The sequence below is a fragment of the Podarcis vaucheri genome (genome assembly GCF_965113315.1).
Source record: "Podarcis vaucheri genome assembly, chromosome: 17".
NCBI classification, from domain to species: Eukaryota; Metazoa; Chordata; class Lepidosauria; order Squamata; family Lacertidae; genus Podarcis; species Podarcis vaucheri.
In genome coordinates, this window is record NC_138755.1 from 30,280,423 (window position 1) to 30,518,961 (window position 238,539).

Here is a 238,539-nt window from a genome sequence, read left to right on the forward strand (position 1 = left end):
TGGACAGGAGGAAGAACTGAAGAAAGGAAGGAGGTTTTTTTGTTTGAGATTCCAGCTGCCTCAAGTAATCAGAGATGTTCCTGCACACTCTTTCAGTCCCCAAGAAGGTTGAAAAAGCCTTACAAAGATGTCTTCAAACTTATCCAGATTCTCCTTTTTCATAAATGTGACTTTCTCCTTAGCTGCAATCTTTTAGAAGTAAATCTGCTGTTCATCCCAGCTGTTTCTAGGTGTTGCTTTCTTCTTGGACACAGATTTGTGAAACTGATTGTGGAAGTCATGCAAGCCAATTGCAAGCCAATTGCACTGGCATCCTGTACAACCAATGTAAGATTTTTCTGGCAGTCTCCTCAATATTAGGTGAAACTGTCTTCCCAAAGTAGCTAGACCACAGTTTGTCCCACGTTTTGTCTTCAGTTATACATGGGATCTTTTCCCCCATACTTTTTTCACAGCTGGAAGGGGGCCCATTTGGATTTTTAATTTTATAAAAGCTGAAAAAATCCCTTTCCCCCTTACACCAATCCAAAGTAGCAGAGTCGCAACTGACACATATGAGTTACTTGGGGCATATGGAAGGTGTCAGAGGTATGCACGGTTCGGTGAGCCCAGGGATCTGAGATGCAATTGGGACCAGTGCCTGACCCACAAAGAATAACGCCACAGGAATTCTTTTGGGTGGTTTCCATGCACCCCCCATTTCATATTTAGAAAACACATCTGAATTGTTATTTGCTGATATGAATATTCACAGTTACATTCTTGGATGAGCTTGCTTCCTGTTTCGGCTACAACTCATCAAACTTCTCATTACTTTTGGTCCATATTAGCCAACATCCGTCTTGATTGTTCAGGCCCAAACATACTGTATTTTTTGCACCATAACACTCACTTTTTTCTTCCTAGAAAGTAAGGGGAAATGTCTGTGTGTGTTATGGAGGGAATGCCTATGGGTGGCGGGGGGGATCTGCTGCAGTTGTGAGCAGAGGATCCATGGTTCCCCTTCCTTCTCTCCTCCGTGGCTTGCTTTGAAACAGCAAAGCGGGAGAAGAGCCGCTGAGTGGGGGGGAGGAGGAGAGGGACAGAGAGCCTGCTTGCTTTAAAGGAGCAAAGCGGGAGAGGAGAGGAGCCTTCTCCCCTTATGCCTCTCTTCTGCATTATTAACAGCATCCTTCTCCACCCACCCTATGCGTGTTCCTTGTCCCTTGAATGCTTTTCCTTCCCTCCCCACTTAAAACGTGGTTACCAAGCACAGATCTACATGGATCCTCAGGATTTTTGCACTGGGTCACCCCAAATTCACCATCAGATCACATAGCATGTCCATGGCTACAGCTTGCACCAAAAAAAATCACACACCCACTGTTGCCCGGGGCCACAGTGGTGCAAAAATGTGGTTACAAAGCATGGATCCACATGGATCCTCAGGATTTTTGCATTGGGCTACCCCAAACTCACCGTCAGATCACATGTCTGTGGCCACAGCATGAACCACAAAAATCATACATCCACTGTTTCGTTTAGAATATATTTTTTTTCTTGTTTTCCTCCTCTAAAAACTATATGCGTGTTATGGTTGGGTGCGTGTTATAGAGCGAAAAATACGGTACCTTCTTTAGGGGCCTTTATGTTTCCTTGTAAACATTTCAGAAACATTGTTTGTTGTTGTTTTTTAAAGGCAAAGCTGACATTGTCCCAGAAGCTTAGCCCATCAGGAAGAATACACCCCTATACCAAGTTTGGATTGGGTCAGATTAGGGTGTCCCATTTTACAATCGATACATATTTAAAGCAATTATTATGGTCAAGCCAGCTCAATGGGAACCTGGTTTCTGATAGAAAGACTGTCAGTAGCATGACAATAGAGGAGGGATGGTGAGGAGCCAAGGTCAGTAAAAGCTGGGCAGAACAGATATGAAAAGGCACAAAGGCAGTTCTGTAGCAAAGGCAATGGAATTGCAAGCAGCCAATCCAGGAATGAGAGCTGAACTGATTTCCAGAAGTGCATCTATGGCGTGTTTGTTCTTTGTATAGTACTTACAGTCGTCTACTTATGGGTATGGGTATGTATGTGTGTGTTTTTAATAACAAAAGACACGGTGGAAGAGCACAGACTTGCAGTCTAAAGAAGGGGAAAAGAGGATTGGAGAGAAATGGATTGTGGAGGAAGTGTAGCTTTGTTTTCAAACAAATTGTTAAAGAGAAAAGATCAAAAGGAGATTTCCAATGGTACAGAGGGACAAGCCAGTTAGGAAGCACATCACAGCCTTTCGAGGGCTGTTGCTTGACAGCAGATTGCAAGTTTCTGCACCATTCCCTCTGGTGATAGTTAAAAGAGATTTCTGTTGGTGGATCCCAAAGCCCTAGATTGTAGGCACATGAGTGGGGTGTTCCCTCCTTATATACAAACGTATAAATAAATAACTCTTATTAATGTAGTGCACATCCAATCGACTAACCTGCCCTGTAGCTCATAAATCATCATCTATCCCCTATCATTTATGTAAAAGGTAAAGGTAAATGACCCCTGAAGTCCAGTCAAAGGTGACTATGGGGTTGTGACACTCATCTCACTTTCAGGCTGAGGGAGCCGGCGTTTGTCCACAGACAGCTTTCTGGGTCATGTGGACAGCATGACTAAACCGCTTCTGCCACAACAGAACACCGTGATGGAAACCAGAGCGCACGGAAACGCCGTTTACCTTCCTGCCACAGCAGTACCTATTTAACTACTTGCACTGGCGTGCTTTTGAACTGCTAGGTTGGCAGGAGTTGAGACTGAGCAACGGGCGCTCACCCCGTCGCGGGGATTCAAATGGTCAACCTTCTGATCGGCAAGCCCAAGATGCTCAATGGTTTAGACCACAACGCCACCCGCTCCCTTCATCATCTATGTAACAACCTTTGTCTCTTACATTTGCTCAAAACACCTGTTTCTTATTAAGGGTATGCAGTCTGACTGTTCATCTAGAACTCCCAATTCCATTTTCTCTCCCTTTTTCGGGGTAACCTGTAGAGAGATTCATCAAATGGCCATGTAGCTGTAAAGGGAGGAAAGCTGAAGTTCGCCTTTTCATTTGAAATAACTGGTCACACTTTTGGCTGCCGGCCTGTAATTTGTGGGATACGTCCAATGCTGTCGTCGTGTTCGAGCAACAGACTTCTGCCTGTGCAATGGAACCCTTTCTTCTCTCCAGCAGCCCCCCCACACCCATGCACACCCTAAAAGGGGGGGGGGTTAGGAAGAAGAAGAAGAAGTCCCATTGCACAAGTGTAGTGCACTCACTTCTTCTTCCTTTGCAATCACTCATAACCGAGTAAGATTGTCTTCCATAAAAGTGAGTCCATTAAGTGACTGTGGAGGCCAGTTCTGGATCCACACATCCTTCCACATTGGGGACATAGGTTTCCAGGCAGGAGTTGATCATGGTGAGGGTTTGCCAAGCGTGCCTTCTTCTTAGCACATTTCTCCCTTTCGTCCTGAGTTTGAGCGTCTTCAAAGCCCATGACACCTTTGGTAAAGGCTGTTCTCCAATTGGAGCGCTCACAGGCCAGTGTTTTCCAGTTGTCAGTGTTCATACTACATTTTTAAAGATTTGCCTTGAGATGGTCTTTGAACTTCTTTTGTTAACCACCAGCATTATGCTTACCATTCTCAAGTTCGGAGTAGAGTAGTTGCTTTGGAAGATGATAATCAGGCATCCACACAACATGACCACTCACACACAGCAATTGATACAACCCAATGTGTGTATATTACAGTCCCAGGCGCATGAGGATGCCACATTGCAGAACCTAAGCAGGTCTGGTCCTTTTCCAGGTGAGTGACTACCTGGGAACCACAGGTAAGTCACTTTGGGTTACATGCTGAAAGAAGGCACCATATTAAGAAAATAAGCAGTCACAAGTTGGTCCCATTTTTCCAATGAATGGTGTTGGATACATGCATAAGGAAGTATAACATGCTGTCTGCTGCAGAAGCAGCTATTGGATGTGCAATGCTGTGCACAGTGGCAAGGAATAGACTTTTTCTATTATTGTTTAAAGTAAGAAAAATAACTTGCAACAGGAAACAAACACTGTGCCCCACACCGCGAACTGATGGTTCCACCTTTCCTACCCAATTTAACAGCAGCCTGCTTGGACCACTCTAAATTCTCAAGAGCTTCGCAGGCTTCCCAGAGTGAGCTTTGTCTTCCGAGACAGAAGATGTTTTATTGTTAACTGACTCGCAGGCGCATTGTCCTCCATTGTTGCTGCCACCGTCATCCCACCAGCCCCTGCGTGGGGCACCCTCCCTGGATCCCATTACCTTGTTTGGGATCATGAAGTACAAATTAGCATAATCAGATTAGCTGCATGGTGCTGTACGTCTGAAAAGGACGAGGGGAAGGGGGTGGAAATGACAAAGGGAGAAAGTATTTTGACAAAGGGAAGCCCTGAGGAGGGCAGAAAGGGTTTATTGGTGTTAGGCTGCGGAGCTGAAGGCTTTGCACCTGCAATGCGAACAAGTCCTCTTCTAACTAAGGACTCTTAGATGGTATTAAAACACGGGTGGGTGGGAGGGAGGGTGGGCAAGGCAGAGAAAGAAAGGCACACTGAATGAAAGAGGGATGGAATGAATCAGCCTGCATCCCATTAATTGATTTATCGGGATAGGGAATGTGCAAATTGCTGACAGTGGTAAAACAGGCCGTTTGATTTCTACTCAGCATGGAGAGGAGATCAGCCAAGTAATCTGGTCTATCGAGATAAGAGTTTTAGAGCCTCTGCAGGAGTGTGATAAGAAATGCCAAAACCACATTGGTGGTTATAGTTGTGTTTGGGGCTTTGCTTTTCCCCTTCCTCTTTCAAATCCTGCTGGAATTCTTCGTTGTTATTATTATTTATTCCGTTTCCAAATATGTAGTCTCTCCCTCCCCTCCCCGGTCCTTCTTTCTTTTGTGAATTTAAAATACAAAAACAAGATGGAAAGGAGGAGGACAAATCTGCAGGGTGACACAGTCGGCCTCAAGCAGGAAACCTAAAGGTACCGTGAAAAAAGGCAGCAAATTCCCAATAATTTGATATATTTATAGTTTTTCCAGAATGCTTCATTTTGTTTTTCAGCCTTAGGCCCCAAAGTGAAATGGCTTGCCTCTAAAGAAGATCACTAGTTAGATGGTGGCTTGGAAGGACTACATAAATAAAATAAAATAAAATAAAATAAAATAAAATAATAAAATGACTGCCTTGGATTCAAATCCTTATAAGAAAACATTTGCTGGGGGACTGTATATTTAAGGCCTTTGTTTAATTTGCTGCTGAGATTTACCAGTGTTAGCTACTGCAAAGCTGATTTGCATGACTAGCAGTGGGGTTTGTTGCTAATTAATCCCATCCTCTTGTTCCGTCACAGAGTGGGAGAGGGAGGGAAGGAGCTCTCACAAGCCTTAGTGCTGAAATTCCTCACCAAGATTACCAGCACTGTCCAACTGGGACAAGGTGCTGTTGTCATGTTGATTCTACAGAACGATGCACACAATATGTTAAGACCAGCCCTCTGTGAGGAAAAGCTCAGGTCGCTTAAACATTTTCTGCCAAGCTTTTGCAAGATCCTTTATTGGCTAGTCTGACAGCTCAACCTATTTCTGTATGAAAAGCCAGTTTACTTACTGGGCATGGAAAACTGCAGAGGTAATGAAGAAGAACTCCAGATTTGTTGCAATATGATGAAGTAGGCTAATCATGTGGACTGGGGAGAGGGGCAAGACTAGCACCAGAGTTTGGTATGGTTGGGGAGTTGCTGAAGCCCCAATCTGTTATAGGTCCTTCTTGCCAAAAGCCTGTCTTTGGAAATTAGGTTGTTGACAGATGCAAATAAAGATGGAAGGCCTTACGATGAATAGGCATGCATCATAAATTCATCACAAATAATAATAACCACACAGACTGAAATATTATAAACATTTGGTGCAATCTTTGGCCTCTCCAATCAGAGCTAGGAAAGATTCTACTTGGAAACCCCAGAGAGCTGCTGAAGTAAACAATACTGAGCTAGATCAGGGTTTCCCAAACTTGGGTCTCCAGCTATTTTTGGACCACAGTCCCCATCATCCCTGACCACGACCAGGGATGGTTAGCTGGCCATCCCTGCTAGCTAGGGATGATGGGAGTTGTAGTCCAACAACAGCTGGAGACCCAAGTTTGGGAAACCCTGAGCTAGATGAACCAATGGTCCTGTCTGACATCTTGGAGGGCCACTGCCAGTCCATGTAGGCAATATGCTGGTCTGATTCATTATAAGGCAGCTTCCTATGTTCCAATGTACTGTAGACTGCCTGATGCTGATGGACTACAACTCCCATAATTCTCGACCGTTGACCATGCTGTCTGGGGCTGGTGGGAGTTGGAGGCCAATGACAACTGAAGGGCCAGAAGTTCCCCAAGGCCAGACTTAAAGAATAGCAGCGGCCTTTAGCAGGGACTGGTGGTACATTGGTCGGGGTCTTATTATTACTCAAGATTTGGGTCAGATCTGCCCAACTTGGGAAATGGAGGCCACAAGCCATGAATCAAGAGCTGCCAGACAACTCCCCTTGTTTTGCAGTCACAGGTCAACAGCAAGAACAGATTTATCAGTTCTCTGGTGGGTTGTGCTACATGGTTTTGTGCAGTGTGGCGCCGAGTCACAAGTTGTGCAGAGGGACCTGAGAGAGAGAGACCAGATGAAAAGGAGAACAGGGCTCTTGAACCCTTAATCAGGATGGAAGGTATTTCTGCAACGGAGAAATTTCCTATTTTGCATTTGGTCATTCCATCAAAAATAAATGTTCCTGTCCAACAGCAACAGAGCTACCCAGAAGTAAACCATATGGAATTCAGAGGGCTTACTCACAGGTGAGTGCGGTTCGGTTTGTAGCCTAAATCTTTTATTTTCTTACGCACCTTCCTCCATCCCTTTAGTTTCCCTTTTGGCACCTGCTGTTTTAAAAGTACAATCATGGCTATGGAGGGAGGGAAAGGATGAATTTAAAATCACTTTATCTCTCTGGCCTTTGGTTTTAACAATGTGACTTTTAGATGATCTCTGACCTCACAGGTCAGCAGTTAAGCTGGCCATTCTCTCACTTTCCTTTTATGGTTGAAGGATGAAAGAACCCATCAGATGTGAACTGTTTACCCTGTATCTTCACTTGGTCATCTCAGACAATTCCCTTACGGGTGAAATAAAAATAATGTGAAAGAATAATGTGAAGTGTGTGGAGTTGATGTGCCACTGCAGTATTTGAACAGCAAGTCTTGGGTACATACATCTTGACTAGCATAGATCTCTTGATTTCACAATGCTGGGTTTCCGTTGCAGAAAACCCCACAGATGGTTAATTCCAATGCAACCCCTCTTTTCTTTATGGATATTTAGGGTATACATGCACAGTGAAATACCAGGAGCTGATTTACATGTACTTTGATGGGAAATATAAGGCAGCTTCATATGTTCAGAGACATGCTTTGTTTATCTAGAACGTGTTCTCCCTAGCAGAGAGCGCGTGTTGTGGTGGGGGATACAAGCCACCCCATTGTTGCTGGGCAGATTTGTGGAGGGACCCAGGCAGTGAATTGGTTAATCGGGTCGCTGGGGAGAACTGCTTGTTGCCAATTTTGAAGGAGGGGGTCAGAGGTTTTAAATATTGGGCGCCCAACTTTGGGCGTCCTCTTGGCTGCTTGCACCGGATCACCCGTCCACCCTCCCTGTATTGGGGGGTTGTTCGCTTGACCTTGCTCTGCCTGTCATGGGGTCGTCTGCTTTGAGGCAGGGGCCTGGTAGGAATTTGTCCATTTGGCTGATTGGCTGGTGCCATTTGGGTTTCGCCTACTGCGTAGCAAATTGTCACAACTTGTAAGGTTGGCGGTTAGGCATTGGTTCAAATTGGTTGGTGGAGGGGTAAGTGCCTACCCCTCCAATGGTGGTGCGGAAAGGGAATTCCATTAAAGGAATCCAGGGGCTTGCCATTCTTTTCGTCCTTGTCCACCAGGAACATGAGGGTGGGAAGTGAGGGACTGAGGCCCAGCTTCATTTTCTCCCCAAAATTTGTTTCCCGCACTGGCTTTCACTGGAATCTGGAAATCAGTTCTGTCCCCTGGGCAAGGACAGATAGTCGGAACCAATGCCTAAGCAACCACTCACTTGGATGTATTTAAATAAAGTTGTGGCCAAAATCGTGCCAAAAACCCAAACCAAAATTGATGTGTGATGTGCGAGTTATTGGGGGGTGGCTTGGGGACCTCGACACGCAACTACTCTGACAGTGATGTCTTATGTTGTGAGGCACCAAGTGTTTATCGGTTCTGAACTGAGATCCCATTTTAATCCGGAAATGCCAGAAAGTGAACTGAAGACATTATGTATGCAATGCATATGCCTCCCCCCTTCCTGTAACTCTAGCAAAGGCTCGAGGCCTAAACTGCTGTGACATGCTAACTTGAGATAAATGCTATCTCAAAAGCCCAATACTTTTCAATAGCATCTGTTCTGGTGCTCAGCAAGGAAGGCATGTGTTTTGTTGGCACGTGTAGAAGGCACGTGTAGTGTTGAGTATTGCATTGTAACAGAAGGCCAAGCCAGCAGGGAAATCTTAGCTGATAAAGTCTAACTATTAATATCAGAGCTTTTTTCAGCTCAGGTGGGTGCCATTGCCATCATAAAGGAACAAGGGAAGCATTCATTGCAAGTTCCAGTACCACTTTTTCTAGAAATATAGTGCTGATTAGCATATCCCAAAGAAATGTATTCTCCTGAACTTTCTCTTTGCACGTTGTCAAAGCGCAAGTAGCTAAAAGTAACATCCGAAGCAGACATGATCCATCAGAGGTAATATAGCTGTACACATGGTTAGAACCATTGGTTTAAATTCTAGCTTGGCCCCTTCTAGAATTTAGAATTCTAATCCGGTAAAATATAATCCTGTGTACAGGATTCTATCCAATGTTTGTCATACTCACCCACCGAGATTAATGAACTCATTAATTAGGCTAATCAATTTCAGTGAGTCTGCTCGGAATAGAACTTAGATTATACACCCCATATCACTGGCTCAAAGAAAGGGCCGAGGAATCAGGATACTTAATCTAAACCGGTTTGGCTTTGTAAACTTGACAAGATGAAAGACGTTGACTAGATGGGACACTAAATGAAAATTACAGCTACCCACCTTGCTTTCCATAATGCCTAGATCTGGTAGAACCTACCTGTGCACTAACATTATTGTGCTCTTCATCTCACAGCCCCGGTCACTGTTCTCTTTATCTTCCAACTTATGGAAGGTAACTTCTGCAGCAGAAAGCCTTTGAGATTAACTGAGGCTCCCCATGCATTTCAGATCCCCGAATGTTCTCCAAATCCTTATCTGTGGACCATGGCTTTACTCAAACTTGGGAAGTACAGTGAATTTTATACACAGTAATTTTAGTGCTGATGCCCAGATATGTCATGAGATCGTTTTTTGACTATGCAAAATGGCTTTCTCTATATCTGGCCTGTTGTTGTTGTTGTTTATTGAATTTATATACCGCCCTATACCTGGAGGTCTCAGGGTGGAGACTCAAATGGATTTTGATGGTTGGTGGCTATTTCCACCCACTTTGAGTGCATGCTCACCTCCCTAGATGGAAGTGAACAGACTTCTTTTTTGGGGGAGCCTTGAATTGGGCTGTATTCTGAGAAACCTACTTTGGAATTTGGAGAAAAGGTTGCTATAGGTTTTTAGTGGGCAGAAGCAATTCCTAGGAAATTGGGCTGCAAGACTGATTGCCCACGGGTCAGCACTACCTGTGTGCAGTGGCAGAGCATATGCCCAGGGCAGGCGCACTCCTGATGGGGATGTGGCACGCAGGGTGCCCTCCCGGGTGCAGGATAGTCGCTCGGGTGCCCAGAGAGGCACGAGCACCCTGCAGCCGGGGCGGAGCGAGCCACCCATGGCGGACATTCGGTGCACCGCCCGCCCGCAACTTCCAAGCTGTCAAAACAAAGGGGGAAGGTGGGAATGCCACCAGCAAAGCGGCGCACCTCCCCACTTATCCCAACAGCTTGGGAGTCACAGGCAGGTGTTGCGAAAAATGTCACACCCCTCAGTGGGGGCACTCGGGGCAGACCGCCCCCACCGCCCCCTTCCTCCGCCCCTGCCTGTGTGCTTGCTTGCCATCTGTTAAACCTGTACATTTGTGAATCATTTATTAGAAGATTTACTGTGATCTCCCATACACTTTCTTCGCAAAGTAACTGAGCCTATGGAGCTGTACCTGCCTTCTTCCTACTGCTAAGAGAAGCGGTAAGACCAGTGACTTCCTCATGTAAACAATGGCAAAAAATTTCTAGTTGGAACAATTTCATTTTTAATAGAAGAAACAAAGTGACCACTTTTGTAAATAATTTATTTCTTAATATATTAGCCATTAAATAGCATAGTATACAGGAAAAGGTATCAGTTACACCATATTTGTTCATAGCTATACAGAAGGAAATCACAAAACATAAAAAGTGCTGACAAAATAAATCTTTGGTAGATAAGTCTAGTTAAAAACGCAAATTGTACATCAATAGTAGACACAATTTCCCCCCTTTACTATAAAATTAGGCAGGACATTTTAGAAATATTACTACATGAAAACTTTCACCACCCTAAAATTAAGTTTAATCTGAGTTTAAGTTTAAGTAAAATTAATCTTCATTTGTTTGGGGTATTTGGGAAAGCTTATACATGCTAGGAATAATTGCCAAAATGAACAGTCCCAGCACAAAACATAGATTGTTAGTTTGGTATCTAATTAAAAATCATTTTAAGCCGTGAACGTGGGTAGATTTTTCATGAGGTAGCGTCAGAACTACTCCATCACTTCTTCACATTTTAAGTGGCTTTCCTGAAAAAGAACGAGACTATCAAATATAATAGTACGTTTTCATACATTAAGTCTTCATACTTAAAAAGCTACGGCAGATTGTAGACAACTATTTTCTACCATAATCCAAAATATGTTTCAGGCTCATTTCAGTCCCCAAGGATTGAGCCCTTAGTTCCTAAGCAAAGTTATTAAGGTCTTAAGCAGAATTTTTCACCCCCAGTTTCCCGGAAATAAGTCCCACTGAATTTGCTTCTAGACATGGTTAGGATTTCAGCCTTAGTGTCTCACTAAGCTAGGGTTGCCAGATGACTGGAATTTCCCAGACACAGCCAGAATACTGCAGCCGGAACACTAAGCCCAGTGGGACTTACTTCCAAGTAAATCTGTACGTTGTTTAAAACGGCCATTCAATGGGTTCCAAGGCAAGTCAGAATCATGTCATAGCTTATCTAACGTCTTGCAAGAACTGAGTGGCCGAGCGCTTCTTAAGATGCCCTAGTCTGTAGTCTTTCCACTGCGTGGTCATTATGCAATGAAAGATCTCTGTCAGTCCAGATCCCTAGAAGTCTGGGGTTTTTTTTAAAGTAACTGCTACTGTTGAATTATTGAATTCTAATAATTTTATTCCCACCTGCAATTATTTAAAACATACCATTTAAAAACGTTTGGAGCTAGTGGGGAAGAGGCAGACCTAAAGCAGTACAATTACCACAGCGCTATCATTTAATTTAATCTCACAGCAGTCCTGTGATATCGGTTAAAACGAGGCATTTGCTGGAAGCCAAATATGACTTAATGGCTGAGCCGAAATGGGGGCTTTGATGTCCAAAGCGCAGCAGCTTCGCCACTTTGCAGTTGCAGCAAAGTACAATATTTATTGGTCTTCTCCTTGAAGCTCACTTAGAAAGCAGAATTTCAGTCAAGAGACTTTAAGTGCCGTTTAACACAGGCAAATGGAAAGCAATGACCTCAGGAATCCATTTTGTCTCCCATGCTTTTAAACATTTGCATGAAACATTTGCTGGGAGAAGCCGTGTAGAGGTTTTGGGCCACAGTGTCACTGGTGTGCAAATGCCACCCAGCTCTGCCCTTCTTTCCACCTACCGAGACCATATAACACCAGTCCTGAAAGACCTACATTGGCTCTCAGTATGTTCCTGAGCACAATTCAAAGTGTTGGTGCTGACCTTCAAAGCCCTAAACGGCCTCAGCCCAGTATTCCTAAAGAAGCGTCTCCACCCCTATCGTTCAACCCAGACACTGAGGTCCAGTGCCGAGGGCCTTCTGGCGGTTCCCTCCCTGTGAGAAGTGAGGTTACAGGGAACCAGGCAGAGGGCCTTCTTGGTAGTGGCGCCTGCTCTGTGGAACGCCCTCCCATCAGTTAGGGAAGCCTTTAATGTTTAATGCTGTATTGTGTTTTTAATATTTGGTTGGGAGCCACCCAGAGAGGCTGGGGAAACCCAGCCAGATGGGCAGACTATAAATAACAAATTATCATTATTGCTACAGTGGTACCTTGGGTTAAGAACTTAATTCGTTCTGGAGGTCTATTCTTAACCTGAAACTGTTCTTAAAGTGAGGTACCACTTTAGCTAATGGGGCCTCCCGCTGCCACCGCGCCGCTGCACAGCGATTTCTGTTCTCATCCTGAAGCAAAGTTCTTAACCCGAGGTACTATTTCTGGATTAGCGGAGTCTGTAACCTGAAGACTCTGTAACCTGAAGCATCTGTAACCTGAGGTACCACTGTACTGATCCCAGGGGGATTCTAGAAGTCCTCAGTGGGTACCTGCAAATGGTTTTGAGGTGGAGGAACATGAAGAAGCTGAGGCTTCGACCACCTATGGCACAGGAAGCCAGCCAATCTGGATGGAGAGTTGCAAGTGGTTTTGGATGGGTTGCATTCTCCTTGAAAGAGCAAGTTTGCAGCTGTGGGGGCTGTTTCCTCCTACAAACAGAGCTATCTGTGGAGGCACAGGTGACAGAATCAGTGACCGGGATGCTCAAAGCAGCTCAAGCTGCTCTGCCAGCTACGAACCTCCAGAGAAAAAATATCTTCCCTCACTTGTTTACGTCCTGGTGACAGACTAGCCCACTGTAATGCATTCTATATGAGGCTGTCTTTCGAAATGGTTTGGAAACTTCAACACAGAGAATGCAATTGCATCCAAGTGTTTGGAACATGTAGCAATCAGACTGGTCTTTAATTATATAAGGTCTTTCATTACATTTAAACTGTTTCTGTTTTTGATTATAATCTGATCTGAATTACCATGCTGAGCCGTTATCCTGTTTTTAAACTGCTTTTCTTTTTCTTTAAAGTTTTGTAATGAAAGGGTTTTATGTTTTATGATTTCGAATGTTTCTGTAAGCCACCTCAGGAGAGCTTTGTTCTTGAAATGCAGTCCATGAATACTGGAAACAAATGAATGAAGTAACGTATTGATTTCCCCCTAATAAGCTTTAAAACTTGACAAATGTTTGTTAAGAAGGTGAGCATCTTCCTAAGATGAACAGTTTAAAAAACACACACAATAAAAAATAAACCTGGATAATAGATAAATGAATAGATTTAAAAGGCCGACAACAGCCACATTTATAATCAATAGTCCCCAGAACACTTTACAGTGTGCAAAGTGCTTTACATGAGGTATGCACACAGGGAGAGCGTGTGAAGGCATTGCAGTAGCCAGTGAAAGGAAGGAAAGAGAATTATGAAAATAAAGATTTATGAAAATAATATAATAATATGATACTGTGTAAAATATAACAAGTGTAATTCAGGGGTTTTTGAGAACATCTGGAAGTCTATTTTAGGTCCTTTTAAATTTCTTGCATTCTTTTTTTTTAAAAAAATGGGATGGGATATAAATTGTAATATAGTATATTGCTGTATAGTTTTGTTAGATATGTTTAATAAAGATTTTTTAAAAAATAAAATAAAAAGGAAGGAAAGATGAGAAACATCCCAAAGCCTCAACTTATCTAGAAGCAGGCAGGTGTAACAAAATAAGCATTTTAAAAGATGTTTTAAAAATAATAATAATAATGGGGAAACACTATTAGTGGCTAGCGTTTTTTTCCCCAAGTGGCAGATTCTCCTTGATAGTATATTCAGGATAATTAAGGGCTGAGTGGCAACTTTTCAAAAATAATAATAATAATGAAAGATGCAGTTAAAATTAAATGAAATACTTCTATTTCATTGACTTAGCTGGAGGAGTTAACACTTTAGTCCAACTATTCTTGAACTGTGCATAGGGATACACACAAGTATGCCGCCCGAAATCACACAGTTACATCCTCAGAGGTTTCTGTGTGGGCTCAAAATGCTCTCACACAGAGAAGGCTGCTAGTTGTGTCTCTTGCATGATTTACCGCTCCCAGCTTTGCCTCCTTCCAATCTGCCTCCTGGGGAAGGGGGATATTAGCTCCACTGTGCCCCTTCTCCAGATGGGATTGGATCATCCAGCCCATTCTTCTCAGCGCAGGCATACACTCTCAGAAGGGGCTGCCCCTTGCAACTGAAAAGACGATCGACTGGGTGGCTGCTCAAATTGGCTACTGATGCAGAAACAATGAGGGCAGGGGAAATCCTCCATAGGCAGGCAATTCAAACTTCTACTCCAAAAAGTTAACCTTTTCGGTGTAAGAGTGAAGCCAGATTAGATGTTATGTTATGTTATTCGCATAATTACTGCTTGTGTATTTATTTGTATACAGTGGTACCTTGGTTCTCAAACGCCTTGGTACTCAAACAATTCGGAACCCAAACACTGCAAACCCGGAAGTGTTCCGGTTTGCGGACTTTTTTCAGAAGCCGAACGTGCTCTGTTTTGAGTATAACGCTTCCGATTTGAGTGTTACAGTGAGGTCTGTCTGTTTTGGCTATTTATTTTGCGTTTTGTTTTTGCGGCTCTTTTTGTGTGTGACTGTGTGGAACCCAGTTCAGCTACTGACTGATTGATTGTGTGACTGCAGTACATTGTTTATTGCTTTCATTTTATGGATCAATGGTCTCGGTAGTTAGTAAAATTCATGTTAAATTGCTTGTTTTAGGGGTTGTTTTTTAAAGTCTGGAACGGATTAATCCATTTTGCATTACTTTCTATGGGAAAGTGCGCCTTGGTTTTGGAACGCTTTGGTTTTGGAACGGACTTCCGGAACGGATTACGTTTGAGAACCAAGGTACCACTGTACAAGTAAGAACCACGGTGGGCTGCAGTGGACTGCTAGCATTAACCCTTTGCCGCCACTGCTGTCTCAGTCCAGATTGGGGAGGGGGGCACCCCTAAAGCTGCTATTTGCTCCCAGAAAGCAACCTGCTTTCTGAGAGCCTTCTTCCTGATTTAAGAGCTCTCCCCCAACACCACTGTTCCGATCTGGTTCAGGGTTTCCAATGCTGCTGTTTTAGTAAATAAAACAGAAAGCATTCATCATAAGTCACATCTAGTCTGGCCCTGAATTGTTCGACCGGTTTTAATCCATAAAAAGGGTGCCTTGGGCTGCAATCCTAACTGTACATGCCTGGGAGTAAGCCCCATTGAATTCAGTAGGACTTACTTCTGAGTAGACATGCTTAGGATTGTTCTGTAAATCGACAAAAGTTTGGGGAATAGTGCCTTTGACGAATGTCTGAGAAGTAGGTGAAATATAATGTAGTCTTATTTCTCTTTCATTGTAAATAATGCAAACAGCAACCTGCTGCCTTATAAAAAGCAGTGGAATGGGTATCTTTCAATTAAACTGTATTTCCCATTAGGAAACATTTTTTGAGCAATTTGATTAGTTCCACTTGTTAAATTTAAATTGTGTGAGTTTAAAAGTCCACGCCGCCTTCCTACTGACTATAGCCAAATTTAAAAATATTTTTGCCCCCCAATCTACAAAACCAGAGTAAACAGTTGCTGTTCCTGAAAAATAATCAAATTTGAATGTATGTCTTTTAAGATTCAAATGTTTGGGGGGGAAATTAAATAAGCAACCCTAGTTTATTTATTTTGGCAATTTTGAATAAAACTGCAGCAGGTGTACTGGGCATGATTCATCCTCTCTTGGCTCATGTGTTTTCACTCTGAAAATATACCAAATATCTTTTGGTTTGATTTTCCAGTTCTGACATAAGCTGCAAAGCAAAAAGAAAAAACTGGAAATGAGATGCAGACATAAGAGCAATGACGATGATTCGTAACTTGCATGGCTGATGAAGGCAACAGAAATGAGTTAGCAGGGGGATTAGGTACTGTTTTCACCTGAGGCAAAAAGATTTTTGAAAAATACGACAACCTCTGCTCCAGGGCTCAGTTTTCAGACCAAGACTGAAGGCAGGGATATGGTGCTCTATCTGCAGTCTGCTGCTGAAAGCAACTACCTTTGATGTTAGGATGGCCTTGACTTTTAAAACAATTTAAACTGAAGGTAGATTGAATCTTCAGTATACGTTACTCAGAAGTGAAGAAATGGGCTTGCAGCCCTTCCTTCCACAAGCCTCCAAAAATGTGTGACATGAAGATTTTCCTCATACAGTGTCTCTGTAGTGGCCCAACTCAAGTGTTTCTTTCCTTTTAGGAAAGGTAAGAGGAGATCACATCAGCCCTCATGCCACACATTGCAGGAAACAAGGTAGAGAGGACTCACTCCACCACAGAAAAGAAGAGAAGAAGAAGAGTTTGGATTTGATATCCCGCTTTATCACTACCCGAAGGAACCTCAAAGCGGCTAACATTCTCCTTTCCCTTCCTCCCCCACAACAAACACTCTGTGAGGTGAGTGGGGCTGAGAGACTTCAAAGAAGTGTGACTGGCCCAAGGTTACTCAGCAGCTGCATGTGGAAGAGTGAGGAATTGAACCCGGTTCACCAGATTATGAGACTACCCCTCTTAACCACTACACCACACTGGCTCCACAGCCCAATAATTGTATGAACTGGGTCTATAATTGTATGAACTGCTCAGTCACCAGCTATTGGCTCCAATAACTCTCACCAATGCATCATGGGTAGTTTTCTGTGAGCCATACCAAAGATCCTTAGCCTTGAGATCAAAGCACTTTGTGGCAAGTAGAGCTGCTGGAATCCTGATCAACTTCCAGAGATTTGATATCCCTCTTTTTAAGTACTGAAAATTAGCATCTCCCAAAGAAACCGTTACACAAAATACATTCGTTAAAAGAGCAAAAGATATATATATAAATACTGTACATAGGCAGACAACCCACAACTTGTATAAAGAAGGGAAACTATCAAATTACTACCAGGAGGGCGACAGCCCCGACAAACAGCACATCACGGAGACGAGGCCTCTGACCAACACTCTGGGGCATTGCTGCTTGTGTTGGGAGAAGGGACCTCAGAGTCTTCAATGAGAGTCAAGTCTTCCATGCTTTCCAAACTTGGACTTGGCTGGAACAGTCCCAGTATCCTTCCCCGTGGATTCATCCCTGGCTGCTGCAGGCCTTGTTCCCCGAGCACCTTGACAAGGAAGTTGATGTACCTCATGGCTAAGCGGAGGGTCTCATTCTTGCTGAGCTTTTTGTCCGGAGGGTGGGTGGGAATGAGCTTCCTCAGCTTGGCAAATGCGCTGTTGACGTTCTGCTGCCTCCACCTCTCCCTGCTGTTGGTGAAGATCTTTCTGGTCATTCTCAAGAACCGGCAGAACTGGAGGAAGAGAAAAGCGTAAAGGTCATCATGAAAGGACTAGCTGAACTGCAGCCAGAGGATAGAAATAAACATTTTTTAAAAACCCTTCAATAAAGGTAAAGGTACCCCTGACCATTGGTGGTGCTGTGGGTTAAACCACAGAGCCTAGGACTTGCCGATCAGAAGGTCGGTGGTTTGAATCCCTGCGATGGGGTGAGCTCCCGTTGCTCGGTCCCTGCTCCTGCCAGCCTAGCAGTTCGAAAGCACGTCAAAGTGCAAGTAGATAAATAGGTACCACTCCGGCGGGAAGGTAAACAGCGTTTCCGTGCGCTGCTCTGGTTCACTAGAAGCGGCTTAGTCATGCTGGCCACATGACCCGGAAGCTGTACACCGGTTCCCTCGGCCAATAAAGCGAGATGAGCGCCGCAACCCCAGAGTCGGCCACGACTGGACCTAATGGTCAGGGGTCCCTTTACCTTTACCCCTGACCATTAGGTCCAGTCGCAGACAACTCTGGGGTTGCGGCGCTCATCTCACTATATTAGGCTGAGGGAGCTGACATTTGTCCACAGACAGCTTCTGGGTCATGTGGCCAGCATGACTGAGCTGCTTCTGGCGAACCAGAGCAGCACACAGAAACGCCGTTTACCTTCCCACCGGAGCAGTACCTATTTATCTACTTGCACTTTGAAGTGCTTTCGAACTGCTAGGTTGGCAGGAGCAGGGACCAAGCAATGGGAGCTCACCCCATCGTAGGGATTCGAACCGCCGACCTTCTGATCAGCAAGCCCTAGGCTCTGTGGTTTAGACCACAGCGCCACCCTAAACCCTTCAATAAGATAGCTCAGACCTAGAGTCCAGCTGCAAACCCAGTGCCTCTCTATTTCACTTCTGCTTTGTACGGGCCTGAAATGTTCCAGTAGACCAAAGGTCACTAGCGCCCCATTAGCAGATCACTCCAAGGGGAGCAGCAATATTTGTGAAAGGATAGCCAGAGTTGCCCTCTTCCTTTCTTTTGCTCTCTTGCTTTTGTCAGCACAAGCTCTGTGAGCAAATAGCGACCTTTGTGGGTTTCTCCGTTAGATGGCATGCTTCAAAATGCATCCTTGTCTCTCTGACATTTGTACAAGATCAGCAAACAGAGGCCCCCATCCACCCAAGGAATCCTTTTCAAATAGCTGACAGACTCCCAGTTTGTAGGTGGGACATTTATTTATTTACGGCCTCCCAACATGCAGCCCAATCCTAAGCATGTTTACTCAGAAATTCCACCATGTTCAGTTGTGGCTAAATTAAGTGTCATGGGATTATTGCTCTTGTCTATTTGCCTTCACCTTAAAATGTCTTCTTAGCCCTACCTCAGGGAGCTGTACTTTGAATGCTTTTGCCTCAGACCCTCCAAGTGTCCCTGTTTCCCAGGGACAGTACCAGATTTACAGAAGCCATCCCAGTTTCTAATTTGATCCCAGAATATCCCACTTTCCCTTAGGACATCCCTATTTTCACTGGGGAAATGTTGGAGGGAATGGAGTTATGTGACCTCCGAGCCAAGGAGATAAGTAACCTTTAGAAGACATCTGAAGGCAGCCCTGCACAGTGATACCTCTGGATACGAACGCTTCTGCTTGCGTATGTGTTGGGTTATGAGCTACGCTGACCCAGAAGTAGTTGCTCCCAGATGCAAACTTTGCCCCAGGATGCGAGCAGAAATCGCGCGCCAGAGGTGTGTCCGCAGTGGGAGGTGCGCTTTCACTAATGGTGCCTCATGTTAAGAACAGTTTCAGGATAAGAACAGACCTCTGAAACAAATTAAGTTTGTAACCAGAGGTACCACTGTATAGAGAATTCTTTTTTAAAAAGTTTCATGTTTTATTATGTTTTTATAGATGTTGGAAGCTGCCCGGTGTGGCTGGGGCAACCCAGTCAGATGGGCAGGATATAAAATTTATTGTTGTTGTTACTACTATTGAATAGGACGTCCCTATTTTCAACGGAGAAATGTTGGAGGGTCTGTTGTCAAGGTTAGCTTTGCAAACAGAAATCTCTTGAGTAAATATTCCGTGATAATGCAATAAAACAAGATCCATATCTGGGATCCAAAGTGACCTGATTCAGATTGCCTGCTTTGAGTCTTATTTGAAGCTGCTCTGTTACATATGGGCACTTTTAAATGTCCAAACATCATGAAAATGTGAGGTTTAGGGTTTTCTTGTCTGTTAGGTGCAAGGATGGTCCATTCAGACAAAAAAGTTTTCATGTTTATGAATGAAATTGCTTCACGAGCCATTATGTGAATGGTGTCAGAGAATGAACCCCAAAGAAAGGATCTGATATATATCTGTTGAAGTAAGTCTGGCTTTATATAATGTCTTCTCAGCCAGTTGGGTTTATTGGCATAGTACAAAATGTGAATAAAAATGATTCTGACCGCTCCAGAATATAGAAATTGTACCGAAGACACATTGTTGTCCAGGGTGTGTATACCCATATCACTGCTGTATGCTGTCAAACATATTTCATAGTGCTTCAAAGACCTATTTGACCAAAGTCAAAAACAGGACAAAGATGTGAAAGTATACGCATTATTACCTTCACCTCTTTGAAACTTCACACAGAATGAAGTCCGAGCAAACAAGTTAGAATCGAGAGCTGCAGCTCAGAAGCCCCAAATGAACATGATGAACAAAGCTCACCCAAAGGCTACTACCATACAAAAGATTAACCAATGCAGGGAGCTACAACTGAAGATCTGTTTCTCAATAGCCAAGGCTTTGGGCAGCATCCCTTAGTGAATCTATTCAGGCTGCTAAGCATCACCAGCCGCAGCAGTTCCTAGCACAAAAGCTGTATTTCTGGTGCATTTATTCCGCAATAAATGGCCGCTCAAGCAGCAGTAACCCTCGTAGGCTAGCAAAGAACCTCTGTATAATCCAGTGGGAATGAGGGCTTACGAACAAGTAAAATTTAAAGAGATTCAGACCTCCAGGGTATATAAATAGCTTAGATTTGTACCTGGCCTGTATCGTGCACATGCCAGCTCACCATGTTATGATGGCAGAATCTAGGGGCGCACGGATGAATAAGCCATAGCAGGTCAACTGCCCAGACAGACCTTCCACATCACCCCCAACAATAGACTTCTCAGTAGTGTCCGTTCATACATTGAGTGCAGCAGCTATTGAGTGTACGGTCTAATCAAGGACAGATAGATCAAGCTGGCGTACTACGTATCAACTCGCCTTTAGCATCCCCATCGTTGAACTTCGAAAAGGGTTAAGAAAATATTAGGGCCCCGATCCAGGTCTATAGCTACTGGCTATAGAGATAGAATCATAGAATCGTCAAGTTGGAAGGGACCCCAAAGGTCATCTCTCAAAACAACAACAACAAAGATGGGCCAGGATACTTTATGTCCAGGTGTATTTATTTTATTTAACAGAATTTGTATCCCACTTAAATATAAATAAATCTCTAAGAATATGATGAACAGAGGACTATGTACAAATGATCTCTCTCTCTCTCTCTCTCTCTCTCTCTCACACACACACACACACACACACACACACACCATTGCATATATATTAGGAAATAGAAGATATCCAGCTCCAAGGACCTTCCCTTACTGTGAGATGTGAGGTTACAGGGAACCAGGCAGAGGGCCTTCTCGGTGGTGGCGCCTGCCCTGTGGAACGCCCTCCCTTCAGATGTCAAAGAAATGAACAACTATCTGACTTTTAGTAGACATCTGAAGGCAGCCCTGTTTTGGGAAGTTTTTAATGTTTGATGTTTTATGCTGTTTTTAATATTCTGTTGGGAGCCGCCCAGAGCGCCTGGGGAAACCCAGCCAGATGGGCGGAATATAAATAAATACAGTGGTACCACTGTTTGCGAACACTTCTGGTTGTGCACCCTTCGAGTAACAAGCTCCGCTAACTAACCCAGAAGTACGTGCTCCTGGAAGCGAACTTTGCCCCTGGATGTGAGTGGAAATCGTGCGCATGCCATTAGCGAAAGACCGCTTCAGGTTGAGAATGGTTTCCGGTTACAAACGAACCTCCGGAACGGATTAAGTTTGTAACTGGAGGTACTACTGTAAATTATTAATTATTATTATTATTATTATTATTATTATTATTATTATTATTATTATTATTACCATCCACAAGGAGCCATGTAGACAAGGTCTAGTAGGTATGGGACAAGAGACAAGGGAGAAGTAGGTATTGGAACAAAGATACAGCCCCATTTAAGGTCTGATCTCATGGAGAAAAGATTCCCAATGGATGCTGCACTCTTGCTGCCAGGATCTTGCAACAGAAAGCAGTATATAGACATGAGCCCTCATCTGGCTGGGGCTGGGAACAAGGAAGGAAGCAAGTAAACCTGCTCCAAGACACTGGTTTTCCCCTGGTGGGTTGGGACCCACCACTGGTTGCAGCAGCAGCCGCACTACCAACATACCAATATAAAGGAAATTGTTCCGAACTGCATGTTTGGTTAAAGGTTGGAAAATGTTGATGTTCTTTCTCAGAGTCCAAATCTCCACCGCTTCAGAAATATTCACTAGTTTCAACCTGCCTTTGGAATTCAAATGTAACACAGAAACTTAGGCTCCAAAATGAATGGCCAACGGAAGCCCAGGATATTTTGCTACCTGAAGCAGAACTCAAACGGCTGCCCTCCCTCTCCAACTAGGCAAACAAAGCAATAAGGAATATGGTTCATTCCAATTGCAATGTGTTTTGAGGGTCTGCGAAACTTCGTCCTCAGTGGTACTGCAAATATAGAAGCAACATAACCTGGAAATGGGATAGAGAGTTTAAAATATAATAAAGTTTGCTTCCCTCTCACAATCTCATATTAAGTGAATAAAAGTTACCAAGTTAGTTTGTGGTGGGAAATTACAAGAACTTAGAACGTGTCGATATATGTATGTATTAGTATAGCCAACAAAATTCAAATTAAAAACAGATTCCAAAAAAACGAGATAACCCCTCATAACGGAAAAATGCCCAAACGCCTAATTAGTAAGGCTCAAAATGTATCCTAAAGGTCTCTTTTAAAACGTATGAAGAAATATCTTACAAACGTAAGAAAGTAAACAAAGTTTCTAGCTGCAATTCTCTAAGTGGATACTCCCAGGCATGGCCAAACTTGGCCTTCCAGCTGTTTTCGGACTACAACTCCCATCATCCCTAGCTAACAGGACCAGTGGTCAGGGATGATGGGAATTGTAGTCCCGGAATAGCTGGAGGGCCAAGTTTGGCCATGCCAGCTAGTCACAGCCTTCCCCCACTTGGTTCTCTCCAAATGTTTTTGACTACAATTCCCATCAGCCCCTGCTTAATGCTGTCTGGGGCTGAAGGATGCTGCTAAGCATCCAAGATGAGACTTTTAATATCAACTGGAGCTAATTGCCTACCCTAAGCAACCCAGTATTATCAAGGAAGCAGAATTTTGGAGGCCTTTAACAACTGCTTGCTTAAGACTGATAGAATGGGCTCTTAACCCCTTAACAACATACAAGTTCCTGGTTCTAAATAAATTGGGAGTGGGTTGGAAAATCTCGAGTGGTTCCCCCTCCCCCAATTGTAATGAGTAAAAGAAAATGGAATAGTCCCATCTGCGCCACTCTGAGCTCTCCCTGGACAAACAGCACAATACAGATGTAATAATAAATAAATACTACCTCATTTTTTAAATAAACAAAGCCCTGCGTGGTTCAGACAATGACATTTATTCTTTTCCGCAGCAGAAAGACATTAAATCCACTATCAGCAAGGCATGGACATACTATTATGAGTTGTATGTTTCTTAGCCAAGGAATCAATGAAATGGACTTCCCCACTAACCGTAGTTCTGTGAAGGAAACCAGCACCCTAAACCTAGAGCTCTACAAAAAAACAGACCCAGCAATGCAACTGATGTGGTTCTAGCATTATCAGGGCGCCATTTTGAGCAAGGGAGCCGGAATGAGATTTTCCAAGCACGAAGGAGTAAACTGCCCAACTTCTTTTGTTCTGTGTACTCACGCCAAACCTACAGTCGTGCAACCAAACGGACCACAAAAAAATTGGTTTCAGTAGAGTATCTATGGTAGCGGTCAGCAAATTTTTTCAGCAGGGGGCCGGTCCACTGTCCCTCAGACCTTGTGGGGGGCCGGACTATATATTTTTTTTGGGGGGGGGAATATGAACGAATTCCTATGCCCCACAAATAACCCAGAGATGCATTTTCAATAAAACCACACATTCTACTCATGTAAAAACACGCTGATTCCCGGACCATCCATGGGCCGGATTTAGAAGGTGATTTGGCCAGATCTGGCCCCCGGTCTTTAGTTTGCCTACCTACCCATGATCTATGGCATATGGATTTGCTCAGCAATGCAAATGTGGGTCCATGGTGGGAATGGAGGCATGTGAGAAAATATGTCTACCCTGCTTCTCCTTCATTTTCAAAGCAGCCTTTGCTAAACCCCTTAAACGATTAAAACGGCCCCCGTTTGTTAAAACAACAATTGAAACAGCAATTTAATATGGACTGCCTAGCTAAAACAAAACAAAAAATGAAAGCATTCCGCGACATACAGTCAACGCTCCTAAACAGCACCAGCACAGAAAATGGATGTAGTTTCCTAAGGTAGCACTTGCCTTCTAGGTGCTCAAATCTTGCTCACCTAGCCAAACATTCGCTTTTTAAAGCCATGCTCTCTAATCTCAGATGCCTGCAGATTTATTGCCATTTTTCAGTAGTGCACACGGAAAGGCACACTGCATATGGTCAGAGGCACTTTTCTGTTATTTTCCTGTTCCACTGAGTCAATTTGAAAAAGAGGTTATGGGCTGAAGAGGAATTAAGGGTTATACCCAGTGGTAGATTTACTCAGAGCAGACACACTCAAGTAAATAGCTATGACTAACTTAATTTCAGTGAATCTGCTCTAAGCAGAGCTGGACAGAACCCAAAGCTTTTCTTGAGCTTTCGTAGCCCAATAAGCAGCGGCATTTCAATATTATTGTTGGTTTTGTGGGTCCTTTAAAAGAATTATAATAAATAATGTGGGGGTTTTTTCAGGCTGATTGAAGTTTCTGACCACTTGAACAACAAAATAAACTTCTTCTTTTTACTGAGTCTGCATGTATTAGATCACTACTGCAATATAATTAATGTATGCAAGCCCAAAAGATTAAAAAATTACACTATTTTGCTTAATTATTTATTTATTAAAAAACAAAAGCGGTTTTCAAACGCACATAGGGTGAGTTTTGTCCATTTTAATTTGAGTAGCAGAGGGAAACAAAAATACTGAGATGCAATTTTTTAGTATTGGTGCATACAATTCCTAGACGCACTGGTCCCAGCTCAGAGGCTTGGATAACCATGCAAATACTGCACTATTCGCGTAGAGTTCCCTTATGAGCAGAGGGTACCTCATTCACTTCAGTCGGTTGTGCGTAAGAACCCTTGTGGAATTTTGAATCAGGGTCATTATGCAGCAATTAAGCGCCACGGAAATTAATGGGACTGCATTCTAAGTAATACATTGGTTTCGCTAATGAAGTCTGCTTTTGTGTAAGAATTACCCCAAACACAGCAATTAGAAGGGGGGCCAAATAAACAAGCTAAGATTAGTACCCCCAATTAAAAGCGCATTTAGGAAAAGGCATTGCCAAGAGTCATTCCCCCCCCCCCCGAAATAAAGGTTGTCCCCTGATTTAATTCATATCTCTCTCTCTCTCTCTCTCTCTCTCTCTCTCTCTCTCTCTCTCTCTCTCTGTGTGTGTGTGTGTGTGTAAAATCTAAGAGAGAAATAGCCAGAAAATATAAGGAAAGACAGACAGACAGACAGACAAAAAGCAGTTTTTAAAGCAAAAAATTGCAGCTGCTGGGGAGGCACCTAGATCAGAACCACAGAACCCTTTCCCATCTCATGTTTTTGCTAATCTGAAAGCTCCCCCCCCCCCGAAGCTGCTATTAAGTTCAGGAGGCAAATAAAATTGTGCCAGGGAGGACTAAGCCTCCCTATCACAGCACCTATCTCAGACTGCATTGGGGGATTCCCCCGTGGCTGCATTTGGCCTTAAAAAAAGTACAGTAATAATGATTTCCCACCATCATATGCAGTTTAGGGTGAAATGAAATGAGACAACGGGGATACGCAAATAGCTCTTTGGTCTCTGTGAACTTTTACAAACAGCTGTGGCACAAGGGGGGGTGCATATAGGGCCACAACGGGGCAGAGACTGGGGGGGGGTTTCCATTGCTTTCCCCTCCACTGCATACAAACTGCCCTTCCCTTCGAGCTGCTATTTGCCCTGCAAGGAAAAAGCACACAAGCCAAATAACAGCTTGGGAGGTGGTGGTTATAAGGAACAGGGCAAGTTAACCCCCCTCCCTCTCCCCAAAGCCACATGCTCAAACGGATTGCCCGACCCCCCTTGCTGTCAATATTTGCAAAGGTTTGCAGTTCTGTTTTTCGTTATTCTTATTTTATCGCCAAAAAGGATAACCACCTAAAATTTGGGAACCATGCAAATCCAGAATTAAATAACCACACACACCCCAAGTCATCAAAGGAAAATCATACCTAAATCACATGGGATGCTTGCTGTATAGTGTTAATTGTATTTAATATTTATATGCCGGTTTTCTATGTGTGTGCGCGCACACAGGCTTGAGTATAAAGAGTTTTCTCTCTGCCCATATCCAGTTTGGCCTTTCAAATGAGAGGGGGGCAGTTCTGAGATTTTTCAGCCAAACGGTGTTGGCAAATTCTAGCCGTAACAAAGTACCTTTTTAAGGCACTTTGATTTCATTGGAAGAAATGTCCTTAAATCTCTCCTGCTGATGGTCAACAGTATTCAAAGGTGTTTCTCTGGATTTTGCCCCACATTATAAAAACGTACATATATTATGGAACTGAAATCTGTATATAGTAAGGTACTGCCTGTGCTTTTTGGGGGGTAAAAAATAAAAAATGTGGTGCCTTGATAAATGTGCTGTGGGTGCCAGCCCATAATAGCTGCCATGGGCAGGGAAAATAAGAGGTACTCTGTATTAGTAAGTAGGATCACAAAAAAAAGCACTGGGTACTGCAATATGACCAGAGAGAATTACATGTTGAGCTGGTATTTTCCACTGGACACTGTATTGTTTTAAGTGGGATGAAAGTCCGAGGACTCTGTTGTTGCTGTTATTATCTTTTAAACAGTGTTTAGGAAAGAATCGACAAAGATAGCTAAATAGTTCCTATATGTATGCACATGCAAAGAACTTGCAACCCAGGCAAGGAATTCATAGCTGTCACTGTCATATACACTCAAAGGGGAGGAAATTCAACAAGACTTGCAACCTGCTCCCAAATACTTTATACGGAAATGCCATCAAAAGTCCTTTAAATGGAAACATACCCACAGATTTCGGTAGGATAGTTTCACGTAGTATGTGCTTAAGACAAGGAATGCAAAGCTACAGATCTGCCTCTTGGGGCACTGAGTGAATTTGTATTAATTAAACACTATAAAAATATTCCACAAGACACACAATGAGCTAGCTACCTTGCACGCTAAAGCATAAGAGTCTGTTGTCTGAATATTTCAAAAATAAATACGACAGAAACTGTTGAGGCTGCTGTGGTTTAATAAAGTGGCCCTATCACTTTGTATACATCGTATGTAATCGCATGTAGAATGTAAAGGAAGCCTCAAAGTGTCCGGTTTAGTGGCATTTTCCACCCAGGGGTGTACGTGATTTTAACACACCACATGGTTTTAAATGCTAAACTCTTGAAAGCTTCCAGAATTTCACTCGGTTGTTGATATTCCCTGTTTCTTCACCATTGTCACTGTTGTTATTATGCATTAAATTTGTATACCAGAAGGTCTCATAATATAAAAAGGCAAAACAAAAACAAAAACAAGAACAACCTAATAATACTCTCCTCCCCGCTGAATTCCATGCAATCTCAGCTGTGGAATGTTATTCAGACGGACAAAATGAGAACAGCTCCACTGCCGGTCTCTTAACTGCAACGCTTATGCTACAATGTCAGCAGCAATGTGGGAAAGAGCAGGGGGTACAACTGCCACCCTCCAGGTCTGGATTTAGTGACCTGTGAAGGAGCAGCCCTTTCCAGACATAGCCGGAGCCATGTGCCGCCACCACCTTATGAGTGTCCAAAGGAAGCTGTCAAGATTCTTACTCCTTCCCCAGCACAAAATTCAGCGCGGATGTCTAAAAAGGCATTCCAGTGAAACCACCCAGCAATGCCCTCAAAGCCTTTTGGTTCTGGGAAAAGTGGGAGTGTGTGCACATTTGGGAAAGTTGCATAAAAGACTAAAATGCTTTAAAAAAAAAAATCTAAGGAGGAAAAACCACACAAACACATTATAAGCAAAGTAACTTACCTTTTCGAAAGCTGATCTTGCAGAAGTGTTCGCCTGCAGCCCAAGTTCGCTCTGGCTGCTCCCGGTACTTTGCTCTCCCAGCTCTGAGACGCAAGAGCTGCTCTCTCTCCTGACAATCCAGCCAATTGCCGGTCCCTGCCTGCTGCCTCCTTTATAGAACGCCAGATCCTTTGTCTGGCGCGTGTCACCACTAGTGCTAGCGATCCAGGGAGCTTATTCCGTATCTCCTGGGAGATCCTTTTCATGCTGCAGCTTCTTGCTCTTCCTAGAATTCTAGCCCATGCTAGAATAGGTGGACAAGGCAGCTTTGGAGCTTTGTTCTGAAATGCCAAGATGTTTGGATTCAAACGCTAAGGGAAAAAACACACCAGACAGGCTATTTTTGCAAAAGGCCGTAAGTGCCGTATTTTTCGCTCTATAAGACGCACCAGACCACAAAACGCACCTAGTTTTTGGAGGAGGAAAACAAGAAAAAAAAATATTCTGAATCTCAGAAGCCAGAGCAGCAAGAGGGATCGCTGTGCAGTGAAAGGAGTGCTCTGATGGTGTTTCCTGCTTGGCAGGGGGGGGTTGGACTCGATGGCCCTTGTAGTCTATTCCAACTCTATGATTCTATGTTCTGGCTTCTGTGATAGCTGCGCAGCCTGCATTCGCTCCATAAGACACACACACATTTCCCCTTACTTTTTAGGAGGGGAAAAAGTGAGTCTTATAGAGCAAAAAATACGGTAGCTGGCAGTTGGCAATGTGATGTTTTCTATGTGTTGTTGGACTCCCATCAGCCCCCAGCCAGCATGGTCAATGGTCAGGGATGATGGATGTTGGGGGGCACCATCTTGCCTACCCCAGCCATAGCCTAACGAATTCAGCAGGGTTTTATAGGAGATGAGCTTCGTTTAAGTCTAGGCTTAGGAATCAGGCAGCGGGTGGGGGGGGGCTCAGCCCTGGAATTGATTTCCAAGTGCCTGGAGTGTTAGCATGGCAAAGGAAGCACCTCTGAGCATGTGCAGAGTGTCCAGCAACCGCCAAACATCATTGTGTGCCTGGCCTTTTGAGCGGGGAGAAGCTGGGAGACCAGTAAGGACAGCTTGGAGTCATGCTCAGAAACCTGGCAATGCTCTTTTTAGAAACCAATCGCCGGAATACAACACTTGTGGGAAAACACCAGTGTGGAAAATGCCTCGTGGGATGTAATTTTTTAAAAGGCAACAGGAATGGTTGTCGAAGAAAGCAAAACAAAGGAGACGCACGCTACTCTGGAGACTCGCGGAGGCTGTTTGTAATCACAATATTTTTCCGTGTATCGTTCAGTGATGTGTGCACCAAATATTTCACATAACTGCAGCCCAGGGACACACGTACATAGGTATGCAGCTACAAACAGGGGAAGGGCTGTAGCTCTGTTCAAGCTCAGACCTTGTGCGGAGTAACTCCAGTTTCAAACCCTGGTACCCACATTTAAATGGGTTGGGGGGGTCTAGGTATTGCCTCTGGTCACAAACCCTCAAGAGCAGTGTGTTTTTACATGAGTAGAATGTGTCCTTTTATTTAAAATGCATCTCTGGGTTATTTGTGGGGCATAGGAATTCGTTCATTTTCCCCCCCTTCAAAATATAGTCCGCCCCCCCCACAAGGTCTGAGGGACAATGGGCCGGCCCCCTGCTTAAAAAGTTAGCTGACCCCTGCTCAAGAGCTTCTGCCACCTAGACCGTAACTGAACGAGATGCACCAATTCTCTGACCTCCGACTTATAGTATGGCAACTTCAAAATGTTCAGACAGTAACAACCGTCACACAACAATTCAGTCAATAGCCACCCCCACCCTTGGTGACTGGCCTTTAGTCTACAGGGTTTAGATGTTGGTTGCAGCAAAGCATGAGAGAGGAGAAAGAGCTTCTCTCCTCTCAGACATCCTCTGTATTGTATTACTATGCTGTGCTGTTCAATGCTTATAAAGGTAAAGGGACCCCCGACCATTAGGTCCAGTCGTGACCGACTCTGGGGTTGCAGCGCTCATCTCACTTTACTGGCCGATGGAGCCGGCATACAGCTTCCGGGTCATGTGGCCAGCATGACTAAGCCGCTTCTGGAGAACCAGAGCAGTGCACGGAAACGCCATTTACCTTCCCGCTGGAGCGGTACCTATTTACCTACTTGCACTTCGAGGTGCTTTCAAACTGCTAGGTTGGCAGGAGCAGGGACCGAGCAACGGGAGCTCACCCCATTGCGGGGATTCGAACCGCCGACCTTCTGATTGGCAAGTCCTAGGCTCTGTGGTTTAACCCACAGCACCACCTGCGTCCCTCAATGCTTGTAGAAGGGTGCTAATAGTTTTGTAAATAAGTCCAATAGGTAGACTGATACCTTGGATAAGGTGCGTTCTGAAGTGCCTCAGGGAAGACCTTCTCAACTGGCACACTGAGCTGAGTGAGCTCTGTCCTGCTGCAATAGCTAAAAAATCAACACCAGGTCCCTAAATCTGGGTGCTGGACTTGGAAATAATTTGCTTGGTTCTGTGGTTTATTCAACAGGTGGTTGTTCCTCACCTGGCTAATGAACAAATTGGTGAATTTCTTACCACAGTTGGTGGCCCGTCAGTGGAGGCTGGCCAGCCCATGAGGGCAAATGGCGCATGTCTCACCAACTTCTCTGCTCTCAGGCAGCCCCCACCTGCCTGTCTTCTTACTTAAATCCAGACGAGGGGAAGTCACTGGCTGTCAGTCTCAGTATTTCGCTGTACAGAAGCATACCCTCTAACATGCCTCAGATGAAAATATGAAGATTTCTCACCCTCTCCAACTTCCCCTCCTCAACCCCCCATTTTTTGTCTTTCCCCCAGAGCATTTCCTATCAGAAACAGGGCAAGTGCCCCACCTCTTCACCAACAGGTAAAAAAAGGTAAAGGATCCCTGGGCGGTTACACCCAGTCAATGGCAACTATGGGGTTGTGACACTCATCTTGCTTTCAGGCCAAGGGGGTTGGCATTTGCCCACAGACAGCTTTCCAGGTCATGTAGCCAGCATGACTAAGCCGATTCTGGCACAACAGAACAGCATGACGGAAACCAGAGCGCACAGAAATGCCGTTTACCTTCCTGTGACAGCGGTACCTATTTATCTACTTGCACTGGTGTGCTTTCGAACAGCTAAGTTGGCAGAAGCTGGGACAGAGCAATGGGAGCTCATTCCGTTGTGGGGATACAAACTGCCAACCTTCCGATCGGCAAGCCCAAGAGGCTCAGTGGTTTAGACCACATCCCTACACCGCTTCGCCAATGGGACACAGCACATATGCCTTCCGCCATCGTGAGAAAACCCCTTAACCACAATTTTACTCTATTTTATTCTTTGGTAGATTTACAAAAAGAAAAACACACATCCACAAATAAATTTTAGAAAGGGGCAAGATTAAACATGGACGCACAAAATAATTTTTTTAATTAAAAGAACTCCCCCTTTCTTCTCGTCCAGGATGGTCCTGCCCTCTGCCTGCTCCCCAGAGGAGGCACGTCACATGGAGCTGAGCCTCAAGTTCAACAGTCTCTCGTCTGTTTCGCCTGCTCTCCAGGAGTTGCTATAAGCTGCCCAAGGAAATAGGCCAACAGCAGTCGCCATGGAGTGGCCTTGAAAATGATTCTCCCTTGCCACCACAGCTACTTGGGACAAGGGCCAAGCTCGACAGCAGCAACACTGGCAGGGAGGGGAGGGGACATTCCAGGATCAAATCAGAAGCTGGGATGGCTTTTATAATTCCAGGACTGTTGTTGGAAAATGGGGACACTTGGAGGGAGGAGAGCAAAACTAGAATTAGCTGGCTCTGCCTGTCATTGGCCCCTGGCTCTAACCTGCTGTGGGTCTCCCAGTCTTAGCGGCTACCAATCTCAAAGAACACAAAAGACGTAACTGGCTGTAAAGGTAAAGGGACCCCTGACCATTAGGTCCAGTTGTGACCGATTCTGGGGTTATGGCGCTCATCTAGCTTTACTGGCCGAGGCAGCCGGCGTTTGTCCACAGACAGCTTCTGAGTCATGTGGCCAGCATGACTAAGCTGCTTCTGGCGAACCAGAGCAGCGCATGGAAACGCCGTTTACCTTCCCACCGGAGCAGTACCTACTTATCTACTTGCACTGTGTGCTTTCAAACTGCTAGGTTGGCAAGCAGGGACTGAGAAACGGGAGCTCACCCCGTCGCAGGGATTCGAACTGCCGACCTTCTGATTGGCAAGCCCTAGGCTCTGTGGTTTAACCCACAGAGCCACCCGGGTCCTGTAACCGCCTGTACTTTGAATAAATAAGGTCTTGTCTTAGACTCTGTGAAAGGATTCTGTGGAACTGTAACAACCCTTCATGTGGCTTATTGGACTCTATGAACAGACAGGTGGAATAGATACTTATACATGTATGGACCTTATGCATGAACTGACTAGAGAATGAACTGGTCCACTGGGTCCTCTGCCTTTTTTTGTTGAACTTTATGAGACTTCCGTTGAAATCTACAATTTGATACAATGAATAGTATACCTTAATTATTCAAAGTATAGCCGGTTACGTCTCGTGTGTTCAAATCAGTTTCTGATTTGATCTTGGAATGTCCCACTTTTCCTTAGGATGTCCCATTTTCACTGGAGAAATGTTGGAGGCTGTGGAGTTATCTGACCCCCGAGCTGTCTGAAGACAACACTGGATAGGGAATTTTAAAAAATGTTTAATGTTTTCTTACATTTTTATATATATTGGAAGCTGCCTAGAGCGGCTGGGACAACCCAGTAAGATGTGCGGGGTATAAACAGTAAAATTATCACTAGGGGATGAGACATTCCTAAGGCTGCCATAATTAGAAGGAGGAGAGTTGTCCTAGGTAAAGGTAAAGGGACCCCTGACCATTAGGTCCAGTCGTGACCGACTCTGGGGTTGTGCTCTCATCTCGCTCTATAGGCCGAGGGAGCCGGTGTTTGTCCGCAAACAGCTTCCGGGTCATGTGGCCAGCATGACTAAGCTGCTTCTGGTGAACCAGAGCAGCACACAGAAACGTCGTTTACCTTCCCGCTGGAGCGGTACCTATTTATCTACTTGCACTTTGATGTGCTTTCGAACTGCTGGGTGGCAGGAGCTGGGACCGAACAACCGGAGCTCACCCCGTTGCAGGGATTCAAACTGTCAACCTTCTGATCGGCAAGTCCTAGGCTCTGTGGTTTAACCCACAGCGCCACCCGCGTCCCGAGAGTTGTCCTAGTGGGCAACAAATAGCCAGAGAAAAAAATAATGGACTTTTCTTCTCCAAAACTGACCTAAAGCATTTAAGCTTCTTCGGTTCTTTTTAAAAGGATTGTTCTTTTGCAAGCTCTTCAAAGGAGAAAAGGTTTTCTTCTTTTCAGAGAGGGAAGGGGTGGAAAAAAGAAAGTAGTAGAAAATAAGAAAAGCTACACTTCTTTGAGGGACGCGGGTGGCACTGTGGGCTAAAGCCTCAACGCCTAGGGCTTGCCGATCGAAAGGTCGGCGGTTCGAATCCCCGCGGCGGGGTGCGCTCCCGCTGCTCGGTCCCAGCGCCTGCCCACCTAGCAGTTCGAAAGCACCCCCGGGGGCAAGTAGATAAATAGGTACCGCTTACCAGCGGGAAGGTAAACGGCGTTCCGTGTGCGGCTCTGGCTCGCCAGAGCAGCGATGTCACGCTGGCCACGTGACCCGGAAGTGTCCCCGGACAGCGCTGGCCCCCGGCCAATAGATGTGAGATGGGTGCACAAACCCCACAGTCTGTCAAGACTGGCCCGTTCGGGCAGGGGTACCTTTACCTTTACCTTACACTTCTTTGAAAGGAGTTGCAAAAGGAAGTTACCTCTGGAAAGAGCTAAAGAAACTCAAAACAAATTCACTCTGCAATCGTTTTGCATGTGTCCTGCCACCGAGTCCAAAGGGAGCTGCAATCCTATGTCACACTCATCAGGAAAGGTGATATAGAACGGCAGGTTCGAGAATGAAAGCAGGGCTATATATTTCTCTTTCTTTGGTCTGAGCATCTTGAATTGGCGCCTCTGCCGTGAAATAAAAAATAGTGAAGGCAGGATTGAAAACCTATCCACCTAGATCATTGAAATAAGTCACCCATGAAAGGGTTTAAATCATCTTGGTTTATTTTAACACTGCCCAGAATGTCAACACTTCAAATTTCAGTGGTTTGGAAATACAGGCCACACATTCTTGTGATTGCAAGTTCCTTCTCCTGCAGGACTAAATTGAGGCTGGTCTCTTTTCTCATGGTAAATTAGAGCAGCAGCTCTCCCCTCTGAAAGCTGTGTCAACTGCTTCATTTAGCACAAGTGTTATGTTAACTAATCCCCCACTAGCCCATTTGAAAAGGGCCTTTGGCCTCCACAGAAGCCTCATTTCCATCTAATTTACATTGGAAAGTTGCCAAAAGCACCTCCAGTGTGTAACCTCCTCCAGATCATTATTTACCCACAGCCTGCAGCGCTGAGATATTCCAGCCAGGAATATCTAATATGGGAGAGAAGGTTTGCTCTGTAGCAGGAGCAAAAGAGATGGACAACCATTTGCATCTGTAAAATTGTGGACGCGCAAATCTATCCTGCCTCCTGACGTCCCACAAGCAAAGGTTTGGGACTTCTACTGAATCTGCTGAAATCATTTAAAACCACAAAAAATAAACTGAGGATCCGCTGAGATGATATGGTACTACAGTCGTACCTTGGTTTTTGAACAGCTTAGTTCTCAAAGGGTTTGGCTCCCGAACACTGGCAACTGGGAAATGACTGTTCCGGTTTGCGAACTATTTTTGGAAGCTGAATATCCAGCGGGGGGTTGTTTAACCGGCCCATGGATCCTTGCCCCCCACTGCCTGCTCCTTCGGCTCCCATGCACCGCGCTAAACCGGCACGGAGCAGAGCGGGGACACTGGCTGGCTTCCCATTGGCTGCAGGAAGCTCCTGCAGCCAATGGGAAGCTGTGCACACCTCCTTCGTGCTGGAAGGAGCGCCGGAAATAGTGTTTGCGTGCGCATGCATGCATGTCTGCACACACACACACCGGTCCACCGAGGCATCAGCGGGACCATGAACTTGTCCAAGCCACAACAACTTTGCCGACCCCTGCCTTAGACTATATTCCAGTTCAGCTCAACCCTCAGTAATATTGGCCTAGAGGTTTGAAGTTTCAAAACGGGTTGGCATCCGTCTCTCTTGGGAGACAATGGAAGAGTGCACCTTCGAGGATGAAGTCAAACTGTTGGGAGACTTACAGCGCCTGTCGTGGCTGTAGAGACTGATACGTGAGAGACATGTTTTGTTGCAGCTGGAGCAGATGAAGGCATCAGGTGGCAGCTCCTGAGGGCTAAGGCACTTTGGAGCCCCCAAATGTTTTTTAAGGGCTCCAGGGCCCCTCAATGTTCAGAGGGCTCCTCATGACGTCACTCACGTGACATCAGGACGTTGTGCATGTGACGTCAGGATGTCCCATCAGGCCCTCTCAATCGTTTTGGGAAGCTGGCACCTCTGCGCTGATGCATGTGAATCACTGCGTTTCTTCTTCCTGCACTTTCCCTAGATATCGTTCCTCCCTCTGGTCACAAGGGATACAAGACCTGACCGTCTGTTTCCAGGCACTGCAGTTGTCTGCAAAGTATTCCCACATGGCAGGGTTAACGCTGCCAGCCTTCATGTCGCGTTTGCAGGCAACTTTTGCTATGTAGCAATGGTGTGACTTCTTTACTTCTCTTTCTTTATTAATTCGTCACATACCGACTTTGAAAAGCACACACACAAATTCCTTAGTAATCATTTTCCAGCAGTTTGGCTTCTCGTTGCTTCAGCTCTTTGAATGAGAACACCCAGCTCCTGTGCTACAATGGCATGCTCTATTGTTCGTGCCAGAAGTGAATGTCAAGGGGAGAGGGCTATTGGCTTGCTTCTGTTTCATTATGTAGTTTGTGTTCTCAATTTATATTTTTATGTTTTGAACTGTCCTGTGATCTTTGAGGAAAGGGTAGTTTACTAATTTAATCAGTCAATTAAATTAATTACTAATTTACTAAATTAATTACTAAATTAGAAGGAAGGAAGGAAGGAAGGAAGGAAGGAAGGAAGGAAGGAAGGAAGGATAACCTAAGCCCCACCATAATCCATAATGATGGAGTAAGAGCAATATTCACCCACCCAAGCATATTTTCCCTGCTATCTTCTTAAATTAAAGGAATGCATCACCCTAAGATTTCATTGCTATTTTACTGAAAAAAGACTTTTTAAACATATGGTTATGGGTTGGATCTAACATGTCACCCCTTCCACATAGTGCAACTCTCTGTTGAACAGATGTTCCTTCGGTTCACAAATTGAAAATGTTGGATCCACTGGGAAATGATACACAATGAATTGAAGAAAATGTTGGAAATAACTTTTGTAAAAAAAAACAGAAGCCTTTTTGCTGGGTACTTTAGGCCAAGACATACTAAAAGAAATGAGGACTTTATTTATGTATGCTACTACAGCAGCAAGAATGTTGATTGCATAAAATTGGAAGACTGGAGAAGTAACAACTAAAGAACAATGGCAAGAAAAGTTGATGAACTATGCAGAATTGGCAAAAATGACAGACAGATTAAGAGAAAGAGTCAACAGAGACTTTGAAAAAGAATGGGAACCATTTATATTATTTTTGCAGAAACAAAGTCAATAGACTGGATGGCAGGATTTAAATAAGCATTCACATTATTAGTATTAGAAAATGTTTAGAAGATAGTGAAATAGTAGGGTGTATTTACTTCTATTTTTATGTTTTTAGGCTTGATGTTATGTTATTAATAACTTTTTTGGTTAGGAGATAGCAAAGTGGGTGAAAAGAGAAACAAACCAGAAGCGGAGGTTGGGGGAAGCCCTAGAGGGGAGGGTGGGAGGATTATATAGAAAATGTTAAGAATTTGAGATGTATGTAATGAATGAAAAAGAAAAATGAATAAAGAAATTAAAGAAAAGAAAAGAAAATGTTGGATCCAGCACATTGTTGTTTCATCCTTCATTGTAAATCACTTTGGAAATCCTTTCTGAATGTGAATGTAAAAGCTGTGTTATCGCTAGATTACCTGACTTTAAAAAAAAAAAGAGTGGAGGAAGCCACTGAGGACAGGTCTATTACTACATGGTAGTTGAACAGAGCCTCCTTATTCAGAAGGTGGCTGACACCTTCTGCTAAGCCTTTGGGAAGACTGGATGATGGAAGAAGAAGAAGAAGAAGAAGAAGAAGAAGAAGAAGAAGAAGAAGAAGAAGAAGAAGAAGAGTAGTAGTAGTAGTAGTAGTAGTAGTTTGGATTTGGATATCCCGCTTTATCACTACCCCAGTGGCGTAGCATGGGGGATGCAGGGGGGCCCGGCCGCACCGGGCGCAACATCTGGGGGTTAGGGTTAGGGGGCGCAAATCCACGGGTTAGGGGGCGCAAATTACTTGCCTTGCCCCAGGTGCTGACAACCCACGCTACGCCACTGCACTACCCTAAGGAGTCTCAAAGCGGCTAACAATCTCCTTCCCCTCCCTCCCTCCCTCCCTCCCTCCCTCCCTCCCTCCCTCCTTCACAACAAACACTCTGTGAGGTGAGTGAGGCTGAGAGACTTCAGAGAAGTGTGACTAGCCCAAGGTCACCCAGCAGCTGCATGTGGAGGAGCAGGGAATCGAACCCAGTTCACCAGATTACGAGTCCACCGCTCTTAACCATTATACCACACTGGAAAAAGAATGTATGACTAGATGGGCCTTCCGTCTGAAGCACTAAAGCAAATGGTGCTTCTTATTCTCCAGACGAGCTCTATAGTTGCCCCATTGTGGATGCATTAGGTACTGGCTGATAAATGCTTCCTTTCCAGGGGCACTTTTACAGAGGGGAAGGGGAATGAAGTTTCAGGACAGAGGAGCAAGATTCTCAGTAAGATTCATTATATTCAAGATTTAAGTTTTATTAATATTTTTCATTATTCATCAATTCCACCCTTGAAATATTGTTTTCCCCTGGGCAGCTTCCACAAACAGCATTTTGCTTTCAAAAGCATCCGTTGAATTTTTACACCTCCTAACACGCTTAGCTATGTGCTCCACATTTTGCTGCTGGTGGTGCAGTTGCCAGTGAAGCAAAAGGAATTTGCTGTTTTGGTAGGTGCACGCAATAGTCGTCTGTTTCATTGTTTCTAGCAGTATTCAGGAATACACATGGCCTTGAGAAATAAATCTTATGAGATCTGAAACTCGGAGTGTGGAATGGAAGAGGGATACTTGGAGTCAGCTTCATATTCCCCCTAAATTGTATGCCGCCGCCACCCAACTATCTAAGGAGTATGAACTCCGAAGTTACATACTAAGGGGTCAGTGGAATCAACTGGTTGGGGAATAATTCTTTATGGGCAGAACACAGATCTATTTGTCAGTGGAGACTGGTCCATTAGAGTGAATGGGACCCTCCTCCACCAACTGCAGCCTCCATGAGCCAATGAGACGCTTGTTTCAGAAACGACCAATGCCGTGTTTACCCTTCACAACTGTTGGGACACCTCCCATCATCCATGGCCGGTGGCCATGCTGTCTGGGGATGATGGGAGTGAAGCCCAGCCACACCGCTGCTTTATGCAAGAAAATAATAATCACCGCTGCCCATCCAGCTCAGATGCGTGGTAACGGGCACTGCTTACCAAAGGAGGAAAGGGCACTTGCGCTGATTCACAAGCTCTGGGGCTGAGCTTGGAGCGATTCATTAGCAATGAGAGCTTGTTCAGGCTGAACCTCAAGCCTGGAATCAACTCAGGGGCTTCAACATTAATGTGCAGGATTGGAATTCTCCTCTCGTCATTCAGCAGCACAGCACATGAATACTAGTAAGGAGGGAATTAAAATCCTTTTCTTTTTGTGATTGCTATGGATTCTCCACGGTTTGGAAGCTCCATCCATAATAGGTAGGTAGACTACCTATAAGGCAAACATGGAGCTTGCTGTTTGCCTTACGCTCCCTGCCCCAATACACTGTCAAATGAAAATCCCAGTGGATAGCAATACACTTCTCACAGGCAACAAATCATAGATAATCCGACACATTGGTGGACTGAATTCATCCCTATCAAAACAGTGCCATCTGCATCACAACGTACCTCACATTAGCTTGCTTCAATTATTTTACTCATTAAACGCAGAAGGGGATTTTTTTTGCTATCTGGTAACATCACATCACATTAAGGGACGCGGGTGGCACTGTGGGTAAAACCTCAGCGCCTAGGGCTTGCCGATCGCATGGTTGGCGGTTCGAATCCCCGCGGCGGGGTGAGCTCCCGTCTTTCGGTCCCAGCTCCTGCCCACCTAGCAGTTCGAAAGCACCCTTAAGTGCAAGTAGATAAATAGGTACCGCTTTATAGCGGGAAGGTAAACAGCGTTTCTGTGTGCTGTGCTGGCGCCGGCTAACCAGAGCAGCTTCGTCACGCTGGCCACGTGACCCGGAACAAGAGCTGTTTGAAGAATCGCTGTGTTGTCTGATATGTTCACCCACAACTTAACAGGAACTGTAGTCCAAAAACAGCTGGAGGCCCAAGTTTGGGAAGCCCTGCTCTAGGGTACCACCACATCTTGCCATCTTCTGTCATTTAAAGTGGCCCAAGCTTTTATTATGGCATCCTCAAGGATAATCCAAAGAGATCAATTAAAGGTCACACACACACACACACACACACACACAGAGAGAGAGAGAGAGCAGTCCAACTTCGATGGCCACCTTCCTCCCTCTGCTTGGCTCTGCCTCGCCTGCACAGCCCCCACCTGCCATTCTTGAAGGGCTTGGCAGCCCTGCAGGTGCAAGTCTCTCTCTCCAGCGTGGTGAGAGCTATGAATAGTAAAGGTTTTTAGCTCAAGCACATGGAGGCTGTTTAGCAGCCACTGGATAATCCCCAGTTAATCAGATTATGCAAATTCTTCCTTCAAGCCCCCTTGCCCTTCTCCCCCACTTTCTAAAATGAGAAATTTAGCCCTGCTAAAGAAAAACCCCAAGTAGCACGAAGATTCAGCTCTGCTAACTCCATGCTTTCACCCACAAATGCATCCTCCCACTATATAGATATAGATGATATAGATGATATAGATATAGATATAGATATAGATATAGATATAGATATAGATGATATAGATATAGATATAGATGATATAGATATATAGATATAGATATAGATATAGATGATATAGATATAGATATAGATATAGATATAGATATATAATCACCAGGCCTCTAAGAGACATAGTAGCCACTCTATAAGAACGAGCAACTGGAAGCCTTGGGGGGGGGGAACCCAGTCCTATGGTTTGTGCCCGAGCTGTGAGACAGGAGACAAAAGAGGTGCAAGGCAGGGGTGATGTCTATATTGTCATTAGTTGCTATTTTAAAAAAACAGATTTTAAAAATTGCTTGGCACAAGTTATCAACGGAGCACACAAGATAAAACACAAAAGGTACAAAAGTCTAAAAAGACACACATACCAAAACCCATCTCTATAGCTCTGCATCTAATATTTCACAAATGGCTACGCCTTTCTGAATAAGAAATGGATACAGTACGCTCCTAAACATTAATTCACTTTACACCTATCTGGCAACTCGTCCCAGAGTGCTGGAGCTGCAACACTAAAAGCCCAGTTTCTAATATAAACTAAGCACATCTCTGGGATATTTGGTACTCTCAGCAATACCCTATCTCAGGGGTGTACCTGCTGGGCAGGGAGGCAGTCCTTAAGGTAACTTGGTCCCGAGTTATAGCACTGGAACTGGCAAACAGGATACCTGGAGCCCATTACGCCCAACTCATTTCTCAAAGAGTTACTCTGGCAAAAGTAGTTCCAGGAAGAGATCGCTACAGTATAAAGCAGGCCTAGGCAAACTCTGCCCTCCAGATGTTTTGGGACTACAACTCGCATCATCCCTAGCCAACAGGACCAGTGGTCAGGGATGATGGGAATTGTAGTCTCAAAATATCTGGAGGGCTGAGTTTGCCTATGCCTGGTATAAAGATTTAGATGTGGCTGAAGGAGATATTATTCAGCTTTGTTTTACAGAACTTCTCAGATGACAGATCTATATCTTTATATCTATCAATATCCATATCTGTTCCTGCTTATTTCCCCGTTGTTTATTTATTTGGGGAAAGATGGACAGTGTTCAAAGAATAACTAACTAACTAACCGAGACGAGGTGAGCCCTGCATGCTGTGGGTCCAAGAGACTCCCCCCCCCCCCCGTATCATAATCTTGATTTGGTAGAGTCGATAACATTAGGATTATCACGTCAAAACTTGGAGATTATCCCCGTATTTCTTGAAACAGGATGATCAGACTGGTATAACAATCTCCCCCTACCCCTGATCCAAGTCATTTCCACTGCCCAATCCTATGCCTGTTCATATACCTGCTTGCAACAGCAGGTGGTGGCTAGGCAGCAAAAGGTGAAGTAGATACAGTTTCTTCATCTCCTGATTTCAGTACTAAAGAGCTATAAGGGGAATCTCCAGATTACGATCTGGCAACCCTAACCAACCCAAATTCTAATCAAAAATAGAATGATAATTGTGCACACCTCAGACCAGTGGCCAAAATGATAGGTTTCTGTGCCTGGAAGGTGAGTCTGCAAGACTTGAAAGGGTCAAAATAATCCAAAACCATTGCTTAAAGCACACCTGCAACACCCACGGGTGAATCTACAAGGCAATTGATCAAAAGATGTTTTGCATGTGCCAAAGGACAGTTGTCCCTTTGATTCGTTTTTCTTGTTGTTTTGCAAGCAGCTATACTTTTTCCGTTGTGCATGAAAATGTCCTTTGGTGTTGCGGTAAATGACTGGAGGGGCTACAACAGGGGCGGTTTGCAAATCCTGAGGTAAAGAGCCCTTGTTTTTCCTCCTATTACTAGGAAAGCAGAAATGTGTGTGTGTGTGTGTGTGTGCGCGCGCACACACACACACACACACACACACACACACACACACATGTGTACCTGTAGAAACACCCCTGCACTTCAGTGCCAGATTACCAAATAGGCAGAGTTGACACTGGCCTTCGGGCCCCACTCCTTTTGGGGCCCCACAACAACAGATCTAAATAATATTGATTGGCTCTTGGAAGAAAATTACTATCGAGTTTTCTTAGTTCAGTGTTATCCCACTAGAGCATGCGCACAAGAAACCTCCAGATACAAAGCTTTCTGTCAGTCTGTCGCGAGTTCCCCTCGACTCCAGATCCTAGTAGAATATTCACGAGTAGAAGCATAAATATTGTTTGTCGTCGCTCTTGCGAGCACCCCCCCCAAAAGATTTCAACTGCCTAGGGGCCTTCGCAGGGTTTAATCTGGCACCCCTGCACTTGAATATAAAGAATCTTTCTTACTGTAGTACAGATCAACAGCTGCCACCTGCCTGAAGTGACTCTTTGGATTCCAGCTAATATACTTGCCACAAACCCTCCAACCTTCCTCAGTTAAGCCACCTTCACAGCATTTCCTATCAGAAGAAGAAGGGCAAATGACACCAATGGGACACAGAACATGCACACTGTCCTGAGAAAACCCCATGACCCTGATTTTATTTTATTATAGTGGTACCTCAGTTTACGAACATTTCGGAAGTCGAATGCTTCAGTTTTCAAATGCCGAAAACCCAGAGGTAAATGCTTCCATTTTCGAACGCACCTCAGAAGTCGAACGGCTTCCGCTGAGTCCCCCCCCCATTTTCTCTATTGAATTTGCAGGCCGCCCTTTGCGCCTCAGTTTTCAAAGGTTTTAGAAGTCAAACAGTCTTCTAGAAATGAGTACAGTGGCACCTTTGGTTGCGAACAGGATCCGTTCCGGAGGCCTGTTCGCAACATGAAAAGAACGCAACCCGCAGTGGCGCATCTGTGCACGCGCGATTTGCGATTCGTCGCTTCTGTGCATGCGTGTGACGTCATTTTGCGCGTCTGCGCATGCGCGAGCGGCGAAACCCGGAAGTAACCCTTTCCGGCAGTTCCGTGTCGCCGCGGGACATAACCTGAAAGAAAGTAACATGAAGCGGACGTAACATGAGGTATGACTGTACGTTCGAAAACCAAGGTACAAACCAAACAACAAACCAAAACAAAAAGGGAAACACACACCATTTTAGAAAGGGGCAAGATAAGACGCGTAAGCACAAAGCATTTAAAATAATTATCATCACAACTCCTTGCACTCTGCCCATTCTTCCCGCCCAGGGTGGCCCTGCCCTCAACCTGCCCCTCATGTGGCTGGCACATGCTGTGGGGCTGGGGCTTAGTGGCAGCAGCCTCTCCTCCCCCTGGCCCACTCTCCAGGAGCTGCTACAAGCTGCTGAAGGGAAGAGGCCTGCCACAGCAGCCGTGGAGAAGCAAGGAGATGCTCCCTCGCAGTGACTGGCATCATCATGGTTCTCACTTGGGACAAACGCCGGCTCCTTATCCTCCCCGAGCTCAGTGCTGGTAGCGCTGGCGGGGAAAATAGGGACATCCCTAGATCAAACCAGAAGCCAAGATGGCTTTGATAATTCCAGGACTGTCCCTGGAAAATCAGGACGCTTGGAGGATATGTTGTTCTATGCTAACTGGTTCGTGCAGGAAAAGGATATGTTTCAGTTACAATGATACCTCGGGTTAAGTACTTAATTCGTTCCGGAGGTCCGTTCTTAACCTGAAACTGTTCTTAACCTGAAGCACCACTTTAGCTAATGGGGCCTCCCGTTGCCGCCATGCCGCCAGAGCACAATTTCTGTTCTCATCCTGAAGCAAAGTTCTTAACCCGAGGTACTTTTTCTGGGTTAGCGGAGTCTGTAACCTGAAGCAGATGTAACCCGAGGTACCACTGTACAGTTGTCCCATGCCACTTAAAGGTCGAAGCCAACACTTTTAACGGCGCTCAGAAATGCTGGAGATCAGTGCCGCTGCCTAACAACCAGTGAGATGCTACCTATAGCCAGACCCAGTTGCTGTATTGTGCACTAACTAAACAACCCTTACAGGCAGCTGTATGTCCAGGGCAGGGCACTAACCTAAGCAAGATGTTACCAGTGACTGTGGCTCTATCCGGCAGCAAGTACACGTTGGCTGAAATTAATTCCGTTCAAAAGAGCAGATTTTTCACTGCTCGTTGAGAGGCTAACAGCAACTGGGTCAGGACAGAGGGCATTCAAAAATCACAGCTCCACTGAGAAAGTTCTCTGGCAAGATTTGACTTATAATAAAATATCCATAAAGCTAGGGCCCTACCAACCGGGTAGGTCTATAATGGATGACATGCTCTTGTATTAAGCTTCTCCCCGCATCTTTTTCCATGCTAAATGCCAGCAACTTGCACATAAAAGGGGGAAAGGCTCCCATTGCTATTAAATAAATGCTGTTGGGCGGTGTATTATGTGTTTTCTGAGAAGTTCTCAGATGTCTTTTTATCCTCGGCCTCCCGCCTCCGATTGAGCCGAAGCCTACACAAGAGGCACAAAAACCGCAGCAGATAAATAAAAGATTCCCTCGAACAGCAGGTACTCTTCGCACCATAAATTCTCAGCCCATGAAAAGCTGCAAACAACAGCCGTTGCTTCCTCACACCGCACAGACACAGTCACACACAAAGCAGAGGTTGCCCTGCCAAGAAACAGAGGCAGTTGCCAGCCAAGGGGTGGGCTTTTTCAAAGGGCATTGGCCAAACAGCAGCGTTTGTGAGCTGCTCCTGTAATGCTGAAAACTGTCATTATTCCATTCCTGAAGGATTTACGTGTAAAGGTCAGCTAGCATAAATCCGTCACCTGTAAATCTCGGTTCAGTCCTCTGCTAGGGTTGCGGTTTGAGTCCGGATCTGAGAAATTGCTGGATGACTATGAAGCAAAGTTGTCTCCGGGCAAGTCACAATTTCTCAGCCCAGCAAGGCAGGGTTATCGTGAAGCCTTGGAGAAAAAGCGGAATATGGATATAATAAATACCTACATGTGTAAAGGAATCAGACATCTAACTGTTCTCAGACTGTTTGAATTAGCTAGGTTGTAAAACTGTACTTTTCACATTCCTAAATCCTGTTTTGAGGATTAATTTCCCTGCAATGCACAAGCCAGTTCCTCACATTTCAGTAGCAATTGCGTAGTATTCCCCCTACTTTACAATTATCAGCTTCGCTTGTCATATTTAATGGCTCTTAACGCTTGCAAGTAATATTTGCATAATCAATGCAGCAACATTAATGCAATTAACATGAACATATGGCCTATTCACACAAAATTCCACAAACCAGCCTTCATAGGGAGAAGCCTCCAGGTGGCTGTAGCAGCTATCATAAGGTATAGCTAATACAGTAGCCTAAAGAAAGCCCTTTTCCACCCCTCACTCAGGAGCATCTCACTTGCTTGTTCATCAGCCATTCACCTTCCAAGAGCATCTGGCTCCCTGAAGCAGGAGACAGAAATAAGGACATTTCTGCAGCTTCCTTTTCACTGTGACGTTCTTGTTCTTCTCTGCTTGCTACTGCCACAAGAAGCTGCATGCAACTCCTGAGCTGGTGCTGCCAGAGGTTAAGTAAATGGATAAGTGGCAGCACTGCCAATGGCTCTCCATGTGCATGTAGAGCAGCTGTCCAAACCAGTCACTGCTACAGTCACTTAGAGCCTTCTTCACATGTGAACCAGCCGTAGTGACAGAGTGATAAGGAGGCTGCCTGCTCTAAAGTACAGGAATTTCAATGGGAAACTGGAAAATGGGAATTGCACGGACATCCTGGAAGCAAGCATGCAAATAATGAGATAGTTCAACAGTGATATTAGCACTGTAGATCATATACCTTTAAACGGATTACTATGTTAAATACTATGTTAAATACAGTGGTGCCCCGCAAGACGAATGCCTCGCAAGACGGAAAACTCGCTAGACGAAAGGGTTTTCCGTTTTGGAGGTGCTTCGCAAAACAAATCTCCTATGGGCTTGCTTCGCAAGACGACAATGTCTTGCGAGTTCCTGCTGGTTCCCCCCCCCCTTTGTCTAAGCCGCTAAGCCGCTTATCAGCTGATCTGATCAGCAGATAAGCCGCTAAAAGCCGCTAAAAGCCGCTAATAGCGCTAATAGCACTAATCCACTAATCCATCAATGGGCTTGCTTCACAAGACGAAAAAACCGCTAGACGAAGAGAATCACAGAACGGATTCTTTTCGTCTTGCGAGGCACCACTGTAAGTAAATGTACAAGTGAGGGTTATTAAACATCAGCACTAGTGCATTTTGGAGGAAATGTGAGAGAATTTACAGTTAAATGAACAAAATGCACCCGCCATTTGGTATTAGAAGGAATTTTAAATATTTGCTTCTCCATTCTCTGTTGCTGACTAGAACAAAATAGCTGTGGAAAATAAACAAGTGTGCCTTTAACTGCAATCCATAACCCACACTGGCATCCTAATTGATGAATAAACTTAAGCTTGCAACTCTTAAAAAAAAAACCTGACTCTTATAGCATGTCAGCTATGATACTGTTCAATCCAAAAACAGATGACATGGCTTTGCTTTGGTTGTATGAGAACTAAATGTGATTTTAAGAGATTCTGTATTTATTCCACTTTTGCCTCTGATGAACATTTTTGAAGGTTTATGCACACAGGTGCCCCAAGACATTTTTGCTTTCTGAAGGACACGCACATACACACACACACACTCCCCCCCAAAAAACACACACACTCCCCCCACAAAAAAACCTCCCACAAAATTACAGCACATAGTACCCAAACCAATCAGTGAATTTTGTTACTTGAGGTAGACAATTTGATCAAATTTCTGATTTGATCCTGGAATGTCCCACTTTTCCTTAGGACGTCCCTATTTTCATCGGAGAAATATTGGAGAGTATGGAGTTATGTGACCCCCCAAGCCAAGGAGATAAGTAACTATGCAACCTTTAGAAGACATCTGAAGGCAGCCCTGTATAGGGAAGGTTTTTTATGTTTAATGTTTTATTAAAATATTTTTTATATGTTGGAAGCCGTATAGAGTGGTTAGGGTTACCCAGCCAAATGAGTGGGGTACAAATAAAATTTAAATAATAATAATAATACAGTGGGACCTTGGTTCTCAAACTTAATCCATTCTGGGAGTCCATTTGACTCCCAAAACCTTTCCACAACCAAGGCATGGCTTCTGATTGGCTAGCTCCTGCAGCCAATCGGAAGCCGCAGAAGCAGTGTCGGATGTTCAGCTTCCAAAAAACGTTCACAAACTGGAACACTCACTGCCGGGTTTGCTTAGTCGTTCGAGTACCAAGGTACCACTATACTATTATTGAATAGGACGTCCCTATTTTCATCGGAGAAATGTTGGAGGGCCTTCATTCATATGTCTGGCTCCTCTTGTTTCTCTGTCTCATCCTTTCCCCATGAAAATGCGAAGCGACTGTTCAGAAAGCGTAAGGCAGGCCTCGTGTTATATGACTTGAGAAATCAGAATCCCCGTTCAGACCGTTGCCAGTAAATGGCAGCAATTGCTAGGGGATTTGGAGAGCGGGGGCGGGAGGAGGAGAGAGAATGGAGGAAGAGAAAGAGTGGAAGAAAAGGAGGGGTGGAAGAGGGTTTGCGTTTGGCTCTTCATTCTCTATTCATTGTGAAATGGGGATCACTCTAGCTAACTGGCCCAGAGAGATAAGGGTTTCAGACAATCTGCCTTAGGCTGATAAGGACAGCTTGCATTGCGGAAAGATTATTTGTTAAGAACCTTGGTGGAGTAAAATATACAGTCAAAGGCCTTATCGCTGGAACTCATTACCCATTCACACACATGGTCACCGTCACCAATTTTGCTATAAACACAAATCATCCGCTTGTAGCTGAACAACACAGGGATGATATACATGCATTGGTTGGGGGGAGGGGGAGACCAGAGATGGGGAAAGGAGGAGAAGAAATGAGCACATGCTTAGGACTCCTACAGCCACCACCATTTGTCCCATTGTTTGAAGCCGCCATTCTCATTTAGCCATTTTTTAAAATAAAAGAGGACATATTCTTGTCCATCCTCAATGCTTCTTAACCACAGAGCTAGCCAAAGCTGAAGGTTGCTTCTCACTATTCAGTTTTATCTGAATGGTATAGCTCACTCCAGGGGCAGTTATTTTTCCTTGTGGCAAGAGTGAGTGCTAGAGATTTTCGGCATTTTACAATATCTGTTTCCTTATACAAGCTAATAGCTATGTCCTACCTCCCCTGGCTTGGGAGAAAAGCAATGACAAACCTAGACAGCATCTTAAAAAGCAGAGACATCACCACCTTGCCAACAAAGGTCCGTATAGTTAAAGCTATGGGTTTCCCAGTAGTGATGTATGGAAGTGAGAGCTGGACCATAAAGAAGGCTGATTGCTGAAGAATTGATGCTTTTGAATTATGGTGCTGGAGGAGACTCTTGAGAGTCCCAGGGACTGCAAGAAGATCAAACCTCTCCATTCTGAAGGAAATCAGCCCTGAGTGCTCACTGGAAGGACAGATTGTGAAGCTGAGGCTCCAATACTTTGGCCACCTCATGAGAAGAGAAGACTCTCTGGAAAAGACCCTGATGTTGGGAAAGATGGAGGGCACAAGGAGAAGGGGACGACAGAGGACGAGGTGGTTGGACAGTGTTCTCTAAGCTACCAGCATGAGTTTGACCAAACTGCGGGAGGCAGTAGAAGACAGGAGTGCCTGGCATGCTCTGGTCCATGGGGTCACGAAGAGTCGGACACAACTAAACGACTAAACAACAACAACAACCTCCCCTGGCAGAGGCAGTATGCTTCTGAGTACCAGTTGCTAGAAGCAGCAAGAAGGAAAGGCGCAGTCGTGCTCAGGTTACAGCTTGCTGGTTGTGCATGCGCAACTGATTACGCACGCTGAACCAGGTGGCTACTGGTCTGAACCCATAGGCTTGTCTTATCTCCACAGGATTGCGAAGTTGGGCACCGCTCTACAGTGCTGATGGTTCTCATTTTGAGTAGGTTTTGCCAATGTTATCAGAGGTAGCAAGGCAACATGGACCATCAGCTCCCTGCAAAGTCAGTAGAGATTGCTCCATTAGGGTGAATGTGGCACTGCCCCACCAATTCAAGTTGTCTTCAGCCAGTGCTGTTGGTTAGAACATGGTGCTAATCATGCCAAGGTTGCAGGTTCGATTCCTGCATATTCCTGCCTTGCAGGGGGTTGGACTATATGATCCTCAGGGTCCCTTCCAACTAAAAATTTACCGTATATTCTATGATTCTTACAACCCGACAGACCTCCCAAGTGTCCCGATTTCCCTGGGACAGTCCCAGACCTACAGAAGACATCCCGGTTTCTGATCTGATCCCGGAATGTCCCACTTTTCCTTTTTCTTCCATGTCTTGATCCTGAGTCAAAATGCTTCCTCCACGTCTCAGGGAATAATTAAAAGTGAACTTTGTGTAGGTGCAAAAACGGAGTCTGTTTATCCTAGAGATAAAATCCCCACACCAAATGGTGAAGCTGGCGCACAAAGCCCTTCCTATAATTTTGAAGGAAAATGTCACCAATCCGCTTTAAATTATTTCATTGCAATGCTTCTGCCATTTCTTAGGAAACACAGGGAGTGTTGAGTCCTTTCTTGTAAACAGAGACTTACACTGTCTACACAGAAGTAAGTCTCACTGTATTCCATGGAGCCGACTCCCACGTAACTGGGTCGAGACTGGGGAGCCTTACACCGCAATCTGAAGCATTTTGACTCAGAATCAAGTCTCACTGAGTTCCTTAGGATTTACGCTCTGGTATGTTCCTGACTGGGACGTGGGTGGTGCTGTGGGTTAAACCACAGAGCCTAGGACCTGCCGATCAGAAGGTCGACGGTTCGAATCCCCGCGACAGGGTGAGCTCCCATTGCTCGGTCCCTGCTCCTGCCAACCTAGCAGTATGAAAGCACGTCAAAGTGCAAGTAGATAAATAGGTAGCACTCCGGCGGGAAGGTAAACGACGTTTCCATGCGCTGCTCTGGTTCACCAGAAGCGGCTTAGTCATGCTGGCCACATGACCCGGAAGCTGTACGCCAGCTCCCTCGGCCAGTAAAGTGAGACGAGTGCCGCAACCCCAGAGTCGGTCACGACAGGACCGGGGGTGCCTTTACCTTTATGTTCCTGACTCAAGGTAGCTTACAACTACATTTTTATTTCATTCCATGTGATAGGTCTTTTGAAAATTTTGATACCTCTATGGTAGTTTTGGTTTTGCGTTTTCGGAGCTCCGATTGGGAACCACCGTGCTAAACAACCTGGCTCTTTGACAACCTTTCAAGCTCAGCTGCATAAACCAACCAACCAAGAGGGCACTATATCTCTGCCTCGCAAATGTACAAAACAAGGCCAGAGTCAACAATATGAGCTGTATCCACCTTGAAACGTTTTTGTTCCTTTTCATGCTTATTTTGCCGATTTCCTATAGAGAAGACGGGCGATTTGGGGAACAGAAGCTGAAAGGCAAATAAATTCCCCAGGAGACCTGGCACCATATGCCTGATGAGCCCACAGAGTCAAACCTTGGACCTGTCCAAATGGTCGGGCTGGGCTTTTGTCTTTGGTGACATCTATTAAAAGCGGCTCTCCAATGTTTGCTCAGAGCATCCTCTTTCCAGGCAGCTGGGCAAAAACACGACAATGCGGACAACCCAGGCCGATTAGAGGAGTCCAAAATGTAAACATGGAGACTTTTCATCCAAGAGAAGCTGCTACAGAAGTGCAGATGAGGCTGCTAACACAGAGAGAGAGTGTGTGTATAATTGGGGTATAATGTCAGTTCAAGATGAGAGGCTACAAAAGTCAAACAAGCAGTTTGGTGCTACTATATAGCTGCACTTAAGGGCCTTGACTTTCTATACCGCCTGAAAGACCAAAAGCAGCATTAATTAGCTAATTTAGAAAGGGAGCGAGGTGGAGGGGCAATTCAATTTTGAAACAAGCCTAGGAAAGAAGTTAATAGGGGCTTTATATTAGGACTGCCATTTCAAAGTTTCGTTGTAAGGGTGGAGAGATTTCTGGGCGAGGGATCCACTCTTAAAATGTTATGGGAATTAAAAGGGCCTTCAGAAAGTATTGGCTGCCTTTGATAGCTCATAACTACAGTGGTGCCCCGCAAGACGAATGCCTCGCAATACAAAAAACTCGCTAGACGAAAGTTTTTTCCGTTCGCGATTTGCCTCGCAAGACGAATTTCCCCTATGGGCTTGCTTCGCAAGACGAAAACGTCTCGCGACTTTTTTTCTTTGACTAAAAACAAAGACATGTTTTGTTTATAAAGTTAATTTATTTTCCCTTAAATTTTTGAACTGCTCTTTACAGTATGTGTGACTTTAAAGAGCAGTTAATAAACTGTTGTTGTACCAAATTTGGCTTTGTTTGGACTTTTTTTGACCATAGGAACGCATTAATTGATTTTCAATGCATTCCTATGGGATTTCGTGCTTCGCAAGACGAAAAATTCGCTAGACGACAAAAATTGCGGAACGAATTAATTTCGTCTTGCGGGGCACCACTGTACCAAATAGATAGGTGTTCATGAGATCAGCTATGTGGGTTCACTGAAAAGAAAGGCAGTGGTGGCAATGTTGGGTTGCCTCACCTAAAATGACATCTTTGGGCATTGCCACTACAGTGGTACCTCAGGTTAAGTACTTAATTTGTTCTGGAGGTCCGTTCTTAACCTGAAACTGTTCTTAACCTGAAGCACCACTTTAGCTAATGGTGCCTCCCGCTGCAGCCGCGCCGCCGGAGCACGATTTCTGTTCTCATCCTGAAGCAAAGTTCCTAACCTGAGGTACTATTTCTGGGTTAGCGTAGTCAGTATCCTGAAGCGTATGTAACCTGAAGCGTACGTAACCCGAGGTACCACTGTACTTGAAGAAGACATCTCCGTAGCTTTCGAGCCAACATCCTGCACAGAAAGGCAAGGTTTTCTAAGCAGAAGTAGGGCAGCCACCTCAGGCGCCATTGGGGTTTGGGGTGCCATTGAAGGGTGCAGAGTACACCTGACAGAACTGCCTGCTCCATACCCTCCAACATTTCTCCGGTGAAAATAAGGGCGTCCTAAGGAAAAGTGGGACATTCCAGGATCAAATCAGAAACCCAGGCAACTTCTGTAAATTCGGGGCTGTCCCTGGGAAGTTGGGAAACTTGGAAGGCCTATGAATGCACATCGGTATACTGTATAGCAGAGCCACAAAATCTTCTGCTACTCAGATCCTTTGAAATTCAATATAATTCTCCCTCACTGCAACAAGTGAGGTTACAGGGCCTTCTCGGCAGTGGTGCCCTCCCTGTGGAACGCCCTCCCATCAGATGTCAAAGAGATAAAGAATTACACAACTTCTAGAAGACATCTGAAGGAAAGCCCTGTACCAGGAAGTTTTTAATGTTTTACTATGTTTTTACATGTGCTGTGCTGCCCAGAGTGGCTGGGAGAACCCAGCAAGATGGGTGGGGTATGAATTATAAAATTATTGTTTTATTAAATATTAATATTATTTATTAAATATTAATATTATTAAATGTTGTGATATCTGTAGATATCACAACATAAGAATACAAAATTTAAAAAAAACACAATAAGAGAGTCTTAGTCCTGTTCCGTTTCTAAGGAACTGAATAAAAACTGGTTTACGGAGGGGTCCCTTCCAAAAAGAGCACCCCTTTCACAATTAAATTGAGTCAACATCTGCATCAGCTGATGATGTAACCACATGCATGGGCTCCTGCTTTATGTCAATAGTTAGTGCAAGCAGAGAAATGTACACAATGACATAATTAATAATAATAATAATTTATTTCTACCCTGCCCATCTGGCTAGGTTTCCCCAGCCACTTTGGGCGGCTTCCAACAAAAGATTAAAAATACATTAAAACATCAGTCATTAAAAACTTCCCTAAACAGGGCTGCCTTCAGATGTCTTCTAAACATCAGATAGTTGTTTATTTCCTTGACATCTGATAGGAGGGCGTTCCACAGGGTGGGTGCCACCACTGAGAAGGCCCTCTGCCTGGTTCCCTGTAACCTCACTTCTCGCAGTGAGGGGACTGCCAGAAGGCCCTTGGAACTGGACCTCAGTGTCCGGGCTGAACGATGGAGGTGGAGACGCTCCTTCAGGTATACTGGGTCAAGGCCATTTAGGGCATCACAACATGGGGCAGGGGAAACATTTGTACAGACTTCTGAGGGCAGAAGGGGAGAGATTTTGGTGCACGGGTGACAGTAGTAGTAGCAGCCATGCCCTAAATTAACTGCTCCTGAATCCTCCCTCCTTTCAGTCCATTTGCTTGGTCTTTACAGAGGGCAGAAGTATTTTTAGCAGGACACTGGAAAACCCCAGCAGTACCGTATATTTAGATCCTGGACTCAGATTTGCATTTATAGCCAGCCTGTCTAAAGCATCTGGCATCTCATGACAAATGGAAGTGTCGCTGTGCGCTGTGTGTTTTGCATAACCTCTCTCTCTCCCCGGAGCACCATTTTGAAATTCCTAGCAAGAAAGCCTTGTCTGTGGATATCAGATGTAAGCAAAACATGTGTACATCTATAGTAGATACTGAGAATACTGATGAAAATCAAAGCCAGGATACCTGGTTTCTTTACTTATTTGTATGGCGTTGCTCTCAAATATTTAGCATTCAGAATGAAACGTTTTCAAATTATGCCAGGACGTATTCTATTACCTGTGCTAGTTTCTCCCAGTACAGCTGTGGCGCAACAGAAATGGCACATACCAAACTGCTCAGATTTTGAGGTGCTGTTACATTTTTCTCCAGTATTGAGATCATTTTCTCAGTTCCTCAGTTGAAGGTGACCCGGAAACTACAACCAATCCAGAATGCGGCATCTAGACTGGTGACTGGGAGCGGCCGCCGAAACCATATAACACTGGTGTTGAAAGACCTACACTGGCTCCCAGTACGTTTCTGAGCACAATTCAAAGTGTTGGTGCTGACCTTTAAAGCTTTAAATGGCCTTTGTACAGTATACCTGAAGGAGCGTCTCCACCCCCATTGTTCAGCCCAGACACTGAGGTCCAGCGCTGAGGGCCTTCTGGCGGTTCCCTCACTGCGTGAAGGGAGGTTACAGGGAACCAGGCAGAGGGCCTTCTCGGTGGTGGCGCCCGCCCTGTGGAACGCCCTCCTATCAGATGACAAAGAAATAAACAACTATCTGACATTTAGAAGACATCTGAGGCACTCCTGTATTGGGAAGTTTTTAATGACTGATGTTTTAGTGTATTTTTAATCTTTTGTTGGTAGCCGCCCAAAGTGGCTGGGGAAACCCAGCCAGATGGGCGAGGTATAAATAACAAATTATTATTATTATTATTATTATTATTATTATTATTATTATTATTATTATTATTATTCCTAAGGTTCCAGATTGCATAGCTGCCAAAACACTGCATTTGAGTATTTTCTGGTTTTAATTCCCCCCTGAATTTCAGCATAATTGCTGAATTATCCTCACAAATATACTACCAAAGCTGAACACGCTTGGCTCCAGGGAGTGAGCCACGGTACCACTGCTGAATCCTCACCTGTCAGCATCATTTGCCTGCCAAACAAAACAGAGAAGGCCTTCAAATATGTAAAATAAACCATGTTGGCAGGCTATTATTTCGAATCTGGGAGACACCGAGCTCTACTTCAGTATGGTATGATTTAAAAAATGGCTTCACTTTGAAACACAGTCATACCTTGGTTTTCAAACAGCTTAGTTCTTGAACGTTTTGGCTCCCGAACGCCACAAACCCGGAAGTGACTCTGTTCTGGTTTGCGAACTATTTTTGGAAGCCGAACGGACTTCTGGAACGGATTCTGTTCGACTTCCAAGGTATGACTATAAAAGCAAGGAGGCTTCTTGAGGCCTGCCTCATGGGGGAAGTAGCTGTTGTAGTTAAAACTGGTTGCATAGTGAAGATGTGGAGAGGATGTCATAGGTCACATGCATGGAGCAGAGTTCATATGCACAGGTACTCTCAGATTTTCTCAGCCGGGTTACTAGGGTTGCAGGGGTGTGGCCAAGTTATGCTCTTTTCTGAGTCCTCCTTCCTTGCAAAGACACTGTGCATACTTGAGAATTGCAGCTTTACAAAAAGCTCAGCACCCAACTAAACTGAAGTGTCTTACTTTGGTGAAATTCATACAGAGGCCAAAGTCAAAACGCAAGTGCTAAAGACACCAGGTCTCTATGTCCAGATCATAAGTGTCCAGATCAAGGGAAATAATAGTACCACTCTATTCTATCTTGCTGAGACCACACCTGGAATACCATGTCCAATTCTGGGCACCATGATTTAGGAAGGATGCTGACAAGCCAAACTGTGTGCAGAGAAGGGCAACCAAGATGATTGAGGGTCTGGAAACCAAGCTCTATGAGGAGCGCTAGAAGGCAGCTGGGTATGTTTAGCCTGGAAAAGAGGAGACTGAGAGGACAGACGAAAGCCACCTTCAAATATCTCCACGGCTGTCACATGGAAGAGGGAACAAGCTTGTTTTCTCCTGCTCTGGAGAGTAGGGTTCAAACCAGAACTTTCTGACAGTAAGAGCTGTTCAAGAGTGGAACGGTCTCCTTTGGGAGGTTGTAGACTCTCATTCCTTGGAGGTTTCTAAGCAGAGATTGGATGGTCATCTGTCATGGATGCTTTAGCTGAGGTTTCTTCATTGCAGGGGGATTGGACTAGATCAGGGGTCGACAAGGTTTATCTTGCCTGGGCCCGATCGGTCCTGCGGAGATCCCTCTGTGGGCTGGATCATGCGTGCATGCATCTGCGCGCCCCTGATTTTCGGTGTCTGCACGCCTGCGATTTTCGGTGCCACAGAAGTGAGTCCCTGCGCTACGCTGCACTGGTTTAGCGCAGTGTGCAAGCAGGCATTAGGGCATTAGAGTGAGCCTTAGGTTGGTGACCCCTGGACTAGATGATCCTCAGGGTCCCTTCCAACTCTACAGTTCTATGATTCTGTATCAATGCCATTCTCTAAGACCAAACGCTCCAATTCTCCCATCTCAGCTCAAAGGCTTCTAGCATTAGTGGAGAAACACATGCATGCCTTCTCTCTCTTCAAGTGTCACAATCCATACTTCCAAATACTCATAAAAATCCAGTCATTAAATTAACAGCAAGGCAGTCCTCATTCAATCATCAAAATATATCCATTTTTGACTCTTGATTTAAACCAGTCGGTTAAATACAGTTCATTCGGCAATTTCCAAGGTTAGATTAAATTAATAATTCAAAATTGACCGGCAATAATAAATTCTTCTGCTATTAAAGTTCATCCAGAAATTAATTTCCTCATATGGATTTACTCTACAAATTCATTCATTCCATAATGGGCTCAGAAACCCTCAGCCAAGTAAATTAACTGAGCTCATTTTACCTGACAATCAAACGGAGGTGAGAAAAGCAAGATTTCTGTACTCTGCCTTGATTGGTTCTTAGGAACAAAAATCTATACCTTGTTTTGAAACACACTATATTTTTAAAATAGAAACGCAGTATTGCAGCTGCATTGGCACCAATAGCTGAAAAGGCAAGCTGGTTAAAGGAAGCCTGATCTCACTTAGCATTATATTTTCAGAAATTAAGAAGATAAGGAGGACATATACAGGCTATACCAGGATACATAGAAGTTTAACCATGTTGTTGTCTATCATGCTTGCATTGTTGCTGTTTTTGTATATATGACAAATGTAACCTTAAAGCAAGAACATTGTTGAGCACCAACTGTACATTATAAACATATTTGCCAGAGGCATAGATTTTGATCTTCCATATTCTGAATAAATGTGACATTTTCCTAAGTCTCTTTTCGTAAGTTTATTTAAAAAGTTCAGAACATATGTATTAATTTTAAAGCCTCCTTCAGATTATTTCGTACTGAGTAACATCCTTAAATCTAGGTTTAGTACATTAAAGTACATTAAAACCTTCGTCCCGAATCCAGAAAAGTTACTCGATACTAACTTGTCACATTGACTTCAATAGGACAGAAGGAACAACCAACTTTTCCTTGACAGGAGCCACCGACAAGAAGAGCATCATCATACATTGTACAAAACAGCAAACAACTTCATCAATAAGTTAAAACACAATATTGTACGTGGATCATTTAAATACTATTTGTTTTAGTGAGGGGACATGCATTAGTACCTTCTGTCTTTTTCCTTATCTACACAAGATAAACAATAGTGGTTTTAAAAAAAAAAGTATTCACATTTTCTGCCCACAAATAGAAATGTCTACATTATTGTGCTTTGTATAACAGAGCTCCCAACAATGCAAAACAGACTTCAGACCACAGTGAGCCACGTACAAATAAAATATACTACAAGAACTTCTTCAGAGATAACAGTATTTCACATCGTCCTGATCGTCAGTTTCAAATCTCTTTGAACTGCTGCCCATAATAAGGTATGTGACAAATTATTTTTGATTATATTTTTTTGTACAATGCTCCCCCCTCCCCAGTTATCTCCTAACGATGGGGACATGGCAGGAAAGTCTTGAACTATGGTTAAAGGTCAATGATACACTATTAAAAGCAGTGCTATTTTTCTAGAAAAATAGATGCCCGAACTCACCATGAACTCACCTCGTTCTCTTAGAATGGCAATGGTGCCCACCTGAGAGTTCCGGTGAGTTCCAGCTGGGGGGAAAAAACCCTGATTAAAAGTAGTATGGGTTGCTATTTTCCCATGAGTGAAATCCCACTGGGAATATCTGTAAAAAGGAGCCATGTTGGGATGTGGTCCCCTTTTCAATGCTCTATGAGAATAAGAGGAATTGCTCTTCTGCCTCCGTGAGTCACCTACCCTTACATCCTATTTCCTGTAATGACCAACTGGGAACCTCAAGGAAGTCCACAAGCTCTTCTTAAATACTTAATGCAATAGACCAAGGATGGCCAGCATCTGTATTCTGAGCGGCCATACTGCATTACCAATGAGTAAGCTGCGAAGGGCTCTCACCCGCCAGCAAGACTCCCTCAAAAGTGGTCCTGAGTGGGGGCTTCAAGAAAAACCTGGACTCGAGAGGTTGGAAAGAAGCTATGAGCAATTTAGGTGAAAGGGGACCATTTGAGTCAGATGGCCATTCGAGTAGGTGACATCATTTCCTCCTACTTTCAGATCCATTAGCTGCTAAAGTGATACCGGACCCTGTAGATTCAAACACAAGTTTTAACTAACAACCCATCTGTGGGATGTGATACATAGATAGCAGTCAAATGCAACATTCCTTGTTTTCCGAGAGTGGACTTGCAAGGGAATGTTTGGTCCAGCCACTTCCTGTTTCCTCCTGGCCTGGGACATACTTCCTCTTGCATGTGACCAGAGGTGGGGATGACTTTACCTGGGCAGGTAACAAAAGCACAAGGCACGCAACCCTCCTCCCTCTCTTTTCCATCTTCCTTTTGTTGTGTGAACTGCGGTCACTGGGATTAACCCCCCCCCCTTATGGGGTAGTTCCATATATATATACTTTGTAACTAAGTCTGCCTTCAGAGATCCATCTGTGAACTGAATGCGTGAGTAAACTTATACACATTACACAAGACTGTGTCGTGTCTATTCTTTTAGGAGGGATATAAAAGGGTCTTACCAGGAATCTAATATTGAGAAGCTTAAACAAGCTTGCAACAAGCTATCCGCTGTGCATTTAAAAGGGGAATGTAAAACTCTGCTGAATTACAAAACTTGCTAGCACAAGTTAGGAAGGATATTATTAAACAATATATCCTCTCCTGCCTCCCTGAACATTCCCACAAAAACTTCCATTTCAACTGCTAAATAGCCCATGGCTTGCCATACAACTGGTACCACCCACCTGTGTTTTTCAGTGAGCTGTGGTGTAGACATTAATGGTGGGCTGTATTTGGTGACCCCTAGTTTGGGCAGAATAGGCAGCTTTTTTCTTGACTTAGGGACATTTGCTGCAACAAATGTTCAAAATGGCCGCCCAGTATTACTTTTTCCTTAAATACAACTTTTATGTAGCTTATTCCCCACCCCACCCCCCATCCTCAGCTGTAGAAAAGAGTTCTTCAGAGTTCCTGAAGCAGGACATCCATTTGCTTGTGCGTTGACCAACTGAACAGTGAATATACCTTTTACAGCATCTCCTTTGGAAATGGCTGAAGCATTCCACAGTCGACGATGCCTTGTGGGCAACATAAATACATGTATTTGCTTTAGATTGATCAGTAGAGTTGAATGACTTCTTCCCATTCGTTGATAGGCCAGATCCCATTGGGCTGGACGTTGGGTGGAGAGTTTTTCCAGTCCCACATCTTCACGGGTATCTTCCACTCTTTACCGTAGTTGGCTTCAATGTAATGGAGAGTTTCACATGGCACACGTACCTTGAGTTCTACGAACTCAGTCCAACATAGTGTAAATTTGGGAAACAGATACCTGTGTCGCAGAAAAAGAACAGGAAGGTCAGTGATGAAGGAAAGGGGCTTTGTAATCCAATCAGTGAAATGTGGTGCGACTTCATTGACTCTGCATACACATAATGTTGTAAGAATTCTGGGATTGAGTAAAAGTGTCTGCATCCAGATTGCATATTGCAGAATTTGGGCTAAAATGGCTTCTACAACTACATACTAAACACCTTTGCATGACTTATACAGACGTACCTTGGTTTTCGAACAGCTTAGTTCTGCTTCCTGCAGCCAATCAGAAGCCGTGCTTTGGTTTTTGAATGTTTTGGAAGCCGAACGGACTTCCAGAATGGATGCCGTTCAACTTCCAACGTACGACTGTACTGGCAAATTTGGGTTGAACAATTATAGTTAACCAAGAGGGTCCTGAACAACAAACCCGCTTCCCCAAAATGCCTGCATTTTTGCAATGGGAAAACTCACTAGAAAACGTGGGGAAACGCTTGTCTAACCTCACTGCAAACCAATCAGAATGAAATGCTCATTAAATAGCCAACACTGTCCATTCTCCCTGCGAACAAATCAAGATGAATGCTGAACAGGTCCCCTAGAACCACACCCAGTTTTATCCAAAAAGTGGTTTGAAAGCCACTGGTGGTTTGAAAAAGTGGTCTGCAATTCCCTCGTGGTTTATCGTTTTTATATTGGTGGTAGAATGAAGCTGCACTACACTAATTGCTAAGATTATCTCATATTGCAGTTTGTCAAGCTCTATTTCCTTCCCCCACAGACGCCAAGTCTGACTCATACTTGAATTTCTTGCCCGATTTGGCCTGAGTTCCGCCATTCCACACGTGGTCATCCTCTTCATAGAAGAAAAATATATCGAGCTTTACTTCATCCTCTCCTTGAAAGGAGAGCTCCAAGCTGTCTTCAACCTGTAAGGTAGACAGGGGGAAAGCACCTTATATGACACAGATAATATTAAAAGAGGCTGCAAAAGTCAAACACTGCAAACATACAAGAGGGACACATGCCAGGTCTTTGCGCAATGATTTTTAGGCACAAATGACATGATACATGTTTGAGTTTTCTTTATTTTATTTTTTTCTGTTACTAAAGCATGCTTAAAATAAAGCAGCATCTGCTGTAGAGAACCCAGTCTGCACCACGCTCCCAATCTGGATTGGGGATCCTGCACCAAGTCTCCTGTTGAAAACCTTCCCAGACGACTTGCCTACCCAAGTATTGCTTGCACTATATGGCACCCTAGGGGTTGGGGAACTAGCAACCGTGGCAGAAAAGGGTATGCTTTGGCAGGGAACAAGAAGCCAGTTGGGACCTCGCTCCAGACTGAGAGCTGGCGCATCTTCAAAACAAGGAAATAGTTTAAGCATGCATTTTTTAAAAAAATTATAACCGGTAACTGGGCTTTGTAAAGAAAACCAAGACTGTTCCTAACCGTTTGGGCTCTTTAGTCACACCAGGATTTAACGGCCTGTTTGAAACCACCTTATCCATATACAAATAAACATTTATTCATGGTTATCAGGTATACTGTATGAGAAGACTATTTATATATCCAGCCTTTCCCCCAAGAAGCTCAAGGTGGCATACATTTTTGCCGGGCCTGATGCTCAGGATGCCTAGAGGTCTGTGGAGTGGGGTGTGTCGTTTAGGGGTTTGTGTTAAGGTCAAGTTTTAATTTCGGAGCGACTTCATTTTTTGCTGTTACTGGTATGAATGCTTTGCATCATTATTGCTGGACTTTATCATGACTTATGTAACGACTGCTTACTTTTATTGCATGCTTGTTTTCATTTATGGCTTATGACTGCTTTTGCAACTAAGTAAATCTTTTGGTGCTGGAGCAGACTCTTGAGAGTCCCATGGACTGCAAGAAGATCAAACCTCTCCATTCTTAAGGAAATCAGACCTGAGTGCTCACTGGAAGGACAGATCCTGAAGCTGAGGCTCCAATACTTTGGCCACCTCATGAGAAGAGAAAACTCCCTGGAAAAGACCCTGATGTTGGGAAAGATGGAGGGCACAAGGAGAAGGGGACGACAGAGGACGAGATGGTTGGATAGTGTTCTGGAAGCTACCAGCATGAGTCTGACCAAACTGCGGGAGGCAGTGGAAGACAGGAGTGCCTGGCGTACTCTGGTCCATGGGGTCACGAAGAGTCGGACATGACTAAACGACTAAACAACAACAACAAAATATTTTGGTGTGGTAAGCTGTGATATATCAATATATTGCCCAAAATCAGTTTGAAGTCCATATCGTGATATTGGTTCCATAATTTTTGACCCGGCAATATATCATGAATCAGTATGTGTGTGTGTGCTCTATTCAAAAATCACAATGTGAGGGAAGCTTTTAATGTTTGATGGATTACTGTTATTTTAATATTTTGTTGGAAGCCGCCCAGAGTGGCTGAGGAAGCCCAGCCAGATGGGAGGGGTATAAATAATAAATTATTATTATTATTAATGCCTCTACATAGCTTCATCCTTATTTCAGACATCGTGGTATATCAGTATATCACAATGTTTAGTTGCTGATATATCACGATGTTGAAAACCAGAAATTGCCCAGCCCTATAAGCCTATAAGGGACGCAGGTGGCGCTATGGGTTAAACCACAGAGCCTAGGACTTGCCGTTTAGAAGGTCGGTGGTTCAAATCCCCGCGATGGGGTGAGCTCCAGTTGCTCGGTTCCTGCTCCTGCCAACCTAGCAGTTCGAAAGCACGTCGAAGTGCAAGTAGATAAATAGGTACCGCTCCGGCGGGAAGGTGAACGGCATTTCAGTGCGCTGCTCTGGTTCGCCAGAAGTGGCTTAGTCATGCTGGCCACATGACCCGGAAGCTGTACTCCCTCGGCCAATAAAGCGAGATGAGCGCCGCAACCCCAGAGTCGGCCATGACTGGACCTAACAGTCAGGGGTCCCTTTACCTTTATAAGCCTATAAGCCGGTTTGAGCATGGAAAGGCAGCATACAAATAAACAACGCTGTTGATACATGGTTCTGTCCTCCCACCCTTTTTGTCCTTACAACAATCCTGCAAGGTAGGGTGACTAAGAGTGATAGTGACTGGGACCCTGGGTCACTAGGCAACCTTCATGACTGCAAAGAGATCTGAACCCAAATCTCCCCAGTCCAGCATCCACTGCTCCACGGTAGCTCTTCCAACACACAATATTTTCTTCCTGTTAAGAGCCTAGAAATGCACACCCTGGAAAGGAGGGGTTACAAACAGGGCAAAGTGCCCAAGTCAGGTGTGTCATCCACCAACCTTGCCAAACTTGTGCTTTAGCGGCAATCCTGCCTTCTGAAATGCTGGGATGATATCTGGCTGGTAGTCTTGAATGAAAATCCCCAAGTCCACATCTTTGCTGTAAGGAATAATATTGCACTGCCTGTACCAACCTGAAAACACAACAGTTCTGTGAGCTTCATGGCAGAAAGCTGGCACAGTACAGACCCCAAGCCCACAAAATCTACCAGCCTATGAAGATTTCTTCTAGTTTGCTGGGGACTTGCAGAGGAGGGGTTGGCAAAGGCTGTAAGGATATGGTGGCGAAGTGGGGTTAGGGAGTGGAGCAAGTTAAGGGTCGCAGTGCCTAGTTCTCTCCCATCATTACATAAAGAAGACTGGTGACCTTCTTTCCAGGGACATTCCAAAATTTCGGCGAGTACTGGGGTGTTTAAGGCTTAAGCCATTTAACCATACATGTTTCAAGCTGTTTTGGTTCATATTTCAGTTTTGGAATATGAAAATGTGTCTTTGCATGTTTGTCGGTTTCGCAGTACCTGTTAAGACACCCCTGAGTAACTGAATGCATTCAGTTCTCAATCTTAGCGACCAAACGTGACCACAAGCTTCTTACCCAGGCAAGTTCCACTGCTCAGCCAGAATCTGACTCCTAAACTGTTTAATGTCAGAGAAGCAAGATGCATCAAGGCCTTGGCTTTCTTTCTGAATTCAACAGCATCCAGAGATACATCATCAGGGTACAGCTAAAAAATAAAAGGGAAATTGTAAACGACTCTTGCATTATTTTCATACAGTCAACTGTTTACAGCTCCCACCAAACTACTTTTTTCCTGCTGTTTCAGTATTTTAACTTTTGTTATGTTTTAAAGTAGGGTTGTAATTTTCCTTGATTTTTCTTGTTTTATCTTTTTGTGTATCGCTTTGAAGTCTTTTACAATCAAGTGGTATATACATTTTATGAAATAAATCAATCAATATTTAATGAACTTCAAGATATATTCAAACACAGGTAAATAACCATTTTTAATACAGATTTTTTTCTATGCCAGTATCTACTGCCGTGGCACAGAAGATACTATTATTTTCCTGCTTTCCTGTATAAGATAGATTCACCTTTGTTTCCATGCACAGGATTTTCATTCTTTGGCGCCACCAAGTGTTAAAGGATTATAGCAAAATTATTTATCCGTATTGTTCTGTGGCTGGCTTCGGGACTATAACATTAAACTACCAGTGGGCTGGATGGGTAAAAGGGTTCATAGGTTTCAAGCTATTTCCATTAACATTTAAATCTGAAACAGGACTCTGGGGTCAGGAAGCAAAGAACCATGCAGATACTTCTATGTACCAAGGGGAGCTTTGACTTGTGATTCATGAACAGCACTCTTCCACACTTTACAGCAAACAATGTTTCCAACTGTAGTTCATTGGACCTTGGAATACATATAAGTAAACAATTATTTAAACATGAGCCACGTAAGAGATCAGAAGCTAGCTTCACCACCATTGCTTATCTCTGGAGGTAAAAAAAAAGAAGGTAAAGGAGTCCTGGTTGGTTAAGTCCAGTCAAAGGTGACTATGGGGTTGCAGCACTCATCTCCGCTTTTAGGCCGAGGGAGCCAGCATTTGTTCATAGACAGCTTTCCAGGTCATGTGGCCAGCAAGACTAAACTGCTTCTGGTGCAGTGGAGCACTGTAACGGAAACCAGAGCGCACGGAAGTGCCGTTTACCTTCCCGTCGCAGCAGTACCTATTTATCTACTTGCACTGGCGTGCTTTCAAACTGCTAGGTTGGCAAGACATGGGACAGAACAACAGGAGCTCACCCCATCGTGGGGATTCGAACTGCTGACCTTCTGATCAGCAAGCCCAAGAGGCTCCGTGGTTTAGACCACAGTGCCACTCATGTCTTACATCTGTAGGATCCGTATAGCATATATAAATCAGCAAGGCAGGAGGAGTTAAATCAGGATTGCACAAATCACAATCCAGCCATGCACCGAAACAGCTCACTGTCTGCTTGACTACAACTCTCTCCTCTTATTTTCACAATCAGAGGCAAGCCGTTTAGTAGGCCACTGCAGGTTGTTCATAGGCAGCATTGGGCTTGGTGGGTCATAGGGTGTGCAAGTCTGCAGCAAGATATTTTCATATGATTCTATAGTCTGGGAACAAAGGCATCCATCCACACAGTCTAGATCAGTGTTTCCGAAACTTGGGTCCTCCATCTGTGTTTTTGGTTGTTGTTTTTTTTGGGGGGGGGACTACAACTCCCATCATCCCTAACTAGCAGGAGCAATGATCAGGGATGACTGGAACTGTAGTCCAACCCCCCTCCCAAAAAAAAACCAGCCAGGCAGCCAAGTTTGGGAAACCCTGATCTAGATATACTAGCATTCCCATTTAAGCATGTTAACTCTGACGACAACAACAACCATTTTAACCCTGGGGTGGTGGGGGAAACCAGGCAAGCAACACTGGAAAATATTTCACATTTTGGGTGAAATGCTACTTGATAGCCACTAACCTGGAAGAAAGATCGAGCTTCTCTGTACCTACATTCAATAAACCTGGAGTGGGACCTTTCCTCTAGGAACTGAGATGGCTCTTTTGGAATCTGGACTGTCAACCCATCAATGGAAACACTTATTAGTTCTAGCCTGTTACAAAGGAGGAAAGAGTCACATTAACCTGGCCAGAAAACAAGAGCAACTTTCATGTCCGGAAGGTGAAACAAAATGAAACACAGGAGCAGCTGCAGTCGCTTCATATGCAAAGGCTGCAAATTATCTATTCTCACCCAACTACTCCAAAATAACTCATTCCATTTGGACCAAACGAGGTGTTCTGAAGCTGTTCAGCCCATCTGCACCAACAACAAACAAATGCCTACGATGGGAAGGCGGAATGGAAAAAGTAAAACAGCACCAGGTGAATCCCTTTAGCCAAATGGATCAGGGACTCTGCCATACAGTGGACCCTTGGGTTACGTAAGTTTCGGATTGCGAACACAGCAAACTCGGAAGAGCGCAGAAGCGTTCTATCGCGCCGCACACGTGCACAGAAGCAGTGTCTCTAGATGCGGACTTTTCAGGGTACATAAGGAGCCCAGGAATGAATTAAGTTTGTATCCAGAGGGTCTGCTGTACTAGAAACAACCCATCGGATACAAGGGCAGAGGTACATTACTTGCCTAATGAAAGATTTATCCGAGTGCCTTTTCCCCTTGGGGGACCATATACTTATTTTCAGCTACTTGCATTTAAGGATGTGTTGCAACATGATGAGCAACAAGCTGTTTATTTCCCAGCTATTTCTTCTGTTTGGCCCCATTTTGAAGCCTCACAGCCCAGTGGCAACCACATCCTGGTGGTAAAGGATTTCCGAAGTTTAAAATGCATTTATTTGTCCTGTCCTGATTTTATAGCCAAACATCATCACTGCACGATTCCCTGTTCTAGTGTCATGCATCAGGGTGGGAGAAGAATATTGTCGGATCATGAATGTAAAACTTTTCTCCATTGCTGTTATCTCATTGACTTCAGAAACCCTTTTCATTTGTTGTTCAGCAAGGATACAAGGCAAGCCGGACAGCTGTGTGCTTTGCATGAAAAACTCATGCATCAAATAGAAACAGAATACACTGCCTTGCCATTTCTTACTTGTCGTAGGCTCCCGGGTAGCGGCCAAACGGCAACTTCCGAAAAGGTACAAACTTCCGGTCCATGTGTCGCTTCAGCCGCAGCTGTCCATGCCAGAGGTAGTTCCCGCTCCTCTCATAAAAGACCACCAGATGGATGGCATGCGCTGCCAGTCTGAAAATGTAGTGTAAGGGAATCTCCATCCCAGAGAGGTCGTCCATCCCTTCTAGACGTGGGTCTTTGCTCTGCAGCTTTAGCCACTGGAAACCCATTCTCTCAGCAGCTCGAAACAGGCCCACCTGAAATTGACACGCTGCATTTTGGCTCAGTACATTAAACACACACACACAGTCCTGCTTTGCAAAGCACTTGCTCTTCTGTTTCAAAATGAAACAGAACCCCCTCTTTGTGGGAATGCAATTATTCTTACAATCTCCTTTTTAGTTAGTTCATAGCTTCTCTGAGTTATTCAAGCCCCTTCGCCACTGCAAGGCAGTGATCCATGAAGGAGAGTTCTAATAAATACACTTAACCAACTTATTTGGCTTCACACAGTTCTCTGAATACCACTTGGCATTTATTTTCATACCCTTCTTTAAGTGTAAGAAGCGTATTAAAACCTCTTTTGTGCTTTTCTGCAGTTTTCCTCCTGAGTAACAATACATTCTGTTAAGATATGAAGGCCAAAACAAACAAAAAAACCTTCAAATACGAACCACAGAGAGACACACTCCAAGAGATCTGTTGCTGTTGTGAGGTACCTTCTAAGCAACATTTGCCTTGTGGTCAAGTCACTCACCCTGTGACTCCCCCTTTCTCAAAAATTCCTGAGAAATGCACCATAAATGTTTTGATATTTTGTCTCTATGCTTACTTGATCTAAAAGTTGCAAAGTTTAGCATAGATAGGTAAATAAAGATGAGACAAATTTACCTCAAGTTTCCAGGCTTTGTCCAGGACGGCAAAGGTGGTAAAGTCCCGTCGAGCACAGAGGTATCTGCATTCTGAGTGGCTGCTATCAGGAGAGGTCCTGAGCTGCTTCAAGTCTGTGTCAATTAGTCCCAGAAGCAATGGATCAATCAGATGCACAGGTATGTTGTGACTGGACATCAAACTAATGAATTTCTTAACAACGTGCTGTGTAAAGAGACAGGAAAGGGAAAAAACATCTTTAAAAAGCTTTTGAAGACCCCTAAGTCAATAAAGTAACAATAACGGGTATCATACTGATCAAAGCAGCAAAAGAGATCTTATACATCTTATACTCAGGGCTGCCTCTGAAGACGGTTCAGAAACTTCAGCTAGTGGAGAATTCAGCGGCCACGCTGCTCACTGAAGCAAGATGGTTTGGGCATATTACACTGATCCTGGTCTGACTGCACTGGCTACCAATTAGTTTCTGTGCCCAATTCAAAGTGCTGGTTTTGACCTATAAAACCTTAAATGGCTCAGGACTGCAATACCTCTTTCATGTGCCTCCTCCTCGAGAGGTCCAGAGGGTGGCAACATGAGAACAGGCCTTCTCTGCAGTGGCTGTGGAATGCTCTCCCCAGGGAAGTTTGCCTGGTGCCTTCATTATACACCTTTAGGCGGCAAGCAAAAACATTCCATTTTAACCAGGCCTTTAGCTGACCTAATCAACACCCTATACCCTTTAAAATGTGGCTCTTTTAGGGGGGCGTTATTGGGTTATTGTTCTTATTTTTATTTCATATATTGTGACCTTTTTAGTGACCTGCCCTGAGACCACCGGGTGTGGGGCGGTAAATAAATTCAATAAATAATAATAAAATAATAAAAATACTTTCAGTGCAAAAGTACTTACCCACCGACTACCGTCTTGCCCTGCTTTGTTCCCTTTAACCTTGGGGAAAACAGCTCCATTCTAACAAAACCAAACAACAGAGAAGAGGCTTTGCAAGTCAAGTCCTAGTGCTACCACCAAGACAAATGAGAAGTGAAGCTTTGGTGATATTTTTCAAAAATATTGCATTTTTTAATATATATTTGAACTAATCTATTTTCAGCTCAAAGAGTACACACTTCCTCTGTTGACTAACCTTCTGACATACTACACTGGAATCAAACTATAAAGATAGCAATGGAGCTAGAAAGCTCCACTCCACTTGACCAGAAAATGGCCAGACCGTAACTTGGAACATATGAAATCTGACTTTAACCATGTTTAAGCCATATTGATTTCATTGGAATTTACTACCAAGCAAGAATGTTCAATACCAAGCAAGTTTCAATCTCGCGTCTCCCATCTTATTTTAACAAATCACTATAAACACTTGTTTGGATTCGTTCTGCTGAATGTAGCTGTGTGGTGTTGTTGTTTTTAAGTGAGCTGCCAGAGTTCTTACCCTTGGTGATAAATAGTATTTATAATAGTACAGCTGGAACAGGAGAAAGACTGAGCTTGTCAAAGTAAGAAGGCCCAAAACCACGTTCTTGTTAATTCTCTGCATTAGTCTTCAGGGCTCTCTTGACTATCAGTTGAAAGCAGGAGCTTTGTTCTTCTCATCTTTTCAAGTAGCCTACCAAGTTCTCTCCAGTGGAAAATAAAGCTGGGGGAAAAGGGAGGGGGGAACTTGAATTCAATGAAGTGTTTGTAACAGTTTTATATAAGCGAAAATCATTGTTTTGTGCAAAGCACATTAATGCTTGTTCAAATTACTTTTAAGTCTCTTAACAATGAGAAACAGCAAAGTGCTTGTGTGAATCCCTGTTGGTTAGTAGCATAACACAGCTAGGTTCTCAGATTCACCCCCCCCCTTTCTCCCAAAAGTGTTTGAAAAAGGAGGAGCTAACCTTTTTCAGGTGCTTGAAGACAGCATCCCTCCAGGGAACTGCACTAATCAGGGAGTTATATTCCCCTCTTGACTCATTCAGTGATCAATCTGATGACAGGGACAGAGAATTTGCATCCTTATCAGGGTGATGGGAAGAGCAGAGAGGGATAAACCTCTCCACCAAATCCCAGTGCCATGTCTACTTTTAATCACTCCCTTTTAAATTATTACTGTCTCTGCTAAAAATCAATGGGGTTTTGCTGGCGTTAGGGTCACACTGAGTAATTCCTACCTGCAACACACTATCAAAAGTACAAAGCAATCATAAACTAAGTTTGTTCTTTCGGGGCTTGTCATGGGCTCCCACATCCGGTGCTTAAAGCACATTCAATGCACATCTATCCCCATGCCTCCAAAGAATCCTAGGAACTGTTGCTTAAAGGCGCTGGAAACTGTAGCTTTCCCCTCAGAGCTACAGTTCCCAGCAGCTTCTCACATACACACGCCCTCCCATCAGATGTCAAGGAGATAAAGAAGTACACAACTTTTAGAAGACATTTGAAGGAAAGCCCTGTATCAGGAAGTTTTTAATGTTTGACGTTTTACTATGTTTTTATATGTGCGGCGCTGCCCAGAGCGGCTGGGGAAACCCAACCAGATGGGCGGGGTATGAATTATAAAATTATTATTTTATTTTATTACATTTGAATACCGCCCTTCATCTGCAGATGCCACAACTTAAGAATACGAGATAAAAAAAACAACCAAGAGGATAAACAGCTGCACAACTTTAAGAAGACATCTGAAGGCAAAGTTTTTAATGTTTTATCATGTTTTTAATATTCTGTTGGAAGCCGCCTAGAATGGCTGCAGAAACCCAGTCAGATGGGCGGGGTATAAATAATAATTTATTGTTATTACTAATAAGCCAAATGGCTCCTTGAACCAGGGTTACAGTGGCCAAAACACAATGCCTAGTTGCCATTTTGGAGCCGGATATTTCCAATACAACTTTTTGGGGTTTCCAATTGCGCGGATAAAAATATTGTGGGTAGAATTCGACAGGATGTGTTGTTAGTGTGTGGAAACTGGCAAGATCCAAGGATCCCAAGGCAGGCAGGCGCCTCCAAGGCGGCAAAATGCGCCTGGCGAATTTCGAACGCTGCCCGGGGGGGGGGCGGGGCGGGGTTGGGCTAGAGATGACCCTCGCAAACCTCCCCGTTTAACTTTGTTTAGCAGCTGCCTTATTTAATCTTGTCCTCGTCCCCCAACCTTGTCCCTGGGGCAGCGTTAAAAGAGGAGCCTAAGGCGAACCCAGCAAGAAAGCCGCCCCACTAAAAAAACAACAACACGCCTCACAGGAACTGCCTTCCTCCGCGTCCCTCTTACCTGACGGCGCGCCAGGCAGGTAGGAGCCGAGCGACGGGCTTCTGCCGTAAAGCGAAGCCCGCCCTTTACGGCACCGGCCGCCTAAGGGAGGCGCGAGGAGAACATAGAGTTAAGACGGGGGGGGAGGGAAGGCGCGCAGGTTGCCTTTTCCCCGCCCTTGAAACCTCATTTCCGGTTCCCGTTCGAAGGGCCTCTCTGTTTGCAAGGAGGGACGGAAAGCGGGGGTGGGGTTGTGCCCCGCACTGTTCGGTGGGGAGCCGGAGGTGTTGCGTCGCTTCACTTGAGGCTCCGACCCCCTTTGGGGGGGGCGGAATTAAAGCCGGCGCCCGGTGTGCGCGTGCGTGGAAGATGCTGCGTCCTCAGCTGTTCCCAACAAGCCGCAGCTCCCAACGTGTCTGAGGCTGCTGGGAGCAGAAGGGGAGGGAAGGTCCCTTCGGTTTGACTTCCCCTCCTGGAGGTGCACTGCGTTGCCTCTCGACGTAGAAGGAGGCAGACATCGGGCCGACCTTTTGGTTACTTTTCATAGGTGTTCGACAAATGGATACACTAAAAATAAATTGCTAATGTAGTTTAATAATAATAATAATAATAATAATAATAATAATAATAATAATAATGGTAAAGTTAAGAGGGGGGGACACCCATCCTGCAAACTTGCACTCAGGAGGCATGTGTGTTATTTTTGCACGTGCTGTGCGGTGTCCTGCAGCTCCTTTAACACGGTGGAAGGCACCAGTTTGAAAATGGGGAGACACAAACTGAGGCAGCTACACCTCAGTTCATTCATTCATTCATTCTGGCCCTAGAATGTTATGAGTTGGTCCCGTTGGAAGGGACCCGGAAGTTCTATTCCAACCCCCCCGCAATGCAGGAATCGACTAAAAAGCATCCCTGGCAGGTGGCCATCCAACCTCTGCTTAAAAAAACCACCAAAACAACCTTCAAGGTTTTTTTCACCACCTTCTGAGTCATTATTTTGTCATTTCATACGATTTTTATACCGCTTGACTTAAAAACAAACTCACCTCAAAGTGGTTTACTAAAAGATGAAAAAACATGGGGGGGGGAGGAGACACCACCACAGCCCTACTTTAAAAGCATTGCAAGAGATAAAATACTGAAACAGATTAAAATTACTTAAAAGTTTCTAAGGTAGGCTTATCTGGACAAAAAATTTCCAGAGGCATCAAAAGGAGCACAGCAAAGGGGCCTGCTTTATTTCAATAGGCAGAGTTTAAATTTATCAGGTGAGGTTGCAGCACAAGGACTGGAAATGCTATTCGTAACAACTATTTGCAAAAACAAAACCCACACCACCATCCTAGCAGCTGTTCTAAATTCAGGTCAAGCAGGACAGCTTCATCCTAGGCTAAAAAATGGAAGTGTCTAATCTACACTTCATTATTGACAAGCTGTGCCATAAGTGTGGTAAAACAAAACAACAACAACCCGCTTGGAACTAAATTGATTTTTCTCATCTGAGAGCTACTGGAAGGCTGATCCAGCACTACCACCATACAAATATATGGTTCCCCAATTCATATCTTTAAAACAGTTAAGCCCTATGTCTGAAAAGATTGAATATGAACACAGCAGCCTCATTGGCAATTACTATTAGCCCAACAATGTTTCGGTTGTTTCCCCTTCACTGTTACCTATGTTACTACCAATAGCAGTATATATATTAAGTACCAGATCAATAACTCACATACATTAAAGACAGCAAGTGTCACTCTATTTTCAGATAGTTGCCCTCTCTAGTGAAAGAATTAAAAGGTGAAGGAATAATTTGACTAAATATTACTAGCCTCCCTGTTATCTAAGTTTGCTTTATACGTCTGCTAAAACCGCCCAAGAGTTACAGCATTTATATTGTTTTTCAGGCAGACCTCCCAAAGCAGTTTACATAAACATATTTTATTGTAACTTCTAATACATACAGATATAAATATATGAGAACGACTTGTTTGTTTAGGAAAAGCTGTTACTGCTGCTTCTCCCCTCCCAAGGCAAGAACCTCCAGAGGCCCTTGTTTCCCCAGCAATGTTCAGGCAAAGATCTTCCATACCCAAAGAAAGCCACTTCTCTATAGCATACTATCCTCAGAAAAAGCACGACAAAAGATGTATACGAGTTTTCAAAAGTTTATTAATACAAAACCCCTGCAAGATGTGTTTGACTTAAAGACACAGCAAATTAAAACACTCCATGGGCTCTAAGGCACCCCAGTTGTACAGTGTTGTGGTAGGTAGGGTTGTTGTCCGAGGGTACTTGACAAGGATGAAGAGCAAAGCACTGGGTACCTGAGGTCAGTGCACAATTTCCCCATTTAGGAAGTTCAGTGTGACAGCAGAATATCAATATGCTTTCTTATCTCAATACCTTACACTAGGAGAGTAATGATAAGAGCCATTTTGAAAAGGCACATGCAGAAGTGTTTTACCGGTGGTGAAAACGAGCAGCCCACTTGCAGAGAAAAGCCGCTGATTTGTACAGTACTACGGGAGGAAAACGCGGCTTAAGTTTCCCTTTCAAGTCAGTAGGCTTCCAGAACACTTCAGTTTAATTCCAAGGACAAAAGTAACGACCAGAAAATATAGAGTCAACCAAGTCTGCCAACCGCATAGTAACAAAGTCAGTTGATATACCACACAAAGTACTCACTTGCATAATTAAAATGCCAACATTTGCCGAATTAGTTTGCCTCAAAACTGTTCCTACATCACAGAAAGGAATCCTGTCCTAAGAGACAAGGGAGAGAACAAACAGACTTATAGGAGTATTTCTGCTTCCTTTAATAAAAGGAGAATGTATTATGTTCATTACATAGCCCTCAAACTTAAACTGAATTATTAAGACTGTATTGTATAGTCACTGTATAACCATTCCACTCTTACACCCTTAAAATACCATTCATAATACGGTTTTGTGACTTGGGCTTTCAGCTGCTCTTCAAAAACCTCTAAGCAGATTCACATAGTTTTGGATTTAAACCAAATTGTGAATTACATTTGCTACTTTATTATACAAAAGGGAGTCAAGTTGTGTTACATGATTATGTCACAGTAGACAATTCCATAATTTCTGTAAACTAAATTAACAATACACATTTTCTTCTTGCTGTAAATATACAAAAAAACCCCACCTTTCATTAGCTACAAATACAAAAATACTTCAAATTTTACAATGAGTAAGCAGACAAATTATATACACACTATGCCTTGTTTGTAACCAATCTAGCATATCTACCTGAAGAGTAAACACAATCAAATAATTGTTTTGCTCAAAACCATCAAACTGAGTAATTTGCTTTGCTCAATTGCACCAATTTCTGCATGCTTGCCACAGAATGCAAACCTATCAATGTTGTTAGTTCAAGTTTCATAAACAATATCTAAAGTGCTTAAGGCATTTCCTCATGTCACCATACTCTAATTCCTTAAACTGATATGGAACTACCCAGCTGGGTAGCCAACAGAAGCACCTATGCCTCAGATTGTTCCACTAGCAGTAATGTTCCTCCGATAGGGATAACCCACCACTCCAAATGTATGTTTCCCAATACATGTCAAACCTCTAAACACTAGTACTGCATCTGGAATAAATATTGCAGATCCACTGAGTTGTGGAGAATTCACAGAGATGCCTGCATAATTCAGTAGAACTTGCAACTGTGAAGTATTCAGTCGATTCAGAGTCTGGATCACACTTGACAGTCAGCAGATGCAACCATTTTAAGACAGTTAAGTGCCTCTATTAACTGTACATAGAACAAAGGCCTTGCTCCAAAATATGTAATTCCGAGAGTATAGCAGCTTGATTCTGACTAGTTAGAAGCCCATTTATACTGGTCAAAGCATCATAAAGGTATTTACCACATTATATTTTCTTCCTAGAAGTAGTTGGCATGTTATCTGCATTGGGCATAACAAGCCAGTTATCAAAACATCTTTATTTCACAAATCAAATATGCAAAGAATAAAAATGTGAACTTAAGTGCTGCAAATACAAAGGTATACGAAGCAGAACTACATGAAGGGTCTTACAGAACAAACACATCATTACAATGGGATAAATACTGGGTTCCTTGATTGTTAGAAAACATGGTAAGACTGGGTAGAACATGGTATTTAAGGAGTTCTTAGAACATGAGACATTTTACTGTGATTTGCTACTCTTTTGCAAGAGGGACAATGGAGTAAACAGATTGGATTAGCGTAGCCATTCAGCGATTCTGAGGAAGCAATTTACATGGTTCAGTTGGGAAAGTTGAACATTCAAACTCAATTCTTAACACTTCAGAGACAACTGCAGGTATTCATTTCTCACAAGTGAAAAATGCTCAGACGCACTTTATTAAAAAGTTTGCTTCTTACTATTCTGTGAAATTTCTCAAGAGTGAGACAGTAGATCACAGAATGTAAAAAAAACCAACACCCCCAAAACCCTAGTATCAGGTTCTATGATGGAGAAATTAATAGGGAACCACACTCAAAATGTTCAAAGGTTGGAAGTTACCATAAAATCTGAACATGCCATCTACATTCTTAATATATGCTTCCGACATCATGGAGGAAACTCAGAACTTATGGAGCCTTTAAAACTGGAATGTACAATCCACTTTCAAAATCTACAGGAAAAGTGCTTTAGAGGTTTGAAGATAACATCATTCCGGACATTAACCATGTTACAAAACTAAGGTGTCTGATGCATCTAGCAGTTGACTAGGTACAGTATATTATTTTGAGCCTCTGGAGCAGTTTTCAGGGCACAGCCTAGAAACTAAAGATGTGGCAAGAAGCCATTAGCTTACAGATAAGAATGGCTGGCGAAACATGACTTAATTCTGAGCATACACTTAACCCCAAAAAAGTGTACCATGTGAAGTACACACTGAAACTGGCTGACAATACAAAAAAATGGGACTTAAACTGCCTCATTACTGAGCTCAGGTGATTTAACAGAGGAAAATGGAAGCACTTCGAAAAGCTCCTTAAGCTGACTGGTCAGAAATACTACAATCTCTTCCATTCCTCAAAGCATTTTTCATGGTTAATGGACACTGTCCAAATACCAGTTTAAAATACACTACTTGAGATGACTGTGTAGTTCTCGGCAATGTTATTCATGGTGCCCAACTGCGTAAAAACTACCTTGAATCAAAGGACAGTGATCAAAACCTAAGTATTTGTACCACACACCACCACCTTTTCATTACACTGAGTTATGGAAAGTTAAGACTGGCTTTTTTAGATGGCTCTCATTTTTAAAGCTTCTGTGTATTACCCTCCAGCTCATCTCCTTTTCCGAGGTCAAGGAGTGAGTGTTAGAAACCTAGAGAGAAGAAAAACAAGGAAGGCCTTTTAGACCAAGATCATACTTGCCTTTGTTGCGTGTTATACTGAAGTTATCTGTCAAGAATCCGTAAGACAAGTAGTCAAACTTAGTCTAACAGTAGTAGATAGCTACAACCTCAAATACCCAATTCTCTTTTTAAAAAAGATCAGTCTATTTTCCTATTACACTGCAGATTCACAGTACACTCCTGCTAACATTTTGGTTCAGCCCCACTAGTGGTGCTTAGGCCTCAGAAGTAGCAGGAACACATTAAAGCATTGCTCAAAAGCTCTTTGAGTAACACCTGCAAAGAAAAAGCAGTTAACATGAAGTGAAAATATCATTGGGCAACATTGGTTAGGCTGCTGGCTGAACCGCTTAACCCATTTTCGCTCTTCTGCAGTGTTTTCACGGCACTTGGCACCTGCAGTCCTGTTGTCAAGGTGAGACCACCACACCAAACCTAGAAAACCAATATATAAAAGATGGGGGGTCATCAGTGCTCTCTTCTTGCTCAGAGTCAATTAAAATCATGGCAATCACTGTACATCACAGCATTTTTCTGTCTGTCCCTCAAGTTTGTTGAAACCCCTATCTTCTCTATAACTAGCCCTTTTTTACCAAAAAGCTGACCAGGGGAACAGTGAGAATGACAATGACTAACAGTGCTGTCACTTTTTGAAAAATTAAGAGGCTCAAATCCAGTTTAGCCATAGTTATATTTTGAAACAGTTGCTCTGAACTGCTTAAACAGTGTCACCTTTTCTACTTTTAAAATTTGCTGTTAATATAAAAATAAAACTCAGGTGAGGAAATTCTCGCTATCTATATTGAGAGGAGGCTGACAGTTTAGCATTTTCTTACGTTTCTAACACAAGGTGGGGCGGGAAGTCTAGTTTCAACAGTGTTCTATATTACACTCCAGCTCCCATTCAAGTTTGTTTTAAGGGAGAAAAATTCACAACCCTACTTTAAAAACATACAAATGTTAAAATACTAAAACAGATAAAATTACTTCAACTTTCTAAGTATCTGGGTAGGCTCATCTAAACAAGAGAAGGTCTGTGATGTATATTCAGAACAAAAACAAAATTCTGCTCCCAGGCAATTTTGTATAAGTTATGCACATTGTTTTGCAGTTACGAGGGCTAGAGTTATAATACATTGCTTTTTAAAAAAGTGTAAGCTAGAGATTTTCAGGGATCTGCACATCTTTGTCCTCCTCCAAATACTGCTGGACTCCAACTCCCATCAGCCCCAGACAGCACAGGCAAAGGTCAGAGATAATGGGAATTACAGTCCAGGAACATTTGAAGGGTCACAGGTTAGAAACCTGCATTTCCCCATTAGAGGTTTCTCTTCTTCGGGCATATACAGAGCCCTGGAGCTAGTCATCAAAGTGGCTGCTAGTTTTTCCTTGAGCAACCAAGTTTAATAAGCATATAAACATGTATAGAGGTCAGACAGTGACGCATCAATAACCCAAAAGCACCTGTGGCATTCAATGCGAGTCTTTTCCACATTATGAAATTATTCCTAAAAGTAACTGTAGAAAAATAGCCCTTGAAGCAGAAATGATGGAATGAGTTAAATTAGGTAGGTACTGACCATGAAACCTGGTAGTAGCGGCTGGGTGAATTTTGTTTTGAAGGTGTACAACAACTGCTTTGAGCTTGCGTTATAGAAAGAGAGCTGACCTGAAGAGAGAAAAGCATGTTAATACTTCTAAAAGAGTTCAGCTTATGTGTAACATTTGTCTTTTCCTTAATACACGTTCTCAGAAGGTAAAGGAGTAACACTATTTCAGCTCTCTCATGCATAGTTCTGAGGACTCCCAAGTTACCTCCATCAAAGTCGCAATAGACTCCTATCCTGTCTGGAACCAGGACATCTAGCGATTTTGCTTTGTTGTTGTGTTTGGCTGCAAATGTAGTCTGGAGCCAGTTGTTCACATGCACGCACCAGCTTGTATTAGTCTTCCCTAGCTGGTCAAATTTCCCCAAATTTTTATACGCTACTCCCACACTATAGGATTTGCAATCCTTCTGGGCTTTCACTTCCCAGTAGTGTTGCCCGTTCTCAATAGTAGTATCTCCTGTAATGAAACAGAGAAGGAACAATGAACACTTCCAAGCAAACTTGTGCTGCCTAGAGCTCAAGAGAAAACACAAATTGTTCAAGGATAAGACCCATAACTGATTGAGTAGAGATTTCATTAGCCAGTGAAAATCCCCAATCTTTTTGGTGTTGTAGAAATCGGGCATAGGGAACCTCTGGCTCTCCAGATGTTGCAGAACTACAACTCCCAATATCCCCAGCTGTGCTTGATAAGAGTTGGCAAGAGCTGTAGTTCAACAACATGGGGAGAGGACCAAAGGTTTCCCACTCCAGTGCAGATCATAATGATAAAAACTAAGAAAGCTTATCCTCCCTCCCCCCCCCCCGAAAAAAAACCTTTCCCACAATGCACAAGACAAGGAACTCATAAGTCACTTACTCTCAGCAGCTAGAAATATCATAACCAGATCCTGGAAGGACCTATCAGGAGTGAACATACACCACTGGTACCAAAAAGTATGGGAAACTGCCCTACCAGAAAAATTAACTAGCATGGGGACAAGCAAAAGAGGACACCTTCGCCCCGGTGTGGCTTCCCTTTACCACATATACAGCACAACAAGACAATGACCTACCCCCCACATACAAATTAATATGGCTAATCTGGACACAACAATCCTGCCCCCCTCCAAACAAACCATACTGCAACCAACCAAACGCAAGCAATCAAACTTTGGGCCCTCACATCTCTCAACATGACAATAAAACCCCCCAAATAATTATATTAATAAAGGACCTACCCATGAGATGCTGCCACAAAAACTCTGCACTATACAATAGAATGAAAAGACCATTATCCTCCTCAACCCTCTTCCTCTTTTCTCCCAATGTCTATGGAAATAGAGTCTCGCACCAAATGTAAACAAACTGAAAAAGATTTTATGAATTGAAAGTGGAGGTGCTATATCTACTTTTCCTTGTGTGTGTGGGTTTTTTTTTTTTGTATCACAAAAAAATAATAAAAACTAATTTAATAATAATAATAATAATTTATAAGTATTATTTCTTTAAAAACCTTACCCAACACTGTGTACGATTCCCCAGTAAATCTATCTCTGCTGCCCCTTATCAAAGGTGAACGTGAGCTAACAGATGATCGCTTTGGGGAAGGAGTTCCACTTCTGTAAGATGACAAGAAATGAGTTTGTTCTGCACTGCAGTATGCAACCATGACTACAACAGCATACAAGCAAAGGCACCAAGTTAGTATTTTTTAAATCCAGTTTTAGACTGTTTCACAGAAGCATTTATGGTCACAGATGGCTCACATGCTGTTAGAGGGGTCTGTTCCGGTAGCCATGCTGAAAGTCTCTATATCTATACAAATAGCCATGCACAGAAGAGGCTACCAGTAGAAGAAGAAAAAAAAAACATGCTAAGACAACAGAAAAGTTACTATTACTGAAGACTAGGAGGGATATGTGCAGGATAGGAATGAGTGAACTTGAAGTGTAATTCTGGGGGGGGGGGGGAGTGTCCCATTGATCCGATTAGAAATGAGTTATTTTAAAATAAGATAGAAACCCAGTCCCAATACATTAGCCATCTTCCCCACACCTCTGGTGGCATGAATGTTGAAGTGGCATGAATATAGCAGATATAGCATTTACTGTTTTCAGAATGAAGTTCTACTGTGAATTCTTAAGACATTTAAACGCAACACTGAAAAGGCCTTTGAACAAACGAAACGTATTAAAGGAAAGTTACTTACCAAAAGAAAAAAAGAAATAAGTGAAAGCATGAAAAGACAGCAAAGCCAAGAAATTAAAAGCATATATTGGGGGGGGGGGAGGAAGGGGACACACCACAGTGTTTGACCCTACTCCAAGTACATTGTTACTAGGAAGCCTGCTACTTTCTGCTTTCTATCATAAAAGCAACACGTTAGGTTCACTGCCAGGTTATGTAGAAAAATAGCATGTTTGTTCAAGAGATGCTGCAATTGATACAAGGAAGGCACAAACTCAGAATAACTTCCCACTTCCACCAGATCTACCAAAATGCTGACATGCTATTTTTCAGGTAAGTGCTCCAAGTTCCCTTCACCCAGAAGATGTCCTTAATATTAGCAGCCTTTACAGGTACACAACTGAATTTAAAATATTTTATATTTGGTACATTTGAAGACATGATTCAATACAAGCCGAATTCTCTGCGTTTAATTGTACTGTTGCAATGCCAACATGCATGCCGGTTTTGTTTTGATAAGCCACTGTGGAACTAACTAATGCAATTTCTATGGTGTTTTATCTGTTCATGTAAAATCAAAGAATAGCAAGTTCTTTGGACAACGTGTATTCTCCAAAGGAAAACACACATTGTAGTTGCAAAATGCCAAAATACTTGTTTGGCCCGGAAACCCAGTCTAACTTCCAATTCTGTATGCCTAACTCAAGTACCTGCATCTCCAGAGGGAAGAATACACAAGGGCTGAAATCTATACTGCAGGTGATACACGGAGACCAAATAGCCTTGTCCCCTTCTCCAGTAATGCTACAAAAACAAAGCACCATGCTGCAAAATGATCCTCCTCACTTGATTGGCTACTGCTTGCAGAGGCCAGGACCAATAAGTGCAAAAACTCAACGTTCCTTCTTGAAATAAAATTACTTAATGCAGAGAACGTAAGACTGAGAGAAAAAAACCAGAATCTGCCTTTAAAGATTGTGAAGGATTTCTGTATTTAAAGGATGCAGTTATGTTTGTTTAGTACTGGAAGAATCAAATATCCCCATTTATTACTACAAAGTGACAGACTAGGCCTATGGTCCCATTACAACTGGGGACACAGCCCAGTGTGTACCATAAAATACAAGAGGCATTAGCTTGTTGGCAACTGGTGCATTTTACGTTGCCTAATTTTAGTGTTAGCGGTTCTCATTTCTGTAAATTGTCAAAACTTATATACAGGCTTGGTGATTTTACAGAAAGGCAGTTTGAACGGTAAATACAAAAGATGACAAATAAGTGGGGGAAAGAAGGATCTAAACAACAAACAGTGGCTTGTCTACTGGTAAAGGCTGCTGGATTGATTCATGCTAACTCTAGAGAGCAAGAATTGAAAGGAAAATATTGGAGAGTAAAAAGCTGAACCCTATGGCTATGAAGAGGCACACTGTCACCTTGTATTGTTCTTCAGAAGGGTAATCTGGCAACTGTCAGACAAAAATAGGTAATTAAAAAGCTACTTCGTGGCTACACACAGACTTATTTTTTAAAAAAATATATTAGTATTTAAAACCACTACAAAACTGTTCTGATAACTATTAATAACTGTATGCTGTTCACAGACTTACAAACAGAAAACACCCACTTGCTTACAAATTGAAATGTAACCAAAATGGTTTAAGAAGTCTGCATAAAATAGGTTTGGAATCTATTAAACCCTGTTTGAGTTTTATAGCCTTTTTACCTCTTGAACTTAATGTGTTACCAGCTCCCTGTTCACAGCTGGGGTGGGGGTGACATGAAATACGTTCCTATTACTGAGACTACGGGAGTATAAAGTTTCCAAGGCCTGGAGTCTCCTCCTCCCTCTTACGGAAAATACTTCATGGGAAGTAAAAAAGTGGTCCGGGTATTTGGACTCGGCAATAGCTCACTTGACAACAATACATCTACTTGCTCCCAGACAATACTATTCCTATAGTATAGGAGAGCACATCCCTGTCACCTATGAACCGGCAATACAGTGGTGCCTTGGTTCTCAAACAGCTTAGTTGTTGAACAAATCAGCTCCCGAACACCGGTTTGTGAACATTTTCCAGAAGCCGAAGATCCGATGTGGCTTCCGCTTGAGTGCCGGAAGCTCCTGCAGCCAATCGGAAGCCGTGCCTTGGTTTTCGAATTGTTTCGGGAGTCAAACGGACTCCCGGAACAGATTAAGTTTGAGAAACCAAGGTACCACTGTATTTTGGTATGTGGCAATTGTGGAAGCTTACGGTATGCCAACAAACCCCCAACATTTAAATCCACCTTGGAGGAGGAGAGGAGAGTGAAGAAAGAGCCGTGAGTGGAGACGGAGCCTTTCCACATCCTCAGGACCCTCTGGGAAACTCAACTCACCTGGGTGGGGAGAGAACAGCTGAATGGGACACAGGATGAGAGTGAGGATGTGCCAGAAGGAAAATGAATTGATATTGATTCATATATGTTAGTAACTTGGTACTAATGTAACCTTTTCATATGTAACTGCGATTTTGTAATATTTTGTTTAATTGGCTGTCGCTGCTCCGTTTTTTGTACAGCACTTAATAAAGGTTTTTAATATATTAAGTGGTGTAGAAGTTAAATAATCTAATCTATTTGGACAACAGAAATTATTCTTTAGACCAACACAATCATCTCAGAAAAGCTCCCCAACAGATTTTGTTTTTACAGGCCAGACTTTCTAACTTGCTAGAAATATATCAAATGATTTTTTGTAAAAAATAAATAAAAATCATTTGATAAATTTCATTTTTCTAATTTACATAGAAAAAGATGCTTCTAGAGAGCTCATGATTTGTGCATAGGTCATACGACTGAATCACATAAGGGCTAAATACTTAACCCTAAGAAGAATATGACTGCTAGTATTATTTTTCAGCAGGGGGAATTGTTTTTAGTAATGTACCCATGTTAGGGGAAAAACAAAACCAGAGCTACCTTGCAACACTGTCACTTTTTCCAGAAAAAGAAATTCCCCATTTCCAACACAGGTTTCAAGGTTATTCTCTTCAATAGATGCCTCAAAACTTTACCAGCAAGTATGCTATACTGCCAAATACATTAAGTTTAGTGTGAATAGATTCATTAAGTTTATAGCAATATGAATAATCTCTTTTGCACAGGAAGACTTCCTACCTGATAGACCAAATTTATATTTGCTGAAACAGCCTTTAAATATGACATCTACAAGTTAACTTGATCGGAGGAGGAGCTCAGTTTCCCTTACCTGCCTTTGTTCTCTTTTCCTTTAATTTTGTTTTCTTGGCTTTTGCCTCCTGTAGAATCCCACTCCACATAGGAATCTTCAACTTTCAAGTTAAGATGAGACGATGAACCATCCAGGTTAAATATAAGAGCTGCCCAGAGAAAAGATGCAGATCAAAAGGTTTGTCACACCTTTTCTGAATGCAAAGAGTGAAGAAGTTAACATATTTAGATAGGCTGCCCAGGTTCCCTACCTAAGACAAGTCTACTTCTGATGCTATACTTCTAATTATTGTTTTTTAAATGCTTACTCCACCTGCCTGCTTTTATTTTAGAGAAAAATCAGCCATAGTGCCCAATTCAGAATATTGCATCATAGAACCACAGAATTGTAGAGCTGAAAGGACTCCCAAGGGTCATCTAGTCTAACCCCCTGCAATGCACATGGCCTGTATGGGAATTGAGCCCATAACCTTGGCATGAACAGAACCACACTCTAACCAACTGAGCTAACTGCTGCTTGCTTTTGATCTGGATTGCATTGATTAATATTGCTCCCTCCCACTCTGCTCTGAACCCGCCTCCCCCCCCTTAAAAAAACCCCCGATATCCACTACAAACAGCACCTTGGGTGCAAACAGTCTGGAAAGTGGTGTTTTCTGCAGTAAATCAGCACTGGAGCATGTTCTAGATTAGGGGCCCTTGGCTGCTTTGTCTCCAAAGTATGAGCATGGTTTTTGAAAATGCTAACTAATGTCCTGTGCAGTTTGGCCCTTAATTTACAGTGCCAGGGCGTGCATCTTTTTCTGAAAGGCAGAGCCTGTTATAGTTCTCAATTTTAATCTGTGGAGGGGGGAAAATCCGTATGTAGGGCAATTCTTTCTGTTAACTGTCAAGGCTGTCAGTGTGCCAGTAGAGCTGTACAGCAGGGACGGGGGAGCTGGGTCCAGCCAGGGAACCAGATCGTTATCTCTCCCACTGTCCAAGGGTCCATCTGTCAATCACCTGACATCACAATGCCAGGTGACCCTGCTTTTGTTCGCACGGCTTGAAATCAAACTGAGTAGGTAGAGATACAGCCCACAAAGCAATGCTGATCAGCAGCCCCTGCAAAAACCCTTTCAGCTTAGCTCCACATCTGATATCATATATGGACACCAGGTACTGGGCAAATGGCCATGGCTTGGCTAAAATGGAGGCCTGCAGGCTTGATGTCCCACAGCATTCTTCAAGTAATAGGTTTCCAAAAGTTCTTATGACTAAAGGCAGAATACAACAAGTTATTTTCAAAGCTAACTAAGAGATGCCACTGTAAGCAAGCATGGTAATTTCCTCGGCAGAGCATTAGAAGATACATACAGGTTATAATAAATGTATTATCATCAAATCTTTCATGGGTGAAGCCAAATGTGTAACAGGCATATATGGAGAGAATATAACAGAAATAGCTACGTTTTACCCAAGAGATATATTCAAGAAGCTTTCCAGCTTTTACTGACACTCAGAAAATGACAATGAGGTAGGTAGTAACTCTTCCAGAGAGTTTTTAATACAACAAAGCAGTCAGACTGAGTCACTGCTCCTCGCTGGAATTTGTAGTGGGGTAAATTTAATCTTTGTTACTGCCAACTAAGCAGAATAATTGAGGCTATGTTGCTGTGTTTGCCTTCATTTTTGGAAGCTAAACAATATGTGTCACACTAAACAGACTCTATTCAACTAGAATGCATTAGACACGGTTCTTTAGTATTTCACAGAATACAAGAATTGAAATTCCGCTGTGAAAGGTCAACAGTATGTTTAAGCAATGCCGAACTTGATGATTCTACCAGGCAAATGCTCAATAAGAGCACTGTAAACGCATAGTGTTTTGAAGGTCAACTAGAAATGCTCACCTATCACCAAAATGGGAATAAGGTACAGCTCTAAGAGTGGCATACGTTGAAAAGGCTTGAATAGTTCCAGTTGTTATATAGCAGACATGGAAAGTTTTCCTAATGCCCAAAGATGTAGATGTGGAGCTGAGCAGTGCAACTCCTTAAAATGTATGGCAATAGTTCTAATTTTAGAAGTGCAACATTTGGTGATACAACCCATTACAAATATACATCTGCAAGCTCATTTGCCGACAAGCCAAGTTCTTTTTAAATATGGAGATTGTTATGGAGATTGTTGCCTTGCACTCTGTTTTTGCCTTGCTAGGATTATAATCCAGTGCTTCAAAGATGTCCTCTGACTTAAAAATTAAGAATGCTTTTTAATACACTACAGTAGCAATTTACCACTAAAAGCTTTCTAGAATTTTTCTTTCACCAATGTGCAAGTACAGAGACACAACTGGTAATTTCATACGGCATAAGTAAACTGATCTGACTGATCTGTGCATTAGCCCTCTGCTGATGACATCTTTAGCACACTCACATGCAACCCAGGCTTGTACAAGTTGTCATAAATTGAAAATAAATCCCAAAGCTGGTTGGGAGAACTGAACCTTATACTAGTGGTGCACTTTGCAAGTCACTCAATGACATCATTAAGAACACTTCTCATCTACTGGACTACACTGGCAGTGCTTCTGCATTTCAATGAATTGTCCTGCTATTTTTAAAAATATAAACATTAAAATAAATGAGCAATATTCGATCCGTGGGCAAACAATCTGCAGCTTCTTGACTTTTCTGAAGAAATATCCTGAGCATGATTCAATATGCTGCTTGCAACACTTCTGATAATATTTATGCAGCCATATTATGCCACTCAGGTGGAACTGGTGATATATGTGTTTATGTCACTCACAGGGTGAAAGGCATTTTAAGAATCAGCAGAACATAAGGTTTCAATGCTTACGACAGAAAATGATCCCAATCTCTATCATGGGATAGGAAGAAAAGGTACCAGGCTCTTCACTGTTATATCAAATGCACCAATATGAGGCCATAGCAGGATAAAAGTCTGATAAAGAATCAGGAACATCAGCAAAAAGCCATGTTGTTTTATCCGTCCTCAAGTAAGTGAGCTAACAGTGTGAATCTGCTTTGGCAACATATTCCAGTCTGCAGCACTGAGACTTCGTAAGATGGCAAGAAAGCCACTGATACCTCCCTAGCAGCTGACTAACTTGCAGGCCAGGAAAGCTAACAAAATCTTACTACTGTTTTGGCTCAAGTATCACACCAAGAAAGCTAAAAAAAATTATTGCTGCAGGGCCACAAACAAATCCGCCTCACAATTGCTATCAAAGTGGTTAAACGGTTGCATGGCTTTAAATTGATGGCTTAAAATTGGTAAATTTTTGTCAACTGCGTATCACAGCAGAGTTAGTTAGTGAAGGGGTTTAGGATGAAAAAATCTGCACTGTTTATCAAGTGGGAGTGGCACTATTTAGCACTTCCATCTCTAATCAGTGCCATCTCCCTATGCTAGAATTTGTTTAGAAGGTGTATGTGCCCTCAGGTTAATGTTTCTCCTGGTACCATGTCAACAATTTTAAATAGCAGCCCTTTAGACAGTGCAAATACTATAGTCCTCTGCTTCAATCCTTTCCTCCAATTCACTTAAACCGGCTTTTGGGCCTAAGGACTGGAGGTACATTAAGGTACACAGCTGCTGCTCTAAAACAACACTGTACATTTTATAGCCAAGATGGCATTTGAGCATGCATTCTATATCCAAGCCACTATATAGTTCTTAGCTATCCAGTTTTACCTTTCGTCTCTAAAGTCACTGGATCAGAATAATCCCCAGCCACGGCCTTGTTGCAAGCTCTGACACGGAAGTTCATGTATTTTGAGTCAAACCTCAGACCTGAAAAAAAGAACGTCTTCAGACATCCACTATCATTAAAATGAACACACACAAAATAGCACTATAACTATACTGTTTTAAAGTGCTGCTTCTCCCAAGCTACAGACAAATTTAAGTACTATATCAATATTAGCTGAAGTCGAGGAAAGTGAATGAGATCAGATCTCCATTTATCATGCTGGGAGTGCAAAACATTTGCAAATGCGGGCTTCACATTAGATGGAGCTGACATTAAAAGATTCCCATGAAAAAGTATGAAGCTCATGTTACAACTCAAGTCAACTTGGAGGGAACAGAAAAATAAAATTACCCGATAATGTATATTCAGTGCCCTTAATGTAGTCCACAGATTCCCAGCACCTCTCGTCCTTTATTCGAGGAAGCCCATCAAAGTTGGTTTTCCTGTATTCTAGTATATAGTGATCAATTTTGTTGTCTTCTTCTGTCATTTGCCATGAAATCGTTACAGAGTTGTCAGCCACAATACAATCTGCTAGGACTATCTCTGGAGCTCTGGGCACTGTTAAGGAAATAAAACAGATCACTGGTAAACTCAACTGCCACCCACATACTGATCTTGTATTCTTGGCAAGATCCAGATGGGTGAGCCAAGATTAAAAACAAAATCCTATGGCTAAGGTCTGACCTGATCACTTTTATGTACTGCCCGATCCTATGCATTCATATTTAGAATTAAGTCCAGTGGGATGGCATGTACACAGGATTGCAGTTCTAAACTATGTGCATTCATTCTGTGATGAGTCTTAAAGTGTTTTTGCCTGCCTTTGTTATTGACTTCTGTTTCAGGTTGACCTTTTTAAAAAACGCAATCAAGTAAGGCTTGTGCTTAAGGGATCAAACAGCTACTGGAACAAATATGCAATGCCAAGGAACATTCCCCAAAACAGTTTTAAAGGTTTGGTGTTTGAGTGCCACCATGTGTGAGGAATGCAACATCCAACTCTCATTCTCTCTCACACACAGAGAGGAAGAGGAGAGGTAGATGGGGAGGAGGAGGGAGAGAGAGAGCAAGGTTCCCTACAACTATTATAGCACAGCAAAGTAAGAGTGTCCCCTTCTTCAGGGGTAAAAGCCCCAAGACTTTTAGACTAGCTAAATATTTAATCCCAGAGATTACTATTTTCTCTTAATTGGGAAAGCTGAAAAAGAAGTTTGCTACATTCAAATTCAAACACGGGGTGGATAAAGGTCTGTTTCTGATATACATATTTTTATTTTTTTGCTAGGAAGGGGGAGAAAGAGAAGCAGGAACAATGAGAATCAATAAGTACTTTGACATTCTGGACTGAGGTGTCAGCAAGACAGTCAGCATGAAATGTCAAAAGTTGGGAATGTCAGAAGACTCACTTCGGGTTTCATCATTTAAAGCTGAGCTGTTTTAGCCATCAGTTAGAATTAGTGTCCAATGCAAACACTCAGAACTGCACAAAGTCTTTATGCCAAAAGATCCCAAACAATTCATCATCCACAAGATAAAATCAGATCTGAAATCCTGACAGTTTTAATTTGATACTTCAATACAAAGTCTTAGATTATCCTTGCATGAGCAAACTCAGGCACAAAAATACTACTTGCAAAGTGGCTGTGCAGAGGGAAACCTCTGCAAAAGTACATTTGCAGCACCCCGAGTCTCAGTGGCCCGGAGTGCCTTCCATCAGCTTCGGCTGGTGATCCCGCTATGCCCCTATACACCTTTAGGCGGCAGGCAAAAACGTTCCTTTTTAACCAGGCCTTTGGTTGGTTTGATTTTAAAATGTGGGGGCGGGTTATTGGGTTGTTATTTTGGTTATATATTTTGTGGCAACAGTATTCCAAAGACCTCAATGCTGCGCAGACTTATTTTTACCTGGCAAAAACTTTAGAGCCTGGAGCATATGCCTTTCTTGAGAGAAGTCCACCATCAGGTGCGTCATGTTGTCACTCACTTTGGGTTTCAAGGACAGGCGGAACGCTGGAGCCATTGTGACTCTGAAGGGTAGAAATCAGGTAAAAATCATTCAGGCAGGAGCCAAAAACAACAGACAGGGAAGACAGGTGTTTCAATATTTTAAAGTGTCTAGATAAAAAGTGAAGCAGATACTGGAGCTTGGCACTTCACCAAACTATAACAAAACCTTTATTTAGATCGACTACTGATGACAAGTTGAGAGTCAGAACAAATCTTTTGCGGGGGTTCAGGCTGGGGGATTTTCTGTAGACCTCTCAGCCACCCAAGCTACGGGTTTGTCTTTGTAACTATCCACTTCTGCTCCTGCAACATCTTAAGGATAGAGTGCATCATACAAAACCTCTCTGTGGAAGTTTTACAAGGCTTATAACTTCTGGACGCCTGCTGATGCTATGAGCAGCAACTTGGAAGGTTTCCAGAACCCCACTCTAAAGAGGCATGAAGGGGCTCAATGTGATGGTCAAGTTGCACACAATGCCTCTAACCCATTAACATAAGGTTGAATATCATCAGCTGGTGGGTTTTTGACAGCATGCTCCTGGTAACCAATGCCTAGTTTGGCCCTTAATAGTCAAGACTCATTTCAGAAAGAGGAGTCCATACATGATAAAGCTTAAACATAAAAGTGAGCATATGAAATAGCAGGGAGCCTTGGTGCTGCATTCATATAACACAGTAGTAAGCTGAGAAATGTTCTTGAGTGCTATTGGAAGTCTTCTCATTCCCTGCCCAAATTTGAGCATAATTCAGGTGTATGACATGGAAATATTATGTCTTATATATAGCCTATCTTTCTCTATTCTTTGCCTAAGGTATTAGAATAATAATGAAGGTGAACAGTACAAGTTAAAACTGAAAAGTTTTACATTTCTGCACTTTGGATGTTTGGGGGCTGCACCAAATTCCAACTATACATATGTGAAAGTGCTTCAACTGCTTTGGGAACAGATAAGGGACAAGTGTACCATTTTCTGATTTTTCTAGTAACCATGCTGTTTTAGATAACTAAAATCCAGCTCAAGTTATGTTATCCCATAACTGATATCCCATAAGTGAGGCCTACATACCATATAAAGCATACCAAACATTTTGGCCTCCTGTGCCACTTCCAAATTAAATTTGAAATGGCACCTATTTTAAGGGATCAGCATTAAGAATTATTTCCCCCCCCTTCCAAACACATTTGTTTTAAAACGTGCCTCTGTTCTTTTGTCGCTGAATGAAAGTTCACACACCACACAGGGAGAAGGAAGTGTAAAGCCACAACACAGCAGTGTTGTCTTATCAGCATGCAAAACTTAATTTTATCTTTTAGTTGCATGAATCTTAAGTGAAAACTGTTAAGAATTACTTAGCCAGAATCTTCAACGACAATTATGGAAGACTAGGAACAGAAACAAATAAGTTGGTACTGTACCTATCCTTGATCTGTCTGGCAGCCTTGAGGTGCATCAGGAAGAAGAGAGAGAAGGTAATTAATAGTTTCATGCAAGTTTCATCTGCAGTAACATGCAAGAAAGAGTTAGAGTTATCAATCTCACAGATGTCCAGCTTGGTTTCAAAACCAACTCAGAATTTTACCACTGAAGACCTGCCTCATAAGCCATTGTTAATACAAAGTTATTAGAAATTCAGCAACAAGCAAAAAAAAAAAAAAGGAATTTCAACAAGCCACACTAAACTAATTCCGTATGACACTGTCATCAAATCTCTGTGCTCTATTTTTAATGTGATCGGGCCAAGTGACATTTGAGTGTTTTGTTGGGCATGTCAGCAATTAGGTAGTGAGTAAGTGTTAGATTTGTGCCAGAGTTGAACCAAATTCAGGGAGTTTTATCATTCAGCTGGCCCTAGGCAACAAAATGTTGTTATCGGTGGCAAGAAATACTGGAATGCACCCCAAATTCTTACACTCTAGTGAAAATGCTCAGGCCTGGCTAGTTAGGGTTTCTTGTCTGGCCCACAGATAATTAATGTTTCAAAATAGTATAACAAGTAAGTGACACAACATAGAATCTGAATTAAGAAACTAAAACATCAGCTTCATATACATTTAAAAGTTGTTTGCTATTACAACTATCACAAATACAGTAGAAATTAGGACATTGCCATCTCTGTTTGCCAACAAAAATTAAAGAGTTTTAAATTTTGATCTGTGGTCCCTTTCATGGCACGGGGGGGGGGTACTTTGCAAACATTTTTATCTTCATTCCTTATGTACTGAACACAGGAAAAGACTATGTATTAAGATTTTATATCTTATCACCACAAACAAGTGTCTTAGGTGATAAGATGACCAGTCAGAACAAAACAGAAAATAAAACATCCTCACCTGCTGTCTGAGATACTGTGAACCACAACAACCTGCCCAAGATCACGAACTTCAAATTAGGGAGGCTGTTGCTTCCTGCATCTCAAACTCAATGCTATCTGCACCATGAATGAAAATGCTTCCACAACGTTTTCCTCTCCTATCTCCAACCAGACCATCTTAAAATGCAAGTTACAAAACCAGAAGCAGATATTCTAAGTAAAGTCCCCCTGCAACCACCCAGAATGGTTGCTTAAGTTGCTTATTGCATAAATAATTAAAAGTTGTTAGATCAAAGTAGAGATTACTATAATGAATTTAGCTGGAAGGGAATGCAGTCTTCTGCAACAAGCATTGTGTGTCTGCTACCTCAGCAGTTATACGTAGTGCAGCATCTTTCATGGCAAATTTATTCACCATTTACTTTGATAGTCACAAGGTAAGGCTGGAGAGCAGCAATTATACATGACCATTGAAAGGTATATAAAGTCCGCTTTCATGATAAGTCTTTACTCTGACCACAAAAGCAACAGCAATCCTTTTCTCCCTGAGCTACCCTATCCCTCAATTCAACCCAGGTCATTTTCAGAATTGCTTCAGAAAATCTCAGTATGAAATGGCTACCCTGAGAATTATTTGAGAGCCAAATTAACCTTGTTACAGCAGGCAAGTATAATTTGGTCATGGTCCACAAATAACTTGCTAGTACAGAAAAGGCTGAAAAGCAACTTTTCAAACATGCAGACATGTATTTAAACAGTTTACAAATCCAAGCTATTTTGTATCTATGGCTGTTTGGCAGGCACAAAAACATAGGGCAAAAAAATCCAATAATTAGGATTTGTTGTCGGGCATAGCAAGGTGGAAACAATCCAAGAACTGAGAAAAAGGAACCTAGATGAAGTCCAGGGGAAACAGTGTAACAAATGGAAAGGAACTGTGATGAAACAGTGTAGCATCAGTTAACCCTAGTCAAAAACTAGGATAGGCATTAATGGTGAACAAACAGAACCTGAGGAGCAAGTTTTATAATTCTGTTTTTGCCTTGGGTTTAATTTCCAGGGAAATAACGCAAACAACTTCAGATGAGCTTGTTAAAAGTATAAAAACAAAGTTCAAATGCAGCCCTTCAACACAAAGAGCAGAACAAATTCAGATTTTGATGGATCATTTGGAATTCTTTCATATTATCAGTTTAAGCATTGCCTGCCCTTGATTGGATCATTCAGCTTCCTTTCCAACCAATATACAAGGAACATGGTTCGGAGTCAATGTAGCATTGCTAATGCACATCAGCTGGAGGCATGATGCACTGACTGGCAAAGCCAACGTAATAAATCTATTTAACACACAGAGGCAACTTAATGCATTGCCAAGTTTGTGTTTCTAAAAGTAGATTATTTTGCCTACTATATTCCCATTTAGCAGTTAGTCAATCATTTTATTAGCTGGATCTACAGAAATGCCAGAAGGGGCCCTCTCCCTAAGGTCAGAAGATTCTGCTGTTTTGAGAACCATCAAAAATATCAGGCAGAGACACTTTCCAAGAGTGGAGAACGCAGTCACAGAGGGTGGCTCTGCCTAATTTGGGGGATTCCTCCTCCCTCCATTCATGAAGGTTCCCTGATCCTGGGAGGGTAGGCAGAGGGTTGCTGGGAAGGGATGTGGCAAAAAAGTCATTCCCTTCTACCAGTGTTTCTCTGGATCCAACCCTATAGCAGAGACAAGACTGATGACCTAATATTGACCCCAACATGCTTGCTGTGTATAAATTTTCAATCAAGTATGTGAACGGACATAATTCTCTGCAGGTACCTAATAAAATTATGCAAGCATTATGTCATCTTAATTTTCCTCTTAATTTTTTTTAGCAACTAAGCACTCTTAAAACTCTCTGAACTATAATAGCACAGACCAATTCAGTTTCCATCGGTATTAGCCTATGGACAGTATAAACAGTTCCACAAGCAAAGCACTTTTGGCTGTACAGTTGTACCTCCGTCTGAGAACAGTCCTGTTAACAAACGATTCAGGCAACACACTCTACAAAACCAGAAGTACGTGTTCCAGCTAGCGAACTTTGTCCCAGAAGATGAACGGAAGCTGACTGGTGGAAGGGCACCGGTGGCAGGAAGTCTCATTGGGGAAAGTGCACCTCAGTTTAAGAACGTTTTTGGTGTACGAACGGACTTCCAGAACAGTTTGTAAAAGAAGGTACCACTGTACAATATAACTTCTCCTCCTGCTCCTCAAACACACCCTATAGTTCTCATTTCATTCATGAAAACTACTACCTACTGATTACAAAACCAGTAATCGGAATAGTACTATTATCCTGGGGTAGTCTGAATACATGTACTTGAAATGCTCAGAAGGTAACGATCACTCCAGAGATTCTAATCAGCTCCACAATAAGTCCTCCACAATGTTTACTACACAATCTATAAGTGGTTGCAGGCAAATGGCATGCAATTAAACAGCATCTCTCCTTTTCTTCTTCATGTCAGGCACACTTTTATACCTTTGAAAATTCCTCAGGGTCCTTTATGTCCAGTGAACGAGCAGCAAATTCCAACAGTTCTTCAGAGTTCTCCAGGGCATTACTACATTGGCTAAGTTGATTCTAGGAAAATAACAGAAAGCTGTTCAGTAAGCCAGTCCATAGCATGAGTTATTAAGAGAACACAGGGGTATCTTCTCTCCACCCCCCCCCCAAAAAAAATTCCAGATGCCCATTACTGGCAAATGGATGAGGCCCTTATGGAACACATGCTAAAGAAGGTCTCAAGTTCAATCCTTGGCGTATTTAGCGTAGAGTGTAAACAAAAAGGTATTAGCATGAAACACAATAAAAAAAACGAACATGCAGTAATGGGGAAAAACACCTTTCTGGCAGAGGAAAATAAGACAGAGTTCTCTCTGTGGGACTCAGCCCCCTCAGGCCTCTGCAATCAGTTGTACATCCACCCAGGTTTATTCCCCACCCCCCATAAACATATGAACATAAAAAGACACTCCCGGCTGAGTACTATGTACTTTGGCACGCCAAGTTCAAGGTAACACAGCTATTTATCTTAGCCTATGAAGAGTGAGGCTCAATAAAAGGTGTGATCTACTCCAGGAAGTGCACCAAGTGTAGGCTGGAGAAGTGGCTCTTAATTCTGAAGAAGTGTGTTCTAGAATGCCTGTTCTTGAGTTTGCACAGTTTTAGACCCCAGCGTCTTTACTCCCTTACGTGGTACTGGATACGCGACTATAAGGTTCAGGGGGTGTCATTGGCTATTAGGTGACAGTATAGTCATACAATATTAAGGTTCCATGTCATGTTGCTCAATACAACAGTACAGTGTTGACAAACAAGGTTTCCAACTACCTGAAAGTCTTGGCAATTCACGAAGCAGAGTTCTTTTTCCTTGCATGGTGAGATTACCAGACATTTTACTACCTAACCCAGGGTGGCCCAACTCATGGCCCACGAGGACTTTTTTGGTGCCCTCGGCAACATTCAAGAGCCAGATTTCTGTTCTTATCCTGAAGCAAAGTTCTTAACCTGAAGCACTATTTCTAGGTTAGCCGAGTCTGTAACCTGAAGCGTCTGTAACCTGAAGCGTATGTAACCCGAGGTACCACTGTATTGTTTTACATACACAGTGAAGCTGTAGACATGAGGAGCAAGAGCAGCACAAATTAATCTCACATTTACTAATTCCATACTGTACTTCCATCTGCTGGCCATACTTGAACTTCCAGCCCTGTGTCCATAAATCTCTGCATCCATTCAAAAATAAGTTGGAGACATTAGGGAAACCTCCTTTCCTCACTTTCTGCCCAGCCTATATATTAGAGCAATGCTGCTCCCTGTAGAAAACTGAAGAGTGTGCTTTCTGGACAGCCTTGTTTAACCACTATTGCAGGGGAAAAAAACTGGACTCCAATATGCTTTTTCCAAAAAGTTCTAAGCAGTTTTTTGTTTTCTGCCTTTTGTGGTTTGTCACATATTTTATTGAAACATGGGAAATGAATATTTTAGTAAGACAAATAAAAATAGTTAAGGAAATCTAGGCAACTAAGCATCTGAATCAATTTGCTCCAAAAATTAAACATTACACGGAGCAGATTGAAGATAACTACCTCCCTGGATAGGTTACATGTGTAAAACTCAACTCAAAGAACAGAACTGGATGCAATCAATTTAAGTCTCACATCAAACTCTTAAAGCATAAGTGCTAATCAGAAGTCTGGAAACAGCAACTGCTTTTCATATATGAAAACTGAACTGTGCAAGCTATCCAAGCCCACTGGCTTCTATTTCATTTAATTAATGTGCTGACAAAGCACGTTTGGTACAGAGAAAGGCTTTATACAATCTAATATTGGCAACTTAGTGTTGTTGGCTGCTTTGGTTACTGCTGTATTTTCCTTCAAGGATAATGCAGCATCAGCCAAAATAATTTGATTGAGATGTTAAAAATATGTGTATAAACCATGTACATTCAAACAGAAAACATTCTGCACACTATGCCTATTAGCTAGCATTTTCCTTCATTTTTTAAGTCTGCCACAAGGCTTGAATTCAGAGTCCTGTATTGTAGCCCAGCAACTAAAGAAACAAGAGTTACACATTCCTGCTGCCTACATGTAGCTGACAAGTCTTTCATACAAGGCACACAGGGCCAAACCTGAATGTCAATTTTTAAGTTTGCTCTCTGCGCTTGTTGGTAGAAATAAAAACTCCAGGAGTCTAACAGGAAGAGGCATGCACCAAGGCACGTGAAGTGATCCAGGAATTCCAAAGAACTGAGAGGCATTGTGTTGTCATTTGCATGTCAACATTCAAAATGCAGCCTACTTTTACAGAAGTACCACGGAGAAGGTTGGGACAAGTGCAAAGCGAGTGAAATGTTTGCAGAAGCTTACAGAATTTAAAGTGTTTTAGAAAGCAAACTTGTGCTGCGTGCAAAGCTAATTAAGTGACAGTCTACTAATTTAATTAGCCCACATTTCCCTATCCTGACAGAGCTTGAGAGTTCTACTACAAAATCATCAGAAACCTAATTACCTGAAGTTCTTGGGTTTTATGAGCTTGTTCTTGCTTGATACTAGTTGACATGCTCTCCTTCATCTCGTCGAGTATTGCATATAAGCCATCAAACTCCTCATCCAACTCAGCAATTACATTGGAAGAATTAGCCTGTAAACAAAATTTCAGTTATGAGTTGTGCTGTCAAGATTTCGTCACAAACTATAAAATGTAATAAGCATCATAGAACTTTGTTCTTATCACAGTAGCATATTTCCATTTCCTTGATATAATAAAAAAAAATTAAGGATACTGCAGATCAATATCAATACATATAGTAATATGCATAGGCTTGCCCTTTTTCTTTAGTCATCCTGGCCCAAAGAAATCACTATCACACTTGGGTCCCCGGCTGTTGTTGAACTACAACACCCATCATCCCTAGCTAGCAGGACCAGTGGTTAGGGATGATGGGAGTTGTAGTCCAACGACAGCTGGGAACCCACTTGACTTAGCAGTATTATTGAATTAATTTATTTTGACACATTTTCATACACACACACACACACACACACACACACAGAGAGAGAGAGAGAGAGAGAGAGAGAGAGAGAGAGAGAGAGATTTTAGTAAGAGGCATTTAAATTTAATTTAAAATTTTCTAAACTGCTTGATATAAAAGGAAAATCTTGGTGCTTGCTCCAATAATACAAATGCCTCATTTACACATGTAGCGCATTTGTATCCTCTTGCCCTTCTTCAAGGGGCTTTGGGAAGTGTGCATGGGGGTTATCCTCAGATATAACCACAGAACTGTAGAGTTGGAAGGGACACTCAATGGTCATCAAGTCCAACCCCTGCAATGCAGGAACCTTTTTGCCCAAGGTGGGACTTGAACCCATGGCCCTGAGACTAAGATTCTTGTGCTCTACCAACTGAGCAAGGCTGGGGAAAGATTTGAAGCCACTTCTCCCCAGTTTAAGAGCAACGCAACAACCAACACAGAAAAAAAGACTTTAATGTGAGGCGTGCTGACAGTGCAGCTCACTGGCTTCAAAGAATGAGGATGTGTACCCATGAATAAACTCACATGACTTGCACAGCCATTATCTAGGTTTGGCCCTTGGCCTATATGGTTTGCAATTGCAGTATTAAAGAAAACGACACTGTTTAGAGAAGCCCTTTCAGCTTTGAACGAAATGAGCTCTACAACCTACCTGTACACCTTTTAAAGTGTGATTTAGAGTTTCAATGAAGTTTTGGATTTCATCATTTTTGTGGGCCAATGTGGAGATAATCCTCTGCAGAGCTTCCTAGAATTAGAAGAGTAAATTTAATTAATATATGCAAGGTCATATTACTTTGGTGTATATACCATTCTTGCTTCTGTACTGTGCTTTTGCACTGTACAAGCTTGTAACTGAAATAATTTCATTTGGTTACATTTATTGTTTGCAATGTTTAATAATAATAATAATAATAATGGCAAAAACTTCGACGCAGCAACACTGGTGAGGTCAGACAGACTTGCATGTTTAATAGCAAGTGGCTTAATAGCTACCATAGTCAGGTGTAATTGGAACAAAAACTATTCAGAGTTATTGACTTGTTTGTTTTTTGCAAATGATTCAGTCAAGACCTTTTTTAATTTAAAAGCATTGATAAACTGCTTAATATTTTAAAAATCTCTAAGCACCGTAGAACAAAAAAATTGTATTATTAGAACAAATGTGGCACATAACTAGTAATATAAAGGCATATAAACACAAAAGCAAGAAGTCAGTGAATTCAGGCAAAGAAAGACAGGGACCAATATTAAGCATCAGGGAAAGCCTGGAGCAACCCGATGTGCTTTTACAAGACTTCTGAAGCAACCGACAGTTGTTGCTGCATGTATGTTGGAGACAAGGGAATTCCACAATACAGTGGTACCTCGGGTTACATACGCTTCAGGTTACATACACTTCAGGTTACAGACTCTGCTAACCCAGAAATAGTACCTCGGGTTAAGAACTTTGCTTCAGGATGAGAACAGAAATTGTGCTCCGGCGGCGCAGCAGCAGCAGGAGGCCCCATTAGCTAAAGTAGTGCTTCAGGTTAAGAACAGTTTCAGGTTAAGAACAGACCTCCGGAATGAATTAAGTACTTAACCCAAGGTACCACTGTACAGTGGCAACTGTGGAAGATGGCCATTTTGGGGTCAGTGGCATATTATATCCTACAGGGTGCAGAACCAGTAGCAGAATTTCCCCAGGTGATCTAAGTGATATTACAGGTCTATACACCTCTTAGGTTAAGCCTTAGATCCTATAAGCATAGCTGTCAGTTTGTGCAAGTCAGAACACGCTCATCTGTTCTTATTTGGATTTATTAGAACCCATTTAGTCTTACAACATAGAAATAGTTTTATGTCCATATACAGAGAAGCAATAGCTAATTTGAGGGCAAAGATTTCTATTTGAAAGGTGCCAAGACAGTTCATTGCACAGTCAACTCCTAAAATACAAACATACCATGTTGTGTTATTTTCACTTACCAACTGTCTCACCCTAAACAAGGTTTGAGAATGAAGCTTAAATTAGAAGATGAACTTCATCAAATAAAAGTAGACAATGAAGAACAACTTTTAAATTTCAATGCTGGTTTACTGTGAAAAACAGATGGAAATCCTACAAATAAGTGCTACTTAAGCAGCAAGTGTGGTAATCTGTCATTTTCATACATGTAGTAAAACAATTTTTTATAACAAAATGTACAGCATTATAAGCATATAGTTCTTATTCTCTTAAATAGATCCAGCAATATTTTACTAGCTAGATTAGCACTGAAGTTATGTGTTCTAAATACAAGAAGCCATAAGTTAAGAGTGTCCAGTTCCCTCTTGACAGTTTGAGAAGAAAGCGATTACCTCTGGATGTATCTACTACTACTCATGCATTATGCTAGTAAGAGAACCAAGAAATTCATTTGAAAAACCAGACATCAACCTCTGTACATGGGACCAGTCTAGGTTCTAATTCTAATTATTCATACTAAATATTAACCAAGGCTTAAAATTAATCCATATATTCATGATCACTTCCAGAACAAAAAACTAGAGTTGTAGCCAATTTTGACATTAACTGGAATACAGAAACAACTAATACTTTTACAGTATAGAAAGTCATGCAGCTAGTATCAGACAGCAACTCACTTGATGTAACTATGCTTTTACCTGGGCAATTCCCAAGTTACATCCTCTTCCGGGGGTCTGATGGTAGCATATTTCTTCCTCTAGATGCACACATTTAACCTTGCTCAACTTGCTTTATACTGAATTATTAATAGGAGTTTCTTCTGTTGCCTAGCGCACTGTCCTACTTTATCAGGTCAGTATATTCACATATAAACATGAGATTTAAAAAGATTTTGTAGGATTATATATGCAATGGTCTCCTTCACTGTGCAACTCAACTCTCACAAAATCTACCCCACACAGCTATATATAGTTATTTGTCTCATAAAGCCTCTGGGTCAAAGGGAATCAGGATAGACATTTAATGTACTGTGTGTTTCCGAGACTATCATACAAATAGTTCATTCCTTTCTAAATTACAGTTTGATGATGTATCAAATATAAATGGATTAGCAAATGAGTATTTTTCTTTATCCCAAAGTATCGGGCTCTCTTCCACCTCTTGATCTAAGACAATAACCATAAATTCTGCGCTCTCTGTGCATATTGCACTCTTTGTTGGCCAAACACAGTAACAGCTAGGAAACATGTTTTATTTAAATACATAATCACTACAAGATCTACTATGATGTGTGGTTAAGTAGGAAGGAAACGGCATCCTATACAGAGCCTAGCAGCACAGGAATCTTAACCTTTTTCTATGACTTTAAAAGGATATTGCCACTTTGAGATGTAGCGTTTTCTCCTGTGTACAAGGTAGAGTAGCCAACCCCACAAGTACTCTACTGGATGCACAATCATGATCAGTCAAGAGAAAAAAATTAAGCCAGTGCTGTATAGTTGAGCAAGTATTAGGAAGAATCCAGTATTAGAGGTTTCAGGTGAACTGTCTAAATATTCATTTGGTAGGTTATGAAGTGATTCACCTATATTCCCCAGCCTATGATGTCAGATGGTTGAAGGCAACATAAGCAGATTCATTTACCAGAAAGGTTATTGACATATCTAACTGCTCTTTCCCCTACTTCCCCCTTTCCTTCTTGAAGAGGCAGAGTAAAGCATCTTGGAACTGAATGGTTCAGAACTGAACAAAATTAGACAATTAGATGTTTCAGGAGTCATCCCCCCGCCAATCCAGTCTACATCCACTTACTCTTTCCAACGAACTTCAAGCAGCATATATTAAGTTCTTAATACAAAGCAAATCCCTGTAGTACAAATAGAATGCAAATAAATTTAGAGTAGTTGTTCATACTACAGAGCAAACCGATGTGGGAATAGAGAGGATGTCAAGCACCCATTTTTCCAGCCACCAAAATTCACTTTAACATTTGAAAATTCTTACCCTCCTCTTCAGCTAAAAGGCTCCCAGAGTGGCTTAGATAGATCAATTGCAAGACAATACGTATTTACTTATGTGCTTTAAAACACTGCTTAAATAATCTGCACAAAACACTAGTAACCCTTTGGTGTGTCCTTTCACCGGAAGTCTATATAGCCCCGCTTTGCTGACCTTTTAAGGATATTCATTCTGGTCTGCCTTTGGTTAATGTTAGTTCACCCTGTATGCTTTTACCTGAGGCTGTATCTGCTGCTATTCCAATATAACTATTTGTTGTTTTAATGTTTCATGTATTGAATTTTTACTGTTTTTAAGGTCTGTTTTGTATTTTAAAGTGTGCTGTGATTTCCTTTGTGAGGACTTTTACCCTAAAAAGTAAACTAAATTTCTATTCAATAAAGAGACAGCCAGCTGTTTCGAGTACAGATGTCCTACTTGGGATTCACTTACCCCCAAATAAGAATGTTATCCTCATTATACGCTGTATGTTTGAGAAGATTTATCTGTAATGAGGTTACAGCCAATTTTCAGTGCAAACCCAACATTCTGGGTTTAAGTTTACAATACCTTGTTAACCCACAGATTTCAAGTCACGCATCCAAATATGAATGTTTTGGTTTCACAGCCTCAATACAGCTACAGTCTGCATTTCTTGCCAATGGTTTAAATGAAATGCAAGGTGAATGGCTCTTACTGTAGGACAGAACATATGACTGGAATGCTTGGGAAATTAGAGAAAGTCCTATTTAATATTAAAAAGTGTTTAATAAGTACTTTAAGGCAGGGGTTGTCAATACCGGCCCCTGCAAATGTTTTGGAATACAACTAATCAGACTCAGTCAACACATCTGATGATCAGGAATGATGGGAGTTGTAGTTCAACAACATCTAGAGGGCAACACATTAGCTACTTCTGCTTTAAGGTCATAAATTAATTCATGCGAGAAGTGAAATTAGAACCAGTACTTCCTATCTCGTGGCTCATTTTCTTACCCAGTATATTAAAATAACAGGTCAAATTACAGTTCAGTCCTATGCATGCCAACTCAGAATTCTGTTCCACTGAGTTTACTTCCAGGTAGTGAGTACAGGATTGCAGCCATACGTGAAATATTTGTATGCTGCTTTAAAAAAAAAAACCACAAATTAAACTGACAAATAGTGACTGATTAGTCCTTCGCTTCCATTGTCACCAACTACCCAAAAGGTTGTATTTAAAAAATGAACCTCAGAGGTTTACTTAAATCACATTGAAGTATTACAAAAGTACTTCCTATGTGTTGCTCCATGAAACTGGGAAACCCACCAAGAATAAAATGATATTCCACTAAAATAATTAAGTCATCTTAGCTAATAAGCAGTTCCATTTAAATTGCTCATACATGTCAGTAAACTCAGTGTGGAGTAAGTAAAAAAATGTGACACTGTTGACAAATGTTTTATGATTCATATGTACTGACACAGATGCATATTTTGAGAATCCTAACCCAACTTTATTTGAATACTTTTTGCAAGTTATAATGCGTAATTATTTTCTCCCTGTTTAGTGCAAGAAAAACTTTGCATCACTCTTCAGTTTTTTATGAAGAAGAGACAGGCAGGAGGAGGAGATGGGCAACCTAACTCAGAAACCTTACTGTGTTCAAGCACACAGACTTAGTAGTCCAAGCGTGTTTACTCAAGAGTAAATTCAGCACGGCCTACTATGTAGTCAATGGATTTAGGATGGCAGTCTAGCACCGCAATCCTATGCATCCTTATTAACGCTGAACATAACGGTAGCAAGAAGGGAAAACAGTTGACATCATGCCTTTTATTGGGATCAACTGAAAAGCCACAAAAACGCTGAGCAAGCTGTTGTAATCACCGGAACTCTTTGTTAAGCCAAAAAAAAAAAGACAAAGAAGTGCGGGGGGGGAAGGAGAGAGCGAAAAAAAGAAAGAAAGAAAGAAAGAGAAAGAAAGAAAGAAAAAGAAAGAAAGGAAAAAGGTACTGATGCAGGGAAACGCCACGAAATTTGCAGGGTTCAAAACAAACAGCTTTTAAAAGAGGTGGTTCTCGCATTTCAGGTCAAGGAGGATAAAATAGGGTCCCCGAAAGGCGTGGGAAAGCCAAAGAAAGCGGGTTGGGAGGGGGGGAGAGGGTCAAGAAGACAGAGGCAACCCGGCGACGACACGCCACTCATTCACACCCTCCCCTTCCCCTGCATGCACAACCCGCCCGCCTCGGACACCATCCACGGGGCTTGCTTAGCCTGCAAGGTGCATCGACGAGGAAGCCCGGCAGCTTGCATTGCTGGGGCGTGAGCGCGCGTATATGCTCGCAGACAGCAACAACCATTGCAATTCCATTATTTTTGCAGCCACCCGTGAATGCCGCGTTCCCACGAGCATTTTGCGCGCGTTAGGGGTTCCACGTAAAAACAAAAACGGGGGGGGGGGAATGTCCACCACCCGCGTCTGAGAGTCTCTTCCAGACACTCGCGGGGTGGGGGGGCCCCCTTTCCCCTCCTCCTGAGGGGAAAAGGCGCCTCTCTTCCCTCACAAACCAGAGCGGTGGGAAGAGCTCCTGCACAAGACGACGACGCCCACCATGACCAGCCCCTCAAACCCGCTCACCTTCTGCGCCTCCATGGTGCGGACGAGCAGGAGCTACTCCCAGGGGGGTGGGGGAAGCAGCGAAAGGACGAAGGCCGACCCGCCTCCCTGCGCCCTGACGGCAAATGCTTCGCGGGAGAGGCGCGCAGGCTACTAATAGCGGCAGGCGCGCGACCCCAGCAGCCTGAGGGCGGGCGTCAGAGCGCGCCACGCCCAGGACGACGGCGACGCCGCCGCCTTGCCCTCGCATGCGCAGTGGCGAGCGGCGCCGGGAAGGGAAGGAGGGAGGGTGGGGCGCGCAGTGGAGAGCGCATGCGCGGGTGTGTGTCGTGCTTTGCTGCTGCTTTGGTCTCGCTTCTCCATACCTGATAGCACTTTAGGTCGACTTGAAGAAGCCCTGGTCCGATCCGGAAAATACAGATATTTAGGTTACAAAACTACATAAAAATAAAGAAAAATTAAGTTTGCAGAGCAATAACTACCATGTGGTTAGGGTACATCAACGTGTCAGGGTCCACTTATCCCCAGTGTAAATATGAAATTGCAAGATAGCTATAGCATGTACGCGAAAATTGATTTCAGATTTGAAATCAGCATTGAAAGAACATATATGAACAGTTGAAAAATCTCATGCAACAGGAAATGGAAACAAAAATTGTTCCCCAGTGTAGGCAAACGGCAAAGGTCGGGCACCTGCCCTACCTGTCTGGTTATGAGAAAGTGTTCTGTGCATGGAAAGAGGGCGGCTCTTGCTGCGGCGGCTGCTGCCCCCTTGCAAAACGGAGCTGTTCCTAAGCCAACGAATAAATATTTAGAGAAGTGGTTCCCAATGGGTGTAGCCTACACAGTGCAGGATTTGCCTATAAGCTAAACAAGCTGTAGTTTAGGGCCCCACTCTCTTGGGGGCCCCCAAAAAAATTAAAGGAAAAAACATGGATGTACATTTCCAAAATATAAGATAAAAAACAAATGAAATAAAACCTACATACAGCAACAGTGCCAAATGGCTTTAGATACTTATTAGGTCCATAAATTACCATATAGCATATATTCAACACAAAAAACAACAACAGTTTGCTCTTGGCAAAGGATAGCTGGATAGCCATTACATTCAGTAGCTTAGGGCCTCATCAAGCTTGACTTTTTGAGGGGAGAAGGGGGGGTGTTCTACTGAGCTAATTGGGAACTGCTGTTTTAGAGTTTGGGTGGATACAGAAAAGTCCCCAGCCCCATTGTTTTGTTTTGTTTTTTTATTATTATTATTATTTTATTAGATTTATATACAGCTCTTCGTCACAAGATCTCAGAGCAGTTCACAAGATAGAAATACAATGTAAAAGCACAAATAAATAGTTAAAATGAAAACAGTGAAACAATAGCACTCCCACAAAAACACTTTAAAGCCAGAGGAATATTAAATCAACCAAAGGCCTGGTTGAAGAGGAACATTTTTGCTTGGCCCCTAAAAGTATATAATGAAGAGGCGAATCTCGCTGGAGAGAGCGTTCCACAAACGGAGCCACTGCAGGAAAGGCTTGTTCTTGAAAGATTGCATATTACTACTACTACTGAGGGATGCAGGTGGCGCTGTGGGTTAAACCACAGAGCCTAGGACTTGCCAATCAGAAGGTCACGGTTCGAATCCCCGCGACGGGGTGAGCTCCCGTTGTTCAGTCCCTGCTCCTGCCAACCTAGCAGTTCGAAAGCATGTCAAAGTGCAAGTAGATAAATAGGTACCGCTCCGGCGGGAAGGTAAACGGCGTTTCCGTGCGCTGCTCTGGTTCTCCAGAAGCGGCTTAGTCATGCTGGCCACATGACCCAGAAGCTCCCTCGGCCAATAAAGCGAGATGAGCGCCACAACCCCAGAGTCAGCCACGACTGGACCTAATGGTCCGGGGTCCCTTTACCTTTACTACTACTACTACTACTATTAAGTTTGTATTCCACCACTCAATTGTAGGTCACAGGGCGGTTTGTAACATAAAAATACAAAATGAAAATGCACAATACATAATAAAGCCAAAGCAAACCAATAACCAACTCCCTCCCACAGGCATATTTCAAAGGTCATAGAATGCTAATCAGCCAAATGCCTGGTTGAAGAGAAACCTTGTCACCAGCCATGAAGGTACCAGGTGAGCCTCCTTGGGGAGAGCATTCCACCAGTGTCATATTTTATTATCATCATCATTAAATCCTTGCATGCTGTGAACACTCGCTGTGCAGCCAGCAAGACACTCTTGGGGGCTGCTTTCCCCTTTAAACCTTCTGTGATACGACACAGTGGGCTGATGTTGCAGAAGAACAAGCACAACGCCCTCTTGGGTGTGTGGAATTAAAGCTCACCTTGGGTTCTGGCCATTAAGGGGGACAGGGGGGTGGGAGGATGATATGACTTTATAACGGCAAGCTTGTTCAAAGCATTTTATACTTTCCTTATTTATTGGCATTTCTAAGTTGTGGATATCAAGATAAACAATAGATTCAACAGAACTAAGATTCCTTCTAGAGGCCCTGGTCAAGGACAATCTGAAAAGACCGGTGGAAAGAGGAAGTTTGAAACGCAGCTGAAGTGATTTAATAGTGGAAATAAAGCAGCCTAGTCTTCTACAAGGAAGGAAGTGCATCTGGAAAAAACATTGTCAAAGGACAGGCTTCTGCAAAAAAAAAATAAAAAAAAAATGGCAGCTAGCTTTTCAGACTGGCAAGCTGAGTCTGGCAAGCTAACAGGAAAATGGGGGGTGGGTGGGTGTCAAGAAGCCTAACTGGAGATTATTAATGAGGGGAATGCTGCCAATAAGGCATCATATAAAGGTGAAAGTGGAGAAGAAACTATGCAAAAGCCACATGGGCTACTCTTCATTTTCTTCCGCAGCTGCAGTTGATAATGACAAGATGCTTCTAGATGTATTTTTGGAATTGCTGCTCTTTGTTCACACAAAACTTTCACAGCATCCACACCTCACTACTGGCACAAAAATGCCAGGCCATATTTGATTCAGATATCTTTTAATGGAAAAGCAGATTTTTTAAAACAACAACAGCTGTCACCAATAACCCACTTGCAATATCTGGGCAACCCATTTTGCTACCAGAGACACAAAAATCCAGGATAATACTGAATGTGATCATAGCACTTAATGGAGTCCTACTATTCAGCAAAATGAGAGAGAGAAGCAGAAAAGTCTACTTCACTGCTCTTGGAAACTAGAGTCTGTGGTGACGACAGAGCTGATGAAACAGAAAATATGGATTGTGGCACAGTTGTGCTCCCTCACCGAGCCTGTCACTTAAGGATTTCCCAGTGCCTTGTCCTCCATTCCCTACAGGTGCAGGAGTCGCATCCAATTCCCAATGCATATGTTGAATAAAAGCTGCTGTCTGGCACCTTGACAGCCCACCCCCTCCTTGCCATGGCCACCTGGCTTGCTTCATCTTCTCGCCCCTGGCCATTTTTCTGGCTGGGTAGCATTCATTCTATTGGCTGGGCAGAGCCACTTGCCCACCGGAACCCACCTGGGTAAAAGGCTCCTAAAACAAGTTACCGTATGTGCCTTTTCTCTTGACCCCCTCCATCTGCAACTGCTGCCAGAAGCTGCCAGAAGCTGCCAATGCCAGAGGTGGCTGTTGAGAGTTAGTTTTGCTATGTCATCTTGCATAGACCAAGATGCTGGTATTTGCTTTTATTTCCATTTTGATCTGCCTAGTGCTGTTCCTCCGTATTTCCCTGTCCTGACATTTATCCAATGAAAAATAGGGATTTCCTATTCCATAATTTTATTTTTATAATTATTATACCCCACCCATCTGATTGGGTTGCCCCAGCCCAGGGCTGCCATACATCCTGATTTTCCCAAATATGACCAGGATTTCATAGGCAGAACTGAAATGGCAATGAATCTCCAAAAGGTGGCACTTATTGTAAAAAAAAAAAAAAAACCAACACAAAAAAACCTCAACAACTTTCAGGATGTCCTGATTTTTACTTTTTGAAATATGGCAACCCTACCCCAGCCAGGCTTCCAACATCTATTAAAAACATAACAAAACATTAAACATTTAAAAACTTCCCTATACAGGGCTGCCTTCAGATGTCTTCTGAAGGTTGTATAGTTACTTATCTCCTTGGCTTGGGGGTTGCATAACTCCATACCCTCCAACATTTCTCCGATGAAATTAGGGACGTCCTAAGGGATGACTTCTGTAAATCCAGGACTGTCCCTGGAAAAGAGGGACACTTGAAGGGTCTGGAATTGGATATCTAGGCGGTTCTAGTTTCTGGACACACTTCAAGGCCTGCTGTTTCCCTCTGTTGCTCGGACCCACTGGGATACAAGACTGGTTGTTAAGGTGCCTGGGAGAAGAGTAGGAAGGGAGACAGGCTCCATTTCCCAAGCAGGGGACCTGGAATTTCACAGGCTGTTTCCCTACTCCTGAGGAGACCCCTGTGAGTCAATTGAAATCCAGTGCCCCATGCTCTAGGGGTGGTGGCAAGCAAAGAGAAGGAGAAATAAAGGGCAGTGCCATCTGCTACTTGGGCAAGAATATCAGTGTTACCGTTTCCACTAGAAAAGATGGAGGGCATGAGACAACAAAGGTAGTTTAACAGCTGCAATGAAGTAACCATCAACTTACCTATTACTACAGACCGTATGTGGCACAATAAATCAGCCTAGCAATGTAGAGAGAGAATTTTTGAATCCGTTGCCAACCACCAGAAACAACATATTTATTTTCAGGGCTCTCAAAGCTTATTAAATGAAAACAGAGTAGAAAGTGTGACTTTAAAAACAGTTGTTTTTCAATGAAAAAAAAAATCTCCCCCCAGTTACTGTTCCTGAAAGCAACCTTTCTTGTGATCTCTGTTCTAAGGGATATTTCTGTGTGAAGGATATCTCCTCCTCAGATTTTATTTGCTCAGTTTTAAGTTGCTATTATGACAACAAGGAGCTTTGCTTGTTTTTATCGTGTTTTCTGTATGTTGTGTTTCGCCTGTACCTCCTGCATACTGCCCTGGTATCTACGTAAATGAAGAGTATCTTATTTTTTAAAAAAAACCATAACTGTCCTACAGCGTGCTTTCAAAATACACCCCTGTCAGTTGCACTGTATGAAACGGCAGTCTGCACACCATTGCATGATGCCTTTGTGTTTGTGCACATCCGCTTAATATGGGTGTGCTCTGGAGAGAGGATAATCCACTCCCTCCACTTAGAAATTTAACTTCTTGGATATACTGAGAGGCAGCTGAGCCCTGATGAATGACAACTTGAGCAACTCACACTAATAAGGTTTTAATGAGGTATCCCCAAAAGGCAGAAACAAAGGAGGAGGATTTACCAGGGACAAGGATCAGGAAAGAAGGACTGTCCTCGGCATATGGGGACAACATATGCAGCATGAGAACTGGTGCATCAAGCACATCATAGCGCCATTAATGTTCATGTCTGTTTATTTAAGGCAAAATAAGCATCAGCTGATGGCCCGAATGATTATTTCTTTTGCAAAACTGCAGGAGGAAAAAAAAATACCTTCCCAAGTTCTGCAGAATGGCAATATCTTCTGCTAAAACATCTGTCCATCTGATATGGCCATGAGGACCTTAGTGCCTCTGAATCTATTGGCAGGGCCTAGCTGCCTCCGTGTTCTGAGCCTGGACTATATTTATAGAGAACGCTTTTGGATAAGGCTAAATTTGACCTCGTTGAGGGTGGAGGGCATCGTTGAGCTGCAATGCCCAGAACATGGAAGAAAATGGGCCTTCAAAGTGTGGTTGACTTCTGTGGACATCAGGTTTCCTTAATGTAGCAAAAAACAAACAAAAAACAGTTTTAGAGCATCCGGACCCCATATTGCCTGTTTCAATAACATATTTCAGGTGTGGAGAATAGTTGGCACTGCGGCACATCCCAGTGGACTTACTCCTGAGGAAATATTAGCAGAATTATGCTGCATAAACCACTCTCTTCCAAAGTTTCCCACTCCCAGCACCCATTAAGCACCTCATACCGCTCAACACCTCCATTAAACTCTAGGACTTGAACAGTTAAGCAAAAGCTTCCCAACATGTGTCTCTAGGCAGAAGGTTTTCTGCTTTCTGTGCCAGAAATATGTACCAGTCAAAGCATGCAGACAGTTACAGTGGCATATATTTATAACACTGGGAGCAAATGCAAAAATAAAACTGGCGTTCTGTATGAATTTCTACATGCAGGTCTAAATATAAAATCAATTCCTGTTGATCTCAGCGTGTTTAGGATTGCAGCCTCAACTCCCAATCTGAAAAAGAAAAATTATAATGAACAAATGTACCAGCACCTGCACACTGCCCTCTGCTGTTTGGACTATTCCTTGGGCTCTGTGCTTATTTCAGTGGGGATTGCTTGCTAATAAAGGTTCGCAACCAGGGCTAGCCCATCCATGAGGCAAGGTGAGGCAGCTGCCTCAGGTGGCAGAATGAACAGGGACAGCAGATCTAGCCTCCAAGGAATGCTTTGCCTACTTCCACAGTGGTAGTGATGGCTGTGGCGAGGTTCTTGCAGGTTGGATCTGCTGCCTCCTCAGCTGTCTTCCACCCTTGTTCCTGATGTAGATCTTCACTCACCCCTTATTCCCTGGTGAGGGGCGGGGACGCCATTTTGTGGTTGGCCTCAGGTGCCAAAATGTATTGGGCTGGCCCTGTCCACAGCACTGCAAGGAATTCTTCCTGTCCACCTTCCCTCCTCACGTCTGTTGAGGAGGGATTATTGAGTTGCTCTTGGTTTTTTGGTTTTTTAAATGTATTTTTTGTTTTCATTTTGCGATTTTATGTTTCGAACCGCCCTGAGACCTGCAGGTATAGGGCGTTATGCAGATTTTAACAACAACAACAACAGCAACAACAACTCTATAAGGTAGGTCAGTATTTAAGATTATTGAGAGACTATGTAACTTGCTTAAAGGTAAAGGGACCCCTGACTATTAGGTCCAGTCGTGGCCAACTCTGGGGTTGCAGTGCTCATCTCGCTTTACTGGCCGAGGGAGCCGGCATACAGCTTCCGGGTCATGTGGCCAGCATGACTAAGCTGCTTCTGGCAAACCGGAGCAGCGCACAGAAACGCCGCTTACCTTCCCGCCGGAGCAGTACCTATTTACCGTATCTACTTGCATTTTTGACGGGCTTTCGAACTGCTAGGTTGGCAGGAGCAGGGACCGATCAACGGGAGCTCACCCCGTCGTGGGGATTTGAACCACCGACCTTCCGATCGGCAAGTCCTAGGCTCTGTGGTTTAACCCACAGCGCCACCCGCGTCCCTTCTAACTTGCTTAGAACATGCTAAATGAATGCTAATTTTATGCATTGCCCTTTTCCTATATGGACAAAGTGCTTCAGGCACATTAAGAGATAAGTAACTATGCAACCTTTAGAAGACATCTGAAGGCATCCCTGTACTGGGAAGTTTTTTTTTAATGTTTAATGTCATATTATGTTTTTATATGTGTTGGAAGCCACCCAGAGTGGTTGGGGCAACCCAGTCATATTCTTCTTCTTCTTATTATTATTATTAAAATTTGTATACTGTTCTATTCCTGCAGGTCTCAGGGCGGGTCACAAAGGGTGTTGGATGTCAATCAGCCCAAGACTTGGTTAAAGAGGAGCATTTTTGCCTAGTGCCTAAATGTGTGGGGCATTATTATTATTATTATTATTATTATTATTATTATTATTAGATAAGACATCCGTATTTTCATCAGAGAAATGTTGCAGGGTATGCATTATTTCAGTGATCTTCCCAACAATCCTATAAGGGACACATGTATGTGTGTGTGTGTGTCCACACATGTATGAACAGCCACAGCTGCCAGGGTTGCTCTCAGGAAAAAAAAGAGTAGTATTCTAGCAATGATGAAACATGTCTGTGATATGAGTGATGTGTAGGACTTTGGTTTCCATACAAGTCCAAACACTAGTGGGTGTGGAGTAAGACTGAGCAGAGGAACTGTGGCTTTCTCTTACGTGTGCTGTTAATATAAAACAAGCTTGTTCAAATTAGTCATAAGTACATCTTTCCATGCCTCTTACTCTTCCAACGGGGGGGGGGGGGGAGGCGGGGCGTGGAGCATGAAGGATCTTCACATACATCACGGATGCCCAAATGCTAATATTCCTGCAGGGCCAATCTTGCTATTTGTGGCTTCCTTCAGTAAATAAACAGTCTCCAGCTGATGCTGGAGTACCAGGCTCTGGAAGCAAATATTTCCACCAATTAGAACACAGGATTTCCTAAAGCTATTATGCAACAAGGATTATCCGCAGTCCTGTTAACAGGCTGAAGCCACTCTAATCTTATTATTGCCCTGCAGGCCAGCTCCTCAACCTCTTGAAAAATGGAGAAGCTAAATATATATATTTGAGCTGTGCATATAAAAAGCTGTTGAGTTGGATACGATCTAAACTAAGCAAGTTAGGAGACAGGATGCCTGTTTTGTTTTTGCACCCGTGCCTGTTTAGAGTTCCCCAAAGCTTCTCATCAGGCTATAAAACTTAAAGAAGACATAAAAAGAATTAAAAGTTCTTTATTTTCTGAATCTCATTTTTCGATCTTTCTCTTTTCACCTCTTTTCTACATTTATTTATTTATTTATCCCCCCCCCTTTATGTTTTTATTGTATCTAGATAAAAGTCTTGGTTTGGTTTAAAGGGGGGGGGATATTAAACTTTGTATTTTTCACTATAAACCTTAATTTTTTTTAAGGCTATAATACTTAAAGCAGAAGTTTGTAAAGCTTGAAAAGCTTTAGCACTATATTATCAAAATTAACAATACATGGGTACCTCGGTATACTGTACAAACTTAATCCGTTCCAGAAGTCCGTTCTTAAACCGAAACCATTCTTAAACCGAGGCGCACTTTCCCTAATGAGGCCTCCTTCCACTGTTCGGCTTCCGTTTTTAGACTAAGGTAAAGTTTGCAAACTGGGACACTACTTCCAGTTTTGCGGAGTTCATAAACTGAATAGTTCGTAAGCAGGGCTGTTCTTAAACTGAGGTACTGTATAGGGAAGTTTTAAATGTTTGATGTCTTTTAATGTTTGATGTGTTTTAATTTGTTAGAAGCTGCCCAGAGTGGCTGGGGTAACCCAGTTAAATGGGTGGCACATAACAATATATTATTATTATTATTATTATTATTATTATTATTATTATTATTATTGTAAAGGACCACTGGACGGTCAAGTCCAGTTGAATTCAACTATAGGGTGCAGTGCTTATCTCTGCTTTCAGGCCAAGGGAACCAGTGTTTGTCCACAGACAGCTTTCCGAGTCATGTGGCCAGCATGACTAAACCGCTTCTGGTGCAACAGAACACCGTGACAGAAGTCAGAGCACAGAGAAGCGCTGTTGACCTTCCTGACGCAGTGGTAACAATTTATCTACTTGCACTGGCCTGCTTTCAAACTGCTAGGTTGGCAGGAGCTGCAACAGAGCAACAGGAGTTCACCCCGTCACGGGGATTCGAACTGCTGACCTTCCGACCAGCAAGCCCAAGAGGCTCAGTGGTTTAGACCCCAGTGCATCTTCAAAGAACCCTAGCCACATTTAGTAGACCAATTAATATATATTAATATTAATATTACTCCCTTAACATCTGCCACAAGACCTCCAAATCTTGCTGATTATTCTGAGAAGACGTTTAGGACACTGGTCAGACTCACTGGTCCTCACCATAGTCCTGTGTAAGTCCTATGCATACTAACCTGGGAGGAAGCCCTATTGATTTCAGATCTTGCAAGTCAACCTGCATAAGACTGTGCTGCCTGACTCCTATATCCTATCTAGAACACATTCATCCATCATCTCTGCAACTGCACATACTAGGTAATAGTAAAAGGTAAAGGGACCCCTGACCATTAGGTCCAGTCATGACCGACTCTGGGGTTGCAGCGCTCATCTCGCTTTATTGGCCGAGGGAACCGGCGTACAGCTTCCAGGTCATGTGGCCAGCATGACTAAGCCACTTCTGACGAACCAGAGCAGCGCACGGAAACGCCGTTTACCTTCCCGCCAGAGCGGTACCTACTTATCTACTTGCACTTTGACGTGCTTTCGAACTGCTAGGTTGGCAGGAGCAGGACCGAGCAACGGAAGCTCACTCCGTCGCTGGGATTTGAACCGCCGACCTTCTGATCGGCAAGTCCTAGGCTCTGTGGGTTAACCCACAGCGCCACCCACATCCTATAGTAGGTAATGGTTATGGGTAAAATCACTTTTTTAATACATATGGGCAAACTTGAAGCTTGCAGAATCTACTTTCCCCCTAGAACTTCAAGATTAAGTAGCTGTAGACAAAACACGTTATTTTGGGGCCTGCCTCAATATGTCTTGGGTTGCTAGTTGGCGTCTTCATTGTGTGCATTGCCGCTGCTGTGATTACATGATTGTGGAGCAGGTTCAACTGTTATAGGTCCCTGGCAATTTATGAGCCTTGAACTACCGCTTAACATTTCAACCAGCACTGTAGCGAAACCCTTAGGGAGAAATGCAGGCTGTCTTAAGAAATTTGTCACAGGGGGAGTTACTTCTACTTGGGCAGCTGTAGCTCTTGTACAATGCCTTCCAGCCTTTGCCGATGTACTGAAATGTTCGTTCCTCTGATGTTGTCGTTATCCTAAACCTAGAGCTCAGGTGATAAATGAAAACCGGAGTAACCTTTTCGGCAACTAATGTTTACCTATTTAAAAAAGTCCCACTGAGTACAACGAGAGTGTGAGATAAAATTGTGCTTACCAGCAAAATCCTTTACATGTCTTCTCAGAAGTGACTCTCAGTGAGTTTAGTCAGACTTATGTCTAGGTAAGTGTGCATAGCATTGTAGCCTAAATCTGACATGTGTAGGATTTAACTTTGGCCGGCTAGCGCTTCAAATAATAATGTTATTGTTTGTATCCTGCCCATCTGACTGGGTTGCCCCAGTCACTCTGGGCAAATAAATAGCATAGGATAGTCAGGGGAATTTAGAGTTTCTCAGACAATAAAATGTTTTATAAGACAATGGTGGGAATTTGATGGCTCCATGAAATGTCAAACAGATTGCACAATTTATTTCAGGTTTAAACTCCTTTTTAACCTCCCACTCCACCAGGGGTGCCAACTTGAATAAAATATTTGGGGGACAGCAGGTAATTCCCCCCAATGCATAATTGATCACATGACATAGTGCATGCACACCATTTGAATGACAGTGCTTATCAACTTTGTGGGGGGCAAATACCCCTCAGCCTCTGGGAGGTGGCTCCTATGCACCAATTAATAATAATAATAATAATAATAATAATAATAATAATAATAATGTGCTATTTATACCCCACCCATCTGGCTCATTAGATCCATACAAATATTATTTTCTCATTATCACAACAACAATTTTTAGCTAGACAATTAAGCCTGAGATAGTGACTGCATTCAGGCATAACAGCAGAGCTAACCCTAGTTTATTGATATTTGTTCAGGAAACCATGAGCCTTTTGGTCTACATGCAAGTTCCCTCCCCTTCCTTCCTCTCTATATAAAGGGGCGAAAGTTGGAAGCATTTGCTTTTCACAAACAGGAAACTATACTTTGTTGTTGTGTCTGAATGTGGCAAACTATGCTTTGTACAAAGCAGAATCAAATCAAGGTGTGGTGTCCTGATTTCTGGCAATCTGTGTGGAATCTATGGTTTATACAAGCCATAGTTTACTGCATTCCAATGCAGTGACAAACTACAGTAGTTGCAGCTAAGTAGAAGTTGGAGTTTTTACTCTCATGCATGGGGGAAGGGAGGAGGGATCAGCAAGCGTGAGGCATTTCTTGTGCAAGAACTGGCAACCTATGGTTTGCTGCTAAGTAACTTTTGTAAATGCAACTAGTAACTTTTGCCCTTTAATTCCTCCAAGTAAGGCTGAAATCCTCTACCCACTTACCTAGGCACAAGCCCCATTGAACTTAAAGGGACTTACTTCTGAATAGACATGAATGGGATTCAGAGGAAGAGTATATTGTCTCCAACAGGGGAGGGGGAGCATAGCCACTGTGGCTGGTAGCCCCCAATAGCTGTATCCCTCCATGGATTTGTCTCTTCAAGTCCATCCAAGTTGGGGGCCTCCTCCCCAACAGCTTGTGTGGTTGGGGAGCCTATTATAGATTCAGCATTTGATACTGCAGAGTTTATGGTCTCCTTTCTGGACTCTGCAGTGGATTCCTCATCCAAGATGAGCTAGATGCCAACTCTTTTTTGTTTGTTTGGATGCCAGGTTAGAACATGGTTGTTTGCCTAGGCTTTTGGAAACAACTAGTATGTGGCTGGGATTTTTACAGAGATGCTAGTTTTAAGCAACTTTATAATTTTATCTGTTCGAATGTTTAGGATTATGCACTTGTCCGTTTACGTACGTTTTATTGTACCCTGCCCTCAGATCATGTTGCGCTATGAATATTTAAAATAAAATTATCAGACAATAAGACAAATACCCAGCAGAGGGTGCTATGAGATTACAGCTTTAATCTTGGTAGGTAGTTCTTTGCTCATTTTGGGTTTTCCAGGAATTGTGGACTTTAAAAAATGTAGTAACCAGAGGAGGCCAACGTGGCATGTTGTCCCAGATGTTGTCAGGCTACAGTTTCCACCATTCCACCCTCACTATTGGCCATACTAGCAAGGACTGATGGGAACTGCAGAACCCCAAATATGTCTAGTGAAATGGATCTCATTTCTAGCTCTCTGTTGACTTCTCATGGTGGCCTGAACATTGTTGTTGTTGTTGTTGTTTAGTCATTTAGTTGTGTCCGACTCTTCATGACCCCATGGACCAGAGCATGCCAGGCACTCCTGTCTTCCACTGCCTCCCGTAGTTTGGTCAAACATATGTTCGTAGCTTCGCGAACACTATCCAACCATCTCGTCCTCTGTCGTCCCCTTCTCCTTGTGCCCTCCATCTTTCCCAACATCAGGGTCTTTTCCAGGGAGTCTTCTCTTCTCATGAGGTGGCCAAAGTACTGGAGCCTCAGCTTCAGGATCTGTCCTTCCAGTGAGCACTCAGGGCTGATTTCCTTAAGAATGGAGAGGTTTGATCTTCTTGCAGTCCATGGGACTCTCAAGAGTCTCCTCCAGCACCATAATTCAAAAGCATCAATTCTTCGGTGATCAGCCTTCTTTATGGTCCAGCTTTCACTTCCATACATTGCTACTAGGAAAACCATAGCTTTTACTATATGGACCTTTGTTGGCAAGGTGATGTCTCTACCTTATATAAAAGATTTCTCAAAAACCTAAACTGATGGTCTGTCTTGCTAACCACCTGATTGCTTCCTTGAGCAAAATCTCACTGGATGAACTAGGATACTTCATCTCATTTAGAAAGCTCAGACTCAGGTGGATGTACAAGGGGAAAAGTCTCAGCACTTTTACTCCTTCGAGTAACAGGGCTAGGAAGCAGAATGGAGGCAGACGGGGTTTACTTCGTTCAGAAGGATCTCTGCTGCAACCTGCAGGGGGCAAGCGCTGACTTCAGTGCCACTGCAGCAGCTGTAGCCTTGATGATGTTGATTTAAGCATCCAGAGACCATGCAGTCTTCTGATAAACTAACAGACCTGGTCAAGGACTGTGAAAGAGGCCAGGTCATGTCCCGGCACAGCTATTGCAAGGAGAATGATGAATTCTCTCCTGATCTTGTGTCAGGCCAGTCACTGAGCAGGATCTTATCTGCTCTGGATACTTCCAGCTCCCATAGGGTCCTTGATGGTCTGGCAAGGGCTTCAGATCAGGCACTTGGACAACGGTCAGTGGGAAACAAATATTGACAGTTAACCCTTTCTAAAACGGGAGTAGACCGGAATTGGGTCAATGACTCGCAGGAATTATAGTGTACAAGAAAAAACAACTACTGCTGAGTCTGCCAATGTCCTACCAGATGATACAAACCCAGCACTCTGTCTGCTGCATTACTCTGGATTACTGACGTTCATAAAAGCTTGTGCCAGAATGAACATTTTTGTTCTTATGGGTTCTGATAAACGCATGACGGATGTAAGGAAGTTGCAGTTTTGAGCACTTTATATTATAATTTATTTATTTATTTTTTAAAAAAGAAGTCTAGTTCTTCCAAGACAAGGACCTTGATATTGCAAATATGAGTCAGTCAGTACACAGTGTTTTCTACGTATGTTTATGACAGTCTGGGCATTTTCTGGGGGTGCAATCCAATGTTGCACTAAAGCGATAGTCCCATCATCTCTGCTTGCCAAATGGATCAACCTCTCTTGTCCCGGTATGCCCTTTGGTAGCTGTTATGAGAATTATAAGGTCTAAGATATAAAATAAATGTTCATAAATGTACCAGGCAAACACATACAGAAATATATAAACCACATGTCTGAAACAGTACAGGAAAACAGTCCTAAAGCCATTTTGACTCTTTCAGTGACCTCGAATATTCCTCTGCAGTTTGGATGGAAATGGGAAAAGCCTCTCCACTGTCTCTGTGCTCACAAATCCTGCCTTAAGGGCACATTTGGGTATGAACAGGGTGAGCCTGTGACCTGGACTCAGGAATTAAGTATTTATCATCACGAAAGGATAACCAGGGTGTCCAGGTAAACCCATTAATAGGTTTCCTGCCAGACAGGATTCTGCTGTAGACTGCCCCTTCTGTGATGTATTGCGGGGTGGCCTTGAGCTACAGGGTGGCAATTTCAAAAGTCTATATAAGGGCTTGCACACCATTGTTCTGGGTTCCTCCTCCCTCCTGCGTGTGAGGGGGGTGAGCACCCTGTTGCAACAATTTAATAAAGATCAGGCTTACTAGCTGCTTTGCTTCTCAATATTCTCTGGTTGGCCTCTTATTTTCTCCTACCAATAGAGAGCCTATATAAGGCTCTTGGGTACGCCATGAGGGAAAAGGAACAGTTTTTTCTTATAACAGTAGGCTTATCCTCCACGAGCTTGCCTAATTTCACAGCTGTCCAAACTGGTGGCTATCACTACAGCCTGTGGGGGCAAACGCCATCGGCTGTGCAACTGTGTGACAAGCACCGTATTTTTCGCTCTATAGGACGCACCCGACCATAGGATGCACCTTGTTTTAGAGGGAGAGAACAAGAAAAAAAATTTCTCCCCCTCTCTGCGCAGCGCCTCTTCAGCAAAACGGCAGGAGAAATGGAGCCCCTTCCATTTCTCCTGGCGCTTCGCTGAAGGGGCGCTGTGCCTTAGCTGAACGGGTTATCTTTGAAGCCTGGAGAGCGAGAGGGGTCAGTGCGCACCAACCCCTCTCACTCTCCAGGCTTCAGCAGAAGGCATCTTGAAGCCTCCGGAGCACAGCGGGAGCTCCCGCCATGCTCTGGAGGCTTCAGCTGGCTATCTGGAGAGCGAGAGGGGTCCGTGGAGAAGAGATAGCCGCCTGAAGTCTGGAGGCTTCAGGCGGCTATCTCCGCAGTTTGTGGGGCTGGCGGTGGGGAAAGCTGAGCTTCCCTCACTGCCAGCCCCGGGGAGCAGTGGGAAGGCTGCGTGCAGCCTTCCCGCTGCTCCCCACAGCTTGTCGGGTCTGGCGAGGGAAGCCCAGGTTCCCCCCCCCCAGCCCCAGGGACCACACATTCGCTCCATAAGACGCACAGACATTTCCCCTTAGATTTTAAGAGGGGGAAAGTGTGTCTTATGGAGCAAAAAAATACGGTATACATCACTTTAAGTCGATCTCCTCTAGGTTTCTCTTCATGGAAATGTCCTGTCCAGAGACCATAGACAGAGTTGCATGAAGACCTAGAGTTACCCAGAGTCCATGGGTTGTGGTGGACTATAACGCTAAAAGGGGGGGTAAGGGGGGGTCGTTAGACAGAACCAAAAGAACTTGGCCTCCTTTGATTACAGAGATACAGTGAAAAGCAGGCATAGGCAAACTCGGCCCTCCAGATGTTTTGGGACTACAACTCCCACCATCCCTGACCACTCGTCCTGTTAGCTAGGAATGATGGGAGTTGTAGCCCCAAAACATCTGGAGGGCCGAGTTTGCCTATGCCTGGTGAAAAGGGTGGATAGGATTTTTCTCTCTATGTCCAGCTAATGCATTTCACTTTGCCTGTGGTCAGCCAGCCAAGGACAGGCAAAGCTTGGCTTTGCGTTTGCCACCTGACAAAGCATGTCTAGAATCCCGACACTTCAATGCTCAATTCTCAGTGTGTTGCTAACCGGCTATTTTACAACTTAATTTGCAAGGGCTCATTGCCTCATTCACACTTGCGGTTTATCCCTACTGATCTGCCATTCAGTCTTAGCTGGAGTGTGAACACAGCTGCTCAGGCAATTGACACTTAATGCCACATGCATGCGAGATCCGGCAGCTTTTCTCCCCAGATTAATTAACCTGAAATAATTTGGGAGACCCATTACATATTGGCATGCACCAAACAGGTGGATTGCGTGGTGAGTTTCCGCCCTCCACCAAGGATAAATAAAGACACCAGACACCAGAATTTAAGGTTAAATGGGTGAATTAGGCCACAACTTTATTGAATTCAGGAATGAGAGGCATTGGCTTAGGCATTGGTCCTATCGACTATCCGGCTCCAGCCCATTTGCTGGAGACACGGGAAGGGTTAACACCATAGTAGGGGAGTCTCCTGCTGAGGCACGTCACCGCTTGGGGGTGTGCCTTAGACCCACACCTCCATAGGCTTCGGACAGGGCCACGCCCCCCGGAGTCCTTTACCGAACCACCCTTCATTCTCTGGGGGGAGGTGATGGCACTCCTCCCCCCCACATATCCTCTTAACCCCTTCTTACCAATGCCTAACCGCCAATGCCGAGAAGTTGTGACGAGTTGCTACGAGGTAGATGAAAAACCAAATGGCTGCAAAATGCCAATTGGGAAAAATTCCTACCATGCCCCTTGCGGCGACAGACCAAAGTCCATAGCAAAGTCAGAAACCTACCTAAAGGGAGGGAGGGTGGGAAAATGTGGGGGCTAGCCAGCGAAAGAGGGTGAGCCCCAGCCACGCCGACCCTAAATAGGGCAGGCCATGCCCCCCAGCCACCCGATTGGCTGGCTGGGTGGACGACGCGGCCGGGATTCCCCTGCTCTCGCGGGGGCTGAAACCAGCCCCCGCTCACGTGGGGTGGGCATGAAGCCCGCAACCCCACCTTCTGGGCCAGGTCCGGAAGTGGCTCTGTCTAGGCAGCTCCTTAGCTTGTCTTTAAGGTGCAAAGCCATGCAAACTTACCTAGGAGCAAGCCCTGTTCAACCCAGTGGGACTTATTTCTGAGTAGGCAAGCATAGGATTAGGCTGTTAAATGCCATTTTAGGAGACTTTGATCTTTTATATTATTTTTCTCAGTTGAATTCTGCCTTTCCTCCAAAGGGCTCCGGGTGGTGTGCAGGGTGTTGTTATTTAATTTCATCCTAATGATCTTATGAGGTGGGCTAAGGTGAAAAACGGGGACTAGTTCTTCATCTCTCTTCTTCCACCCAAAAGCTCTGGTAAGGTGGTGAGAAATCATGACCAGCAGTAGAATGAGCGAGAAGGGCCTTCTCTGTAGTGGTGCTCTCCCCATGGAACACTTTCCCTTCAGATGTCAAGGAAATAAAGAACTATCTGACTTTTAGAAGACATCTGAATGCAGCCCTGTATCGGGAAGTTTTTAATGTTTGATGTTTTAGTATGTTCTGATATATGCTGTGAGCCACCCAGAGTGGCTGGGGAAACCCAGGCAGGTGGGTGGGGTATAAACAATGAATAATAATAATAATAATAATAATAATAATAATAATAATTGTGCCCCATTTCATGTTTGGGGCTGGGAAAGAGCCCAGACTTACAGGCTGCTAGAAGACTCGAAGCAGCTGCTTCTACCTTAAGGAGGAATTCGATGAATTGTTATTTGGAAAGGCAGCATTTACATACTTTAAAATACAGTGGTACCTTGGGTTAAGTACTTAATTCGTTCCGGAGGTCCATACTTAACCTGAAACTGTTCTTAACCTAAAGACCACTTTAGCTGTTCTCATCCTGTAGCAAAGTTCTTAACCTGAAGCGCTATTTCTGGGTTAGCGGAGTCTGTAACCTGAAGCGTATGTAACCTGAAGCGTATGTAACCTGAGGTACCACTGTACAGGATGAGAACAGAAATCGTGCTCCGGCGGCGTGGCAGCAGCTGGAGACCCCATTAGCTAAAGTGGTGCTTCAGGTTAAGAACAGTTTCAGGTTAAGTACAGACCTCCAGAACGAATTAAATACTTAACCTGAGGTACCAGTGTAAATAGATTTGGTACTGCTATATTGTCCACAACTAGAAGTAGAGAGATAGAAAGTTGTTCTGGGACTGGGTCTGCGTACAAAGCATGTGTCTAAGCCTGCATATTTAAAACACATGACTTTCCCAAAGGAATCCTGGGAATTGTGCCCTTTGAGGGGTAAACTACAGTTCCCATGATTCTTGGGGAGGGGGGAAACACTACTTTGTAATTTGGCTCTGTGTAACCCACAAATTGTTTCGCGCAAGTACACAGCCAGTGGCGTTGTCAGAGTGAGGCTTTTTGAGAAGATGTGTTTGGGTCACATTTTCACTCAATGCATCAGGACTGACTGACAACATCTTTTAAATAAGTGGAGAGGCCCTTATAAGACCATTAAGTCCAGAGTGGATAAGAGGGATGGGGAACCTTTGCTTCAGAACTCTATAAATGAAGGTGATGCATTGGTAGACTTAATTTTAGAACCTTTGCACACACACACACACCATATGTTTCTGAAGTACAACTCCCATCAGCCCTAGCAAGCAAGGCCGTATGCAAGCTTTTGATTTCTCCAGCATTCTTCAACAGGCTAAATAGCAAATAAATGGGCCAGTTATGTGTGTGGTTTTGACTGATGGTAATGCTATATCCCTGTCTGCTTCCTGTAAGTATCTTAAGATGGATAGACTGGGAAACAGCAGACATTCAAATTATGCTGCATTGGGTACCATTTAGTATAAATGATGTTGCATTAAAAGATAAAACCTCTCCATTCTGAAGGAAATCAGCCCTGAGTGCTCGCTGGAAGGACAGATCCTGAAGCTGAGGCTCCAAGACTCTGGCCACCTCATGAGAAGAGAAGACTCCCTGGAAAAGACCCTGATGTTTGGAAAGATTGAGGGCACAAGGAGAAGGGAACGACAGAGGACGAAATGGTTGAACAGTGTTCTCGAAGCTACCAGCATGAGTTTGACCAAACTGCGGGAGGCAGTGGAAGACAGGAGTGCCTGGCAAGCTCTGGTCCATGGGGTCACAAAGAGTTGGACACGACTAAACGACTAAACAACAATGTTGTATTACGTACTATTTAGGCATCATGTTGCACTGATACCTCTTCTTGAGATACAGAAGCATGCAGAAGTCTGTTTCCCTAGCTGGGCAAATACAAAACCCTGCACTTTTCTAGGCCTCCTGTGCTGAAGGTGAAAAACATAGGCTCCTTTGGAGGTGGATAACAAGAGAACAGAGAAACTAGCTTTTGTGTTATCAAAGGTAGAGCTTAATTGTAGGTGGACTGGATGTGTTACAAAAAACAACCTCAAATGAAACTAAACCCAGTACCATTACTTAGCAGATGGAGGAACTGAACATAGTTAAACTGGTTACGTATTTGCAGCAATGAGGTTGGTTGTACTGGAACCACCACAATTAACCCTCTCTCACCTGTTTGCCATCAAGCCTGCCAAAGAGTTTTGGAGACCTTGGAATCTTGAACATAATTCTGTGATGTTTTGGCCGGCCAATTAAAGGCATCCACCCTAATGTGAAGTTTTCAGAGCAGCCAAGTGACTTCGCTTTCCCTTTCCTTTCCATGCTTCAATTTTGTGTCAGTAATTGCCATCTCAGGCTAAAAGCTATTTATTTCATGCCCACTTGCAATGCAGTGATTGGCTAATCTAGCCATTTAGCTGGAATCTTTGTAATTCTCCGAGCTTTTTAGCATCGCCAGACACTGTGATTACTGGACCAAGGAAATGATATGAGATTAAGCTGTGCCGATTTGAAAACACCACGATGTGCAGGCCTTATCACATTTGCCCTGAGGCTACTGAATATTGGGAGCACACATTCAAATAGTTGTACACAACTGACCCCCTCGCACCCAGACTGGTTTTTCCCCAGGCAGAATATTTTTAAAAATACTATCTGTATCACATCTATATCACATCGAGTTTATAAATGATTTACAATGGTTACTTACTCCTATTACAACTTTGGGTAGCTGCCACCACACTGTTGAGTTTTCCCATGATTACATACCCTTCAACATTTCTCCGATGAAAATAGGGACATATTATTCCATTATTAGGACGTGGGTGGCGCTTTGGGTTAAACCACAGAGCCTAGGACTTGCCGATCAGAAGGTCACCGGTTCAAATCCCCGCAACGGGGTGAGCTCCCATTGCTCGGTCCCTGCTCCTGCCAACATAGCAGTTTGAAAGCACGTCAAAGTGCAAGTACATAAATAGGTACCGCTCCGGCGGGAAGGTAAACGGCATTTCCGTGCGCTGCTCTGGTTCGCCAGAAGCGGCTTAGGCATGCTGGCCACATGACCCGGAAGCTGTACACCGGCTCCCTCGGCCAATAAAGCAAGATGAGCGCCGCAACCCCAAAGTCGGCCATGACTGAACCTAATGGTCAGGAGTCCCTTTGTTGTTGTTGTTGTTATTGTTGTTTAGTCGTGTCCGACTCTTCGTGACCCCATCAACCAGAGCACAACAGACACTCCTGTCTTCCACTGCCTCCCGCAGTTTGGTCAAACTCATGCTGGTAGCTTCGAGAACACTGTCGAACCATCTCGTCCTCTGTCGTCCCCTTCTCCTTGTGCCCTCCATCTTTCCCAACATCAGGGTCTTTTCCAGGGAGTCTTCTCTTCTCATGAAGAGTCCCTTTACCCTTTACCTATTCCATTATTAATACACCTGACTGGGTTGCCCCAGCCACTTTGGGTGGCATCCAACATATATAAAAATGTAATAAAACGTTAAACATTAAAAACATCAAGCAACCTTCCCTATACAGGGTGGCCTTCAGATGGCTAGGTGGGCAAATAACTCCATACCCTCCAACATTTCTCCAATGAAAATAGGGATGTACTACCAAAAAGCAGGACATTCTGGAATCAAATCAGAAACTGGGATGGCTTCTGTAAATCCGGGACTATCCCTGGAAAATCGGGACACTTGGGAGAGTCTGGGGGTGGGGCCTGGAAAGAGGTGCCAGATAGGCCACATTTGGCTCCACTCTACCGATTTGCCACTTTGCTTTTCTCCTCTTTTGAGGAATCTTGCAGCCTCTCTCCTCATCTTAAAGACCGAGAAGTGGAGCAGGAAAGGAGTGGAGGGTAGCTTTCTTTTCTTCCTTAGATTAAGCCATAAAGTAACTATCAATTAGGTAATTAGCAATTAAAATAGCTGCTCATTACGTAATACATTCTTTTCCATATGAAATATTTAGGCAATGCTTTCAAGGTAGCAGATTAAAAAAAGAAAAGCAGACATTAGCTTGCCTGGAGACTTAGTAAGAACAGCAGCCTCTGTAGAGGGACACCTTTGCAGTTCCCCTGTGGGCTCTTGGCTTCTTGCCTAAAGCATATTAAGTTACTACGGAGGCACTGCTACACGAATTCTAAGGGGTCAAAAACAATAAAATAAATGTTCATAAATACACAGCGTGGGCCCACATACATAAGCCATATTCTGAAATGGTGTAGGCGAGCAATCCGGAAGCCATTTTGACTCTCTTAAATGACCCCAGATATTTATCTGCAGTAGAAGGACGTGTCTGGGAAAGAATGCCTTTCCAAAATACCATCCTTTTGCCTGTAAATCCTGTAAATAAATAAAGTGCTATAAACTGTTTGGGATTAAGGGACTTATCCCTCTGCAAAACTGAGTCTGGCAAGTATCTGCTAAGCGGAGCAGACATGTCAATAGAGCATCTTTCTGTGTATTAATAGGTGTAAATTTATGAACGGGGATTCAGGAACTAAGGTATTTCCCATTTCAAAAGGATGGCCCAGATTGGCCAAGATAGGGCAATCAGCAAACCTTATCGGATATCTTGACAGACAGGAGACAAGCCACACGCTCAAATTTCTGTTGCAGACCGCCTCTTTCTGTGACAAGTGTCTGATGCTTTTTGGGTGGTCCTTGACTAAGGGGCAGGGCAATTTAAAGTTCTTGCATACCTTTTGTTCAGGGTCCACCTCCTACCAAAGGACAGGGAAACTTGTTGCAACAGAATAATATCTGCCTTGCTTTCACCAGATCTTGTCTCAGCTCATTCGTCTGATGGATAATAAACTTGGAAAAATCTGACTGATGCCTATCTAGAGGTATGGTATGGATTGCCTTGAAGTGCAAGGAAATCTTCTCCTCTGTGATGTGCATGTAAAACTGGGGCCATAGGAACAATTTGTTTCAATGCTATCCTTCTTTCGGACAGTGCTGATCAAAAATGGCCACATTTAGCTCCAGGATCTTGGGAAATTTTCTAGGCAAAGCACTAATGCTCAAACTGCAACATTGGGAAATGGCTGCAGCTCAAGCCTAGAGATCTGTTCTGATGTAAACAAAATGTGCTCCTTTTTCCTTATGGGGTGTCCAAGAGCCCATATAGAGTCCTTAAGTGGGTTCCCAACAGTAGGAGAAAATACAGTGGTACCTCGGGTTACATACGCTTCAGGTTACACACTCCGCTAACCCAGAAATAGTGCTTCAGGTTAAGAACTTTTCTTCAGGATAAGAACAGAAATCTTGCTCTGGCAGTGCGGCGGCAGCAGGAGGCCCCATTAGCTAAAGTAGTGCTTCAGGTTAAGAACAGTTTCAGGTTAAGAATGGACCTCCGGAACGAATTAAGTACTTAACCCGAGGTACCACTGTAACAGAGGCCAACCAGAGAATATTGAGAAGCAAAGCAGCTAGTAAGCCTGATCTTTATTGAACTGTTGCAACAGAGTCCCCACTCACCACATGAGGGAGGAGGAACCCAGAACAATGGTGTGCAAGCCCTTATATAAACTTTTGAAATTGCCACCCTGTAGCCCAAGACCACCCCCCAATACATCATACATACATCACAGAAGGGGTGGTCTAAAACAGAATCCTGTCTGGCAGGAAACCTGTTTATGGTCAGTGATTGGATTACCAGGGCAGTTTGGCCATTCTTTTGTGATGGCTAATACTTTAGAATCCAGGTCACAGGCTCACCCTATTCATACCCAAATGTGCCCTTAAGGCAGGCTTTGTGAGCACAGAGACAAAGGGGAGGCTTTTCCCATTTCCACCCAAACTGCAGAGGAATATTTGAGGTCATTGAAAGAGTCAAAATGGTTTTCCTATACTGTTTCAAACATTTGGTTTGCCTGGTACATTTATGAACATTTCATTTATATATTTGAGACCTTAGATTCTTATAACAGTTCTTTAAGAACAAAATAAGTGGAACGCTTCCAGTTTCACTGCCAGCCATTGAACCAGGTAGCAGAAGCAAGTGTAACATGTCAACAAGGCCTAAAGACTGCAGCCTCTCATGGATCTAGCTGGCCCTGCCTTCCAAGATGTTGCCTTTGTAATTAATAGTACCAGATACGCTGCTGTGTTTCTAGAAAGCTGACAGGGCTGAAGTTGACAGAGCCAAGTGGTTTCAGCCTTGACAAACTGTGAATGACTTCCGAACCTAAATAGAAATCTCCTCAGGGCACCATTGTACAAATTAGAAGGCACTGAGACTTGAAGCAAAGATAAATGGCATTGTTTGGGCCACGGAGAACTTGCGAGGCTGTGCAGAAGTTGGAATCCTCTACCTAACATCTGATGGAGGGGCCTCTTAGTGGTTAAGGGGCCGCAAGACTATTGCCTTTGCCACCCATTTTATTATATTAATAGTAATGTTGTTGGTGGTGGTGTCTATCTGTCTCCAGAAACAATGGAGTGTGCTTCTGGGAGTGAAGTCAAATGTCTGCATTAGCAGCACCAAAGTGACACAGGCCTGCGCGGTGTGTATGGAAGTCCTGGGCTGTCCAGATTACAATGATGCTCAGCCTCATTGATGTGGTGCAAAAGAAAGCAGAGCAATATGTTTGGCACTAGCTTGGCTACAAGGAGTTGCTGGAAGGAGGTGTACCATCCAAGGCACCAGCCAATTGTCTTAGGGATCCCAATCTGGATTTCTGTAGGGTTTAGCCCAGGCATGGCCAAACTTGGCCCTCCAGATGTTTTGGGACCACAAGTCCCATCATCCCTAGCTAACAGGACCAGCGGTCAGGGATGATGGGAATTGTAGTCCCAAAACATCTGGAGGGCCAAGTTTGCCTATGCCTGGTTTAACCATTTATTCTCCCGAAGTGGAGGTGTCATAGTCCTATGCTGTCAGCCATGGCAGAGCTCAGTGGAGGGAGAAGCCAGCCAACCAGTCGAGTCTCAGGGGGGTACTTGCCTGGAGGCAGAGTCCATATACCGGGTCCAGTCCAGTCCTATCCTAAGGTCAGGGGTATCTCAGTTCACATAGTCAGATGATCGGGGCCAAGAAAGCCAAGGGTCCAAGGTCACACGAAGCAGCAAGGTCTGGCCAGGAATGATGAATGTTGTTTCCAGCAACTGAGGCTGGAAACCCTGCTTAAGAAAGCTGAAGCCAGCTGGTTCTCATGAGGAGCAAGAAGGCTGATTCACAGCAGGTGGAGTCACTTCTGAGCAGGTGAAGCCTCATGGCCCATGGCAGGAGGCAAGGCAGTGGGTATGGATTTTTCCTTAGCCATTCTTTCCTGAAGCCTTTCTTGTGGCTGAATATGGCTACAAGGTAGTGGAGGTTTAGTATCGGAGTTTTTCTTCTCCTAGATGGGCTACCTTCCCAGGTTGACGAGTCCCATCTGCCCCTCTACATGCAGAAACCACCCCCTTGACCATTGGTCCTACTATTGGTCTTGTCCATCCATATCTGCTGGAGCCTGTTTTCACATACAGGGGATGTCCCTAGCTCATCAAGGGTTTGAGAGCCATTGGCTATCCTCTCTTGGTTTAGCTAGCCTGTCAAAGCCATTCCTGGGGTGCGGTCACCGTTCCATGCTGGCAGCTTCTAGGAGCCACAGGTGAGAGCAGAGTGCAGGGTGAGGAACAAAGGTGGACAAACTACCCCAGAAGGAGCACGATGTGTCCCCCACCAGAGGTACTACCCCTCCTCTGACACCCCATACACCCAATGTTGATAGTAGTAATAGCAATAATGCTAACCTTATTTTAAACTTTTGCCCTTGGCTGATGTAAAAGGTCCATTGGTAAAAATGTACATTCATCTGTATATAAAGGCGCATTCCTGAGCTCTGTCACATGATAGCAACAACAGCAATAAAAATGAAGGAACCATAAAGTTGAGGGCTACACTGCAGCAAGCATGGTCCACGATGGCACTCATGACATTCTAGACAGGGGCAAAGCGTGCAATCACAAGGGGCAAGATGCACATTTAGTCTGAATCTCAGGGCTGACCTTTGGATTTCATGGGACAAAGTAGAAAATGATTGCATTCTAGACCTTGAAACCTACTGAAAACTAACTGTTTCCCCCCAAAACTAGATGTTCCGGACACCAGGAGGACATCCAGCATTTACAGAGGCCATCTAACAAGACTAAAATGACATGGGCCCCTATAACGTCAAGCAGGCTTCAAAAGTTGCCGTCTTTTCCACCCCAAGCATCACTGCTTAACTGGTCATCATTCCTCTCTGTCCCAGCATTGAAGTACAGATAGTACACTAGCCAGGACTGAAATTGGTACCAAGTGCGCTGAATAAGGTTGAATGTGATTTTCCCCTCCCCCTTTTTGCATGATATGGGCCTCGGTATTTGGGAAACAAGTGGTAACTGCAAGTTCACCACCTAAGAGGTCTGTGATGTGTCTCCGTGCTCATCACTACACTGGTTTCTCCAGGTTCTTTGCGGTACATTGGCCCTTGCCGTACTCTGGGGTGGAAAACCTTATTTTCTGTCAAGTGTCACATTCCTTCTGGAAAGAGAGAGAGGGAGAGAGAGAAGTGATCTGTTGGACAAAACCATGAGCATCAAGGCAGAAGCCAGCAGTGGCACAACCAGAGCCAATAGTACAGTGGTACCTTGGTACATGAATGGCTTGGCCCCTGAACAAATCGGCGCCCGAAACCTGGAAACGTTCCGGTTTGCGAACATTTTTCTTTTGATTGAGTGCAGGAAGGTCCTGCAGCCAATCGGAAGCCGCGCCTTGGTTTTCAAATGGTTTCGGGAGTCAAACGGACTCCTGGAACGTATTTAGTTTGAGAACCAAGGTACCACTGTATGTGTCGTCGTCTTCTTCATCCCTCTTTTGCTCATCATCCCTTCCCTCTTTCTCCTTTGGGGATGGCCAGTCATTTTGCCAAGGATCTGAACTAATCATTTGGCCAAGAGCCAGGGCTCCCCCCCCCCCCAAGCCTGAACTCCCTGGAACTCAGTTCTGGCACTTCTCAGGTGGTGGACACCATTGCCATTCTAAGAGAGCAAGGGATGTGTCCATGGTGAGTTCCAGAACATCTTTTTCTAGAAAAATAGCACTGCCAGAAACTGCAGGCTGCGCTCCCTCCCTGCACCCTGTACTTCATCAGCCACCACTGGACATTTTGCTAGTTCAGTTTAAACATGGCTCGCTTCCACTTTCTATCTCATATTTTAAAAATTGCTTATGAAAACACCCTCTGGTCTCAGTCCCCCCCTCTCTAAAACGGTAATTGTATTGTACTCCGGAATGCTCTGTGCCTCAAACCACCACCCTAAAAATGACATTTGACAGTTGAAATAAACTCATTTAGGAGTAGTTAGTTCCACAGCATGTGGTTCTTCAACATATGCAGGAGGCCTGAGTTGCTTGACTGGTGTGATGAAAACCATCCATAATTCAGCGGATTTTCGCAATGGTCTGGACTGCATGCAACACTCTCCGATAAATTAAAACCCTTTAAGTGAGAAATCCTTGCTTAAGTGGCTTGCGGTAAACAAAGAAGGCAGGAGATGGCTCCGCTCGGCTTGCTCCAGTTAATTAGACCATTGGGGAGGAGCAAATGGAGCAAGCATACACCAGGAAGGTTGACAGAAATGCCCTGCAAAGCAGACGGCACTACATGGATGGAAGATGGGCAAGTCCTTCTCTGATTGGGCTGCAACACAGCCAAACTCTTTGCCCCGCAAATCAGTGAATAGCTTGGTTCACAGCCGAACCAATTCAGGTAGCTGCTCAAAACAGAGCACAGCAAAGTGAGGAAGACAGCGCTCTGGGGCTGCTTTGAAAAATTTATGCCTGGAAAACGCTGGATGGGGCCCAAAGCCCATCCCCTTGGGTTGCGGGGAGCAATTTACACTTAAGGCTTCTTGCAGGGCACTGGCTTTTGAAGCGCACCTGCTATTTGCCCTCTAGCAAACTCACAAAGACCTTGGGAGGGCAGATAGGCTTTCTGCTTGTTAAAGATGAAAGGCAAAATTCAATCCAAGTTGCTTCACAGAGCTGATTGAAGGCAGGTAAGAATACTACCTCATCAAGCTCTTCCCTCTCTGCCCACTTGCAAACTATAGAGCCAGATCCTAAGATGCAATCAAGGCAAGCAGCTCATCAGATGGCGGAATTTTTCCTGGACTGTACTACTTCAGGCCGAAGGTGGTCACTTACATGAGTCAGTTATCTTCTGCACTGAAACCCAACAAGCCCATTCACGGGAAACTAGATGGTCCAAGAGAATGGGTCAAGTCTAGCTTTATCCCCAGTGTGTTCTCTTTCCATATTTTTCATGCGGAAGCCTGAAAATGCCACCCCTTATCTGCAGTCTGAAGTAGTTCAGCCTGGAAAAGTTATAGCATGTAGTTAACCTGTTATATAGACCAGGTTTGCATCAGGGGAGCTACTCTGCTCAAGACTTTTTCTCGAGGTGGTTTAGTTTGGTCAGAATCCAGTATACACTTACCAGAAGTAAATACATAAAAAGATTGTCCAGTAGCATCTTAGAGACCAACTAAGTTTGTTCGTGGTATAAGCTTTCGTGTACATGCACGAAAAGCGTAGTGTGTATCTGAAGAAATGTGCATATATTTTATATATTTTGACTGCGTCAGACCAACACGGCTACCTCCCTGAATCCAGAATACATTACATCTGGTAAATGAGCCACCATAGCCATGAAAAATTGTATCCTGGCTTTTTAGACTCATCTGCCCACATACATACGAGAGCCAGTGTGGTGTAGTGGTTAAGAGCGGTAGTCACGTAATCTGGGAAACCGGGATCGCGTCTCCGCTCCTCCACATGCAGCTGCTGGGTGACCTTGGGCCAGTCACACTTCTGTGAAGTCTCTCAGCCCCACTCACCTCACAGAGTGTTTGTTGTGGGGGAGGAAGGGAAAGGAGAATGTTAGCCGCTTTGAGACTCTTGAAGGGGAGTGAAAGGCGGGATATCAAATCCAAACTCTTCTTCTTCTTCTTCTTCTATGTGAAACCAAAGAGCCTGATGTGAATTTTGTCCCAAAGAGCCTGATGTGAATTTTGTCACAGCTCTCCTACCCTACTGAGAAAACACAGAAGGGCTGCATTATTTAATTGTTTTAATCATTAGGTTATGAATCTCAAACTTTCAAGCGATTAATTGGAAGGGGCTGAGACTTAAGGACACACAAGTTAAGGGCAGACATTTCTTTTTTAAAACAACTTTCTTAACACCAAACGCATAGCCGTTGTGCCCTCTGATGTTCCTGGGATGGGCTGAAGTCTTATAGAATACAGCCCCTCTTGAAATTACTAACATTTGATTGGTTACTGTTCTAATACATTAATACTTGGCCAAGTATACTGATTCGTCTACAGTCAGAAGTGTATCTGAGAAGTGTCCGGGCTTCAGGTAGCATGACCAGAGCATCTGCACATGGATGAACACTTGGGGGCATGGGTTCAGACATCAGCTGCCATGTGTACAGTAGTGTCTTTTGCAGATTGCAGCTGCCTGAGGGAAGTAATAGCCACAAAACTTTTTAAACACCATGTTAAGAAACCAAATTTATTTGTAAAACAGGACCTGTATATAAAAATGCTGCACAATCAAGGTATACAAAAATACAAAATTTTTGTTTCTGATTACAATTCTAGTTGCAAGTTCAAACTCCGGAAAAGCACCTCTCTTTTCCCAGGGCTTCCGACAAGCAGGGAACACAAGCTGGTGGGACCTGTTAACGCAGGTGTTCGGATGATGTCCAAGGTGAGCCAAATCCAAGCCTCCCGTCTCGAGTGATCCTTTCTAAAACAGGTTAACGGCAGTTAACCTCAGAGGAGCTGCATATAAGTGACCCATTTTCCTTGCTTTGGGATCCAGCCTCTGTGGTTTTCAACCTGCTGAGCCCAGGTTTTCTTCCCACTGTTGTTGCCATACTCCCAGCGACCGAAGCAAACGGTGTCCAAAACCCAGCGCCATAGCAGAGCCACGGCACTTCCTCCAACAAATTAAGGCTCCTCTTATTTCTCCTCCTAAATATCCTTACAGTAACATGTAATATATACATTAAAAGAGACTTAAAGCAGTGCTCTAGTTTAAGCCTAGACTAACGCCTTGGTTCCTGCTAACACACATGCATTCAACGTTGATTCATGTCAAAACACCGAATGAAGATTTCATGGCAATAATTATGTTGGAAAAGTTAAGCGTGTTGGGTTATAGTGTTAGCAGGAACAGAGGCTAATCTAGTTTTCTAGTCTTAAAATGTACTTCCATGATTGGTTTCTGTGACCGACCGAGAAAGGATTATTCCCCCCCCCCCATTTTTTTAAACTTGTCCTGAAATTTATTGCAAGTAGTCTGAAAAGGTTTTAAGATGTCAGATGATTTATAAAAATGAAACTGAAGCATTTAGTTACACAGCAAAGACCACCAATTAATTACAGAATGCTATGTTTTCTTCAGCAGCAATTTTAAAAGGTCTGATCCTTTGAAAGGAAGCACAGAATCAAAACAGCCATTTATAATAAAAAAATTGGTGGCCATTCAACTCTACTGGGTGTCTGCACCCATTTAGCTAAGCTTATCTAGAACAATAGCTCTCTTTTTCCAAAAAAGAAAGAAAGAAAAAGATTCTCTTAAGGAGTGATCCATCCATTGAGGCATTACTTCTCTCTCTCTCTCCCCACATTTGCATTTAGTGCAATAAAGTTTAAAAATTCTGCTCTGAAATATTTAACTTTACATTAACAAAAATAGTTCTTTTAAAAAAATTGTAACAAAACGGAATATATCGCATAAACAGATCATGAAATTATTCTCTGCAATTACACTGTAAGCATTTACTATTACAATAAGCCAAACAATGGAATATTAGCATTCATTATGCAGTTTAGAGTCTCAGGAATGAAGAAAGGAATTTAACACATATAAAAATGGTCAAGTTCTTATTACTGGATAGATGAAAGCTACTTAACTCGTAATTAAGTTCTTCAGGGGGCCTCTGTGCATTTGCATTAATGGGGATTGAGCCCTGTCAAACTTTGGAAGCTTCTGGAAAGCAATGTCTATCTGTAAAGGTCCCACTCTCTGGCCTACACAAGCGGCAGGTGAGGAGTCTACAATTGTTCCAATTGGACTTCAGACTACAGGGTGAGATGTCAGGGAGAAGAGTTCTAGCCCAGCCTGACATGCTAGCATTCGACATACGGTGACTGGGCTTGTTCAAACATGTGACCTACACACACAAACACCCCTTGCTATTTAAAATGGTATAGTTCAAAAGCAGTCTTGCTACCTGACCTGCTGTATGAGAAAGCCATGTAAGGAATGCAGAGAGCACTCTCAGTTCTTTCCTACAAGAACCTTGCACTGTTAAACTGGGACATACATTTAATGGGAAGTCTGTCTACCTAGAGAAAGGGCTCTCTCTCTCTCTCTAGGAAATCCCAGTTACTTAAAGAGCTGGTGCAGCGTAAGATTTTAACCGTTGAAGGAATTTCGAGGCCCCGATCAAGCCTTTGAAAGTTAGGCTCTCAGGGATGGTCAGAAATGTTGCCTTTTAGTTTCAGAGAGCAGGTAGCAGTTTTCTCATTTCCCATCTTAGTGGTGCTAAGATCCAATCCACAGCGCTAAGATCAGAGATAAGCCTCTGTCCGCTCTCTCACAGCAAAAGGCAGCAGCCAAGATTTCCAGTTAATGTTAGTGCTATGGTGCTGAGTGCTGAGACCCCCATATAGGAGAACCAATAGCAGTAAGGGATCTTAACACATAAGCTGTCAAGTGAGTGACAGGCAGACGCAGTTTGCCCAAAATGGCCTTGCGGGTCAAATTCAGGTGGCCTAGCAGTTCCCTGCTGCTGATCTACAGGCAGGAAATGGCTGTACTGTAAACTGAACGTCCTCAACTCTTTCAATGAAGAACCCCAAGAGATATTCCCACGTGTTTTCACTATGGTAAGGGACAGCCAGACACGAACAGCAGAACTACGTCCAAGTATAGGGGCTATACCAACTTCCTAGGGACTGGAAAGATTGGAGGTGATTTAAAGTGCAATATGGGTGGAGAACAAAGGCCACTGAACCCTTCTCTCTTAGCGTTTTTTGTCTCACAACTCATGTTCTCTGGGTGGACTCTTGGATGGGGGGGGGGGCTTTGGGCTGAAGCAGTTATTGGAGGGGGGAGCATCAACATCCTTCCGCAAGCCAGTGCTATGCTTCAAATACCCCACTTCCTATATAAGCGTTTGGCGTGCTCAAGCATACGGCCTCTGCCACCACAACATGTGTCTCGCCACTCCAATAACCAAGATAGCAGCTCGATCCTTCCTTCTCGGAGTGTGGGAAAGGTAGAAAAGGACAAAAATATTGCTGTCTGGAAGTTTCTGAAGTATTCATGTGGCACTCAGGTACCATGAGCATTGAATGCACAGAGGCCACTTCAAGAACTGCTTTAGATACTAAGGCAGTGACATTATTCCCCACCCGCAAAAGATTTGTCTGCTCTTCCCCACCGTACTCCACTAATAACCAAACGTACAATGAAAACCAAGACCAAGAAATGGTTCTAACCGTAAAGAGAAACTTAAATGACTTACAGTACTTAATTTTTCTTTTTGTGTATAGTTGTGTATGGTCTCTCTCTCCATGTAGTCACGGAGGAACAGTAATGTATATATCTGAGGCCGAGCTTTCGAAGCCTGCTGTCCAACTGCTTATTTAAAGAGTTTGCGTAGTTCAAAGGAACAATGATGTGCAAAGGGCGATACTGAACTCAAGGGGAAATGATAAGGTGAAAGAGGACAAAAATTGCATAATATAAAACTCATCCTCCCTCATATGCCTTTAGTTTGTCCTTCACAGATTCAGGGGCTGTCTCAATATCTAAATACCTGAGGAGTTGGTTAGGTTTTCTTAAAAATGTGTTAGATATAAATTGTCTAATGTGTTAATGAGGAAAAAAACTGGATTAAGTTGAACTTACTGGATCTTATTAGCATCCCATTGCGAAAAAGCAAGCAAAATCCAACATGATTAATGTATTATTCATCCCAGTTCTTTTTTTTAAAAAAAAAATCTATGAAGGATTTCCCCCTCCAGAACAGTCATTATCCATTGAGTTTCAAAGATTTATGCTCATTAAAATAACCACGAGGGAAAATTACTTGACCCACTTACGTTATTCCAAATAGGCAATCTTACACGATTCTTTTAAAATATTATGGAATCCTTCTCCAACTTGTGAAATATCTTAATCGGATTACAATCATAGCTCTGCCACAAACCACAATGGTTTAGAATTTGAAATGGAACAATGATAAAAGTTGCTTGTAAAAGCCACCCGTATGAAAAGAGTACATGTTTCACAAAAATAATCATTAAAAAAGTATTAAATCCCTGTTCCTTTTCTCTGATTTTGGCTGCTTTTTAAATAATATATATATATATATATAGATATATATAGAGAGATAGATAAGATAAGATAAGATAGATATTGTTTTGGAATGTTGATGGTTTCCATCATGGCTGACCAGCTTCAAGAAGAACTTGCTCAAGAGGCCTGGAAAATATAAATAAGTCATAAATGAAGTTAGGAAATGATTAAAAAAAGACGCTGATGTTTACAGGCAGAAAAGCACCATCATAACCAGCACAGTAATTCTGAAAAGTTATCTGCATTTGAAATTCAAGCCGGCAAAATTTAATGTAGTGCATTAATTTACTAAAGAATGGGGAGTGGGGATGTTGGTTTTTGCAACAGAATATCCTCAAGAAAATGTGCATACAGAAGTCTCGCTACATGGAGGTTCTTAGGAAATTCTACGATGTTTCATTAATTAATTGTGTTGGTAACTTATAGTGTGCTGTGTAATTACCAGGCATTTAATTTAATAATGCTTGTCTGATTTCCCCTAGTATTCTGATATTAAAAAGTGAAACATTAATTCTGGGAAGCCTCCTTTAAAAATACAAAAATACAAAGATGCCTTTGCGGAGTTCTTTTGAAACTTTAGCAATCGACACCACTAACGTAAAGGAAGCATAATACTGTACAAAATTCTCAGCAGGCGGAATATTCCAACGGTGGGGAGAGGTGATGGCACATACCTGGCTTTCTGCTTTCGGTGTTGCTATGACTTACCGGGAGGAAAAGGGGCAAGGTAGGGGCGCAGTGCAAACACCAGCAGGGGGCACTGGACTGCCTCTGCCAGTGCATTTGCACCATGCTGAACCTCACTGGTGATGGAAAATCAAGTAAACGCTGCTGTCCCTTCCTGCTGACCAGGGACCTGCATCAAAACTATGGTTTTATTCTAAGGGATACAGACAGTCAGACTGGCTCATACTTTCATCTAGGGTGTGAATGTCCAACAATACAGGAGTTTGGGGAAATGGTTGCTTTTTACTACCAGAATTTTCTCCAGATTAGTCTACTGCAGGTAACTCCCAAAGCTATGCTTCCTCAACATTTTGAACCCAATGACCATGGATTCCTGCATATACCTAATTAAGCAATCACATACAGCAAAAAAGTTTTGTATAGCACATATTCTAAAGCATCCAAACAATCATCTAAATGCCAGTGGCTGAATAAAAACTGGGAGACATATGTACAAACTTAATCAATGAGGAATCCTGGTTTTAAAGAGATATTATGGTACCATGGTTTCTGTTTGTTTTCTATATGCAAGCCCTTCAAACTCCTAATCAAATTTCAATAAAGTACAAATGCCCATCTTATGCTGATACACATGTCATATACAATATATATATAAACACCCTATGGTGTTTGTGGAAGGGGGTTTATTGGTTTGCTTTTATTATGCATTTTGTGTTCTTGCTTTGTATTTTTTATGTTGTGAACCACACTGTGATCTTCAGATGAAGGATGGCATACCAATTAAATTAATAATAATATAGTTAGTGAGCTAGTTCTCCCAAAGCACAATATAATAAGGATAGTAATCAGTGAGTTTCTTAATTCCTTTAGTAACCTTGCTGTGTTGTGCATGTATAGAGTTGAGTTTGAGTTTCTTTTTAACTCTGTTTCAAAATAAAATTACATTAAAGTCACACACACACACACACACTTTTTGGAAATGATATTGTTCGTATATGCTTCTTTTTTCAAGCCATAGCAAAGGCCAGGATCCAAAGGTCTACTTTTCATGTCTGGTGGTGTTTAAAAACAACAACACCTCAGAGTTTCAAAAACGGTTTGCCACAAATTATGGTGGAGCTGCTCTTCAGCAAGCAGAAGACTGCATAGCTCTTTTCTGTGCAGAACCAGTTCTCAGAATCCTGCTCAAAGTTAAAAACAATTCATTTTAACAAACTTGGTGAGCCACGAATTAGGGACACCAGAAAGCTCTTCAGGAATCAAAATTCAGTCAACAGCCTATAAAAAACCCACCTTTAGAATTATAAAATTTAAAAAGTTCATCACCCTAGCATTTTGGAAAGATGCTCAGGTGCCTGCTTTGGTTGAATGATTAGATCAGTTTCTCTACTATATGAACGAAGTGGATCCAAACAAAACAAACTACATGTTTCAAATGCCACAGGCTCTCACAATCTCAGAAGGCTCTGGAAAGCATTTTGCTTGTCTATCAACTGAGAATTTACTAAAGCCTACTTCAGATTTGTATGTGGCTCTTCATTCGGTGAGCTAAGCTTGGCTTATGTGCTGTTGATCCCATTTTATCCTCACAACCCCATGAGGCAAGTTAGGCTGAGAGAGTGCAGCTTCGTGACAGAGCTGGTTGTGTTCCTGATCCAAAGCTCACACCCTGTCCACGACACGATACGGAACCACACGGTCTGTGATACACAACCATGTGACGGAAACAATTTGAACACTTCCCTGCTTCCTCAGCTTTCTGCTTTTGCACAGGTGTGTGGGGAAATCCGCCCTGTTGCTTGGCAGCAACGGAAGCCATCAACATGCGTTCTGTGGGAAGTCATCACTTGGTAAATGGTCAGCTGCATTCAGTCTTTGCTTTGTGAGCCAGTGTGGTGTAGTGGTTAAGAGCGGTAGTCACGTAATCTGAGAAACCGGGTTCGTGTCTCCGCTCCTCCACATGCAACTGCTGGGTGATCTTGTACTAGTCACACTTCTGTGAAGTCTCTCAGCCCCACTCACCTCACAGAGTGTTTGTTGTGGGGGAGGAAGGGAAAGGAGAATGTTAGCCGCTTTGAGACTCCTGAAGGGGAGTGAAAGGCGGGATATCAAATCCAAACTCTTCTTCTTATTATTATTATATGGATAACTTCATTCAGGTGCCTAAGTCAGATCAAGGGGGAATCTGCCTTCATGCGTCAACGACAAACATTAATAAAACGTGCAAGTGAAAAACAACAACTAGCCAAGTGCAATGGAAAATCCACTGGTCTGGTTGTGAAAAGGTGCCTTATAAATAGTTAAGTTAAATAAATAAATAAAATAGCTACAAAATATATGTAGGCCTAATCAGTGCTTTTCCCCCTTAAAAAATGTTTAGGGTACTCTCATTTTGGCTGCTCCCGCTCTCCTCGCACCCTTCCTCCCCCCCCCAAACCCTGGACGAGGGACCCGAGGTGGCGGCGCTGAGAGGACGGGAAGACCCCCAGCAGCAGTGGGGTCGGCTTGAGCGAGTAGGGGCAAGCGCTCAGCGGCTTGAGCGAGGAGGAGCAGCGCCAGCGCCTCCACTACGGCCACCCCAGACTCCCCTCCCCTGGCACCAGCGGGGAGAATGACAGAGCTCCAGTCCACGCTGCTACTGCGGAGACAGCTGGCATATCGGTCCGTCGGTTGGGGCAACGCAAAAAGTTTAGGGGTATGTGTACCCGCTGCGTACCCCCAGAAAGAAAGCAGTGGGTCTAATTCTGATGACAGAGAATCTACTACAGTGCGGCTTATGCTTTTTTCCATTTGCATGAGAACCATAGTATGCATGTACCAACACCTATAATAAGTATTACGTCTGTTAATAGCCCAGCTTCTTTCTTTTCTTTTTGGCCTTTTTATCTTTAATAATTGAAAATAACCAATCTTCCCCTTAAAATAAAAGTATGACATTTTAAAATTTTATCTAGTATTATCTAAAAAGCCCTGAAAAAAATTATTCCTGGGTAATATTGTATATATTTATGTGCTTGTGTACATAATATATACATACACAGACACTTTTTAAAAACTTAGTCAGTTTTAACACAATTTGTATAAACAATCAATCTGATCACATCGTAAACATAAGAATCTTACTTTTCCTGCAGTTTCCTTGAATCTTTTAACCCAATTATACATTTTGCCTAAGGATCCCACCAGTGCATTAATTGTTTTTACTACAAAGTACCAGTAGAGATAATTTTTCAGAACAGTGCATATTTAGAACATAGATTCATAAGCATAATTGAAAAATGTATGCTGCACTGACACTAAAAACTTTTCTACTGCACTGGTTTTCCGTCTTTGGCACAATAAACAGAGATTTGATTGATACGAGAATGAAGGTCTGAAAAATTAGACATATTAGTTAAACTTTTCCAATGTGGATATATATTGTGTGATTTTTCTCTCTGGCTGAACCTAGATAAACCAACAAGCTGCACTAGGTTTGTTTGTACAAAGCTGTGTGCCCAATTAATAGCCCAGCTTCTGACAGCACAGTTCTAGATGTGGTAGCGACAGCATTTTTTGGAAGGATGCTACAGTGCCCTGATCACCATGGGTCACGGTTGGGCCTCTGAGTTTATCTGCACGCTGCTTCCCTCTCCCTCTTTTCACAGCAGCAGAAACAGCAGGGTTGAGGCTTGGGATGGGGAAAAGCAGAGGAAGAGATGGGTGGAGAAGAGGAAACTGGCGAGAGCAGTGGAGGGAGCAAGACTGGGCCTGATCAAAAGAGTCTGTGGACCTGCTGATTAGACCTAGAGGCCTCTCCACTTGTTTATTTTGTCTTTTTCCTTTTTGGTGAACAAGTCAAGATCATAAAACACATTTTGATCTTGGCTTGTTTGAACTAACTCTAAGCAGTTTGGGTTTGGATGTATCAGGAAGCAAGTGCTTCTGATCTTCAGACAGCTATGCCAAGAGAAGAGAGAAAGGAGGAGCATGCAAGCCTGAGGATTGTGCAGAGTTATTTGTTGTTTAGCATTATGTCCCCTCCCCCCCCAAAAATGTTAATTTTTAGCTTCAGCTTCAAACTGTAGCAATCAGGGCTACCGAGAGGATTGGCAGGTCCCTGAGCAAACATGCGAAAGGAATATTAGAACTTCCTTGCTGAATCAGATCAAATATCTATCTAGTCAAATATTCTGTTTCCAGCCTTGATCATGCAGAAGTTCCCAGAAAGCTCAAAAGCAGAGCACCCCCTATTGCCTGCCCCCAAACATCTGGCACACTGTTATTAGAAGTTTGCAGCCTCTGCACACTTAGGTCTCATTCTGAGTTATCATTCATTACTAGTAGCCTCCGAGAAACTGAACTTTCATGAATTTATCTAATGACTTTCAGGAGGCATCTATGTTCATGTTTAATAAAGCAGCTACGTCAATGTGTTAATTGTGCTCTATGAAGAAATATCTCCCTGTGTTTGGCGTGGGCCTACTGCCAATCCGTTTTATTGCGTTCTTGTGTTCTGGGAGGCTCTCACAAGTTCATAAACATGCATTGGTGTTGCCCTCTGTTTTGAGTGCTATTCCGTGGTCACCCTACCATATTGTCTTCTGGCTAGTTCATATCCTCAGACAAATTGGTCACATGGGCGCCAGCGCATGGGCCATTTTTAGCAATTATTACACTAATTATGTTGTAGGCTTAGTTAGCCAGCAACTAGTCTTTCCTTTTCAGCTCCTTAGACCCCCTGAAGTCTAATGCATGGTTAAGACCATTGAAGAGCAAAGTGCAGGATCTTCTCCTCACTTAACGCTCATGTCAGCCTTAAAAACTATTTGTGATAGCTGTCATTTACATTGATTATATCAACTAATCTTACAAGCTAGTTTACAAATGCATTTGTATCAACTCATTTTTTGATAACTCACAGCCAAACATTAGACCTGCTTTGAGTGAAAAGGAGTGATCAAATTATGGGGAGAGGGGGGGAAATCCACAGACCCCTGCCCCATGTAAATCATGCCCACCTATGCATTTGAAAAAGAAGAGCACTGCCAACTGAGCACCGGTGAAAAGGAATCAATACAGCTTTTCCCAATGCTGGGTCCCCAGGTATGAATGACTACAAATCCCATTATCCCTGGCCATCAGCCATGCTGGTGGACATGATGGGGGTTGTAGTTCAGCAACATCTGGGGACTTGAGGTTGGAGAAACCTGGCTTAAGAGCTGGGTTAAGAGTTCTCAGTTTTTCAAGGGAGATTATAAGGGTCGCAACATCTAATTCTGAGAGGTATGAGCTCATTTGTATATGTTACTCTTGCCAAGTCAATGTATCCGGCTGCAAAAATTTGCCCCAACGTATAGTATGAACCAGCCACAAGTATTATATTGCGGCAGGGGGACGGGACATGTTGCTTCAGTATCGCTATCAATATGGAGTACATGAAATATATAATTTCTTCATACTGTTTCCTGGCTTTCTCTTATCTCCAAGAATTTCATGACTTATCAAAAAGTTACTGCATGTTAAAATGGAAAAAGGACGTGTTTGAAGTGAGGGAGCCCAAATCCACATTTCTCCACCAGGCACAATGTTGAAACACAGAAAGAATAATGACAAAGAGAGAAGAATTAGGAGAAATGTTACTTTAGCAGGTTGAAAGGAGTAACTGTATCAACTTCCTTGATGATGGAGGAATGCGTGGAAACTTAAAAAAATGAGTGTTTAAGCGTCAAAATCAGGCTGAAGTGAATTGGCTTATGTGGCTGGAAATAAACAGGGAATTGAACAAGCTGGAATCACTCCAAATCACCTCAGAATTTATCAGCCAGATATATCAGGTACCCAGAGGCAGCAAATTGGAGTGGAGGGAGGGCAAGTGACTCATAGCGATAGCCACTGTGCCTTCCAGAATCCTATTAGCAACTCAGTCTAATATCTTATTTTCCAACAAAAGGATAGTAAATGTCAAGTTAAAACCATGGACTAAGTTTTGAAACCCTACCACAAAAAGGATACCTGGGCACATAGTTATATATGTTTCATATTGACTGTTTCCCCCTCTCTATGTATACAACCCAAAGGTAATTTTGAGTACCAGTAACATCACTACTGAGAGAATTCGGTTGCGCTCTGGGGTTAGAGAAACACAGTAGAAGCATGAAGATACAGTTCCTTTCAGCTTACTTTTATGGGAGATGGTCTCAGCTGTGACAAAAACTCTGCCATCCAGGTGATAGGCAAGCTCACAAACAAAAAAAGCAGAACATCCTGAGTGACACAAACGACAAAGACTTCTCCTGAAGAAGCATAGTCAGTGAAAACAGAAAGGGACAGGAAGTACACGTGAAACTCTTGGAAGAGAGCAGCCACTTCTTCCAGAGGACCTACCATTGGCTTGAGCTCCCTGCCTTCGGCTCCAACTCCCCTGCCAGCTTCCTTCATTGCTTTTCTGCTGTTCTCCACAAATTCCTGAAAGACGGTAAGGAAAAGGTCCTCCATCATGACTCATGATCATAGAAAATCATTCTTCACTTGGGGGGCTGGGGCCCAATACTGAGCCTCATCTAAGATGGGTCACAATAGCAGCACTACTGCCAACCTATCAGCTCGAAAGCACGCCAGTGCGAGTAGATAAATAGGTAAAGGTAAACTGTGTTTCCGTGCACTCTGGCTTCTGTCACGGTGTCCCGTTGCACCAGAAGCAGTTTAGTCCTGCTGGCCACATGACCCGGAAAGCTGTCTGCGGACAAATGCTGGCTCCCTCGGCCTGAAAGCGAGAGGAGCCCTGCACCCCATAGTCGCCTTTGACTGGACTTAACCGTCCAGGGCTCTTTTACCTTTACCCTTTTACTAATGCCATGTAAGCAGATGATAAAATATTTAAGAAATGGTTCCCCCAAATGCATGTTTGGGTTGGATCTGAAACGGTTGAAGACTACAGTCTTTGGAATACTGGAGAAGATGGTGGAGAGAATTTTCCTCCCTTGATTTGTCTTCCATGCTTTTAAAGAGCTGCCAGGAGGTATGATAGGTACTTGGTTATTTTCCCCTGTGTTATGAGACCCGGGCTTCCAGATAGGGAAAACCAGTCCCTGTCAGCCAGACCACAGAACTACCACCCACTGTCCTACGGTTTTCGTGACCTCTTCCCAGTGCCAGCTGGGTTGCTTGGGCAAGAGGTGCACTCCTGATATGCTTGTTGGGTACCCTTCCTCCTCTGGTGGCCCTGGGACATTATTGCCCATGCTCTTGTAAATATAACAAGATGATGAGTTGGCTTGCAAGTAATGTCAAGCCACACTTTGGTGCTGCAGGAATAAATCTGGCACTTGTGCTCCCTTCCCTCCCTCTCTCCACATGCTCTCTGCTTTAATGATTGTTGTTTGTTTATTACACTACTATCCACTCTTCCTCCAATGAACTCAGGGTCACGTGCAAGGTTGTCCATCTCCATGTCATTCTCACAACAATCCTCTGATGTGACTGGCCTGAGACTCCCCAGGGAACTTCAGAGCCGTGTGGTGATATAAACCACTTTGTCCCCGCTCCTAACTTGACGCTCTTGAGCACTAGATTTCCATTAGTTGTGTTCTGGTTTGTGTCAAACAACAGTTTACCACAATATCCAAAGCAGAAAACCATGGTACAGTGGTACCTCGGGTTACATACACTTCAGGTTACATACGCTTCAGGTTACAGACTCCGCTAACCCAGAAATAGTACCTCGGGTTGAGAACTTTGCTTCAGGATAAGAACAGAAATTGTGCTCTGGCGGCATGGTGGCAGCAGGAGGCCCCATTAGCTAAAGTGGTGCTTTAGGTTAAGAACAGTTTCAGGTTAAGAACAGACCTCCAGAAGGAATTAAGTTCTTAACCCGAGGTACCACTGTATACTGTTTCCCTGCAAAATATGGTCGAGGGTCCAGCAAGATTCCCTAGTGCTTGCTTCTTCAGCAGAGCAAGCAGATACAGCACAGAACCCTCAAAGAAGCAACTGATTGAGTACATGGCTCTCTCCCCCATATATACTGTATATCTTTATCTTACTGGACTGTTGCCACTAGCATCTATCTATCTATCTATCTATCTATCTATCTATCTATCTATCTATCTTGCTGGACTGCCATCACAGGAAACAAGAACTGAACTTTCAAGCACTTTCCTACGTGCCAGATTTATATGCTAAGAAAACACAAATAGACAAGCCAGATGATGAAGCAAACCAGAATAGAGTTCCTCCTATCACTACTCTTAAGCTCTTTTCACTACATGATTCCTTGTATTCAGAAGCGCACCACATTCTAAAGAACTTACCATAAGAACTTTATCCATGTAGAACTCCTTCCCAGGGCTGCCATCATTATACTTGGTGTCAATGGCAAAACATAAGAAGAGGACGTCCACGACCATTTCATAAATGGATAGGAAGCAGTGAGCGACTAAGAATGCAAACAGGCAGACAATGACGAGCGGCAGCACCCACACCGTGTAGTCCCGTTGGTAGTTCAGCAGCATGATCCCTGCCAGGCCCGTGCAGCACACTATTAGAACCTGAAGAGCAGACAGAGAGCAAACACAGTTGATGAGGAATATCACAAGCTTCTCGGTGTTGCCAAGCCTCCACTTAAACCACATCTGGAGAAGAGAGGGAGATACAGAAACCCCTCTGCAGTGGCAATTGTGGTCCTTTGCCTTTCTAGAATGGGTGGTGAGATACTGCACACACACGTCATAAAATACGTATGAAACACACATGGAGATTCATTATTTACCATATTTTTCGCTCCATAAGGTTCACTGGACCACAAGGCACACCTAGTTTTTAGAGGGGGAAAATCAAGGAAAAAAAGCCTATCCGCTTCTCCCAGAGCTTCTCGGGGAAGCCCGGGTTCCCCCAGCCCCAAAGAGCAAAGAAGCCAAGACAGCCAGCGGGATCTATCCCGCTGGCTGTCTTGGCTTCTGCCATAGCCGCGTACAGCCTCCCCCGACTGTCTTGGCTTCTTTAGCCGTGCGCAGCCCCTTCGGCTGGGAGAGGCTGCATGCGGCTATGGAAATTCCCCCACCTCCCGCAAAAGCCCACAAGAGCCGCGCGCTCCTTAAAGGGTGCACGGCTCCTGCGGGCTTTTCTATGAGGAGGGAGAAGGGACTGACTGGCCGCTTCAGTCCCTTCTCCCTCCTGGAGAAAAGCCCGCAAGAGCTGCTCGGAGCTTGTGTGCGGCTCTTAGGGGCTTTTCATGCCTGCCTCCCCCCTGCATTCGCTCCATAAGGCGGACACACATTTCCCCTTACTTTTTAGGAGGAAAAACGTGCATCTTATGGAGTGAAAAATACGGTAATTTCAAAACATTTCACAAATACACACACCGAGGGGTAGCTGAAGTTGTCTCTTAACTCATACCTGTTCTAGAGAACAGCATCAAGAAAGCATACTGTGATCATTTGGGTAAAAAAATGGGTATGCATGTGTGGCAAGTATCTCAAGATGACGACTACGCTGCTCTCTGAATCATTAGATTCCTCCAATCTCTTTTCTCACTTGTAGAAGGAAAGTGCTCCTTCTCCCTAAGAATCATTAGTACACATTTTTGAAAAGTAATGGAAAGCATTTCAAAGTTTCTTTCAGAAGCATTTCCCCAAGAAATACATGTTCGTTTCATAAAAATTTATTTTCAGTGCATTTCCCGGCACAAATCTTGTTTTTTTAATGATAACTTCGTGCACAAATGGATCGTTGCATCTTACTTCAACCTGTATCTTTGCTTAAGTTGAAAAGCAGAGCTCGCCTGGTATGGGTGGCAGTGTTTCACTGACATTAACGGAGAGTGTTCTGCAGAGCTAATGTCAGCATTTCCCATCATTCTTTTATTTTCAGCCATCTGAAAAACGTGTTCTCCCTGCCTCGAGGGAGACCTTCATGGTACATGTCAAATCCATTCTAAGCAAACCTCACTGTGCACTCCAGTCTCCCTAAGGCCATTATATCTAATTATGCGCTCACTCCTACCGCGACTTATTGATTTGTTTATTTGGGGGATTACAAAGTCTCCGCTTGGAAGTTGGGTTGGTTGCAGTATGAATTAATGCACAGAGAGCAGGAGGGAAGGAATTCATAAGCAGGACCCTGATGCCATGAGGTGGCGGTAGACATATTTGTCTTTGAAGACTGGTGCAAAGAGCACTGCAGTCAAAGAAAACGTGCTTTGAAACAGGAAGAAAAAAAACAAAAACGGTTTGTTCGTGGGTTACCTAGCAGCAAAAGTTAAGATCAAAACTGAACCATCTGGGACTTCAGAAAGAGACGTCTTGGAGTCAAGGGCCAAATCATAAGCTTTCAAATATTTAGAAAAATAAAAGCTCCTTTTTGCTCCTCAACATGGATAATGCCTGCATTCCTATAGTCATTCATCCTGGCTAGTTCCTCCTAGCTACATCCACTGAAATGGTCAGATTGGCTCATCCTTTGGTTTTTCTTCCAAGAGGAAAGTGAAATCGTAAGAACAGTAGCTGGGTTGAGCGAATGCCATGATTCTGCAAAAGTACAGGATGTGGTCTCAGGTGAAGAATTCAGCTTCCTAAGAATCTCAGTCTGCAATTAACTGCCCACCCCCCGTCAGAATTATCAGAATTTCTTCCCCCCCACTTTGGGCTCGACTGAGCAACTGCATGGTGTTTCTCTTTCTGGATTTTAATTGTTTGATTGGTGATGATTTGTTTCACTGTTGTTTGTTGTTAACCACCTTGACTATTACTCTGGTAGGCAAGAGGAAAAGGAGAACTCTGCTTACAAGCAAGTACCAGTGTTACCCTCTGGGCACAGAGTACACACTGCCCAGCAGTGTGCAAGAGAAAGAGACGGTTTGAGGAGAACTTCCATTTTTCGCACAGCCCTACCTTTCCTAGAAAGAGCATGAAGTCTCCCACTGTGTTTATGGCAGCCACTCGCAGAGCGTTCTCCACTAGTATCACAAAGGCATCCTTTGCTGAGGTGCAGAAGTTGGTGCTGTTGATAGCTGTGGCTGTATATGCATTCTGGGGAAAGAGAGGCAGAATGCCCTTTGGTTAGGTTTTCTTCCATTCAAACTCCCCGACATCTAAGACCTTCATAGACATTAACGTGAGTTTTTGACGGATACAACCCTTCACTTAGTCACCATCATAGCAAACAGTGAAGGTCTGTGCAAGATCTGATGAACAGACCAAAAAGATAATCTAGATAATCTGGGGAGGGGGGGTTATTATCTGGCCCTTCCTGCACATAGAACAGGATGCAACATGCCAGGTTCACCATTAAATTGTCCATTAAACACCCACCCACCTCCATGTTTCTATCAAAGGAAACTTGTGTATGATATAGTTTGTCCACTGCAATTCATTGTGGGTGTCCTGCAAATGAGGACAATCCGCAAATGCTCACTTTCTAAAATGCCCGGTGTTTTAAGATTTTCACTCTTATTGCAAGGCGTACACACTGTAATAGACCCATGTTTAACCATTGCACAAAATGTGCTTTAGCTCATAGGCAACAGTTTCATGATGGTTTCTCCTCCAAAACATTAGACTTGCTCTTCTTTACAGCCAAGGAACCTCTGAGAGACTACAACGCACTTTAATTTCAGCAGAGATTCTTGAAGTCCGTAACTGCATTCAAACGTTAGCATACCATTCAGCATCTTTCAGTTTAGAGCCGATTGCTAGAAGGTTGAAGTTAGACTTTCCAGCCTTTGAAAAGGAATGGCAGGGAAATATAAATTCTTACCTGATTTAGGTAAGTCAGGCACTTTTCTAAACACCAAAGGCAGCAAATGCAGGCTTTCAACATACATCTAGCGCAGGCATTTTCCTAAGATGGGGAGAACAGCAACAACAAAACGGAAATAATAATCAGAGAAAACCTTTAATTGCATTAAGTGTCAGGGCGTGGGTTGGTATCTAAATGGTAAGTAGTTTCATATACAAGTCTCAATTTACACATACAGTGGTGCCCCGCAAGACGAATGCCTCGCAAGACGGAAAACTCACTAGACGAAAGAGTTTTCCGTTTTGGAGGTGCTTCGCAAAACGAATTTCCTATGGGCTTGCTTCGCAAGACGACAATGTCTTGCGAGTTCCTGCTGTTTTTTTCCCTTTCCCCCCTTTTTCTAAGCCGCTAAGCCGCTTATCAGCTGATCCAATCAGCAGATAAGCCGCTAAAAGTCGCTAATAGCGCTAATCCTCTAATCCGTCAATGGGCTTGCTTCGCAAGACGAAAAAACCACTAGACGAAGAGAATCACAGAACGGATTCTTTTCGTCTTGCGAGGCACCACTGTATGCTTCCTCTATAATTGCTCCTGTAATTGGTGGTCACATAAGACCAAGTCAAACATTCAAAAAAACCTTCTTTCTCCCGCCATGAGGGAGAGAAATCATGTGGAAGATGGAATCAGGCAAAGAAACTTAAGTGTAATCCAGGTAGTACACGGAGACGTTAACCGCTATTTCCACAGTTGTGATGACAAAAGTTATTCCTGCAATTGTGGAAATGGCCCTCTCTGTGTCTAGCCTGGTTCATGCTGAGACACCATCACTCCAGAGGAAGAACTGTGCAGTGGAAAAAGTGGTTGGTGGTCATGCCTGAATCAACCCACAGATCATACGGGACAAGCTTTGAGGCCCACCCTCCTCATTATCTAGACTCTTGTAGTGGCCAAGAATCTCACCATCCACTTTCCTGTATAAAGTCATGAAGAAAGCTTGCCAAAAGCTCTCAAAAGTCTGGCTTCATTTCTTTATCCACAACCTGAAAATTCTGTCGTGTTGATAAGAACATTGAGATCCCTCCTTTGTATCTGAAATGGCCAGCCACATCATACTGTGACACAGCCTTTATTTTCGACAACCGCTTTTTGAACAGGCTGAGCTTTAAATCATTACAGAAGTCTAAAAAGGTAGCACAAGAGTTTCCGCCAACATCTGGACCAATGTTTCCCAAACTCGGGTCTCCAGCCGTTTTTGGACTGCAATTCCCATCATCCCTGATCACTGCTCCTGCTAGCTAGGGATGCTGGGAGTCCAAAAACAGCTGGAGACCTAAGTTTGGGAAACACTGATCTTGACTATTAAATTGTCCAAATGACATTCTAAAGATATCTATTTACATTTTTCATCTGTCAGTTCCACCAATGGCCCACACTTCTACAGCAAAGTGTTCCCCTTACTTTTCCTTTGACTTGGGTATGAATATACATGAGTATCATCCGTGGAATCTTCACTAAGGTAATAATGAAAGACCCTTTAGCCACAGTTCCTAGGTGGTAACAGATCAAGCGATTGACAGACGCCAGAATAGGTGTGAATGGCAGATTCCGTTTTTCTCTGTAGAGAGAAATTAAAAAATACAAAAACAGTGACAACGGATAGCATCAGCAGACAAAAACAGGTAGCAACAGTGTTACTCAGAGGCCAACCTTAGATGTGAAGGACCCTACAATGGTAGTTCTGTAGTGAGTCTCAGCAATCATTAAGACCTCTGTCCATAAAGCCCAAAAAACAAAGAGACTAAAGGGATTCTTGATTAAGAAGGCAGAACTATCTAGTAACGCGTCTTGTCTATTACAGCGTTAACTGATATCATGTGTTTTCTAGTTCAAATTAATTTTTTACATATCGCATTATGGCAGCCCCTTGCTGGCTTTGAGATGGCTATGAAGTTCTGCTTCATTAGCAGAAAATAAGATTTTGATTTCACACAGAACTGATCCGATCGTCTCCATATACTATGGCAGACAAAATGATGGCACCAATTTCGTAAAAGTATCAAAAGACACAAACCAAGCTAACCAGGATCTGAAACCAGGATTTTAGAGCCTGGTTAGTAAACTGAGATCAAACCACAGTTTCCCCATTCAGATGTAGCAGGAAACTGTGATTTAGATTATCCACAACAGAAGCACATCATTTATTAAGCTGAGATTTTCCATCTGGCTGTTAAAGGAGATCCAGGTGTGTCATGATCTTACTGAAGGAGTGAAATTGATTCAAAGAACCGATATGTGTGTTTAGCTATCTAGACCAAAACAATCAGAGTGTCAGGTTATACATATTATGGGGCTAAAATAAACCAACAGTTTAGATCAGTTTTTCCCAAACTTGGGTCTCCAGTTGTTGTTGGACCACAACTCCCATCATCCCTGCCCACTGGTCCTGCTAGCTAGGGATGCTGGGAGGTGTAGTCTAAAAACAGCTGGCGACCCAAGTTTGGGAAACACTGGTTTAGATGAAAGACAAACCTATCCACTTCAAATTAAACCACTAGTACGCTTGGGTAAAAATCCTACAAACCGGACACTAGTTTTCACCTGTGCTTAAAACATCTCATGCGGTCTTTATCCTCTGCTCTGCCTCTTTGCTCCTCCTTTCAGACAGGACTGCAATTCATTTCTTAAAAACATAGCTTTAAGAGTTACGCAAGTATTCTTGATGAACACACACAAAAAGTCCCTGACAGAAATAGCAAAGAACATGCAAAACTTGGGTTATTTACAAACAGGCCTGTAAATGAACAACGGCCGATTTCAAGAGAGAGAGAAGCTTAAGGCATGGGTAGGCAAACTAAGGCCCAGGGCTGGATCCGGCCCAATCGCCTTCTAAATCTGGCCTGTGGATGGTCTGGGAATCAGCATGCTTTTACATGAGTAGAATGTGCCCATTTATTTAAAATGCATCTCTGGGTCATTTGTGGGGTCTGCCTGGTGTTTTTACATTAGCAGAATATGTGCTTTTGTTTCAAATGCATCTCTGGGTTATTTGTGGGGCATAGGAATTCGTTCATTCCCCCCCCCAAAAGTCCAGCTCCCCACAAGGTCTGAGGGACAGAGGACTGCCCCCCTGCTGAAAAAGCTTGCTGACCCCTGGCTTAAGGTATATGACAGAAATTAAACCATGCCAAGTCACCATGAGTAACCTGTTTCCTCAGGAGCCCAGGATGTAACTTTCATCCATTTTATTCACTTGGGAGTGGTCCACTTGCATGAGGAGCATAACATGAGAGAGACTGTCAGAAAGACAGCCAGAGACTGTGGAAGACGCCAGTGGACACATACTGTTCTCATAAAAACAAAAAAGCCCTCTCTGGTGACACCTGAAGATGTCTAAATTCACGAAGAGACTGGAAGGAGAGTCAATACCCTCATTTAGGGGAATACTTTCAATCTGCAAGCGGTGGTTTATTGGTTTTAGTGTGTGTCAGGGGATGATTAGCTGCTTGTGCTTAAAATAGTGCCCCTTCAGAGTTTGTGCGACCCCACAAACCTCTGTGTGTGACAGAGCTCCTCAGACATGTCTGCTCTAGTCACTTGTAGAGTCCGACAGTGGCTGTCTGCGGAAGCGCTTCCAGCAAAGAAGTTCCTTAACGGAAACGCGTCTCCTGGACTCACGACGTGACAGCTTCCGGCGAAGCATAGGTCTCCCTGCAGTTGCTTCTGACACCTCCCCGCTATTTTCGCTCGAAGTGTCTCTCACCCCTTTCTCTCCCCTTCTGCTTCCTGCCTGGGCTGCTGCGTCTCTCTCAGCATTACTGAGATCCTCCTCCAGAGACCCCGCGCTCCCCCTGCTGGTCCCTGCTTTGGCTGTTGACTCTCTCCCAGTCTCTGGGAGCCCTACCACTTCCCTTTCCTCCGATGTCAGTTCCCTGACATCCACCTCCCCTCCAGGGCCCCCCTCTCCCCCGCCCCTACTCTCTCCTCTGGGCGGTGAGGAGCTGAAACCCCTAAAAGAATCCTCTTCATCTTCCGACGTCTCGAACATTTCCCTCCATCGGTCTTCGTTCCGACTCGCTGAATCCTCCTCCACCTCGGAATCAGCGAACCCCTCCAACTCTTCTTCTTCGTCGGTGGTGGCGAAGTATTCCCTCCGGAACCTCGCCACTGGCTGGGGTTTCCGAGGGAATCTCTGATGAAAAGTTTCAATCAAAACCTCGTCATCTACATCCTCTGCCCTGACCCAGGTGTTTTCCGACTCCGGCTCCCCTTCCCACATTACCAAATACTCTACTTGCTCTCCCCTCCACCTGGAATCGAGAATCTCCGCTACATGGTAGCTGTGTTCTTTTTCCTCCATAGCTGGTCCCCTATTGACCCTCCCCTCTCTGTCCCCTATATACGGTGACAGCAATGATCTGTGGAACACTGGGTGCAACTTCATGTGGTTAGGTAACCGGAGTCTGAAAGCCACTGGGTTGACCTGTTGCGTGACTTCAAATGGGCCCAGCCTTTTGGGTCTTAACTTCTTACAACCTCCTTTAAATGGTAACCCTTGGGTGGACAACCACACCTGGTCCCCCACCCTAATGCTTTCTCCTTCCCTTCTGGTTTTGTCTGCCTGCCTCTTATATTCCTCCTTCGCCCTGTTTAAATTAAGTTGGAGCTGGCGATGGATCGCTTCCATTTCTTCAACGAACTGTTCTGCGGCTGGAACGCTCCAGTTCTCCCCCTCCCCCCCTGGGAAGGCTCGGGGATGACACCCGTGATTGGCCAAAAAAGGGCTCATTCCCGTGGACACGTTCTCCGCATTGTTATAGGCAAATTCTGCCAACGCCAGCTTCTCCACCCAATCATTCTCTCTGTCATTCACATAACACCTCAAATATTGCTGGAGGACACCATTAGCTCTTTCCGCCTGCCCGTTGGTTTCTGGATGGCGGGCAGTGGAAAAATTCACCTCTACATGCAATAAGCTCATGAGCTTCCTCCAGAACCTGGAAGTAAATTGTTTCCCTCGGTCCGAAACCACCCTCAAGGGGGCACCATGCAATCTAAACACATTTTCCACAAACAATTTAGCGGTTTCTTCTGCTGTGACCGCATGTGAGCAGGCTATAAAGTGGGCCATCTTGGTTCACAGGTCTACCACAACCATAATGGCTGTCTTCCCTTTGGACCTGGGCAGATCAGTCATAAAATCTATTGCCACTGCCTCCCATGGTCTTTCCGGCGTGGGTAGTGGTTCTAATAAACCTGCCGGTGCCCGCCTCTCCCCCTTGGCTCGTTGACATCGGTCACACCCTCTCACATACTCCCGCACATCTTCCCTGACCTTGGGCCACCAGAATTCCCTGGTAACCAGCCACATGGTTTTGTGTTGCCCAAAATGCCCTGCTGTGGGGCTATCGTGCAGTTGCTTGAGTACCTTTTCCCTCAATTCTCCTTCAGGTACGTATAACGCTCCCTTGTAGTACAACGCCCCGTTTCTCTCCTCAAAACCCCCGGGTTTGTCTCCCTCCCTCCTGAGACCCCTGAGTTTGTCCTGGGCATATTCATCCTGCACCGTTCCCTCTATCAGTTCCCTTAGCCCCACCAATGCCGCCCCACACACCCAGCGATCCTCGGGAATGACATGGGTCTCTTCGGGTGCACCCTCTCCCTCCAAATATTCAGGTTTGCGTGAGAGAGCGTCCGCCCTAACGTTCTCCTGGCCTGGTACGTAACAAATCTCAAAGTTAAATTTGGAGAACTCCTGGGCCCATCTCAACTGCCGTTGGTTGAGCACTCGCGCAGTTCTCCAATACTCTACATTCTTATGGTCCGTGCGCACTTGCACCTTCTGTTGTGCACCAATTAGTAGGTGCCTCCATCTCCGGAAGGCCTCATAAATCGCAAGAAGTTCCCGGTCGTACACCGTGTAGTTTCTCTCAGATTTGTTCAGCTTTCGCGAAAAGAAGGCACACGGTCGCCACTCGGACCCCTCCTTCCCCGGCTGCAGAAGAAGCACCGCCCCTATGGCTCTGTCAGAAGCGTCTGTTTCGACCCTCAGCTTTTTTTGTAAATCCACATGTAGAAGTTGTTCGTCAGAGGCGAAGGCCTTTTTCAGTTCCTCAAACGCTCGCTCCGCCTCCCCCGTCCAAACAAACTTCTTTTTGCTGCTGAGACAGTCCGTGATGGGCGCCGTCAGGTGAGCGAAGTTTCGGATGAACTTACGATAAAAGTTTCCAAACCCTAGGAACCTCTGCACATCCTTCTTAGTCTTGGGGGTTTTCCATTCCAGCACCGCTTGAACCTTGCCGGGGTCCATGGCCAACCCCTTGTCTGACAAGCGGTACCCCAGGAATTCCACCTCCTTGGTATGAAACTGACACTTCTCCAGTTTCACCCACAGTCTGTTGGCTTGCAGCCTGCTCAACACTTCTCTGACGTCTCTCACATGTTGCTCCTCATTCTCCGAATACACCAACACGTCATCTAAGAAGGCCACGCAATTCTTGTAGAGCAAAGGCCCCAGTACATGGTTCATAAAGGCTTGAAAACACGCGGAGCCTGCTTGTAATCCAAAAGGCATAACGAGATATTCAAATGCCCCCAAAGGGGTGAACATGGTGGTCTTCCATTCATCCCCTTTCCTTATACGTATCAGGTTGTACGCCCCCCTTAGGTCCAGCTTTGTAAAAATCTTTCCTTTTCGCACCCTGGTCAAAATATCATCAATCCTGGGCATAGGAAAAGCCACCGGCTCTGTCACTGCATTTAGGGCCCGAAAGTCACATACCAGTCTCGGCTTGTCCGTGTTCTTTTTATCCACAAAAAACACTGGGCTACCCCCCGCTGCCTTGGACTCTCTGATGAAGCCTCTCTTCAGGTTCTTGTCAATGAACGCTCGCAACTCCTGCATCTCCCTGTCTGACATGGCATACAACCTGCCTACAGGAAGCTGTGCTCCAGGGAGTAAATTGATCTGGCAATCAAAGGGCCTATGCGGGGGTAGTTGGTCAGCTTCCTTCTCGCTGAACACGTCGCTGAGATCAGCATACTGTGATGGCACCTTCCCCTTCTCCATCACTTCCGTCCCTGCTAGGGTGGCTTGGGCCCCTGCTGACCCCTTTTCCCCCCTGCAGTGTTCTAAGCAATGTGCGGAACCGAAGGAAACCACTCTTTGATGCCAGCCCACCAGCGGATCATGTAGGGCTAGCCAGCTCATTCCCAAAATAATGGGAGCGCCTCCCAAGGTGGCCACATTAAACGCTATCAGTTCTGTGTGCCTTGCCACCCTCATTATCATTGGGATGGTCTGCAAGCTGACGCCTCCTCCCAACAGTTCTCTGCCATCGATCGTGGTCACCTGCAGGGGGTTGCTTAAGGGGATAGTCTGTATCTGGTGTTCAGCAGCAAACTCCTTGCTCATGAAATTGCAGGAGCTGCCTGAGTCCAACAGCGCCTTTATTTTTAGGGGGTGTCCATTTTGCAACTCTAGCGACACTTCAATCACTAGAGCAGGTCGAGGAGCTTCTGGCACTGGCACTTGGGGAAGGGGCACTTTCACTGCTCTTTGGCCTGGCTGCAGTGCCCTGCTGGCAACCAGGCGTTGGCTTTTACCTGCTCCGTTTCTCCCTGCTCTTCCCCCTCAACAGTTCCCACCATCCCTTGCCATTCCTTCCTCTGGGGGCAGACTCTGGCAAAGTGGCCTGGCTGTTGGCAGAGATAGCATTTCCGGGGTCCCTTTCCCTCCTTCTTCGCCCCCTCACTGGGCTTTGAAACTGCGCGCGCGCGGGCTGTTCCGATTTCCATCGGCTCTGCCGGCGGGAAAGCTGGCTCAGGAATGTCTGGAATGCGTAACTCCTTCCAACGTTCCCCTCTCCCTTCCCGCCTCTCCAAGGCTCTTGCCTCCTGGCGCGCTCCAATGGTCAGCGCAGATTTGGTCAGCTGATCCATAGACACCGCCCTGGGGCTCCTGGCCAGCTCGTCTTTCACAGCTGAAGAAAGACCTTCTTCAAATAGCATCTGAATGGGTGCTGCCGATAAATCCCACCCCAATCTGTGAATCAGCATGGTAAATTCAGTCCAGTACTCACGGACAGATCTGCTTCCCTGCTTGCAAGCCATTAGCTGTCTGCGCACTACCCCCTCCTCAATATCGCTGGAGAACATGATATCCATTGCACGAAAGAATTTCATAGTGTCCTTCAGGATATCGTTGTGCGTTGCCATCAGGGGTCGAACCCAATCTCGCGCCCCCTTCTCAAGATGCCCAATTACGAAAGCAACTCGGGATTCCTCATCAGGGAACTCATCAAACTGCACATTCAGGGCATATTGCATTTCAGTCCTAAAGGCATGGTAATCCTTGGGGTCCCCCCCAAACTTCTGCACTAATCCTGGTACCTTTCTGGGGAACTGAGTGGTTCTCCCCTTCTTGTCTGCATCTTGAGCCCTCCTCTCCTCGAGCCTCGCCGTCTGCAGCGCAAGTTGGACCTCCAATGCTCGGTATCTGTCTTCCAAGCTTGGACCAGCTCCACCCCCTGCGGCTCCGGCTCCTGCTGGGTCGCTCATGATGCCTTCTCCTGCACAGGCAGCGTACAGAGACTGTCGGACTGCTGTCAGGGGATGATTAGCTGCTTGTGCTTAAAATAGTGCCCCTTCAGAGTTTGTGCGACCCCACAAACCTCTGTGTGTGACAGAGCTCCTCAGACATGTCTGCTCTAGTCACTTGTAGAGTCCGACAGTGGCTGTCTGCGGAAGCGCTTCCAGCAAAGAAGTTCCTTAACGGAAACGCGTCTCCTGGACTCACGACGTGACAGCTTCCGGCGAAGCATAGGTCTCCCTGCAGTTGCTTCTGACACCTCCCCGCTATTTTCGCTCGAAGTGTCTCTCACCCCTTTCTCTCCCCTTCTGCTTCCTGCCTGGGCTGCTGCGTCTCTCTCAGCATTACTGAGATCCTCCTCCAGAGACCCCGCGCTCCCCCTGCTGGTCCCTGCTTTGGCTGTTGACTCTCTCCCAGTCTCTGGGAGCCCTACCACTTCCCTTTCCTCCGATGTCAGTTCCCTGACAGTGTGCTTTCAGCATTTTAAGCTGCTGTAAATGGAAATATTACATTGGTATAGTTCTTTCCTTTGAGTTTTACAAGCAAAGTGATTTATAATCATCATCATCTTTGGGTGCTTTAATAAATGTAACTTTTGATTTAGAGTTATATTTATAATATAAATAATATCACATTTAATAAATCCCCCCCTTCCAATACTGAATTTCATTCACGTTAGACAGGAAACTACTCCCTTAAACCTTGAAGGGAACAGTCTTCTGTCTAACTTAAATGAAATAATCTGAAGAATGGTGATTCTTAACAAAATGCACCCTCTCTCATTTGAGACTTGTTTTGACAGGGATCACGGGTCAGCAAACCTTTTCAGCAGGGGGCCGGTCCACTGTCCCTCAGACCTTTTGGGGGACGGAGGGACAATATTTTGAAGAAGAAAAAAATGAACGAATTCCTATGCCGCACAAATAACCCAGAGATGCATTTTAAATAAAAGCACACATTCTACTCATGTAAAAACATGCTGATTCCCGGACCATCCACGGGCCGCACTGAGAAGACAATTGGGCCGGATCCGGCCCCCGGGCCTTAGTTTGCCTACCCATGGCATAGGTCATACAGATCAGAACAGCATAACTGCAGGGGGGGGGGAGAGTGCTCTCTGTTGCTCATCTAACATACAATATATATATTTTGTACTTAGCATTTTTTCATATTTAGCCTACAGGCCTCAGCAAACAAAGTACCACACCCAACAATATTGAACTTTGATCGCCTCTGATATAGTCACACACTAGTCATATGCTAAACAGCCACTGCAGACGTATCAGAGCCAATATTGACCAAGGTGCTGTTTACACAGAAACTATGTCCTAGGTGAATAATCGAATAGACTGTATTTATAACAGATCAAAACCAAACAAGCACATTACTGGAGGCTTTGCCTTCGAGTTTCATATTCTCATTACACCATCTGCCCATGCCCTGTTTACTTCTGAGGTTTTAGAGAACCAGACTCTCGTGATTAAACTGCCCCGGAATCTCTCACCTTGTAAAATAATATGTCACAACGGCTCCTGCTACAGTCATCTGTTGACAGGCAAGGATGAATTCACTGATCCAAACTAACCCCACGACGTGATACCACCACATGTACCTCAGTGGGCCTGCAACTTGGAACTCTACAAAGCCCTGGTCGTTTTTGACAGGGCTACCTAGAAGCAGAAATAAAGAACAAGGGAGAAAGGCATTCAAAATAGCCATTCCACAGCAATGCAACATGTTTAATATCGGAACAAAAGAATTATGCTCATGGAGCAACTCCTCGCTTTATGAGGCAGAGGTATATTCTACAGGTATTTCAAAAATAAAATAAAAACAAAAAAACACTGTCTTTCTGTCTTAAAAAAAAAAAAAGAACTCCAGAGGTGGCAAACATATCTCAATTTTATTTTTTTAAAAAACAACACATTATGACAAATCAAGTAACTTATTAAGATTTGCTAAATTACACTTAAAGCAGCCAGGGTACAAACACTACATTATCCTATAGCAGGGGTCTGCAACCCGCGGCTCCGGAGCCGCATGTGGCTCTTTTACACCTTTGCCGTGGCTCCGGGGCGGATACTAGCGAGGGGAGGAGGTGCATTGTGCGCCCCGACACTCCCCACTGTGGCGGGCGCTGTACTGGCTGTGACGTTGCATGGGGGCGGTGCGTGCGTTAGTCACGCACCGTCCCGATGTCACCTTGCCGCCTGCTGTCAGATTGGAGGGCAGCGGTGTGCATGCTTTAAATGTCGCAATGGTTTTGCGGCTCCCAGTTTTTTTCCCTTCGGAAACGGGTCCAAGTGGCTCTTTTTGTCTTAAAGGTTGCAGACCCCTGTCCTATAGCCTCCACATGCACTATAGAAGAGCCATGCCTTTACAACATAAAGGTAAAGGTAAAGGTAAAGGTAAAGTGGCCGACTCTGGGGTTGCGGCGCTCATCTCGCTTTACTGGCCTAGGGAGCCGGCGTACAGCTTCCGGGTCATGTGGCCAACATGACTAAGCCGCTTCTGGCGAACCAGAGCAGCGCACAGAAACGCCGTTTACCTTCCTGCCAGAACGGTACCTACCGTATTTTTCGCTCTATAACACGCAGATTTTTTCTCCTAAAAAGGAAGGGGAAATGTCTGTGCGTGTTATGGAGCGAATGTGTGGTCGCTGGAGCCGAAAAATAAGGCAAAAATCAAACTGCGCTTCAGGGAGAAGGGAGCTCCGTGAGACAGGAAGTTGCTGCTTTCCTGCATTCTGCCTCAGGGTCTTACTGCCCTCCCTGCTCTGTTTCCTTGCTGTGTTTGCTCAAACGGAACAAAGAGCAGGGGAAGCCCCTCCCCTCCAGGCAAGTAGAGGGGAAAGCAGAGCGTCCGTCCTTCTATCCTCTCCCTGCTCCGGAGGAACAATGTTTGTGAAGGGAAGAGAGATTACAGGTTCGGCTTAAAATTCTGATTTGACTTCCTGCTTTTTGTTTTTGGAGACACACAGCATTCAAATATGCTTTCTTCCATTTAAAAGGATGAAATCCTTAAACAGTGGCTGGCTTGTGTGGGTGGGTGGGGGGAAACTTTTGCCTTCCTTTCCTCACGTTATAGCCCTCTCCTGCATTCTTAGCCTTCTGTGTTTTTCCTTCCCTCCCCACTTAAAATGTGGTTACAAAGCATGGATCCACATGGATCCTCAGGATCTTTGCATTGGGTCACCCCAAATTCACCATCAGAGCACACAGCATGTCCATGGCTACAGCCTGCCCCCCCAAAATCACACACCCATTGTTGCCTGGGGCTGCAATGGTGCAAAAACGTGGTTACAAAGCATGGATCCACATGGATCCTCAGGATCTTTGCATTAGGTCAGCCAAAATTCACCATCAGAGCACATAGCATGTCCATGACTACAGCCTGTCCCCCCCAAAAAAAATCACGCACCCACTGTTGCCTGGGGCTGCAATGGTGCAAAAACGTGGTTACAAAGCATGGATCCACAGGGATTCTCAGGATTTTTGCATTGGGTCACCCCAAATTCACCATCAGATCACATGTCTGTGGCCACAGCATGAAGCACAAAAATGATACGTCCACTGTTTCATTCAGAATATTTTTTCCCTTGTTTTCCTCCTCTAAAAACGATGTGCGTGTTATGGTCAGGTGCGTGTTATAGAGCGAAAAATACGGTATTTATCTACTTGCACTTTGACATGCTTTTGAACTTCTAGGTTGGCAGGAGCAGGGACCGAGCAACGGGAGCTCACACCGTCATGGGGATTCAAACCGCCGACCTTCTGATCGGCAAGTCCTAGGCTCTGTGGTTTAACCCACAGCGCCACCCGCGTCCCTATGCCTTTACAACATAGAATCATAGAATTGTAGACTTGATAGGGTCATCTAGTCCAACCCCCTGCAATGCGGGAATCTTTTGCCCAACATGGGACTTGAACCCACGACCTTGAGATTAAGAGTCTCATGCTCGACTGACTGAGCTACCGAGGCAGAAGGCCAGCAATAATGGGTCCAAAAGGGCTTCTTTCAGGAGGCCATTTCAGAATGATGATGCCACAAAGCAGAAATGTCCCTCTGCCGTGTAACCGTCTGCTAACTTATAAAGAGTGGGGAATGCAGAAGGATCTGAACTTAATCTAAGCTGGGCTGGGGTCCCTCCTGCCTGTGGGTCTCATTAGGCCTACCAAGATCCCCCACCAACACCTGATACACACGTCTTACACCTTACATGATACATGACGTCAGGTTTGGAGTGGGTAAAGACCCGGATCAGCCAAAGGGGGTTTGCAGGAACCGCCAATCAGCTGATCAGAGGCCTGGGCAAAGGCATGGGCACTGCAGGCTCAGACGATCAGCTGATTGTTGGGTCCGCAAAGCGCCATGCACAGCAACGTGCAAGCGCTCATGGTCAGCTGATGGTTGGGTCTTGCAACCCCCAGTTGCACGGTGCTTGGTGTTCTGATTTCAAGCAGTTTCTGACTTCAAACTGTGTGTGCAAAAACACGCCACCCACCTGTCAGATTTGGTCTGCGGGTGAGGTGAGGCAGATAGAAATCTGGCCTGCCAGCCAGAACCAGCTCCTCACCCCTGATTAGGCAGGTACATATAAGAAGAGACAATCCTTCAGCTATTCAAGGAGTGCACTGTTCAGGGGCTTAAAAGCTAAAATCAGCACTCTAATTGGGCTAAGAAACAAATCAGCAAAGGGTGAAGAATTTTAAATATTGGTGAAACGCATTCACTATTGCAGATCACAGAAAATAAAAGGGCTGTCATATTCAGGATTGGCTGGAGTTTTCAAATGCTTTTCCTGCAGACACAAAGCAGGAAAGTTCAGTGCCTGCCTTTAACATCCATGTGCACCTGCTGCGAAGCTACGGCTCAATGTGCTCATACATAAAGATCAGCCATGCTGCATTTAACAGTACTCATGCCTTGTTTTGTTTTCATTTATTTTAATGCAGACTCATTTACTTGGCTGAATTTCATTTGATTCAGTCAATAGAGAAGAGTGACACTAACACTTTCTGAGGTTACCAAAAAGAAGGAGAAAGGAATTATGAAATCGTGCGGGATTTACATACCTGTGGTACCCAGGAAGAGCAAGACCGCGATCCAATAGATCCAGAAGAGCATGAGGGCAAAAAACGTCCAAAATGGCTGGAAGACGAGTAGTGGCAGGTGAATGAAGACCTTGCCAGCCACGTGGAACAAGGCAATGGTGAGAGATACTCGCTTGCGCATAACTAACATTATCAACAGTAAGATAACCTGCAAAAGGAAGGAGACTTGTTTTAGTTGAATTTTACCTACTGCGACAAGACTCAAAAGTCTCACCCACAGCTCCGAAATTTAATTTTATATGTAATGTTCCTAGCCTTAGTCTTCATTACAAAATGTATGATGTCATCCTGACTTCATGAGCCACCTACTAACAATAATGGGTGCATTTATGGGAACCACAGCACATAACTGGTCAGAAAAACCTGAGCCTGCCCACCAACTGATGCAGCCCTTTTGCTGCCCACCAGTACAGTGGTACCCCGCAAGACGAATGCCTCGCAAGACGGAAAACCCGCAAGACGAAAGGGTTTTCTGTTTTGGAGGCGCTTCGCAAGACGAATTTCCCTATGGGCTTGCTTCGCAAGACGAAAGCCCATAGGGAAATCTCCGGGGACCTGTTTTAAATTGCTGGCGGTCGGGAGCAAAGACTTTCGCCCACAGCCGGCCTTCAGAAGAGGTCCTGGACCTCTTCTGAAGGCCGGCGGGGGGCAAAAGTCTTTGCTCCCCCCCCCGCCTGCCTTCCCGGGACAGCGGAGACTTCTCCGCTGCCCCGGGCGATCTTAAAATGCTGGCGGGCGGGAGCGAAGCGTTCGCTGCCGACCCCCAGCATTTTAAAATCTCCCCGGGACAGCAGATCCAGAAGAGCATGAGGGCAAAAAACGTCCAGCCACGTGGAACAAGGCAATGGTGAGAGATACTCGCTTGCGCATAACTAACATTATCAACAGTAAGATAACCTGCAAAAGGAAGGAGACTTGTCCTAATTGATGTGGCAGGTTCCAGGCCCTGTGGGAGGCAGCATACAAGCCTGCCTGCCTTCTTCCCTCACAGAAAACCTACCTGATATTCCACAACGTACAAGGGTTGCTTCACTTTTTCCTACAGGGACTAGGGGGGAAGCCCCGTACCTGTGTACAGCATCGCACATATGAATTGCAAATGCTTACTGCATGAACGAGAAAGCTGTCATTTGCAGCCGTGAAGCTGAATACTTTGCTTCCTGCTCTGGCCTACACAGATATGCAGCATGTGTCAAGGAGCCCTGACACAGCCTTGTGTCAAGGAGCTATTAAATACGTACCGTGAAGACCGTAGCTGCAATGGCATAGATCAGAAGGGCCTGACGATTGTCTTTGGCTATTTGAAGCTGATCAACTGTAAGAGTATCGCTGGGAGGCTTCCGCTGCTTGGCGTACAACCACCACAACACTCCTGTACCACCTGCGCTCGCGAAGAAGAAGATATTGATCATTTCAGTTTCACAGCATATGTGTAATAACGTATAAGGAGCACAATTAGCTTGGCCAGTTTCATCCTTTACCAGGCTAGACTCAGACTTAACTGATCTGCTGCAACATAAATGTCAGGACAGTGTGGCATTCTGATATCGCAAAAGACAACTGATCAAAGAGGGCTTGCTTTTTACAAGACATCTTACCACAGCTATGATGCTGTTCCGTAATTAGAAGCTGAGGAGTTCCAGGCAAGAAAAAGGTTATACACAGGAATTATTAACTAAGACACTCAATAGGCTAGGATAGGATGATCGGCACGAACCAGAATCGCAACTGGCACCTCTCCCTGAAGCCTGCTCATAGATCTCTCCCTATTTCTTGAGGCCTTGCTTTGCATTCCACCTTCATCACTGGAGAGAACTAAGAGGGCTTTTTTTTTTAAGCTGGGATCAATGGAGCATCCATTTGCCCCCCCCCAATACATTTTTTACCTCAGCTGAACTTCTCAGTTCCCTTGGGTGGATGCTGTTTTTGCTGAAATGATAACTTGACAGGAGACAACCATCTTATCTGCTTAATACTCTTTCAACTATTGTTTTCCCTGGTCCTTTGTATTCTGCTTTGAGCACATTCTATTTGCCGGAAACTGAAACTCAGAATTCTATAAATAAATGCCCTCTTTTCCGATCTCCAAATCATCTTGCCCAAGGACCCTGAGGTGGGAAGGGTTATCTGCTTCCTCCTCCAACTGCTGGCTTGAAGAAAACTGCTGTTTGTGGGTGGCTTTTCACAAATGCCTCTTGCCAATATTGATGCAGCGCATCCATACAATTAGGGCAAAGACAGCCAAGAACACTCTTGTAATTTTATTGCTTTTTATCTTGTATCGCTATATTTCCCTTGCCTGCTTCTTTTGCACTTTTCTATTCAGCCAAGTCTTATTCCCTGAAATCATCAATGGGAGGTGATTGTGGAATGTAAATATTGCCAATGCTTTGTCCCTTTATTTTTCTTCCTAATAATTGGCCGCATCCTCATTCAGTCCCATAAATCCTTAAACCAAATGGATATTGCTCCCATGGGCATAGCTTTAATAATGCAACAATGGCTGCAAATCAATTGTTTCTGAAGTAGAAGGTGAATGGTTTTAAAGGAAGCAAGAAGGACAAAGGGAAGCATCACTTCCCTACTGATCTCCTCCAGTGTCTCTCTTTAAAGGCAGGAAAATGAACTCCCATCTTTGCAGTGCTCATAGAACAACCCAGGAGGACGTATGCGCCTGTTCTCAAGTCATGCTTCTACATTTGCCTGAGCAGACAAATGCCAATGTGTGGAACATACAAAAGCCCCACTTCAACAATGCCATTGTGTGCAACCCCCACCCTTGGCTCCGTCCCTGACCTTCCCAGCGTTGCACAGGCTTCACTTGAACACAAGTAAAGTCTTCCAGGTGATCAGGGACACTGCTTTATCAGGGATTCTGATCACTCCAAGGGGTTCTACTCGTATTCAAATGTACACAAGTAGAAGCTCCATGCAGTGATTTCCTGTGCAACATGGGAAGGGCAGGGGCTGGATGAGGTCCATGACAACGTTGGGAATGAGGCTTGCATGTGATCTGGATTCTGGCAGATAGTTACCCATAGCTAAGGGACCATTTGGATAGAGGGCGTCCAGCATAGGACCACACTAGTTAAAAAAAGCCACACACAAACACATGGGATTTTCTAGATCAATTTCAATTGGGGTTTAGGCCCAGTTTTGGCACAGAAACTGCTTTGGTCGCCCTGCATTTGTTGGGAGAGAGACAGGGGAAATATGTCCTAGTTAATTCTCCTCGAACCCTTCGCGGCTTTCAGTACCATCAACCATAGTATCTCCCCGGAGAAGCTGTCTGAGTTGGGGGTAGGTCTCATCGCTTTCTGGTGCTTCCAGTCCTACTTGGGAGCTCAACAACCAGAGGGTGTTGCTTGCGGAGTACTTTTCAACCCCATGGAGCCTTCAATGTGGAGCTCCTCAGGGCTCAATTTGATCCCCTGTGTTATTTAACATCTATGTGAAACCACTGAGTGGGGCCATCCAGAGTTTTGGAGGACGTTGTCAGCAATATGACAGTGGCACACAGCTCTACTTCTCCATTACGTCTGCAGGAGAGGCAGTGAATGTGCCTTGGTAATGGATTGGATGAGAGCCAACAAACTAGAGCTTAATCCAGATAAGACTGAGGAGCTGTTAGTGGGTGGTTCCCTAGACCGGATGGATGGGAGGTTGCCTGCTCTTGATGGGGTTACATTCTCTCTGAAGGAGTGGGTATGTAGCTTGGCAGTACTCCTGAATCCTTTGCTGTCGCTTGAGGCTCAGTTGGTTCCTTCACTGCAAGAAGTGAGGTTACAGGGAACCAGGCAGAGGGCCTTCTTGGTAGTGGCGCCCACCCTGTGGAACAGCCTTCCATCAGATGCCAAGGAAATAAACAACTATCTGTCTTTCAGAAAACATCTGAAGGCAGCCCTATATAGGGAAGTTTTTAATGTCTGATGTCTTGCTGTGTTTTAATTTGTTGGAAGCTGCCCAGAGTGGCTAGGGCAACCCAGTCATCATCATCAACATCATCAACATCATCATCATCGACCAGCTTCAGCAACTTACCAAGTGATCCCAGAACAACAAGAATTGTTAAAATCCAAACAAGTACTCTTGAAATGTATCTTATTATCACCATCATAATCATGGAAAGCACTGCAGAAAACAAAAGAAAATAAGAAGGGTAATTATTTAAAATGGAAACAGCAAAAACAAAAAAGAGACTTTATTAATACAAATACAGTTGAATTCACTTTTTAACTGTTTGCACAAAAATGTACAAGATAAACTAGCTATCCTACTCAGTGTCTGATTTGCAAGTTAAACAAACCAACCCTATATGAACATTTACACATCATGGGACATATGTATTTAACAGAGAGATGCAGACACATAGAATGACAGAACTAATGTTGACATGATAGAACTGCAACTTTGTCATCATGAGTTGCAAAAATACCACACAACTCATGTTGAGCACAACCCAAAAAGTTGCATGCAGACACACACATGCTCAAAAAACACAATTATTATGACAAGTATGAATTAAGATGTCAAGATTGTGATAAGAACCACATGCTACTTTATGCTTGAGCTGCGTTTTTCAGGAGAGGTCATTAAATAAGATCTTTTCACTGTCAATCTTCTACTTGTCTAGCTCTTTGTTGATTTGGAACATGAAGGTCTCGTCTCTTGGCACTTAGTATCATAATGCCATCATGGGCGAGTTTCTCCTACAAACTACACTGCCTTGGAAAAGCATGAAGAGCTTCAATGGCTTCCAGGCTGCAGGTATAATTTGGGAGGTGGCCACTGTTCCTGAAAGGAACCTGGTTGGTCATTCACATCAAACAAACAAAGTTTGTTTATGTGTGTGCAAATGTAAAGGTATACTATAGCGAAAGCCCAAAATTAGCAAGTATCCAAAAACACAGAAGAACAGGTGAATGCTGACAATCACTTAAATGTGACTCAGAACATACACCAGTGAATACTGATAAAATGGGGAAATGCCTATCTGTTTTCAGACATTTAGTAACTTCAACCGGGATTGTCAACATTCACACATGCATGCCAGCATTCACCGACATTTGGAATATTCATTGCTGCATGAAATGTGAAGGCTTTTAAGTAAAAATCAGCTACACTGACTGTAACTTGGCAACAATCATGCAAAATCAATTTAACTTAGTTACCAAGTTTCAGAGGTCTACATTTCCACTATTCCTCCCAAAGTGATGAGTTTAACATGCTGGTGCTTCGCGGTTATTTTAATTGTCTATTAATCCTATTGTAACAGGCCTTGATGTAATCAATAACCAATAACTGATGTAATCATTCCCCCCCCCGTGGGGGTATAGAACAGCTGGGCCAGTTTGGTTTCCATTTTTAATCAATGGAGTCTTCCATCGGCTTTTTCTATTCTATTCCGTCATCAGATTAGTATATGTTTAAACAGAAACTTTACTTTAGTACTGTATTAATAATTAGGAGCTGTAGGTGAAATTCTGCTTGCGTGACAGGATTTCTTCTTCTTTTACCACTCTGGCAAGTCCTCCATCTGCTTCAGAGGGTCTCACAACTTTCTGAAGCAGATTTGAGGGGACTGCAGGTGGAATGAGAGGTCCTATTGCACAAGCAGAAGTCTCATCAGCAGACAAATGGGCACCATTGGATACCATGCAACATGTTTTGGCAAAGGATTAAGACTGGAATTGTTGTTGCTGGCTTCTGTCTGGGTTAATTCATACCAAAACTCCAGTGTCACGTAATAATGCAAATATTGTTTTTTTCCAACTCTGCACAAAATTAAGAAGAGGCTTTAGCCACGGCTGAAATCTTTAATCTATTTAATCGATTATTCAAGTAAGTAGTTGATCAATCACTGAAAGCCAATTTTAATTAAAGCTGCACTGAATGTTCACCCTTGAACATTTAAAGTTAAAGTGAAGTTTTATAGGAGAGGGAGAAGCATTCTGCCCAAACCTGCTCTTTATTGCAGTCATTTCTCCTCTATTGCTGTTTCTGTGCCATTTTTTTAATAATAAAAAAAAACTTTCTCCTTTGCTACATAATCTCAGCCAATTGAGGATCATGTAAAACGATAGCATCCTAGAGCCAATCAGATTTGACTACAGGGTGATGCCAAGGAAAGCAAAACTGTGCTGCCCTCATTCTAAAGCCAACCCAGCTGTACCCATGCCAGAATGTGCTTCAGAATGGCCATTCAAGTAGGCTGTGTCTCATTGAGAGCAGGCAGAGAACGTCTACACTTGGATGAACATCCCAGGACACATTCTGATGTGCATCTGGGTCTGTGCTCTCCTTTTGCTGCATTTACACGACTTCATTTACTGTATTTTTCGCTCTACAAGACGCACCCGATCATAAGACGCACCTAGTTTTTAGAGGAGGAAAGCAAGAAAAAAAATATTCTGAATCAAATGTTGTTAAAGAGGCTTTGTGTGGCTATCCCTGAAACCAGAACAGCAAGAGGAATTGCTGTTCTGGCTTCAGCGATAGCTGCACAGCCTGCATTCATTCCATAAGACGCACACACATTTCTCCTTACTTTTTAGGAGGGAAAAAGTGTGTTTTATAGAGCAAAAAATACGGTATATAACTTCAAGTGTCCTCTCAACTGTCACTGAAAAGGTTATATTTTGAGGGGGGCATGTGTGTGTCAGCTCTGTTCTCATTTGAAAGAATCAGATAAAATTTTAATTCATGGGACTAGAACATAAGGTACATTTAATTCTTTTTTTAGGGTTAGTTAGGTATGCTTCAGAAACAGAGAATAGGAGAGTTATGAAATATGGGCCTTTTCTTCCAAGAATGATTGATAGCCTTTGTTTATTAAAGTGCAAGCTCCACAATTCATGCAATCATGATCAAAAAGGGCAGCTATACTAAAGCTACGATAATGTTCACATTTACTTAAATGATATTTTCATTGACTTCTTGCTTTGCTTTGCAAGATCTCTGAGGGAGCACCTTACATGTGGTTCTCAGGTGATCTCCCACTGAACTGGGAGACTGATCAACTAAATAAAAAAATAAAAATATCAGCCCTACTTTTAACCCAAGTCCCTGAAGATATTAAGGGTTAAGTATCAACATTCACTTAGCAATCTGAACCCAAAGCTTAAGCCCAAGGCTTATGAATACTGTACACTTCGGAGGTTGTTTTAAAGGAAAGCAGAGGGTTCAATGACAGTGACACAGAGCTGAATCGAAATCCCCACATTAGTTACATATAAGGAGAGTCAAATGCACATACATGTTAAAAAAAAACATTTAATTCAGCTGCTGGGTAGGAAATATAATTTGGAATTGTCTGCTATAATAGCGAATACTGAACATGCTTTATTTCCACATTGTGGGGACAGAAGATGTTCACATTCTCCTGTTGCAGTACTGTAGAAATAGCTAAGAACGAGAAAAACAATTACCTAGTGATAACAAGCAAAGTCCCAATATAATCTCTCTGCAGGTCATTACTCCACTAATCAGCCTGTGCAAGACACTACTGTCACTGACAAAGGTGATCAGGGCCTCTGCAAACTTGGCATAGCAGGAAATGTTCACAGGAGCACAGCGATGGAAGAATGGAATAGGTGCACTGGTGATACAAGGAAAAAAAAATCAGAAAAAAAAATTACTCCTAGGTAATATAAATGCCACATCAACACACAAATGGAAGGTGAACTGATGCCGTACACTCCACCCTCGTAAACATCTAACCAAGCGCTGCAAGGTTAACGGAAAGGTGCTGCTGTAAATGGAGATGACTGTAATGGGTCGTGATGCTGTTTTTAAAAACCAAGATATCCCCAAAAGAGGGTGGAGTGCACATTCTGATGTTTCCCGTCCCATCAACTCAGAACACAGAGCAAAACCCATCAGCCCCAAATACAATTTATTTTATTTTTTTAAAAAATACACCGCTAGTCCAATATGTCTAGATATAATTAATTATGTGTAACGTAGAAGTTTTGAGACATTTCCAGAAAATATTCAGATTGCGGTGAGCCTCGGGCAGACGATTTCCTGTAACTCCCAGAAGTAAGGCTGCTCACCTTAGACTCTAGAGACTGCAGCATGACATAAAGGAAGTTCAGGGCGTTTACATGTATACAGTGGTACCTCAGGTTAGATACATTTCAGGTTACATACGCTTCAGGTTATAGACTCCGCTAACCCAGAAATAGTGCTTCAGGTTAAGAACTTTGCTTCAGGATGAGAACAGAAATCGTGCGCTGGCGGTGCGGCGGCAGCAGGAGGCCCCATTAGTTAAAGTGGTGCTTCAGGTTAAGAACAGTTTCAGGTTAAGAACGGACCTCCGGAACGAATTAAGTACTTAACCTGAGGTACCACTGTACATACCAGGGACCATGGCAATCCCCCTGCGGGCAGCAGCTAATGTATCCTCCACCTACAGCGCTTCGTACAATATGAATACTGCTCCGAAAGCTCTGTCAATATTCAGCGGCAGGATGGGGAAGGGGAAAATAGAGATAGGGCCGGGGGTTGGGGGTTGGGGAGGGAGTCCTGGAAGTTCTCGGTGCACATGTAGATTATGGTTACCAGATTTTTGTCAATGAATCCGGGGACACTTTTTTTTTTTTGCAGCTGAGTAGCAACAGGGAGTCAGTAGTGGGGATGGTGAGGCAAAAGACCCACGCACACATGCATATTGTATAAAGGTGCAAAGCCCTTCTTTTACAGCCTGTGAAACATAAATGCACAGTTATTTAAAAAACCGGGCAACGGCATGCCGCCTGCCTGTGACTCCCAAGCCTTCCCTGATCTCCTTCCCCCTTTGTTTTGACAGATCAGGGGAGGCTCGGGAGTCACGGGCTGGTGGCCATTGCCCAGGAGGGGCCAGCCTGGTAGTGCAGTTGGCTCTGGCTGGCTTCAGGAGCTGCTCACTGCCGTGGCACAGGAAAAATGGTGGGCACCACGGCAGCGGGCAGCTCCTGAAGCCAGCCAGAGCCAACTGAACTAACAGGCTGGCTCCGGGCTGCTGAGGCTGCCACTGCCATGTTTCCCAGGGACAGATTTGCAAATTTGGGGGCATTCCGGGGACGGAATTTGTCCAGGGACAGATTTGCAAATCCGGGGACTGTCCCCAGGAACCGGAGACGTCTGGTAACCCTAATGCAGATCTCTATGTAAAACTCCTTAGATCAAAGTGGGCAACCTTTTAGCCCCTAAGGGCTATATGGGCACGCAGGCGGTGCATGCCAGTGGTGTCCTCTAGGCATGCACGCCCACACACACTCCACATATCTCACACAAACATCATTCCCTCCACTCTTTCACAAACACCCTCCACACACCAGTGCGATATACCTAGAATTCCAAGCCTAATTCTGCAGCTACCAAGCCCAAAGTCTCAAACACAACGATTTGTTTTGCTTTATCTGTATCAAGGAGTCTGGTTAATGGCTGTTTCAACTCCGCTATAGCAAAGCAGGAGGGGAAACGCCTTCAAAAGCAGGGGTCCCAATGGCAATAGCCTCCCAGGGCAGATTTCCCTCCACCCCAGCACAGAAGAGAACGTGTTCCTCCCAGCCTGTCAAACAGTTGTCTGGCAGGCTGAGAGGAGCATGATGTACACGTGCACCTTCTCATGATTTATATGTTGATGTCCTGGGCTCTTCCTCCCCCCCCCCCTTGCAATTGTACTCAGCTCAGCTTGGGCAACTGGCAACACTCTTTACAGAATGCTTCGGCCGGCTGCATGGGAGGCCTGTGTTGGTCACATGAGACCTGCTGGTCACTGATTGATTTAGATCATTGGGAAGGCAACCTAAGGCCCGGGGGCCGGATCCAGCCCAATAGCCTTCTAAATCCGGCCCGCGGACGGTCCGAGAATCAGCGTGTTTTTACATGAGTAGAATGTGCCCTTTTATTTAAAATGCATCTCCAGGTTATTTGTGGGGCCTGCCTGGTGTTTTTACATGAGTAGAATGCATGCTTTTATTTAAAATGAATCTCTGGTTCATAGAAATTCGTTCATTTTTTTCTCTTTTCAAAATATAGTCCGCCCCCCAAATAAAGATCTGAGGGACAGTGGACCAGCCTCCTGCTGAAAAAGTTTGCTGACCCCGATTTAGATCCTGGTTTTAAGATTTCCACAGACGTTAGAACAAATATGTGTCCAAGAATTATAGCAAAATAGCATTGAGAAAGAACTGTGTTGGAATGCCAAACATAGCAGACCTTCCCTAAATATTTTATTTCAATGGTCAACTCTCCTATTTTGACATACCATAGCTAAATACCAATTCTGGTCCCAGTTTATAATATTATTCCATGTGCTGCAAAAGCATTGCTGAAGTTGTGCTTCGGCAGTGGTGCCAAAGTATCAACCTATTGCTTTTGCAATAATATCCAAATCTCTACCCTAAAGAATGTTAGGAAAATTCCACATTTCAGTCATCAATATGTTGCATGGAATTAGGGCCTATGGAGAAAAGCACAACTTCCTGGCGTGTTAATGTTCCCATCAACCCCCATTCTTCCTACACCTTTGCTGCCACCAAAATATATACCAGACTGTCAAACCTATTTTTATTTCCCTTTGCAAAGAGAGAAGCTTTTGCATTTCTATTTGCAAGACACTCGTGTTTCTAATTGGAATCAATGAACAGAATCACGCTTTCATATGCAAAGGGAGCTTTATTTAACCTCTAGGCTCTTCTGTCTCTGAATCAGTTCCTGCTGTCTTCCTTGCCAGGTTCAAGCAAGTTATGGCAAGCTGAGTATGCAATGCCTTTTGGGTCCTCGATGGGAAGTCTTTCAAAAAATGCTCACCCTTCGCTTCATGCAGGCAGAGCAGAATATGCTGCCTTCAACAAACCCCTTTCACGATTTATTACTTAATCACTCGCAAACATACTTAACACTCATTGTCCAATTATTATCCCCAAATTGAGAGGAAATTGCAACCTGACACATCTAGAGAATTTTTAGAGCCTCCATTTCCACATAGCTGACAAGCAGTTCTAAAGTGTAAGCTCTCAAGCAAGTTGCAATGACTAAAGTGTAGTTTGTGCAGATGGAGTGCTAAAACTTCCTTGGCTTGTACAACTTCAGATTGCAAAGGCAAGCGAGGCCACAGAGGCAACAGCACACCTTCATGCTCCTCTAGGTAAAGGTAAAGGGACCCCTGACCATTAGGTCCAGTCGTGGCTGACTCTGGGGGATGGGATGCTCATCTTTCTTTATTGGCCGAGGGAGCCGGCATAGAGCTTCCTGGTCATGTGGCCAGCATGACTAAGCTGCTTCTGGCGAACCAGAGCAGTGCACAGAAATGCCGTTTACCTTCCCGCCAGAGCAGTACCTATTTATCTACTTGCACTTTGACATGCTTTTGAACTGCTAGGTTGGCAGGAGCAGGGACCGAGCAATGGGAGCTCACCCTGTCGCGGGGTTTCGAACCGCTGACCTTCTGATCGGCAAGTCCTAGGCTCTGTGGTTTAACCCACAGCGCCACCCGCGTCCCTCATGCTCCTCTACTGAAGCCCTATTTAGGAGTTCATTTCCAAATGCCTGAAGGGGCCAGTGAGAACCTCACCCTTGTCTACATCATGTCCACCACCACCAACACCCTCCCCAGCAAAAACGCGATCACCTCAGCCTGAAGGGAGCTGTTCCAGGATGCATGGAGTTCCTGATGCTGTCCTGTGCATGATGAGGGGGAAGATATAAAATCCCTGAAGCTGTTTGTTTTGCAAAAAGCAATTCTAACTGTATTACCATTATGTAAGAGTCATTTCCCTTAATTCGGAATACTTTTTTACAAGACACCATACTTTCTAAAACTTTAGCTGTACAGTCAAACCTCGGAACCCGAAAGTAATCTGTTCCGGAAGATGGTTCTATTTCCAAAATGTTTGAGTTCCTGGGCACGGCTTCCGATTGGTTGCAAAAGCTTCTTGCACTCAAGCGGAAGCTGCCTTGGACGTTCCAAGGAAAGTTTGAAAACCGGAACACTTACTTCCGGGTTTCTGGCGCTCGGGAACTGCAACGTTCGGCAACGGAGCCATTCGAGTTCTGAGGTTTGACTATATATAGAAAATATACACTTGAGGCAGGAGGACCCCAGTTTCTATGGAAGAAATCTTACCTAGCTCTCATACAACACTGGAGAAAAACACTCAAATATATTGTAGCATTAGGTCCTGTCTATTAGCAACTGCTTCACCTGGATGCACCTGAGGAAGCGACCAGATAGTAGGCCTTGCTCTACTTGCTTGGCTATGAAACTAGCTGCATGTGGCTCTTCTCCTCTCTGAACTGTCATCTTTGGGCGGGGGGCCATTCCACCGGGCTACATATAAGAGAGAGGGAGAGAGGTGAGAGTGCTTCTGTTTGAGCTGGCTATCGCAAGAATGATTTGGGAACCTTAAGAACTGGGGTCTAGATTTACCGTATTTTTCGCCCTATAGGACACACTGGCCCATAGGACGCACCTCGTTTTTGGGTGGGGAAATGAATAAAAAAAAAATATTCCCCCCCCAACTGCGGGGCTGGGGCGGGGGAAGCCCGAGCTTCCCCCGACCCCAGCCCCCAGAACAGGCTGCCGCCCTCAAGCCTTGCAAGCCCGCGGGAACTCCCCCCAGGCGTGCAAGGCTTGCGGACACCTCAAGCTTTGCAAGCCCGCGGGAATTCCCGCCGGGCTTGCAGATAGCTTCCTGAAGCCTGGAGAGCGAAAGGGCCTGCATTCGCCCCATAGGACACACACACATTTCCCCTTCATTTTTGGAGGGGAAAAAGTGCGTCCTATAGGGCGAAAAATACGGTACCTCTCTGTCCGCTTCTCCTTTATTAAAATGTGCTTGTTTCATTTTACAATATTTGCAGGACACCCTACAACAAAACGTTCAATGCGACTAACAATGTAAAGCAAAACAAGTAGGAAGCCAAAACAAAAACAAATAATAGGAAAGCAAATGTATTCTGTCTGCTATATTGTAACGTTATGGGCTGGCATTATCTTGTTTTTTTTTAATCTTTGTCCAGCACTTAGGAAACTTTACGTGTTATTTAATAACAATAGTAGTGGTGGCAGTAATAATAATAATGTTATATCTATTATTACTATATATTACTATAAATATTATTACTATATATATTTATACTCTGCCTTTTCCCCTGACATGAGTTAATATAGCTTACAGATAAAAACAAGAATTGCCAAAATATAGGGGGGGAATCATTAAAAACAAGTGAGCATTAATAGAATTAAAAATATATACATATATAAAATTTTAAAACATACACATAATTACAGCAATAACAGCACTTGTTATTAAAATAATGAATAACATAAAAATAAACATGAATGAACATTTTCATTACTTAGGAATTCACAACTTGACTGAGTGAAAGGCACATGAGTCGAAACATTAGGTACCAAATTTTAGGATTCTTCTCCACCCAAAATAAATGAAAATACTCACTGATGAGAGCAAAGTTTTCACAATTTCCTCCCTATAAAGGGATTTTTGTGGAAAGCAAGGTATTAAAGATAAAACTTATAAAACTTCGCTCATGTAGTGGGCAGTGTGAACAAATGCTCTTAAACGTGGTTTTGTTTTTCTATCTTTACAATGTGAACAGCAGATTCAGGAATAGCAACTTCTGTTATCAGAGAATTACACAAATGTCAAAGATTTGCCACTAGCCAAGGCCCATAAAGTGGAATAGTTTGTACGTGATTTGCATGTTGGTGCAATTTTACGAGGAAATAACTGTTTTCGAACCAGCATAGCATAGGTGAGCTCCTCCTCCTGAAAGCAGTCTGCTATGTAGCACTGGGCGGCTTGACTGTTGTTTGAGGAAGAGCAAGTGTAAAGCCACCTTGGCTTCACTGAAACCAGTTTCATGGTTGTTTAGGTAATAGCCATAACCCTTTGTTGGCAGGGGAGGCCTGACCCAGCATAAGGCAAAATGAAGCAGTTGCCTCAGGCGGCAGATACTGAGAAGCAGGGAGTGGACACAGATGCATGTGTTATACAGCCTGCTCCATGCCCTATACAGTGGTACCTCGGGTTACATACGCTTCAGGTTACATACGCTTCAGGTTACAGACTCCGCTAACCCGGAAATAGTACCCCAAGTTAAGAACTTTGCTTCAAGATGAGAACAGAAATTGTGCTCTAGCTGCGCGGCAGCAGAGGGAGGCCCCATTAGCTAAAGTGGTGCTTCAGGTTAAGAACAGTTTCAGGTTAAGAACGGACCTCTGGAACAAATTAAGTACTTAACCTGAGGTACCACTGTATAAGCTAGCCTGCTGTCCTCAGGTGCGGCGGAAGACAGTATTCTGGCCCCATTGTTAAAATAAGATTCAACTGCCAATCTGGCTGGCTTCTGTAAATGGCATAGGGGTAGGTGCCATCTTGTCCTTTGCCTCAGGCGGCAAAATCTCTTGATCCGGGACTACTCTTGCTCACATACGGCCTTGTCCTTTGCAATCCCAAATTTACCATAGCTAGCCATTACTACACTGAACTCCCTTTTGCTGAAGCCAGGGATTATCTACTACCTGGTTTTATGTGTAGGAGACAAAATCTAACTTTGCTATAATGAATAAAAAATGAGGTCAGTGGTTACTACATGATGTCTTGGAATAAATGGGACTCTTGAGAATCCAGCGCATGAGACTAATTTCTATTTCAGGAGTTCTGACTCTGGTAGGTGTGAGATGTGCTGCCCCTTTTTTTAATAACGAACAGAATAATAAATTTATTCAAAGTGACCCTCTGTTCTTTTATTAATGGCTGTTGATTATATCCAGGGATATTACATGTCTTAATGGAATTGCAACTTCTCTCAAGTATAATCCTTCGTTTAATAATGTTCTGAGCTCTGTATGGGCGGGAGGAATTCTACATTAACACACACACACACACACTTTCCAACACATGGATGCATACATACATACATACTCAGACCTTCATTTTTACCATGGCATACAAGGTTTTTTGGGAAGACAGAGGCTCCATAGAACATTAGCATAAAAAATGAGCCTGAAAAACAGAAAGAAGTCGGGGGGCAGGAATTCTCCCCCTGTGCCCATTTCACTTTTCAAAAGCTTCCCATCTGGCCCCTTTTTACACTGTTTTGCAGTTATTTCAGGGAACATAGAATACAAGCTATTGTTGTCACTTTTACTAATAATAGGTTTTCTTTAATCCAAATTATTGGATCAAATAAACCGCAACACAAACTACAGAACTGGTTAGGGCTGCCATAAGTTGGGGTTTTCCTGGACGCTTTACACTTAGGAATATGGGAAAAGAAAATGAAATTGAATTTTCTGAATTAAAAAATTAAAATTGAGTTTTGCAGATATGCTTCCCTAAAAGCTTTGTTTACTTTCTGTGCTGATGAGGGGAAAAGGCTTGACTGCAAGAGAAGCGCTCGTAAATTCAAGCAATCCAACCATTTTAGAGATTTGGGGATTAGAATCAGTCAGAAATTAGCTGTTTGAATGTTCAGACCGAATAACCAGTTTCAATTTTTCATTAAGTGGCCTTCAGTTTCCTTCAGTTATGAGGCTATACGCTGATCAGACAAGCTCAATAAACTACGAGCAGTGTCAAAGGTTGTTTCCAGATTAGATGTTAAACCGTGGGTACAAAGGGGATCCCTGCACAGCTATGACTCTAGTTTTCCGCATTCTAGACTGAGAAACTCAGGAGCAGGATGTTAGGGCTCCAACAAAAACCAGCCAACAAACCAAGTGTCACTCAGTGAAATACAAGAGAAGACACAACAGTTCTGTCACAATTGACAAAGAACCATTCTCATGCACGTGCATCAAACACACCCCTAAGCTGTTTATAGCAGAGCATCCTAAAAGCGCTAAACTCCTCCAAGTTCCAGGCTGAGCGGTGGCAGCGTTATCAATATAACACATTTTCCAATGTGTTTTTAAATGCTGTCTTAACTTGTAAAGTGTATCAAATAAGAAACTGGTCCCTTTCCTTAGACAAGGGCGTTAAAGGGAACACCTATAAATATACCCTGCGGCTCCATGCTGAACTAGCAATAAGGTCGCTGAGTCATTTTATCTCATATTAACAACAACAAAAGTTATGTTTTGACACAAGAATGAGACACAAAGCAGTCATTTCATTACCTCTCTGGAACTGGGAGCTTGGGGCAAAGCTTGGCAGCCCTTAGATCTGTAGTGTATTCAGATGGCTTTAGTTCATAACTACACAAAGTGGAGCCTGTTTAAAGAAAAAAGAAAAAAAATGGAAAACATGACTTGAGGAGGAATGATCCACTATGTCCACTGATATTACAAGCATGAACAGCTTTAGCAGCAGGGAAGCTAGATCTACAAAATACCATTTTTTCAAATATAAAGCCTACCCCCCAAAAAAGCCTAGTTCTCCCCAAGAAAGAACTGGTGTAGTAGTTTACACCTGCAATAGCTGCCCACCCGCCTCTACGAATAAAGAGAATCAGGATCTAACCCAATGGATCAAAAGATTATGGAACTCTCCATTCCGCTAGCTGAGTTTGAGCCCCATAGCTAGTGGAGATAAATCAGCATGGCTCTCCTAAATAATGCCACCCTCTGTGAACTGAAGCAAGCCACCGAATCCCATAGCTTTAAACTTGTATCAAGGGGTGACAAGTTATAAGCAGGAATGGCAGAAGGGCATTAAACATTCATGCCGCAGAGCTCACAGTAGATCAGATTTTTTTTTATCACTGTACATTTTAAGTGTGCTCCCTTTTATCAGCTGCAGAGCCCATGGGCCTACTGTGTCTGTCTGGAGGCAGTTGCATTTCTGGGTTGCAAGAAAGCCGCTGAAAAGGCTTCCCTGAGCAGCACGGTCTCTGAGGGGAAGAAACGGAGAAGGCACAATCTATTTGCACATTCAGAGCTTGTTGTCCTGGCAGTTCTCAAACTTTCGCATTTCCACTGAACTCTTTGGACTCTCCAGCAACCGCTCAAGAGAAGTGGATTTCAAACTCCGTGACCTTTTGGAAACCCGTTCTGTAGCTACTGTATTTTTCGCTCTATAAGACGCACTAGACCATAAGACGCACCTAATTTTTGGAAGAGGAAAACAAGGGGGGGGGGATTCTGAATCGCAGAAGCAGCGATCCCGCTGGCTGTCCTGGCTTCTTGCTTGGCCGCGTGCAGCCTCTCCCGGGCAGGGGATGAATGCTCCCCCAAGAGCCGCGCTCCCTTTAAAGAGCGTGCGGAGTGTGTGTGCGGCTCTTGGGGGCTTTTCCCCGAGGAGAGAGAAGGGCAGCCGTCCACGCGGCTCTTTAAAGGGAGCGCTGAGCAGAGCCTCCCGCCTACATTCACTCCATAAGACGCAAACACATTCCCCCTTACTTTTTAGGAGGGGAAAAGTGCGTCTTATAGAGCGAAAAATACAGTATTTATCAGTGCAGGAACCACTACACCGAAACCCTGCACACTGCAGGTAATTCTGACAGTGGCATAGTGTGGGGGTAGCCACGGGGGAAGTTGCCCCGGGCACAAAATTGTTTGGGGGTGCAAAATTTCAACACCCAGTGCTGCCTCAATACAACAATTAGGCCATTGAATGTGCATGCTTACCATTTCCTTCCCTCTCACACCCCAATCCACATGGCCCTGGGCACTGGCAACCCACACTATGCCACTAGGCACTTACTGGGGTGCATTCTCCATTTCCGGGACCTACCAGACTTTCTGGGGCTACAAAGAGGGCAACCTAAAGCAAACCCACCATTCTCCATGACCTGTGCATTTTGGTCGAAGATTGGTTATGGTGGACAACTTAATTTTTGCCGTTGCTGATGTTTTTCTGGAAGAATCTTGATAAAACCCCTGAAACATGGTCCTAGAAACATGGTCCTAGCTACTGACCGCACACGAATTTACACATGACTTACCAAACAGCTTGTTCATATTCATATTTTAAGAATTATTGGAAAATACTTAGTTATTTAAATTCCTCTTCTGACAGTGAACCAACTCTGCTGAAGCATATTCACAACTAAGCTTTACCAAGAAGGAATGAGGGAATTGTCATCACATGCCAACATTTCCTTCTTTTTACAAGATCACAGATTCCTTTGAAATTATTCCACAGTTTTCAAACTCCTGACTCAAAACTAGCTTCACAACAGAGGTTAATACAGAGAAGAATTTTTTTAAAAAATTATAGCAGACAAAAGTTGTACCAGAATACTGCAAAGAAATCATTTTTTGACCAGGTAAAGACCCTAAACCCTAGCTACCGAGACACAGAAAATTGGGCCGGGGGGAGGAGAATATCAAAAATAATGGGAAAGTTTATGGAAAATCTTTGCAAGGCTTGTGATCTTCAAGTCATCAAAAAGCACCTGTAGGTTGAGCTTTTCAGTACAGTGGTACCTCGCAAGACGAATGCCTCGGAAGACGAAAAACTCGCAAGACGAAAGAGTTTTTCGTTTTTTGAGTTGCTTCGCAAGACGAATTTCCCTATGGGCTTGCTTCGCAAGATGAAAACGTCTTGCAAGTTTGTTTCCTTTTTCTTAAAACCGCTTGAAGAGGTGCAGTTGCGACTTGACCATGCTTCGCAAGACGAAAAATTCGCAAGACGAAAAAACTCGCAGAACGAATTAATTTCGTCTTGCGAGGCACCACTGTATAAGAAACGGTCCAATTTCTCCCACTTCTTGACAATCCCTCTGTACATTTTTAATGGACTTGAAATGTACTCAAAAGTGTTTTCTGTTCACTTTGTGATAGGCAGTCGCTGATGTAAACACGATCCATTAAGAAAAGGTACCGCCACTCTCAGCAGCCCAGCACATTGTTTCAAGTTTCTTTCCCCCACGAAGTCTTTTTATATTGTCTCTATAAATGTACATGACAGCACTGACAGATACAGACAGTCCTAGGCTATTACGAAGGACGCTGAAGAAGACCCCCACACAATACCACTGAACCGTGAAATATCAAACCAAAACATCTTATGTATCCATTACAACTTCTCAAAATTGCATTTCTGTTGAAATGACAGCTTGGGGCTACATGCCATCTGGCAAAAATCCAAAGGTTAAAAGAAGCCTCCATAGCACCTTTGACTACTTCTCCTAGGCAACGACCCCATTCACACTTACCGTATTTTTCAGTGTATAAGGCAATGCTTTTTGCTAAATTTTGTTAGTCAAAAATTGGGGGTCATCTTATACATGGAACAATACGGTATTTCCTTGATCTTCCCACGGCTGCCGTGAAAGCTTCTGCTTCAACTCAGCGGGCAGCATTGGTGTCCTGCAGAAAGCTCAACAACTTTGAGTAACTTCTTAAGTTCTTAGTTATGGATTTTTAAAAAAATAGAGGTCATCTTATACATGGAAAAATACGGTACTTATGAGAAAATATGGCAGAAATTAGCAGGGTTTGCTTAAAATAACCCCATGCCTAGGACTGATTTGGTACTAAGAATTGCCTTCGGTGACAATTTCTTGGCTCTGATATTAAATTTGATTGGCTTTGATTAAATTTGACAAGTTAAATTTAATTAAAATGCAACTGTTGTTCACCTTGGGATACTCAGGTCTAGATAATGCCGTACTGAATCTAGCATAGATTTAAGCCTCTCTCTTCTTAAACCAGCAGGCTCTGTAATCATTTTCTCTAGAGACAAATACAACTCAGTTACTTAGACATCGGTAGCATATCTTAACATCTCTAAAGGATTTTCAGTAAACCAGAAGCATGGGATATGTAGACTTGTCACTTAAGACCGATTCTCACAACTCCCACTGAAAGTTTCAAACTATCTTAGGTCACAGAGAAACCTTAAAGGTGGCTCTGCAGCCAAATCCAGGAGTCAAAGATGCAATTCATTCCGTTTCAAGTCTCCATTGGTGGGAAAATTGCTGAAGCCACAACAGCTCAATTTAACATGGATCAAAGCAAGAAAGTGATTATATGTTGTTGTCGTTTAGTCGTGTCCGACTCTTCGTGACCCCATGGACCAGAGCACAACAGACACTCCTGTCTTCCACTGCCTCCCGCAGTTTGGTCAAACTCATGCTGGTAGCTTCGAGAACACTGTCCAACCATCTCGTCCTCTGTCGTCCCCTTCTCCTTGTGCCCTCCATCTTTCCCAACATCAGGGTCTTTTCCAGGAAGTCTTCTCTTCTCATGAGGTGGCCAAAATATTGGAGCCTCAGCTTCATGATCTGTCCTTCCAGTGAGCACTCAGGGCTGATTTCCTTAAGAATGGATAGGTTTGATCTTCTTGCAGTCCATGGGACTCTCAAGAGTCTCCTCCAGCACCATAATTCAAAAGCTTCGATTCTTCGGCAATCAGCTTTCTTTATGGTCCAACTCTCACTTCTATACATCACTACTGGGAAAATCATGGTTTTAACTATACGGACCTTTGTTGACAAGGTGATGTCTCTGCTTTTTAAGATACTGTCTAGGTTTGTTATATACGCTTCAGGTTACAGAGTCCGCTAACCCAGAAATTGTACCTCGGGTTAAGAACTTTGCTTCAGGATGAGAACAGAAATCGTGCTCCGGTGGCGCAGCGGCAGTGGGAAGCCCCATTAGCTAAAGTGGTGCTTCAAGTTAAAAACAGTTTCAGGTTAAGAACGGACCTCTGGAATGAATTAAGTACTTAACCCGAGGTACCACTATTTATTGTACCTATGTATGAAGCAGAAAGTCTGTAAAAACTCAATTACAAACCTTAAACTAGAAATTTTCTCATTTCTACAAGGCAGACAAAATGTTTCCCGTTAAATAAATCAGATTCCAATGTATTTTAATTATGAAAACTTAACTAAGTCTCCCCTAACAATAATGTCCGTAAGAAATCTTTCAGTGAAATTCCTTTTTTCTTGATTACTTTATCAACACGTTCAATGCACCCAGTGGTTTGTCCCAACCCTCAGCGCTTGCATCTACTTTCTGGTACACTTACTTCAAACACAAGCAGTTGCCCCCGCAAGGTCACACAAAGTGAAGAGAGATTAGTGTGTCTTTTCTGATAAAATCCAATGCCTTGGTTTAGGATTAGCGTGCTAATGCTAATTTAAAAACCTGAGAGGGCTGGCAGAGGAGAGCAGAACTCTGAGGGAAGGGGAAGCTTTTTAAAATAAGAAGAGAAATGGGAATATCACATTATTAAAGAAGCATTTTTCAGCAAATATTAATATTGTTCATTTGTCACATGAGTCAGAAATACTGGTTTTGGGTTAGCAGAACATGCTTATTCTCACAGAAGGCTGGGCATCTCCTGAATCAGGGGAGATGTAATGGGTTTAGGGGTTGCTCGTGCGTAAGTTGCCGCCACTCCTGGCGAGGTTACCTGGTTGAACCCTTTCTGACTGAACAGCCTCCAGCATCGTGACTGTCTCAGTCGCTGGCAGAATCCGTCAGTGGGCGTTTCTTGAAACTTTTCCAGCATAAAAGTTGTTTTACGCCAAGTCACCTCCTACTCTCCCTGCGCGGAAGTCTTCTGCGCAGGGAGGGTGTGGGCAACGGAGTACCCGTACTCTCTCTACTGGTCTCCGGCGAGGAGTCTTGGAGCCTCCTCTCTGATTCCCCCATCTGCCCCCCCTTCTCCACTGGTGTTACGCTGATTTCCTTCCCCAGCAGATGGGCTGCCTCTCTCCCTACTGGGACCCTCTCCGGCATCCCTCCGGAGCCTTCCCTCCACCTCTAGCTCCGATGGCAGTTCCCTGACAGGAGACTATCATCATCATCAGGCTTCCTCAACCTTGGGCCTCCAGATGTTTTGAGACTACAGTTCCCATCATTCCTGGCCACTGGTCCTGCTAGCTAGGGATCATGGGAGTTGTAGGCCAAAAACATCTGGAGGCCCAAGGCTGAGGAAGCCTGATCATCATCATCTGTACACCTCCCTATTCCTGTAGATCTCAGGATGGTTCATAACATAAAAAAGATGCACGAACTAGGGAGAGAGCCTGTTTGGGATAGGTTGTGTCCCTCTGCAGGAACAGGAATGTAGCCTGAGGATCTAATAGGCCAGGGATGTCCAGCAGGGAGATTGCGGTCGATCGCTGGGCCCCTTTCCTTAGCATTGGTAAAATCGAATCTTGCCCCACCCTCCATTGTTGCATGATCTGCAGAACGGAAGATGGAGTTCAGTGAGGTTGTTTGTTACCCCAGCCTTAAAAACGGGTCAACAACTTCGACCTGAACCCCCCCAAAAATGGGGGTAGATCACTGCCAGTTTTTAGTTTTTAATTCTGTAAGTTTGTAGATCGCAGTCTCCTGGTAGCTGGCCACCCCTGTAATAGGTAATGTGCAGTTCTAGCAACACCAGTGTAATATGTGCACTTCTCACAAATGCTTCAAAAAGCATCCTAGCAGCTGCATTTTGTATTAGCTACAGCTTCCAAACCAGATACAAGGATGGCCCCACATACAGTGCATAGTCTGTAATCATGCACACACATTATAGACGGAACAATCTTAGAGAAGCAGAAAAACCTCTTCTTAGTAGAGGACCACACTGTTTACTTTTTTTAAAAAAGTGCTCTCTGATTAATATTTTTTATTATTTATCCCACGAAAATTTCTACACTGCTTGCTTGTAAGAAACAACAACCAACCTTAGAGTGGTTTACAAAAAGATAAAGCAATAAAACTGACAAAAATTCACAACTGTACTTTAAAACACACAAAAGTTAAAATACCAGGACAGTTAAAATACAGTGGAACCTCTATTTGCAACCATAATCCGTTCCGGAGGTCCATCTGGAGATCGAAACGGGTCGCTGGGAGAGGCGCCATTGTGCGCAGGCATGGGTGGTGATTGCCCACTCCTGCACATGCACAAATGGCGGCAAACCCACCGGTTACTTCCGGGTTTGCCACGGTCGCGACTTGCAACGGCTGTAAGAAGAGGCGGTGGTAAGTAGAGGTTTGACTGTACTAAGACAGTATTATAGCCCTCTATAATACTGAGCAGAAATAGAAACAGCATTCTTGTTGTTTTTTCGCCTTACCATTAGTCTCTGCAAAATTCTGAACCTCAGCCAGGGTTTTCAACTCCTTCCGCGGACATGCTGATACGCAAAGAGCGATGGACTTGATCTTCCGTTTCACCAGATCTACATTGCATGGCTCCAAAAAGAACACGTACCTTTAAGAAAACACACACACCGAAACATTCAGCATGGATCAAAAACAGACTAAAAAAGGATTTCTGTCTAGAGATATCCTACCAGTAAGGAAACTCCCAAATCGCTAAACAAACTTTCTTCATTTTAAAACTTGCAATCTTTCCCTTTCAGAAGTACACTGTTCACACCCAGAATTTAGTAGTGGCTCCCCCACACTTTTCCTTTTGAAATGGCACTAAAATTTTCATAAGATGGAGTGGAGCCCCTTCACAAAGATGGATGCATGTCTGGCTATATAAACCATCACCAAAAGGCAAAGAGATAATATATGGAAATAAGGCACTGTTGGCAACTTATATCTCATCTGCTAAAGTACACCATTATCTCTCATTCCTCCTTGGGCTCTCAGGGGGCAGTGGGATATGTGTGGCATTTCCACACACTTTTTACATTTTACATTTTAAAGTAACATCATACTTTAAAAGTTTATTTCAGGGCGTACCAATAGGATATTCAGCAACAAAATCTGGCAGCCACACAACACCTGAAGCTGACCATAATTATTTCCTAAATGTTTTTCATTTTTCTGAGAATGGACTCAGCGAGTGCCAAGTTTAGAGAATGATTCACCAGATACTGTAGCAAGGAAGCTTGAAATGTGATACAGAAAAGTGGCAACTTGCTGCAATCGATTGTTCACAGTTACAGATTGATCTCTAGCACATTAAAGTGGTGCCGTCACACAGAGCTCCATCTATCCTTTGTAATTGAAGTCACAATGTAAGCACTGAGTGTTTACTCCACATTGATGTCTTCAGGATGATCCTGGCCATCCCACCTCACCGCCCCGCCCCCATTAAAATACCAAGCAAAAGTCAATTAGTAAAATTATATTGGTAACTTGAAAACAAAACAGAGATCCCAATGTGTTCCGATGGATAAGCATTACGGAAAACAGCTTCTTATTTTAAATAGATTTTCCACATGACTGGTTTGTAATTCAATGGGCAACTTCAGCACATTTTTTGGAAAGATAACTTCAGTAACTTCACACACGCACACCCCGACAATAGCTTAAAATAACTTATCTTAGAGAACTGTGTGATTTCCGTTGTTCAACAAGTTTTGTGAAACCAGCAGTAAGTGCCAGAACCCAATGTCAACTGGAATTCATTTGGATCTATAAAATAATGCATGTACTTTCCTCAAGAGAATAAATATGCACTGATAAAAGCTTGTGAACAAAGGCAGAAAACTGTCTTTCTGAATCTGTGTGTGTACTTTTTTTTATCACCAGAAGTGTGCAAAATGTGGCAAGCCCTTAGTTATCATTAGACTATATGGTTTTATTCACATATATATATACGACCTGGGCATAGGATGGAGGGACTCAGAGCATCAATATCCCAACAGATCTTGGCTCCCTTTGGCTTCCAGGGAGGCCTCTGAACCCTGAGCTTTGGGTTCAGCCCACAGAGAAAGTCAAGCTTCCATGTCTCCTTTTTTTGTTTTGTTTCCAGGTTCAGCTACACTCATTCCTGGCCTATTGTTCTCCTTCCTAGGATGAGAGGCACCTAGCCAGTTGAGGTGAGAAAAGGCACACGTACCGCTCTCCCGGAAGCATCTCCAGTTGTCTCTATGGAAACACATTTGTTCTGCACCAACTTCTTTACACGTGCAGAGAAGATGCTTAACAGATTTGGCCAGAGCCAAATGATCTTGAATTCCCTCTGCTACTACCACAGGCTCGGCTGGGATCCAGGGGCATTATCTAAACCAGAGGGGTCCAATGTGTGGCCCTCAAGGACTTCTTTGGTGGCCTTCAGCAGTATTTGACACCCGCCCACACCCTGCAACCCTCATGCTGATTTCCCAAAGGTAAGCGAGGCAGCTCCAAGAGGGTCCTAGAGTCCTCCCAGCTTCTTCCCAAAGTCTAGTTAGCACTTTTGCAGCATTGGGAAGGAGATGGGATGGCTCTAGGACCTCCTCACAGTCTCACACCTCCTTCCGAAAGCCCCAGAGCAGGCATCCCCAAACTCGACGCTCCAGCTGTTTTGGGCCTACAACTCCCATCATCCCTAGCTAACAGGACCACTGGTCAGGGATGATGGGAATTGCAGTCCCAAAACTGCTGGAGGGCCGAGTTTGGGGATGCCTGCCCCAGAGCCTCGCTTAGTCAGCTTTGGGAAGGTAGCATGAGGGCCGGGGTATGTGTGTCAATTTTGGGCCTCGTTACCTGCACTGCTGCAATGTGTAGCCCATGGGTTCCCAGTCAAAGTGGCCCACTTGGTATGAAAAGTTGGACCGCTTTGTTAAACCAACCCCTAATCCTATATCACTGCACCTGATCATTTATTTCCTTTGCCATTGTAGTATCTGTCTCACAGTGCATATTCCCCAACCAATCAACAGCCTGCACATTTGATTGCAGAGGTTTCCTTTTAAAGCACAAATTTACTGTGCAGCATTTCGTTAAATATGGACAAGGCTAACCAAGATTTGGGGAAAGAGTTATTTAGCTCCTTTGCTAGTATTATGGTCATGCTACTGGGAAAGGATGCCTTATGCGCATACAAATCAGGAATCAAAAACTTTCCCACATTAACGATTTAAGATCTTGCCTATTTTAAGTCAGGAACACGACTGCAGTGACCGAGTCCGTCTTGAATCTGAGCTTTAAGGTACATGCTCCCTAGGTTTTCCGATTTCATTGATTTCCTGCAATTCCTGTAGACAGCTCTATACTGTCAAAAGAGCATAGCGCAGAAACACCAAACAGTATGCTCGATTAGAGTCTCAGGACAATTCCAGAGGCAAGCGTGGTCATATAACGGCTGCTTTGCACGCATCGCTAAGCCTTGATTTAGCATTACGCAGACAAGTCTCAGTCAGCATGAGTGAAGTGTGGGGCTTGCATGCGTCTCCTCTTCTGTCCTTCTGCATGGACAGGAAAAGGTCTTCTGGGGAGTTACTTTCGCAGAACCTTGGCTTAGTGTTATCTGCAAACCAGGAATCCTGGTTGAAAACAAACACTAGTTAGCTGCTAAACAAGCCAATTTTAAACCACAGGTTTAATAGCTTGCTTCTTTAGCAGTTAACCATAGTTCCTTTTAAATTGGGATTCTTGGCTTGCATGTAAAACTGAGCCAAGATTCTTTGAAACTGAAAGCAAACTTGGCAAAACCAAGTTTTTAAACCACTAGACTAAAAAAATTGCTCATATGGGACCATACTGTTAGATAAGAGGGGGGTGAAACTGAAAAAACAGGACTGTTGCCTAAAGCCACTTGATAGCTTTGAACGGGGTTTCCTAGCTCACAGGCCATCCATGACACTCGTTGCCTCTGTGTTACACTAGCTCTCCTGGAAACAAATTGCATATCAGTTCCACATATTCTAGGGTATCTGAAGGGACGAGGAAGGCAATAGGGAACAGTCATTATGATCTCCCAGGGTACTGGAAGAGGAGATTGTCCAAAGCAGCCTTGCCTTAAATGATGCTCTTCAGATGTTGGAGTCCAATCCCCATCATCACCTACCAGCCTGGAATGATGGGAGCTGTAGTTCAAAAACATCTGGAAGGTACCAGGTTGATCCAAGGGATGGGGAGTTGGTCCAAGGGGGTGGGTGGGCCATACTTAAGTTTAAAATGGAATTAGAAGGGTTCTCAGGCAGAAACCTTTTTCATTTATTTTTGAGAAGGAAAATAAGCTTTCTGTGCTTCAAATTCACTAGACTTCTGAATCATTACATTTTCTGAAATGGAAAAATTCTACCCATCGAACTATTTTACATCCAGGGATATTGGGAAGCAAGTCAAGAAACTCGCCAAAAAAAAAGTTGTGGCCTTTTTGCTGCCTGTCTTCGGTTACACGTAATGTTTCCATCTCTTTAAGAAATAAGCATTTTTCACATTCTGCCTTATATGGATGGAAAAGATGACATTTTAAAAAACAGATTTTTAATAAACATTTGGACCGAAAAAGGAAGAATATGAAAAAAAAACCTGTACAATAAAAATCTTGCAATAAAACCATCTGCTACGTCAGCTGCTGAGCAGATGGAGAACTTTTTGTGGCAATCTCAAGGAAATATATAGTGTATTAATTGCTAGTACTATTTTATGGAGCACATTTTATTTCCTATAGGCCAAAAGGTTGTGTGTTCCATGGAAAGGTGATGACTGATATAAGGCATAAATAATTTGATAAGAAGTGACTAGTACTTGTCTTTTGAGATGGGTCCCTGAATATAAATTAAACAAGCTCAGAGTAGGGAGCCTCTAGTCCACAAGCAGAAAGTGACCCTCCAGATTTCTCTTGGTACTCACCCTAGGCCACGCCCCTCTCCCCAGTTCACACCCCAGGCCACACCCCATTCTCAGGCCACGCCCCCTCAAAAGCCCTGATCTGTGTCCCCCTCTGGCTTTTGCATGGTTGGAAGGTAGCTGTGGCGATCACACAGGGCCCCCAGACATTTGACGGTCTATTGACCCTGTGCCACCACTGTGATTGCTTTTTTTGCTGCCACCAACCTGTTTCTCACGGATACACACGGAGTCCAGACAGTTGTTAACATTAACAAATAATCAAGTTTATTTTTATAGGCATGAACAAGCTTATGGTCTCAGTGAATTATTCTTGGCAGTTTCTTAATCTTAGTTCTTTAACTGTCGTATGTGTTCCTAACAACTTCAAACTGATTATCCCAACTATCTATCTGACTCCACCTAACAATTCCTCTCACTCCCTCACAACACAACTCGACCAACCCACAGACTTAACCTCCCTCTTCCTTCTCCAACTCCCAACTCTCAACTGACTTCCACACAGCTCCAACTCTCACTCTAACTCCTCCTATCAGTTTCCACTGGCCAATCACATCACACTCATTTTAACCCTTTCCTTATGACCCACCTAGGAGGCAAACGCCACAGTAGCCTACAGTACAAAGTAAGAATTGCATCTGTTGCTCTCCCCATGTCCGGCTGCAGCCAGCGGTGGAGCTAGCCGCTCGGATACCCAGAGCAGCCAGATGCCGTGCACTTGGGGGTGGGGCGATCTGCCCGGGGGGTGCGCGATCAGCGCAGCAGTGATCCACCCTAGGGGGATTTTGTCATCCCCCCCACCAGGGATGACACCTGGGGTGAAATGCCCCCACCTTGATCCGCCACTGGCTGTGGCTCCACCCACCACTGGCAATAAGCTCCCAGAAGACTGTTCATAGGGGAATAACAACAATAATAATAATAATTTGTTATTTATATCCCGCCCATCTGGCTGGGCTTCCCCAGCCACTCTGGGCAGCTTCCCCAAAAAATATTAAAATACTGTAATACCTCAAACATTAAAAGCTTCCTTAAACAGGGCTGCTGTTTCCGAGCACAATTCAAAGTGTTGGTGCTGACCTTTAAAGCCCTAAATGGCCTTGGTCCAGTATATCTGAAGGAGCGTCTCCACCCCCATCGTTCTACCCGGACACTGAGGTCCATCGCCGAGGGCCTTCTGGCGGTTCCCTCACTGTGAGAAGCCAAGTTACAGGGAACCAGGCAGAGGGCCTTCTCGGTAGTGGCACCCTCCCTGTGGAACGCCCTCCCACCAGATGTCAAAGAGAACAACTACCAGACTTTTAGAATGAGACCCTCAGGGTGAAAAAATGTCCCAATCTATACTATCTATCTAAGTCTCTTGTCTTAATCCCTGTCTGGGGTTCGCTGTGTGCTTTCCTCGGGGAGAAATTCTGGGAGGCTGCAAACTAGAAAGTTCAAGCGCCTCAGACCATGAAAACCCCATTCTGTTAGCCTGAAGACAGAGTCAAGAATCAGGTTCTTTGGAGCTTTTCAAAAAGTGGTAGTTTTCATTACTTCTGCACCGTTTGCTCCCTGTGTCTCGCTTTCAACATCTGAACTACACACAAGGGAAAAGTCAGCATAGCACTGCACTAAAACGTGACTGAAGTCGAAAAGGGGTTGAATTCTGTTACCACACATTATGCCACAATGAAAGGTAGCGCAAGAAGAAATTTCACAAAGTCATAGAGACAAATCTTGTTTCTTCCAAGCATCATTGCTTTCTGCGTCAATGCCTGCATGGCTTCTATCAAATTTCATTTTCTCGTTCACTGAATATATATTTTGCTTTTCAAAGGACTCTGAATTTTAGAGAAAGGGGGAAAGCCAAAAGACATGCCTAATAATGGAAACTGATAGAATCCAACTGAATTATAACCTATCTTTACTGTATATTGCATCCACACCTTTGGCCTTCCCCATTATGCTGCTGCTGCTCCCTTATTCTTCTCATTTTGGGTGACTTTTGGCCAGCTAATAATGGCAAGCAGCTACAGGATTAAACAGGAAGGTACCATAGAATGGTTCTCTTTGACTGCAATTAATGCTGTCTCCATGTGACCAACAGTATATATCCTTGCTACTTTACAGCATATCCAGGGCTAAAGCCCTGTATATGCACACACTCTCATTTCTAGAGACCGGCCTAGGTCCAATACCTATCCCTGTTCCTTTGAAGCATCTCTGTTTGATTTCCAATAGGATGTCCTTCACATTTGCAATGGAAAGGACTTAGGTCGTTCTTAAGTATTGTTCCTCAAAGGTCCACATACATACACTTCAGCTATCCCAGAGCCCTTTAAATGTTCCTGAGCTACATAAACTCTGCCTTGCATCACATGACCCTGAAAATATATTCCAAAGCTCCAATAATACTAAAACATCTAAGGGCTTTTCTACAGCACAAGCTCAAGCTGATTTGCTGTTGCTTAGTCATGTCCGACTCTTCATGACCCCATGGACCAGAGCACGCCAGGCACTCCTGTCTTCCACTGCCTCCCGCAGTTTGGTCAAACTCATGCTGGTAGCTTCGAGAACAAGATGATTAATGGTCATTATCTATCCTCACTGAACTGTAGTCAGGTAAGAAACAGAGAATTCACTGCACTTTCAGCAGTGATGTGGGTCTTCCAGAAAAGCTTGAATTAGAAAAGTTGCCTTTAGGTACTTTGCATCAGAAAATGTTCAATTTGGTTATATTGTCTAAACACCAAATCAGTTATTGCATATGTTACTATTATGAAAAGTCAATTTTTTGTTTTACAGCTCTTATTTTAGAACAGTGTTGTTTATTGTTTACATTGCTAAATTATTTTAAAATGGGGATATGTTCAGTTTGCATCAGAATTTTTTTGTGATGTCCAAGAGAGTAATCTGATTTAGCATGTTTATTTTACATATATTTAGTAAAACCAAAACCTTTGAAACTGACTTCCTTAATATCACATTTGCAACTGGTATCCATTCACTGTTACCATTGAACTTATGAACTTCACTGTTCATTCACCATTCACTGTTACTAATGAACTAATGAACTTCACAGAAAAATTTCAACCCCATTGTCAGGGAATTGCCATCGGAGCTAGAGGCGGAGGGAAGGTTCCAGAGGGATGCCGGAGAGGGTCCCAGTAGGGAGAGAGGTAGCCCATCTGCTGGGGAAGGAAATCAGCGTAACACCAGTGGAGAAGGGGGGCAGATGGGGGAATCAGAGAGGAGGCTCCAAGACTCCTCACCGGAGACCAGCAGAGAGAGTATGGGTACTCCGTTGCCCACACCCTCCCTGCGCAGAAGACTTCCGCGCAGGGAGAGTAGGAGGAGACTTGGCGTCAAACAACTTTTATACTGGAAAAGGTTCAAGACACGCCCACTGACGGATTCTGCCAGCGACTGAGACAGTCACGATGCTGGAGGCTGTTCAGTCAGAAAGGGTTTAACCAGGTAACCTCGCCAGGAGTGGCGGCAACTTACGCACGAGCAACCCCTAAATCCATTACACCCATGTCACTACTTCACAGAAAACAATTCCTTTGGCGAAGACTAAACTGGTATATCACTAATATAAGTGCTAAAATAGTGTGTAGCGTATATATTCATATGAATTCTCCACAACAGAAGAGAATTACAAAAACATAATTTTGTAAGTAGTTCAGGAAACCCTGGAGAGGTACTAATAACTCAGCACTATCTAAACACACAGAAGCATCAAAGGGATTCTAACTTGAAATTTCGGAGTACGTGGTTCACAACTATGAAAGCCAGGAACACATTAAGGATGCACAAGTACCCAGGTACAAGAAGTGTTCATGAGAAAGTGATCACTTGTCATAAAGCTATGGTGTCCACACTTACGAGTAAGAAATGCATTAATGTTCTCCCTAATCTTGCCACCCACAGCTAAAATGAAAGAAAACTATATTCCATCAGTTAATGAAACAACTGTAGCAGTAATTGGACCCCATTACTCACTTCTTTTTTGTGAGGTCTAAGCCACTGTTGTCTATTCCATCTATTTTTATATTCTTCTGTCCACAGATATTTCCGTAACTATCATATCCTGAAACCAATCTTGCAGCTGCTCCGGTAGCTATTGAAAAGCCACAAATAAGACCCTGGGAAGAAATGAGATGAGAACGAAAGCTTTCCATGGCAAACTGTATTAAAAAAGACTATTCTTTTTAACAGCAGCTTTCTGCTATGTTCCCCACAGAGATATATAAAACAAAAATTACTCCTATCTCGCTTTCATACTTATTTCAGGAACTTTTAAAAAGGAAAAGTGCCCCCCCCCCAAAAAAAAACTCTGTAGCATCATGTGAAGTACGAATATATACCAGTTAGATAAAGGCGGCCAAATTAAAACTCTGTGTTGAGAGAGAGAGAGAGAGAGAGAGAGAGAGAGAGAATCCGATGCATAAGAAATCTAGATGCATCTTGCTCTGAGTTGTCACAAACTTCCTAAAATAGGTTTGTGAACTGCATGAGTTTTTAGAACAGGGCTGCTTTCAGAAGTTCAGGTAACGGTGGAGACCAGCAGTACACATTGTAAGTTATATATAATATGGCTGGCTGTGACCCTTCCTTTCAGATAAACATCTTGCACTAGTGGTGCTCATGCCCTAGGGATTTTCAGGCTGGGCTACTGGCACATGATATAGGGCTGACCCATTGCACTCTGTATGAGGCTAAGCCTCTGAAGGTACTACAGTAGCAGCAACTAGTGCAGAATGCAGCTGCTGGCCTATTGACAGGTACAACAGGTAGAGAAATCGTGTTATGCCAATTCTCAGCAGTTGCTGCCATTTAGCTTCTTGGTGCAATTCAAAGTGCTGAGATCGTACTTAAACCTCTTAACACTTTACATGCCTTGAGGGGGACCACCTCACAACTGGAAAGACTCTGCTCCATGTGCCTTCTATTAAAGGTAAAGGTAAAGGGACCCCTGACCATTAGGTACAGTCGTGATCGACTCTGGGGTTGCGGCGCTCATCTCGCTTTATTGGCTGAGGGAGCCGCTGTATAGCTCCCGGGTCATGTGGCCAGCATGACTAAGCTGCTTCTGGCAAACCAGAACAGCGCACGGAAACACCGTTTACCTTCCCGCCGGAGCGGTACCTATTTATCTACTAGCACTTGACGTGCTTTCAAACTGCTAGGTTGGCAGGAGCAGGGACTGAGCAACGGGAGCTCACCCCGTTGCGGGGATTCGAACCGCCAACCTTCTGATCGGCAAGTCCTAGGTTCTGTGGTTTAACCCACAGCGCCACCCGCATCTCAGCATCCCAGCCTTCTATTAGGAAGGGAAAAATTAAGAGTGCTGAAAAGGAGTTTCCTCTGAGACACTGTTTCCCCAAACTTGGGTCTCCAGATGTTTTTGGACTACAACTCCCATCATCCCTAGCCATAGCTGTCAAATGTTCCCTTTTCTTGCAAGGAATCCTATTCGGAATAAGGGAATTTCCCTTTAAAAAGGGAAACTTTGACAGCTATGTCCCTAGCTAGGAGAACCAATGGTCAGGAATGATGGGAAATGTAGTAAAAAAACCCAAACAGCTGGAGGCCTAGGTTTGGGAAACACGGCTCTATGTGATCACATGAGAACAACTGAAAAGTCTCTAGGACTCATCTGGCAATATTCTTGCACTGCTTTTGGGTGGAATCCAGCAGAATGCTAAGGCACAAGGATTTCCACTTGCACAATGGAACATTGTCCCCCAACTACTGCCCCTGCACGCCCCAAAATTCTGTTCTTGGAGTTCCCTCAATGGTCTGGAGCAGATTTGGGAAGCCTACAGGGCACAAATGGGGAGAGGAAGAAATTATTGCACTGACAAGTGAATACCATAGTGTATTCCCCCAGGCTTTTAGTATTCAAGTGTTAACTTTGGCATGATGGTAAGGAAAGGGCAATTGTATTGCAACGGTGCTGGATGTAGTACTTAATTTCAGTATGTGGTTTTAATCTTGTATTTTAATGTATGCAACTGCCTTAAGGTCTTAAAGAAAGGCAGTCAAAAAGTTCTGAAAAACAAAAGCAAATTGTAGTTCAATGAAAGGTTGAGAATTTTTTAAAAAAAATAATTGTTGGTGCCAGCATGTTTTAAAGCAGTGTTCAGATAAGTAGGTCAGCATTCTACAATAAGAGGTGTGTTGGCAGAAGGGGAACTGTTGTGTAATTTCTAATGCACAAAATACACTGATCTCAGAGTTGCGCTGAAGCCAGTCACATTAGTATTTAATCACAGCCATTTAACATCACACACAAACACACAGACACAGAACCCTGCACCCTAAATAAAGGTTTCTATAAGGAGTCCCTTAAAAAAAGTCCTGCGCTGATTCCCCTTTAGAGCTGTGTTACTTACCATGCCGACGCAAAAGAGAATGAACAGCAACAGCCATGGGATATCTGTGCAGCTGCGATCCTCCAGGGGCTTCCACTCTCGCTTGGAGCTCTAGTATTTTTGGACGGGACAAGGAGAAAAAGAGGATGGAGAAAAGAGAAAGGTTATGCAAGACTAGTCAGAGTCAGACTGTTCTGCGAAAAATAAAAAATGCAACTTAAATAATATTCTCAGACACCGAGTCTATCACTGGTTATTCTACTGCAGACCTCCTGTTGGGTGGGCTCCAACACTGCTAGGCTTCAATGTCCCAGAACAGCTGGAAATTAATTCCTATGCTTTTTATCACTGTCAGGAGCAGCAATAAAACCACCAGTGCAAATAGTTCAACAGCCGGACACTAATTCAGACATGCGTGTGTACCACCTGATAGGAATAAAAAACAGATTGTGAAGCTGTGCTAGAAATTATTTTTTTTTACATCTGTTTTTGATCCCTTTTGTGAATCATTTGATCACACGGCATCTGATCATCAACAAAATGTAACTGTCTGTCTGATCTGCAAATGTTCTTTTTACACTTGGTACAATAGGCATATCAGTGATCAATCAGCACTGCATTAGTAGTGAAACCCTAATGTATTTATTCTTGTATAAATAGTCAATGTGAACACAGCCATGGACCTACATCAATTTTCAAACACGTATACATCAATTCTTCAGCATCACATCCTTACCTGAAGATGCATGAAAACTAATGTCAAGGCTATACCATCATCAAACTCGCATTCTGAAACATGTGACTTGGGCAAGATTTTTGTGCAAGATAAATACCCTACCATCTCATACACTCTTATGTAGAACTTCCAATATTTCATCATTGTGCTTTTTAAGAGAGCAGAATTGAATTTGGTAGGAAGTTATCTAGTCAAGGCACTCCAGCAAGAACCTACCAAAAGAGCAAGGGGAAAGAAGGCAGGGATGAAAGACATCTTTCTGTATCCCTGGCTGGAGCAGAAAATGGGAAACCAGCCTGGTCAATCAAGACATTAGTAATTTCAGCATCCCTCCACAGCCTCTGTACATACAGTAATCTTCTTTACAAGAGGGATAAACAAATAAGCTATTCACAAACTCCTCAGTCTGAACACTACAGGCAGGATTAGCTGCAATAGAGACAAAAAGAGACATACAACTAATAAAAGGAATTGTTTTTCATTGCTGAAGATGAGGACAGGGGTGCTTTTGCAATTTTTGGTGAGCAGGAACAAAGGAGGCCAAAGCTTAAAGGGGTGAGATTGAAAACAATCCACACTATTTAGATTGGGCCACTTGATGATTTTAATGTACTATCTTTAACAGCAAAATGAAATTAAGAAGGTATAATAAGACAAGATAATACTCAAACTTGTCTGAATCTGTGGCAGGTGCTCAATGAATGCAAAGCTACTGTTTCTGGTAGCTAGAATTTCTCCATTAAGGCTCATTTAGATTTATAGTCAACTGTATCAGGCTCTAGACAAGTAGCAATACTTCATCCACCATCACAAAGCAAGGGATCATTATTATTGTACTACAAATGGAGAAACTGAGTTTTTAGTGACCACACTCCAGATGCAAAGGTCGCACCAACCAGCCATTTTGTTTGAACTGCATTTTAAATTCTTCTGACAACTCAAATGTTTCCTCTTTGCTTCCTCCTAAGCAACACTCACAACGAAGTTCTAAACTGTTTCTTAAAACATGCTTCGGGGACATAAGTAAGGGGAGCACTTCAAAGGAACCCCAAATGCTAAGCATGTTCAAAATTTGCACATCCAGATCAACTAGAAAAGAGTCAATAGGTGAGCTGGAATTCGAACTCCAGACCCGTTTCAATTAATCACAAGCACTTTATCCTCCTGCCCAGAGACCTGCTGGCTAACAAGCCCCTTAAGAGGCTTTCATTTTCATGACCACCTGTCTTCTATTTATCCATGCATGCCATCCACACACACACTAAAATCCTTTACTAATTGGAGAACCACATGCTAGATGTAAGCCAAATGAAAAGTGTGCATGCAGATTATAGCTAAGTTGTCAAGAGGTTTTATTAAAAACTGACATTTCTTACCCCACATATTTTCCTGACGCTGTTTCTTTACCAGCAGACGCTGCTTGTGCAAGATCCTCTGATCAGCAGGTGCTGACAGAATGGGGGCGAGGAAAGGAGAAGGCAAGTTCCTTCCCAGTCAGGGTGGTAGCTGACAGTGCCAGGGGGTGTGTAGTAGAAGGACTAATTTCTCTCTCGGTGTTAAGGAAAGAGGTAGTCCTGCTAGCTCCAGGTCTGTGAGAACCAGTAAACGTGCAAATCCTACTCCAACCAGTGCGTGCTAATTCTTAATATATACTCATCATACAATGCACCTGACAAAGCTGGCCTCAATGTGAACTCCAGCAATAGCCAATTACACTAGATTTATGCCGAGTGAACTTCAGCTTGCTCTGCTCTGCTGACTGTACCCCGGGCAATAAGCCACGGCATTTTGCAAAGCAGTTTCAAAAGCATGACTCTGAAAAAGCAAATGCTATTTGATTCATTTTTTCCTCCTTATTCTGTACACAGCCATTTCATGTTGTCCATGATTCCTCCTGTCCAATTACCAGCTCCGCCACTTTTCTTTTTCTAGAAAAAGAGGTGCTGGAACTCACCATGAACTCTGCCCCTGTTCTCTTATGATGGCAATGGTGCACACCTGAGAGGTGCCAGAACTGAGTTCCAGTGAGTTCTGGCTGAAAAGAAGCCCTGACTCCATCATTGTTTTCTGCAAGCTGATCCCCTAGCCCCAAAGTTCTTCTGTAACTGCTTAAACAAAATAATCGTAGGTTTTCTCCAGTTTACCCCTATCTCCATTCTATTGTTTCCCTTGTGTCTATATTTAGATTGTAAGCCCCCCAGAGGAAGGGACTTGTCAAACCTGTTCTTTGTAAAGTGCAGCCTTTGGGATCAGAGCCACTCCACATTTTTTCTGTGTGTAACAGATGCGGTGCTGCAACCAGAAAGGCTTCAGGTGGCCTGAGCAGAGGAGACAGGCAGGTGTAGAATTTGTAATACATGGGCAGACCAAGAGGGAAAGAGCAGGTCAAGGTAGTAAGACAGGGAAGCAACAAACAGGCAAAACCGAACGAGCTCAAGGAGATCTAAAACTAGCAGAAGTGGAGCCGGGTTGGCTCTTCATCACCTGCCTTGAACATTCAGGAGGATTCTGGCTAGTAATGTCTGCTGTCCAGCTTAAAACACTGAAGTTCTCTTCACATACTATGGCACAATGGCACGGGCAATAGGGAACAAGAATATGGTCCACAGGGCTCCTGGCTTCTTGGAACACCATTGCATTTAAGACTGGGCAACTGTCTCAGCCCACATCTTCCATCTACCGTATTTTTCGCTGTATAGGACGCACATTTTCCCCTCCAAAAATTAAGGAGAAATGTGCGTCCTATGGAGTGAATGCAGGCTCCTTGGCTTCAGCGAAAGCAACGCGAAGCCTCCAAAGCGCAGAGGGAGCGCTCCCTCCACGCTCCGGAGGCTTCGCGTTGCTTTCGCTGAAGCCGGGAGAGCAAGACTCTCCCGGCTACAGCGAAAGGAACCTGAAGCCTCCGGAGCGCAGCGGGAACTCGAAGTGGGAGGAGAAATGGAAGGGGCTCCGTTTTTCCTGCCACTTTGCTGAAGGGGCGCTGAGCAGAGAGGGGGAGAATTTTTTTTCTTGTTCTCCCCCTCTAAAATGGTCGGGTGCGTCCTATAGAGCGAAAAATACGGTATTTCCTTGGTTCAGAAGTGAGTGCCATTGCTTATGCAGTCTAAACAGCACTACTCAGCCACAGAGAGGAGGTATCAGCAGGCTCGTGAGGGGGACGGGGACAGGGGAGAAGACAACACCCATGTTTGCAGGAAGTACCAAAACACATTTAAGGGAACAAACCCTAAGGAAGTGGGGGAACCCAAAACAGCTTAACAAGGGCAGAGTGTGCTCAGTGGGGATGGGAAACTAACTATTGGGTTCAGGTGAGGTGGAAAGCCAGTCAGGAGAAGGGATGGAATAGTGTATCATGGAGAAGGGTGTAGCCAGGGGTGCCAACTTGAATATAATATTCAATGCATGCACACCATTTGAATGGCAATGCCCATCAACGTGGGATTGGGAGGACCGAAGGGACCTCGACCCCTATGAAATTGGCTCCCATGGGCATAGCTAAGCAGCTACAACAATGAACATGTCCTCACTGAAACCCCACCTTTTTATAACCCGAGTACTATAGAAGCTTAATATTTAGGTTTTAGCCATTTTTGAACCTATCTTCTGCACTATTCTTTGTGTTGAGTGTTGCCACTGTACATTCACTGCTGTTCTCTGCATCTGAAGCCATTTAGTTTTCTGAAAAGAAAGAACCCTATGACACCTTACCAGGACGTAAGCTTTCATGGGCTAGCATCCACTTATCATATGCATGAAGCGTAATGCTTGGTTGGCAGGAATATATCCAAATGAGCGTAAGGGGTGTGTGGAATGTGATAGCTGAAGTTAAATGGAAATGAAATGTAAAACTGCGGCAGTTCAAGCTGAGCTTAAACATAAGCAAAATAAGCACAGTGACCCTTCACAACAGGAAACTATTGTCTCTGTTGGGATCCCAGTAAAGATAATTGAAATCAAGTTGCAATTCAGCAGTTTCATGATGGGGTTTCCCTTTCATGCTCCTTTTGTTCCGTCAGTAACAATTGCAGTAGGCTTAAATGTCCTACTGCTACTGGTTTCTATTGCCATTTCCAATGTAAGGTTTGTGTCCATTTATTATTTTGCACATAGCCTGGCCAGTTGCAACGAGCGCAGCTACCGCCCTGGAAGCTGACTGATGTGCGAAGTCTCACAACATTCCTACTAAAAAAAAAGGAGTGTTTCGAAATTCATATGGCAATTCCTCCAAAGGTAGAAAGCAATAACAAAAACAATAATAATAAAATCAAAGGCTTTCCATTCTCTTGTGCATTCCACCTGCAAATGCAATCATGTAATAGGATTTTTTTAAAGCCAATGAATGGAAAAGCTGGAAAGGGATTTGGGAGTCCAAGCAATCACTCCCAGTTACCCCTGTGTAATCCGCTTCATTGTTTGGTCCATTGAGAACAGCTCACTTTCAAAGGGGGAAAAATAGGTGTGGTTCTAACAGGTGGTTGAAAGGTCACATGGATGAATTAAATCCACACCCATGATTTTCACCGTGCGTCACATTAAGCCTTATTGCTACACGCCCCCCTGCACCTGGATGATTAAAGCTGCAGATAACCCTGCTAATCCAAGCTATTTAACCACTGTTCCCTTTACTCCCCGAGACATCAGAAGCGCTGAAATGAAATCGTGTGTGCAATAAACACAAAAATACTTCCTGGCTTAAAACTATGCTCATTCCAGCAATTTTAATATTTCATTTATGAACAACACATCGTTTTAATCCAAGTATTATTATTACACGCTCTGCAGCAGCTCATTTTGCCCCTTCGTTACTGAAGCACCATAAAGCCGCAGCTGACAAGCCTGGCCTGCTGCCCAAAGTAATTTCAGCCTCTCCTCTCAGCACAGACCAGAATAAGCACTACAGTTTGCCCTGCCAGTTGCCACAGTGAAACGGTTTCCCTTCAAAAGTATTCAGGACCCAAGCATGGGGTGGGGTGGACATTTTGTTATGTCCTGGAGATCCAGGGGGACAAACCCACTACCCAGACCCCTCAAAGTGTCCCTATTTTCCAGTCCCAGATTTACAGAAACTGCCGGGTCTCTCATTTTCATTGGATAAATGTTGGAGGGTATGGAGTTATAAAACCCCAAGCTATCTGAAGGCAGCCCTGTATAGGAAATGAATTTTTAAAAAACCTTTAGGGGTTTTTTTTAATATGTTGGAAGCTGCCCAGAGTGGTTGGGGCAACCCAGTCAGATGGGTGGGGTAAAAATAGTAAAAATATTGTTGTTGTTGTTAAATAGGACATCTCTATTTTCATTGGAGAAATGTTGGAGGGTGTGCATTACCATGAGGGGGGAAACTGAGGTTATATTGTATAATATGCTTGATGATGATGATGATGATGATGGAAACTTTTCCCCTGTATATATGTACTTCCTGGCAAAATCTCATGAGTTTTGCTCAAGCCAATCAGAAGCAACATTAGACCATAGCAAGCAGCATTCTAAACAGACCCTTGTTGGCCCGGACAATAGAAGGTGGTTGGTATTGGACCTAGACCAATCGCTAGAACTGAGAATGTGTGCATATACAGGGCTTTAGCCCTGGATATGCTGTAAAGTAACAAGGATATATACTGCTGGACACATGGAGACAGCACTAATTGCAGTCAAAGAGAACCATGCTATGGTACCTTCCTGTTTAATCTTGTAGCTGCTTGCCATTGTTAGCTGGCCAAAGTTCACCAAAAATGAAAAGAACAAGGGAGCAGCAGCAGCAAAATGGGGAAGACCAAAGGCGCAGATGCAATATATGGTAAATATAGGTTACAATTCAGTTGGATTCTATCAGTTTACATTATTAGGCATGTCTTTTGGCTGCCATATCTAACTATAAGCACAACTAAGGCAGTCAGAAACGTAAGTGGGCTAAACAAAGGAAACAAAACGTAGCTAAACACCGCCAATCGATCCTCTAGTTTTTCAAAACAGACAAAGCTTTCTGTAGTCTGGCTCAGGCAATATAGTAACTAGGGAAGTAGATGAACAAAAACAGTATGTAAACAATTCCAACATAGGGACCGTGTCTATGGCAACTGATGAGGAAGCAAAGTTGCCAGATAAAATGCCAATTTTATATATGTATGTAATAGCACCATAAGCAACGTTAATATATGATTTTACAATGAAAAATGAAGCTTTAAAACCATTTTTGTGTGTGTCCCAGTCAGAATGGCCAACGGTTCAAGGGTGGTAAGATTTATAGCCCAAAATTTCTGAAAGGCACCAAGCTGGAGAAAGTTGCTGCATAATCAGTCATCTCATTCCCACTGACACTTTTTTTTAACACAGCCATGCAGGAGCACGGAAATACAGGTGGTCACTGAAACTGCTTGTGAGCCCCTGTGGTGCCTGGAGGAAAGGCAGGTGACTGCAATAACCCATTTGATACACTGAACATTGCTATCACGGTGGCAAAAACATGCTGGGGGAGCCACAAGAGACATCAGCAACAGTCCAGGTGTGGAATGATGACTCTTCTTTCTGCTGCTTGATCTGGCCCAGAGGTTCAGAAGCAGAGCAGCGTGTGAAACATCTGGAAATTGGGCCAGGGGAGACCTGAAAACACCGTTTCCCTTGTGACTCTTGCATCTCCTGCCAACAGCTGTAAACCTCATAACCGGCAGCCCAGGTGAGGAATCCTTGCCCCATGAGAGACACGAACTTCTATTTTCACCATTGCTAAATGTTGTAAGCCACTTTGAGAACTTCCGTAATTATACGAGATATAAGTATTTGAAATAAAATATGAATGAAGTGCGAAACTGAAACTCTGTCTAGTGGGTTCTTAATCTTAATGCCTCTCTACTTTTCTCTGCTGAATGCCAAGATCATACACCAGCCGCACATGCAGACACATTTCTTTATTCCAGACACACTCTTGTGACTGATGTATTCCCCATTCTCCAGAGTCTTAAGAGCAGTGTGAACTGCATTTTAGCCACTGGATTTACAGTAGGATTACTTGTCTTTGTTCTCAGCAAATGTATCCGAAATAGGAATGGTTCTTATGCAAAAGGAAAGGGAAAGGAAAATAGCAACATGGTTCTCAGCACAGATGCTGGCTCTCACAGTTATTCTGCACACTGGAATATATAGCACAAAGCATGCTAATATATTTTTAGTTATCCTTTTATTTGTTTTCCTCTGATAAACCCCTAGGCCAAGTCAGAAGGAGAGCATACAGGGCAAAGTTCTTTAAACATCACTTTGAAAGTTGCTTGTTCTCAAGTTACACAAGGGAAGAATCATTCTCATCATCAACGAAAGCAAAGGACTTATTGGCCCCAAAATGTAGCTATGACAGGTGAATAAAATAGACTAGGAGCAAAATTACTGAAACTGCATAGTAAAGAACGGAGATAGGATTTTGGATAGCCATTGCTGTAGCCAAAGTGCTGCTAATGTTTCCCCCTCCCTGCAAAGACTCAAGAATTGTATCCCAAATATGTATGAAGGACAGAAGTCAGTGTGGAAATCAGAAGAATTAGTGGGACACACATAGGAAGAAGGGGGAAAAACCATAGGGTGGAGCAGAATATAAACAACTTGTAACACCAAGTAACACTTAGATGATAAATAAGGAGGGCTGTCAAAGTTTAAATATAATACAAGCATGTTTTGTGGTAGGGTAGTTTCTGGAGAAAAAGTCATTTTCTTCAAGAATTAGCCTTGGATTCTTCAAACAGAGCATAACTGAGAAAGAAGATAACAATATGTGTGTATAAAATGCCTTTTCCATTAATACTTTTGTAGACCAACCTCCCCTTCCTTTGAAAGAGTGAAAATTTCCCTTATATTCTAAGAGTACTCTCTAGCTGTTCAAGAATCCACCAATTACTATGCAACTGACTGCAATAATTCCCCAAAGAATTAGCCTTTTCAGTAACACAGAATGGATTGGAGCAAAACCAAACGCACTGGAAAGAAGACTGACAAGGCAAACTAAGATTTCTACACCCAGGGCTCCCAAAGTTCTGCTGTCCCGTGGGAAACGTTACTAGAAAAGACAGACACTTTATACACTGAACCTTCCTCACGGTCCCAAGCAATCGGAAGAAACATGTTCCAGTAAAAAAAAAAAAAAGGCTGATGCTTCAGAATGTATAATACAAAAGCACAACAGTTTTATCAACTAGACCAGAAAGTTTGACTCGGACTGCCTCTTAGTAACCCAACACTGGAGCTAAAGCGCAAAAAATCCCAGGTAGGAGATTAGATAACAGTAGCAAAGCTGTATGACTCAAACACTGATAGACACAAAATGAAGGCATAATAAGCAGTGATCCAAGTGCAGTAACACAAAATGCCCTAGAGTTGAGCCTTCTCAGTACATGAGGCTCAAATTGAGGAGGGGGATGTGCCAACAGTTCTAGGTGTGCCTTCTCCACCCCTGATCAAGGCCGGCCCACTTATGAGACAAGGTGAGGTGACCACCTCAGGCAGTGGGATCCACAGGGGCATAGATCCAGCCGCCAAGAAAAACATTGCCTGCTGCTGCCGCCGCCACCGCAATGACAGCAACAGCTGTGGTGTGTCCTTGGGGGCCTCCTCTTCAGCAGCGTCCCCCCAATGCCACCTCTACAATGGCCTCTTGGCAAATAGGAGGCACCGCTGGTCTCCTCCCATCCTTGTTCCTGATGCAGATCTTTATTCCGCCCCCCCCCTTCTTCCAGAAGAAGCAGAAAGCATTTTGTGGTTTGTCTCAGCTGCCCAAACGCCCCTGAACTTCCCCCACTGAGTGAGGAGGTCTGAAAGGGGCTCCTTAGCACCTTCGGGGGAAAGCATGCAAAAGTCTCTGCGCAATGAGGAATTCTGTTATTGCAGAATGCTCTATTGCAGAGAGGCTTCCAAGCACATTGAGGCAGACACACTTAGAAGATCCCTTCTGATCATCCCACGCTACAAGGGAAGGTGGAATAGGTGGGGGCACCCTCCCCCCTTGTGGCATTCGTACGGAGCCCCCGGTCGTCTCACAGACTACTGACCCATACACCACTAATTCGCTGCCACCAACCAGGTCCTCCCTGGTAAATGACTTAGTCTCAGTCAGGTTCTCAAATAAGAGTGTAGTTTATTTCAGACACAAACAAACTTCAACTGCATTCCAAACGTTGTTACTCTTTACCTTCTTAGTCTTGTTTTATCCTGTCTCTGTCTCTTCTACGCAGTGGCGTAGCGTGGGGGGTGCAGGGGGGGCCGCACTGGGCGCAACATCTGGGGGTTAGAGGGTGCAAATCCACGGGTTAGGGGGCGCAAATTACTTGCCTTGCCCCGGGTGCTGACAACCCAAGCTACGCCACTGCTTCTACGCCCTCACACAAGAACCCACTGCACTGTCTCTCTATTTCCAACTGCCTGCCAACTGCCTTTCCCAACCCACTAAAACCAACAAACTAACCACCAACAACTAACTCAAACCTTGGGCTAAGCCCTTTTATATACAGGTAGGCTTTCCTATTGGTTTACATATTAACTCTTTTTCTCTCCCTGTACAGACATTTTTCAAACGAACGGGCAAATGCCACACCCCTCTTTTCTTTTTTGAGCCCTCACATGCCAAGTTTCGCTCTGAGGGAAAGGGAACTGGCAACTGCGCATTCATACTGCAACTGCCACGTACAATGAGTTTATGCAAGACTCACATTACATACATGGCATACTGCCTGCAATTTGAACAGTGGCATGTAACACAGCCTCCTGTATTGGTCTTTATTGCTTCACTCCAGTATGGGAATCTTCAAGCAGTCATTTTTTTATTAAAAAACGGACTTGTGAACTTCAGGAAGGCTGCCTTCTCCCTTGGCTCACAGCAACATCCCACTATTTTTTAAAAGGGGTTTGCTTTTTATGGTTACCCAATGACTCCACACTTCCTCCTCACACAGAAAACTCAGGAACTTAATATATGGCTATTTTGTCGGGACACACAGAAGGAAGCATGCAGTTGCTTCCTAAATTCACTGAACTCTGGGGCCTGCTGTAAAATATCCAATATGTTCCATCAAGGACAGTCTTGCTCTTTGATGGGCGATGCAAATCACGCCAGGGTGTTTTTCTCTAAATGTTTTCTCAAGGAAGAAGGAAAAAAACAACTCCTCAGGTACTTTCAGCTATTTAGATCACTCCACTGTTGATCAAAGAAATGTTCATTCTTTATGAGTTTTGGCTGAAGTTAACAAGATAAGTACTATCCCGAGGCAGTGCTTCAGAGGTACAAGGAATCATTAGGTGACGAATCTGAAAAGTTGTGCATGCTTTGTATTGTCATGTAATTCATGCCATGCAGAGATGCTAAGCAACCTCCAATATTTCAAAGCATTAAAAGGAGTGCATTATTACTACAGAGCATTACACCTATTCATCTGAGAGTTCCCTTGCTCTGTACACTACTTTTGGAAATGCTTGACATCATTTAAGTGGAATTTTGAGAGTATGACCTTGCACTTAAGGGATGTATTATTAATGGTGATAATGAGACTGGGGAAGCGTGTTTACAATCGAGTTGCCTATTTCCATCCGTTACTGTCATGCTCACCCTGTGCCTCGATATACCACCTGCTTGTCAGCCCCTCAGCTGAGTCAATCACATTATCATGTTCTCACCAGGTTAGTGCATCCAATTGCAGGCATGACAAATTATGACTGTCTTTATCAATTTGGAAGGAAATGGCATTCAAGCCATCCTCAAAGCACGGAAACGTGCAGTTCAGGTAACCTTAATGAAACAATAAGAGCATACTTCTGCACTGTGACTTTCAGAAATCAGAGCGGGGCAGGGGAGAGATGGAAGGGTAGTTATGTCAGTGTAAAAGAGCTCTAGCCTGAAAAATTAAGCCAGTATTAAGTAATTTTCATTCATTCAGGCGCAGATATCTCCCTATTGATAATTCAAAATGATCTCTTTTATTTGCAAGCAAAGAAGTAGAAACTGGATCCAACAGAGCTCTGAGCATGACCCAAGTGTAAAGGTAAAGGATACCTGGATGGTTAAGTCCAGTCAAAGGTGACTACAGGGTTGTGGCACTCATCTCGCTTCCAGGCTGAGGGTGCTGACGTTTGTCCACAGACAGCTTTCCAGGTCATGTGGTCAGCATGACTAAACCGCTTCTGGCACAACGGAACACCGTGACAGAAACCAGAGCGCACAGAAACACTGTTTACCTTCCCACCGCAGCAGTACCTATTTATCTACTTGCACTGGCGTGCTTTCGAACTGCTAGCTAGGACAGAGCAACAGGAGCTCACCCCGTCACAGGAATTCAAACCGCCAACCTTCTGATCGGTAAGCCCAAGTGTAGATAAGCTCCCCCATTCAGTTCAGGAGCTGAGGAATAATCAGTGTACACATCTGCTCACATAAGGATTGACTCAGTTCCACAAAGAGGCTTAGTATCCCTTCTCCCTATCAGCCTCGATAGCTTAGTTGGTTAGAGCAGGCATAGGCAACCTCGGCCCTCCAGATGTTTGGGACTACAACTCCCATCATCCCTGACCACTGATCCTGTTAGCTAGGGATCATGGGAGTTGTAGTCCCAAAACATCTGGAGGGTCGAGATTGCCTATGCCTGGGTTAGAGTGTGGTGCTGATCATGCCAAGGTTGCAGGTTCAGTCCCTGTATTGGACAGCTGCCTGTTCCTGCACTGTAGCAAGTTGGGGCCTCAGACCTTTGATTCTATCAGAATGCTTTTGAGCATGCCTCAGCTGAACAACAGTCCCCTGGGCAAGCTCCACTCCTCCCTTTCCCATGGGAAAAAGCTGGCAGGATTCCTGGCTGCCCGAAGCAGCTCAGCCCCACAAAAAAGCTAGCCAGCAAAGGGATCTGAAAAACACAATTTTTCATTTGGCAACTGAGGCCAACTACGAACTGTGGACACAGCATCTTCATTATCAATATTTTTTTATGAAAAGATACTAAGTTGCTCTTACAGATCGATAAATATGGTGGTAGCATACCAAGGTTCAGTATATTTTGAACCTTTGGGTCATGAAAAATGCACAAGGATACAGGAGAGGTTAGGAGGAAAGGATCAGCAGGAGTCGCGGGCTGTAGCAAACCTCCGTCAAATTAACTTGAAAAGGCTTTAGGAATATTGCTACAGTGGTGCCTCGCAAGACGAAATTAATCCGTTCCGCGAGTCTCTTCGTCTAGCGGTTTTTTCGTCTTGCGAAGCAACCCTATTAGCGGCTTAGTGCTATTAGCGGTTTAGCGGCTATTAAAGGCTTAGCGGATTAGCGGCTAAAAGGCTATTAGCGGCTTAGCGGCTTAGAAAAGGGGGGGGAGCGGGAAAAAATCGGAACACTTGCAAGACGTTTTCATCTTGCAAAGCAAGCCCATAGGGAAAATCGTCTTGCGAAGCAGCTCAAAAACGGAAAACCCTTTTGTCTAGCGGGTTTTCCGTCTTGCGGGGCACCACTGTAATTAAGTTACTTAACAGTAACATCCACACACTGGTGACATTTCAGTTCAACAGTACACAGAGAAAAGCTGCAATTTCACCCTTGGGGTCAGGGTTTAAAAAAAATTCCTGACCAAATGATATCCCCCCCCCCCTTCCTCAGGTTGAATGAGTCCTTTGTCAATCTGGAGACATTTCTTACCCTTTTATGATTTTTAAGGCTAAAATTTCAGGAGACAAACCACCATAATTTTTGTGAGACCTCGTGATCCCATTCTATACTGCAGAAGAAGTAATGATCTTGCCATCAAATGCAGGCTCCTTTCAAAGTAATATTTCAGCAGAGTCTTTGAACTGATTTGTCAATGGGAAGAGAATGCTGAATAAAACCTGACAATTTTAGAAGCAGGCTGTGAACTTTTAATTCAGGGAACATTCTGTTATTTCTGCTACCTGAGACTGGTAGTGTGAAGTGTGTCATGGTGACAGTTTCAGGCATTACATGGAACTTCGACTAAAATAAGACACGTAGTTCTTGTATTTTCTGTTTCAAGTGACTGTGGCTTTATGGTCATAACATGACCACTATAAATGGCTCAAGAGGCGAGTGAAAGGAGATATGATAGCCATCTTCAAATATCTAAAGGGCTATCAAATGGAGGATAGAACAAGCTTGTTTTCTCCTGCTCTGGAGGGCAGGACTCGAACCAATGGCTTCAAATTGCAGGAAAGGAGTTTCCGACTAGACATATGGAAAAGCTTTCTGACAGTAAGAGCTGTTTGACAGTGGAAGGGTCTCCCTCGGGAAGTTGTGCTCAATCCGCTGCAGCTGGTCTTCATATGCAGGGAAAGTCCCTAATTCACCAAGGACCCATCAGCTACCCTCACCTGGTTTAGCCGGCCAGTCAAAGCCATTCCCAGGGTGTGGCTGCTGTTGCATGCTAGAAGCCACAGGTGAGAGCTGAGTTCAGCGTGGGGACGAAAGGGGGACAAACTACTCCAGAAGGAGCATGACGTGTCCCCCACCAGAGGTACTGACCCTCCCCAACCACCCAATATACCCAGGCCACAAAACATCACAGCTGAAAACTAACAACATTCACAGAATTTAAGTCTTCTTACATTGATAAACTATTCTGAAACAGGTATCTGAAGAAGTGTGCATGCACACAAAAGCTTATACCAAGAACAAACTTAGTTGGTCTCTAAGGTGCTACTGGACAATTTTTTAAATTTTTAATATACTGTATTATTCTGAAACAGTTCTCAGAGCGACTGTGGAACTATGGATTAAAGTCCCATTGATTCCCTCTATTCTTCTTTTAACCCCCTACTCTATCAGGTTATAATTTGTTAGTATTCAAGCAGCAGTGACAATAATATCTGACAAATAATGTTTCGCAATTCAAGGGGAGATTGCGGGGGGGACGTGTATAGTGCTGCAGGATACTATACTATTTATTTTATGCTCATCATGCTCATTAGAGAGCAGAGAAATAGCCTGGCCCCTGACCAAAATGCTTACAACTCAAGGTAGACAGGACAAAGCCGTCCTGAAGAACAATTCTTGCTGTCATCACTGGATAGTGCAAACTCCTGACACACTTTTTTCAATACCTGAGAACTGTCAAGCTATTATCTCGTCTACTCTCAGTTAAACATACTTAGCTCCTTCAGCTTTCTCTGCCATTGTTCTGTCTTTTCCTGGAATATGTTTAAAGTGTCAAATCTTTCTAGAGTTTTGAGAACAAAGTAAGATGCTTACATTTGATCCAGTGAAGTTTTGGAATCAGTGCTATATAAATCAGGAATAGTGTATCCTAAATCTTAGACCAGTTGCTTCTATTAATGCAATCTAAAACTGATTAGCCTGTTGTGTTATTCACTCAATAACTTCTCAATCCTACTTATTAATGATACGGCTTCACCAGTTATTCTCCATCTGGAGGAACAAGCCTGGGTTTATCGCAGAATGTTTGGCTGCAGCTGCTTGTGATCTGATGACTGTAACTGTATGATATTCCTTCAAACATTTCCATCTCACACTTTCTTTAGGTATACCTCTGTGATTGTCACGAGTGAACAATTAAATCTATGCACATTCAATTTTTCCTGATTGATCATTGTTTTAGCAGCCCAGCTTTCTAATTTAATAAGACAATTTTGTGCTTTGACCAGTCCTTGGAGCAGAATCTTGGGTCATTTCACAAATGGGGAAATGTACACTGTCTTGCCTATTTAACCATCCTAACCAATGCGGTTGATGTGGACCTCATCAGCCATACAAAATATTTGTAAAAATTGCTAGAAAAACTAAACCACTTCATATTCCAGGTACTCCCCAACAATTATGGGGTCAGTTTACACATGATAATAGCATTAATTTACAGAACCAGTTGCTGGCAGCATAATAATGGAAGATTTCTTTGTTTACTGTAAGTCCATTTTCTTAAGCGTTCCAAGCACGCCGTCACTTATATTTTACAGTCGCATTTTATAGCTCAACTACGTGGCATTCTTCAGCGCCTCATAACTGAATTTAATATTACTGTTTATCAATAAGAATCCCAAGAGTTGCAATCTTCCCGTTGTTTTTTGCACTTGGGTGCACATGTCTAATATTTTTACTTACTAAAAAGGAGATTTGCAAAGCTCTCACAGTCAGTTTCACCTTCAGGACATCTTAATCAGATAAAACCAAAGACAGGTAATTTCCCCTTGCATGACACCCAATTACCTATTTCCCCTCGGAGCATTTCCTCCTAAAAGGTGTATTATGTATCCTATGAAGGCTCACACATTAATTCAAGAATTAAATAGATGGTTGGAGAATTATTTTCAAAGTTCAACGCTCCACCCTGAACAGACCGCATGAAAGAGGTTCGGCTGGTTGCTGTGGCATTTATATCCATCAGGGAAGTTGATCAGCAGATGGTACCATACTGTGGACAGAGATAGTGCCCTGAAGCCATCGTGATTGGCATGGTGCTAACAGTCTTAAGAAAAACTGTCGGACTACTTTAAGCCATTAACATCTTCTTCAATTATCTTCTATTGCCACAACTGTTTCATTACAAAGAAGGCAGAGAGTTTTGGAGCTAAGCTAGATGTGACGGGGCAGCCATCTAGTTGTCTGGCCTATTCCCACATGAAGTAAGGAACATGCTGGGGGAAGAAAATAAAACATGCCCCCTGCCCTACCATGCTGTGCTCGGTTACTTAAAAAGCACTTTCCTCCCATCCTGCCACATTTCCAGGATGAGCGAAACTAGGAGAAAGATACTTAAAGCAGTGGAGCACAGATAAGAGGAACAGGGAAAAGGGAGAAGGTTTTGCTCTCTCCATACTGTCTTTTTCACTGAAGGACTAGACAACTCCACCAGCAGGAGGGGCAGGACAGAGACATGGGAACAAAAACATGGGAGTGCCTGGTTTGCGCCCCTTCAAAATTGTGCACCCAGGGCCATGACCCCCCTTACCCCGCTTACTACACCCTTGCCCACACACTTAATTAGCCCTAAGTTTCACATTTCAGTTGTTACCACCTAGAGCAGAAGACTCAATGTACACTACGTAGAGTTGTACTGCCTGCACGTGTTCTTATTGTGTCTTAATTTCCCATCAAGAAAGGTTTGAGGTATTCCAACTTTCATTATAAGAGTCAAACAACAGATCCACGATTTTCAAGCTTTATACCCTCAAGGAAGAACCCTTTTGATCTCTCTTCGTCCGGCTACAAATCCCTGTGGGTTGCAGAGAATCCAGACATGCATTCTAAAGCATATTTCCAGTTTATTTGGGACATCAGCCAGGCCTGCGGAGCCTCACCACTGCCCTAAACACGCAGAGACATGCCCAATAATTCCCTGCTGCTACGTATTGCTGGGGAAGATCTGTAGAGGCAGACAAGCTAACCTTCGGGAAAGCTGAAGAACTCCAGGATTCCCAGGAACACAGCTGGGGGGCGGGGATGGATTAGATCTTATCAGCTAACTCCACCACACAGCTCAGGCATTGAAGCTCTAAGAACAAAGCCTTTTAGTCCAAGTCTAAGTAGCCTTGTAACATGCTGGAACAGAATACCAATTCAATATCTACCGGTATGTAGATATACCTAGACTCTCTTTTTTTAAGTAGATAAATAATTTGTTCAAATTTTAGATTAATACAGTACCTGCTATACTGGCTAGACACTGACAAATTATAGGTATACTACTAGTTCCACATTTCTATGCCATTTTTCCCAGTCAAAATCTTAAACTGACCTCTAGATGAAAAGAATCTCATTCGCTTCATCAAAATAAATCAAGTATGAAACGTATCAATTTATTAGAAGAAAAAAACCAGAGAATTAAGTTCAGTACCACAAAACTCCCACTACTTTCTTTAGAAGATGAGTAGTCCTCAGAACCTTTATAGACTACCTGGAGGCCCCTCATCCCAAAAACAAATTTAATGGGCATGGTGAGAGTCCTGTTCAACAGGCAACGCTACAAAGGTTGCAAACATCCAAGCATTAGGACTAAGCATCTCCAAGCATGCACACAGAGTCTTTGTTAGGTGAACGATTCTTTGCAACTGCCCTATAGAAACTGACGTTTTGTACCACGGCTTTCACTGAGAATGGCAGCGGCCCAACAGGTGAGTCCTGCCTGAGAAGTGGCTGGCAGTAATTAGACAAAAATTCTAACTCTGTTCTGGCTGGACCAACTGACTAATCTATCCAGTATCTGGGAGACCAACATTCAGCCTCCCTGAATGGCCCTTACAAAGTGGAAGCACCCACCCGATAGTTCTCTAAGGGCAGAGTTGCTTGGAACAGCCTTGACATTCACAGTATGAAGACTTCACAGCAATTGTGTGCATCAAAGTACAATTGCAGCCACAACTAGACCTGTGAGTTCTTCCTTCAAACACACTCCTAAGCCCTGTGTTCCTGTCCAGACACTGAAGAAACTAAACAAATGACAAATAGAACAGATGAGGCAATTAAGTGGTGTTGCGAAGGGAAAGTCCAGATGCATTTGGGAAGAAGCTCTAAGGGTAGGTACAGTGGTAGAACTCCATCTTTACTGGAGAAGTGAATTTCACATTTAATGAGAACACCGGAGGAAAGATTGCATTATAAAATAAAAAGCCATATTGCTAGGCATGACTGGAAAATCATCAGTAAGGAGAAGAAGAAGAAATATTTAAAACTTCAGAAGGAAGCAGCATTCAAAATTTGCCAGGCGCATTTTGCACCTGGCTATCAGCCACTTGAGACCAAGTGAAGATGCCTGGGTGGCAGGATGGCGCCTGAAGACTCCACCATCTGGAAGTACATGCCTGGGGATCCTTGAATCTTGACTGTTTTCACACACAAGAAACACATCCTGCAGAATTCTATCCGTTATATTTTATCTGCACAATCAGAACGAATGTCAGGAACCAAAAAGTCATATTGAAAAATACGACTTTCGAGCTGCCTGGCCCAAAAATCTCAACCAGGCATTCCATTTTGGCCACTGTAACCCTGGTTTAAGGAGTCACTTGGCGCCTAGCTTATACAGTGGTACCTCGGGTTACATACGCTTCAGGTTACAGGCTCCGCTAACCCAGAAATAGTGCTTCAGGTTAAGAACTTTGCTTCAGGATGAGAACAGAAATCGTGCTCCGGCGGCGTGGCGGCAGCAGGAGGCCCCGTTAGCTAAAGTGGTGCTTCAGGTTAAGAACAGTTTTCAAGTTAAGAACGGACCTCCGGAACGAATTAAGTAATTAACCCAAGGTACCACTGTATATCTGAGTTTCTATCACTGCAAGTAAGTTTAAAAAAAGAAAAAAAGCAGTGGCTAAAAGGCATAAGACTAACAAGCAAAGCATCTTGCAGCACCTCGAAGATTTAATGTATTTATAATATAGCATAAGCTTTTCGTGTAGTACATTGAAATGTATCCTGAGTTACCAGAATATATATGCATAGTTTGCAGGAAAGATTATAAACAGAGGTCAGAGAAAAACGAAATGCAGAAAAGTACACATAATTATATAATTTATTTATTTTTACTTATTTTTAAAATGTGTTTATACCCTGCTTTTCTCCCAGGCTAGGATAATTAACTGTGATAATTCACAAAGAGTTATTCATACATCCTGGACACTTAACATAGGTTATAAAAATACTTTGTCTCCATTCAGTCCTCAGCTGACAGCTCTGGACTTCTTGCCATACTGCAATTCAGCACTTGCACAGTGCAGCCTTCCTTTGAAGTTCCTATTTTTTTCAAGTGTGGCCATTTTAAGGTCATTTACAAAGTATCCTGGGAGGATGAAATGTTCTTCTGCTGGTTTTTATAATACTGTCACACCAGATCTGTGCCCATTTGTGGCCTGTTTGTGCTATGTAGAATGTGCAAAGCATTGCTGGCAGCCCTTTGTGGATGACATTTTTAAGTCCTGTAATAAAGTTGCCAGAGTAGGCCTAGGGGTAGAGTTGGCATCTGGGTCTGCTGCAGAATTGCCACAGGACGTCTGTCATCAACAACTGTTTTCATAGAATCACAGAATGACCACCACCACAAAAGTTGACAATGCCACGCACTTACAGTGGTGCCTCGCAAGACGAAAAGAATCCGTTCTGTGATTCTCTTCGTCTAGCGGTTTTTTTGTCTTGTGAAGCAAGCCCATTGACGGATTAGCGGATTAGCGCTATTAGCGCTATTAGCGGCTTATCTGCTGATCGGATCAGCTGATAAGCGGCTTAGCGGCTTAGAAAAAGGGGGGGAGGGGAAAAACCAGCAGGAACTCGCAAGACATTGTCGTCTTGCGAAGCAAGCCCATAGGAAATTCGTTTTGCAAAGCACCTCCAAAACGGAAAACTCTTTCGTCTTGCGAGTTTTCCATCTTGCGAGGCATTCGTCTTGCGGGGCACCACTGTATATACCTGTAACTCAGGATCTGATGAAGTGTATCATCACTTCATGCATCTGATGAAGTGGCCTCTTGCCCACCAAAGCTTATGCCATAATACAGTGGTACCTCGGGTTACATATACTTCAGGTTACATACACTTCAGGTTACAGACTAACCCAGAAATAGTGCTTCAGGTTAAGAACTTTGCTTCAGGATGAGAACAGAAATCGTGCAGCGGCAGCGGGAGGCCCCATTAGCTAAAGTGGTGCTTCAGGTTAAGAACAGTTTCAGGTTAAGTATAGACCTCCGGAACAAATTAAGTACTTAACCTGAGGTACCACTGTATATTTGTTGGGTCTTTAAGGTTGCGCAATAATTTGTTGCAACAGGGGTGCCTGTTTGGAAAGAGATTACAGTGGTACCTCTGGTTACGTACTTAATTCGTTCCAGAGGTCCGTTCTTAACCTGAAACTGTTATTAACCTGAAGCACCACTTTAGCTAATGGGGCCTCCTGCTGCTGCTGCGCCGCTGCCGCACGATTTCTGTTCTCATCCTGAAGCAAAGTTCTTAACCCGAGGTACTATTTCTGGGTTAGCGGAGTCTGTAACCTGAAGCGCATGTAACCTGAAGCGTATGTAACCTGAGGTACCACTGTACAAGGATCCTACAAGGCTGGATGACATGACCAACTCATTGTAGAAAGTGCCTTGCAGACCAGAAAAAGGTCAGGACGACAGCAAGCAAACTTGAGCAAAATGGAGATTTCATACAAGAATTTCAACGGAAAAGATTAAGGGAACAATCCCAACTCCTGCCTGGGGAACGGCAGGTCTGAATGGAGCCCTGGAGCCACTGCCAATGTGGAGATCTGCTGTTCATGCCACCAAGGATGGAAGGTGAGGGAGAGGAACCAGCTCCGGAATGGCACAGAAGAGAGATCTGGATCAGATAAGTAGCTGGACTGGCTTAAGACTCATCAGATTGTTGGCCAGCCAGGTTCTACCCTTTCCTCACACCCAAACTGCCCCATTTTGGGAGATTATGCCGACTACTGACCGTGATAGCTCCCTGCCTACACAAGGATACTTCCACCACATTCAAACCCTTGCTAGTTGAGCAAATCAGTGGTTTGGGTCCATGGAAGAGGATTCCCAAATTAAGCTGCCTGAAAAACATTACCAAACATGATCTAAGGCAGCAGGAAAAACCAAGTATGTTCTTATATCTTAAAATAAATACTTGTACTGCAAGGATAACAAAGCAGAACAAAGTACAGCAGAAAAAGCTTTACATGAAAGGATAAGGAAAATTAGATGGGTAAGCAAATATTAATGACAAGGTTTCTTGCCTTCTCCTACAGCAGATTAAATTCAACCATAGTTTATGTTTTTAAAGGGTAGTTGAGCAAAGATCAATAAATTCAGAGTAAGGAAATAAATTTGAGTGTAGGCTGTTGTTTTTAACTACTATTATGGGAAGGCAAAGGAAAAGAACATAAAGAAAAGGAAGAGCCTTTGAGACAAGAAGAAAGACTTGAATAACAAGGTTATGAGCAGAGCAATCATTTGCAAACAAGCATAATTGGAAATACTCTTCCACAAAGCAGTAGAGGCAAAACGCACAAGAATATTGTAATGGTCAAAATTAGAAAAGGGGGTAATCTAGCAATTTGATAGAAGAGACAGATACCAACAGGTCATGAGGCACACAGCGGATTCAACCTGAGGAGAAAGCCAGACAGAAAAAGAAAACCCCAAATGTTGAAAAACTGTGTATATCATGTAAAGAACATGTAACAATAAGAAGCAAGGAACAAACTGAACAACCCGAGTTGCTAATATTAAGCCACTATCAGGAAAGTTAATTTGTTCAAACTTACTCAACTAACACATGTTTGTTTTTCAACACTGTTGATTCAAAAATATGGAATTATGGAGCTGAATGGAACCAAAAAGCCATTGAGTGATCCAGTGCCTGCTGCCACAATGCAGGGCCATCTGCTGATCAATCCAAATCACAGGGGCACACGGTCTCATAATCACACAGCAGACACACTGCATAATGGATGCCAACCAAGCAGAGAGTTTTAGAAGGTTCAGAGAAGTGAATCACACTACATGGTATGAGAGAAGGCAAAAATATGCTCACTGACATTATGAAAAGGAAGGGAACCATTAAGGGAAGGGGATATTTACTATGGCTTGAAACTAATAGGACGACAATATAGCCATGGCAAATAAAAATAGGCTAAAGCTAAGAGAAGGAAAGACGCAGGTGGCACTGTGGGTTAAACAACAGAGCCTAGGGCTTGCTGATCAGAAGGTCGGCGGTTCTCATCCCTGCGACGGGGTGAGATCCCGTTGCTCGGTCCCTGCTCCTGCCAACCTAGCAGTTCGAAAGCACATCAAAGTGCAAATAGATAAATAGGTACCGCTCCGGCGGGAAGGTAAATGGCATTTCCGTGCACTGCTCTGGTTCGCCAGAAGCGGCTTAGTCATGCTGACCCGGAAGCTGTATGCCAGCTCCCTCGGCCAATAAAGCGAGATGAGCGCCACAACCCCAGAGTCGGTCACGACTGGACCTAATGGTCAGGGGTCTCTTTATCCTTTACCTAAGAGAAGGAAAAGAGAATGGGCAGAAAACCAGAAGCCCCTCTATGTATGTTACTTGGACTGAAAAAAGAAAAAGAAAACCCAAACCACTTGGGTTCAAACCTCAATAACTTTTCTGAACATAAAAAAATGTGCATGACTAAATATGTATCGAATGGATCAGTGCAGGGATCAGAAAATGATAGTCATCACAATGCTGCTTTATCACAGGTCGGGTGTTGTGCATTGTAACAGGTACATTATGTTTGTAGTATATATATTCCAACAGCAGACCTAAGTTCCCACGCTTATTCACAAAGATGCTGCCATTATACAGTATTCTTGTCAGTTTCGTCATTGGCTACTGAAGTCCCTCTCCAGAGGGCCTAGAGAAAGATGGCATTCTACAGAAGGAATAGATGAGTATGGATAGTGGGAGAGATAGAATACAATACACTGACAAATTGCCTCTTATTCATACAGGCACAAAAAAGACAGAAAATAATCTGAACAGAACTGTAACAAATTAGCCTTGCCTATCATTAGACAATGAAGACTTCACACCCATCCTTCAAGAACGGAGAACGTATCTACAAGTTCATCTGTTATCCTTATGAATATTCCACCTGGAAAAGTTACTGGCACCTCTCTAATGCTGTCCTCACAATGCTATCTTCACAATTACTAGCACCAGTTTTGAACATGCTGTGTAAGTAATCCACCCTTTTACCACCAAAGTTCCATGTAGAAAAATCAAAATGTCTTAAAACTTAAGCGATAATTAGTCCATGTGAAGAGGTCTTGAGTGCCTCCCTCAGAGAGTGCCAATAAAGGTAGACAACAAAAGTCCTGTTGGATTAAAGGAATATGGTATAGTGGTTAGGGGGCTGTACCTGGATTGGGGGGGGGATTCTGCTTGGCTTTGGACAATTTGTGGAGCCTACCTCAAAAGACTGCAAGGCTAAAACAGGATAACACTTGGAAGAAGGGCAGGATCTAGATGAAATAAACAGCAGGATGCAGGCATACTTCTCACAAAGGATGGATAAGCAATGTGGGTTGTTAAAGCAAGCACAAGTGGTATAATGATGGGATGGAACTGGGGTGGGGGGCACAAAGTAGATGAAGAAAGATAAAGAATGGCAAGGATACAGCAGTGTGGATTATTTCAAAATATACAGGCACTGCTGCAGAGAGTGAGGCAAAGGACATACTCTTACAGAGGATGCAGCTGTCAGTGGCTACCAGCCACAATAGCTATGTTCTGCCTCTGCTGTTGCCTCTGCCAGCTGCATGGGGTCACAAGCGAAAAGCGCACAGTTGCACTCACTGGTCCCTGTGAGAACAGGATGCTGGACTGACTAGATGGGCCTTTGGCCTGATCCAGAAGGGCTCTTCTTATGGATATTAAAGTAAGCAGATGGGGATGGGTTAGGAGACAAGACACTCTTTGAGTGTGTCTGGCAGTGTGCAACAAGGCTGTACACAGTTTAGCAAGAAGGCTAACGCTTAGGAAGGCTGCTTATGAAATGTTCCCTAAGAGGTGACTTGGAAAGAGACATTTCAACGACAGGGTTCCTACAGGGCAAAGGGGAAGGCATGTAGCTCAGTGGCAAAGCATCTCCTGCTTGGTCTGACTCAGAGAATAAGGCAGCTTCCTATGCTCCTAAGAAACACCACACCACAATCCAAAGGGTCCACGTATGCAGCAATGGGTCAACGAAAGTTCATACGGACTCAAGGAAAGGAGAATTGCAGAGATACCAAAGCAGCAAAAACAAGAGGTGAGACAGGCATCCGTTGAGCGATTCGAGCGGGGGAGGAATTGCTTAGGCTCATTCCTCCTACCAGTTGGTAAAGAAACACTTCATTCATTCATTCATTCACACTTGAAAACAAGCAGCTGCAGGAGGGATGCATTTGCAACACTGCTTTTGATTCTGTTCCCTTCTCCTTAACGCACAGTGTCCGTTTCGCACCTCCTTTGCTTCGGGCACTTTTAAAGGTTGCCCCCCCCCCCCGAAACCGATATTATTTATAAATCAATGCCAGGGTCAGAATGGTCGTGACTGGAGGGTGGCAGCAGCGGCAGAGACAACCCAACTGCTAGATTATGACACACCGGGGTTGCAACCGGAGAGCCCTTTCGGAGCAGGCGTGGGTGACAGTAGATGATGGGGCTTAGGAGGCTTCTCCCCCCCCCCCCGAAAAAAAAACCAAAATCCTATTCCATTTCGGTTGCATAAGTTTATGCCAACCTACTCCAGAATCTCCAGGAAGAAAAGGAAGAGAAATGAGGGGGGGGTGAGGGTGTAAAAAAAATCCAGATAAATATAAACATGCCAAGGTGTGAACTGGGAAAAGGGGGGGGGTGAAGAATTGACGCAAATGGGAAGCGGGAAGGAAGAGAAGCGCGGGCAGGGCAAGACTAAGAACCTAGAATAAAATAAAATAAAAGGTGGAGGAGCTTCTATTTGGGGTGCTGTTAAGGACGGGGGGGGGGGTTTCCTGCCCTCGCCTCCCCTCCTGACTCACCTGAGAGGCGGCGCTCCCGCAGCAGCCCATGGCGGGCTCGGGGCTGGGTCTCTGCCGCGGGCTCCCGGCATCCAAGCGCCGCGATTCCCCGGCCGCCCGCCCGGCCCCAGGGCGACGGCGGCGGCGGGGGGAGCGGCGGCAAGGCGGCGGGGAAAGGGCGGAGGAGGGAGCGGGAGAGAAGCGCGGGGGGGGGGAGCTGGGCTGCTGGCTCCTCCGCCGCCCCGAGGGCTCGCCCGCCCGCTTGTCCGCAGCGGCGCCCCGGAGGATCCCTTCGCCGAGGCGGCTCCTTAGCTCCTCAGCATCCCTCCTCCTCTTCCTCCTCCTCCTCCTCCTCCTCCTCCCGCATCCCGGCGGCAGCGTCGCGCGGCGCTCCTGGGGGCGGGGCTTGGCGCGAGCGGAGGGAGGGAGGGAGGGAGAAGCAGCAGCAGCAGCAGCAACACAACAGCAGGCGGCCGCCTTCGCCAGCCAACCAAACCAACCAACCAGGCAGCAGCCCCGCGACCTAGAAACAGCCCCGGAACTCTCCGCCCCGGGGATGCGGGGGAGAGCCGAGCCCAATTTCGATGGTGCACAAGAGCGCTTACTGCGGGCAACGGGAAGGGCTATAGTACTATAGCGCCGCAATGGAACGTTGTGAAGAGCGGGCAGGCGGCGGGGGTGTCCCGTCCGCTAAACGTGCCCGGCTCACTTCCGGCGTATCATTATTGCTTGCTTTTCTCTCTTTTTCTCTCCTTTTCTTCTGTTTCGCTTGACGCACCTCCTGCTTTTTTTCTTTTTCTTTTTTGCAGGAGGGGGAAAGAGTGGAGCGAAGTATTTAGCAGCGCGCCGGCTTGGGAAAACAACGGCTGTTGTTGTTGTTGTTGTTGCTTTCATCTCCTGATATAATGCCTGCGTGACCTTGGGAAAGCGCCTTGCACTCCTTTTCCTGTTCCTGCCGTTATTCATAGGAATATCATTTCCCTATACCCTTCGGTTGCGTGGTGACCTTTGCATCTCTCCTATGGCGAACGGGTTGGGAAAGGAGCAGGGGAGCGAGAGGGGAACCGGGGTGGGTGGACGCAGAGGCACAGCTCGTGAGAACCCAGTGATTTTTTTAAGGGGGGGGGGTAGGGAAGTCAAGTTGCTCATTTTTAATTCGAAAGGCAGCGATCGTGGTTTTAAAGCTAAAAACACAGTGAGCAAGGATCGTGGTTATTTTAAGTCAACGGAGAGCAATCGTGGTATTAAAGCTGTAACAGATCGGCTATCCTTTTGTGGGAGGGGGGAGGAACAGGGGTGTTCTCGTCTCAATTATTGCCAAGAAAAAGCTTTAAGTTTATTCCAAACTCAAAGAGCAGAGAGTTTGCACCTTCGGATGGGGTTTAAAATGATTGCACACCATGCATTTAAAGCACATTGCTTCCCCTCCCCCCCTCACAAGAATCCTCAAAACTGTCATTTACCCTTCACAGAGTGACAGGTCCCAGCTGCCTTAACAAACTATACTTCCTAGGGTTCCGTGGGGAGGGTGTCATGTGCTTTACATGTATGGTGTATACACTTACTGGTTTTACATGTTTAAATTGTCACTGTTTCGGTGCATGTGTGTGCGCATGAAGCAGCTTTGTGGATTTCTCAGCAAATATCCAGATCACCACTCTCCACCTGCTGAAAAATCTTAGAAAAAGTGGATTGCATTTACAATGAGAAACAATTTGGGCACATACAATATTTTACAAGACCACAAACCTATTGTGAGGGTCAACCCATGTTGACTCCAAAGCATGAAAACAGGTAATGAGAAATCTTCTCTGTATAACATTTCTCCCTACAGGGTGTCAAACATGAGGGAAAAGCAATTTTGAAATTACAAATGCTCAGATCTTCACCTGCATTATCCTTGCCTTTCTACATGAATCCCAAAGCCATGCTTTCGTTGATTAAACAGTATGTAACTCTCACTAAATAAATATAGCACAAGAATTCTTATCAAACACAGATTTAAAATCTGAACCAGAGAAAACTTCCAAAGTTTTCTTTCCCTACCCACCATCCACTACCCTTCCCCTTAAAACTCTGTTTGACTGAGCAGTGGCAGCACGTGATAGGCATTGTTTCAGAATAGATTAAGGGTGGGGGAAAGCCCCACTGAACACAGTGAGACTTACTTCTGAGTGAATATGTATACGATTGCTCTGCAAGTGAGAGACATAATAGTCAAGATTAGACTGTATGAGAATAAGCCATTTGGGCACATCTACACAACAAGCTTAGGACATCCCTATGTGTGTCAACTCAGAAGGATGTCTCGTCGAATTCACTGGGACTTATTCTCAAGTAAGTGGACACGGAACTGCAGCCTCAATAATCATTAGCTCTGTCTAACGAATCCTATAAACTTGTATTGTAAGAAAAGCTAGGGAGCATTAACAGAATTCTCAGCACTCACGCCAAACAGCAGTTCCCAGTATCCTTTAGGGAAAGCCATGAGAGTAAATATGTTATATAAATGACACTACATTTATAGTGCAGAAAGAAGTATGAGATCATTCACAATGTAATAAATAATTATCACTCTTTTTTATTACTGTAAGCCACAAAGCCATAAACAACTCAGAAACTGACAAATGTCTCCTTAACGTCCAACACCCTTCTGAAAAAGGCATTTACTGTATATTTAGCATCCAGTAATATGCAGATTTATATAGATCTGTTGATTGCCTTGTAGCTGATTAATTGATCAACTAATTAAAACATTCTTTAATTGATTGACAGCTCTAGTAAATAGTCTTCTTGTGACAGACACCTTAGAAATTGACTCTAAATTGGTAGAAGCCTATAAAAATGCAGCTCACGATAAATCTCTCTCAGGGATCCTGCATTCTCTGAGCCTGTCGCCAGCCAAAGCAGTCTGTAGGGCATCATGAGGGAATCCTAGACATGTTTACTAAGCAGTAAGTTCCACTACAGTCAGTGGAGTTTACTCCCTATTAGGGCTGCGTGATATCTGGTTTTCATCATCACGATATATCACCAGCTAAATATGGTATCTCGTTATATCACAATATATATCTGCAGTGACGGAGGGCCTTGCTGGGCCTCCCCGTGGTGGCAGAGAGGCCTGCCAAACCTTCCTGCAGCAGCGGAGATTGTGCCACACTTCCCTGCACCAGCAGAGGCTCCCTGTGGTGGCAGAGGGTGGGGCGTGCTTCTCTCATCATCTGAAAGCTTTACAAGGTGGGGTGGATCCTCAGGACTTTATCACTATTTGGTGAACTTCCACAACACATATGAACAAACAATCACTTTGTCTCATGTATCCATGCAAGTATGACTTAACTTGTTGGAACTTGTAAGATACTTTCTTTTGGTGCAGGCTGGTGAGCAATATCTTGCCACTGCTCTGTCAGGATCTATACACAGGGGAAAAAACATTATAAATAAGTCATAAATTAAATTGTTATAACAAAAGGGAAGGAACTATGTAAAATCGCATAGACAAAGTTTTGTGCTCTACAGCACCATCTGGTGTCGCATGTTTATAACATAGTTATACCATTGTAACATGGCTAATGTAGTTGAGTCATCTGTCTTCTTTGACAACACTCTTTTGACCTGGTTCTTAACCCTCACACTCTTGTCTTCTTGAATAGCACCGTGGAGGAAGAACACAGGTTTCTCTATTTGTATGCTGTCTCCTTACATTTTGTGTACGTACAGATGTATTAATAGAAATAAAGAAACAACAGAAGCAAGCAACTGAAGGCTGGAACTGGAATACTAATGAGGAAGGTACTACTACTCAAGAACCAATGTGGTGTGAGTGGTTAGAGTGCCGGACTAGGAACCCTGGGAGGCCAGGGTTCAAATTTTCAGCTTATTGGATGACTTTGGGCCAGCCACTGTCCTTCAGCTGAGCCTATCCTGCAGGATTATTGTGAAGATCAGATGGAGATGGGAGAATCACATACACCACCCTGAGCGACTTGAAGGAAACGTGGTGTGTAAATGTAATAGTAATGGTAAAGTTAAAGGCACCCCTGACCGTTAAGTCCAGCTGTGGACGACTCTGGGGTTGTGGCACTCATCTCACTTTACTGGCCAAGGGAGCCAGCATACAGCTTCCAGGTCATGTGGCCAGCATGACTAAGCTGCTTCTGGAGAACCAGAGCAGCACATGGAAACGTCGTTTACCTTCCTGCCGGAGTGGTACCTATTTATCTACTTGCACTTTGACATACCTTCGAACTGCTAGGTTGGCAGGAGAAGGGACCGAGCAATGGACCGATCGGCAAGGACCCTAGGCTCTGTGGTTTAGACCACAGCGTCACCTGTGTCCCCAAAATGTAATAATAAACTTAATGAAATAAAGACCTCAGTAGGGTTCTGGACAGCACTGAAGCAGCACCCTCTTTCTCTCAGAATTCCTTCAGGTTCTCTGAAGCACCAGATCACTCCCTGATAGCCGCTTCTTGTTGCTGGTTAGCTCAGGAGATAGTCCATGGCCTGTGAGTTCACAGTCTGAATACAGGACAAGTCGTTAACCTGGCTCAGTGGCAGGATAACTCAGTCAAACTTACCCGAAATGCACTATCAGAACGAGAAGACAAGTCTTGTATTATTATAGCCATTCTATAAATACAGACCAATTGGAAGCGCAGAGAAGCCAGATGACAGGATGATAGAATCATTTTGCAGTCATCCTAAATAGAACAGATTTGCATGTGAGGAATGAATCATGATGGGAGAAGAATCCTTAGATGCTAATAGCAAGTGTCTTCACCTCTTTGGAATTAGCCCTGACACCTTTTCAGGAGATACAGTGCTTCTCCTCCTCTTAAAATGTAGGTGCTCATAACACTGTCAACAGAAGGTATGCAACTGAAGTGTCTTGCCATCTGTGTGATGCTAATACACTGGTAGCACAAATATCGCTATTATGGCGTGGTTAAGTACTGATTTTTATTTTATTTTTTTTGCTAAAATTAGATCTGCCTAAAGATCAGTGGTTTTATCCTTTCCCATTGGTTTTCGCTTGCCACTAAATAACTGGTTAGATTTTACCGGGTGCAGAGATGATGTGCCAACAAGCCAGAGAGATCCAACTCTGGAATGATATAAAGTACCTTTCATGTTTGATAAGCATAGTATATGTGGGCAGGAGAAAGGATCTCACCCTTCTGCTGTGCTCTCAACAACTTCCCAACTATTTTTATTCAAGAAAGCAGAATATGGTGAACAGGGGGCAGGGGAGGCAGCAAATCCTCATATATTTTGTGCTATATCTTGAATAATAGTCTGAAGACGGGCACCAACTTATTTATTAAAGTATCTAATGCAAATGGTGTGGTATTAAACAGATAATCAACCTCTAAAGGTAAAGGTAAGGGACGTGGGTGGCGCTGTGGGCTAAAGCCTCAACGCCTAGGGCTTGCCGATCGAAAGGTCGGCGGTTCGAATCCCCGCGGCGGGGTGCGCTCCCGCTGCTCGGTCCCAGCGCCTGCCAACCTAGCAGTTCGAAAGCACCCCCGGGTGCAAGTAGATAAATAGGTACCGCTTACCAGCGGGAAGGTAAACGGCGTTCCGTGTGCTGCGCTGGCTCGCCAGATGCAGCTTTGTCACGCTGGCCACGTGACCCGGAAGTGTCTCCGGACAGCGCTGGCCCCCGGCCTATAGATGTGAGATGGGCGCACAAACCCCAGAGTCTGTCAAGACTGGCCCGCTCGGGCAGGGGTACCTTTACCTTTACCTTTAAAGGTAAAGGTACCCCTGACCGTTAGGCCCAGTCGCGAACGACTCTGGGGTTGCACGCTCATCTCACTCTATTAGGCTGAGGGAGCCGGGATTTGTCCACAGACAGCTTCCGGGTCATGTGGCCAGCATGACTAAGCCACTTCTGACGAGCCAGAGCAGCGCATGGAAACGCCGTTTACCTTCCCGCCGGAGTGGTACCTATTTATCCACTTGCATTTTGATGTGCTTTCAAACTGCTAGGTGGGCAGGAGCTGGGACCGAGCGACGGGAATTCACCCCGTTGCGGGGATTCGAACTGCTGACCTTTGATCGGCAGGCCCTAGGCTCTGTGGTTTAGACCACAGTGCCACCCATGTGCCACTAATCAACCTATAGCTCTCATTGAAAAATAAAAAAATAATGAGAAGCATAGGCATAGCCAGGATTTATGTTAGGGGGCAGGCTTTTTATCGGGGGGGGGGGCAGAACCTCAGCTATGTATTTTTATTGATTGAGGGGGGCAGCTTCCCCTCCCTGCCCCCCGTTGGCTATGCCCATGGTGAGACGTGCACTTCTGACAGCCATGGAAGCTAATCTATGCCCCGTTATTGGTTGGCTTCAGTTCTTGTTTTTCTTATGTACAGTATTTTGTGTTCTCATTTTGTATATTTATGTTGCGAACCGCCCTGTGATCTCTGGATGAGGGACATTTTTATGACCTCCTTATCTGATGAGATCCTTGGAGCAACAGAGACCCTTGAAAGAGTCAAAATGACAGCAGGAAAAATCCCTTTATTTTGTCATGACGAAAATGGTACAGATACGCGTTGCCCAATGTCTGCCCCCGAATTCTGAGCGAGCCAGCTTTTTATACATTTGCAGAATACAATACCACCTGATTTCTTGTAAACCACCTGATTTCTGGGAAATCAAAAATTATAGTAAGTTCCTATTACCATGTAAGGTCTTGGCCTGCCTCCCTCCTTCCTGCAGTCTCCCTCCTCCCTGCCATCTCCCACATCACCCCGGCCATGTGCATTCCTGAGTTTGCTGATCTCTTTACAACCTTCAGTAATAAACATTTGAGCCTGTTCCATCAATGCCATCCTTGTTCTTCTGGCTGGTGTAGAAACCTCCCCCCTTGTGATAATATAGAACAATATTTTAATGGAAGGACAATATACAAATCCAAAAAAGAAAAGAAAAGAAAAAGTCTTGTGTTTAAATTTAGCTTTTTAAGGTGAGGTTTAGTTTGCTTACTTCTGACTTTGTGTAAGAGCTGAGCCGTAATAGGGAGCAGTATGTGGTGAGTCAGGACCAGAGCTTTTTTTCTAGGAGTATTCTTAATGTAACAACTTCATGGTGAGTACCGGCACCATTTCTCATTTTTTCCCCAAAAAACCAGAAGAAGCACTGGCCAGTACCCAGGAGCCACAGGCAAACCAGTAGTCAGGGACAAAGAGCAAGTGAAAACTAAAGGGCCGAGCAGAAAGCAGGCACAAGGAGCAATCAAATAACAATTGAAGGATACATGGGACACAGGTGGCGCTGTGGTCTAAACCAATGAGCCTCTTGGGCTTGTCGATCAGAAGGTTGGCTGTTCAAATCCCCACGATGGGGTGAGCTCCCATTGCTCTGTCCCAGCTCCTGCCAACCTAGCAGTTCGAAAGCACACCAGTGCAAGTAGATAAATAGGTACCACTGTGCGGGAAGGTAAACGGCGTTTCCGTGTGCTCTGGTTTCCGTCACAGTGTCCCAATGCACCTAAGACCAGTGGGTGAGGCATTCCAGGAAGCAGAGCCTAGTTCACTAGCTGGCCAAGTGGGGAAGGACGCATGTGATTCCTCATCTGGGGCACCTGCCTCATCAAGCGCAGAAGCTGCAATCAACATACACAGTATAAGAAGGCAGCAGAGCTGAGGTACTGTGTCTATTCACCTGCCCATGCTGAGGCGCCTCACCTGGGATTCTCCTCAGACCTTCATGGGTTTCTACTTCGAGATTGACTCTGGTCTGTATGCTGACTGCTGAACTCCCATATTGGCACACTTGGACTGACCCTGGACTGCGTTTCCTGGTCTTTGAACTTGGCTTGTATGGATTGGCTTTTGGACTTGGAACTTTGCCTTGGCACGCTATCTGCCAGGTAGCCCAGGGGATCAGGACACTTGAAAAGATAAAATACAACAAATAAAGCCAATTTAAAATTGAGGGTGGTGGTTAAAACTATGAACAATACAATTACATAAAAAGCATGTTCAGTAAAATATGAATAAGGACAAGTCCTATCCACCCTGCTAAAAGATGAGCACAGCCATCGGAGGCAATAGTAATAACTTTATTTATATGGTGCCCATCTGACTGGGTTGTCCCAGCCACTCTTGGCTGCCTTCAGATGTCTTTATTGCCAAAGGTCTTGGTAAACAAAGAAGCCTTTGCCTGGTGCCTAAAGATCAATAAGAATGGCACCAGGCATGTCTCCCACTGTAGAGTATTCTACAGATGGGAGACCCCACCATCAAGGCCTGTTCTCATGTGGCCACCCTCTGGGTGGGGCTCCTGGAGCTCCTGGAGAAGGGCCTCTGAGGAAGACCACAAGGTCTGGGCTGGTTCATATACGGAGAAATAACCTGCATGTTCAATTGTCTGGTCATTTCAGTGCTAAGCCTGAACCCCTGCCAACGTACCAACTACCCAAAGCTTCTCCACATGTCTCCATGTGGAATGTGAGGCTCAAAACTAAGCTATGTCCCTTAGGGACACTTATGTGGAAGGAAATCCAACTGAACAGAGTACAAGATGTTCTCCATGTCACACATGAGGGGCAGGACTTGGGAAGTCAACACACATCCTCTGGCTCTCTGAACAATTTCCCTGCCCCTTAGTAGGTCCTGATGAGATGCTTCTCTCTGTTACTTGTCTCCTTCTACTTCCACAGCGTTCCCATTTCATCAGTTTGGGCTTCACTTAGCCCCTCCAAAGGCCTCAGCTAGCAGGAGAGAGACACATCTTTATATGTGGTTCATTTGGAACAGGCCACTAAACATTTGTCACTGCCTATCATCCTGACATATTGAATCTAAGGCACCAGGAACTATATACATATACATAAACACACACACATCTTCCTCAGAGCAGCTCCTTGTGAAAGTCAAACTCATGCCAGATAGTGACAGGATAGCTGCCTTATTTTAATTTATTTGCTGTTGCTTAATTTACTTGGCTTGCATGCACAGCCAAGAAAGCGCCATTTGTTTCGGCGAGGTGAGGAAAAGTTCCGTGCGGCCCAAATGAGCTGCTGAAAACGGAACACAATCTTTCTTGCACAGACAGTATCATCATAATGCATTATTAGCCATTGTGATCTTCTATCATTCCACTCTGGGAGAATTATGGCTGTGGCACTGAGGATGTAAGGCTACAGGCTGAGCACTGCTTGCTACAAATCTCTAGCAAAGCTCTTGCAATAAATCTCCAAGAGAAAAGTCATTTAAAGAAAGGAGTGGGGGGGGGGGTAGGATGACACTAAGGGGACTGTCATTTGTTTTCTTAGGGAAGAGGGGACAAGCAGCTGTGAAGGGACACGACGTACTCTTAACGTCGCAGAAGGTGGCAGCATTCATCACGGCAAAAGCAACGTTCTCGGTGGAGGGCAAGCATGGAGGGGAAGCAATATCCAGCCCCCTTGCCCACAGACCTGTGAAATAAATGGCTCTTCTTGATGAAATCATTTCTCTTCCTTTTATTAGCTACACAGGAGACCACAAGTGATTTGGCCATTTCCGATGCTGAGAACCTGTGTGTGCACATCTTGATGGAATTCACCCCGCAAAGAATCATCCGCCGTCCCCTCGTTGGCATGCCTGCTCACCAAAACGATAGCAGTGGCTTTTGTGGGGTTAAAACAGAATTACGTCATAAGAAGAAGAAGAGGAGGAGGAGTTTGGATTTGATATCCCATTTTATCACTACCCTAAGGAGTCTCAAAGCGGCTAACATTCTCCTTTCCCTTCCTCCCTCACAACAAACACTCTGTGAGGTGAGTGAGGCTGAGAGACTTCAGAGAAGTGTGACTGGCCCAAGGTCATCCAGCAGCTGCATGTGGAGGAGCAGAGACGCGAACCTGGTTCACCAGATTACGAGTCTAGCGCTCCTAACCACTGCACCACACTGTCTCTCATAGGTTTGGAAGCCTATAAGAGATTCCTCAACGAAAAGGTAAGTAATTATACTCAAGCCACATCCTACACAAAGCTGTCAGGTCCGTATTATCTACCTGAACTTAAGAAGAGCTCTGCTGGATCAGTCAAAAGGCCTGCATTCCGTTCTCACTGTGAGCAACCAGATTCCTATGGGAAGTCCACCAGCACAATAACCTGCTCCCAGTTGTGCCAGCTGGAATTGAGGCAGACTGCCTCGGATCCTGAAGGTCAGAGGGAGCCTTCTGAAGTCCTACCCTCCCATTTTATTTATTTTCATTTATTTATTAAATTTGTATACCACCCTTCATCCTAAGATCTTGGAGTGGTTCACAGCATAAAAATGCAAGGTAAAAACACAAAATACATAATAGAAACAGAAACAGTAACACCCACCACCGCAAACGCATTTAAAATGGCATAGGATGTTAATCAGCCCAAGGCCTGGTTGAAGAGGAATGTTTTTGCCTGGTACCTAAAGGTGTATAACGAAGGCGGCAGGTGAGCCTCCCTGGGGAGATTATTCATCATCAACAATTTTTTGTATTTATATGCCGCCCATCTGACCTGGAAATGTAGGGGCCAGAACATGAGATTGAAAAACAATTAGGAAATGGGAGAAACTGAAATTCTCATATTCTCTCATCCCTGTAGACATATGATTCTAGGTCTTCATTATCACAGGCTAGGCTCCTGTTACTCTCAGGTGCTAGGACAAAGTGGATAAAGAGTGCTACCTATGAAGTAGACATGAATGCCCTTCAACAGGCTGAAGCCCACATAACTGATAAGCTGCTCAGCAGGAACACCTAATCCCAAAGCCAGTAATTCCTAAACAGTGTGTTGGGATGTACGAGTACGCCGTCCAAGAACTTTTAAGAGTGTCTCAGGAATTAAAGGCCACAGGTGAAAGGTGCAACTTTCTCACTGCATGTCAGCATGCTTCATTACCCTGGAAGGAGAAGCCCCATCAGGAAGAAAACATCTGGAGAGAGTATTGGGGAGGCAGCATGGGTGAAGTGTGGCACCCTCTTGATCCAGCCCGTATTGTGCTGGTGCCATTTATCCCCTTTATCCCCTGCCCTATCGAAATGTGCAGTGAGATGATTCTGACACACAGGTCTATCACCTGTCACATCCGCTTTGCCCCTTACAAGCACAAGATAAATTGTTCCTGAAAGCCCAGAGCTTTCCTGTATCCCTTCCCCCCTCCGCCTCAACGAGCATAAGTCCTGATCATTTTGTGAACATCCTCTCCCTGCTGCCCTGCTCTATCAATTCTTGCTTGTATTAGATATCAATTCAATGGATGTGAGTAAACACAGTTGCCTGCTTGATGCTCACATGGTCCACTCAGCCTCTTGGGCTTGCTGATTGGAAGGTGAGCGGTTCGAATCCGCACGACAGGGTGAGCTCCAGTTGCTCTGTATCAGCTCTTGCCAACCTAGCAGTTTGAAAGCACACCAGTGCAAGTAGATAAATAGGGACCGCTGCAGTGAGAAGGTAAGCGACGTTTCTGTGCGCTCTGGTTTCCGTCATGGTGCCCCACATTGAACCAGAAGCTGTTTAGTCCTGCTGGCCACATGACCCGGAAAGCTGTCTGTAGACAAACGCTGTCTTCCTTGGCCTGAAGTAAGATGAGTACTGCAACCCCATAGTCGTCTTTAACTGAACTTAACTGTACAGGGGTCCTTTACCTTTTTACCTTTTTACCTTTCAGCCTCAGTCATTTTATGGGTGCGTAACCCACCCAGAGAGGGACACGGGTGGCGCTGTGGGTTAAACCACAGAGCCTAGGACTTGCCGATCAAAAGGTCGGTGGTTCAAATCCCCGCAACGGGGTGAGCTCCCGTTGCTTGGTCCCTGCTCCTGCCCACCTAGCAGTTCGAAAGCATGTCAAAGTGCAAGTAGATAAATAGGTACCACTCTGTCGGGAAGATAAACGGCAGTTCTGTGCGCTGCTCTGGTTCACCAGAAGCGGCTTAGTCATGCTGGCCACATGACCCAGAAGCTGTATGCCAGCTCCCTCGACCAATAAAGCGAGATGAGTGCCTCAACCCCAGAGTCAGTCACAACTGGACCTAATGGTCAGGGTCCCTTTACCTTTAACCCACCCAGATATCTTCTCCACTCCTGTCTGTAGCATTCGACGAAATGTCCAACAAAGTACAGGCACAACATCTTTGAGATAAATCGCTTTGTAACAGTCAAGCTGTCCATGAGGATAATGCTTTGTCTTTAGGACTTTTGCCCGTATTCCTGGTATACTTATATCGGGCACTGTGTCAGCTGAACAAGGGGGAGAAACGGTTCATCTGCATTTCCAGTGTTGGGAAACAAAGATCAATGACTCCATCCAAAAAAAGTACCTTAGAAAGAGGCATCATGCAAGCTTCTAACGCCACATGTGTGTGGTATTATTGGACTCCAGCTTTCAAATTTGCAGATGACACCAAACTAGGGCTTGTGGAGGGAATATCCTCTTCCTGTTCAGTTATGGAGAGAAAGAATATTATGTTCAGAAGTGGTTGGTTGTTCCTGGATCACAGGAATGTTTTTTTAGGAAGGGGTTCAGCCTCCAGCAGCACTCACAGATGGGGAAAGTAGACCACGCACACATTCAGCAAAAATAGGCCACGAGAGTGTTTGGGGCATAGCCTCCAGGATTTGTTTATTACTTCAGCGAAAGCCTGCATTCACCCCATAGGATGCACACACATTTCCCCTTCATTTTTGGAGGGGAAAAAGTGTGTCCTATAGGGCGAAAAATACGGTATGTCCATGACGGAGTGAACAACTTGTGAAGCTGTTGTTGAGTTACTCTTCAGCCCTAGGGTGATTTCTCAGACTAGCATCTGCCTCTTGACAACACATTGCTAAGACACATAAAGGCAACATGGAGGCCACCCCTGCAAGTCATCAGGCTTCTTAGACTGTGGACATGTTGCCATGTTCTTGGGCTCTGTGGGTGGCGCTGTGGGTTAAGCCACAGAGCCTAGGGCTTGCCGATCAGAAGGTCGGCGGTTCGAATCCCCGCAACAGAGTGAGCTCCCGTTGCCTGGTCTTAGCTCCTGCCCACCTAGCAGTTCGAAAAGCACATCAAAGTGCAAGTAGATAAATAGGTACCGCTCCGGCGGAAAGGTAAACAGCATTTCCATGCGCTGCTCTGGTTCACCAGAAGCAGCTTAGTCATACTGGCCACATGACTCGGAAGCTGTACGCCGGCTCCCTCGGCCAGTAAAGCGAGATGAGCGCCGCAACCCCAGAGTCAGCCACGACTGGACCTAATGGTCAGGGGTCCCTTTACCTTTACCTTTACACATGACTGTAGCCACAATCCATCGCATCCTGTCACTTCTTGAGAAGTACTGCTGATAAATTTCCCCTCAAACCAGCTTCCATCCGATTTGAAAACGTCAGCTGCAGTTAAGCCAGTGTTTCCCAAACTCGAGTCCCCCGCTGTTGTTAGACTACAACTCCCATCATCCCTAGCTAGCAGAACCAGTGGTCAGGGATGATGGGAGTTGTAGTCCAACAGCAGCTGGGAATCATCTAGTCCAATGTTGGCCAAACTCGGGTCTCCAACTGTTTTGGGACTACAATTCCCATCATCCCTGACCACCGGTCCTGTTAGTTAGGGGTGATGGGAGTTGTAGTCCAAAAACAGCTGGAGACCCAAGTTTGGCCAACACTGATCTAGTCCAATTCCCTGTAATGCAGGAATCTTTCACCCGATGTGGGGCTCAGAGATTTAAGAGTCTCATGCTCAACTGGGTGCCCAGATGAGAAGTGGAGCTGAAGGTCTTGCGGGTGGGGTGGAGTGGGGACGACAAATCAAGTTATTCATACTGGGTGACGACATCCTTGACCTCTCTCTGCGGTGTACAGCAAAGTAATAATGCGAGTTGAAATGTAAGGGGGGGGGGAGAGAATGACCTCACCATGTTTCAAGTCACTAATGTGTACATAGCCTCCACCCCCAAATAGTAGAGAGAGAGAGAAATATATGTGTGTAAAAAACAAGAGGTTATGTGCCTGTCACTTCCAGTTGAAAAGGGGGCACCGAAGAACCATTGCCCAAGCAGGAGGCTCTCCTGGAAGATTATCTCACTTGCTCCCTAGCCCCCTGGTCTTGACAATTTATTAAAGTGCCAGTGAAGTCATCCTAGCTGAGCAATAGATGAAAAGGACATCATCTGCAGCCAATGGCAATTTATGCCTGCCTCTCTTTTGGCTCCCACACCGGTGCTGTGAACGTATTTAGTATTGTCTTGTGCGCATTTCGAAGACTCCCATGGGGGGAACGAGCGCTAAGGTGGAGAGGCCACAGCTGCGCCTGCTGTTATAGGGAGACGGAGACTATTGTGCCACTTGGAGATCTTTCTCGAAACCAAAAATGCTGAGGTTAAAATGATTTGTTTCTGCAATCATGCCTTTGGCAGAATTCCAAGCGGAGAGTGGCTGGGAGCGCGAAGCCGTTCCTTTCATTCGGCTAAGAGCTTCTGTGGATTGATGGTCTGCGGAGCAGCGTTGACGTAGGAGACCATTTAAACATAAATAAGGAGTTTTCGGGGGGCTTTTTGTGTGTGCAGTGATATCTAGTGCACCGATATCAAATGGGCCGGTGGCTTAAAAAGATTATAACAGGGCACAGCCCAGACGGTGTGGAGAGATGCAGAAAGGGTATGCGAGAAAGAGAGTTGTAGAAACCATTAAGTTTTGTCGGGTTGGAATGTACTTTAATATATAAGCAGGGGAGCTAACCCACTAGATCGGGGTTTCCCAAACTTGGGTCTCCAGTGGTTTTTGGACTACAACTCCCATCATCCTTGGCTAGCAGGACCAGTGGTAAGGAATGATAGGAACTGTAGTCCAAAAACAGCTGTAGTCCAAGTATTTATGGGACCGCCTCTCCTGGTATGCCCTGCAGAGGACCTTAAGTTCCATGAATAAAAAATAGTTTAAAGGTCCTAGGCCCTAAGGAAGTCAGACTATTCTCCACCAGGGCCAGGGCCTTTTCAGTGATGGCTCCGACCTGGTGGAATGCTCTGTCCCAGGAGACTAGGGCCCTTCAGGATTTAACCTCCTTCTGTCGGACCTGTAAGACAGAGCTATGCTGCCTGGCCTTTAATTTGAATTCAGTTTGATCTTTTATTTCCCTTCTCTTCCCTCTCCCTCCCCTTTTATGAAGATTACTCACTCTGAGACCCCACAGCTAATTCTCCCCTGGCCTCCTCGCTGGCCCAAGTAGGACTAATTCAGCCAGCTAGCCCTGGTGACTATCTAATGCTTATTAGATGGATTTCCCCCAAATTGATTTCTGAACTTTGAATTTTATTGTTATTCATGTTTTTATACTGTATTTTATGCTGCTTCTACAGTTAAGTATTTTAAATTTGTTGTTAGCCGTCCTGAGCCCGGTTTTCTGAACCGGGAAGGGCGGGGTATAAATAAATTATGATTATGATTATGATTATGATTATGATTAATCTCCTTACCATGGGTTATTCTAGCTGGTGCTGATGGAGTCCAGGAGACTCCACCCTAGGAGACTAGGGTTCAAATCATCCACACAGCCATGAAGGTCTGGGACCAGTCACTACTTGTTGTCAGGATAACCTGAAGCAGAGGATAAAATGGGGAGAAGGAGAATTATGCATACCATCTTGAGCTCTTTGGGGGAAAGGTGGGGTATAAATGTGAGAAATAAATTAAATCAATCAATAAATCTGAGAACAATCATCCACCTGGCTCACTACTGTCTACACTGACTTCAAGCCGCACTCCAGTATTCTGGACAGGATCCCCTCACCCCATCATGAGATACAGTGGTACCTCAGGTTACATACGCTGCAGGTTACAGACTCCGCTAACCCAGAAATAGTGCTTCAGGTTAAGAACTTTGCTTCAGGATGAGAACAGAAATTTGGCTCCGGAGGCGCGATGGCAGCAGGAAGCCCCATTAGCTAAAGTGGTGCTTCAGGTTAAGAACAGTTTCAGGTTAAGTACGGACCTCCGGAACGAATTAAGTGCTTAACCTGAGGTACCACTGTACTAGGAACTGAACTTCAGACTTTTTGCTTGTGAAACATCCACTTTACCACTGATGTATTGCCCTTCACCACAGATGATACCCACACCATGCATTCAAAACACACAGCCTCCCTCAAAGAACCCTAGATACTGTAGTTTGCTATGGCTGCTGAAAACTGAAGCTCTGGGAGGGGTGAGCTAAGGTTCCCAGGATTCTTTGGGGGACAAACCATGTCATTTAAATGTACCGTATTTTCCCATGTATAAGACGGGTTTTTTTTAAAATATAAAAAAAATGCTAAAAATTGTGGGTCATCTTATACACAGATAGTGCAGAGGTCGGATGGGCAATTGGTGGCTGCCATGAGCAGGAGATTGTCAGAGGCGTTTGGGCGGGTGATTGGCGGCTGTGGCAGGGTCTGCTGTCGATTGGCTGTTGCAGCAATTGGGCGGGTGATTGGCAGCTGCTGGCAACGCCCCCCCCCCAAAGCTCAACAAGTCTGAGCAACCCCCCTCAAAAAAGCTCAACAATCTGGGCAATCTCCCTCCATTTCCTCCCCCCCCAAAAAAGATGTCGTCTTATACAAGGGGGGGGGCATGTTATCCATGGAAAAATACGGTATGCTGTGGCTGTGACCCTGAGTGTACCTATATAATATATGGTATTTTAAAGAACACAGGCTACAATAAGCACATCTTGTGTGCACAACTGGGGGCGGGGGCAGTGTGCCGCAGGCCTTTGAAAATTGTTTTCTGTGGTTTGTAAAAAGAAAGAATAATTTGGCTTTCAGGGAACTCTCTCACTACTTAGTATTATTCCTCCCCCTTCATTGACAGCGTGTGTATTAAAAAGTGTGCCAACTTTTGGCTCCAGGCAATTTTGTCTCATATAAAAAAAAAAAGGAAAAGGGGGGAAAGTAGCCATATACATACACAACATAGCAGCTGTTCTCCTAAAAAGAAAGGATAATTAGACACAGCTCAGATCAAAACTCAGCCAATAATGCCGTCAGCTATAACTCTTCTGCTGCTCTAGATTGTGGCTTTGATAACTCTATCCACATCCAGGTATTTCCCCTCTAGGTGCTGCAGGTAGCTGTGGAGGAAACCAAGGAGGAGATAGCAAAGCAAGAGTAGAAGGTTTGCTAGGAGTCAATAAACACAGAACTACACCATTCTGGAATGCCTCTCCCTACATGAACCTACATGAGCCCTTAGATGTTCATGTGAGGCTCTTCTCTAGCATCCCCATCTGAGAAAGGCTTGGGAGGTAGGGAGAGGGCCTTTTCAAGTGTGCCTCCCCATCTGTGGAATATTCTCCTTTGCAACGTCCACTTGGTACCTTTGCTAACATATTTCAGGAGCCATGCTGGAAATGTAAGCAGATAGACAGGCCATTCTTCCCTATATGACAGACAGGGTGGATGATAAAAATCAATTTTTTAATTTTTTTTATTTAAATTGGATTTTTTAAATTTTAAGTTGGATTTTTAAAATAAAATGCTTTTGGAGGAAAAATCTTTCTAAATATAGTTTTCTATTTAAGTTACATTATAGTCC

General features: G+C 44.0%; 4 protein-coding genes and 3 long non-coding RNA genes across 15 annotated transcripts; 2 read left to right on the forward strand and 5 right to left on the reverse strand.

Moving 5' to 3' along the window:
• Positions 1-10,446: 10,446 nt before the first annotated feature.
• TAL2 (TAL bHLH transcription factor 2) lies at positions 10,447-28,273 on the reverse strand. The gene is made up of 2 exons (XM_082205772.1): positions 27,924-28,273; positions 10,447-17,532 (listed from the first exon to the last, which is right to left on the reverse strand). Exon 2 carries the CDS (start codon positions 17,512-17,514, stop codon positions 17,161-17,163), a length of 354 nt encoding a protein of 117 aa, XP_082061898.1. The 5' UTR covers positions 17,515-17,532; positions 27,924-28,273; the 3' UTR covers positions 10,447-17,160.
• A 28,870-nt stretch (positions 28,274-57,143) lies between these two features.
• On the reverse strand, positions 57,144-70,545 carry FKTN (fukutin). Of its 2 annotated transcripts, XM_082205659.1 has the most exons (11): positions 70,433-70,475; positions 69,063-69,151; positions 68,615-68,818; positions 68,074-68,133; positions 67,182-67,385; positions 66,270-66,547; positions 65,135-65,267; positions 63,221-63,350; positions 62,626-62,759; positions 60,137-60,264; positions 57,144-59,354 (listed from the first exon to the last, which is right to left on the reverse strand). In XM_082205659.1, exons 3-11 carry the CDS (start codon positions 68,717-68,719, stop codon positions 59,141-59,143), a joined length of 1,386 nt encoding a protein of 461 aa, XP_082061785.1. In that variant the 5' UTR covers positions 68,720-68,818; positions 69,063-69,151; positions 70,433-70,475; the 3' UTR covers positions 57,144-59,140. The 2 variants fall into 2 exon arrangements, with proteins under 2 accessions (XP_082061785.1, XP_082061784.1); XM_082205658.1 differs by lacking the exon at positions 69,063-69,151 and having other exon boundaries at positions 70,433-70,545.
• Positions 70,546-72,560: 2,015 nt separating this feature from the next.
• On the reverse strand, positions 72,561-103,222 carry FSD1L (fibronectin type III and SPRY domain containing 1 like). 3 transcript variants are annotated; one of them, XM_082205655.1, is made up of 14 exons: positions 103,041-103,222; positions 97,123-97,218; positions 95,945-96,076; positions 93,407-93,508; positions 89,992-90,014; positions 88,473-88,594; positions 86,916-87,125; positions 86,507-86,605; positions 82,824-82,953; positions 81,010-81,042; positions 78,908-79,008; positions 77,613-77,864; positions 77,378-77,466; positions 72,561-76,232 (listed from the first exon to the last, which is right to left on the reverse strand). In XM_082205655.1, the coding sequence occupies exons 1-14, from the start codon at positions 103,053-103,055 to the stop codon at positions 76,110-76,112; spliced, it is 1,527 nt and encodes a 508-aa protein (XP_082061781.1). In that variant the 5' UTR covers positions 103,056-103,222; the 3' UTR covers positions 72,561-76,109. The 3 variants fall into 3 exon arrangements, with proteins under 3 accessions (XP_082061781.1, XP_082061783.1, XP_082061782.1); XM_082205657.1 differs by lacking the exon at positions 81,010-81,042 and having other exon boundaries at positions 78,908-79,005; XM_082205656.1 differs by lacking the exon at positions 81,010-81,042.
• A 28,848-nt stretch (positions 103,223-132,070) lies between these two features.
• On the reverse strand, positions 132,071-221,189 carry SLC44A1 (solute carrier family 44 member 1). Of its 2 annotated transcripts, XM_082204804.1 has the most exons (16): positions 221,036-221,188; positions 195,865-195,954; positions 193,469-193,611; positions 185,038-185,174; positions 178,184-178,277; positions 169,479-169,648; positions 166,093-166,182; positions 163,293-163,432; positions 162,013-162,199; positions 158,442-158,607; positions 149,809-149,965; positions 148,369-148,452; positions 147,504-147,641; positions 144,927-145,163; positions 143,002-143,082; positions 132,071-136,074 (listed from the first exon to the last, which is right to left on the reverse strand). In XM_082204804.1, the coding sequence occupies exons 1-16, from the start codon at positions 221,063-221,065 to the stop codon at positions 136,066-136,068; spliced, it is 1,953 nt and encodes a 650-aa protein (XP_082060930.1). In that variant the 5' UTR covers positions 221,066-221,188; the 3' UTR covers positions 132,071-136,065. The 2 variants fall into 2 exon arrangements, with proteins under 2 accessions (XP_082060930.1, XP_082060929.1); XM_082204803.1 differs by lacking the exon at positions 132,071-136,074 and having other exon boundaries at positions 142,778-143,082; positions 221,036-221,189.
• LOC309522208 lies at positions 138,776-140,656 on the forward strand. Its single transcript, XR_014214980.1, has 2 exons — positions 138,776-139,129; positions 139,160-140,656. It is a non-coding gene; the product is annotated as an uncharacterized lncRNA (long non-coding RNA).
• On the forward strand, positions 201,846-203,382 carry LOC309521721. The gene is made up of 2 exons (XR_014214770.1): positions 201,846-202,247; positions 202,910-203,382. It is a non-coding gene; the product is annotated as an uncharacterized lncRNA (long non-coding RNA).
• A 4,814-nt stretch (positions 221,190-226,003) lies between the features above and the next one.
• LOC309522124 lies at positions 226,004-237,153 on the reverse strand. 5 transcript variants are annotated; one of them, XR_014214871.1, is made up of 5 exons: positions 236,994-237,153; positions 236,445-236,565; positions 230,445-230,635; positions 228,709-228,914; positions 226,004-226,121 (listed from the first exon to the last, which is right to left on the reverse strand). It is a non-coding gene; the product is annotated as an uncharacterized lncRNA (long non-coding RNA). The 5 variants fall into 5 exon arrangements; XR_014214873.1 differs by lacking the exon at positions 226,004-226,121 and adding an exon at positions 228,151-228,626; XR_014214874.1 differs by lacking the exon at positions 226,004-226,121 and having other exon boundaries at positions 228,151-228,914.
• Positions 237,154-238,539: the final 1,386 nt, after the last annotated feature.

Bases quoted from the DNA above. Each gene is read 5' to 3' on its own strand.
- TAL2 (XM_082205772.1), bottom strand. From the start codon at position 17,514: ATGACCAGAAAGATCTTCACCAACAGCAGGGAGAGGTGGAGGCAGCAG.
- FKTN (XM_082205658.1), bottom strand. From the start codon at position 68,719: ATGCAGAGAATTAACAAGAACGTGGTTTTGGGCCTTCTTACTTTGACA. The intron at 65,268-66,269 runs GTAAGAAATGGC...CCTTTGTAACAG, and splicing joins TACCCGGGAGCCTACGACAA to GCTAGAACTAATAAGTGTTT. The intron at 60,265-62,625 runs GTTGGTGGATGA...TCTACCTTACAG, and splicing joins TAAAGCACAAGTTTGGCAAG to GTTGAAGACAGCTTGGAGCT.
- FSD1L (XM_082205655.1), bottom strand. The intron at 96,077-97,122 runs GTAGGTTGTAGA...TTTTGTTTACAG, and splicing joins ACACTTTAAAAGGTGTACAG to GCTAATTCTTCCAATGTAAT. The intron at 77,467-77,612 runs GTAACTTGGGAG...TTCTCTCTTCAG, and splicing joins CTATTGCGACTTTGATGGAG to GTCAGCTCTCTTTCTATAAC.
- SLC44A1 (XM_082204803.1), bottom strand. From the start codon at position 221,065: ATGGGCTGCTGCGGGAGCGCCGCCTCTCAG. The intron at 193,612-195,864 runs GTAAGTAACACA...ATTTCTTCCCAG, and splicing joins TTCTCTTTTGCGTCGGCATG to GGTCTTATTTGTGGCTTTTC. The intron at 145,164-147,503 runs GTAGGGCTGTGC...TCTGCTCTTCAG, and splicing joins TCATGCTCTTTCTAGGAAAG to GTTCTAATAGTGTGCTGCAC.